At 38.9% G+C, this 287,703-nt stretch overlaps 5 protein-coding genes across 5 annotated transcripts; 2 read left to right on the plus strand and 3 right to left on the minus strand.

Annotated features, from left to right (window-relative positions):
• Positions 1-5,894: 5,894 nt before the first annotated feature.
• GJA10 (gap junction protein alpha 10) lies at positions 5,895-12,939 on the minus strand. The gene is made up of 3 exons (XM_070953966.1): positions 12,882-12,939; positions 10,300-11,844; positions 5,895-6,591 (listed from the first exon to the last, which is right to left on the minus strand). The coding sequence occupies exons 2-3, from the start codon at positions 11,830-11,832 to the stop codon at positions 6,553-6,555; spliced, it is 1,572 nt and encodes a 523-aa protein (XP_070810067.1). The 5' UTR covers positions 11,833-11,844; positions 12,882-12,939; the 3' UTR covers positions 5,895-6,552.
• Positions 12,940-17,531: 4,592 nt separating this feature from the next.
• On the minus strand, positions 17,532-37,776 carry CASP8AP2 (caspase 8 associated protein 2). The gene is made up of 10 exons (XM_070932850.1): positions 37,650-37,776; positions 34,809-34,887; positions 33,083-33,160; positions 30,288-30,385; positions 29,743-29,817; positions 29,209-29,324; positions 25,764-27,916; positions 21,263-24,485; positions 19,127-19,226; positions 17,532-18,249 (listed from the first exon to the last, which is right to left on the minus strand). The coding sequence occupies exons 2-10, from the start codon at positions 34,858-34,860 to the stop codon at positions 18,193-18,195; spliced, it is 5,952 nt and encodes a 1,983-aa protein (XP_070788951.1). The 5' UTR covers positions 34,861-34,887; positions 37,650-37,776; the 3' UTR covers positions 17,532-18,192.
• A 10,407-nt stretch (positions 37,777-48,183) lies between these two features.
• MDN1 (midasin AAA ATPase 1) lies at positions 48,184-167,401 on the plus strand. The gene is made up of 102 exons (XM_070932851.1): positions 48,184-48,353; positions 52,013-52,239; positions 54,365-54,589; positions 56,062-56,169; positions 56,279-56,471; positions 57,304-57,519; positions 58,088-58,219; positions 60,050-60,153; positions 61,392-61,506; positions 61,723-61,910; positions 62,314-62,395; positions 63,042-63,137; positions 63,542-63,654; positions 64,474-64,622; positions 64,711-64,771; positions 65,865-66,076; positions 66,862-66,965; positions 67,422-67,566; positions 68,679-68,775; positions 71,065-71,178; positions 71,461-71,608; positions 71,756-71,863; positions 72,710-72,861; positions 73,140-73,318; positions 75,638-75,846; positions 77,175-77,321; positions 78,207-78,348; positions 78,735-78,869; positions 79,324-79,453; positions 79,890-80,028; positions 80,121-80,251; positions 80,611-80,746; positions 81,012-81,141; positions 81,421-81,654; positions 83,461-83,658; positions 84,353-84,561; positions 86,248-86,370; positions 87,339-87,536; positions 87,779-87,886; positions 88,280-88,468; positions 90,894-90,983; positions 91,088-91,348; positions 92,582-92,852; positions 93,200-93,359; positions 94,365-94,481; positions 95,041-95,249; positions 96,009-96,154; positions 99,046-99,248; positions 102,019-102,239; positions 105,529-105,642; positions 106,033-106,165; positions 106,636-106,745; positions 107,577-107,710; positions 109,859-110,019; positions 110,484-110,604; positions 112,106-112,316; positions 112,471-112,693; positions 114,619-114,745; positions 116,085-116,252; positions 118,358-118,572; positions 119,137-119,524; positions 120,135-120,244; positions 120,921-121,611; positions 122,276-122,437; positions 122,640-122,913; positions 124,338-124,573; positions 124,898-124,993; positions 126,282-126,376; positions 127,142-127,266; positions 128,059-128,196; positions 128,639-128,748; positions 129,119-129,192; positions 129,740-129,935; positions 132,952-133,108; positions 133,969-134,115; positions 135,366-135,492; positions 136,228-136,333; positions 137,084-137,199; positions 138,678-139,139; positions 139,475-139,704; positions 141,944-142,081; positions 142,278-142,450; positions 142,673-142,834; positions 144,407-144,541; positions 145,484-145,625; positions 146,624-146,799; positions 148,054-148,194; positions 150,334-150,472; positions 151,879-152,165; positions 152,387-152,551; positions 155,832-155,933; positions 156,848-157,049; positions 157,910-158,083; positions 158,309-158,463; positions 160,094-160,174; positions 160,722-160,840; positions 162,526-162,700; positions 163,895-163,968; positions 164,069-164,183; positions 165,333-165,396; positions 166,004-166,146; positions 166,559-167,401. The coding sequence occupies exons 1-102, from the start codon at positions 48,255-48,257 to the stop codon at positions 166,745-166,747; spliced, it is 16,611 nt and encodes a 5,536-aa protein (XP_070788952.1). The 5' UTR covers positions 48,184-48,254; the 3' UTR covers positions 166,748-167,401.
• A 4,255-nt stretch (positions 167,402-171,656) lies between these two features.
• On the plus strand, positions 171,657-176,240 carry LYRM2 (LYR motif containing 2). The gene is made up of 3 exons (XM_070953977.1): positions 171,657-171,749; positions 173,829-173,969; positions 174,586-176,240. The coding sequence occupies exons 1-3, from the start codon at positions 171,705-171,707 to the stop codon at positions 174,664-174,666; spliced, it is 267 nt and encodes an 88-aa protein (XP_070810078.1). The 5' UTR covers positions 171,657-171,704; the 3' UTR covers positions 174,667-176,240.
• A 2,372-nt stretch (positions 176,241-178,612) lies between these two features.
• ANKRD6 (ankyrin repeat domain 6) lies at positions 178,613-223,971 on the minus strand. Its single transcript, XM_070953991.1, has 15 exons — positions 223,709-223,971; positions 205,226-205,324; positions 196,402-196,500; positions 195,448-195,546; positions 193,741-193,839; positions 192,460-192,558; positions 191,213-191,311; positions 190,088-190,165; positions 188,969-189,073; positions 188,558-188,689; positions 186,501-186,677; positions 184,436-184,588; positions 182,697-182,807; positions 180,772-181,090; positions 178,613-179,475 (listed from the first exon to the last, which is right to left on the minus strand). Exons 1-15 carry the CDS (start codon positions 223,826-223,828, stop codon positions 178,916-178,918), a joined length of 2,349 nt encoding a protein of 782 aa, XP_070810092.1. The 5' UTR covers positions 223,829-223,971; the 3' UTR covers positions 178,613-178,915.
• Positions 223,972-287,703: the final 63,732 nt, after the last annotated feature.

Consider the following 287,703-nt stretch of genomic DNA (forward strand, 5'->3'; position numbering starts at 1 on the left):
AGAGTACTATGTGTGTTTTATTCATTGAGGTTTCTCATTCCAGTACTTGACAGTCAAAACATCCTTAGCCTATTCAAGTTACTGACATCTGCTGAGACTTAATAGTATTAAATTTGCTTGAAGGACTACCTGAAACAGGCAATGTTTTTCCTTGTCTGACATTCTTAAGATAGATATTCTCCAGTTAGTTACTTGTGTAAGTGCCCACGTGACTAGATTTTCATGTTAAGCCAGAAACTATGGTGTGATGAGCAAGTAGTCTTTAAAAAAAACAACACCATTTCTGATGTAGCATAATATGAAAACATTGCCTATGATCTGTGATAGCTGTTCTGACACATAGGAGCATCTGCAGGGGAGAAATTGGTTAAAAAAACATCAATCATAGTTGCCATTTTGTTTTATTTATAACTCACACACCAGGGATGAAATCTAAAATTTGTTATTACCGGTTCTGTGGGCGTGGCTTGGTGGTGGTGGTGGGGTAATATGACTGTGGGCGTGACCAACTTTTTTTTTTTTCTTTTAAAAGCATTTTTTCGGCCGAAGAGGTTGTAGAAAAAATGCTTTTAAAAGTTAAAAAAAAGCAGCCTCTGATGATCACATGGCTCAGCTGGACACGGGGAGGGGGGTGCAGGGATTTTTGCTACTGAACCACCCACTGCTATCGCTACCGGATCAGGCAATCCAGTCTAAACCGGGAGCATTTCACCCCTGTCACACACCCTAGTATAGAACCTACAGGCAAATATAGAATCCAAGTAACATTTTTTTCTCCCAGTGATATTCCCATTTATTCTTTTAAACATTTTCTGATATCACAAGAGATTGCAGGTAAAACTACAAAATAAATGAATTATTTTTCATCCTAATGTAATACCACAAACCTAGTATCTAGTGAGAGATGCAAAAAAACAAATCCAAGTTCAAATGGACGCTGAATCAGTATATTAACAACTTCCAACTGCACAGTCTGGCTTTAAGAAGTACAGTTAGGTATCATCAGCAGACTGATTCTGAATTGACCAATGACCTCACTGAGTGATTTCCTGTACCCCCAGGTATTGATGGCAATTGGGACTTTGAATTTCTATCACTATGCAAAGTGGTCATAAAACACAATGTCATATGATGACAGCATCACTTAGCTAAAGCAATCTTGCAATCCTGGTTGCCGTCGTAACCATAGGACCATGTGGGTCATTAAGCAGGAAAGGGCAGATGTCCTGGGCAAATAGACTGATGTGGGTGGGTCAGTGCTGTAAATGAGGACTACAGGGGGGAGGTGAGAGTGCCACAGACAGGTGCTCCAAAGTGAAGGTGGGTACATGAGTGACTTGGGAAGAGGTGCCATAGGTCAGCATTACAGAGCATGGGTGGATACACAGATGGCATAGGGGTTGGGGGTGCCATGGACAGTTGGTATGGGGCATGGGTTAGTAAAAAAGCAGGAGTGGGAATGACTTCTGACTTCTTGCTAGCTTTCCTATTCTCTCGTGGTAGGGAAGAGAATGTCAAAAATCACAATTACATGTCCGTGGTTTGCTGCAATGCTGTAATCATGACCCAGGCACCATGTGATTGGATTGCAATCATGTGACCACTAGGATGCTGTGGTGGCTGGAAATCAAAGGAACCAAGATAGGTGCCCCTCAATCAGCACCATCATAACTCTGAATAGTCACTGAATAACTGAGGACTACCTGTAGAAGGTAAGCAGGAGGAGCCAAATAGGGACTCCGAGGCACTCCACAGGCGAGGGACCATAAGCACAACTTCAGGTCTAAAGCACCCCAGGAGGTGCCAGTAATATCTGTCTTCACCAAAGGTCCTCTGCTGAGTCCTTATCTATTCTGGACCCAGCAAATTACCTCATTGGTAGGGCAGATAGCCCCAAATATAGCTTTCTCCCTTCACACTTTGCTACTGTTTCCCCAAAGATGCTGCTTGTAGTAGCTATCTATCAAAAATAGGCTAGCCTTACTCATTTTGAACAGGATCTGTGCAGAGGTGGGTTTCAACAGGTTCTGACCAGTTCTGGAGAACCGGTAATGAAAATTTTGAGTAGTTCGGAGAACCGGTAGTAAAAATTCTGAATGGTTCCCCCGCCATCTATTCTCTGCCTCCCAAGTCCCAGCTGATTGGGAGGAAATGGGGATTTTGCAGTAACCTTTCCCTGGATTGGGGAGGGAATTGAGATTTTACAGTATCCTTCCTCTGCCACACCCACCAGCCACACCACGCCCACCAAGCCACACCCACAGAACTGGTAGTAAAAAAATTTGAAACCCACCACTGGCTCTGTGCCACAGATGATGGCTGTACTTAGTCAATCAGAGAAGTTAATTGGGTTTGGCCCTGATTAGGGGCTTGGATGAGAGAACTCTTGGGAAAATAAGAATTGAATAACTAGATTGAGAAGTCAGAAAGAAGGCAGTGGCAAAAGACTTCAATTAATGCCAAGAAAATTCCATGCTCAGGAGTTGAGTTCATTTCCAAGAAAACTTTATTTTTTAAGATGTTACAGAATTGTATTATTTTCTAATATTAATTTAGCAAACAGAACAAAGACTCTGTGATTCTATGTGCACTTCATTTGGAAGTTAATTCCCACTGACCTATTTTCAAGCAAATATTGATAGGACCAAAGCTGCATATTGATTTCTAAATTGTTTGAACAAAATGGACTTCTGGTGCTTTTTATTTAACTCTTGATCTCTCCATAGTGGATGATCACACAGTACATTTTGCTGTGATTTTTGAATTGCAGTTGCTTGATTTAAAAAAAAAAAGATTCAACAAACTTGATTTTATGAATCAAGTTCCTATTTTTTGAAGAATAATGTATTCATCTCAATACTATAATGGATGAGAATTCTATGGCCTGTTTTTCAGTATCTGCTGGCATACAGAATAATTGCCTGGTAACTATGTGTAAGAATAATCAGGCATTCAGTTTTTCCCATTAAGTACATTACTTAAAGAATGAAAAAGAAATAAGAAGGATATGTGTCCTACTTTACTTGTCAGTTCTCAGGTAACACTTCTTTACATGTTCTAATTAAAAGCTGAAGGTTGCACCTTGGCTCTAGTTTACAGGAAACCAGCTTAATCCCAGGTAACAAGGCATAAAATTGCAATCCTGTAAACTTAATTACGAGGAATTATTTTTTTTAGTATTAAAAATACTGTTACAAAATGCAGACCTGGAAATCGGAGAGATAGCTGCCTTTCGCATAATTAATAGGTGTACAAACAACAGAAGAGTCATGGTGAGTGCAGTGGTTATAATGCAGTACTGCAAGCTACTTCTGCTGACTGTGGGCTGCCTGCAATTTGGCAGATCAAATCTCACCAGGCTCAAGGTTGACTCAGCCTTCCATCCTTCCAAGGGGGTAAAATGAGGACCCAGATTGTTGGGGGCAATATCCTGATATTTGAAAACCACTTAGAGAGTGCTGTAAAGCAGTATGGAGCAGTATAAAAGTCTTAAGTGCTATTGGTATTGCTACCTAAATAATTTGGATACCTGACCGTGAATTCCATTTGTGAGTATGACTGCCAGCATGAAGACCTGCACTTTGGAATTAGTTGCACTGTTGTCATGGCTGGCCTCAGAAATACATACCGTATTTTTCGGACTATAAGACGCACCGGAGTATAAGACATACCAAGATTTCAGAGAGGAGAACAAGGAAAAAAAAGTTTTTGCCCTCCCCGTCCTCCAGGAGCACTCTGCAGGCCTCCCAAACCCTCTCTGTGTCTCGTTTTTGCGAAAAACTGGCCTGTTTTTGGCCTCCCAACCCCCCCCCACGCATCGCATTTTTGCCCTCCCCAGCCCCTAGAAGCATTCTGCAGGCCTCCCAAACCCTCTGCGCATCCCATTTTTGTGAAAAACAGGCCTGTTTTTGGCAAAACGGGATGCACAGGCCGGGGGTTCGGGAGGCAAAAAAATGGCTGTATTTGGTGTACAAGACACACCAACATTTTCACCCTCTTTTGGGGGGGGGAAGTGTGTCTTATACTCTGAAAAGTACGGTATTTAAAAGAGGGAGAATACTTTCAAGTTTTAGTCTTTTTCAAGGAAGCTCCTCCACACAAGGCATAGAAGGGTAACTGCTCAATTCTGGGCTTCTCCATTTCCAACCCTATGGGAAATTTTGAGTATGGTCTATTCATGACTATATTTGAATACTGGTGAAAGCCCATGATATTTGTGAGGGTCTTGGATTTAGAAGTGCCCAACAGCAGGTTCCATCTTCTGGCCAATGGCCTACCTGGTGACTTTGCAGGCATCAGACTTCATATAAAGTCTGAAGCTAAGGGCTGAAAATGAGTGTAAGAGATACCGAAGGAATAATACAGGTAGTTCTTCACTTACAACTGGTTGCTTAATGACCATTTGAGATTACAAGGAGCATGGAATTGGTGCTTTATGGCCAGTAAAGCACTTCTGGTCATTGTAAAAAGTTGCGTTCCCCATTCCCCCATGGTCCCATGACTACATTTCGGTACTTGGTAATCTGCTCATTTTGCAGTGTGCTGTAGTTTCTTCCATTTGGAAGAATGGATTCGTGCCTACAACTATGGTGTTCACTAAATGACTGTGGTGATTCACCCAACGACTGTTGCAAGTCTGGTCAACTTACAACCATAATGACTTACACCCAGTCCCAATTGCGGTTGTACGTTGAGGACCACCTGTACGGAAGAACTAGGGGAAAAGATGAGATACCTGAGATCAGTGGTGGGATTTAGCCAGTTCGCATCACTTCGGGAGAACCAGTTGTTAACTTTCTGAGCAGTTTGGCAAACTAGTTGTTGAAAGAAATCATTAGGGCAGAGAACCGGTTGTTAAATTACTTGAATCCCACCACTGCGTGAGATACTAGAGAGAAGAGCGTGATGGAGCAAATTCAGAAAAAGGAGAAGAGATGCATAGAAAAGAAAGATAAAGGAAAAAGCTAGCTTATACAGGTAGCCCTCGATTTACAACAGTTCATTCAGTGACCATTCAAAGTTACACCACCACTGAAAAAAGTAACTTACGACCGTTTTTCACAGTTATAACCTTTGCAGCGTCCCCATGATCATGTGATCAAAATTCAGATGCTTGGTAAGTGGTTCATACTTATGACTATTGCAGCGTCCCAGGGTCACGTGATCCCCTTTTGGTGTCCTTCTGATAAGCAAAGTCAATGGGAAAGCCAGATTCACTAAACAACTGGGTTACTAACTTATCAACTGCAGTGATTCACTTAACAAATGTGGCAAGAGACGTCATAAAATGGGGACAAAGTCACAACAGAAATTCTGGACTCAGTTGTGCTCGTAAGTCGAGGACTACCTGTAATGAATATTTTCTTTCTTGCAATAGAGGCCCTTTTCTTAAGTTATGCTCCTCAGGTAATTTGAGCTTGCCTTACTAAGAGCAGCCTTCCTGTTTTCCTTTCTAGCTGGCAATGTTCAGACTTTTCAATAAGAAAGGATATATGTAAAGTAACAGATCTTCGCATTTTTTTTTCCTCTTCTTTTATTCTGCTTGTCTGGAATGCAGCTTTATTACTTATAAGGAAGCCTTCTCCCCAGGCAACTGATTTCTTCCCTTGTGCTACATTATTGATAGTTTATTTTTTAATGCAAGTCTACCTCCCACCCTCCCTGCCTTGTTTTCCCATACATTATTGGGGACAGGAATTGCTCTGGGTTGAAAAACCCAGAACAATCCCTATGTGCATTGAAACCCAATTATTTTGAAAGCAGCAGCAAAAAAGGCTGTGAAGCCTTTATGCTGGAAGCTGCCAAAGTAGGGGGGAAATGTAAATTGTTTCTTTGGAAATCTTGTAATTGGAATAAACAAAACCCCCCTCCTCTGAAGGAGGAGTATTCCCTCCTTAAAAAATTAAAACTGTTCAACCCATATCTATTTATATATTTGGAAGCCGCCAAGAAACAAAGTAATACTAACAAGCCCTTCGAAAAATATAAGATTAGCACGTTGAAGGGTCTGGGAAGAGAAACACAGCTGCACATATCCAGGTTGGATTTAAGCATCTTTGTTAACGTGCATCTTAGTGGTGGAAAGTTCTAGTGAGGCGCTTTCATTTTTTATTCATCAGGTCCAGCGAGGGGAAGAAAGGAAGCAGTCTCCTCTTCCTTCGCTCATCTTTATTGAAGTTTTGTGTTGTAGCAGAGCCTTGAAGTTGCGTGTTGAGCTGGATAAGAAGGTGGCAGTGCTACAAATCAAGCTATCCCTCCCTTCCACGGTCTTCACTGAGGAAAAGAAAACTCTTTTATGTCCACTGAAGCTTCTCTTACTTATGCAAGAGAGAAGGCAGTGCAACTTGAAAGAGACGGTTATGGTTCACTCTCAGCTACCAACACGGACTGCCCAGGAAAGAGAAGTTGTAGAATTCTTAAGGATCTGCCTTCAGTTGCTTTTCTCATCAGATCGGGGGAGAAAAAGGGAAATAATTCAGCTTTGTATTGGCAACGATGTGCTAATGGCAAGGGAGATTCTTGCGATTCTGTAACATCGCAGTTAAACTAGTGTTACTTTTTCATGATGGAAGAGAGCTCTAAGAGCACATTCTGAAAGAGAAAACAGGGAGAGGCTGAGTCAGCTTCTAGGACAAACACAAAACATCAGTGTAATCAGGGGTTAAAGCTAAATAGCTTTGAAGGTTATTTTAATCCAGCGGGGTCAAACTCGTAGCGTCACGCCATCGTCACGTGACATAGCACGATTTTTTTCCCCCTTTGCTAAACCAGGGGCGGGCATGGCCAGCGCATGACGCCTCCAGCCCACAGGCCACAAGTTTGACGCCCCTGTTTTAGTCAGTTACTCATTTGAAAAAAACTAGATTTTCTTTGTTCTTCTTCAGAAGGTGAACCAACCTTCTTGATCAAATCAAGATTACTCTAGCTCAGTTTCCCATTCCTCATAGTGACCGGACACAGGTATTGGCACTCTCCTGCTCTTTGTTTCCCAACAATCAGGACTCGTTCCCATTTTGGTCCTGGGTATGAGAGTTCCCTGGTGGACACCACTGAGTCACAATCGATCCTTGATGTTGATGGATCCCTTGCCTTTGGAAGCTAGCTAAGCTAAAGACCGTTTGCTACCTTGTCGGTACTATGTACTGTTAGTTATACAGTTATTAAAATAACACAATCTTCCATCAATATTGAATTGTTAATCAGCTGAATTTATTTGGATGAACCTGGGTTCTAGCATTATGAGGAAAGGACCAAAGACGACTGATATAATGATAATTAAAAATAAAAGCAAGGGAATTTCTGAGTGGTTTTGCCCTGCTCCAGTCTCCAAGCAGTGTTGCAATGTTGCTAGTCAATACTTTGCTCACTGGATGAGCAAACAAGTCCAGCAAATTGAGCTGATAAACTACAGGACCTGAAAGCAAATTGGCATTCTTGTTATCCTGCTTAGCTAGCACAAAAGCAAACTGAACCTTCTGCTTGTTAGTATTTTTTATTTATTTATTAATCAAATTTAGCCACCCATCTCATGAAATGTGACTCTCAGTGGTGGACATACCAATCAAGGTATTATAAGTAGTCCTCAACTTATGACTGGTTGGCTAGCAACCAGAGTTTTACATCAGACTTCCCCGGGGAGTATTTAATGGCCTGATTTCCAGGTTCAATGATTGCCCCCTCACAGTCACATGACTGGATTTCGAGCATTTGCAATTGGCTATTTTCACATCCTACTGTCACATGACTGGATTTTATAACATTTTTTTCTAACCGGCATTTCCTTCCAGTTTTCTGAAAAATCAGACCAAATTGAACAATTTTTCGCTTAATGACTATATAACATTCTCTTAATAATTATTGCAAAAAGGGTCATAAAATCGGGTCAGTCAGGTGATGGACCTGCTTTACAACCACAATGACTTATGGCCATAATGGGCAGGCTCCATTATGGTTATAAATAGAGGATTACCTTGTATATGGGGGCCATCTTAAATAGCTTCCGGCATAATTAAAAAGTGCATAGTTTTACAATATTAGCTAGCTTTAGCATGCTTCTGCGGACTGGTGATTTAATAAGCCACAATTCATCGATAGCTAGATGCTAATATTGATTTCAATGGGAGCATTAGGTAAATGTATATGGCCCTCCCACTAAAATCAGTAAGTATTAAAGGGGAGGTCCTTAACTAGGACTGAATCATGTTTTCTGCTCCCACAACCCAAAATTGGCTTGCTAATGTCATTTGATGCATTTTAATGTTATTATTCTGGGAAAGACTAAACAGTTGATATGCCCCCTCACAATCCATTCCCAATACACAGCACTCATCGTCTAGAAAGGCTTAGTTTCCTTATTTGACTTTTAAGGCCTACTTCAGCTATGTAGCCAAACCAGAGTGCATTGTTGTAAGAATGAACTCAGACAAGTCTTTGCTTGCATCCACTCTCTTCCTCTACGGGGGAACAAGCTTTAGGCACTGAGGATTAGATGCACCATCACAATATGGTTGCCTCAGGCATGCAGTAAATCACAAATACAGGTAGTCCTCGACTTGCAACAGTTCATTTAATGACCATTCGAAGTTACAACAGCATTGAAAAAAATGACTTATGATCATTTTTCACACTTATGATTGTTGCAGCATCCTCATGATCAAAATTCAGACACTTGGCAACTGATTCATATTTATGATGGTTGCAGTGTCCTGAGGTCATGTGATCACCTTTTGCGACCTTCTGACAGTGGTGGGTTTCAAATTTTTTTACTACCGGTTTGTGGGTGTGGCTTGGTGGGTGTGGCTTGGTGAGCGTGGCAGGGGAAGGATACTGCAAAATCCCCATTCCCTCCCGATCAGCTGGGACTCGGGAAGCAGAGAATAGATGGGGGTGGGCCCAGTCAGAATTTTTACTACTGGTTCTCCAAACTACTCAAAATTTCCACTACTGGTTCTCCAGAACTGGTCAGAACCTGCTGACACCCACCTCTGCCTTCCAACAAGCAAAGTCAATAGGGAAGCCAGATTCACTTAACAATTATGTTACTAACTTTAACAATTACAGTGATTCAGTTAACAATTGTGACAAGAAAGGATGTAAAATGGGGCAAAATTCACTTAATTGTCTTGTTTAGCAACAGAAATTTTGGACTCAATTGTGGTCATAAGTTGAGGACTACCTGAATATAACAGACAAGCAAAGTATAACTATGAAGTATAGTTTGCTCAAGAACCTGAATATAATTCAAAATTGGGCTCTGAGTCTCAAAATCCAAATTAATCCATAATCTTGGACCTACAGTTTTAAGTTCCAACAAAAGTTGTCTGGGCAGAATGGGGAAACAAAATATACATTCTTAAATAAAATGTTCTGTTATCTATTTTTCTTTCTCTTTATTACACATTCACGCTTTCTCTTCAAACATACAGAGAATTCATATCAAATATAACACATGCACATAAAAAAGAACAGATATGAAACTAAGTAAATATCAGATTAGAAGAAAATAAAGGTATAAATTTAAATTAAGAAGAGTTTAAGAAGTACCCATGCTGAAATCTCTTCAGCAATGCAAAATAGAAACTTATTTTTCCTACCTGCATATAGTTTAGAAAGTTTTGTGCAATGAATTGTTTAGAAGCCTTATCAAGACATGTGTGCATTTATGGTGTGATACACAAACTTGGCGCTTTTTTGATACACTTTATGCCTGTTTCAACTTGTAATAAAATTAGAACTATTAGAACAAATACTTTTTTTAAAAAAATATTTAAATTAAATTATTACATACCTTTTAAGGCACAATTTGGACATTACAGAAATCCTGCATTTTGGAACTTTGTCCAACAAATTAACTGTCATAACATTTTAAAAAATTAATTATTCTTGCCTTATTTCTCTCCGCCACCCATTTTTTAAAAAATAACACTCAGCTGATTTTATTCAGTATTATATAAGGAATGCCCTTCTACTGAAACAATTACATTTTTCAAACATTTCCCTTGATTTGAAAGAACCGTGTTACCTTACCACCTTTCATGTTTGAATGTTTTCACAGACAAACCCCTAAGCCCAAGGCCTAGGCTAAAAGGATACTAAAGAGCAATAACTCACACTGTAGCACAGAGGTCTTCAAACTTGGCAGCTTTAAGACTTGTGGACTTCAACTCCCAGAATTCTCCAGCCAGCTGGCTGGAGAATTCTGGGAGTTGAGGTCCACAAGTCTTAAAGCTGCCAAGTTTGAAGACCTCTGCTATAGCAGAATATAACAGTATAGCAGAAAGGTTGCTTGGGTTTACTTGCCATTGACATTCTGCGTCCCCTTGTGGTGGAAAATGAGGGTGTGATAGGAGGGCTGCTGTCATCTTGCCACTTAGCTTCCAAGACCGAACCATTCTGTGAGTCTGAGGTCACTGAGTTGATATCCAACTGGCTCTTTGACAGCATTCTGGGCAAAAGGCTGGAGTTATGGTTCTGATAAAGCATGGCGTTTGGAGAGCTGCCATTATCATCTCCTAAATCCTTGCTGCTAAGTTCCCAGCTCTGCTTCCGAAACGTTGCTTGGGGGCTCTCCCTGGGGTTGGATACTATGGAAATTTTAGAAGCGTGTGGAAGATTCTTGGACTCATCTGAAGCATTGGATTCATTCTTTCTGTAGAGGTCGACAGCCTGCCCTGCTTCCATTGGAATGTTGTCAGTGCTGCAGGGCGCAATCAGATGCTCATCATTATGGCATTGACTCATTAAGTTTGTATAATGCCTGGGGAACAGCCTGCGTTGATGTTCTCCATTCCCATTGGGGTATCCGAGATGCCCATAAGAAGGATGCGGTCGATCTGGATACTGATTGGGCCATCTTCTGCAGTTTCTGCGCCATTGTTGCTCCCCATTCCCCGGGTGCTGGCTTTGTTCAGTAAGTATATATCCTTCTTCAAGATTCAAGGAGACGGGTAGCCTCCCTTGCTCCTCTGACCTAAATTTGTAACTATCCTGGTGGGATGAATCACTCATGTTGCAAATCTGCTGTATCATTGAATTTTTCTTGGGGAAATTAAAGATAGCCTCCTCCTCTGCAGTCATCAGCTTCTTCTTGGACTTCCTGCAAAGGGTGTTTCTAATCTTCTTAATCCCCAAATAAACGATCTCCAAGAGATTCAGAAAGAGTGAAACGGCGGCAATGCTATGCATGAAAACCATGAAGATTGTTTTTTCTGTTGGCCTGGACACAAAGCAATCCACAGTGTTAGGGCAGGGTGGAAGAGTGCACTTATACAGTGGATTCATTTGAAACCCATACAAAAGATACTGGCCCACCATGAAGGCCACTTCTAAGACTGATCGGGTCAAGATATGAAGGATATAGGTCCATAGCAAAGCCCCTTGCAAGGGAGGCTTGCTTGCTTTCTTTTGTTCTTCCAGCTTCTTCAGCTGCCTCTCTATTCTCCGGTGATCTTCTATAATAGGCTCTATCTCTTTGAGCTGCTCTTTAAGGTAGGCTTTCTTCCGCTGCCTCTCTTTCTCAAGGGCTTGCAGTCTATAAATGGCATGGCCCATATAAACAAGGGAAGGAGACGAGACAAAGATGACCTGGAGCACCCAGTAGCGGATCAGAGAGATGGGGAAAGCTTTATCATAGCAGATGTTGTTACAACCCGGCTGCTCGGTGTTGCAAATAAACTCCTCTTGCTCATCATCCCAGACTTCTTCAGCAGCCACACCGAGAACCAACATGCGAAAGATGAAAAGGATGGTGAGCCAGATTTTGCCCACTATGGTGGAATGGAGATGAACTTCCTCTAAGATACTGCCCAGCAAATTCCAGTCCCCCATAGTCATGAGATCATCCCTCTAAAATGAAACAGCAGTGCGTCATTAAGAAAGCCATTTATATATTTGTGTAAGTACCAATTTAAATTGCCTGTAGTTCTATTTAATTTACTTGACGTGGATTAAAATAAGAGTGAGCAAACGATAGGCCCCATTGTTATAAAAAGGAAGCGACATCTAAAGCAGTGTAGAGGACTTAAAGAATGGCCTTAAAGATCCAGAGGAAGAACTGCTATCAAGGAGATGGTCAGATAAGTGGGGCTTGAGCCTGGGCCATGAAAATAAGTCAAGAAAACATCTAAGGCAAGTTTTTTCTTAGTTCAATGAAGCTTCTGGGTGTTGGTTCAGCAGCTTCTGGATGATCACACCGAAAACATGATTGCCATGATGGTGTGGCCAATGACTAAAAATCTGCATTTCAGAACACATCCTACTCTATAACTTCATGGAATTCTATGAAAACCAGTGGCTCTGGTTAAAAAAACCCCAAAACCCTGCAAAAATATTTATAATGGAAAAATTGGACAAGATCTTGTTTCTAACTTTGTAAAAAAAAAGCAAGTACCCTGTCAAATTAATAGATGTAATGTAAAAAAAAATGTAACATATTTAATCACAATTACCGAGGAACACTTCCAAACATCCATTACATAAATAAATAAATAAATAAAAATCTAGAAATCTATTGAGTCCTATTAAAACCATAACTGAACTCCTTTCCATTTTTTTTCTCGAAAGCTCACAAAGAGAGCATAAAGAAATTAATAATTTAATTTAAATTTGTACATAGCCCTATAATTTTCTGAAAACTATTGCCTCTCCGTTGCAATGTGTTCTATTAGCTGTCACAATGGTTAGATTCTGATGCATTTGTCTGATTTCATTTAAGTTACTATCAAATCATCTTGCGGCATTTAATTCCACAAGCTGACAACATGGTGCATGAAAAGGATCCCCTTGTGATGGAAACAGATTTCCCTGCAAAAAGACATTTATTTTTATAGGTATACATGTATAACCTCACAGATGCAGACAAAGACATACACACATTTTCTTACCTTTTCCTTGATTTCTGTCCAAGGCTGCAATTACCAGTATAACCAATGAAGTAAGAATGATCTCAAATCTGAATTGATTTCTTCTGGTCACATGGACATTAGTACAGTTTTCTTGGCAACACTACAGAAGTGGTTTGCCACTGCCTTCTTCCAGAATATTTTCCAACTTCCCAGTTTGCCTAGATGGAAAATTCAGGAAGGGTAAGAGAGAGATTTTTTTCCTTTTTGGAAAAAAAAATGCCACCAGGAGTAATGCTTTAAAATTATTAAAATTTACCATAATCTCTGTGTAATGATTGTTTAACTATATTGTTTCCTTCGCTGCTTTAGAACCTGTTTTATTCAAAGTGCCTTTATAGATTAGAATAAACAGACTGGAAATATTATTATACTATGAGCAATTTATATCAGAATGCAGGACTCATGCTAACGACTGGACTTGTAATTAAGAATGTTTTCCTCTTTGTACATTTAAAATAACTTCAGATATTATTCTACTGCTTACCATGCTCATATCTCTTGGAATACATCAAACTCGTCCCTTGAAATTACCACATGCTTTCCAGCGCTGTTAATTGCTTCGTCTTCCTCTGAACAACTTAAATCTATTTTTACGCCTGACATGACGATTGCAAATCATAATTCGTTGGCTGCTGGAATCAGTAAGTCCAAAGAATTCAAACAATTTGATGAGCTGACTGATAGGACAGAGCCACTGGTTGAAATGATCATGCAATGGAGACCGACCAAGTCATCTCCTCAGCCTTTCTGTCCACCTCATTGCTTTGCAATGCTACTGCTTATTTCATTAGGATGCAAACACTTGCTGAAATGCTAAGTAAAACAATTCATTTTGTAAAGTGAAATGAACAGCTCTGGATGTTTTCTTTACAATCTGTTCATTTTCGTGGTAATCAATGCTCAGAGATCAATCGGTCATGCCCGATTTCATAGTCTATTACACATCACCATAGATGGGTCAGACTAAAATTCTTGGGTAGAAAAATGAAACAGCAGGTCAAAGTAGAACAAGTTTTGAAAGGAGAAATCCAATTTCCCATATTTTTCATTGGCTTTGGTTACTCAAGGCCCTTACCTACTTCAAGAGATTAACGCAACAACATTCACAAAAAGGAATAAACAAGTTATATTCCCTTTTCTGGCTGCTTGGAAAGATAGCAATTAAAAGAAAAGAACAAGAGCTTCAAAGCCAATGGTGTTAATTGTTTAGCTGCTGAGTAAGAAGCAGAGATAGGAAGCGTATTAAAATCTTCAGTTTAGGGAATTGTTTGTGTTAACTATAGCCTGGTATTTTTCAGTGGTGCTTTGTGATGGTTATAGAAACCCATTTAACCCTTCATTTGCTTTAAGCCAGTTTGCAACAATGAGAGTATTTTGAAGACCTGCTATAAAATAGGGATTAAGAAATCACACAGAAAAGGGATAATCAAGCTATAATTATGTAAAAGCTTGCTTCTGAGAAGGTCCCTGATGACTTCCATGGAATTATTACATATAAGTAGGCTGAAGACTAAAACTAATATTCATAAAATCACTTTGCCTGTGGGGAGTAATTATTTATTTTCTAATTTTGTGGCCGTCCAACTCCTTAATCATACCGGGAACGTTACAAACGTTAAATTATAAACGGAGTTCATAGCCAGCTAGAAAGTCAATAAAACCAATTATAAAACCAAACTTTACTAACACGAACCATGCAATTACCCGATCCCAAAGAAATTAAAGTCTCCTTTTTTATTGAAAATTAAACTAAAATCACTGATGTGAGAGGAAAAAAAGAATTGGCTAAACAAGCAATAATTATGTTCATATGCATGACATGTTAAACATATGACTGTTTAATAGGTAATACACCACAGCCTAATACATCAACCCTTCCTATAGTTGACAGCAGTTGTTTTCTGCAGCCCACCTTCATCTTTCTTTGTTAGGCATTGATATGATAGAGTAAATAATTGGTCTATAAGGATTTTTAGAACACCCTGCACAGATAAGAGTTGGATGGATAGATACTAATAATGTATTGTGAAGTAGAATTTGGGGATCAAACTTAAAACTACATCTTTCAGTGGAATGAAAGTGCTAAGCTATACAAAAAATTGACACGAAGAATACTCATTTAAAGGAGAAAATGATACTAGGGCAAGCAAATAACATACAACTTCAAAGGTACTCATGTCCTCTTTACATGCCCTTGTCCAAAGGGAATTAAGAGTCCTTGCTCAGCAATAAAACACAGACACAAGGAATGCTGATTCAGGAAGTAGCAGCTGAGAAGCAAGGACACTCAGGATAATCTTAACAAAACATATTCTAAGATCCCATTCTTAGCGCAAGTAAGCCATTGCATTCACCCCATTATCCTGACTTAACAAGTTCTAAACTCAAATTGTTTGCTACACTAATTAAATGTGTATCATAATTTGTCTCAGTCTACAAAGAAGGAGTTTATTCCCTCCCCTCTTTTGGCTTGTCTTTACCTCTAGAACCAATCAATAAACTATTTTTACTTCAATGAAATTGTGCTGATCTCTGGTTTATATGAACTCAAAAGTTTTCCTACGATTGTCAACACCATGGTTTTCCACTTACAACATACAGCTGTGAAAACTGGAATTTTGGAAAAATTGGAATGATGAGGCTGGATGCAATTATTAAGACTATTTTGGACCACAAGAACGAATAGTTCAATATCGGATAATAATTCAATATCAATAAATCTGATTGCTATTTGTACTGCACTGCACTGGAAGTGCTAATAACTAACGTTTAAAATTTAGTTAATATTTCATCACCAATATCAATATTAATAAAATCCATTAATAATAGTATACGTAAATATTAAATATAAAGGCAAAAGTCATTAGAGAAGATCCTTGTAATGCTTGTAAAAATCAAAGGCAATTGAAAAAGAGGCTTAAAGAAGACAAAGTAGTTAGATGCTGATTATACAAATATGATCTTTTGACAACTAAAAAGGAATAATTACTGATTAAGACAATTCTCGCAAAATGATATATATTTTGTTACAAACAGTTGTGGCAGAGCCAAATGCAGGATATAGGTTTTCCAGAGATTTCTGCTTTGCCTGAAGAAATCTCTTATACTTGTGGATTCAAGATGAGAAGGCAATCTTGAAGGATTAAAACAGGATGTTTAGATGTACTAACCTCCGAAACTTAACTTCACTGGAATATATTTGAGGTATTGAGCTTTGCTCTTTAGTATCAAGATTGTTTACCATCAGGAAAATAAATTATTATCTACTGGCTAACCATAACAAATTCAAAAAGATTACGAAGTAGGGTATAAAATACTCCTAACCAACATTTAATTAACATTAAACACATTCATTTTACAAGGGTTGAGATTCATATTACAGAATGCAGTATTTAATGTATGCAAAATAAAATTTCTTCTCTGTAATCAAAAATTTACAGGTAAAGAATTGTATTTAAACACAATATTTTACACAATATAGAATTCTGTACAATACATTATTTACAGGCGAGTACCATATAAAACTTACAATTTATACACATGCACATCTTTACACCTCTCTCTCTCTGTCTCTTTGAAGCCAGTATGGCATGTAATCAGTTTTAATCAATGAATTTTAATATTGGCAAATTTTTGAAAAAATCAGGTGTTTTGTGGGTGCTGCCTCTTACATATTTCCATGCTGAAATAAAAATATTTGTCCTTCAAAATAAGGTTTTATCAGGACAGGAACATGGTTCAATTTAACTGGATTATCATTAATTTAAATCTTAATTAAGTTGTTAATTAAAGTATGGGATTCAATTGCAAATTGCACACTCCATTAAAAATACTATTTTTGCAGATAGTTATAATTTAAAAGAGAAATAATATTTTGTTAACTTGTGGCAAATCTGCTTTAAAAGTGAAAGTTTGATATGAAAAACAATGTTGTATTAGTCTGTAAACTAATATATCATTTTAAGCAGAGGAAACTCGTGTTAATACTGGTGTTTTATTTGTAAAATAGTTCTTCACAAATTCCATACCAATAAACCATATATGAGGATTTGGAAAATATACCGCAAACTTCAAAATTCATATTCACACTTAATGAAAGAGAAAAAAAGGAAAGTATATGCTCAACATTCTAAGTTTTCTCATGATTATTGGAGTCTTGTTTTGTGTTAACACATGCTTCTTTTATTTCTGATCAACAAACAAACTATAGTCAAATTGTTCAACTCAGAACAATTCAAGGTGTTGGTGACCACCTTTAAAGCGCTCCATGGCTTAGGGCCGGGGTACTTACGAGACCGCCTTCTGCCACCAATAGCCTCCCACCGGCCAGTACGCTCACACAGAGTGGGCCTCCTCAGGGTGCCGTCCGCCAGGCAATGTCGGCTGGCGACCCCCAGGGGGAGAGCCTTCTCTGTGGTGGCGCCTACCCTCTGGAACACCCTCCCCCCAGAATTACGCATAATAACAGACCTCCGGATTTTTCGTCGGGCCCTAAAAACCTATTTATTCCAACAAGCTGGGCTGGCTTGACCAAATTTTTTAATTTTTAAATTGATTTTAAATTGGAAATGGTTTTAATTCGGCCAAAACATTTAATTATTTTAAATAGTTTTTTAGATTCACCATGTTTGTATATATGTCTTGTTTTTACCTTGGCTGTGCACCGCCCTGAGTCCTATTTTGGAGAAGGGCGGTATAAAAATTTAATTAAATAAATAAATAAATAAACAATGATTCATATGTTAAGAACTGGTTTTGTGTTAACCCAAAGTTTTAATGAAAATAAGGGTTTTGAGTACAACACAGAGGAAGAAGCAGCAATAAAATACCTTGTTCTATGCCAGGGCTGTCAAACTCCCAGCCCACGGGCTGGATGCATCACACGCTGGCCACACCCACGCCCAGTTCAGTGAAGGGGAAAAAAGTCCCAATATGCTGCCGTGAGTTTGACACCCCTGTTCTATGCTGTATTTTGCAAATTATCTTCGGCACCTGCAGTGGATAGAAGTCTTAGAAAATTCACAGCAGCCCAGGAAGTTTCTTTTTCTTCTATATTCCAAAATGTGCACTAGAGTTTTACAATTTGTTTGCTATATTTAACAAGTACCACTTACTAACGTAATTAAAAAAAAAACAGGGTTTTCCCATAAGATCTATGAAAATGAAACATTTAAATTACAGGTAAAAAAGATATGGAACAAATTGCTATTTGGACTTGGAAAGCAAGCACTCTTTTCTCACATGCACACAGGGCAAAGATGTGCATAGATTCCTTCATTTGTAGTAGCTATTAACTGCCAGTTGATATCTTGAATAGCTTCACTAACTGCTTCAATCTTTCTTCAACCTGTGGAGAGAAAACATAAAATCTAAACTTTAAAACTATTTATAGAGTAGGTATTCTTCCCAGAGAATTCATGACTATCTCAAGCCATCCCCCACACCCTGGCTTTATATGGATATGGAACCAGGTAGGTGAATCAGTTATAAGAATTCTGATTATTAAGGCAATTAGAAAAAAATGCTGCCAGACTCAGAAATGTCTACTAGCCTTATCAAAGATTTCTAGGTTTGTATATCCTTACTGGTTCTAGCTTTAGCAGGATTTTATTTTGTTATAAAAGAAAATTGTGATCAAAAACTCCCAAGTTTCTGTAATTCATTCATTCTCCTTGACTGAAGAGTGAGATCTGTTGAAATTAGACCCACAGCATCCAGAGCCACCAGCCATTCATCCTATTAACTAAGCCATTATTACATAACATAGTCCCACTAAAAGAGGTAAAGCACAACCCAAAATACTGTATATTTCCATTTGTCTTGAAGACTAGAATAAATACTTCTATTTTCTTTCTTTCCTTCCTTTCTCTCTCTCTTTCCTTTCTTTCTCTCTTTTTGCAAATAGAAAAAGCTGTTTTTTCAAGGATCTCTTCCCTAATTTCCAGAATAAGTTATCTTAACAGATCTATCTCTGGCAGAGCATTAACTTTTGTTTAAACTGAAGTTGGTAATCCTATTGCTGAAGTAGAGAGGTTGGGCAGTACGCAGAATTTTTGCCTGTGTTTATAACCACTTTTCTGGCTAATCTTTGGAGTGGGGTAGAGTTTGTCTTTATTTTTGAAAAGTTTTTCTTTTAGGTGAATATGGCATACTCTATTCATTCAGGGAAATACACAAATGGAGAGTGAAACCAACTAAACACAGATTCTTATCCAAACATGTACCTGAGCTGGAGTTTTCTTTAACTGCTCAGCAACAGAAGTGAAAGTTTTTCCTGAAGGTCCTTTTTTCTGACATTCCAATAGGATTGCCCTGTCATCATTTCTATAACAAACATAGACAGTGAATTTTTAGTCACTGAATACCTACTTATTTGACAATAAACCAATTACTATTATTTTGTCCATGTTAAGGATTTAAAATAAAAACAACAGGTGGGATTCATAGCCAAAGGATTAAAAAAAAAAAACACCCTGATTTTAAAAAGAAAATCTGGTCATTTCACCAGATAATGTATTCTCAGACCACTCAGAACAGTGCATGATGAATGATGTTATGAACTGAATTGAACTGAATTAAATTGAATTAAATTAATAAAGTGGAATTACTGCTTATGAACTCAGGTTCCTTAATTTAAAAGAAAAGGATATTTGATGGAAAATCAAATTCAGAAATAAGTTTAGTGAAGAGTTAAGACAATGGCCTCTGAGCAGAAACTGGCTGGCAGATTTGAATCTCAGGAATATCTGAGTTAATCATCTACACAATAGAAAAGCTGTAACCAAGAAGAGGAAAAACATTTTCAATCACAATATTTACAAAATACATCTTTACAGATTATCTGTCTTATGCGGCCAGGAGTAACTGTATATGATTTGGATGGCTATATAAATATGCTTTATAAATAAATAAATAATACCTAAGCAATCAATTTTTGCTTCATTATTTCACTAATGTCCCTGTGCCCATTCTGTTTCACTTTCCCTCTTCAGGTATTTTCCATTTACTATCCAACTACATAGGTAAAATATTTCAATTCTTAAAGATAACTTCTTTGCAATCAGGAGAACTGTCAGAGGTTTCTACCACCCGTTTATAGAACAGTAATTTGTAGGATCTGTTTAAGAAAGCAATCACAGATACATGTAATCCTTGATTTACGACCAGTTGCTTAGCAATTGTTCAAAGTTATGATGGACCTCAAAAATGTGACTTATGGTCTGGTTTTGAAGTTCTGACATCTGCTATCCCTCCATACCAACACCCCGCAGACACCTGATCACATTTTCGGCACTTGTGCAACCAGCCCATGTTGATGGGTGCTTGTGACTGCTATTTATGATGTTTTTGCTGGAAACTGGCATTTACTTCCAATTTCCAGCAAAAAACACTCCAGAGTGAACCATGGGTTCACTTCACAACCATGGTGTTTGCTTCACAATGCCATGACTGCAAAAAAGGTAATAAAAGTGGATCTGGCCACGTGGTGACCCACTTCATGCCCATTACAACTTATGACTGAAACTGTGGGCTCAGTTATGGTCGTAAATCAAGGACTATCTCTAACAGCCCACCTTCTGGGAAAGTCATGCATGATTAAGACAGTTTATTTTCTCATGCATCTAAATTAATTTTGCTGAATCCTTTCTTGGAATGCCTTTGTCTTTTAAGATATAGAACCAATGGCTGGGATCAAAAGAATCACAAAGTCCTCTGCTCAAAGATCCATGCTTTGGTTTACCTGTTTTTAACTTTTGTTGGACAAAAGGCTTTTTCATTTATTCATTTGGATGGTTTTAAAAAAAACAACAACCCTGCAGCATTCATTTTCATTGTGGCTTGATTCAAGAGTGTATTTTGAAGCAGGAACCATAAATGTTGCAAATCCTTTGATAATGACTTGTTTTACCATGCTCAGTTGCTGACATTTCCAGACAAAAACTAGCTATTATAGATACACACAATGCAATATACAAACTACAGAATCCTATTATTCAGATGAGGGAACAATTTTGTACCATATGCTCAGAGTGGCTTCTAAATTCTGCTCTCTCAGCTTATGCTACAATTTTTATAGCAAGTCATGGAAGACTGCACACTTACTCTACCTCTGCCAGAACAAAGATTAAAGAAGTTGAGCTTGCAGCTAGCATTAGTGAGGCACTTATTACTACGAAATGCCATAATGTTTAATGAGATATAAAACAAGGCTACATTCTTATGCGGCATTCCAAAATCCTTTAATTAGGAGTAAGCTGCTCTAATGCCCATGATGTGGTATGTTAGGAAAAAAAAACATAATCTCAGTCTATTGAACTTTTAATGTATTCAAAACTCTAGTCCATTTTCAGTATTCTTACCTTGTCCAAGAAACAACAACTTCTCCTTTCTTCTTAATGATATTTTTGGCACATAGATTTGATGGTGACATAGATAATGTTGAGGATAATAGATCTTTGTCTCTAGTCTCTGGCTTTGTATTAGAGAAGCTTGAGGCTACAGAAGTTCTCTCTTTAGCGTTTTTGCCATTTTTGCCTGTTTTTTTTAAATCCAATTCATTATTTTCCTTTCTTTGCTTTTTTGCACTAGATGCTTCTTCTGTTTCCTTTTTCCTTTTTTTGCTTTCTTTGCTAAATTTAATTGGACATTTTTGACTATCAATATTAAAGGTAGTATTTTTTTCAAAATTGCCATCTCTTGTAGACATGTCTGGCCAATTTACATTTTCAACTTCAGTCTTTAATATATCAGCTACTTCACTGTGACTATCTGCTTTTTGTTTCTCTTGATCTTTACATAAACTTCTCACTCTATAATTTAAAGCAGACTGTTCTATGGGATCTGTTGGATTCAGTTTATTTTCGATAGAAATCACATCAATCAAGCCAATATGTGTATCAAAATGATTCCGAGATGATAGCTGTTCCACAGGGGAATTTACTATTGATCTAACTGGGAAATCTTTTATTTTGGCAGAAGGTACATCTTTTTCTTGGAACACTTTCATGGGGATTGTCTGTGGAAGCTTAAAAACCTCAGGTGCAGCTGCATTTTGATTTATTTTATTTGAGGATTCTTCCAAAGGCACTTTAGATATCCTTAGTTCTTCAGGAAGGTCTTGCAAGTCAGAAGGCTTTTCTGAGGCATCATTAAGCGATGCTTGATTTGAAACAACTAAATGAGGGTTTTGACTTTGGCTTGTATTACAAAATGGCCTCTGAACTTCAAGACTGACGTCACAAGATTGTTCTTGTCTGTTTTTATGAAGCAGGGACTGTATGGTATTAGTAACATCACCAGGGATATCAGGGTGGAGGTCTTGTTGAAGTTCAAAAAGATCAGGAACTGAAGCAATAGCAAGACAGACAGATGTCTCTTTCAAAGGCTCCAATGAGTGAGAAATCTGCTTTTTCATAATACGCTTATCCATTTTTTCCCCAGAGTCAGTAGCATTCATAATTTCTTTAGATATTTCTATCTCTCCTGAAGGGATACTTCGGGAAGTTAAAGTAGCAAGATTTTCTTCATATATAATTTCATCTTTCCCTTTTTCAGTAACAGAGATTAATGGTTCATCAGGTAGGGCTGTCTGATCAGTGGGTGACATAGATGGTGTAGCACGCCTTATTTTAACAATAAAGTGGTCGTTTGATTTCTCCATTATTACTGCTTGCATTGGAAGGCTTGGACAATATTGAAATCCAGGAGCAGCAGGGATATTTGCCCACGATGAACAGCTTGATTTACTGCTTGAATTATCAGATTCCAAAGCCAAGTGGATGTCTTGTTCAGAAGCATCTTCCTCTTCTAGATGAGCATCTTCACTGAAGTGTGCATTTAGAACATCTTCAGGAACTGATCCCAATACATCAGGTTTCAAGAAACTAAGATGAGCATCTGACTTCAAAGGAGAGGGAATAGTCAACGATACTGCTAGGTCTTCCAAAAGAATAGAAGAAACCAGAGATTTTTGTTTTTCCAGAACACATACCTCACCTTTCTTCAAGGTAGGACTAGTAGGAATTTCAAACATACAGTTTTCATCTAGAATATTTGGATCAATGGGCATTTGCAATCTAGCTAAAAAGGTTGAATCTCTTTCAGGTGAAACTATGGGCCATTTAATACCGTCAAGTACTCTCGATTCTACCTGGATATCCCTTGACGTTGTTTCTTCAGTCTCATATTCAGGATTATTTCTACTGTTCTGACCTTCTGGCATTTGCTTTTCTGGTGTTCTGAATTCCCACTGATTCTCATCAATGAAGTCAATGTTCTTCTCTGAAAGGCCAGAGCCCTGTAATAAACTTTTAAACATTTCACCCATTTGAGCATCATTAACTAAATTGAATGTTAGCCCAGACATTTGTTGTTCTGTAAGAGGTCCACAGCTGATATCAGATTTGTGAGGATCTCCAATCATATCCAATCCTTCCTTTTCATATTTTCCAGTTTTCAAAGCAGTATCCTCTGTGGAATTCTGCTTAAAATGTGCAACTTCAGGGAGAGACGGTCTTGTGCTATCTGTATGGGAATGTTTATATTTTGTAACTGTATTTTTGTGGCGAGCTATTTTATTTATTTCCTGGCGATCTGTCTTAAACTGTTGGCTACCTACTACTGGTTTTGGAAGGACATGTTCTTCAGACCTTTTCACTTTAGCATTTAAGCTTGGTTTCTTTGATTTCTGTCTATCAATTTTATTCTTGTCAAGGCATTTTGAGCTTCTTTTCTTTCTTTTACGCTTACCATCATCATTCTCAGTTCCCAAACTTATTAAATTGCACAACTTTAGAAGGATTTCTTTTATTTTATCAAATAGATAATCAAGTTGTTCATCCACAAGTTTCCACAATTTTTTCTTCATATCTAATTGTTGTTTCTCGAATAGATACTCTATTGCAGTATTTTTTTTAATCTGACTGAGTTCAGATTCAATAACTTCACAGAGATTTACCTTTATGGCCTCATTTGATTTGCACATTTTAGAGAAGTCAATATATTTTATTAAAGATGTAAAATTCAGAACTGATGAATCTATTATTTTATGAAACTGCTGTATTGGAAACTGTATCTTAAATTTCATATAGTTTTTTCGTACTTGTTTTCTTACAGCTTTCAGCATCTGCATAAACTCATGTAAAGTAGAAGGTTCAGCAGTAATTTGAACTATTTTTTCAAGACAATCAATGCTCACAATTTTATTTTTCTTTATTTCCTTTGAGAATATTATTGTTCCATCTTTAGGCTTTTCTTTACTTTTTTTCCCAGAAGCCAATTTTCCAGAACCCTCATTGGAAGATACAGATTTGACTTTGTAGTTGTATGTATTCTTAGATGTATTAGATCTCTCAGGAGACATTTTTCTTTTCAACTTTTTACTATTTTCAGAATTTTTTTCTATTTTCGGTTCATCATCAGCATCACTTACAATTTCTCCTTCTTCTAATTCATCTGGAGATAAGTTTAGTTGAGACTCTTCTAAGATTTTGTGATCGCTGCAAAGTGGCTTTTGATTTTCTTTGTTGAGTTCACTTGAATGGTTGCTCCCCAAATAATCCACTGCACTATCTGGAGCAAAATCTACAAACAACAAAACAATTAGTAAGTGAAAAGTAACACTCTAAAAAGAAAGTGTCAAAGCAAACTGTTTTATAGTATCATTCAATTACTGTTTATTTCACAACTAAATATTTCCACTTATAATTGCTAATAATTTTGTGTTTTAAATTTTAAAGAGGCAGCTTTCACAATACATGTGCTATGATTAATATAATAGATTATCAAAAATATTCATATACTGTACAAATTCCTACCCAGCAATAAAGCCAAATGTATAACTGTCCTAGACACATTTTCGCTTCACTGCATCTATTTTACAGAATTGTTAGGATGACAAACTTCAAGGGTGATTACAGATGCATTCTGAGTTTTTTGGAAGAGCTGGGTGAAAATAAATTAAACTTTGGAATTGAAAAATATTGCTTTCAGGAAGTTACTTCACACCAAATATTAGAAATGCAACATAGGCTACAGGGATTTTAAGGATCACTGTCCTAGGAACCAACTCCAGACAAGTTTGAAGTTGCACTCCACATTTTAGCCTTCTGAGATAAAAAAAACTGAAACTAGCATCTCCCCACAAAACCTCAATGGAAAATGTTGCATAAACTGAGTAATTTATTATCAAGGTGATTGAACAGACATTAAAGGTAATGTGACTTTCCCCCACTTCAGCTAAACTGCTTTTTTATAAGAAGCATCAATAAACAAACTTTTGTAATTAGCTTTTGAAGAGTTAAAAATAAAGCCATGTTTCTAATGTCAGTGTACAATATATATATATTTTAGTATGAGAATGATTGATAATTATTCTAATTTCCTGACCAAGCTTTTGAAAAGTTGGAAACCGGATTATTTATCCTTGTGATGACTTTCTCTTACGTGCCTCACAGCTTAATACAAACATGTTAGTTATTTCACACTTGGATCACCAAAATAGATTTTGAACAAATCCTAATAAATTAGTATTGCAAATCAGAGTAAAACTATAATCTATTGGAGACTTGACCAAATTATATTATGCAGATCTGGGATAAACTGTGATTTGACTGGATGAGGAATTATTATATTAAGCAGTGGGGAAGAAAGGAAGTACAATACTCAAACTCATGGCTCATGTCCAAACTTCCAACCAGCAGGAAGTAAAGAGAAGGAACAATGAGTTTGCTACCACTGTATCTTGTAATCTACTATGAACTTTTTTGGTTTTGGCATAAAGGTATTTCCTCCAAAGGCAGACAATCCAGCCAGAAAAGGACAACATTTTTGTAAAGTACAACAAAAATATAATAAATATACCTGTATTATAATTTGTCACTTTGTAAGAGGTTTCCATTCTGAAGATTTTACCTAATGGTCGTATCGGACTGTTAAGAGGGCTGATTGCTTTTGGGATGTACCTCATGTGATTTAGATCAATGCTCAGTATTGAGTTATCATCATCAACTGAAACTGGATTTGAGTCTCTCGTCTGAGACGCAGCATTTAATCCTTTATTGCATAATGATTCCATTTGGCTTCCATGCTTGGGAGAGCTTGGATTCAAATCTTCAGCTTTGGGGTCTGTTACTGAACTATTTACACACAGTATTTTATCATCTTCTGTACTAGTCTTGGGAAGAGGAAGACTTTCATTTTCAGAGTACTCCAAGATCTTTTTATCTGCACAATTACTGGATTCTTCTTTTGCCATGGAGGAGTCTGAATCAGTCCCATTAACTTCATCTATTACTCTAAATGTATCAGAATCTATAGAACTCCCAGTCTCCAGGTCATGGAAAGAATTTAACAGCGTCTCTGGATCCATGGGATTTGCTGGGCTAGGTGGCACACGCACTTCCTCAGAATCTTGCATCTCAGTCTCAGTCAGCGGAAGGAGTTTCTCATTACCAACAATTTCATGCAGTAGTGTCACATTTTGTGGAAATGCTTTACATGGCTTACTATCCAAAATTTCTGCTGGAGTCTCATTCTGCTGATTTGCTTTGATCTCAGAAACAGATGTCGTTTTTTCTGATTTAGTTTGAAGGGGACCATTATGGATAGGTCCCAATGGCATTTTCACTTTGCTAGTGGTATTAATTGGTTCATTTGGGACTAACATTATTTCCTGACTTGGAACTTCCATCTCACCTTCATTAGTAGTCTCTGCTACTATTTTGGATTTGTCTGTTTGTTTCTTAGCGGGAGAGAGAGTTAAGTTCAGCTTCTGCATGAAGCTCAATTTTAAGTCTTTGCTTTTTGATTGCTCTTCATCCCTTTCCACTTTAATGGGCACAGGCTCGTCCACAGCCTCAACTATCATGGCAATTTCTTTTGGTGGAAAAGGTTTCTTTTTCTCTCTTTTTGCGCTGTCTTTTAGTTTAATGTTTTCCTTTACTGCCTTTGGGGGGGTTTCTTTTGAATTACGTCTTTCAGTTTGAGAATGTCTGCTTTCTCTAGATTTGTCTCTTCCACTTTTCCTTTTTGCTTCTGTTCGATATTTGTCCAATTTGGAATGGGTGCGTTCAGGTTCACATTTTCTGCTATCTTCGTTTGAGTTACTAAGTTTTCGCTCTCTATTAGAACTGTGTGGCAGTGATGATTTCCCTCCTTGGAGCCCAGGATCATCTGTTCCTTTAGTTTTCCTACAATCATGATGTTTTATCTTGTCTTCTAGGTAACTTTTACTTAATTCTTTAGGATTTCTGACAAGTGTATTATTTTCAGGGGTATTAGTAGCTTTACCAGCTCTTTGTTGTTCTACATATTTATCAGGTTGTCTGTTTTTTTGTCTATTACTGCTTTTCTCTTTGTTTTCTTTTTTAAAGTCCTTCTGGTTTATGATTTGTAATTTTTCAAGCCTATCTTCATTAATGTGTTCAGTTTTAAGCATTAATTTATCCTTAGGAACTGATTGTTTTTCCTTAGTAGAAGAGATATTATCAATTTTGTTTCCTGCACACCAACTGCTTTTGATCTTTAAATCCTTTCTATCTTTCCACTCTCCATTTCTGACTAGTTTTTCTGGGTTAACTTGTGACTTTCCAGGAGAATCCAATATACAATCTACAACACTTCCAACGTTACTCTGTGTTTTTGTTTTGTGTCTGCAATCATTATCCTTACTATAATGTTCGTTATTTTTTATCTCCCTTTTCTCCTTTTCTTTATCACAGGAGCTATCAAGTTTTGACAGCTTTGTTGGAACGCCGTCTTTGTGAAGCTGCTCAGGATGAGATTGAGATATGTAATAAGTATCTTTTTTTTCCAAATGAACTTTCTTATTTCCTGTATCCCAAGATGGATTGTTATGAGATACATCTCTGGGCATGTCCTGTTTATTTTTAGGATCTGTTTTTGGATTATTTTCTGGGAAGAAATCACTGGATTTATTTTTTTGTTTTGATCCTTCAACATTCCTTGTATATATTTTACTGTAGATATTGTGATGAACTGGAGCTTCTGTTAACCTGTCAATAAAAACTCTATTTTAGTATGCTACATTATACAATAACTATCCAAAATTTGAGTACAATAGAAGATTAGACTGACAAAAAGCAATGTACTCTCAAGCACAATCAATAAAAATATGAAATGTTTATAAATAGAATTCTTTTAAAATGAATATTTTCATTTTGATATTACTGAGATCATTATATCAATGATATTGATATACTTTTGATATAGAATAATTTAATTTTGATTTCATTTTGGAACCATTAAGAAGACCAGGTTATTACCAGTTATTACCCAAATCTGAATCGCCAAGAATGCTGAACCACGTAGTATGTAAACATGTAGGCCAATACATGTATCTCATTAACTCTTCCTTCCATGCAACTGGAGACACAAACCAAGGGACTGCATTATGTTCACAATTGGGATTTTGATTAAATACCTAGGGACATGTGTAGTAAACATAAAGCTAGGAAAGTAATCAATTATTTGATGAATTAAGGAGCCATGGTGGTGCAATGGTTAGAATGCAGTATTGCAGGCTAAGTCTGCTGACTGCCAGGAGTTCGATCCTCATCGGCTTCCATCCTTCCAAGGTTGGTAAAATGAGGACCCAGATTGTTGGGGGCAATATGCTGACATTGTAAACCTTTTAAAAAGAGCCGTAAAGCACTGTGAAGCAGTATATAAGTCTAAGTGCTATTGCTAATTGTTGCAAATAAACACTCCCAAAAAATTCTTGATATTTTAAATAATGATGAATGAAACCCAAACCTAATTATATATTTAAAGCAGAAATGAAGAAATAAAAACCTGATGCTAGTTATGATTAGGTTATCTTAGTAAGTAGCAGCAATTAACCTTGTTTGACTTTGGAAATTAAGAACAGAGCCTGCTTAATACTTGGATGAAGGATCTTCAAGGAGTATGAGAATTACAAGCTAAGATGGGAAGCAATAGAAAAAAAAAGAAATGCCAAGAAGTAACAGAAAACTGCTGCACTGCTGACAAGACTGTAACAGTATGCCACTAGAAGTCACGTTATACTTTTACAATTAATTTATTTCAATGGGTTTTCTCTGCATAAAATTAAGTTTGATTTTTATCCTGGAAAATTATCTCATCAAATATAAATACATAAATGCTAATAGCATACATTTGTCTTTAAGATAATGAACTTCCATCTGGAATTGGAAATATTTGCATAGAAAGAAAACTTCTATTTTAAGTTAAGGTTTCCTTTCTTTCTTTACTTTTTTCATCATTAAAATCTTTCAAAAACAATGTGTAGGTTAACTTTCAGTACCTTCGCTGCAGATTACTGATTTCTTCATCCTTGCGGTTAATTTCCACTCTAGCTGTTTTGATAAGTGCTGAAATATTTTTTTTAAGGGACAGATTTTCACTTTGTAGAAGAGAGTTCTAAGTCAGAAAGAACACATAGACATTTAACATATTATAAACAAGGAATTGAATATATGAACAAAAACATAATAAAGTTTAAAAAATAAAAAATTTATTACATTTTCGGTTGTAATAAGCTAAAAAAATATGTTATATTCAAAACGTATTTAATGTAATGCTTTGCAGTTAAGTTCATAAAGGATTGCATATTTAGCCATTAATTTTACTGATACTTTCCTGAAAATAAATATCACTGACCAGAGTATGTTAACATGTATAGGATTAGGTTAGTTTTCAAGGGTAACTGCTTTATAATAACTATTACATTACTACTATTTTCAAAAATACAACCACTTTTATGCAGTAATCTCTTTCCATTTGCACTTTCTGCTACCTGTATGTATATATTGGATCCTAATATTTATTGTTGTATCACCTGTTCTTGGATTTCCTGAAGCTTCTTCGTCAACTCTTGAAGTTGTTGCTTACATTTCTCATGTTCAGCCTGCAACTGTCAAGACAAAGATTTCCTCATTTATATTAAAACACATACTTTGGATACAGCAAATAGTTTTACTAAATCAAATATTTTCTGAGTTATAAGGAAGTATTTTCATCCCCTACTAAACACATACATATTAAGTATATATCACATTCATTTTAACTGCAACATGGACAAATGGAACTATCTGTAAAGCAAAAGAAATCAAACTCCAGTTACAATGGTTAATTATATTTCAGTTTTTGATAACATTAAATTACATTAATGAATTACAAATCAAGCTCCTTCTCCTTAGAATCCAAACTGCAACTTCCCTTTAATTGCATAAAGTAATTTTTAAAATCAGAAAATTTTGAAATTTGATACTTTCAATTACTGTATACCTATTAGTATAAGTACAAATATAACTAAATGTTAGCTATTACAGTTATCTAACTGCAATTTATTTCCTTGATGTGTTATCAATGTAAAGTACATACTTCATTGAAAGTGGCTTCCTTGGCTGTTTCTTCTTCAATCAGGATTTCATCAAATAAGTTTAAACTACTTTTGATCGGCACTTTTGAAGCACAATTGCCTAAAGCAAGACAGATGAAAAGTAGATTTTTTTTAAAAAAAGAATCCTTTGTTTGCTTTGAAAGAATACTACCAGACTTTATTAAGATGGTAGCAATGTTTAACCAGTGCACTCTGGAAATCATTTGAGAAGCTTCACATCTTCAACCATATGGCTCTACACACTTGTTCAGTCCCAACCCTACATTGCAACCTCAACAAAAAGAACTCCTATATCATCCACAACACCCCAAATGTTGTAGTTGTTCCATGAAACCCTCAGGAATTTAAAGCACAGTGATACATCTTCATCGCTGACACTGCGTAGTATCATAATACTTAACAGAGAGTTATTACCTCTATTCAGTTTAATAAATTATTCTCTTCGTATTTTCTAAGTATAGTTTAGTTTTCATATAATTCTTCCTGTTTTATAGTTTTGTATGCAGAGCAAAGACCATATAAAGAGACTCATTCAATTAATTAAACTGGTGTTGAATGTTTCCTCAGTTTCAAATGGGATTCATTGTGTGGAGACAAAAGAAGCACTGCAAGCAAGCAAGCACACAAAATACCCACATCTCCAAAATCTACTTTGCACATGAAACTAGATGGCATAGTTTCGGAATCCTAGCTTTAACCAAATAACATTGTTTATATTTTATTTACTCTTTGTTACATATGAAAGCCAAATCTTATAAATATTAATATATGCAATATGTACACACCTTTGGATGGCAAACCACTTCTAATGCACTGAATTATGGTCAGATTTAAGTTCAAATCTCTATTGAAATACTTATTTACTTAATAAAATTTGTATTCTGCTTAGGTGCAATATTCTTAAATGTCTTACTATCAGTACAGTAAAAAAATTATAGGTATATCAAATAATAAGAAAAATGATGATTTTTACAAAAAGTTTTTAAAACTTTTTAACAAGAACGTAACAAAACAGTTTGAATACAACATAGGATATTTGTTCTCCAAGTGCTTTGTGGAAGGTGTGTGTTTTAAATGCCATTCTGAGTATTAATAAGAAAATAGCAATCATTACTTCAGGCAGGAGAATAATAACAGAAATGTCTACGCCCCCAATTTACCCATTTCCTAAAGAGTAGGAGTTTTCAACATATCCTGTCAGCTGATTCCTTCTGTATGTAGACAATCTCAAAGGCAACCAGGAGTCAAACTTTATAAGGCTTTATAAGTGATAAGCACTTTGATTACACCTGGAAAGAGACCAGTAGCCAATTTAGCTCTATAGCAAAGGTATTACAATGACTGCATTAACAGGCATTTCATACCTTTTTGAACATTAATTTTTGAATGGTCTTCAGGGAAAGCTCCATACAGAGCAAACTGCAGTCCAACCCAAGGTGGTCCAATGACATTGCCACATTAGCTAAATTGGCCTAAACTCATCTATTAATGGGTTATACCAATAATTTAACAAAAGAAGAGGCTCCAGGAGAACCCCAACTTCTTTGAAGAAACAATCCCATCTGGGATTAGATGAAATTGTTCTGGGAATGGAAAGTTTCTGAATCAATAGTCACTGGTTTTAAATCTTAGCCTTTTCCTCCCCATTTGGACCAGGTCACGTTCCCACTGTATCTCCTATTCAGCCCTAGGTGGCAATATGCAACAGGTTATTAACAGCATTTTGAAACTTCAACATATATTTTAAACCCACTAGGGTTTAAAACTTGTTAGATGAAAGCTAAAACTATTTTTATTGAGATGTGCTGTATTTCTTGCTTCTTTTTATAGTTGAATAAATTGCCAGTGACTGATCTCCGCTTAGGCAGCATCTAACTCTAAGTGAATATGTACGATTTTATCTAAAGAATACGTATCAAATTATCACAATGATCTATTAAGAGTTTTTCCACTTTAAGATTCCACCAAAGATTCTGATCACTTTAAATAGTACAACTGCATGACATTTCATGGATGCAGTATGAGAAATTCAACAATGTTCTACTGATCTTACTGTCATGGTACATAGCCTAATCTGTGCTCATATACATATTTTATAATATTTGCACTTTGTTTTTCACTACCATCTTGCCTCTTTGTTTCATGTTCTGGAGCTTATCACTAAAGCAAAGAGACCCTCAGGAGTAATAACAGGATGAGGTAATCCTATGTACTGCTTTTACTGCATCTGTATATCAGAGGCCTGAAAAACTGCTGGATAAATCACTCGGAAATTCCCCAAGCTCCTTCTGGAAATCAAACAGATTCATAAAACATGTACGGTAGACTATTTAAGTCTCTCCCTAATACAGAAGTTGGTGGTGCCATGAATCTCACAGTTATCCAAAAGTAATATGTTAGTACAAGGACCTGCAAGTAATGTTTCCCTCACCAGATCACATTTGACATACACTTAAATACCAGATTCACTATGTTGCCCATCCACCTCCATTCCATGAGCAGGACCTATGATTTGGCAGAAATTCAAAGTTGTCTTGACAGGAATGAATTCTGAGCTAAGACATACCCAAGAAAGGTTGAAATTCCCTAGCAATAACAGCCTGGAGAAGTCAACTATTAAATTAGAGCTGATATCAAGCTTATGAAACCTTGTTTCACCAGGTTTTCACCATTTTTACTAAGCTTGTCTGGGGTGTGGGGCGAGAAAATATCTGTATCATCCAATTCAAGTGAATAAAATAAAAAAAGAAAATTCATAGCAAGGCAAATAACATACTAGAAACAACTGGAGTGCTGTCTAAGTCATCATAAATATCCACAGAACTCTCGTCGCCATCTCCTTCTTCATGAGAAACTGCAAATAGAAAGAACATCCCTCAAAAGATGTTAGCTGTTCATGTATTACAATAACTGTAATATACAAGAGATAAAGGTTGTTTTACAAATAATAAATCTACAATACAATAAAGAAAACATTTTATCCAACCTATCATTAGTTTGGAGAGGTGTTTTTGTAAGTATAATTTTACTGATGTTTTGATTGTTACTGTGAATCACTATGATTTATTTGATCAGAAGAGGGTCATAAATATGATTAATAATTAAATTCCTGATCAGTTCAATTCACTTATTGGCACCAATTTAAAAGGGAATATAAGAGACATAAGAAAAAGAAGCTTTCTAGACTTTAAGCTACATTTTTCCTGATTATTAATCCCAGTGAAAGATGTATCTGTATATTTTATCTTGTAGAGTAAAAATAACTGTCAAACAGGGGAATTTCTGGGGTTTGGAGCATGCAGTCAGAAGGAGTCTGAGATTTGACAGGTCCATTAATCAAAACATTGTACAGGTGCTTTCCAAATTCAAAGTTAATAAACAAAGGACAAGAAATCTATTATCTTACAAGGTAGAGGAAAATAAAAAGGGTTTAAACCCAGGGCTAATATAAATAGGTCCTGATACCTAGAATTTACAGTAGTTGTTCTTTATTATTTTTTATCTGCAATAGTAGCAACTTATTTACTCAAGCCATGCGTTTAACTCTTTATTGCTGGCTCCTGAGTACAAGTATGAATTCTGAAAAGCACCATTTGACTAGCATCTCTGTTCAAATAGCATCTTTAGCAGCTTGATTTTATAAAATAAAATGTACTTTAATATAGTTCTCAACTTATAATGGTTGCTTATCAAACTATTCGAAGTTATGATGGACTTCTCAAAAGCTGCTTACGAATCAGTTCAAGGTTCCAAATCCACCCCATCATATGAGAGCATTTTTGGTCTTGGCAACTGGCTCATATTTACAATCATTTGCAGTGGCCTAGTCATGTCGCAATTTATTTATTTTTATTTTTTATTTTTTTGGGGGGAAGTCCAATAGCAAACAATGGGTTGGCTTAATGATTGTTGCATTTGCTTAGCAACCAATGCAAAAAATGCCATAAAATAGGGTCTGATCAAGTAATGATCTGCTTCACCACTGTTATAACCATTATTGTAGGGTTCAATTCCAGTGGTAACTAAAGGATTATCTACAAGTGGTCAAATATTATGTCATAAATGATGTGATATTAAGTATGTAATATAACACCACATTTCAGAAATTTTAATGCCTGGCTTCTATCCATTTAACTGACAGTTATAATAGCTAATTTCTATCAGCTAGGAGAATTGCCGGAACAATATCAATCATTATTTATATCATTATAATCAAGAGGAAGTCATATGCTCATCAGCACAATTTTGCTTTTGAATAAAAATGTTTTTAAAATAACATATTGTAGAACTTATCATCAAACTCCTTTTTCTTGGCCTCCTTCAAAGGTGCATGAAGGGAAGTTATGATTGGAAGGAACAGACATACACAATCTATCTACCTAAATATACCTTTTTGAAACATGTTATATGACTTTTTCCACCACTATCTATTTCCTAGATAATACCATAGTTAGAGCATTTTTCTAATGTTCCCAAAAAGTAAATTAATCAGATTTACTTACTGCCATGTAGATTAGAAAGTGTCATTCCATCCTCATCCTCCTCTGTTCCCATTATAATCGCTTCCTAAGTATACCCCATCTATGTATGATAGAAAAAAAATTAGGCCATCAGTCTAAACAAGATAAACATTTGATATCAGACATAGACAATCTGGCCCAGCATGAAAGAGAATATCTGTACACATACACATAATTCCATCCCACTCTTTAAATAACAGCTATGCGAGAGGAGGACTTTCATCTCCTTTCCATGAATCTTGATTTTTCAGAAAATAATGCCACTTGGCAACATCAAGCTGCTTAATATTTTTTCCCATATTTAGAAAGGAAGAACAATTTGCTAGCAATTCAACCATTAGAGAATTATAGAATAAAAACTTGCTTTGGCCATCATATCTAAGCCTGGAAACCAAAAAATGAACTTGAACCAAAAAAGAGCCTTGGACTAAAGCACTATTAAGTAACACCAGCTGCCTGCAATTACTGCAAGTTCAAATCTCACCAGGCTCAAGGTTGACTCAGCCTTCCATCCTTTCAAGGTAGGTAAAATGAGGACCCGGTTTGTGGGGGCAACAAGCTAACTTTGTATAAAAAAAGAACACCGCTTGGGGTGGGGAGCGAAAGCCTACTAAGCAGGTATATACAAAAGCATGAAGGCTATTGCTTAACGCATTGTAAGCCGCCCTGAGTCTCCGGAAAAGGGCGGCATATAAATCGAACCAATAAATAAATAAATAACTATCCCCAACAGATGGCTATTTAAGCTGAAAGAGAGCAAACTACTTCCTGGGCAATTGGTTCCACGATTGGAACCATATCTACTTTTCCCATCATGAAGTTTTCCTTAACTGAACTGGAATCTGACTTATCATTTGGAACCATTATTCTATGGTTAATAGAGAATATGTCATGTCATAGCATTTTCTGTGTGACTCAAATTTGATGTGCGCTATAATTTTCTGTAGATATCCTTTCTCAAAACCAAACAGCCCGATTATTTCAATCTCTCCTCAGATTTAGTTTCCCTCAGTTATATTTGTTTCCCTCAGTTATATTTGTTTCCCTCAGTTATATTTGTTTTCTATCCCTGCATCTGTTCTAGTTATCTGAATTTTTTCTTTATATGACACCCAGAATGGAGCACAGGACTCAAGAAACAGAGGGAATCAATCACTTCCTGTGATTCAGAAACTGTTTTTCTACTGATGTTGCCTTAAACTTCCACTTTTCCTTTTTTGACAGCAATGTCGCACTATTGGCTTATATTCATCATATGATTAGGGGCTACACGTAACCTGGAAACTGTCCATCCTTTCATATGAAAGGCAACTACAGAAGCTCACTAGTTTGACTTTGGGCTAGTGACTGTCTCTTAGCTGAACCTACTTCTCACATGATTGCTATAGGGAAAAAAAGGAAGAACATAGTATTATGTATGTTATGCTGAACTCCTGAACAAAAGATGGGACATAAATCTAATAACTACATAAATGTTTTTTAAATAAAATCAGATGCTTTTATCAAAGTTTTTCAATTGTAGTGTTGGACTAGGAGCATTAAGACCCAGGTTCTAATCCACCATTAGTCCCAGGAACTCATTGGGTAACTTTGGTCTCTTTCAACCCATCCTATGTTGGTGTTAAAAAATAGAAGCAAGCACTGTGTAGCTTTGAGCTCCTGAATGAAAAATGTACAGTAATAGAAATCTAATAATGCAAATAACATTAGCTAGATAAGTAAATAGACTCTGATACATCAATGTAAGGGGGGGAAACAATCAAATAAGACCATCAAAATGCTGTTATTTTCTGCTTGAAAGGACAAATCATAACAAAGGTGTTCTCACCACCAAAATCCTTTCTAATATCCACCCACGCTTAATTTGCCAGAGATGCCAAAAAAAGCTGTAGTTTGACAGCTGTAAAGTGTCTCCCCCGCCCCCATTAAATGGCACTGCACTCTGTACATGTTCTTTGTGAACCTAGAACTAGGTTTGCCTATTGAGAGTCTCAGTCATCCAGGTCATGTTTATTATCCCAAAAGTGTTTTTTTTCCCCCTTTCAAAAGACAACTGTTTTTCCTTGAAGATGTTTCGGCTTCTCATCCAAGACGCTTCTTCTGTTCTGAACTGAGCGGAACCGAAGAAGCTTTTCTTGGATGAGAAGCGAAACGTCTTCAAGGAAAAACAAAACTCCAGTTGCCTTTTTTGGGGGGGGGAGAAAAAAAAGCACCTTTGGGACTAGGATTAGACTTGAAAAAATAATAATAAATAAACCGCACCAGAAACAGAATGAAGCGGAACGGAGCCTTTAAAGAGGCTGGTTGTTTCTGGAAGCGAAGCAGAGGCAGCTATATTGTCAAATGGTTCCCCCCCGAGCTAATATGAAAAGCAAAAGAAGGGGAAACGGGGAGAAGAGAAGATGGATGGGCCCGACCCGATCTGCCCTAGTGCCGGTTTCCTCACGGACCGTGAAGGTTTGTTTACGCCGCGCAAAGAAGGTTCCCCTGTTCAAGTCTGAGGAAGGCTAAACCCCATTTTGTCACTTCAGAAATCCCCCTCCTTCCTCGGCCAGGCCCAAGGTTGAGCGGACGGGCCAAGCGGGGCGAAGCGTTGGTGTGGGACTGGCACGTCCGCCTTGCGCAAGCTGGGTGCCCTCCGGATGCCGGCAGTAGCCTGGCTGGAATGACGGGTGTTCCGAGGCCAGAACACATCTGGCAGGCAAGCAGGTTGGGGGAAGGCGAAAGCGGATGCTCCCGAGCAGAGATAGGAAGGTTCAGAAGAAGCCCCGCTACGGCTCCCCCAACGACCCCGCCATCAAGCCTCTATCCCCTCTCACGAACCGGAGTGAAGCGGCGAGTCCTGCCGTTCCTTTCCGAGGCTCAACGGGCGTGGCGGAGACGACCTCCCGCCACCACTACCCTCAAACCCGCCGGGACTTCATCCTCTCGCCTTTCTCTCAAGATTACTCCCCCATTCCCCACTTGCAACAGGCCAAACCGGCGGGGAAAGTAGGCGGGGCCATGAAAGCGTAACCAATCACTTAAGACGCTTGAGCACGTACTCTGGCGTGACGTCACGAGGCCCCACCCCCGCCAGGAAAAGATTTGGCGCCAAAAAATGCGTCAGGATCGTCTTAAGCCCGCCTTGTATATGTTTGGGCTGGACAGTATTGTTGAAACGAGCCGTGTAAATTGTACGGGGGCTTTTTTCCTACGGGATTGTTTTTAAAAAGCTTGCACTGTTCGCTTATTTTATTTTTTGCTAATAGGAAGAGATTAGCTTTTGTGAGGGCAATCTAAAAGTCAAAGTCGGGAGAAATCGCAGCGTTTTGTAATGAACAGGTTTATTTATTTATTTATTTATTAGTTCGATTTATATGCCGCCCTTCTCCGGAGACTCAGGGCGACGTACAATGCGTTAAGCAATAGCCTTCATACTTTTGTATATACCTGCTTAGTAGGGCTTTTTGGGCCCCCCCAAAGCAGTGTTCTTTTTTATACAAAGTCAGCTTTTTGCCCCCACAATCCGGGTCCTCATTTTACCTACCTCGAAAGGATGGAAGGCTGAGTCAACCTTGAGCCTGGTGAGATTTGAACTTGCAGTAATTGCAGGCAGCTGGTGCTATTTAACAGCACTTTAGTCTGCTGCACCACCAAGGCTCAGATAATATTGTCCTCATGATCTTGGCTGATTTTAAAAAGCTAGAGAGAATCTGGCCTGGTTAGTGCTTGGATTGGAGTCCATCAAGAAATGTCAGGGTTATCGGTTAGACTAAAAATGAAGGATTTTTTTGTATCTCAGATGAAGACAACAATCACATATATGTGAGCACCAAAGCCACTGAATTATAACAAAACTTCAAAAGCACCAGTTACTAATATATATTGTAGGAAGGAAAATTCATCCGGTTCAGTTCCAAGCTGGAAATAACATGGAGGCCAGGAGCGGTTACCTTTACTGCAATGGGGTCGCTTACGTGCACGCTCTTCTGCGCAAGCGTCATTTTGGTGATGTCAGGGTCGGTGGGCGGAGCCTCCCGCTAGTTTTACTACCGGTTCTATAGAACCGGTGCGAACTGGGGGCAACCCGCCACTGATGGAGGCTGATTGGAAAGAAAGATTCGGTTTATTGGTTAACAAAACCAATAGGAGGGTGAGTGGGTGCTGACTTTCTACATATCACAGTATTACTGAGTATTGCTTGTATTGTATAGAACGATATAACCACTTCGGAAATCAATCCATTGTATACTCTGGACTGTTATAACAGAATTACAGTTGGAAGGGACTTTGGAGGTCTTCGTGTCCAACCCACTGCTCAAGCAAGAAACCCAACAACATTTCAAACAAATGATTATAGTAGATTGAATTGTTCATTTGTAGGATACCAATAAAATATTAGATGTAATAATTTTTGTATGAATCATAACTAGTATTTACATATCTGACATCCTGAGGTTTTTTTACTTTTTCAATCAAAAATGAAATAGAATCTTCATTGTGCAGTCAGGGAGTTTGTGTGATTTTTAGAAATGAAGCAAATAATAATAAAAAGTTGATTCTGTATCAGCATAAAACTATTCAAGTGGACATACTATTCCAATTAGTGTATGTAAGAGTAAATCATTTTAATCAAATTACTTGATTTACTCTGAATATACTGTAACTCTCCTGACAAAACAGTCAGAATTGGTTAAAAGTTATTTGTTCTTTGTATTTATGTTTATACTACTAACTTATGATGATTTTGAAGGTTATTATAACAAGAATACTTTAGTAAAAATAGTTATCTAGGACTGCAACTACTCAGCCTAATTTTAATGAGTGTTTGTAAGCTACAATTCCAAAGGAATGGATATGTGCTGCCAATCTTTAATAGATAACTCAGGATTATTAAGGCATCCCAAAATATTTTAAACATTGGTTACTGAATGTAATGTTTAAAATGTACTGTACTATCTACAGTATATAATCGGGGGTGGGTTTCAGTTACCTTTGCTATTGGTTCGCTCATGTGCATGTGCGCAGGTCATATTTAATGACGTCCGGGCGGGTGGGCGGAGCTTCCCGCTGCTGCTACCAGTTCGTCCGAGCCAGAATAGTAAATAAAGTAACAGGCAAATACAATGTAGGACATTCATATACAACAATGGGCATTCAAAAGCTACTGGATGTGGCTATCTCATGTTGATTGTGAGTTCAATTTATGCCACATTGAAACGCCAAAATGCAGTTTGCTATTTTATGGATCATTATGCTCTAACAGTATACGAAACTGTTTAATCTTTGTGAAATCTTAAGCCTTTATCTAAAACTACTACTATAGGCAACTTTTTGGCAACTTTTCAACTCCTCTTAAGTAAGGAAATGCTGACAAGAAAACAAGTTTCCGACTTGTAGAAGGCAAATGTATCAAAGTGCATTTCTAGAAGTCTTCAGTTAATTAAATGGCACTTGCTCCTAAATAAAAGATTACAGGATTTAGAAATCTGTTGGAATTATGTGCAGGTGAATTCAAAAGCATTCATTTCAACTTTTCGGAGAAAATATTGTAGATCTGAAGTGAACTGAACATCGTAATTCAGTATTTCCACAGAATTTCCCATTGATTTCAACGGAATTACTTTCATATGACACTCCTTTATGTTCCTTTGGAAAACCTATCAAGGCCACTTTTTGAGAAATAGTTATGAAGAAGCAAATAATGAAGATACACCTTCGAGAGGTTCGGGGCGCAGAACTCAGGGTGGAAGACAAATCCCAACAACCCTGTTGTGGAATGGAAGGACTAAAAAACATTCCCAGGCCAGTCAGAGACAGTTTATTGCGCAAGGTTCAGAGCCAGATTTGTACCTGAAGCTTTGAACAAAGAAAGAACTCTGATACAATGGTTTTTATACATTTCTAAGACAAAGGATTCAGTGAGATCATACATTTTCCATATATGGTTAATCATGAGATCATACATCCGATTTTCCTTCTATGGTTACATTTACTTGTTAATAAGTTCATCTAATTACTTAAAGCATTAATCTTAGTTTATAAGATTATCTTAGCCACACAACTTTTCTTAAGTGCTCAGAGTCGCTAATGGGAGAGTTACTACTGTCCTTGGGTAAATTCATTGGATTAAGTAACTCTTTGTAACATATAGGTCTTTGTGTCATTCACAGTCAGGTCACTCAGATGTTTTTCCATATAGCAGTCCTTTCCTTGACATCTAGGTATCAGAAGATATATTACCACTTAAAAGGGTTTAACTGTTTGTTAATGTAATTTCCAACAAGCACTTTCTCTCTTATAATAATGTGAATAGATAGAGTCTCTCAGAGTTCATGTATCCAAGCACATCTTCCCCTTATAATAATGTGAATAGAGAGGGTCCCCCAGAGCCCATATATCTGACTCTGTATGATTCCTATTTTATTCACATTATTTCTTTTATCTACATTATACTTTATTTGCTCTTTACTTCATTCCCCCCTGTGGAAGTTTTTCCATGCATAAACTTCCATTACTTCTTACACAACACTCTATGTCCCTTAATACACAAAGCCAACATATAATATCCCACAACATATGACTAATCTAGGCAAGAGATAGGTATTTCTTGATCTTCACCCTAGTAATCCTTGGAGGTACTTCCTCCATTCTTTTCCCAGACCCTATTTCGACATATGTGTCTGTTTCAGAAACTTTTTTCTTCAAGAAAGCGCTCTGTCAAAACTAATTCCTTCGCAGTCTGTATCTCTTTCACTGCTCTGATAGATAGCTGTTTCAGCACCGGGATTGCACAAGGAATAAAAGCTAGGCCTGCACAAGGAATAAAAGCTAGGCCTGCCACAGCCATATCAACAAGAATAACATTTGCTTAATCCAGCCGGATCCAGGCAACCAAGAAAACCACCTGTCAGTTGTTTGTAACCTCTGACTTATCTTGGATGCCCTATCCTGCAAATCCTTGGCAACTTCTCTGACCACACCTGATTTATTCACATAGAAACAACCATCTTCTCATACCTCCTCTCTCTGTGGCCACAAGGTCTAAGGCACGTCGATTTTGTAAGACCACTGCCGCCAATGACTCTATCTGGTCTTGGACTTCCACCAGGGTTCCAGCAATTTGGTTCAGGCTTTCTTCTGATAATTGCTGAAACAGTATTACTGAGTGTGTTAAACCACCTACACCTGTTCCACTGCAGTTCCTATCCCCATGATTACTAATAGTGGGACTAGGATTGGTACCCGTTTCTGAACATGAGAGGAACAGGGATGGCATGTTCTCCCCTGACAACATCTATTTCAGGAAAAAGGAGTACTAGTGTGCATGTTCTGGTCCAATTTGTTGGCAAACATAAATACGCATCCCTTTCACATAAGAAGATTTACGGAAAAGGCATGTGATCGGTTGTTCCTTGCATTAGTCCAGACCCCCAAAAACCCCCACCACAAACATTCCTGTCAGCGGCTGTAATGGGACTTTTAGTGAAGGGTCCTTTTGCTTATCTCCGAGGATTGGACCTTCAAAAAGATACCGGGAGGTAGTATCCCAGGGGGAAAGAAGACACATAAACCTGTGTTGGACCTAATGGAGAACCAGATAGTGAAGTGAGGGGCTGGAACAGACTAGTGCACCTTTCCTTGGATACCTTCCAGGACCTCTTCCATCCTCCCCATTTTGTGATGATGGCAGCTGGTGGTGATGAGAAAGTGAGTGGTGTGCAGAAGGAAAAAAGATCTTTGGTTAGTTTTACATCCCTAAGGTTCATTCTAGGACCAAGGTACACTTCTGATGGACATTGTTCTTTTGTCAGGGATCCTATAGGCCTACCAGGTTTCTGATGTCTCTACACACAGGGAAGGTGACCCTATGATTTAACCAGGTTTCAACCCAATTCCAGTATCCCTGATATGCAATCTCCTCTTTTCAATTATTGTGGGGGCCCTTCTAGTCCCCCCTGTACCAGGATTGTTAAACTCTTAACCTTAGGTCTAGGAGTTGGTTTAGGAATAAGGTACCCACTCCACCTTCTGATGCCACGTTGTTGGCGGGAGTGGACTTGACCCAAAGTGTCCCCATTCAGTGTCTTGATGCTGCTAGGTCCCCTGGGATTCTTGACATCTTCAAATCCTTCTACAGAGACAAGGGGAATTTCTTGAACATCCACACAACCGGGGGAACTTCTGTTCAAGCTAGCATCACTCACTAGACCCTTGGCTAATAGTACCCACAATCCCCAAATAAATCATTGTGACTTTATTCCCACACCCATAAGGCCTTAAGAGTGCAAGACCCGTAGTTTACAAGTTCACCATGTTAGGAAGAGGGTTAGGGATATGTGTAACTTGGGGGTAGGGCAATATCAATTGTATTAAAACAATACCAACAGAAGGGCTAAAGTAGCTGTTGCCCAGAGTCCCCACAGCCCATCTTCCTCAACCATGAGTGTTTTTAATAAGTGCTTACTGGATACTATCACTGTTAATGGGTTTTACATTACAAACTATAGTCATGGAATGTTGTCTTCCTCCGTTCCAAGCTTCGGCCGTGCGTAGAGAACCAGCTTCCGGGGTGGTTCAGCAAAGCTTGACGATCACCACCGCGCGTGGAGAGCCCGTTACCGGTAGGGCTCAGCTAGATGTCTTCTTGAACCTCAACACCAAGGGCCGGTCAGTTGTTGTCACCTGGTATGTGGCTGGATCACTTTGGTCTGCGGGCTTCAGTCTCGTCCAGTGAATCCAGGACCGTCCTCCTAAGATCTTAAAAGCACAATTACAAAACCAATACATCTGGGAGAGAGTGCAAAGGGATCTGAGCAGTTGTAGTCCTCTTCAGTTGGGAAACAGCATAGGCAACCACTCAATCCTTCCACTCCTTTGGGGCTGGCATGGGCCCTTTCACTTCCTTCCAGGAACATCCAATCATCATGGTGGAATTTATGGACTGGAAACTTCAAAGGTGGTGTTTGGGCTAATAGTCCTTGTTTCCTAAAAACTTTAAAATATCTGGACAGTTTATACATATATTGTTTCAATACTTTGTCTCTGGTTTCCAGAAAATTAATGCATATGCTTCCTGTAGTGAAAACTACTCCAAACAACAGTTCATATGATGATAATCTTTCTAGGTTGGGTATAATAAAACTGTTGCTGTAGCATTTCTGCAGAGAAAAGCTTCAACCCACCCTGTGAGGTGGTCCACTATGACCAATAAATATTCTACTCTCCCCACTTTTGGCAATTCTGTAAAATCCACATGAATACATTGAAATGGTCTTAAAGCTGGTGGTCTCCCACCCATCTGTTGTTTCCTGACAGCTTCAAACATTTGTTTATAATTGATGTTACTAAAGGATACATCCCAATACAACCATAGCTTTTTAAAAGTTCATCTGCATAGCTTGAATTCCCCAATGACTCCACCCATATTTTGCCAAATGAATGCACTATCCCAAATGCATACAGTATCCAGCATACATCAGCATCCCCATACAGTCTCCAGTATCCCCTTTTTTTTTTTTTTTTAATTAATGTGCCGCCCTTCTCCGGGAGACTCAGGATTATAATGCATTAAGCAATAGCCTTCATAAAGTCAGCTTATTGCCCCCACAAACTGGGTCCTCAATTCACCTACCTTAGAAAGGATGGAAGGCTGAGTCAACCTTGAGCCTGGTGAGATTCGAATTGACAGTAAGTGCAGACAGCTGGTGTTAAATTACAATGCATTTGTCTATTGAGCTATCCAGGCTCCCTGTCCATAGAGCTTAATTTAATGAATACCATTCAAAGGTTTGAGCAGACCAATTTCGAGGCAAACCCCTTGTTTCCAGGATTTTTCCGTACTCCCCCTTCCACCCTAGAGGAACCATTTATACAAATTGCTTCTCCTTTCTCCAGGGGGTGTTCCTCCAAATCAGGTCTTATTTTTGTTTGTAAATCAATCACTTCAGCACCATAATGTTCTAATCCAAACTGATCCATTGATCTGGTGTTGGCTAAGAACTGTGCTTGATTCAAATTGTGATTTGTGGTTACAATCAAGTCTGTCTGCTGCATTAAAATTGTTTCATTTGTGTGTGTGTGTGTGTGTGTTTTCAAAGAGATTGAATGGCTTTTCCAAGTTTGGTAAACTTAATACCGGAGCCTTGGTCAAAGCTTGTTTCAAATTTTCAAGGCTCCCTCTTTCATGTCCCTCCCATTTGAAACTCCAAGGTCCAGATACAATTAATTTTGCATAGAACTATCTTAATTTTTGCTTGTTTATAGATAGAGGCTGAGACGCTACTCCTGTCGGAAGGAAAAAGGAGCCTTTCCCTTTAAGAATTGTTGAAAGGCAGAGCTTTCCCTTCCTGAATTCAAAACTCCCGGTTGGGAGATTACTTCGAAATGATTGGAGGTCAGCTGCTTGAGAGTAGAATCAGTTTATTGTTTCTGGGGAGGCAGGCAAGAAACAAACACAAGCACGGCATTCGGAGGCTAGCTTATCGTAACTGTAAGAGTAACCCTTTTTCCCTTTTTTCCCAAAAAAAACATCTTTTGATTTGGTGTGTGAATTCTTTATTTTGTGTGTGTGTGGTTTTATGGTGGTTAAATCCTGTCTTTGTTTGTGATCAGGTTCTTCTGTCCTGGATCTGGCAAATAAGTAATAGTTGTATAGTTCACTCTCTGTTTTTCCTAACCCTTTGTAGTTGTTTGTTCCCTATAATTATTCAGCTTGCCATCTCTGTGTTTTAGTGAATATCTTTCTTTTATAAACAAATTAGCTCCTTCTTCGAAAGGAACAACAATTTATGCTGCTAACAATCAAACAAACAAATCTGAAATATATCAAACTTTAGTTTCAATCCTCTGCCTTTAGTAAAATGCAAGTCAGATTAAAAAAATCTTTCAAAATCATTTCTTTTATATAGGTTTAATTAAGCGTTTTAAACCTCAAAAATTTCCAGAAAAAAAATAAAATCAAAATTGTATTCAGAGCAGAAAAGCTTTCGTATGCAAATTAAAGAGATCAGCAGCAAAAACCACATTAGCCGATCTTTCCCCCTCCTTTTTCTGCTCTTTCAGCAGAGAGAGAGATGTCCGCTGAAAAAAAATCCAACAGCCCACCCTTTTCCTGCTTCTCACTTCCAAAGGAGAAGAGGGGGGGGAGAGGAAAAAATGTTTTACAGCAGGCAACCAAGCCTACTTCATTCAGCATTCACCTGCTTCATTCAGCATTCTTCCAACAAAGCAACACATTCTGCATTTCTCTCTAACCTCCACAATTCACAGACATTTCCCACAAATTATATGAAGGGGAATTAAAGTGCATTTTCACCAACTTTTACCCTCAACACACTTCACATTCACACTGCAATCAAACTGCGTACACCAATCTCACATGCAAAAAACTCACTTCATGCAAACCAATCATTACAATTATTCAAACACAAGTTTACTTAATTTGCTGGCCAGCCAAACAATCAATTCAACTCCATTCAATTTTACACACTATCATTATATATATATTTTTAACAGAAATCACACCAAATTGATCAAGTCTTCCCATTTAGACAGGCTTTCCTCTTTACGGCCTGCTAAACTCCGGGTGGGAAGAAGAGTAAACAAAGTCTTCTTTATTCTTAGTTAAGAATGGCAATTTATCAGAAACTTTATAACACTGCAATTAGTTCTTTTCTCTTACCACACATAAAATCACACATTTTTTTTAAAAAAACTTTTATTGCATAAGGTTTTATTTTCTCCCCTTTCTTTAGTTTTTCATCAAACAGACCCTAGCAAACTCTGCCTGATACTTGAGTAATTAAGGGGGGGGTTTCTTTTAGGCTTCTACGGATCAATATTTATTACCACCCTTCTAACAACACTACCCCTGGCTCACGACGCTGGACGTTCCGACAGTCGTCTATGAGAACCGCAGAGGTTTAACCACCCGCACAATCCCACACAATACTTAATTAAATACTTTAAATACTTAATTCCAGAGACTTCAGAATGCCATCTGGTCTCCCAGGAGAGTGATCAGGTCCCCTCTGCCACCCATTTAACGGGTGGGTACTCTAAACAGAGAGACTTTAACTCTCTGATTTATACTTACCTGTTTTCTTTTTCCTTTTTTTTCTTTCTTTCTTTTTTTTTTTCTTTTCTTTTCTTTAAGGTCTCTGTGTCTGGCTAGCCTTTAAGGATCCTTGACTAGCCTGTTTCGCCAGCAGGTTACGGCACCTCCTCACCGAAAAGTTCCGTGGACTTCAAAGGAGTCCTAATGGCCGGCCAGTGGATTTTCCTTGGGGAGGCGTCGGTTCCGCTGGGGCAGGCTGTCTGGCAGAACAAAAGTTCTTTGTTCCTTAGTCCCATCTGCCAGGGTGCCATAAATGTTGTGGAATGGAAGGACTAAAAAACATTCCCAGGCCAGTCAGAGACAGTTTATTGCGCAAGGTTCAGAGCCAGATTTGTACCTGAAGCTTTGAACAAAGAAAGAACTCTGATACAATGGTTTTTATACATTTCTAAGACAAAGGATTCAGTGAGATCATACATTTTCCATATATGGTTAATCATGAGATCATACATCCGATTTTCCTTCTATGGTTACATTTACTTGTTAATAAGTTCATCTAATTACTTAAAGCATTAATCTTAGTTTATAAGATTATCTTAGCCACACAACTTTTCTTAAGTGCTCAGAGTCGCTAATGGGAGAGTTACTACTGTCCTTGGGTAAGTTCATTGGATTAAGTAACTCTTTGTAACATATAGGTCTTTGTGTCATTCACAGTCAGGTCACTCAGATGTTTTTCCATATAGCAGTCCTTTCCTTGACATCTAGGTATCAGAAGATATATTACCACTTAAAAGGGTTTAACTGTTTGTTAATGTAATTTCCAACAAGCACTTTCTCTCTTATAATAATGTGAATAGATAGAGTCTCTCAGAGTTCATGTATCCAAGCACATCTTCCCCTTATAATAATGTGAATAGAGAGGGTCCCCCAGAGCCCATATATCTGACTCTGTATGATTCCTATTTTATTCACATTATTTCTTTTATCTACATTATACTTTATTTGCTCTTTACTTCAACCCAAGTACCCAGATATGATCATTGCACTGTCGTAATAGTAATTAACTTTGTGTGTTTGTAGAAAGAGGTGGCAAAGCCTAAGCGGACCGCGCAAGAAAGGGTTTTTGTTTTTGGAGTTGGCCAAGGGGAGGAGCGGCCAGAAGGCAACATTGAGAAGGCTTTCAGTGGGGGCTTGTGTCGCTGGAAGATGACGTAGGAATTCCGGGGGAAAACGAAACTCACTCTCTTCCCACGTGTCGCGCTTTTAACAGCGGGTGGCGAGAGTGGTGGCTGCCCAGGTCGGCGTGCAACACCCCCTCCCCCTTTCCCTTCCCCGGGAAAAGGGGTCCTCCAGGCGAAGGGATTCCTTCCCGCGGGCGCCAAAAGATGGAGCATCTGCAATTCAGTCTAGCGGGTCCGTTGCAACTAATAGCGCAAAGGAACGAGAGGAGCAGCGGCGAGCTCAGCCGGTTCCTCGCCAAACAGGTGGGAGAGAGCCACAATGGCAGCGGCGCCCTCTCCGCCCTCGGCCACTGGGTGGGTGGGCGGCGGCGGGCGGGCGGGCGGAAAAGAAGGGTGGACTTGCACAGGTAATCTTGATCGTCCGTCTTCTCCGCCCCGGCCTTGGGGAAAAGGATCGGCCTGGCTTGGAAGCTAAGGAGGAGAAAAGGGCGAGCTGGGGTCTCTCTCTCTCTCTCACCTTCTTTGTCTGAAGAGGAGGTGGGGGAGGGAGAAGCGAGGGTGCAGGAGAATCCCTTTCCACTAGTCTCGCAACGGCCACACACAAACACTGGCCAGCCTCCTCCGTTTGTCGCCTCCCGAGAGAAATGCGGTGCATTTGGGGAAACTTTTCTGACCTCCGGCAATAGATTAAAACGTCGCTGGTGTCTTAGATGATCAAAAGCAAAAAGCCACACACTTCGATGATGTTACCTAGTCTGATTGAACGTTCTTAGATTGAAGATTAAACTGAAACAAGCTGGAGAGCAAACCAGGGCCAAAAATCTAAAACCCGAGTTTACAAATATTTTCTATTGTTCCATACACTTTCGCCCACTTTCGCTTGTGTCTTCCTCAACCCTGAGAACTTTGGCTCTTGATGCTTGGAAGATTTCTCAGTCTACTGGGTCAGACAGAACTAGGCTGGTATTCTTCTCATTGTCCATAACTACCATTGATTTGAGACAGGAGAAGAATGTGAACTTTTCCTGTGTGAATTTTTAGCAGAGTCGTAAAAATAACTTTTCCTTACAGGGTAGGAAGAGAGCATCTTCCAAAATACTGCTCTTTTATTACATGCCTTTCATTTTCATATAGTTTCCAGGAGAGATTAGGCTAGCTGGCGTGGCTATTGTGGTACATCTAAAATGAGGGCATTTTTATTGTATAGTCAAAGGCAGAGGTGGGCAACTATGACCCCTTTATGACCTGTGGATCTCAACTTCCAAAATTTCTGAGCCAGTGTGCCAGGCTTAGGAATTCTGGGAGTTGGAGTGCAGAGATCATGAAGGGGCCATAATTGCCCCACCCCTAATCTATAGTGTGCTAGCTCTACAGTATATATTCAGCAGTAGAGTTTAATACAAATCAGTGTGAAGAATAATTGATTCAACTAACACCAATAATAACCCTAGGCTACGTGTTGTGCCTATGGTAGTAATCAGGATAAGCAAGTAACCTCATTGGGTTGATATGAAAGTATGTCAAACACTGGACTGTTGCTGGCAGGATGGAAATGAAACCAGTATTTTTCTCCCTTAAACTTGCTGATATTTTGGGAGCTTCTCAAAGGAAATTTTACATCTCTGGTCTCTTTGAGACTTGGGTGTGGGAGATGGGAGAAGACATTTATATGCAAGGATGGATTTCCCTCCCTCTACACATTCCTCAGAAGGAAAGAACTAACATTTTTTATAAACTCTAGGATACGGGCGTCAAACTCAATCACATCATGTGATGTATTGTGACTTTTTTTGTCTTTGCGGAGCTGGGATGGACGTGGCCTGCATGTGACCTATCTGGCCTGCGGGCCGTCAGTTTGACAAGCCTGCTCTAGGGGATTCTCTCAGAAACTACAAGATTATTTGTCAGGGTTTTAAGAAAAAATATTCAGTTCTATAGCATCCAGCCATGGTACATTTTTGAACAGTAGTGATATCCTGTTATTGTTAAAAAACCTCCAATGTTGGGGATTTGATTTTGCTTGTCCTCATTCACACATTGTGCTGATCCATAGTTTTGTTACATAAATCATGATTAATATTATAATACCATACTAGTATCTCATCTGGTTTGTTTGGTTTTGAGTTAGTTTTAGTAAAAACATGGGATGGAAGACAGTTAATGATTAAATACATGAATTCAGGCAGTAATTATTTATTATTAAAATAAATTATTTTATTTCCTAATAAAATAAATTATTTTATTTCCTAATAAAATAAATTATTTTATTTCCTAATCAAATCTAATCTTAATTGTAGTCTTTTGCCAACTTGGGATATAAACCGAGAAATAAAAAACAGTATTTTTTTCCGCTGCTCAAGTGTGTCTAGATTTTCAGAGATTGCCTGAACCCTACAGTTTTTGGGGCAAGGTTTTTAGGAAATGGTTTGCCATTCTTTCTTCCTAGGGGTGAGAAAAAAAAACACTGGCACAAGGTTGCCCACCGAGTTTGGCACTAGAACTAGAGTTAATGGTATCATAGTTTCTAGCCTGATTCCTTAACCACTACACTTTTGTCTCAAGAACACTCTCAAGAAACAGTAATGCTAAAATCTGAATTAAGAGCTATGACGAAAATTAAGTCTTAAGACCATACACCGAATAATGTATTAATCTACTTCCAAAATAAATTTCAGATTAGATTTAGATTGCCTTGGGTGCAATCCCAAAACAACTAGAGTACAACTTGAACTGGCATTGACAAAATCACCACCAGTCAATTGCAAAAGACAGTTTTACTTGGAACAGCTTACATCCTAAGATAATATCTTCAAACAGCATCTGCCTATCCCAAGTCAGGGTAGACTTGATAGGTGGATAAAAATACCAAATCCAGTCTAAACATCTGATTGACTGTGCAATGAACCATTTGTAGCTGACTCCCAGTGATTCTGGGTGGCTCACAACAATCAAATTATAATAAAGCAATAGAAGTTAGCAAACACAACAGTCCAGATGGAATGAAGAGAAGGGTCTTAATCTCCCTTACCAAACACCTGGGCAAAGAGCCAGATATCTACCTCTTTTCTGAACAGCAGTAGAGAGGGAGCCACTTGGAGCTCATTGGGAATCTTTTTTGAGAGGCAAGTGCTGCTACAGGGAAGATATGCTTCCAGTATCCCAACATATGACATTATTTAATTGAGGAGTGTCAACTGAATGGAGAACTATGGGAGACAGACAGTCCCTCAATTAACCAGGCCATATGATACCTCCGGCTTTATAAGTAACAACCACCTTAATTTGCACCGCCCCCTAGGGTCTTCCTAGATGAGCACTGCCCCCTAGAGTCGGGAACAACTAGCACATGTGTGAGGGGAACCTTTATCTTCTTAACAAGGATTTCAGAAATAATGTATGAAATAAATAAATAAGTAAGTAAATAGTGTGTGTGTTTTAAGTTGATTGTAGAACTAACATCAGAGCTGTTAATTTCATAGCATTTTTCTTGCATTTGCCTGATCCTTTTTTTGAAATCATCCATATTGGTGACCATTACTACAGTACAATATATGATAGGAATAGTGAATTTGAAATATACTTAACTTAGAAATGTCAGTTATAAGGTAACACTTTATATGAGCTGTCCATGTACAATATTTATCTTCTATATTTACTTTAATCAATTATTAATCTGTGGGAAGAATTCTCTTACCTATTAACTGCTAATTTTGCTCAGTTGTTTTTGATAAAGGACTCTTTCAAAAACATTTGAGAATCTTGGCAGATAGAAATACCAATATGCAATATCTCTATAAGGGTCTCTGTATTTTTTCTGACGCTTTTTGTCTTAGTTTATATATGCATGTTTGTAGCTCATTTAGGCAGCTGGTACCATATTTATCCTCTCTAGTGATGATGATTCAACGTAATTAGGGGTAGGGGAGAATCCTGGTTTTAATTTGACATCTCTTCCTTTTCAGATCTGGAGTCATCAGGACCGTCAGTGCATTCTCACTGCCCTATCACAGTTATTACTAGATAAAGAATGCACACTTCTGATTGGCCGTCAGCTTCGTCCAATCTTATTGGATTTATTGGAGAGAAATGCAGAAACAATTAAATCTTGTGGCCAGATCAACCATGATCTTCATGAGAGACTTTGTGTTGCAATGAGCAAACTTATTGGTGATCATCCAGATGTGATGCCGTAAGTGATGGTATAAGTCTACATGTTTTTAAATATGCACAATAGCAGATAGTTGGATGGAGACTAACAATGGGTTCACATGATTATCCAGGTTAAAAATTTTATGTGTGTGTTGGCTTCTGATTTGGCTTAGGAATTGTTGTAATTAGTAATTAGATTCCCTTGAACTTGTTTGAGTATCTGCTAAGCATTCTACATTTTTTTCAGTTTTATCAAGCATATATAGATAGTTATTATATTGTGTTAAAAACCAAGCTGATTTTTTAGGTTATATTTTTTATTTTTATTTGAACATATTTATATACTGCTCCAGTTTTAACAGTCTCGGGTCAAAGGACAACAAACCCAAGACAATAGAAAGAAAAAATAAATAATAATTTGCCACAGTCAAGTGTCTAGGACACGGGTGTCAAACTCGCGACGTCACGTTGCCATCACGTGACGTATTGTGACTTTTTTCCCTTCACGGAGTTGGGGTGGGCATGGCCTGCACATGATGCATCCGGCCTGTGGGCCGCCACTTTGACATCCCTGGTCTAGAAGGACTCCCAAGTTACAATTACTTTATTTGCATGAAATGTGACCATATTCAGAATAATTACTATGGCCATTATGAGTTGGATTTTGAAGATATTTATTGACATATTTATATACAGGATTGGTGCTTATCGTATTTCATCTGAGTTGTGTTTGCTTTAGCTGGATCCTCACAACTTCCAGAGACTAGTTCAGGATTTTGTTTTGCTACTACACTGGAAAAATCTATATTAGTGTTTAAAACCTTTTGCTGGTCTATCTTTAGGTGGTCTTCATCTTAAAAGATTGTGATAGATACCATAATTACTTGTCAGTTAAACTTGACAGTGTGTGTATTTTCAATTCAAATCTTTTGATTTGAATTGAAAAACTTCTTATTGAAAATAATCTTCCTTACCCGATATTACCTGATATTACCCGGATGTTGTGACCCAGGCCCACGTAGTTAATATTAAATACAAAACAGTTCCAAAAAACAAACAGATTTTATTAAAACAGCTGAGAATTAACTCATTCTCAGCGTATTCCAAATTAAATGAAAGCAAAGTTCTCAAAACACCATTCTTCAGTTTATCTCTGACCTTGGGATAACAAGGCAAACTGCCAAAGGCTTTTCTTGGCAACAGTTCAGGAACAGAAGACACTGACAAGAAAGAAATACATCCAACCACGAAGCAAATCTCTCAATGGTTGTTTTCTGGCAAAGAGGCCAAGAGCTGTTGCTGGTCTTTTAAGCCTTATGGGAGGGGCCAATCATCTCAAGCGAATCTCAATCTCAATCTCAATCTCAATCTGAAGTGTTACAGATTGTAACAGTTAACTGTTGTGAGCTGCCCTGAGTCCGGCTGGAGATAGGACGGCATATAATAATGATTAATAATAATAATAATAATAATAATAATAATAATAATAATAATAATATTAATGTTCAACTCTATTCTGTCCTTGTAAAAATTGGAAATCAATGGTGTTCTCTCTAGATAGTACTCAGATCTTGTTTTGATTCCATATATACATTTCAATATCATTTTTCTTCTAGAATATGTAAGTTGACTTTTTTTTTTTTAATTTGATTTATATGCCGCCCTTCTCAGGAGACTCAGGGCGGCTTATAATGCGTTAAGCAATAGCCTTCATACCTTTGTATATTTATACAAAGTCAGCTTATTGCCCCCACAAACTGGGTCCTCATTTAACCTACCTTAGAAAGATGGAAGACTGAGTCAACCTTGAGCCTGGTAAGATTCGAACCTGCAGTAATTGCAGGCAGCTGTGTTAATAACGGTGCTTTAAACCATTGTACTACCAAGGCTCTTTCTGAACTTTAATTTCTTTAATTTCTGAATTAATCACTTTAATTTCTGAACAAGCAAGATTTTAGCAATTAATGGTACTTGTTTCTTCTGTTTAAGATAAACTCTGCTGAAGCGGCCATTATCAATGTTTACTTAAAATTATTTTCCAAGTTTATCAGATATTAGGATGATATATGTGTTCTAGCAAAAGCTTTATTGAGTACTGAATAAGTTGAAATTTGTGCACTGTTTTTGCCATGGTTGTATATTCTTGGTACTATTGTTTTGTGCAGATTTGCTTTGAAATACTTTAAGGACACTTCACCTGTGTTTCACCGACTTTTCCTGGAAAGTTTGGACACAAATGTGGTCCGATATGGACGGCGCAGAATGAAGTTGAGGGATCTCATGGAGGCAGCCTACAAATTTCTCCAAAAAGATCAGTCTGTATTCAGAGAGTTATGGGACTGGAGTGTTTGTGTCCCTTTACTAAGGAGTCATGATACTTTGGTTCGATGGTAACTTTAATTTTCTTATGTTTATGTGGCTCATTTAATGAATAGGGAAGGCCTTACAGTCATTTTTACCTTTATTACATAATTCATGAGTTAGATTTTAAAGCAGACAAGATTACCTGATCATATAAGACAGTGATGGCTAACCTTTTCCGGACCGAGTGTCCAAAGCGTGTGCGTGTGCATGCACCTGAACCCCCAAAATGCACTGCGTGCGTGCCCCCCCATGCATGCACCCTGCCCCCTCACATGCGTGCGCCCCATGCACATGCACCTGGGGCTGGTGGGAGGCGCGGAGCTCTGTGGCGGAGCTGAACTGGGGCAACGGCTTGCATGCCCACAGAGAGGGCACTATGTGCCACCTTTGGCATGCGTGCCATAGGTTCGCCGTCACAGATATAAGAGCTTCTAAAATCGACAGGTAGAGGAACATTCAGTAAAACTATTCAGGGTAACTTTATGTAGCCTAAATATAAGCAAAATGGACTGTCAGACAATATTTTTGTTAGACCCCCATGAAAATGCTCTGATAGAAATCTTATCAGACTTATAAAATCTCCAAGGTAGATGAGTTTTTGCTTAAAAGAATTTTTAGTAGTGGGTAATGTTTTCCCTTTACTTCTATTAGAAAGTGGATCTAATGTTAAACATTTATCTTTTGATTACCCTGAATTTAATAAGTGATATTTCTAGAAAACCAGATCAATGTCAAAGTAATGATGAATAATGGCCAGGCAAACTAATTTGATGTTTTTATAGTATTTGTTTCTTTTCCTATAAAGTTCATCCTTCCTTAAGATATTAGATTTTAAACTGATGAAGCAATCAGGTTTCTTAGAAACCTCATTACCATAATACTGTAGATTTCCACAGTTGAAGTCCAGAATCCTTCATTAGTCTCACTCTAAAATATAAAGCTTGCTTCCTTGGTTTGTTCTTCTCATTACATTAGTTTTACCGTGTTTCCCCGAAAATAAGACCCTGTCTTACATTTTTTTGAACCCTGAAATAAGCGCTTGGCCTTATTGCCACGTGCTCAAAAGCCCAATTGGGCTTATTATCAGGGGATGTCTTATTTTGGGGGAAACAGGGTATGTCATCAATATTCTTTTTCCATTTTTCTCTTCTGGTAAATGTTAGCATTTAAAAATGATGGTAATAAGACTAGTATGGCCCATTTTTATGGACAACTTATAACTGATTTCATGAAACTAGTGATATAGATTAGAGAAACTATTAAACTAAATGGTTGTATGGAGTAGGACGGGTGTCAAACTTGCGTCGTCACGGCATTGTCACATGTATCACAAATTTTCCCCGCTTTGTTAAACTGGGCGTGGGCGTGGCCAGCGCATGACATATCCGGGCTGCAGGTTTGACAGCCCTGGAATAGGATAACCATTTTTCATCTCTCTAAAAGAAAATACATTTAGAAATCACATTAAAATGTTACCTGAACAATTGTTCCTACATAGGTATACTGCCAGCTGTCTTGCTTTGGTTACATGCATGAATGATGAGCATCGATTATCTTTCCTGAAGAAAACTTTTAATCCAGAAGAGTTAATACATTTTAGGCTTAAGTAAGTTTTCACTCTTCTCTTTTTCTATTTGCTCTCTTGGTGTATATTTTCTAAAATATTCATTTAGTAGATCAGTCTGCTGTAGTAAACATAATTGCAATTTTGATAGGCTGGTGGAAGAGTCTCGTGTGCAGAACATTGAGCAGGCCTTAGTTCTGGCCAATCCAGACCAAAACTTCTGGAACAAAGGGGAGAAGCTACGGTACACTCAGGGAGAGCTGGTTGCTGCTGACCTTTGTGCAAAGGTGGTGGCAGTGTGTGGAGTTGTCTTACCTAGACAACAATTTGAGCCTATAGAAAATGTAAGTAAAACTGTTATGTATTATGACTTGCATGAGAGTATTTAAAGACTTGTGTTTTTTTTAGTTATTTACAATCTACAGGTAATCGTCCACTCAGGATCACAGTTGGGCCTGGCATCTCGGTCATTGTGCAAAGTCATCATTAAGCAAGTTGCCAAATGGCCACTTTGCTCAATGACTGTAATCCCAGCTCTTCCAATTGAAATTATTATGTGGACTGCCAGGGAGAGGGCCTGGGCAGGGAGAAGGTTAGCATTCTGAGACAGCGTTTTCCCCTCCCAGAGACTTTCTGAGCAGGGTGAAATTTACTTACCTTCCCTACCGGTGCGCATGCCGTTGTCTGCACATGCGCAAAGCCTTCTGTGTATGAGCAGAGGCTTAAAATGTTGCAAAAAAAGTGGCGTCATGAAGTCCGCGTGGGTGGGCGGAGCCTCCCACAGTCGCCGCTACTGGTTCACCTGAGCAGATAGAACCAGCTGGATTTTACCTCTGTTTCTGAGCCTTTCAGAGGGGAGGGGAAAACGTTAGGGAGGAGAAATCTGGCTACTCCTTCTCCTGAAGGTTCCTTTATAGAGAATGATACTTGAGAAAAGCAAATAGCAGATTCAGGAGAAGCTTCATATGACAAAACAGAAGTGTTCTTTTCCATGTACAGGCAACTTGATTTGGAATTCTCTGCGTCAACAGGTTCCAATTTTATGTTTCGTTTGGTTCATTCCTAAGATACTTAAGAAATTATTGCTAATTTCTTAATTATTACAGGTTCTGTGTTACTTTGTTTTGTTCCTCTTAAATCTAATATTAGCTGAAAACATTGTCTTCTCTATTATAGCAGGAAAACATCTCGAACCATTTTGTGTTGGTGAATTCTGTCTGTGCGCATCTCCAGAATCTGGCCATGGCTGTGTCTTCACAAAAGGCAGTGCTCCTTGAAGGGCCAGTAGGATGTGGCAAAACATCTCTGGTAGAGTTCTTGGCAGCGCTTACAGGAAGAACAAAGCCGCCTCATATTCTGAAAGTCCAGCTTGGAGATCAAACAGACAGTAAGGTAAACGGAAACCTATTTTAGGAAAGTATCACCTTAATATTTAGATGTTTAAAAAGAGTTTTAAAAGCCAACTGGATCATATGCTTTCTTGGCTGATTTTTTTTGTCGTAGAAGCCATCTTGATCTGTAGTGAGTAAATGTACTGCTGAACTTCTGGATGGCTGTGCATTCATTTGAGAGAAATGAAGTATCAAAATATAAATAAATTTCACATCTTGGAAAGCATGGTCATCCTGGAGAACAAGAGAGGACAAATGACATGTTTCTGACATCATCATGCATATGCATTTTGGATACTTACGTCAGGAACTGGCACAATCCATAATAGGGCTTTTAATTATTGAAGTCTTTCGGTGCATTTCATTTTGGTGATCCTTTGGTTTGCTGTGATTGCTGCTTTTTTTTTTTTAAATACTTTTTAACAGATTGTTTACATGTGATGTCTTTACTATCTTCACAAGAAAAAAGATCAGAAATTTGTTGTAATTCAGAAGCTGGCACAGTTTTAAAAGAAAATGAATGATGCAAACTTTTTTTTCTGTTTTTTTTTTAATATATATATATATAGACTTTGCTGGGCATGTATCGTTGCACAGATATACCAGGACAGTTTGTGTGGCAACCAGGGACCTTGACTCAAGCAGTTAGCAGAGGGCACTGGATCCTTTTAGAAGATATTGATTATGCTGCCCTTGATGTGGTATGTTTTTGTGCTTTGTAGAAGCGCTTTGTGAATGCTTGGAATGAGAATCATGCTTACTTTCTCTTAAGGTTTTATTTCATGGAAACTAGCGATTCATTTCCCCAGATAGTACTCTAGATTATTTATTTTTAATTAGCTCTTTCAGACAGAAGGCCCCCTGTGCTTTTTACTTTGGAAGATGGGTTGCAGATCTTGCTTGCAACTGAGTGCTGAATGTGTCATAGAACTATGGTGGTCAAGTTAGGGTGGAATATCTTCCCCTTCATCCCCATTCCCCATCACTCCTAAGTATGTAAATAGAATGTCTCACGCTTGCTCTTTTATCCAGTGCCATGGAAGTTACTATATCTATAATAAGTTAAAGCGTTTGTTACTGCCTATCTGGGAAGTGTCCTTCTAAAAAATGTGTTAACTTAGGGAATTAGTTGCATATGTTTCAGGATGGGGAAAACATGGACACCACGTGCTGTTATTATCCTACCTGATGACTCACATGGCACAACGGACAGTCCAGTGTGTTTGCAGCAAACTAGGATCAATATAGCTGCTTGAACTAGTGAGCAGATGGGTGGAATCAGGCTTCCTCAAGGCTGGGATGTACTGAGGTTGGATTCTGGGGGATCTGATTTTTTAGGAACTTCTTTGGGAAAAGAGAAGAAAACCCTGTAACATGAATTATGTCAGGGTTCCAAGTAACAATCCCAACAAAAGAAGACTGAGGCTCGTTATCCTCAAAGTTCCATTTTATTAGAGATGTCATATTGGCACATCTGGGAAAACCCGAATCTGAAAGCTTCCAGGTTTTCCCCACCCAAAGGAAAGCACCCCTGCCCAGCACCCACATATCCATCATATGTCCCAAGCAATGCACCGTCTCAACTGGACATGCCTCCCAGTCACACCCTTCCAGGTGCAGGGCAGGATGCACGGTCACTCACGCCCTTGTTACCTCTCAGCTGGACTACTGTAATGCTCTCTACATGGGGCTCCCCTTGAAGAGCACTCGGAGGCTCCAACTGGTCCAGAATGCAGCCGCGCTGGTGATTAGGGGTGCATCCCGTTGCGTCATGTAACACCTCTCCTGTGCGAGCTGCACTGGCTCCCAGTGGTCTTCCGGGTGCGATTCAAGGTGTTGGTTACCACATTTAAAGCGCTCCATGGTTCAGGACCTGGGTACTTACGAGACCGCCTTCTGCCACCGATAGCCTCCCACCGACCAGTTCGCTCCCACAGAGAGGGACTCCTCAGGGTGCCATCGGCCAAACTATGTCAGCTGGCGACACCCAGGGGGAGAGCCTTCTCTGTGGGAGTTCCTGCCCTTTGGAACGAACTGCCCCCGGAAATACGCACAATCTCTGACCTCCGAGTTTTTCGCTGTGCCCTCAAGTCCCTGCTCTTCCGACAGGCAGGGCTATCTTTGTAAAGGAGTTTTAAATTCGGAGTTTTAAATTTTTGGGTTTTTAACGAATTTTGGGCATAAATGTAATAATTTTAATAATTTTTAAATTTAATTGGGATTTGTATTGTGTTTTTTACTTGGCTGTGTACCGCCCCGAGTCCTTCGGAAGAGGGGCGGTATAGAAATAAATTATCTATCTATCTATATATGTCCTTGACTCCCAGAGAAAGGAATGTTATTATGGCTATATATCTCCCCAGCTCCATAAAATCCCCGCCTCCCAGTTTCCCACAGCACTAAATGTGGCAGGTCTGAAGGCCCGATGCAAAAGATGGCTTCCAGGCCTGAGAAATGAACCTGATCATTTAGGTATTGCCCAGTATGATTTTGTTCTGTTTTTAGGGGTTTTTTTCTCTTCTCTTCCTTAGATCTCTGTATTGATTCCTCTTTTGGAAAATGGAGAGTTATTGATTCCTGGACGAAATGACTGTATAAAAGTAGCCCCTGGATTCCATCTTTTTGCTACCAGAAGGTAGGAAGTATAGCCTGCCAGGGAGGGTTTGATAATGTCTTTAAAATGGTTTTATAGATCAGTGGGGGAGGTGGTTCGGAGAGGCATACTTATAATTCTGTGTATATCTAAGTATACCTTAAAACATAATCCTTGAATCTAAGATGCTGTTTATAAAAATATTATAAAAGTATATATAAAAACTCAGGAGTAGTAGCTGAATTAGTACAGTAGTGGTTCGTAGTGTTGTAAGAATCCAACCATATTCTTACCAGATCATCATATCCTTTTATTAATATCTGATTAATATTAATCTCAGATGACATTATTTAGAGAATCAATATATTGAGCAAATGAATACCTAGAAATTAGTAATGGGGCATTCTAACATTTTGTCATTTGAGATTTTAATTTCTTTAGTTTTGGTGTTGCAGTTAAGAAATCTTATTATTAAATTTATTATTAAATTTATTTGTTGCCCATCTTGCAATTTGAGATGACTGAGCAGAAAGACTTTTGGAGGTCTTACGGCGAATAGATTGCATCCAAGATAATGCAATTATATTATACAATTATACTTGGACAAATAGGAGTTACCTTCCCCTGATCTGTTCAACTAAAGGTATGAATATAGTACTAATGACAGATGGTTACAACACCATATAATATTTTTGTCAGGGACGCCTTTGTCGCTTCAGATGTTGCTAAATTGTAACTCCCAGCAGCCTGTTGAACATGACCAATGGAAAAGTAGTCCATGACTTATACTTACCATATTTTTCGGAGTATAAGATGTAGCTTAGTTTTGGGGGAGGAAAATAGGGGGCGGGGAATCTGCCTACCAGGTATTCATCTGCGTCCTTAGTCTGGTCAGCTTCAGCACATTAGTTTGCTGGTTTTTTAATCCCTTGCTTGGGGATAAAAAACAGCTTCTAAGCCACAGCTGAGAGGAAGCAGCAATGAGAAAAGCAGGCAAAGCCTCCTTAGGGCTGAAAAAAAAGCTTCTAAAGAACAGCTGGGAGTCAAAGCAAAGCATGGAGATTGCTTCACTCACTAGCGCCTCGTTAGGGCTGGAAAAAAGCTTCTAAAAAGCTACATTCAGAGTATAACACGCACCCAAATTTTCAGCCTCTTTTGGGGGGGGGGTGCGTCTTATACTCCCACAAATATGGTAAGTAACGTCAGGCTGTAAATTCTCCACATCTGGAATGTGATGCTGTAAAGAATCTAAGCACTAATTTGTGGTTTTATTAATGTAGAGTTTTCAGTTACGGCGGTGGTTGGTATAGGCAGCAAAACAGCCATGCTGCTCTTTTGGACAAGTACTGGACAAAAATTATGCTTAACAACTTGCCTAAGGCTGAACTGAAAGAGGTAAGTGAGGAGAGGGAATGAGCCCCACGAACTGACAGAAAAATTATTTCAGGATTTCATTTCAAATTTGCAATTTAATTGCAGGAAAAAAAAGTATTCCATTATGTTAATTCCTACTAAAACTTGTAGAATATGATTATAAATGTATGCCATGTTCAGGATGAAACCATAATGTAACTGTCACGGTATTAAAAACATCTTATATTCTTCCTTTAGATTCTTCAGAGAAGTTATCCTAAACTTGCCACTGTAACAGATTGTCTGTTGGATATCTACATTGAACTTACTGGTGATAAACATTTATCTGAAAACCAAGTTGTGGACAATGAGAACATAATGGAAGATGCATCATGCTTGACTGTAAATAAAAAGCCATGTTTGGAGGGCAGAGAGTTATCGCTAAGGTATTAAAATGTGTAATTAAGCTGATGAAATGGAGGAGGTAAATTATCCTCAGACAACAGTTAACTAGAGTAGTGTTGTTCAACCTCGGGACCGTTACTTCAACTCCCAGAATTCCCCAGCCGGTATGGCTAGCTGGGGAATTCTGGGAGTTGAAATCCACATGTCTTAAAGTTCCCAAGGTTAAGAAACACCGATCTAGAGTTTTAGAGATCATATGCGTGCATGCTTTAATTAAAGTTCCCTCTGAGAAGGCATTAATTGAATGAAAATGTGGTGAGTGGGTGCTTTTTGAAAACCAGCACCAAGTAGATGCTAATGGAGTGAGAAAGAAGCTATAGTTGTTGGCAGATAAGGAGACCATTACTTTGAAACTACATTCACAGCATCTTTTCTTTTTTTCAGGGATTTACTCAATTGGTGCAACAGAATCGCATTCAACTTTAACAGTTCTGCTTCCTCTACTGCACTGAACATTTTTCGTGAGGTCTGAACTAAACTTCTTGTCTTAGGATGGTTTTTTTTTTTTAAAAAAAAATCTACTTTCTATAACATATAAATTCAAGTTATTTTTTAGTTAATGGATGGAGGATTAAGACCTTTAGTATCTAATAGATTTTAGTTCAATTAGATCTGTCACTAACAGCATGTAGGTGATACCATACAGCAGAGGTGAAATACAGCAGGTTCTGACAGGTTCTAGAGAACCGGTAGCGGAAATTTTGAGTAGTTCAGAGAACTGCCAATACCACCTGTGGCTGGCCCCAGAGTGGGGTGGGAATGGAGATTTTGCAATATCCTTCCCCCAGGAGTGGGGAGGGAATGGGGATTTTGCAGTAGCTTTCCCCTGCCACGCCCACAGAACTGGTAGTAAAAAAATTTGGATTTCACCACTGCCATACAGTATAGTACAGATTGGATGTTGGGTTTAAATGGCCTCTTTCAAGTGTATGACTGAGATGTTCCAGTTTTTATAAAAGAAGAATGGAAATAAATGAATAAGACCATTTCTTTCCATCACAAGAATGTACGAGTGATTCATTGCTAGAAAGTTAACTGCTCTTTGACTACAATTGGTTTATTTGGAGATGATAGATTCTTAACTATAGATTCTTAACTTTTTCCATTGACAGGCATTAGACTGTTTCACAGCTATGCTCTCAAAACAATCCAATCGACTAAAAATGGCCGAAATCATTGGAAGCAAACTGAACATTTCCAAGCATAAGGTACGTTTACAAATTGCCTTTTTCTGTATAAGTGCTTCTCTCAATGGGAAATGACTCAAAATTGGCCGCAGCTAGTTGTGAACTTTGAAGGAAGTGTCTTCAAACGGGCTCTTCCATGCTAAATCATAATATATACAAAGACAACTCGATTCATACATCACTTTTAAGCTCAAATCAATTGAACTCAGGATGGCTCAACCCATTATGTGAATCCACCTTGCAGCTAATTGGAAAAGCGGTTGATAACCTGAAGCTTTGGGAAAATTGAAAAATGCATTAGTTAGCTGCTTCCCGAGCAGCAAAGTCACTTTGGTGTGCTGAAACAAGCTCACTACTCACGAGAGTACTGTACATGAATTGGTGTGCAATAAATAAAGGTAGATCTGAACGTTCCTTTTCCATAGGTGGAATACTACTGTCAACTTCATAAACCAGAAATTGTAATAGGAGAACAAGAAGTCTCTGTGGGAAGAACTCAGCTCATTACGAAGCAGTTACACACCCTACTTACGCAACGGTATTGATAGTTTTGGAGACATTCTTCTAAACTCTGAGTCAGCTTGCACGTTGCATTAATTGTGTAGCTTTTAGCTTCCCTGTTTTTAAAACTCCTGCATGGGTCTGAAGTCAAGTTTCACTCCTAGTGATCTGACAGACACATCCATGTTGCTTTCTTGGCACGCCATAACAAAGTGATTTGCTGTCATATTTGCTGGGATTTTTTTTTTTTTTTTTGAAACTTTCCAATTTAGCTTACGTGAGAAGGATCTCTCATCCAGGTACTAACCACGCCAGCTTTTGCGTATCTTCTGAACCCAGATAAGGGAAGCCATGTACTTTCAAAGCAGAGCTTTTGATCTTTTCCATTAGAGCTACTTTCCTCTTGAACCCCCTCCTCATAGGCAAGAACAGGCTTTTCTCTTTATTCAATTTCTCTTGAAGTTTCCAGGGAAGAGTTCAAAAGAAGCCAATAATCCTACAGGCGTAATCCTATCCCTTTTGCTGACAGCATTACATCACAAGGGAGGGGGGGAGCATGACTCTGGGACCTGTCCCAGAAGTTACTCATCCTTCCTTTCTAATAAAGAAATACAAGAAAGAGAAATTAGTGATAACTTTATAACATAGTAACGTATAACATAGCGATCCTCTTTTTTTTTCTTCCTGTGTATTTGTAGTATAGGGCAGAGTGCTTATAATTGCAAAATACCATGGCAGCTTTTGTGTTTTTTTATTATCGGGTGTTTGTTTCTATGATGTGAGAGAGAAGTACGTTTAGGGAATTGATAAACTTGATGGTGCAAAGGTGTAATATTCTGCCTTTTCATCTCGGCAGGAAAAAGCAAAGCTTTGCACCCACACGCCCATCTTCAGTGTTGATTGAGCAGCTTGCAGTGTGTGTGGACAAAGGAGAGTCTGTATTACTTGTGGGTGAAACGGGAACAGGAAAAACTTCTGCTGTTCAATACTTGGCCCAAATTACAGGTAAAGTACAGTACTGAAACCGTAGCCAAGATACTGTAGAAGTGGTTACTCAGGAACCAATTAATATTCTGTACCTTTTTGTTCTAAGGGCACCGTTTGAAAGTTATCAACATGAACCAGCAAAGTGATACTGCAGATCTTCTAGGGGGGTGAGTGGATAAGTCAATTAAAAAAAATACCCTTAATAATCTCCTTTCTAGACAAACAGTATTGGCAATATAGAAATACACGTTTTATTTTTTGGAATACAATATATTTTGAAAGCTTCAAATCAATAGGAAATTAGGCCCTCCCAACAAGAGCTGGAAGAAAGAAATCATGTTTGGTGGGTAGATGTAGCTTTGCATTTAAAGCACTTAAAACTTCCAGCATAATATTGTTTGCTGTTTAATTGACAGTTTAGAAAAGAGAGGGAAAGGGATGTTCCACCCAAAGGGCTGATGTGGGAGGCAAAAGTACCGGAAAAATGCAAGCACGTTTCTTATAGAGGGAAAACTTGGACGAAACTTACTTGTTCCACATTGTAGCTCACCTTTGCTTATCTTATTTTTTATTGATTGACCGATCAAATTTAGGCACTATCACGAATAGAATAGAATAGAATAGAATAGAATAGAATAGAATAGAATAGAATAGAATAGAATAGAATAGAATAGAATAGAATAGAATAGAATTCTTTATTGGCCAAGTGTGATTGGACACACAAGGAATTTGTCTTGGTGCATACACTCTTGGAGTACATAAAAGAAAAGAATCATAAGGTACAACACTTAATGATAGTCATAGGGAAACAGTCAATATAAATCTTAAGGATACCAGCAACAAGGTTACAGTCATAAGTGGGAGAAGATGGGTGATAGGAATGATAAGATTAATAGTAATGCAGACTAATTTGACAGTGTTGAGGGAATTATTTGTTTAGCAGAGTGATGGTGTTTGGGGAAAAACTGTTCTTGTGTCTAGTTGTTCTGGTGTGCAGTGGTCTATAGCGTCATTTTGAGGGTAGGAGTTGAAATGGTTTATGTCCAGGATGTGAGGAGTCTGTAAGTATTTTCACAACCCATTTTTTGACTCGTGCAGTATACAGGTCCTCAATGGAAGGCAGATTGGTAGTAATTGTTTTTTCTGCAGTTCTAATTATCCTGTGAAGTCTGTGTCTGTCTTGTTGGGTTGAGGAACCAAACCAGACAGTGACTTATGCCATCAATTTCATGAGGCTGTTTTGTTTTGAATTCTTTACAGATATAAGCCAGTGGATAACAAGCTGATATGGCTGCCCTTGAGAGAGTCTTTTGAGGAGCTTTTTGCACAGACGTTTTCAAGAAAGCAAAACCAGACTTTTTTAGGACATATCCAAACATGTTATCGACAGAAGAATTGGCATAACCTTCTCAAACTGATGCAGCATGTTTACAAATCTGCTATTAATAAGGAAGCTAAAGAAAATGCATCCGGTAAGACATCTGTGAGTTATGGGGTATTCCAGACATGTCTTTGAACATATTTCCTTTTTAGACTCAGTGGGAAAAATTAGCCCTACCTATATTGCTGGAACAATTTGATAAATTTTTTTTTTAATCTTGGTGGGGAAAAAGTTTTAAAAGGTGGAAGGCACAACAGAGAGAAGGAATGAAGCAAGAGGTCCCTTTCTCTCTCCTTCATCAAAATCCTAGGTGAAAAGCCAGGTCTTCATAACTCTTTCAAACATCAGAGGATGTTGCTGGATATCGGGGTGCGGGTTGTGGGGAGCTCTTTCAAGAAGGTGTGTGCTGTTACAGAGAAGGATCCTGAAGTGTGCTAACCCTGCAGAATCAAATCAGCTGGGTAGATACAAAGCAATATGTTATGACCATCCTTTTTTTCTTAAGGAAGATCAGAAAAGTAAGTTGGAAAGATACACAAATTATTGCAGGATTTTGCTTTTTTACCAGTGTCTTAGGTAAGTGCTGCAATAAAATAATGTAACAAGACTCACATCTTATTAACATATTTGATGCAGTTATCTAATATCCTGCTAGTGGATTTTACAACATAAGACAAATTTATAAATAGCTTTATGCCAATAAAATGTTTTAACTATTGTTTGATGTGTTCCATATTTCCATTCAGTGCCTTATTTGTAAAACTTCCTTCTATAAGGTTAAATTCAGATATGTCTTGAACTATACTAAATTACAGTGGTGGTTTATAAGTATTTGTATTGTACTCTTGGTTTTAATGAAGAAATCTGTCATTGTAGGCTTGCCCCTGAAGGAAAAATGGGAAGAATTTGGTATCCGGTTGGATCATGCTCAGCAGCAGATGAAGATGACAGAAAATGCACTGGTCTTTGCATTTGTAGAGGTAATATTTTTATTAATGTTACCATGTTTTAAAAATAATGGCTGCAGGATATTTTATTCTGGATATGGATGCACCTTTTGAAATCTTACTCACATGAAAGAGAGCGAGAGATACAGAGAGAGAGGGAAAGAAACAGAGATACAGAGGGGGGAAAGATAAAGAGGGGGAGAGACATAGATACAGAGAAGGGGAGAGCGGGGGAGAGAGATACAGGGGGGAGAGAGATACAGAAAGAGCGGGAGGGGGGAGAGAGACATAGAGAGATGGAGGGAGAGATAGAGGGAGAGAGAGAGAGAGAGAGAGACAGTGATACAGGGAGGGGGAGAGAGGCAGAGATAAAGAGAGGGAGAGACAGAGAGATACAGAGAGGGGGAGAGAGATTTCTCTTTGCTTTCCTTCCTTCATTTTGCCTGCTTAAGTGAGCTATGCTAACTTGTTTTTCTGTTTTGTTTTCAGGGCACCCTAGCACAAGCAGTGAAGAAAGGAGAATGGATTCTACTGGATGAGATTAATTTAGCTACAGCGGAGACGTTAGAATGTTTAAGTGGCTTACTTGAAGGGTTGACTGGTTCATTAGTTTTACTAGACAGAGGAGACACAGGTATTTTTTGCTTGTTTGTTTGTTTTATAGCATTACATTTTGATGTTTGGTAACAGCTTTGTTTATAATTGTTTTAAGGGCCAGGGGTAATAATATTTTAACCTCGAATATGGATGAGATTGTGTCGGGATTTTTGTGTTGCAGTTTACAATTTGAGATACCAAGTCTGTAGGTTTGGATAAAAACTTTGTGAGGAAACCACTTGTGGAATCCCATTGGTGATGACTATCTCTAAAGGGGAGGAAAACTACCTGTAGTTAATATGACAACCGTACATTGTTCCATCCAGTACAGAAGTCAATATTTTAATGCTGGTAGGGATAAGGACAACAAGTTGGATTATTTAGTCCTTGATTATGTACTTCCTTTTCATATCTACTTGGCTACTGTGGCTTGAGAATGCTGGACTAGATACCCATTTCCCCATGATTTATCCAAATAAACTCTGTAGTGTTCTCATTTTCAGCAGAAAGTTGAAAGAAGGCATTAAAATGTAATGCCATCAACCTGCCAATAGTTGTCCTAGGGGAGATATTCTTAATTTTTTCAGACAGGTTTATAGAACACTTAACTGGAAGAGTGGTTCCTTTTTTCTCTCATAATTATAGTTTGAATTGATACTGAATTCTGAATTTTAGGATAAATTTATTTTTCTCTCAGAAGTTGTCTAAGAATATAACTTGGCTCCAATCTTCACTGTCCACTTTCAGCCTCACTTGTGGAAACTTGTTTCTTGGAAAATTCTATTTTTCTGTATGTTTCAGATTCAGCTTGGAGTTGACATTACTACTTTTTCATTTATAAATTGGAAATGAAACTGACTAAATAGTTAACTTGAAATGTGAATGTTTGGCCACAGTTCTTTGGAAATGTAGTTCATGAGATCAGGAGGCTGGTATTGTTTTTATAGACTGTTGATAGATATTACAGAAACATCAACTTGAGTAATGTATGGATAAAGCAACAAAACTACTCGCTTTTACCTACCAACTTAAAATTACCAACTTTTAAGTACAAAACACCTGCCCAAGGCTTGCTTGTTAATATGTTTTGCTTTGTTTTCCTGAGGAAAATTGGAACTGAAATTGGATGTCTCTGTTTTTTCTTTTTAGAGCCATTGGTACGTGATCCCAATTTTCATTTATTTGCCTGTATGAATCCAGCTACTGATGTTGGAAAAAGAAATCTACCTCCAGGAATACGAAACAGGTAAAAACAGAATAACCAGTTGTACAAAATTAAATGATTATTCCGAAGCTGATGTTAGTAGGAACTGTTACTGTTTTCTTTTTATACATTGTTCTGAAATCCACCTTGGTTCATGAAGCAAAATACAAACATTTTTGAATATCTGAAATATATCTCTATTGTATCATACTACAACTGGACCATCCTGTTAGCTAACATACAGGCAAAAAGCCTTACCAGTGTATCTCTGGAATGCATAGATGATGCTACTGTACAAACTTTGGGAATTGTAGTTCGGTTTGTTTTGAGTCATCACATTCAGAGCAAGGCTAGAATTGTATAGTGCTCCCTTGGGAAATATAAAGGAAAAAACACTATTGGGTATCTTCTGATAAGTCAGCATTACTAGTAAGCTGCATAGCAGATGAATGGTTATATATGAGTGAATTTTATGCTTATTTGATCCATCATAGGCCATACTTTCTGATTTAGCATGACAAGTAGGAGAACACTGAGAATTATGTCATTAATGGTGGCCTGCCAAGTGCTTGTTAAGCATTACATTCTATACTTACACTTTGATTTCCCCACTGAGTACTTAGCAGGCTGCACTTGACAGTAGAATTAAATTTAAGGTTATGGAACCGTCTGCAGAATTAAAAATTATTTAGCAGCAAAAGAGCTGCATGTTGCTTAGCGAGCTTCACTAATGAAATTCGAGTGCATTGTGTTCTATATGTAACCTCAGTTGGACTGGATTACTTGTGGGGCTGCATGGGTCCTCAGCTTTTTTTCTGTGGTCCCTGTAAGTCTCCCCCCCCCCAAAAGTACAACACCCATTTTCAATAGCAAAAAATGTGTGATTTCCTGTCATTGTTCAATGAAAAAGAGAAGTAATATTTTAAAGCCTCGTAAACTCAACACAAATCTTGCAGTAAAAATTTTCAATAAAAAATTCTGCCAAAATTGAAAAAAAAACAAATCCGAATCCTTCCCTCCCAAATGATACCATTCCACTTCTGTATTTTAAAACGACTTTTAGCTGTAAAAACATTAAATTTAAATTTTATTGCAGCAGAAAGTCAAACGCTTTGACTTTTTGCAGCAGTCAAAACTGCCCATACGACTTCCTGAACAATATAATTGAGGTGAATTGTTTTTATCCAACTTTTGACATTTGATTGAAGATAGTTTGGGATCTTTTTCTCCATTAAAAACAAATACACATATAAGTGAATGCTGTCATTTTATAAAAACGTATTGTGATATTCAGGGCTTTTCAAATGTTGGCTTGACTTCCTTGATAGCTGTAATCTGGGAATGCCAATAATTCTTCCTCTCTTGCCATGCCCTGTCTTGCACATCTCCACACACTGGTGCAGTCTCTCCAGTCTTCATTGCATCACCCTGGCACACACTCTTTGACCCTAGCCATGCCTGCCTCAAACCTACACTCATTCTCCCCAAATCCTTGTCACGTTTCCCTTGCACCATTGGAATCTCCTCACACCCTTCTTCACCCAGCAGCAGCCACTTTCCTACATGGCGGCCTGCTTGTAACCTGCCTGGGGCTTGTAATTTTCTGCCAGTTTCTGCACTGATTTGGTTTTGGAAGCTAGCAGGAACTCGCCTCACCTAACAGCTGTGGGATTCAACTAACAATGGCAATCCAGGACTTCAGGGATTGCCATCACTAAGCAGTAGAAATTTCGGTCTCAATTGCCATTGTAATTTAAATACTATTAGTATGTATATATGGAGCTGTGTTACAGTGGTTTTGGTTATTTCTGTATTTTGCAAAGAATTGTTTCTGATGAAAAGGATTGTTACTGATGAAAGTCATGTTGTACACTGCCATTGAATCTGAAATAATATACAAGCAAATTATGCGATCCAGGAATGGGCCTTACCTGAATGCTCATGCTGTGTTTAGGAGCCCTGGTGGTGCAGTGGTTAGAATGCAGTATTGCAAGCTAACTCTGCCCATAGTCTGGAGTTCGATCCTGACGGGTCCAAGGTTGACTCAGCCTTCCATCCTTCTGAGGTTGGTAAAATGAGGATGTAGTTTGTTGGGGGCAATATCCTGACATTTGAAAACCACTTAGAGAGTGCTGTAAAGCAGTATGGAGCAGTATACAAGTCTTAAATGCTGTTGCTATTGCTGTCTTCTTCTGTGATAAGTTAGAACTTGTATTACCATGCAACACTTTTATACTGTTATTGGGAGATTGGTGTTTAGTCTTCAGTTTTAGATTAGTATGACTTGGCATGACGGTACCTTGAACTTTTAAATGTATTGTCACCTTACAGGTTTACTGAAATCTACATAGAAGAATTACAGAATGAAGAAGATTTATATATTCTTATAATGGATTATCTGAAAGGGCTAAATGTGAGCAAAAACACAGTTCATGGGATCATCACGTAAGTCAAATGCTGTATATCTGTTTACTTTTTGTACCTATTTCAGCAATTATAACAATTCAGAAACCTTGTATTGTAATTTTTGGCTCTGTTTTTGTTCAGGACTCTTGTATTAAGGTTTTGGGATGGTGGTTAAGGGTTATATTATTTTATCCTGGATGCTTTTTTGTCCTTTATGTTGTTTCTGTGAGTCTAAAACATTTGGCAACTTCAAATTTAATGAAGATGTTGATGTCAAGCCCAGAGAAACCAAGTTATTTATTCCTTTCTTTTCATTTGTAGCTTCTATCTGACAGTGAGAAAAGAGTGTGAATCAAAACTGGTGGATGGGACAGGCCGTAAGCCTCATTATAGCCTTCGCACCTTGTGTAGAGCTTTGAAGTTCGCATCATCCAATCCATGCATCAATATCCAGCGTTCGCTTTATGAGGTGATTATTCTTGCTTTCTTTGATCCTGAAAGTTGGGAACTGTAATGGGAAAATATTCAATATTTTTTCACTTTAACACTTACAATTGTATGAGCATCCCTCTCCAACATCGACTAATAATGCATTTTAATTTTTTGCTTCTTATAGGGCTTTTGCTTGGGTTTTCTTACTCAGCTTGACCGAAACTCTTACCCAGTTGTTCAGCACCTCATATGTCAGCATATTTTGTTTGGAAACACAAAAAGTCTAAAGCAGGCAAGTATTCCTCCAATAATTAGAATTAATATTTTGCTGTTGAAATGAAGAATACCTTCATTTCATAGTAAATGCACTGAGCTCTGAAAGCCCATTTTGAGTTTTCAGAATAAAGCAGCATTGTTTCAGTGTTTTGTCGCAGCTGAAGATAAAATGAGGCATTTTGTTTATATTTTTCAAGTGTTCTATTACAGAAAGTGAAACAAGCTCAGTATACTCTTACTTTTCAACCTTCAGCCACAAATGTAGGCAAGATTCAGTCCATACTTGGTATTATGCTCCATCCAAACTATGGAAAATTGTCCAAAGAGATTATTTTTAAATGTATGTATTCATAGCAAATAAAAATTAGGATGTGGATAACATTTGCTCCTCTAGCTAGAGTGTAGATAGCATTCATAAGAGACTAGTACCCCAAAAACTTTTATACTGCTGGGATGAACCATGATGCTGTAAGAGTTTTTGAATATCTCTTTTAATTCCAAAGGGAGCCATTTTGTTCTGAGATAAGAATGCAATGGGTTTTATGCTTTGTTCATAGCCTTAACAGTGGAGCTTTAATCTTTAAACAGTGGAGCTTAAATCATACTGATTACATCTTATTTTATTTTATTTACTTGGATTTTCTTGTAATCTTTCCTTTCCGTTACATAGGCCCATGAAGAATAGATGTGAATTGAGTTTATTATTGATATATCTAGGTGGCTAGAATAAAAGTTACATAGTTCTCATAAGGGGGAAATGCAACACTATGATGTTTTAAGAGCCTCTGTCGATAGCTTATATTTTAGTTATATATAACTAAATATATAGTTATATAGTTATATTTTTATGACACCATTTTAGTCCTTGCCAGAGCCTAAAGGAGGCCAAATGATAAAAGTAGAAGGATACTGGATTTCAGCTGGCGATAACGAACCTATTATTGATGAGACTTACATTCTCACACCTTCAGTCAAACTTAACCTCAAAGATATTGTCCGAGTTGTATCAGCTGGGTACGTTGGATTTAATTCTTCCTTTTTCTGTTCTGTGGAAATAGTTTTCATTTAATTTGATACATAAAAGTAGCACTGCCTTTTCTTTAATGCAACATGTTTCTCGATATCAGCTTAGATCTTGCTGGTTGCAATAACATTAAATCATTGTTTGAAAGCTACTTTAAGCAACATACGTAGTAAGACTGAAAACAATTAAACAGGGAGAAATTTTTCTATAAAGTTCTTGACCACTGTAAAATCTTATCTCTAACTTTATGCTCTGCTAATTCTTCAAGGACATACCCTGTTCTGATTCAGGGAGATACTTCTGTTGGTAAAACCAGCTTAATCCGATGGTTGGCTGCTGCAAGTGGAAACCACTGTGTTCGGATTAATAATCATGAGCATACTGACATTCAGGAGTATATAGGCTGTTATACATCAGATACATCTGGAAAGCTGATTTTTAAGGAAGGTAGGACTATGGCTGCTATGCAAATTTCTTGGCCATTCTTTTCTTTTTCAGCAAGGGTTATATTGAATGTTATCTCAAATATTGCAAAACTCTTATTATTTGTACTATTATTATTTATATCCCTCTACAGAAATATAAATAATATTATGGAATATGGAATATTATGGATATTATGGAAGTTGTTTTTGCTTTAGCATTACTTTTAGAGCATGGATGGTAGCTCACGTTTAGTGAGAACTGTTCCGTCCTGTTCTATGAGAAGTGGCCTGTTCCTGAAAACAAATGCATTCTGCTGGCAGATAGGCTTGCAAATTGGCTGTTAGACTGGAAGGAAAATGGGAACATGAAGGATTTTGCAGATACGCATTTCAGATATTCAGTTCAAAAGTGATTCAGTAAAATTAGCCCTTTGAAATGAATCTTCAAGTGTGTGATCAATATATCAGACTGAGTGCTTACAAATCGGCATGTGCAACTATTTCTTTCAAAATAAACTTGACACATCAATCTAGTTTAGTAATTGGGATAACCTTTGTTTATAGTTGTTAATTCATTAAATCAAATCAGTGATTTACGCTGATTATTTGGGTGTTGCACATCCAACTAATAGTAAGTTGCTTCCAGTGAGCTTCTGCAGATCTGAGCTGTGTCACTGCAACAGCTTCTTGCTCATTTCTCCTTGGTTGTACTCTTGCAGCAATTAAAGGTAGCCAGTAGCAGTGTGATGTTTTTCAGCAGGCAGCAGAAGTTAGAATCCAGAGAGAGGCAATAATATGATGGGTGAGTTCAAAAGGGTATAAGTCCATTTCTACTTAAAAATAAGCCACTATAAATTCAGGGGATGCTACTTTTAGGCCTATGCGGTTACAGCTTTTTCCTTTCTTTCTTGTCATTATTAGAAAATCAATTGAGTTCAGTTAAAATTACTCTCACGAGTCTGTGGAGTGGTTTAGGTAACACTAAAGGATTGTTGAAGTGGATTGTTCTGTTTATACAGAGTAACTGATATTTGGATTTGTATGCAAAGTAACTGCAAGAGGAAATGAACTTACTCTCTGTGATCCTAGAAGGCAGGGCCAGAATTAGGAGATTAAAATTTATAAGGAAATAGTTTTAGACTATACGCTCCCATAGAGAGGGGCTCCTCCGGGTGCCGTCGAGCAAACAATGTCGACTGGCGGCCCCTAGGGGAAGAGCCTTCTTTGTGGGGGCACCTACGATCTGGAACGAGCTCCCCCCGGAGATACGGAGGATCCCGGATCTGCGCACCTTCCGTCGCGCGCTTAAAGACTTTTTTATTTCATCAAGCTGGCCTGGCCTAAATCTTCTCCCCTTTTTAAATGTAAATTTTAATTTGTTTTAAATTATGGGGTATTTTAACTTCAGCCAAATTATTTAATTCGTTTTTAATTTATTTTAAATGTTTGTATTTATGTGTTTTATTTTGTGGCTGTTCACTGCCCTGAGTCCTTCGGGAGAAGGGCGGTATAGAAATTTAATAAAATAAAATAAATATACATCAAGAAGAATTTCTTAATTACAAGCTGTTTCCAGTAGAGCAAACTCTAGGGCCAGAGTTTGGCTAGAATAGGGCCAGAATCAGGAGATTAAATTTATAAGGAAATAGTTTTAGACTATACATCAGGAAGAATTTCTTAATTACAAGCTGTTCCCAGTAGAGCGAACTCTACATGAAGTGATGAGTTCTCTTGCACTGGAGAGCTTGAAACAGGGTGAATAGTCAATCTGTCATAAGATTGATGGACTGATTTATATCAGGTTTATATGCTGCTGTAGGCATTTCTGACTCTGAGTGGATAACAGGTCTCCGATTAGTGATAAGATTTAAAAAAAAACTACAAAGGACAACAATGTACTGTATTAATTATTCAATCTACCTTAACACTTGTACCCATTCAGTCTTCAGGAAGGAGAAAAACAATCTTCAAACTCTAAAGGCTACTGAAAGAACCATCTTGTATTATGGAGGCAAAGTGTTCCAGTGGATACTCTAGCACAGTGTTTCTCAATCTAAGCAATTTTTAAGATGGATGGACTTCAGATTCCAGAATTTTTCAGCCAGCATGCTGAATGGGGAATTCTGGTAGCTGAAGCTCACCTATCATAAAGTGTTGAGGTTAAGAAACACTGCTGTAGTGGATACTGCACTGGATAGGGTGTTGAAGTTGATGTCTTCTAAAGTCCTTTCCCCCTCTGATTCTTTGATATTCTCCCCCCACCCCACAAGATTTTTCACTGCTTCTCACTGCAGAATGTAAATAAAATACACACACATACTGTTTGGTAATTACTTTAAAGGTGTCCTCATTGATGCCATGCGAAAGGGATACTGGATTATCTTAGATGAACTGAACTTGGCACCTACCGATGTTTTAGAGGCACTGAACAGATTGTTAGATGACAACAGAGAGCTGTTCATTACGGAGACTCAAGAAACCATCAAAGCTCATCCACGATTCATGCTGTTTGCAACTCAGAATCCTCCGGGACTCTACGGAGGCAGGAAGGTTTGTTGGCTGTCCTAAGATCATAATTTCTTCATGTTTCTGTCCTTACTATGATATATTGCATATAAATAGCAAGCATTTGACAATAGCTGTCCCTTTTGTGATCAAATTAGCATTTTATACCCTGAAAATGTATTTGTGTGTATGTATACACACACATAAATACATTTACATACACACACACACACACACACATGCATGCATACTTACATATATGTATGTATGCATGTACGTATGTAATATATACATATTAAAATACCTTCCAAATGAGGCCTGGGTATTTTTGTGACCACAGGTTGCTGAGGAATGAGAGTGATAATACAGTATATTGAAATATGTTAACAAAGGAACAGACCATATAAAAAGCACTGCTGCCAATCCTATTTCTATTTTACTGCTTGTAAAACCAGACTTTTTTTTTTTTAATTTGATTTATATGCCGCCCTTCTCCGAAGACTCAGGGCGGCTTACAATGTGCTCAGCAATAGCCTTCATCCTTTTGTATATTTATACAAAGTCAGCTTATTGCTTAATGTTGAGGATAGCTGAAAAGTATCTGAGAAAAGATTTTTACTGGTATTTGTATAACCATTTTAACATATACTGGCCAATGAGAATTATTCCAATATCTGGTTGAAGAATGCCAATGTAAAAGTTACATGAATTGAGTTCCTTATCATGACACATTTTCATTTGGAAGCTACTGTGAAGTTAGAACACATGGCTGAGATTTCTTAAGATGCAAGATTCTAAGAAATACAGTATACCTATTGTTTTTTTAATCTGACGTATGTGGTTTTAATTCCAATTATATATTGGGGTATTCCATGATTGCTTAGAGAAGCCTGTAATCATAAGTATGCAAATACATTTCTCTAATTAAACACTGAAATCACTACCAGTATGATACAGACAGAATACAGACAGAAAAACTGAAAGTGATTTTCTCCATTGAGCGTGATGGACAAGAGCATGATCCTGATCTGAGAGAAGTGCCAGATCTATTATGTATTTGTAACATAGGTCTGTATTTCTGGATAGCTCCTTTCCACGTTTATTAACAGTTTGCTGAATATATACACATTCTTTAATCTCTGCATATGCATTGTTCTTTTGCTATAACATAAAAGAAGCACGTATATAAGGTGTGCATTGTCTTAACTTCCATAGAATGGATATTTAACTATGAATTTGAATTTTTTTAAAAAATAGTAATAATTGCTGATCTTCTTTGAACAATTGTTGATAGACATAAGGAACAAAGTTTTTATTTTTATTTTACTGATAGGAGTTCCAGGGGCACTGTTTCAATTAAAATCTTTTTATAGGTTTTATCTAGAGCCTTCAGAAATAGATTTGTGGAGCTGCATTTTGATGAGTTACCCAGTACTGAATTGGAAAACATTTTGCACAAAAGATGCCAGCTTCCCCCTTCTTACTGTAGCAAATTGATCAAAGTCATGCTGGAACTACAGGTATTGCTAATTATTGGGCTGTTTTCTTAAAAGGAAGCAAACAGAGTAGCCTGAATTGAATTTCAAGTATATCTTTTCCAAGGAGAATCTGGTTGTCTGATGGACAGTTATGTAAATGAGAAATAAATTAACATAGGGAAGAGAAGAGAATGTACTCTTCTCCCCGCCCATCCCATTTCACATTTGTTTGGTATGCTTCAGCTTGTGCTAGACCAGGTTTGTGGGGGATTTATTTTCTTGTCATTTTCCCTGTTCAGTGACACCCTCAAATTATATTTGATTTTGGGCTCAATCACTGAATGAAACCAAAGAAAACAGCTGCTTGCGCTATTATCAAGATCACATGATCTCTGCCTTTCCTGAGTAGTAGGAGATACAGTAACTCTCCCATATAAGCCTCTAGGACAGAGGCCCCCCAACCTTTTGGGCACCAGGGACCAGTTCCATGAGAGATTTTTTCCGTGGACCGGAGGGGGTGTGGTTTTGCTTGTTGCCTGCATCCCGCGGGTGGGGGTTTGCTTGTTTGTGCGGCCCAGTTTCTGACATGCCCTGGACTGGTGCTGATCCACGGACCGGGAGTTGGGGACCCTTGCTCTAGGATATCGTATTAAAAAGAACCTTTAGCAGAGGGTCCAAAATCCCATTTGAGCACCTGTTTCTCACAGATCTCATACAGGCCATCTGCATCTTGCTTGGGAGTTCCTTGTTGCTCATAATGAGAATTCCAGTGAATAGCTGCTAAGACATACTGGGCAAAAGAGGCCTTTAAATTGAGCCAGTAGGCCAATCTGGGGAATGTGGTGGGAAGGATAAGGTACCCCAAAGCGATTGTGGGCACATAATACAATATTGGATAGTGAATTCTTGCTTTGTTGATTTCTTTAGTCTTATCGCAGAGGTTCATCAGTGTTTGCAGGCAAGCATGGCTTCATTACTCTCCGTGACCTGTTTCGCTGGGCAGAAAGGTACCGATTAGCAGAACAGACAGTGAAAGACTATGACTGGCTTCAGCATTTAGCTAATGATGGTAAGACTTCCCTCCTCTTTTCAGTTTAATCTATCTATCTATCTATCTATCTATCTATCTATCTATCTATCTATCATTGTGTGTGTATGTAATCTGGTAAACAAAATATCAAAGGCCACTGTATTTATTTATTACATTTTTATCCCACCTTTGTTATTTTATAAAAAATCAGGCAGCAAACATACATAATTCTCCTTCCTCCTTCCAATTTTCTCCACAATAACAACTCTGAGGTGGGTTGGGTTGAGAAAGTGTGACTGGCCCAAAGTCACCCAACTGATTTTCATGGCCAAGGCAGGACTAGGCCAGCACCTTAACCACTACTCCAAACGGCCTCTCTCTTTTTTTAAAAAAAGTAATCATTATCCTTGTCTCTTTATTCTTAGGATTTATGCTTTTGGCAGGAAGAGTCAGAAAGCAAGAAGAAGTGGATATTATTCAAACAGTCATTGAAAAATATTTTAAAAGAAAACTGGATCCCCAGTATCTTTTCTCAGAAGAAAGTGTGAAAAAACAGCTAGGTCAGTTTGCAGAATTGATTCTTGATTATTCAATCATTTATACACCAAGACCAAACCAATAATATTACATATTGGAACATATTAGAATATTAGAACATATAGTAGTATGGAAGCCAAAAACAATCAAAGCTATGAGAAAAGCACCAAGCAATTTCTATAGGCTAATGTTACAGATAGCAATTTTGCCCTTCCTTTTGGTGCATTTAATAATTGGTCACTGAAAAGAAAAGCAGTGATCTTGTCACAAGGGAAATTCAATTTTATAATAACTGGGGCTATGGATTTTAATTACCATTGTGATTACAGTGGACATTTTAATATAACTTTCCTAAATGGGAATTAGTATTTTGCTTTCAGATTCAGGATTTATTAAAATAATTTAATGCTTGGTTGATGTTCCTTCATTTCTAGTTTCTTGCTCTGTTTATTTCTATTTAAATCTCCTTTGCATCAGCTGCTGGGCTACCTAGAATGGATGAGGAATTCAGCCACATTGTATGGACTCAAGGAATGAGGAGACTTGCGGTCTTGGCAGGCCGAGCTTTGGAGTTTGGTGAACCCGTACTACTGGTTGGAGATACAGGGTAAACTATTCTCTTCTTCGTTAATCTCAGTTTTGAACTGAGCCACAGAGCATAAGACTGCATATGGGAAACTGAAGGCTCCCTAGTTGTCAGTGGCTCTTGATTTATTTTATTTCTATTTTTATTGGCTTTTAAAGCCCTTCAACCACAAATGTAAAAAAAAATAAAAATGACAGTATGGCTTTTTTGTGTTTTGAAGATGGAAGAACATGAAATAGCTTGTAAAATAAGATTTAAGATAGTAGTAAAAAAATAAAATTCTTCTAAGAACCTGCAACTCAAAACCTGATGTGCCTTCTCCCATTGCATTCTTGCCCTGCTTTTCCCTATGAAGTGGCATTATTCACTTTGACGTTCAATCTCCACTAGCCATCATATCAATCACTAAGATGACAACAAGCTTCATGCAATTGACTTTACCAACTTTACTATGCAGGTGTGGCAAAACAACGATTTGTCAGATCTTTGCAGCTATAGCAAATCAGAAGTTGTATTCTGTGAACTGCCACTTGCACATGGAGACATCAGACTTCCTGGGAGGACTGCGGCCAGTTAGACAGCATTCAAAGGACAAGGTCAGTTGGCTATAAGATGCTGAGTACAACTAAGAACGTAAAGAGCTCCAGTGTTTGTTCTAAATCTCCTTTCTCCTTTTTTTTCCTAATAGGATGAAATTAACAGTTCTAGGCTCTTTGAATGGCATGACGGAGCCCTTGTTTTAGCAATGAGAGAGGACGGCTTTTTTCTCATGGATGAGATTTCATTAGCAGACGATTCTGTTCTAGAAAGACTTAACAGGTATGCATCTGAAAACAGGACATTTCAATTTTGATTTTCTTGATGTGTTTATCACTAATGCAGATTAAATACTGTAATGTCATATCCCAGCTTCTTCTGCTTGTTAGGATTATCAAATCTTGCTTATTTACTAGACTTGTGCTTCTGTTTTGTTTTGTTTTGTTTTGTTTTGTTTTGCTTTGCTTTGCTTCGCTTCGCTTCGCTTCGTTTCATTAGCAAGGGGATAGGATTTATAGTAACTTGGAAAAATATTGAGTGTATACCATATTTAGCTGGTTAATTTTAAGGTGCCACAAATTTCTCCACTGTGTCTAGTGCAGTACAGTAATTCAGCCATCCCTCTGGGGTTTTTCTTCTAGCGTCCTGGAAACTGAAAAAACACTGGTGATAGCAGAGAAGGCTAGTGAGGACAGCGAAATTGAGCTGCTGACTGCAGGAAAGAAATTTCGCATTTTAGCTACAATGAATCCTGGGGGCGACTTTGGGAAGAAAGAGGTAATGAGGACCAGTTTAGTTCTGTGTTACGATTGCCATCATGCCAATTACACCTGTGATGTTACAATTTGAAGAATTGCGTATGGTTTATTGCATGTACAATACCGATATGGTTATCAGAACCAACAACTAAGTATGTTGATACCTTCTCTTTTTTTAAAAAAAATAATCCATAACGTCTTTTAAGAGTCTTTCTGACAATAAGCTAATGAACTCTAACTGTGATATGCTGACAGTAACTTCAGCTACATTTTCTTGCCTACAGCTATCACCTGCCCTGCGTAATCGCTTTACCGAAATATGGTGTCCGCAAAGTAATAACCGTGAGGATTTAATACAGATCGTTAAACACAATCTTTACCCAGGACTCTGTCTATCCTCAAAAAATGAAGAAGGTAAATCTCACTGAAAAAATGCTTAATCCCCAATCTTAAAGGAGCTAGTTTTCAACAAGTGACTTAGTCCCTTGCATTTTTGCTAAGAAATATATTGACTGTATTTTATAGGTATTTAAACTTTTATCTTTTGTCTTTCCATATTAACTTCCCTAGAAAAGTTTTCTGGTTATTGGTTTGTGTTTTTTTTTAAGTATAATCACAAATACCCTTTTCCCTGTGTATGTGTGTATTTATTTCATTCTTGTATTTTCTTCTTTCCCTTCCTGGTTGTCGTAAAAATGGATATAGCGAAACTCATGATGGATTTCATAGCTTGGCTGAGTAATCAAGAGTTTGGGCATAATTGTATTCTCAGCATCCGGAATATTTTGTCCTGGGTCAACTTCATGAATGTTATGGCACAAGACAAACTGCTTGGTGGTGAAGAGGAACACCAGTTCTTTTGCATTTCTCCAGTGCTGACCTTTGTCCATGCTGCATGCCTCGTATATATTGATGGTATTGGCTCAGGTAAACCTTCAGGCTTTTCCTTCATGGCAGAACGATTTAGCAGCCGAGACAGCCTGCCTTAGTTGAACACTTTCTGAACTTGAAACTAGTGAATTGGGACTACTGTACAGGTAGTCCTCGGCTTACAATAGTTCGTTTAGTGACCAAAGTTACAAAGGCACTGAAAAAAGTGACTTATGACCATTTTCCACTCTTACGACCGTTGCAGCAAGCCCATGGTCACGTGATTTACATTTGAATGCTTGGCATGCTTGACAGCTGACTCACATTTATGACGGTTGCAGTGTCCCCGAGTCATGTGATCCCCTTTTGCGACCTTCTGACAAGCAAAGTCAATGGGGAAGCCAGATTCACTTAACAACCGTGTTACTCAGTGGTTCTCAACCTGTGGGTCGGGACCCCTTTAGGGGTCGAACAACCCTTTCACAGGGGTCGCCTAAGACCATCCGAAAACACATATTTTCAATGGTCAATGGAATAATTTTATGGTTGGGGGTCACCACAACATAAGGAACTGTATTAAAGGGTCGTGGCATTAGGAAGGTTGAGACCCACTGGTGTTACTAATTTAACAACTGCAGCGATTCACTTAAGAAATGTGGCAAGAAAAGTCGTAAAATGTGATGAAACTCACTTAACAAATTTCTCACTTAGCAGCATAAATGCTGGGCTCCGTTGTGGTCGTAAGTCGAGGACTACCTGTATATGTACTAATAGGGCAGACAAGACTGAATGAATTATTATGCATGGGATATGTTTGTGGATGTGTGAATACTGGATAGAGTCAGAATCGTTATATAGTTTTACCTGAGTGTGGTGGCTTAATGTGTTTAGGTGCAGAATGCAAGGGAAGGAGTTGGGTGGATCTGTAGTACATAGTCATGAGTAGATCAATGAGGTGGTTGGAAGGTTGGGAGCTGGGGAAAAATCCTTCTGAGTAGACATCATCTGGATAATATAAACTTAAATACTATAAGTTATTAATAGAGTAGAGGTGAGCATTGTTAGTATTGCCTACCCACTTTGTGGAACAAACTTCCATTGGCACTTACCGTATTTTTCGGAGTATAAGACACACCGGAGTATAAGACACACCTACGTTTTTTGATGAGGAAAAGAAGAAAAAGAAATCTCCCTCTGCCTCTGAGCAATTTTGCCTTGTTACAGCAAACAGCCTGCTTTACTTTCATTTTCATTTTCACCATAGCTTGATTAGCACAAGGAAAAAAAAGATCTGCTCCAGCAATTTACCTCTTTGCAGCAAGCAGCAGAGCCCTGCGCAAATCAGCTGAAGGCAATTCAGCTGAGAGTTGGGAGGCTGATCCAATCAACTTGTGCTAATTAGTCTGTGCTGAAGCTGAAAGGAACTGATTTTTCTTGCTGTTTGCTTGCAATGAGGTAAACTGCTGGGAGGCAGAGGCCAAAGGGTGGGGGCCAGTGGGTGGGCAGGGCTACATTTGGTATATAAGACGCACCTAAATTTTCACCCCCTTTTAGGGGAGAAAAATGGGTCTTATACTCCGAAAAATACGGTAGGTGAGCTTCTATATTGAAATGCTTTTGCCTGACCAAGGACATATTTGTCCACATGTTTCCTTGTTCTTAAGATCCTATGAATGATACATCATCATAATTTTAAATTGCTGAGTGTTTTGGTTTTTACAAGTTTGCTGTTAATCTATTTTAGTTGTAGGTATAGGATTGGTTTTAAAAAGCATTCATATTTTTCAGTAACGGTCAGTTTAAAATGTTGTATAAATTCTCGCTATTTCCATTATTTTGATTATTATTATTTTTTTAATGTAGGCACAATGTCCTGTTCTTCTGGTTCAACCGCTCTGGCTCGTGAAAAATGTCTGGATTATTTGTATAGAAAAATTTCCCAAATTGTGCGACTCAGTGATGATCAGACGATTGAACTGAGAATGTATGATCTGGAAAGAGAAAGGGAAATGGTTTGGATGGAGAGTTATGTTGGGATCCATCCATTTTATATACCAAGAGGCAAGAATCTGTTTTTACAAATTTACTGACTTGACAGCAGACTGTACAACATGACAAGCTCTTGTTTAGACATAGAGAAAAATATTGTGGAAAGGTCCTCTCGGTGGTTTAGGTTGTTGTTGTGGGAAAAATAGGGTGAGGAAGGAATATAATGTACGTTCACCATCCTAAATTACCTATAAAGTAATAAAGGCAGGATAAGAAATGAATGAAGGAATGAATAGCTCAGTTCTCAGGGGGCCAATGTTGGAATTTCCTGAGACTTCAAGATCTATTTCCTCTATTTAAGATTCCCTCACCTTATATGTGACTAGTAGTTATTAACTACATAAGCAAAACTGAAATGCCTGAAAATCAAAGAACACCTTTTATTACAGGTAGGAGAATCATTAATTCACCCATAACGCCATGCATATTGAAAACCAGCACACCAAAGAGAAAGGCTAAAAGCATTGTTCTTGATATTTTACCTTCTAATTTGCAGAGGGGGTATATTTTTACATAGGGAATTGTGCAAATGTTCTTCTCAATGGATACAGCTAAAAGGTCAAATGGAATAAAAATCAGGGATGGAAGGAAATAAAACAGAATAATCTAGAGAAGGGCATGATTGATTATTTGAAATATTGAACAGGAGTTTTCCATATGCTGTTTCGACATTGTTATAGTCTGTAATCTTTGTTTTTTACCGCAGGCCCACTTTACCAGAAGAACAATCTGTTGGACTATGCTCTAAACGCAGGGACCACTTCAATGAATGCACAACGGTTGTTGCGAGCCTTGCAGCTAAGCAAACCTATTCTCTTGGAAGGCTCTCCAGGGGTTGGGAAGACGAGCTTAGTGGCTGCCCTGGCCAAGGCTTCAGGAAATTGCCTCACGCGAATCAATCTCTCTGAACAAACAGTAGGTAGATGGCTGTGGTGCAGCTTGGCATTTCTGACCATGCAAAAAAATCTTTTACAAATGTCAAGAGTTCAATACTCCTCTTAAGTCTTGAAATACCAGTCACTGAAGAAGGATGCTTAGAAACATGTTAAGTAAATGAATGATATTCCTGCTTTAGAGACAGGTTTTATGTAGCATTTTTGATATTTCGACACCTGGGGAAAAAATATCTAATCTTCACAATTTTCCCAGAGTTTCCTGTCTCTTTTTCACATGGACAATAGACTCTCTGCTCTGCTCAGCTTTTCAGAAATATTGGAAATATTCTATATTATAATCATACAATTATTAATCTCACTGAGGCCAGGGTGCTTTGTTTTGTTTTTTTTCATATCTTAGCCTAAATATCCTGCCATGCCACCACAACAACAACAAAATTACATTTACTGTAAAGAGTGAGGCAGGAGCTTCAATGGGAAACCAAATATCTCAAGTATTGTATGCTGCAGATATCCTTACTTACATACCATTATGGCTTTGTATCAGTGCTTCTTATATTCTTTACCAGAAGGTTGTAGGCCAGTGATGGCGAACCTTTTCGGCATTGAGTGCCATAAAGGGAGCGCACACACGTCTGGTCTGCAACCTGGAACAGGAGCTGCCCCGGGTGCATGCGCACACCTGAAAATGAACTTCCGGTTTCATCCAGCTACTCTTCTGGATTTGTGGCATGCATTAGCACCTGACGATCAGCTGGCCAGCGCGCATGCTCACCCAGGAAAACGGAAGACCAGCTCTTCCAGTTTCTGGCACTGCTGCATGCAAAAAGGCCAGCTGATCATTGCGTGTACATGCGCACTAGAAATGCAGAAGAGGAACGGGCGGCACCACGCGTGCCAGGCAATATGGCTCCATGTGCCACTTCGGGCCATAGGTTCGCCATCACGGCTGTAGGCACTGCAGATGTTCAGCAAAGTTGTCCAACTTTTTTTTTTTTCATCTCAAAACTGTCCCTAGCATTTGAGTGGCATGCTAAGGATCACATTCCCAAAGTAGAGGATTGAATCCGGACATAACTTAAAATTTTCATTTGATCTCGTGACTAGGGTGCTGTCCTAGAAACCAGAAGACTGGATTTCTAGTTCTGCTTCAGGCATGAAAGCCAGCTGGGTGACTTAGGGCCGATCACTGTCTCTCTTAGCCCAACCTACCTCACAGTGTTCTGAAGAAAATAAAAGGAAGGAGTATTAAATATATTCTCCAAGTAGAGTTACTTAAAAAGTAACAAAGTTGGGATAAAAATCAAATTGTTGAGTTTTTAAAAAAATAATTGGACTTGGCACAATTACTCTCTAACTTTTAATTACCACAGTCTTAAAAATTAGAAGTTGGTAACAACATTTTGAAGTTTCTGGACATTGCAGCCAAGGTACATGGAATCTCCCGAAGTGTTGGCTGGAATGTCCAGAAACTTCAAAATGTTGTGACAACACATGCAAAGTTAGCTAGACTGGAATACTGGTGCATTTGTGTATGATATTCATTGATTTGGGGGGGGGGGGGGACTAGATTTTTTTTTGTTCCAATAGAGTATTACTGATTATTTTTTGTTTGTCTCAAAATGTTGCATGCTTGGATGGATTGTTTTTTAATTGTCACCAGTTCATATTTGTAAAGCTTGCCATCTCTCTTCTTGTTTATCAGGATATAACAGATTTGTTTGGCACAGACCTGCCTGTTGAAGGAGGCAAAGGTGGGGAATTTGCCTGGCGTGATGGACCATTGCTTGCAGCACTGAAAGCAGGACACTGGATTGTATTAGATGAAGTGAGTACAGCTTACGTTTATATAATATATGTTGGAGAGCCTTAACAATATATGGGGAAAGTCTGTCTGTCTGTCTGTCTGTCTATCTATCTATCTATCTATCTATCTATCTATCTATCTATCTATCTATCTAGTCTTTCCCCATATATTTTTAAGGCTCTCCAACACTGGAGGGTGGGACTGCTACATGGAAGGTACCTGAAGTATTATTCCCCCCCCCCCAAAAGATGTAATAGGACAAGCAGAAACCATTGGGAATGGATGGTCCTGCAAGTTACCTCATTCCAAGCCATGTAAGGCTTTAAAAGTGATAACCAGCATTTTTCATTGCACCTGGAAACCTACAGGGATCCAGTTAGCTATGCAGCAGCTATGTTCCTGCTGCATCTACACCATATCATTGTCACTGAATTAGAGAGATCCAAGCAAAAGTTTTGGATGAAGTCAATATTTTTTTTTAATTTGATTTATATGCCGCCCTTCTCCGGAGACTCAGGGTGGTTTACAATGTGCTAAGCAATAGCCTTCATACTTTTGTATATTTATATAAAGTCAGCTTATTGCCCCCACAATCCGGGTCCTCATTTTACCTACCTTAGAAAGGCTGAGCCAACCTGAGTCCTCATTTTACCTACCTGGAAGGCTGAGTCAACCTTGAGCCTGGTGAGATTCGAACTTACAGTAATTGCAGACAGCTGGTGTTAATCACAGTGCTTTTAGTCTGCTGAGCCACCAGGCCCTTTTTATTTTATTTTGTTTTATTTTAATCCCGCCTTTATTACTTCATAAGTAAGTCAAGGTGGCAAACATATTTAACACTCTTTCCACTTCCTGTTTTCCCCACAACAACAACCCTGTGAGGTGGGTTGCACTGAGAGAGTAACTGGCCCAAAGTAAATTCATATTGTATGATTTTTTTTTTTTTAAAAAGGGAATGTAACCTTTTTATGTTGATATGTCTTAAATAGCTGAACTTGGCTTCTCAGTCAGTGTTAGAAGGCCTGAATGCCTGTTTTGACCACCGGGCAGAGATTTATGTACCTGAATTGGGGATGAGTTTTCATGTTCAACATAAGATGACAAAGATCTTTGGATGCCAGAATCCTTACAAGCAAGGAGGTGGCAGAAAAGGATTACCTAAGTCATTTCTCAACAGATTCACACAGGCAAGTTCATAATTTCTTCCATTGTCCCTTTTGTTCTAACATTTCTTTTAAAGTAAATATTAATTACACCATCTAGATACACTTGAATACTAAATTTTTGATAATTTTGTGGTAAGGTGTTTTTATTTAAATACATTGCTGGAAGTCTTTGTTAAATTCAGCATTGCCAAAGGAATTATATCTTTAGAATACATGTGTCTTCTGTATATAATAATACTTCCCCCCCCTTAAAAATGACACAGGTTTATATAGACCCACTTTCTGCATCCGATATGGAATACATTGGGAATACCCTTTTTCCAGCCATTGACAAGGAAATAATTGAGAAGATGGTTGAATTCAACAACAAGGTAAATATAATGCCTCAAACTGTGATACGATAAATAGCAATAACCCTTAGACTTATATACTGCTCCACAGTGCTTTTACACACCTCTCTAAGCAGTTTACAGAGTCAGCATATGGCCCCCAACAATCTGGATCCTCATTTACTAATCTCAGAGGGATGGAAATCTGAGTCAACCTTGAGCTGGTCAGGATTGAACTGGCTGTGGGAAGAGTTAGCCTGCAATACCGCATTCTAACCACTGCGCCACCATGGCTGAATGGGGAAGAATGAATAATAAACTGAGATTCTTTATGTGTTAAATATAATGCTGGGGTACGGCCTTCTAATATACAGTAGTTTTAAGTTCTGAATCATATTGGTATTTGTAATCCTTTGAATTGGTACTTTTATTTAGATTGATCAAGAAATTACAATCGAGAAGAAGTGGGGACATAAAGGTGCACCTTGGGAATTTAACTTGCGTGACCTTTTCCGATGGTGTCAGCTAATGCTTATAGACCAGTCACCTGGGACTTATGACCCTGGCAAACACATGTTTTTGATCTATGGAGAAAGAATGAGAACAAAAACAGACAGAGAAACGGTAAAAAGCGGAAAGAATTTTATTTGCTTATTTTAGGATTTTGCTTTAATAGCTTTTATATCTGAATATGTCATACTGTGTTCAATTGTATACTTTAAAATGATTTCTGTTACGACATCCATTTTTCCCAAAGCTTGAGTTTAAGTATATGATTTGGTGCATTGGGTACATAATAGAAAGAATCCCATACAGCATCTATTTCTCAAGCTGGTGCTCACGGGATATATTGGAGCAATTCAAGAATGGTTGACATTGACTTGAGCCTGAGATCTGAATCTTGCTAAGGAAGCCCTTGCTGTTTGGCATTTTTTATGGTTCTGTCTTATGAGGGATGCTGTTCAATACCTACCGTATATGAAATTTCTTGGGGAAAGTCATTCAGAGCTTTAGAGCTAGATGCCATCAATACATTGGTGACAATTAATTTTAGAGCCCTTTGCCATTCAAGTTCACAGAAGTGGATCATTGTTTCCTTTCATTATTACCTAAATTTACTCTGGGGAGAATGAGCTCAAATTAAATCTAGATAAGATAGAAGTAGTATTGGTAAAAAGGAAACTAGACTTGGAGATTGAGGTTCAGCCTCTTGCAGATTATACCAATTAACAGTCTCTGTAATGAGTATAAAGAATGGCCTTGAAGAACAGGGAAGTTCCATTGCCAAGGCAACAGTCAGATAAACAAGGTTTGAGCCTAGACAAAAATGATGCAGGCAGCTGCCCACCCCTAATTCATGTGAGGATAAAAGAAGGAGCAAGGGAAGCATATTCAGACTTGCAAGGTTCTGCTACTATAGCTGTTCTAATAAAAGTAGTGTTTGGTCTACAAAGTGCCTGTTTCTTAGTCTGGTCTATCTTGCTGGATTGACATACTCCCCATACAAGAATAAGACAGTAGTCTAGAATGTCCCCTGATTCTTAGTTGTAACTGTGGTAATGAGTGCATTTGTACAATTAAAGCTGCTGTGCTAGCCCTTGTTCTCTCAATGTCTACAAAAGGTATCGTATTTTCCGGCGTATAAGACGACCCCCGGCTTTTCCTGTTAAAATATAGGGTTTGGACTATACTTGCTGTATAAGACTACCCCTCTTCCAACGCACACCAAATAAAAATTAAAAAACATCAACTGGCTCACCCACAATGTAAAAGCAGCTGTGCTAGACCCAAAATGGCCCCTGCAACAAGCAGGAACCTCACACAGCCACAAAAAGCCCAAAAACCCAACTTTCGCACTTTACACACACAAAATTCCACATACAGCTTTGTGAGATTTTGTGTGTTTGTGTAGTTAGAGTGAAACACTACAGAAACACACTAAATCTCAGAAAGCTGCACAAATATTATTTTATTTTATTTTTATTTTTATATGAAAGCTAAATTTAAAACTTCCTAAACTTTAAATGGCTAGGTCTAAAAAAGAACAACTAAAAAAAAACCCAATTAACTATTTTTTTAAAGCTCCCAAAGGGGAAAAAAACTTACCCAATAGAACAGGGATCTCCAACCTTGGCAACTTTAAGACTTGTAGACTTCAACTCCCAGAATTCCTGAGCCAGCTTTGTTTTGCTGGCTGAGGAATTCTGGGAGTTGAAGTCCACAACTCCCTGCCTGCTTGATTGCAGGCAGGGAGTTGCTTGCTGATGGAATGGATTCAGGCAAGCGAAGCAAGGCAAGCGTTGCGACTAGCAGCTAAGGTAAGCAAGCTGGAGGGGGAAAACTTTTTTCCTTTTACATGGCTCTGGCGATCCAAGCTGAGTTGCCTGATTAGCAGGCAACTCAGCTGGGATCGCCAGAGCTTGGATCGCAAGAGCCATTTAAGGCTCGTCAGCCTGGTTACAGGAGAATGACACCCAGCGTATAAGACGAACCCCGACTTTTGAGAAGATTTTCATGTGTTAAAAAGTCGTCTTATACGCCGGAAAATACGGTAGACATGTTTCTATGTATACTTGCAAGGATGTGTTCACTTGCATCATGGAGTTTCCAGAACTTCATCTGATGATAGGGTGATTGAGGTCTTGACTGTCTTCTTCCCAAGCTTTGCCAATTTGTCAGAGTTATGATTTGAGTGAATAATTTACAGATTATGCAACTCCTTAGATCCTTAAAAATCAGCCTTTAAAATTATTCACAATTCTGTGCCAGTTACACTTCATACACTAGTCTCAGATGAGCATAGTCAAATTTTACTCTCTGTGCTGTAGAATGTCTGGCAATAAACAACCTCAAGTGTTAAAAGTAACACAGATTACCTTGAATCGGGTGGTTTTAAAAGTCTGCACCAAGGTTACATACGGTCCTTTGGGGAAAGAAAAGTTTTGGATAAAAACATCCTGTAATAGTTCATAGGAAGATTGTAGGGGGGAAAATGAACATTGATTATTCAATATGAATGATTTGGTTGCTTCTTTTTTTATCTATTTAGGTAGTGTCTCTGTTCAAGGACATTTTTGGGCAGAATTATAACCCCTATATAGGAAGTAGGCAATTCTACATCACACCTTATGATATTCAGGTAAAAGGAAATAAAGACTATTACTATTGTAGAATTATTTTGTTTACCCTTCTATTTCTCCCTGTTTTCATATGAAAGTAATGCTATTTTTGTTTTTCCCAAAGGTTGGCTACTCAGTCCTCTCCCGCGCTAATTATGTCCCGCCTCCAGGTAGAAATCTGTCACTTCTCCACCATTCACTACAGCCCCTGGAAGCCATCATGAAATGTGTACATATGAGCTGGATGGTAATCTTGGTGGGCCCAGCTGCTTCTGGCAAGACCAGCCTGCTTCAGTTACTGGCATATCTAACAGGACATCAGTTAAAGATTATGCCAATGAACAGTTCCATGGATACTACAGAGCTATTAGGTGGATTTGAGCAAGTAGGTGTTTACTCTTTTTTTTTTTTTTTGCAGTTCTTATTCATTTTTAAACAAAAATAAGATTAATACAAATAGAGCTTCCCTACTATGTGTGGATAGAGAAGGAACAGGTAATTTTTTTAAAACTGGGAGTGGGGGTAGACAGCCTGCTAGGTGGTGCAGAGGCATGGCTAGTATGCACTGTGCCAAAATTTGGGGGAGGGAGCAGATAATAGCAATAGCACTTAGACTTATATACCAGTTCACAGTGCTTTAAAGCCCTCTATAAGCGGTTTACAGTATAAGCATATTGCCCCCAACAATCTGGGTCCTCATATTACCGATTTGAGAAGGATGGGAAGCTGAGTCAACCTTGAGCCTGGTGAGACTCAAACTGGCAAACTGCTGGCAGCCAGCGGAAGTAGCCTGCAGTACTGCATTCTAAGCACTGTACCACCATGGCTTAATGGTCTTCTGCAAGTTTTAAAAGCCATCGTGGCCCCAAAAACAAGATAGTGTTTTGCTTACTTTTGCAGTAGGAGGGTAGAACTGTCATCTTTATGCTGACTCTGCCTGGAGGAATGAGTAGCTTAAATCAAGTGTCCTTCTTTCTTCATTGACTGGGCAACAGAGATGGGGAGCAATTCTTGAAGTTTCATGTTACCAGCCCAATAGAATCTTATATTCATTTCCTAAGTCTCTTTTTGACAGAGAAATCTGGGTTCATGTCTTTGGTAGCTTGGGTGGCTGTGTAGTTTCCTCAAAAATTAATAGACTCCCACATTCTAACAATCAGCTTACATTAGACGAGAATATTTGTAGCTCAGGGTTGAACAGTGGGGTCCTTGGTGCTCTCTGAATTTGATTGTTTTCTTGCAAAGTTTCATTATCCAACTAGGTAACATTGTCAATGCTACACATCAGTGCGCTGGTGATATTACCTAGTTGGGTAATGAAACATCTGCAAGAAAACAACCAAGCATAAAGAGCTCCAAGGACCCCACAATCACCTTGCATTACTCTGTAAGGAAGATGGGAAAGTTGGCTACCAAAGAAACCCTGAACAGAAGCTGTCCCACCTTAAGTTTTTCTTTAACCTTGTCCATGCTAACAAGGCCAACTACTTCCTTAACTACATATTGTCAGGTTAGTTCTGTTTGAAGACAGAGCATTCATTCAGAATAAGTAGTTGAACTCCAGTTATAATATGGCAATGGGGTGCAACTGTGACTGATGTATTAATATCTTTTGTAGGTTGACATCATTCGGCCATGGAAATTCTTACTGGAAAAGGTAGAGAATGTTGTCAGCACCCTTCTAAGAGACAGTCTCCTCCTCAATACCATGTGCCCGGAGGATGCTGAAGTTGTCTTGCGTGCCTGGAGCAATTTCATTCTTAATTTCAAACCCAAATCTCTTGGCGAAGGGAATCAAAATATAACCATTGAACTGGTGAATAAATTGGAAGGAGTGCTTGTGCTAGTCCAGAGACTCAATACCAAGATCAGCTCATTTTCAAAGACAGGTATGCAGGAAAGTCAAAGCCTTTTTAAATATATAATATTAATATATAATTTATAATTGTGTGTGTGTGTACTCGTGCCCATTTTGTTTACTTGTTTTGAGCATTTATTTGAGGAGCCAAATTTGCTGCTTTATTGCAACTATTGCAGTTATGAAGAACAATATACTTTCTTAAAGTCATTATTCTATGTTACAAATTCAAATGAAAATAAGAATGATGGTTAACCAAAATGCAGGTGTGTTTTTTCCATGATCAACCGTTTTTAGGGCTAATGTTTGTAAATGTTGAAGGCCAGCTTCTTGGTGCACAGAAATATTGAAACCTTTTTTTGGCTACTCTCATTCTAGGATTTTCAACACTTGTAGAAGAGTTTCGTCACTTCAAGTTGCAAGTAGTTCAATTTATGAATAGCCATAACCATGGGACTTTTGAATGGGTTGATGGGATGTTAGTTCAGGCTTTAGAGGCTGGAGACTGGCTTCTAATGGACAATGTGAATTTCTGCAGGTAAAATTACTATAGGAATTACAGGGTTTGTTTTTACCTACCATTGTAAAAAAAGCAGAGAATGTCAACTACACATCTGATGTATCATAAAGACTTGCTAATATTGTTAGATAACATCAATCCAGTTCTTAACAAGATTTTTATTTCAGGGGGGAAAAACCCCACAATAAAATGGGGCTGGGTCTTTTTTGTCATAATGCTGAACTGTGAATTAATTAATTGTCTCTGACACAGGCTAGTTAAATTAAAGACCTAGAAGAATTTGAACTGAGTCCCTGTGTAGATAAAGAGAAAAATAATAAGTTTGCTGCTGTTTTCCTGATCTCAACCTCTCCATTTCTAGTGCAATTTAGATAATGATTCATATGGGGCTTAATCTGTTTTGCCTCAAAAGATCCTTGATACCAGATTATTCAGCACATTTGATCTCACATCTGTCTTGCATTTTATAGAAAAAAATCTGAAACTACTTTGTATTTGCTCACACCCCTGTTATTCCTGTATAATGCAAGCTGGCACATATGTATAAATTATTGAACTAAGATGCTCATTCCCAGCATCACAGATGTCTTGCTAGGTAGATGGGATCTTATTCCTCCAAGGCACATGTGATTATTTTATAATCACATTATAAAATGTGGGTGTAGGTGGGTTCTACTTCCCTTTACTACCAGTTCGCAACGGGGCCATGCGCTCGCTTTGCTCGCATACGCATGTACTTTTCTGCACATGCGCAGAAGTGTTCTGATGACATTGGGGTTGGTGGGTGGAGCCTCCCGCCGGTTTTACTACCGGTTCTATAGAACCGGTGCGAAACGGGGACAACCCAACACTGGCACATAGAGTAATAAAATTCACCAGGGAATAAGCTGATAAATGATTAAAAATGGTAACTGATTTCTGTTTCTTAAAAACAAAAGATCTGTATTGTTTCCTCGTGAATTTGTTTTGAACTCATTTCATAACTTAACTGAGGTTGCTGTGGTTTCCCTTTTTAACTTGCAGCCCTTCTGTGTTGGACCGCTTGAATGCTCTGCTTGAACCCGGAGGAGTCCTGACCTTGAGTGAAAGAGGAGTGACAGATGGAGTAACTCCCAGTGTTGTTCCACACCCGAATTTCAGGTACTGTACCTAATCTCTTAGCATTTGTAGAAATGTCTTTTGAATTAATAATTCCCATCTTTTATAAATATCCCTTTGAAAATAGATATAGAGTTGGGTTTCATTCATCTTCTAGGTGCACAGAGGATCATTTTTATTAGAGATCTTTTACAATTCACAAGCACAGAAAAGAGAACAGAAAAGTCAATTTGGTCTAGTAGTTAAGCCACCAGGCCAGAAGAAGGAAGCTGTGGGTTCTGCTATTAAAATTGGAGCAGAAAACCACTGTCAAATCAGAAAATCTTAAATAATGACCCAAATGGAAAAAAAATAATTGCCTGTTTTTACATTAAACAACGATGGGGTTATAGCCTAAGCTGTAGTATCAAACTCACCAAATATATACAAGCATTTTGGATTGGTGGGAGGAGCGATTTAGAAAACTACTGTGGAGGCTGCTTTTACTAAGCATCATGGGCATGTGTCTTACGAAGTTCTTGAGTTGTCTCTTTTCCTACTGCGTCTCTCACTCCGTTTTAGCAGTAAAATATGATGCTGGATGTTCTGCTCTTGTTAATAGACTTTTTCTTTCAATGGATCCCGCACACGGGGAAATATCCCGAGCCATGCGGAATCGTGGCGTTGAAGTCTATATTCCAGGAGACACTCATGAAAGTCCACTGGATCCTCATGATGTGAAGCTGCTGTTGCATGGCCTGGGGCTGTTGGGAAATGGCATATGTGATACGCTCATAGCTGTGCACACAGAAGCCAAGGAAACTCTAGCAGGTGAGATGCGCATATCGTAACTTGACAGAGGATGGATAAATTTATTTTCTTTAGATATGTTTGAGCACGGGCATCAAATTTGCAGCGTCACGTTGCCATCATGTGATGTTTCACGACATTTTTCCTATTCGCGGAGCTGGGGTGGGCGTGGCCTGCGCATGACGCATCTGGTCCATGGGCCACAAGTTTGACACCCCTGGTTTTGAGGATTCTTAGACCAGTATGAAGCGCATTGTATAAGCTTTTAATCAGTGCAGAGTTCTCACTTGCGTGCAAATAACCAGGCTCAAAGGTTTGCTTATAATGCTGGAAAAGATGGAAGGAAAGAGAAGAAAAGGACAACTAACAGGGGCAGTGGGTACAATACTGGAAGAATGAACTAGTTTGGGGAACAGATCCTCCTGGAGAAAATCTAGCTATGTGGTGGTCATTAAAGGAATCAAAACCATCTTATTAGCACATAATCAAGTTACTTATTTTGCTGTTCAGAAATGAAACATGTATTTGTTTATATTGCTTTTAACAAAAAAGAGAAAGACAGAGAACAAAACACGAAGATAATTATATTAGAAATACTTTTGCAAAGAAAAGGGGGGGAGACCACATAAAAAGTGCTTTAAAAGAAAAAGTTTTAAAAAATACAACAAAGAAAAAAGGAAAAACAATGTAATTTACCATTTTGACAGTAAATAGTTACAATTCTCTATATATTTAATGCAAATACTCCTCAAATGCAGATGGTGACGTTTTGCTTTTCAGGTTCCACATATAGTCTTTCAACTCTGATCCACACGGCCACACTGATTGTGCAGCGGTTGCACCGAGGACTTGGTTTAGCAAAGAGTTTCTATAAAGCATGTTGGGAGGTTTATGCATCTGCACAGCAGTCCCCAAAGGATAAAAAGGTAATCTGCTTTCAGATACAATCTGGTTTGTAGAAGAAAATCAAAGAATTTACTCGTTTACAGTGGATTCCATGTTTTCACAAACATTAACTCTCATACACTGAGCACCTGACAAAAATGGATCCAAAAACAAAGCACAGATATTAGCCAAGAAAGCAGAACCTGTTTTTTATTCAAAATTTATTCCAAAGTAGGTAGCATCCAAAATTTCTTAGAATAATTTGAATCCATCTTAAAATGTACTAGACTTTTAAGACTGGCAGAATAAGAATCGGGTCAGCTGAGTATTTTAAAATGTATTTCATGAATTTATTCCTATTTCTTCTTAGCATCTAAAAAATTGATCTACTCTGTCTAGCTCTTTTAAAATATTAAATCTATAATGCATTATTGGGATCTCAAACTGAATAATAATAGGGGTACTTCTTGAGTTACAACCACTATTGAGACTGGAATCTCCGTCGTTGAAGCGAAGCAGTCATTAAATAAGAAGTCACATGACTGGTTTATTCAACTACTGCGATCTCAGCACTTCTGGTTATAGTTGTTAAGTGACCTTAAGATTGTTAGGTGGACAAAGTCCTAGGTAACGAGCATAGGGCGCTTCAGGGGAGGTGGAGGAGATCCAAGGAGACTCGATGGAGGCTGTGTCTCTCCACTCAGGAGCTGTAAATCCTCCCTGCCAAAGTCCAAGCAGGATTTCCAGCCCAAGTGGAGAAACACACTTACGTGGCTTACATCTTCTCCATGCCATCCCCCCACCAAACACCTGCCCTTCTTACCTTACTGTGCTGTCTTTGCTCAGGAGCTGAAAATCCTGCTTGGATTTCAGTTCATCTCTGGGGGCTGGCTGAAAGAGTTCCCTGTGAAGGGATTTTAGCTTCATGCAAGCAGATATGAAGGATTTGAGCTCCATGTCTGCTTGCATAGATCTGAAAATCTTTGACAGGAAATTCTTTCATTTAACACACCCCGCCCCATCCCCAAAATGAATCTTTTTGGCAAGCAGCAGCTTGTAACCTTCCCTGCCAGCTTACCCATTGACTTTCTGGGGAAGCCAGCAGAGAGCAAACAGCAAGTCTACAAATACTGATCATGTATTGGCAATCAGCAATAAAATAAAAATAAATAAATAAATAATTTTATTTCTATACCGCCCTTCTCCCGAAGGACTCAGGGCGGTGTACAGCCTATTTAAAACACAAAAACACAACAACAATTTAAAATTTAAAATCATTAAATAATTAGGCTCCAATTAAAATCCCAGAAATTTAAAATATCCCAATTTAAAACGTTATGTTAATAGCCCTGCCTGGCGGAACAACAGGGTCTTCAGAGCGCAGCGAAACACCCGGAGGTCGGAAATCTTTCGTATTTCGGGGGGCAGTTCATTCCACAGGGCTGGGGTTCCCACAGAGAAGGCCCTCCCCCTGGGTGTCGCCAGCCGACATAACTTGGCTGATGGCACCCGGAGGAGACCCTCTCTGTGGGAGCGGACTGGTCGGTGGGAGGCTATTGGTGGCAGAAGTCGGTCTCGAAGGTACCCGGGTCCTATGCCATGGAGCGCTTTAAAGGTGGTAACCAACACCTTGAATCGCACCCGGAAGACCACTGGGAGCCAGTGCAGCTCGCGCAGGAAGGGTGTCACGTGGGCGCAACGAGTTGCACCCATAACCACCCGCGCGGCCGCATTCTGGACCAGTTGGAGCCTCCGAGTGCTCTTCAAGGGGAGCCCCATGTAGAGAGCATTACAATAGTCCAACCGGGAGGTGACAAGGGCGTGAGTGACCGTGCGCAAGGCGTCCCAATCCAGAAAGGGCTGCAACTGGCGAATCAGGCGAACCTGATAAAAGGCCCCCCTGGCCACGGCCGTCATGTGCTCTTCTAAAGACAGCCGTGCGTCCAGGAGGACACCCAGATTGCGAGCCCTCTCTGTGGGGGGCAAGGATTCACCCCCAAAAGTCAGCGATGGCACCTGCTGACTATATCGGGGCGCCGGAAGCCACAGCCACTCGGTCTTGGAGGGGTTGAGTCTGAGCCTGTTCCTCCCCATCCAGGCCCGCACGGCCTCCAGGCAGCGGGACATCACATCAAGGGCATCATTGGGGTGGTCTGGGGTGGAGATGTACAGCTGAGTATCGTCAGCGTACAGATGACACTTCACCCCAAAACCACGGATGATCTCACCCAGCGGCTTCACATAAATGTTGAACAGGAGAGGCGAGAGGACCGACCCTTGCGGCACTCCCCATGCGAGATGCCTCGAGGTCGACCTCTGTCCCCCTGCCAACACAAACTGCGAGCGGTCGGAGAGGAAGGAGGAGAACCACCGCAGAACGGTGCCCCCTATTCCTAACCCCCTCAACCGCTGCAGCATGATACCATGGTCGATGGTATCAAAAGCCGCTGAGAGGTCTAATAGGACTAGGACAGAGGAGCAACCCCTGTCCCAAGCCCTCCAGAGATCATCCACCAACGCGACCAATGCCGTTTCAGTGCTGTACCCCTGCCTGAAGCCCGACTGGTACGGGTCTAGATAGATAAGCGTGACCAGCTTGCCAAGCAATCAAAATGCGATAATATAACTGCAAAGGGGAAGTGGGGTGAGATTTTGCAAGCTATATTGTCTTCTTGCAGATGTTTCACTACCAAACTAGGTAACATCATCAGTGATAGCAGGAAGTGAGGTTTGCTAGGGCCTCTGCAAGAAACAACCAAGTTTAGAGAGCACCAAGGACCCTGCAGAGGAATTGTGTTTGTGCCGAAGTAATGTTACGTAACTCTTAATTTTCAGAGAGTGCAACGAAAGCACTTTTGTTTTTCATATTTTATAATAGAGGAAATGTTGCATAACCTCTTTTGCACCCTCTTTTTGTGTGTCCTTACGTTAGCTTGTGCTTGATTTGATAATGAAGCATGTTTCAGCATTGGAGTCAGATGAAACAAAGGACACTTCTCTCCTTGCTTTGGGATTATGGCCAGATTCGACCTGCAGTGCTGTGTTTGCAGCTGAAGATTCTCTCCTTTCTACAGTTCATAGTGATGGGCAAGTCCTAGCCTATTGCCTGAACAGACTGAACCTAAAAAGCAACAGGTGGGCAAGAAATGTTTCATTTGGCAATTAAAGGTTAACATTCCCAGGTGAAATAATTCTGGTTGAGGATCATTTGCTGGCTCAGGAGAAAGAACCCATCCCTAATAACTCTACAGCAGGGGTGTCCAACCCTGGCAACTTTAAGATTTGAGGACTTCAACTCCCAGAATTTCCAACCAACTAGGTTGCTAAGGTTGGACACTCCTGCTCTATAGAAACCAGCTGGAATTTTTCTTCAAAAAGAAGTTCACCAGAACTTCTAAACCCTGTACACAATTCAATCAAAACTATATATTTAAAAATCCTAAAGAATACCACTGAACAAGTAGCAAATGGAAAGAAAGAAAAGAAAAATAGAAGGAAAAGCAAGGTGAAACAAAGATAAGAAATAGCACAAAAGTGAGCTTTTTTTTTTAATCATAGGGAATTATATGGAATAACTGAGCTGAGGTGGCGCAGTGGTTAGAGTGTAGTACTGCAGCTACTTCAGCTGACTGCTAGTTCAGCAGATCAGCGGATCAAATCTCACCGGCTCAAGGTTGACTCAGCCTTCCATCCTTCCGAGGTGGGTAAAATGAGGACCCAGATTGTTGGGGGCAATATGCTATTTAGTATACTGTCTTTGGTGTAAGCTGCCCAGAGTCCTTGGACAGTGGGCGGCATAGAAATACAGTGGGGCTGCTGATGGTAGCCTTTGTTACATTGGTCCCAGCTCTCTGCAGGTCATTCACTAGGTCCCCCTGTGTGGTTCTGGGATTTTTGCTCATCGTTCTTGCGATCATTTTGACCCCACGGGGTGAGATCTTGCATGGAGCCCCAGATCGAGGGAGATTATCAGTGGTCTTGTATGTCTTCCATTTTCTAATTATTGCTCCCACAGTTGATTTCTTCACACCAAGCTGCTTGCCTATTGCAGATTCAGTCTTCCCAGCCTGGTGCAGGTCTACAATTTTGTTTCTGGTGTCCTTCGACAGCTCTTTGGTCTTCACCATAGTGGAGTTTGGAGTGTGACTGTTTGAGGTTGTGGACAGTGTCTTTTATACTGATTACAAGTTCAAACAGGTGCCATTAATACAGGTAATGAGTGGAGGACAGAGGAGCCTCTTAAAGAAGAAGTTACAGGTCTGTGAGAGCCAGAAATCTTGCTTGTTTGTAGATGACCAAATACTTAGTTTCCACCATAATTTGCAAATAAATTCTTTCCAAATCAGACAATGTGATTGGCTGGATTTGTTTTCTCATTTTGTCTCTCATAATTGAGGTCTACCTATGATGACAATTACAGGCCTCTCTCATCTTTTTAAGTGCGAGAACTTGCACAATTGGTGGCTGACTAAATACTTTTTTGCCCCACTATATGAATAATAAAAATAACTAAATAAAATTATGAGTTACATCTTAATAGAAAATACCACGGCTCAGTTTTTAAAACAACATTAAATCTGTATCAAATGCAATCATATAGTTTTATTTTTCCTCTCTGTCGAAATAAAGCAAATTCAAAGGCTGAGGGTTGACAATTTAATACACAGGCATCTTCCAAGTGTATGTAATCTCATAGTTAAAAGTATATTCAAGGCTCCTCATAAATATGTCACATTTCAAGTTTGGGAGATATACTTCAACAAAGCTGTCAACAACAAAACTTAAGGCTGTCAGGACTGCATTGTGCCTCGCATTTGTAGATTTCCCTGACATTGTAGCCATACATTAAGTAAGTAAGTAAGTAAGTAAGTAAGTAAGTGACTATAGGTTTGAAACATAATTAGTTCTCCAAAAGAATGTGTGGTGAGGATACAGGGAAGGCTGATATCATTGGTCCTTTTCTGCCTGAAATGATAGCCTTCCTTCGTACCAGCCCTGAAGTGTATTTAAAATGGCACTTTAATTCTGTTAAATGTGACAATGAAATACATGTTTCAGGTCCTGCTTTGGGGGAATCACCATATAATTATGGAAGCCATGCCATGCACTTCAGATAAGAGTTTAGATGTGAATCAGAATGGGAGGTGGTGTGTCTGTATGAATGTCCGGAAAAAAAGGGGGGGGGGGACTTTTATATGTTCAGTTTCAAATGCAGAATCATCTTCAAAGTGATGTTTTAGCTCAGTTGAAAGCCTCTGTGTGGTTAATTATAGGTATGACAGAGCCTTCTCCCTGGATAGTTGCATGCAGAGATGCCTGGGAAGGATGTTATCAAGGGAAAGGGGAAATTGACATCCTTCAGACTCTCCTCACATATGATGGTTGTCATCTAATAAGACATGAAGATGTGCTTTTAAAGTAGGATCATAATAAAATACAGATAATATTAAGGCTTGGGGCTACTTTTAGCCCTGTATACACATTATTTCTCATCAGGGTTTTTCTCTTTCTTAATTGTAACTAAGCATTTTGCTTGAATGCAAAATGTAATTAAGGATTAGGTCTCAGATCTTGATGCAATGGGGTTGAAAGCCCTATTTGCTTCTAACCATTTAATATCAACTAATATCTGATGTGGCTATATGTAGTAATTTCTGCCTGTTGGACATTATGCCTTCATTACTGACCAAAATGATTTCTCCTCCTGGGCATTCTCCCAACTGGCTCTGAAGGTTTGGGTAGCATCTTCTCCATCAAATTGGGAGAAATTGCAATGGGAAAGTGTGCCATTGGAGAAATCCACTGTTAACGAGAAATGTCTCTCCCAGTCCTTTGGCATTTATATAGAGACGATGATGAGTCCTTTGTATTGTATTGTTTTTTTAAAAAATAACTTCTGTTTCAGGACACTTCCTCTTAATATACGTGACTTTATGAAAATTCTGTGGTCTGCAAATTCAGATTGTCTCAAATTTGCTGCAGTAGAGATGAATGAGTCCTGGGCGGATGACTTAGAAGTTCTTTCTGCAGCTGTTAAGTTATTCATAGAGAAAGCCACTAATCAGGACTGGACACTCAGAGTTGGATGGCTTAATCAGATAAAAAAGAATTTAGCTGAAGTACCTGGTAAGTATCAGCTCTTACCTTCTGCTGAAGAAAAGCTGATTGCCGTGTTTGCAGTGCTGAAAGACTGCCTGTATTGATGGAGGGAGGGAGGGAGGGAGGGATATTATCCTGATAATTTGATACCTAGAATGAACAGGTAAAATAGTTATCAAATGGAATGAATTAGTATATTCTGACAAATACAGTCTGGCAAAATAAATGTGATTTAGCATTATGTACAAGCCAGACAATTGAGTTTTTCTCCTTTCTAATTTTTCATTTTAAAAAAATCCACTCTTTGGAAGAGTTTCCTTTTCAGGCATCCTTCTTTAAAATTTTCTCAAAGAAAATGTCCTTACTTTTCCTGCCTTACTTGTATTTTTAGAGAACTTTTCTAAAAGAAAAGTTGGTGTTTTATCTCTTTCCTTCTCATAATGAGAGCCTCTCTTTAACAAAAGCACAAAAAAGGAGACACAGCAGGTCAGATGTAGGAGAAGAAAATTGTGAGCTGTCAGGGAAGCTCCTGCTATGAGTCTCCCCAGCACACCAGTGCAGAGAGCGTGCTGGCAGCTGCAGTCACTTTGATTCTCTCAGTTGAGAGGGATAGCAAGGCTGCTGCTGTTTTCTCCCCAGTGCAGGTGAACAGTTTCATACAAAAAGACAGTACCTGAGTTTTCCCTAAGCTCTCTACTTAGTGAGTGAAAATTGAAAACTTACATAATACAGATTTTCAGATAGCAGCAAAAAAAAAAAAAAAATGCAGCCTTTTCATTAAAAAGCTTGTGAAGAAAGCTGTCTTCTTTTTCTGAATCATTCATTCTCGGGCAAAGGTTTTGCTCCAGGAACTGCCTCATTTACATTCAATGTCTTTTTCAAACATAGTACACATTCAGTGACCACCACTAGGATTGGCAGCTGTTAAATGAGATAGTCACTAAACCACAACAATGTTTATATCTTAATTCAGCTGTTCTTTGCTTTATAGACCTGTGAAAGTCATAAAAGCAATGGTGCAAAGTTTTTTTTTTCATCATCATCATAGTTATGAACAGTCCTTAAATGAGGACTACGTGTACAGAATTCAGTTGATTCCAATATTACTGATCAGCCACTGCATAAAGCATCAACTGCTTCCATTAAAAAATAGATACCTATCTCCTTGTCTCGTTCCTCCCTTTCCCCTTTCAAATGTAATGGAAGTTTATAAAGTCAGAATAAATGTAAACATAAGAGAAGGTGTTTCTGCATCTTTCTCCATCTTCCCCAATTATTAAATATTTGTTGTCATTTCCTGAACAGCAAAGTCCATCATCTTCCCCACTTTAAAGTCAAAATCTGCTTTAGCCCTGAACTACCCTAGAGTCCAGTTCCACCTCACCTCAAAGTTTCTAGACCCAACCGCCCGATGATGTCAGCACATTAGCTGCCACAAAACAAGCTAACATTGTTATAATAAAAATAAGTTCCTTAGGCCATAAGAAATTCTTATCTTTTCTATGGTAGTGAAATACCATAACTAAAAGAAGTATTTCTTCTTGTTCTTCAATTTCTCCTTCTTCAATTTCTTCTTCCTCCATTGTGGATTCCAGAGATTGCTTTCTGTACAAATTCCTTCTGGTCTGATTTGTAGAGGTACCCAAAACTGCATGTTTTTCGGTTGTCCTCAGTTTTATGGGTTCACACCTTTAGGCTCATCAGAGATTTTCATTCCGCATTGTATCTCAAAAAGATACAAGGCTAAGGAGCCTTGGTAGTGCAGCGGACTAAAGTGCTGTTACGTAACATTTAGCTTCCAGCTGCCTGCAATTACTGCGAGTTCAAATCTCACCAGGCTCAAGGTTGACTCAGCCTTCCATCCTTCCGAGGTAGGTAAAATGAGGACCCGGATTGTGGGGGCAATAAGCTGACTTTGTATAAAAAAGAACACTGCTTAGGTGGGGCCGAAAGCCCTACTAAGCAGCAGGGTGGATTTGATTTAAATCGAGTTGATTTAAATCACAATTTAAATCATGATTTAAATCACTAGTAAAAAGGCTTGATTTAAATCAACTCGATTTAAATCATAATTTTTAAAGAGCAACTGTCATCTCTCTACTCCTTTGACCCACTGTTGACTCACCGATAGTCCCAGTGTTGCAGAATATACAGCCTCATGCTACATAACTAAGCTCCATTTCATGCTGAATAAACTAAATTATTTATGTATCTTAAATAGAAAACTATCTTACGATAGATTTTTACCCCAAAAGTTTTTTATTAAAATAAATTCGATAAAAATCAAAAAAATCCGATTTAAATCAAAAAAATCTGATTTTTTTGATTTTTTTAAAAAAATCATTGACTTTTATCCACCCTGCTAAGCAGGTATATACAAAAGTATGAAGGCTATTGCTTAACGCATTGTAAGCCGCCCTAAGTCTCCGGAGAAGGGCGGCATATAAATCGAACAAATAAATAAATAAATAAATAAATAAATAAATAAATAAATAAATAAATAAATAAGTTTTAACCAGTGTCTGAGTTACTGATGCTTTCTTTTTTTTTATATTAAAAAAAATACATTTTGCATTTTAACAGTTTTCTTGGTGTCAATCATGTACAGAACTGGAGTTTCTGGAAAGGGTATAATAGGAAAACATGCTGCATGATTCTTTCCTGAGTAAATAGAAGAATTTAACATAGTAGTGAAACAGCATTATGATTCCATTTTGTGGAAGAAGGGTTGACCCTCTCCTCTTGGCAGGAAGCAAGTTTGGGTGGCCTTCTGAAGCTCTCCTGTTAGAAGGAATCTCCCCTACCCCCCCCTTCCATCCCTTGCACATACAGGTAGTCCTCAACTTATAACCATAATTGAGCCCAAAATTTCTGTTGTTAAGTGAGACATTTGTTAAGTGAGTTTTGCCCCATTTTACGACCTTTCTCACCACAGTTGTTAAGTGAATCACTATAGTTCTTAAATTAGTAACCTGGTTGTTACGTGAATCTGGTTTCCACATTGACTTCGCTGGTCAGAAGGTGGCAAAAAGGGATCACGTAACCCTGGGACGCTGCTGTTGTCATGTATAAGAGCCAGTTGCCAAGCACCTGAATTTTGATCACATGTCCAAAGTTGAAACTGTGAAAAAAAGGCGTAAGTCACTTTTTTCAGTGCCGTTGTAACTTTGAACAGTCGCTAAATGAACTGTTGTAAGTCGAGGACCATCTGTATACACATAAATGGACAGAAGCACATATTGTACTCAAACCTGAGACTGAAGTTGGTGAGCATCTTGATCTCAGCCTAAGCTTACAGTTCTACTACTCTCTGCAGATTCTGTGTACGCTCAGTTGGAAGCGGGTGCTGCATCTCTGAACAATTTCTACTTCAGCCCCCTCTCAAGTGGAATTAGCAATGTAATAAAGATGCTGCAGCCAAATATGACAGGTAAGACGATTTCCTTTCCCCTGCTCAGTATTTTGTATGTATTCTCCTCTTGAAGCTTTCAGATAATGAACACTAAGAAACGGGAATGGAATTTTTAAAGCTTTATAATCACTTTCTGAATATTCTGGTAAAAAGGAAGTGAAGAATAAATTGAGCTAAATAAACAAAAATATTTTTGGAAAAACTTTTTTCTTTTGACCCTGGGCATAGGAAGTAATTGAATGTCAGGTAAAATACATTTGTTTTCTGTTTTGTTTTTAAATTTTTTAACTTCTCTATATAATTGCAGACATATATTTCATTCAATAAGGTGTGTCTACCTCACGATATCAATTAGCAAGATCATAAATAAGCATACCAGTCTTCTCATTGGCCATTTATTCTTTTTAGATGAACATGTGATTCCTATGGATCCAAGATGGAACATGCAATGCTTGGATACGATTAGCAATTCTGTCGATTTTGATACAGAAATAGAACACTCAGACCAGCTGCTTATCCTTCTAAAATCACTTTCAAATCGGTGAGTTTAATTCTATGAGTACTTTTTTTTATCAGAAGAGTTAAAAGCTTGCCATTACCAGGCAAGCGTGTGTGTGAGAGAGAAAGAAACATATCTAAAAAAACCCTATAATCAGTTTTCCATATTCTCATACTTTTAATAATACAGGGTTCTATTGCTTTTATCTGAATCCCTCACGTCATTTATGAGGGAATGCATATTCCTGTTTTAAAATAAATTCTCCAAAATTCATAAATCGCTTTTCATTACTGTTGATTATCACATAAAGAATAATATCCTCCCATTTCTACTCTCCTGTTGCCTTCTAAAAATTATAAATTGATTTTATAATTTTTGGCGTTATATTAGTGCAAAATTTGGCGTTATATTAGTGTAACATTGATATCATAATGAAATTTATTTTGTGGGCTGTGTGTTTCCTACTCCAGGAATTTCAGTGACATTTGTTCTGTATTGTATTGTAATTACAGGGCAATCCTGTTTCTGAACCGGGAGAGAAAGAGTTATGTTGAAAGAAGTTTGATTAATATCAAAAAAACCAGAACTAGCGCTTTGAGGGTATCTGTAGAGTTCTATAAAGGTATACATTATGCTTCTGCTTTTAATAAGTGAAAATTCAGCAACTTAACATTTCGTTTAATCATAATGGATGAAATGAATAAAGACACTATAGTTGCAAGTAGATTTAACTGTATAAAATTCCATATCTAAAGGTGTTTTTTTTTAAGGATTTGATACAATGTGGCATAGTTTTTGACTCTTGTCAAGGAAAAAAAACATGCAAGTTGCTACTTTTCAGATGTTTGAAGCACAATTTTCTTAATACCTAATCTTGGCAGAGACTTGTATGAGTTGTCCAAAATTCACAAGGCATCAAGTTGGCATATTCTCATTTTAGTCCATAGGGAGTTCATGCAGACTCTTTCAAACTGAGGACTGGTGGACTTAATGGATAGGCCCAGAAAAAAAAATGCTTAATTTAAACTGAAATGATTAAATGCAGTTAATAGGATTTCTCTTTGTCTATCCATTAATTTCCCTCTCTTACCAGATTTAAAATTACAGTTGGTGTAATCTCTAGAGAATGCACCCAAGGTGTCTAGAGACTTTTGAAGTTCTCTAGGGAATGCACCCAAGCTGTGGTGGGGAGGAGTGATGGTTGCATATGCTGCCTCTGATTGTACAACTCAAGCTTTGTGTGCCTTACATTTAGTAATTGTCTGAGGAAAAGAATAGCACATTTATAAACCATAATAACTTTCTACAAAGAATTAAAAAAAACAGGTTGCAGACATCTTCAGTGTTTCATTAACTGCCTACTCATGGATTGAATAATGTACTGTTAATGCAACCTGTACTAGATATTGGTACATATTTTCTTTTGTTTAATTTTATCTTTTGAACTTAAAAGATCCTGGCAACCACAGCTCACTTCCACATGCTATTGTGGCCCACCTTGCTGCCTTTTTTGAACTTTGGGATGCTTTCGTACTGCACTGGGTGAAATCTACACAAGTTGCTGTATCTGATGAGAAATTATATGAAGTAAGTAGGCAATACAGATATTTTCTAACCCTTGAGCTATAAGCACTATCTTGATTTTCATTCTGGTCCCCATATTATCTCCCCCCCCCTTTCCCCAAAGTATTTTTTTTAAATACTTGCTTAAATCAGGGGTCCCCAACCACCCCCGGTCCATGGCATGTCAGAAACCAGGCCGCTCAAACAAGCAAAGCCCCATCCATGGGTGAATCTCTGCCCCCCACAGAGAGGGCTCGCAATCTAGGTGTCCTTCTGGATGCACGGCTGTCTTTAGAAGAGCATATGACGGCCGTGGCCAGGGGGGCCTTTTATCAGGTTCGCCTGATTCACCAGTTACAGCCCTTTCTGGATCGGGACGCCCTACGCACGGTCACTCATGCCCTTGTTACTTCCCGGTTGGACTATTGTAATGCTCTCTACATGGGGCTCCCCTTGAAGAGCACTCGGAGGCTCCAACTGGTCCAGAATGCTGCCGCGCGGGTGGTTATGGGCACAACTCGTTGTGCCCATGTGACACCCCTCCTGCGCGAGCTGCACTGGCTCCCAGTGGTCTTCCGGGTGCGATTCAAGGTGTTAGTTACCACCTTTAAAGCACTCCATGGCATAGGACCCGGATACCTCCGAGACCGTCTCCTGCCACCAATAGCCTCCCACCGACCAGTCTGTTCCCACAGGGAGGGTCTCCTCAGGGTGCCGTCAACCAAGTTATGTCGACTGTCGGCGCCCAGGGGGAGGGCCTTCTCTGTGGGAGCCCCATCCCTGTGGAACGAACTGCCCCCGGAAATTCGTAAGATCTCCGACCTCCGGGCGTTTCGCTGCGCACTGAAGACCCTATTATTCCGCCAGGCCGGACTAACAACACAATAGCTTTTAAATTGGGATATTTAAATTTATTGGGGTTTTAAATCTGAGCCACTTTATTTAATTATTTTAAATTTTATATTGTTGTTTTGTTTGTGTTTTTAAACAGGCTGTACACCGCCCTGAGTCCTTCGGGAGAAGGGCGGTATAGAAATAAAATTATTATTATTATTATTATTATCCATGGGATGCAGGCCGCACACAAAACCACATCCCCTCTGGTCCATGTGGAGAGGAAAAACCTCTCCACAGAACCGGTTCCTAGTGTCCAAAAGGTTGGGGGCCACTGGCTTAAACAAATTTTTGCTAGAAAGCATCAACATTAATGAGTGTTGTAGAATAAACCTTTGAGAAGGATGGTCTAGGGAGAGGAGCTAATGAGACTAGCATATAAATGTTTAGGAGTGTCAAAGAGTAGTGAGGGGAAAATGTAGTATTATAGATTTTTTGAATGATTAATCCCATAAATGTATACAGTCTGGAATGAAACAAAGGACTGGTAATTGGTTGCTAAACCTGAGAAATAATTAGGCTAATACACTAAAGAGGACCTAAGCAAAAAGAAATGCAATCACTTCAATACTTCAGCATCTGAGTTGTATCTAATTAGGATTCTACTTCCAATAATTCTGTTATCAAACATGTTTGAGGAAGAGCTAGAGTGTGTCATGGCAGGTTTTTGCTATGATAAACTCAACTCAATCCAAGCAAGTTGTACTTTGAAAGATATGCTTCATGTGAACTAATGTCCACATGAAGCATATATTTCAAAGTACAACTTGCTTGTACTTTGCATGTTTGCTCCCTCCTCACTTACCTGCCTGTGGACTTGCAATTTTTCTGCTGGCTTCCCCACTGCCTTTGGTTGTGGCAAGCCAGCAGGAAGATGCCTCACCTAACAATCGTGGGGTACCCTTAACCAGAACTGCGGGGAGTGCCATCATTAAGAGATTTATTCGTACTTTACAATCAGATCTCTTATTGACAAAAATTCTGGTCCAGATTTACTTTTAAAGTTGAGAACTACCTCATATCTTTGTCATAAGCTTGGAAGGTAAGAATTTCATCTAGGGTCTCAGGACCATAGAGATTGCCTTTGTCTCTCCTTCATAACTGGAAATGTTCTTCCTGAGAGTAGCATAGAATGCAAGGGGAGTAGACATGGAAGGCTGCTTTCTCCTCTTGTCATCCTCAAAACAAGACATTGATATTTCCTGATAAGAAAATGGTAATTCTTCATCTGAGCCCTTACTGTGTTTAAAGAATGTATTCTCCCTGGCTTGCTTCTAGATTCTACATAGCTTATTGTGGCGTGACAGGTTTTGGACAACATCTGAAACGGTGGCTTTGGATTCTCCTGGCTTGATGCTCTTGTCTCTCCACTGGCACTGGGTTGTGAAACATTTAATCAGCAGAATACCTCAGCTTCTGAGCGGATATGAACAGCAAAAGTACGTCTGCTTTGTAATTTTTCACAGTACTATTTAGCTTTTTCAAGAATCTTCCTTTCCACTAGCTGTGTTCAGATGAAGCCCTATATCCCTGGTTAATTGAATGTGGGTTTATGTTATTATCCATTTGTTGGATTTCATTTGCTGAATTCACATAACAAGTTAAGACATAAAGTAACTGAATGAATTGGATTTGCACAACATGCTAGGAAAAAGTATGGATGTCTTGTTTATGGCTTAGGTGCTTTTAAATGCAAATTTGCCTGTCCAAGAGCTTTCTGTCATAAACTCATTATAGGCCATTATAGGCATAAATATATTAGCCTTTCCCAACTTGTTAGACATTTGTTTTTAGGATTGTCAACCAAGTTCGTGAAGGTTGATACAGAACAGCCATGCGTGATTTAACGATCAGTCTTCCCCTCTGAGATGTTTGTATAAATATTTGTTTGTTGCATTTTAAGGTTGTCCAAGGAAATTCAGTCTGTATCACAGCAAATGCAGACTTCTCTTGCTAATCCAGAGGGTATTTCTACCAGCATTAAAAAGTTACAGAAGGCTTTGGGAAAACCTCTTCCCTTCAAGGTATGTATTTGTACGCATTTTTAACTAACCATAGATATTTTTAAAAGCAACCTTTAAAAACTATGTTACGTTGATATAGAAACTTAAATAAAATTTTCCAGCCCATATTGCAGGCGTTTCATTACTCAATTGCCTAGGACTAGAACTGATAATATTACCTAGTTTGAGTAATGAAATGTCTGCAAGAAAACAGCCAAGCTCAGACAGCACCAAGGACCCTCAATTAAATCAATCTGAGCTGAAAGATTTGAGAGGGCACCAGACAGGGAAACAGCAATGCTCAGATGTCTGGGATTGGAAAAAGAACGTCTCCTTTGGCATGCTGCGTGCATGCGTGCGCACACACACACAAACACACCATTCCAAGCTTGGAGACTTTCATCCACATCTCTGAGCTGCCAAGCCGCCAATCATGCCTGGGCTTGGGAAGAAGGACCTCTCCTTCCTCTGTGGATAAAAGTCCCCAAACTTGGAATGCAGTGTGTGTGTGTGCATGTGCATGTGCATGCACATGCTTGGCTGCCAGCAGTTTGGGGAGGCAAGGAGCTTGTGGGACACTGAATTTTCCCACGTCGAGTTAGCCAGTGTGAGTTGTTCCGTGCCAACCCAGCCGCACCTACCCAGCCATGCTTACCCAGCCGTGCCCACCTGGTCGTACCAAGTCAGCTGTGCCAAGTGAGCAGTGTCAAGTCGACCATGCCCACCCAGTTGTGGCAAGCCAGCTGTGATCACATAGCCATGCCTACCCAGCCACACCCATCTGGCTGCTGTCAGTTGTCATAGACCCACAGGTTGGTGGGAGTTAAGTATACCTTCTAGAAGATCATGGATTCCCCATCCCCATTGCAGACCCCATTTTCCTCTTCAGTTCCAGTGACACAAGCATAAAGTTCCCTCTATACTTTGTTGAAATCATATAAATGCTTCATTTTTTTATTATGAGGTGTTGACTGGTGGGAGCTTCTATCATTTATAATCCATGTATACAGAATCCCTCTCCTCTTTCTTCCTTCTTAATGCACAAGTTCAGCCTAAATAACATGGGACGCTGTGGCTTAGTGGCTAAGACGTTGAGCTTGTTGATCGAAAGGTCGGCAGTTCAGCGGTTCAAATCACTAGTGCCGCCTAACAGGGTGAGCTCCCGTTACTTGTCCCAGCTTCTGCCAACCTAGCAGTTCGAAAGCACGTAAAAAATGAAAATAGAAAAATAGGGACCACCTTTGGTGGGAAGGTAACAGTGTTCTGTGCGCCTTTGGTGTTTAGTCATGCCGGCCCCATGACCATGGAGATGTCTTCGGACAGTGCTGGCTCTTCGGCTTTGAAACGGAGATGAGCACCGCCCCTAGAGTCGGGAACAACTAGCACATATGTGCAAGGGGAACCTTTACCTTTACTTAACATGGGATGTTTTTTTTTAATTGAAAAATGGGGGGGGGAATCAAATTGCTGGGCTAGAGTTGCCACTCTCACATTATTTTTAATTATTGCTCAACTTGTACAGGAAAAAGTAATCTTGGAAACTGCTGTCCAGCTCAGGAAACTCTCCAGAGCCCTTCATATCCCAGACCTGAAGCCTGCCTTTGGAGACGATCAGTGGCAGAAAGAGATCTGTATAGTGAGAACAGTCACTACAGAGTGGAAAATAAAATCAGCCTTACTTCAAGCTCAAGGCCTAGTCTTCCGCGCCAGTTGTTTGAAAGAGTTTTGTTCAGGTAAATTAGTCCTGAAATCGAAATCTCTTGCAAGAAAAGTGTTGTAACAATGTAACTAATTTTTATACAAACATTTCTTTTCTATTTAATTTTTTTTTTAAGAGAAATTCTTGGTTGCACCGTTTTTAATTATTCTTTTCTTCTTTCCTTACAGATGAATTTCAGACATTGGTGAATCTCCAGCAGTCAAAGCTAAAAGAAGGAGGAGCCTTAATTAGCCTACACGAAGAGAAGCCTGCTGAAAGCCAGCAACTGGACCCTGCTTTGTTAACTCAGCTGTGTAACAGGGTACAATTGTGGCCTGCAATGGAGTATCTGGCTGTGTTGTGGCAGTACAAGTTGACCTGTGATTGCATTGCTGAGGTTTATTTAAAAAGGTGAGGGTCAGTTTTATTGTCTGGAATGTAAATGTTGCCTTTACCTCTTCTGTGATACTGTGAGAGTAGTCAGGGATTGGTTTTTGCTTTTTCCATTTTTTTAAAAAATTCACAGTGCAAAATTTTTATGGTACAATGAAAGGGAAAACACTTCTGCCTGAATTTGATCTCAGCAGTTTATCTCATGTGTTCACAGTTTATCTCTACCCAAGCTACATAGGTATCATAGAAAGCCATGAGAAGTATGTAGCAGAAAATCTCACAGGCATTCTGTTCTTTCTCGGATTCAGAGACCAACTAGTTGTGGATTCAATTAAAGTCTGTCCTTCAGTAAAAAAAAAAAATAGTTGTTTACAGGTAATCCTTGCTTAACAGCAGGAATTGGAACAAGAATTTCTGTTGCTAAGTGATGCAGCCGTGAAGTCTGATGTCATGTGACTGCATTGTTGAGCAATAGCAATTCTAGTAGTCCCCACTGCCATTGTTAAAGCAAGGTTATTACGCAAGGACATCATGTCACCATGACTTGCAACTTCTTGTCAACTTCAAATCAGCAGAGTCAATGGGGAAGCCAGCAGGAAGTTGCAAATCCCTGTCACAACATGTCTTTCTTAGGCAGCTCACAAATATGGTGGCAAGTGAGTGAGTGCTACAGAATGCAGGTGTGTATGCTGCAGCTGAGCTTGAGAATGGCTGTGTGGTGGGATTATGCTGCGCTGTGGGGTGACGCCATTTGTATGAGGGGGGGTGCTATGGACAGGCGGGATGGATGAGTGTGTTGTAATGCAAGCATTGGCAAATGTGGTGGTGGGTGCTGCAGACCTAATGTGTGTGGATGGATAGTGCAGTTCAGAGTGAGCATAAGCATGTGGGTGGGTACTATGGTGTGAGGGTGGGTGTTGCTGTACAAGTGCCAGTGGATGTTGCAGTGTGGTGGTCAGGGGGGCAAAGATACGACCTGTCAGGAGTAGCCAGTGGGCAATCCCCTATTTGCCCAGAGTCTAAATTCACCCTGCCACCTGGGACCTCTTTGGGGGGAAAAAGCAGCAGGGAGACTTATCATTGCAACTTGCAACCTCCCACTGGCTTCTCCATTGACTTTGCTTGTGGGAAGGTGGCAAGGAACATTAGAAATGGCAATCATATAACCAGGGGACATTGTCTTAAGTAATAGCTTAATAGTATTAGTAATAGTGCCTGGTGGCGGAGCAGACTAAAGCACTATTATTAACATCAGCTGCCTGCAATTACTGCAAGTTCAAATCTCACCAGGCTCAAGGTTGACTCAGCCTTCCATCCTTTCAAAGGTAGGTAAAATGAGGACCCAGATTGTGGGGTCAATAAGCTGACTTTGTATAAATATGCAAAAGTATGAAGGCTATTGCTTAACACATTGTAAGCCGCCCTGAGTCTCCGGAGAAGGGCAGCATATAAATCAAACCAAAAAAAATAAATAAAAAAATAGCTGGTTGCCAAATAACTAAATTATGATCATGTGATTCTAGGGACAGCCACAACTTGGAGGACAGGTTGTAAATTCCCCTCGTTCAGTACCGTTGTTGCTTAACGGGTGGTTGTAACCCAAGGAGTACCTGTACTAGAATAATATGACCCTACCTAACAAGCTTTGATAGGCCACTGTTGCTACAAAAAAGCTTGGCTTAGAAATAGGTAGAGTTTTTAAAGCTTAAATTCTGTTAGCAGAAATGTAAGGAACTGTATGGTATAAATTGATTTCATGGCCAAATTTCCTGAAATTTACACAGTTTGAACTATTTTGAACATGCAAATTGTCTTGTATGTATACTTACATATTTTGGTAATTTTATCTTAGATTTTATCTTTTTTATTATTGCTGTACTTTAGTATGAATGTGTATGGAAAAACAGCTAAGATTCAGGAGCTGCTTTTCTCATTATTTTCAGGAATAGCAACAGTGATCAGTTAAGCACCTTTTCAGAAATAAGGCCCTTTATTGCTTTTTGCCTTAAGTTGACACCAGCTACCTCTCAACAACTTCAAGGACTTTATTACCTACTAGACTGTTATAAGGTAAAAAAAAACAACAACCCACTTTAAAGCTGAATAAATTCCTTCTCCCTTTTTAATGATTGATTGTATAATATTCAAACACAAAACTAATTTATTTCATCTTCTTTAACTGTAGAGAAATTGCTTTTCTTTTATAGGAGCTAAAGGGAAACTTGAAATGCATTAATCAGACTGATTGTAGAGTAAAAAAACAAACTGAATATTCACTACTTTTTGGGCAGCCACCTCACATTTATGGCCGTCTGCTTACTGCAATTTACGACGTTTTTGCTAGAAACCATCATTTACCTCTGGTTTCCAGCACAAAATGCCCTATAACGAATAATGGGATTGCTTAATGACTATGATGTTTGCTTAACAATTGCCATGTTCGCTAAAAAGGTTGTAAAATCAGGCATGGCCATAGGCCAGTGATGGCTAACCTTTTCCAGACCGAGTGCCCAAAGTGCGCACTCCAACCCCCAAAATGCAATGCGTGTGCAGCCCCTGTGCATGCGCCCCACCCTCTGTGCATGCGAGTACGGCTCCACACATGCGCCCTACCCCTGCGCATGCGCCCATGGCCCCTGCCCGTGGCCCGCCCCCCACACATGCACTTGCCCCCCTGCAGTGCCCCCCCCACGCATTCATGGCAGAGACCTGACAATCAACTGGCTGGCAGGAGGTGTGTGCGCATGCGTGGCAGAGCTGAACTGGGGCAGCAGCTCGCGTGCTCACAGAGGGTGCTGCGTGCCACCTGTGGCATGCGTGCCATAGGTTCGCCATCACAGCCATAGGCCATGGTTTATTACTATCCTGATTTATGACTGAAATTGTGGTCATACGTCGAGGACTACTTGTATATAACAGCCAATCTGATTCTTTTTTCCTAACTGTATTTGTCCTTTAAGTGAGATAGATTTATTTTCCTATTTGTAAAGGACCATAGTTTCAGACTTTAAGCTTGAATCATTGTGAGCGCAACAATTGCCTTAAATATCACCACCGCCATACCAGGTTCTGTCAAGGCCTGAGATGGAGGCAACAAATTACTTTCTGGATGTTTGTGATATTCTAGGCCAGTGTTTCTCAACCTTGGCTGCTGGACGATGTGTGGTCTTCAACTCCCAGAATTCCCCAGCCAACAGAAACACTGTTCTAGGCTATTAGATCTGCCTAATACAGCCAGTGTTGAAATATAAGAGTACATACAAGGTGGTCCACAGGTTACCCCCCCCCGCGCTCCAAAAAAATAACGTTTTCAGACACTTTCCACAATTGATTAGAATATTAATTTTTAAAACCCCCATATGATTTTAGAAGTCCTTAATACCTTTGCCTTTTTTATCTTTCATTTTAGGTCTCTGCTGATGAAATTTCACTTCTGTGGTCAGAACTTGCAGTTGCTGCTTTTCAGGCTTTCTGGAGCACCACAGTAACTACAAGTCCTGAGCGTTGGTTGTCCTGGCAGCCATTCTGTATGGAAGAGAAGATGATATCCAGCTCATTAATGAATTCCTCTATCCAGGTTTGTGTGGGAAACTAAAATGTTCTCAAAAGGGTGATTAAATTACAGCACTTTATTCTTTCAAAAGGGATACGTGCAATAATTTGCTGATTGTAATAGTAGCTTAGACAAGCTTTGTTATCAATAAGAGTTTAGTTAAAGAATTGTTTAGCTTGCTTAGTCTCTTTTTAATATTTGCAAAATACTGTACATATTTTTACATTGGGTTACCCATGCCTTTTTTTTGTAGATGACTCCATCTTCCCTCCCATCCATCCCACCCAATATTCTATTTCACAATTTTCCCTACATGTCACTCTATACCGAGATGCGATGGCTCAATAGTTAAAGAAACTTGAGTTTGTCAACTGGAGAGCTGACAGCCGGGGTTTGAGACCCAAGCTCCGTGCAGCGGGGTGAGCTCCTGTTCCTTGCCCAAGCTCCTGCCCACCTAGCAGTTCGAAAGCATGCAAATGCAAGTAGATAAATAGATAGCACTTCGGTGGGAAGGTAACAGCATTCATTCCATGCGCCTTTGCATATAGCCATGCTGGCCACCTGACCACGGAAATTTTCTTCGGACAAAGAAGAAAATCTTCTGGCTCTGTCAGCCTAGAAACGGAGATGAGCATCACCCCCTAGAACCGTGATGGCGAACCTATGGCACGTGTGCCAAGGTGGCACCCGGAGCCATATTAGTGGGCACGCCAGCTCAGCTCTGGGGCGCATGCGTGCGCTGGACAGCTGATTTTCGGGCCTTCTGGGCCCACCAGAAGTAGAGAAACAGGCTGTTTCCTGCCTCTGGAGGGCCTGGAGGGGTAAGGAAGGCCCGTTTTTCTTTCTTACCTGGCTCCAGATCCTTTCTATAGATCTGGGAAGGGCGAAAACAGCCTTTCCCACTGCCTCGGAGGCCCTACGGAGGCTGAAAGGGTCCATTTCCCGACTCCCAGTGGGACAGGAAGTGACTTTTTTTTCTGTCCCCAGCCTCCAGAGACTCCTAGAGAGGCTCCTACAGACTCCTAGAGAGGTTCTGGAGGCTGGGGACAGCAAAAAACATCACTTCCTGTCCCACCGAGGGTTGGGAAATGGGCCCTTTCAGCCTCCGTAGGGCCTCCAAGGGAGTGGGAAAGGCTGTTTTCGACCTTCCCAGATGCATAGAAAGGATCTGGAATCAGGTAAGAAAGAAAAATGGGCCTACCAGGCCATCATGTGCCAGGAGCGGGGATGGGTGGGGTTGCGTGCTCATGCGCGTGGGCACGTGCATGTGCAACCCTCCCCCCACCCCCCCTCTCCTGGCACGCGATGGCAAAAAGGTTAGCCATCTCTGCCCTAGAAGCAGACGTGGCTGACAGGGAAACATTTACCTTTTTTCATTCTGTCCCTATTGAGTATGCTCACTACACTGATTTTTGTGGTTCCTCTGCTTTAAATGGTTTTCTACAGATAGACACTTTACTAAAATTGTATTGTGTATAATTGCTACATTTATGCTGGAAGATTCAAATTAGAAATGTGCTTGCTACTAGTTTACAGGAATTAAAAGAGTTCTCATTTTCTTGCATTGGATCCTGCAGTATTTCTTAGACTTGAATTCACTTAATGTATATTTTTTTAATATTTACAGCTGGGTCATTTTTAAAACCTGTTATGTCCAGGACTCTTATTTGTCTATTTTGTTCTCCTAATCAATTAATGCACCATTTAACTCTTGATAATTGGGTGCAAAAGACATTTCTAACAATAATCCTTACTACAACTTGCTGTTCCTTTTTCTTATATCCAGTGATTTTTCAGTGTAGTTGGCCCGTGAAAACCACTGATGAGAGAAATTGGGAATGCAATGAAATAACGCCCTCTCCTCTTTCCAATTTATGTACCATATTGTTGATCAGGACATCAGGAAGAGCCTCCCTCCATTGTAACAGTTTCCTTCACCACAGTTTTGTTACTATCTTCCATAGGAAATAGTTACTGTATGAGACAAAGAGGATTTGCGACATTTGGGATATTGGCCATGCATGTTAGCTCTCCTTGATTACAATTAGTTTTAAGGTTGTGGACTTAACCTCTTAATTTTATATAATTATCAGTGTTTTAAATGTGCATTTTGATTTTTATTAATTTAGGGTGTGGGTATTTTGAATCGAGCAGTTTTCTCCAAGTGCCTCTCTGAAATTCTAACTAGCAGCAACAAGTGGAGCCAATGGGATACAACAGGTCTTCCTATTCTGTCAGCCTCCAGGGTGACCTTGGGAGAGTGCCTGGAAAAAGCAGAGCAGCTTCAGGAAATCAGTAAAGTTTTGTGGACCAATGCAGCTTTTTCTTCTGTGGCTGAATTTAGGTACTTAAAAAAGACTGTTCCTTCATGTTTGTTCCTTAAATCCTTCATCCCTTAGAGCAGGGGTGTCAAACTGGATTTCTTCGAGGGCCGGATCAGCATTGTAGTTCTTCGCAGGCTGGGGGGACAGGGACACCTCCTGTAGCACCCTGCTGGCCAAAATGGGGCGCAGGGGGAGGGCATGCGGACCTCCCCTATGGCCTGTTTTCAGCCTCCTGCAGCACTTTACCGACTGAAAACGGGCCATAGGGGGGCCTTGTGTGCGCCCCCCCCCCCGGCCCGTTTTGGCCGGTAGAAGCACCACAGGCTGGTCCTTTGATATTTCCAGGCAGGCCCTGCAGGCCAGATTTAAGCTCCCCGTGGGCCTTGAGTTTGACACCCCTGCCTTAGAGCAATCATTAATTTAAAAAAAGAAGCGTCTCTAAATATGTCTTGGGGGGGGTTAACATTTTGATGGCGCCCCTTGCCTCTGTTGTTAGCAGGAGACCAGTTGATTCTTCTCTTGGATTTGTCTCTTGGATCTCTCCTGTTGTTCACTGATTCATAACTCTATTTTCCTTATCTCAGGCTTACAGATTCAAGGTTTCAGTATGTAATGTTACACAAGCAACTTCTGGCCCTTCAAGATTTGATTCCAGTAGAGATGCAAGAGGAATATCTCAGAAACTGTAATAAGGTGTTTTCAAAGGATTTGGTGGCCCTTCAGTATATTTGCAAAGTACTCAGGGATGTTGGTGCTCAGGAGATGATGCCCGAACAGATCCTTTGTCTCTGGCTAACTTGTGTTCAGCAGTTCTGCGGACAGGATGTAGGGCTCCATAACTTGCCTGAAGCAGCTCAACGAGGCAGCCTCTGGGTAAATCTAGGTCTTCTGCAAATCTACCTTTGGCTTCCACAGACAATATTTGATCCTGCAGTGAAAAGAAAATATAAACTCAAATATGCAATAGAAGAGGTGAGTGCTTGGAGCTAATATTTCCTTGCCTTGCAGCGAGTTTGGATGTATTAAATGGCAGCGATATTTCAAAATTTTAAGAGGCTAATCTGTAGCAATAGATAAATAAATGGATGTTAAGGCAACAGGAAGAATTTGCCATCATATGGAGGAGAAAAAAATCAACATAGCATTTAATATGCAAATTGCATTAATCTTATCAGAAATAAGGATAAATACCTTACTGATTTAAAAAAAACTTGAGTAATTACAAGGGCAGAATTATCCATATAGGATGAATAAAGTTGTGCATAAATATACGAAACTTGAAATATTGCCCTTATTATAGAATGTGGGAACAGATGAAGGTTCTGTACAATTTGATGCAAACTAGCAGAATTTGAAACCAATAGCTCTACTTCTTCATCATCAGATACTATATTTAGAAGCATAATGTTTTTAGATATAATTTTGATTATCTGATATGTCTAATTGTCTTGTTAAAGATCAGACACTTGCAAATGCCTATCTCACCTGTACATTCTTGATACATCGTAATGGTTTTTGTTTTAATTGAAGCAACAGTAAAAGTAGTATTTGAATCAAGCCAATTTTTCTCTCCTGCTTTCAGTTGCATCATCTGGAATGTGAATGGAAAACTCACAGACTGTCCACTCAGTTACGTACAGGGAAAGATCTTGAAGACGAGCCCATCAACAGTCATGATCACCCTCATATTAGGTACAGTGGAGATTTAGTACAACTGATGCAACTCTGGAACTTTGTATGTTCACCTTATTTCCATCTTCAAAAGAATGATTGTAAATGGCTGAAGTAGTCCATTTGGCCTTTGGTTCGAGTCAGTATTCTTTTTATATTGCTGGGACCTTTAAATTGTCATTTGGTTGGTGAATAAAAGAGAAAAATATTTTTGTGAGAAAAGGCAACTTAATATGATTCTATTCTACCGTGTTTCCCCGAAAATAAGACCCTGCCTTATATTTTTTTGAACCGCGAAATAAGCGCTTGGGATTATTTTCGGGGAGGTCCTATTATTTTGGGGCATGTGGAACAAGACGGGGATCCTCTTGCCATCTTACCTGATTTCCAGCTCTGTCTCCCTAACCCTAACCAGAGGAAATGGCGGGGGCCGGCTGCACATGAGTTTAAATATTTTTGGGGAGGTCTTATTTTTGGGGGAGGGCTTATCTGATATATTGATTTTTTTTAAAAGAACATTAATTTTTTTCCTAGAAAAACTGTAGAAATTGCCTGTGTTCTTCGTATTAAAAAAGAACAGTCAATAATATCAATCAGAGATTAAGCACTTGGACAAATACTTAATTTTATCCAAGTAGCTTTAATAGTATTATTTGGAAATAGGGTTTAAATCTTTATGCATCTCCTTCTTCCGCAGGTTGTTATGCCAAAGAATCCAAAAGCTGAAAGATCAGATTGCCAGACTTGAACAGAAGCAAGCCTTTCGACCCCAGATTCCTTTGTTTGAGTCCTTATATCAAGAAGTCCATCAATACATTGGCAGCATTGCCCAGATTTCAAAAGTCCAGGATCTCATGACTCGCCTTCTGCAGCTTTTCCGGGCAGAAAAGTCTCAGGGGGTACAGAATGTGCTAAATGAAGAAGCAGCTTGGCAGCAGTCACACCATCAGTTCAGGAGACATTTGGCAGAGAACTATGCCGCCTTCCCTGATGTGGTCATTCCTCTGCAAGCTGCCATTTTGCAGATGCAGCACGGCCTGAGGCTGGTAGCTTCTGAAGTCCATAAGGCCACCTTTGACAGTTTCGTCAGTCCAGCCAAACTGGGAAGCCTTGTTGTCTCTCTGCTTTCATTCCCTTCCATTAGTAGCACTTTCCCCACATACCTCTCCCATGCAGATACACTGTGTTCTGTGAGAACTCTGGACATCCTTCATGGCTTGAAGAGGTTATCTCTAAAATACATTGCTGAAGAGTCTGAGAAAGCACAAAAAATGTGCCTTACCCAGGAGCAGCTGCTGGTGAATGCTTTACTATATCTCCAGTGCCATGTGTTGTCCAAGGGAGGAGTGGACCATAAATCTCTGCTACTTTTCAGGCATTTGTTTCAGGTATAATGTCTGTCTGTCTGACTGTACAATCTATCTATGTAGCCATTCATCCATCTAAATGATGTATATGGCCAGCCATCTCAAAGTAATGACTCTGGGCAGCACAGCACATATTAAGTATTGTTTGGTTTTAGAACCCTAGGAAATAATCTTAATTTTCCCAGGGATTTATTCCAAAATGTAAATTATAGTGGAGAGTGAGGGCATTTGGTAAACAAAAGACAACAATTATAAGCTGTTTTTTAAAAAAATATATGTGTACTAAAATGTATTTTACAAATTAGGGTGGATTAAAATTTACAAGATTTAAAAATTGGAATGAAGGTTTGCATGCATTCTCTCTCTCTCTCTCACACACACACACACACACACACACACACACATCACATAGAGAAACATTATTTGAAAAGGCAGTATCTATGCAGAGAAAGAGCAGCACACACATGGGCAATTGCCGGCCTTTAGAGGCATATATTGCTAGAGCTTCCCTTTTTTACCATTCCATCTATGAAGGGAAGGAATACCCACAGAAATAGGAAGTGGGGTGTTGTTGTTTTCTTGCAATGTATTTGTCCCAAATGACTGTATGAAAAGGTCTTGTATCACTATGTGCCTTAACTCAAGACATACCTATACTTTGTATTTGTTCGTTCTTACTTCATAGGTAATTATAAATGAATGGGATGAGCAAGAACGCCGGGCTCAAGAGGAAGAGGAACAAAAGAACAGTCTTTATCGATATAAGACCAAGAGCCATGGAAGTGGCCTGAGTGAGGAGGAGGAGGAAGAGAGAGAATTCAGGAGGAAATTCCCCCTTCATGAAAAGGTAGGCAGGCAGCTAATGAAAAGTCTGTCTGAGAGTTATTCCATTGTGGTGCTTCTGTTTTGCATGGGAAATAAAACAACGTCCCATTTTGTAAATCTACCTAATTGTATGGAAGTATACAATACGCACAGTCAATTTCTGATCTTAAGACATGATATGATAAATTTGTATTAAACATATGTTTTAATAAAACTTTTAACAGGACTTTGAAGATATTACTGCTCAGGAAACTCTTGAGGGGAAAATGGAAACAGAAGTTGTTTTAGAAGAAGCAGCTGTCCCTGAAAAAACTCTTCTTTCTCATCACTCAATGAAAACAGTAATGATAGTTCATCAGCAATTTTGTCTTTCCTTTGCCCAGTCCTTGTGGTATCAACAAAACATACCACCCAATCAAAGTAAACTTCAGTTGAGCCTGTTTCTTTCCTGCTACCAGACTGGTATTTCCCTGATCGCCCAATTTTATCCCTTGATTGGTAAGGCTTCTCTGATTTTTTTTTTTTTTTCAGGTACAAGATTCCAATAGCTTTTCTTTCAGAGGACACTTTGGTTTGTCCACTGTTAAGAACCCCAATTTGCATATTTTTGGGGGGTGGGGAGGAAGAATTATAGAAGATTCCAGGACATAAATTATTTGTGTAGAGCATGCTGATCACTGATACAACTGAGTGTAGTGTGAAGCAGAGGTGGTATTCAGCAGGTTCTGACCAGTTCTGGAGAACCAGTAGTGGAAATTTTGAGTAGTTCGGAGAACCGGTAAATACCACCTCTGACTGGCCCCGCCCCCATCTATTCTCTGCCTCCTAAGTCCCAGCTGATCGGGAGGAAATGGGGATTTTGCAGTAACCTTCCCCTGGAGTGGGGAGGGAATGGAGATTTTACATTATCCTTCCCCTGCCACATCCACCAAGCCATGCCACACCCACCAAGCCACACACACAGAACTGGTGGTAAAAAAATTTGAATCCCACCACTGGTGTGAAGTGCTGGCCAGGAACTGAAAGTTTCAGATTTAACCACCAACCTGATCTTAGAATGCACTGAGTAATGTCGGAGAACCATTACCACAATTTTTTTCACAGGATTATTATTGAGATAAAATGAGAGGAAACTTACTATGTAAGTTATCTGGTGCTCTCAAAGTAATGGAGGGGGCTACATGCCATAAATAAACAGTACATTATTTCTAACAATAATTTATATTGTTGTATTGAATACAATAATTTGTACTGCATTATTTTTAACTATATTTCAGTAAAACTATTCTGCCAATGTGGTTGTGGCAAGAAGATGGGGTGTATAGAAATAGTCCTTGATGTACAACTATTTATTTAGCGAACATTCGAAGTTATGATGAAGAAACTTAAGGCCTGTTACTGAAGTTACAACTGTTGCAGTGCTTCCACAATCATGTGATTGTGATCTGGGTGCGTGGCAGCCTGTTCACACTTACAAACAGTTGTCAAGTCCCTGCAGTCATGTGATCATTTGCAATCTTCCCTGCTGATTTCCCCAGAAAATCAACGGAGAAGCTGGTACAAAGGTCCATGCTGAAATCCAAGCAGGATTTTTGACTCCAGAATGCAAGGGGTTTTGAAGTTTCTCTATTCTGGGGCTTAAAATCCTGCTTGGATTTTGGCACAGACCTTTTTAAGTCCACTACATTCAATGACCAAGATTCCAGTTCCAATTGTAGTCATAAGTTGAGGAGTACCTGTAATTTTGTTTTTTGCTTAATATGGAAAAAAGTTGCATCTTCTTAAAAGTGTGCATGCTCTGGGGGTGCAGACCCCCTTTGGAATGAGCTCTCATAGTTTGTACAAGGCATCCAGCACTTGTATTTTCTCCCTCATTGCTCATTACTGGAATTTTCTTTCACTCTTGGTCTCTGCAATCTTAGGTTCAGAAATAAATGATAATCTTCACGGCAGCCAACTTCTAGCTAGCACAATATTGCAGAATACACTTTTTGAAAAAGGAAACTCAGAGCTTGCCTTGAAAAGCGAAGGGGCCTATGACTTTTATCACCATCCTAATATTCAGCAAATACAACAGTGTCAAGTTCTGCTCAAAAACTTTCATAAAGAAGTGAAGGCACTATTACAAGATTGGCCAGAACACCCTGCACTTGTCCAGGTAAGCACATTTAGATTTTTTTTTTTTAAAAAAAAGTAGGAATTATATGATCATTAGTACTTGCTGAATGCTGACAGTACATTTATATTTTGCTTTGATGTATCCTATATTAAAACTTTTGGGTAACAATGCAATGGATTATGAACTAGCTAAATTAAATATTACGTCCAGCCATACATAGTAGTCACAAAACAGCTTTATGCTTTTATTAAATCCCTGACAAATGTTTTATCTTTTCTAAAGGTATAAGTAAGTTATTTTATAATATTATTTTCAAACTTTGGAAAGTGTGGGCCAGAAACATCTTTCTTTTTCAATTTGCAGCTCTTGGTGGTGATGGACAGAATTTGTAGATTTCCTCTCTCCAGCCCTCTTTCAAAGATTCTAAATGGCTTGGAAATTCTGCTAGCCAAGTCTCAGGTCAGATCTTCTATGTATAAGTGAATATGTAACAAAACTAGTAAGAAGTAAGAAGCTGTTGTAATAGTACAGGTAGCCTTTTCTTAGCAACTGCCACAGATATTGACTATGTACAAATACAACAGTAATAAAACAAAAGCCTTCATCATGAAACTGATTAAGGCCTTGTCAGTTTCAGGCAGGACATGCAGCTGGCCCCCGAATTCTAATCTAATTAGGATCACAAAGCTCAGCTTCTTAATTGCAGTTAGTACTTTTAGGTAAGCACTAAAAGCAGCTCGGGAAGAGCTTTTTTTAAAGCAATATCCCTGCCCTGCAAAAAGCGGGGGGGGGGGGGATAGGTCAGGCACAGGTCACTGTTCGAGAAAACTTTACTGAATGAGACAGCAGAAATCAGTGATTATGCTCTTTCTCGTTTAATTAGTAAACATTTTGCAGTCACTAAAGGAGGACTACCTTTAGTAGAACAAATTTCTAACAAAGTGAATGATGGTAATATTGAAAAGGAGCTCTGTGCCACATTGTGAAATTGACTCGCAGGTACAGAGTTAAGTATTAGGGTAGAGTTGTCTCTTCTATTACCTTACCATGAAGAGTTGCTAAAATAATTCCACTCACTTTGCCTTTGGCAGAGCTACACTAAATAACAATCCAAAAAGAGCAACCTCCTGGGAGGAGCAGTCCTAAAAAATGTAAAGAAGCCCATCCTCACCCCTCACCTTGAAATTCATGAGTAAAGATTGGCAGGATTGCAAGGCTACCTATAGACTGACTTGAAGGCAGATAGCCAAGCACCTCTCTCACTTCTAATTCAGACAGCATTTTATTAACAATATAGAGTAATTAAAACTCACTGGGTCATATATAAAAAGGATGGATCAAACAAGTGTGATCATATTTAAAATTCAGGTAATCCTTATTTAGCAACTACAGTTGATGCTGACAACTTGGGCATTAAGCAAAGCAATTGCTAAGTAAAACCACCATTCTATTTATAATCTTATTTCAGTTTTCTTTGCTTTACAGACCTGCGAAGGTCATGAATGCAGGCATTGATCACAAAGTTATTTTTTCAATACTGTGATAATTGTGAATGGTCACTAAATGAAGCAAATTGCTAAATAAGGACCACCAGCATAAAGTGTTCCCCTCTCCCATGCATTCCAGATACTGTTACAATTCCAGACAACTAGAAACCAATTGCTTGAGAAAGGCTAGTACAGTGAGCAAAGGATGGCTTTTTAACATCATCTGCAATTTACTTGAAAGGTATCACTTTGTTTTGTAGGATTGGGAAGAGAATGCTAGCCGGGCTGTGTCTCTGAGGAAACATCTTGATCTCATCACTCAGATGATCATTCAGTGGCGGAAGCTAGAATTGAAGTATGTACTGTTACATACAGCTGCAGATGGAGCAGTGGGGTCTTTGCAACATGGGGCGGGGCTGGGCTGAAACAATTGGTGCTTTCACTGCAGGGCTGGAGTGAGCTCGGATGAATGTGGCTTCATATCTTGTTGCTGAGGACAGTGGAGTGCAGAGTGGCAGGGCCTGCGTAGTGTGTGCATAGTACAATATGTGCACATCCTGAAGTCATAAAAGATCATGTGACTACAGGGACACGCCATAACTTTAAGAACTGAGCGTAAATACTATTTGTTTAGTGCTATTGTAATTTGGAACAGTCACTAAATAAGTGATTAAGTAAAGCAAAATAAGCAATATAGTAAAAGAACAATAACCATAATAAAGTAATGAAGAGGCCTAGATTTGTTTACAACAGACAATAGGGCTCTGCCAAACTGTGATTAACCTGAAGGCTGGATTTTTTTTTTTTTTTTTTTGAAAAAAAATGTCTTCATTTAATGTTGGATAAACAAATGACTGTTATTGAGGATAAACTGTAGGAGAAGGGATGGCAGAACCTGGTAGCAGAGTAAAAACAGGGATTAGCTTAGAATACCAATATGGCTATAAGAGAACTAAGTCCAACCCCCCCCCCCTTAAGTGCCTTTGACCCTTATCCAATTAAGCATTGTTCCTGTGCATAGTCTTTTAGCATAAATAAATTTATTTGAACCTTCATATGTGGACCTGGTCTTTCATATAAAGCATTAAACTTTACTTTTTTTCTCCTCTCATGTTTTCAGTGGTTGGTCTGCCAGTTTGGACAATGTAATGAAACAGTACACAGAAAAATCAATGAAGCACTGGCTTTCACTCTATCAAATGGTTGAAAAATACCAACAAGAACAGGCAGAGAAGAAAATTGAAGGTTAGAAAATATTCATGTAGTAAAATAAGCTGCTAATAGAAGCCTCTCCTGTAAAGTTAACTTTACCCAGTAAAGAAGATGCATATCTATGAATGAGATAAATTAATATAACACAAGAATTGCATAGTTTGTGTTTGTATATTTGTAACTACAACGGTGGATGGAATATATCTCTGTGGTCGCACCGACCATCTGGAATGGGTTGCCCACCGGGCTCCAGACGGCCCCCGACCTCCGCACCTTCCGCACCGACCTAAAGACATGGCTCTTTCAGCAACTTCCCTGATCTGCCTTGGATTTTTACTAGGGGATTTGGGAATTTTAATTGGCTTTTAATATTATTTAATTTTTATCTATTGTCGGGTTGTTTTATTGTTGTGAGCCCCCCGAGTCCTACAGGAGAAGGGCGGCATATAAATCTGACAAAATAAATAAATATCTCATTCAAATCAAGTTGAGGTAAATAATGTGATTTAATTGTACCATTGTTCCTCCCCCCCCCCCCAACCAATTCTAGCCTCCTTTAAATTGAATAAGAATTTGTATTAACTCTTATCTACTCTTGACATTACGGGGAGAGGGATTATAGGACAAACAATCATAGTTTTGAAGTTGAACGTAATTTATATGTAAGTTATATTTGCACTAAAGAAATATAGGAGGCAGGAGTGTTTGTTTTGTTGGTATGTCTTTATTGGAAATCATCAACATTAAACAGCTTCCATAATGTATTTTTCTCATTTTTCTGCTGCTCATTTATCTCTTACAATTCCAACTTCTTGAAACTGATAGAAGTTAATTTAGCATCTATGGTCGATACACTGAAACTTTTCATAGAAGGATCCACATTGGGGGAATTTCATACAAGACTTCAAATGCTCTTAGAATTCCACTGCCATACCTTGTTGATGACACAGAAGGAAAAAAATAGTAAGTGCTGTTTTTTGTTTCCTGGGTCAGGATTCATTTGTTTGCTAACAAATTGACAAATATTAGTGGCAGTATTACCTGAAGGATATAACAAAATCATTCATTGCATTTCTTTTCTGTTCACTTACTCTACCTTTTATTCAATGCTGCTAATATTTTATATGCCTAGGGTAAACATAATTAAGATTAGTTGTTGCAGTGCAAGATGACTTTTTATAGGTAACTTTTAAAATAGTTCCATGGTAGTCCTTCAAATTTGGGCACTATCTTTTAAAAAACTTGTTAAGTAAATGAGATTTTTTTTTTTTTGTAGTTGGATGCCAAACTGATTTGTGAAAACAGGGTTCTTTCTAGTTTGGAACTAAATCTAAATAATACTGTGGTATTCATATGCCTTTATTATAGAAGCAGGAAACTAAATGATTTTTTTTTCTCTTTTTAGATATGCTGGGCAATGTATTATGGAATCTATATAATTATTATAAGCAATTTTCAGAATCTGTCCATGCCAAGCTGATTGAACAGCGACATCCCATAGAAAAAGAACTGAAGGTGAGGATGAGATACTTAAGTATGATGACAGTTGTCTAATTCCTGAATATCAAATATCAATAAAAGGATCATATTTTTCTTTAAACTGAAAACATGAAATCACATTACAGATAGTTTTCACATAGTGACTGTCCATGATGGAAAAGTAACTTTGCGACCAATCCTCACATTTATGACTTTTGCAGTTGTGTGAAGCAAAGGAAAGCGGAAGCATGATAATCAACACAGTTGTGGTTTCACTTAGTGACTGCTTTGCTTAATGATTGAGCTGCTGAGCCCAGTTGTGGTTGCTAAGTGAGAACTACTTGCAGTACTTTGCAGTGTGCATATTAAGACATAATAATAAATGAAGTTTTGTTTTCCACTGTAGGAGTTTGTGAAAATCTCAAGATGGAATGATGTCAGCTTTTGGGCTGTAAAACAATCTGTAGAAAAGACACACAGGTAAATGAAGTTTTGGTAAAATGTCCATTTCAGACATTCATTTGAGATCTCCTTTTTCTTCTTTCAACCTATTTCTTTGTTCTTTAAAACCAACTCTGCAAAGTATTAAGAAAAGACAGAGAGAAGAATAAAATTCAGCAACACTCTCATAGAGCTTGATGCCTAATGTTACAATGCATAACAAATCAACAAAATTACAGTAGGATATAACCAGTCTGCCTATCTCATTGTTGCAGGGTGTAACAGAAACTCCCATTTTAAACTGAATTAAATTTGATTCCTTAATGTGTGCAATATTGGCTGCATTCACACAATTCTGTCAGAATCTTTATTTTTTGTTAAACAAGCCACCATTCATAACAGTAAGCCATGTTTAGTTGGATTCACATATTGTGCTAAGCTGAGAACAAACAAACTATATTCTTTCTTAGTGTTATGTGCAAACTCTAACATTACATATAAAGTTTGAACAATGCCTTTCACTTTGAAAGATAAATGTATACCTGCTGTTCTCCTAGTTCTCAACTTTGGTTTTCATGGGCTCTAGGACCCTGTTTAAATTTATGAAGAAATTTGAAGCTGCTCTTGGTGAACCTTGTCAATCAGCCTTGGTGGAAATGCCTAAAGAAGAACAACTCATTTCCCTGCAGGATCAGAAAACACCAGAGAATGTTGAAACTAACATTCAGAAGCTAAACAATATACTGAGGAAACACCTAACTGTAAAATTAGATGCTACTCAGGTACCTGTGGCTATTTATTATGGTGAAATAATTGAGTATTAAACATTTTTATATAGTGCACTGGATTCTTTTCAGAGAGTACTATTTCCAGTTAATTATGTATGTGGCAGATATAAGATTTTTCCTAGAGCATTTACAGCACATAGTTCACTATGTCATTCCAAATTTCAGAACTGAAGCTGTATATTGACCTTCCCATGTTCAAAAAAAGTTAAAAGTGTTAGGGGAAAATCTCCTTTTCTGATTATTTAAAATGGTGGAGATCTCTTTGGAAAATGTTTGTTTCATTAGTAAGCAGTCAAAGTTTAAGAGCTGCGGTGGCGCAGTGGTTAGAGTGCAGTACTGCAGGTTACTTCTGCTGATCACCGGCTGCCAGCAGTTTGGCAGATTGAATCCCACCAGGCTCAAGGTTGACTCAGCCTTCCATCTTTCTGAGGTGGATAAAATGAGGACCCAAATTGTTGGGGGCAAAAGGCTGACTCTGTAAACCACTTAGAGAGGGCTGTGAAGCGGTATATAAGTTTAAGTGCTATTGCTATTGCTAAGGCTACTGGCTAAGGCCAGTCTATTCCTTTTTTAAAAAAATCAAATTTTATTGATTTCCCCCCCCCCCACATTCACCCGCATATTTTATGAACAGAGTATTGACCATATCATAACTTATACAATTTATCATATTCAAATACATTTTGCACAATTACAATTTTTGCCAAAATTTCCTTTTTCCATTTTTTGATCATGTCTTAAAATTTCTATGCTTATTTGTATAAACAACATCTTTATTCACCCTCAAATTCTAATTTTTCTGTTTTAACTCATATTTATTCTCTTTAATTTTTAATAACTCATTCTTTATCCTAGTGCATTTATGCATGTTCGAGATTGCCTTTCTTCCATTTCATCTTTTTTATTGTACAGCAATCTTTCTTCTCAATCTCTTCCATCTCTCTCCCTTCTTTCCTTTCTACTTTCTTATTCCCTCTTCTCCTACTCCTTCTCTACTTCCCCTTCCTTTCTCCCTCTCCTCCTCCCTTTCTAACCCTCTCTCCTACTCTTATTTCCCCTCCCTTCCTTCCTCCCCTCTTTCCTTTCTTCCCATTCCTCTCTCCTTCTTCCCTTCCCTTCCCTCCCTCTACTCCTCTTTCGTCTCTCTCTATTGCTGTATTCATTTTCAGTTTTCTATTTTCCACTATGGTGTCCAGGCAGCCCCGACTTTTCTTTCATTTATTTTCTCAAAATTCCCCTTATCTTTTAATTATTAACAATGTATTTCAACTTATTCCATTTTTATCTTAAATCCTTTGTTAGTATAACCTTCCAACCCTTAACAATATCTTTCTTCTATTTTATTTCTTACATGCATTATTTTATTCTTACCTGCATCATTTATTAACATTTCCATTTTATTCAATTTTACATTTGAATTTTCCCCCTTGATTTCAATTAATTCTTTTGTTACTATTATTTCTCTCGAATTTGTACATCTTCCAACAACAAAATATATTAGTCCATTCTGTCTTTCACATTGCATCTACTGATCTATTTTAATACATTAAATAATGTATTTCTTCTTTTTTACTAACTCACATTTCAATTTATCTTTACTTATATCCCTTTTACAGTAATCTGTATCTTCCTTCTAAATTGCTTTTTACATATAATTTCTACAGATAACATTCTTCTCTTCAATTAGCATATTCCTCTTTTAAATTCCTTTTTACTATCCCCTAACTATTCTTTTAATTTCTCCACAATTCCATTTCTTGACACTTTCCATCCTTTCTCCCATTCCCTTGCCTCCTCCTTCTCCTTTTTCTTCCCCATTTCTTTCTCTTCTCTCCCTTTTTAAAATGTATTCCCCCTTATCCATTTTTATTCTATCACTGTTAATCCCAGTATAATCATCTTTTTTATTCTATCACTGCTAATCCTAGTGTAATCATCTGTATATTTATTTTCATTTATTTCCTTCCCAATTCTCCATATTATCAATTTAAAAGGCAAGGATTTTTAATTTTATTATTATTCCTTTGCATATAATTCAAATTCAAAGTCCATGTAATGTCTCTTTTTTCTTTCTTTTTTTTCTGTCCAGATAGTGTCCAATTCAAATGTTCATTTGAGCCATTCCAATTGCAGTCTTTGTTCTCTCCACTCCTCTTGCAATCTCCTTCTAGTTATATAAACAAAACACTCCTACAGTACTTTCAGTACTTTCTCACGATGATATAAATAAGCTTAGTACGATACTTCCTTTCCACCAGCAGATATCTCTCTCCAATTCACAAATCCTCCAGCCACAAGGTATCCATTTGTAAATCCACAAAAATGATTATTTCCTCTTCTCCAAATTAAATCCTTTTGTTGTTTAAAGAATACTTCTCTATCTCCTTTTTTCTTGTCTTGTTTTAATTTCATCCAAATCCAGTTTTAAGTTCCGGTGGAAGGTTCCTTTTAAGGCTTTGGTTTTAGTTTTAAAGTTCCTTTTTATTTTTTCCTTCACTTACATTCCTGAGTGCCAATTAGCCGCTAATTAGTCATTGGGACTTCTTTCAAGCTTTTAAAAGTTTTTCTTCTTACCTGTGAGTTGGCCAATTACTCACCTGGTAACAATACTCAGTTCAATCTCCACTCCTGCTCACATTTTAATCCGGTTGCCCCAGTTTATAGCAGACATAATAGCTGCCTCTCCTACCACCGGGTCAAAGAGCTGTCTCCAACCTTCCGAGGGGCTTGCCTGCTCCTCTTTGGTCTTTCGAGATGCCTCTCTCTCTCCCCCGTCCCTCCAAGACGGTTCCGGTCCGAAGACAACCCCCCCCCCCCCCCGACAGCGATTTGTCTGGCTGAGTTTTCGCGAAGCCCATCGAAGCTTCGCTATTTCCCAGCCAGTATCGCCGTGATGCTTCCGGTTTCCCTCTCAGTCTATTCCTTTTTAAAGGAGTAGATTTCAGGAACTGGCAACTGGTAACACAAAAGTTTCAGTTGTGCTGACTTTCCTACTGTGAACATTTCCCAGGCTCTTCATTTAGAAGACTTCCAGGGGTGGGCATTTCATCCAGAATCACTTCAGGGACGCTTACCTAAACTCACCAAACGAATGAAGAAGATATGTGCAACTCTAGTGAAGGATAGTTCTATCTTGAACTTGGTGGAGAATCTTGACAATTTCACTGGTAAGCATCCCAAATGTTGTTTATATTATGATTTAATTAGCCATTTTGTTTTGAGGAAATTATTTTTGCATTGTTGACTGTTCTAGTTTTTACAGTAAATTTGTTATAACTTATTAACTTTTTTAAAAAGATTTTTTAGATCTACATTTAGTAGGCACAAAATGGAATCCTTAATCATTTAGCTGATGTCAAGGGACCACTTGGTCTAATTACAGGTTGTTCTGGAATTATAAGAAATTAAACTGTGTGAACTTGCAAAATAAACTTCTGAGACAGAAATAGCTTTCGAAATGGATTGAATGTTGGATTTAAACTATTGTCAAAGAAAGTATGTAATTAACTGGGCAACATAGTAGTACATCATAGGGCAACAATGTTTGACTCAAGGTACCTCAAATGGTCTAACTTACAGAGTGTGTCCAAAAACTGGGACCCATGACTCCAGTTGGGTTGAAATCGGGCAAATCTGTGATTGCTTCAGTGCTGCCATGCTAGCATAATGCTGCTTGGAGGTTCAGGAAATTGGTTTCACCCTAGCCCTCTGGAGGCCAGGTGGACTGGTCTCAGCATTGGCTGCAGAAAGATAGTTAGCTACAATCAAGCTGTCATGAAGTTGGAAATCACTCCTATTCCTCTTGCTTTTTTGTCTTTGGTCATTATGTTTCTTTCTTTAGGTAAAGAAATACCTCTAAAACAACACAACAGGTCACAGGTGTGGTTTTAATATCAGTCAATATTAAAAATAAAATATTTGTATACTGCTTTTTCTCCTAAAGAAAACATGTCTAGCATACAAGAAAAAGAAAATATAATTTGAGAGACTGTGATACTCCTATTGATTCTTCTCCTCCTCCTTGCAGGTGACGTAATTTCTTCTGCCCACAAATTGCAGAACATGTCTGTGAATTCAACTTCAGAAAAGGAAAAACAGAAATCCGAAGCCAAACACTTACTTATGCAAAAACAAAGGGCTCTAGCAGAGCTCTTTAAACACCTTGCAACTACAGGTCAGTTAAATAAAAATTCTTCTAACATATTATGTAAATCAAAACATGCCCTTGTTTTTTAGGGCTCAGTCACAGAATGAATTTCATGTATTGGCAAGCAGTTAGTTTTGGTTCACGGAAAAATCAGTAAGTAACATAGTATGAAATAATTGCACATGGATACAAATAGTAGTGATTATGGTTTATGCAAGTCCTACAGTTCTATGGATCTCCTCTGAATATACCCTGGTACTTCATATTGATTGTTTTCCCATCAGTCATGAAACCTGCATATAATGATGAATTACCTTAATTTTCATTAAAGAAAAATAAAAAAACAGGGACAAACAAACCCACTTAATCTGTTAATCTCTAGTTAAATTTGCTTGAGTAGAGAAACTCCAGCACTTACCTTACTAGACTTTTAGTCCAACATTGCTCACCAAAGAAATCCATCACCTGCAATTTCATTCTCTTACTCAGAGATGCTAGTGATTGTGCCTGTGTCTTTTCAATGAGAAAAGCATGTTCTAAATTCCTTGTTTCAGAGAATTTGGATCGTCTTCACATAGTTCTCCTTATTTGAATATAGTTATTTTTAAACAATAGACTGGTTTAAATCAGATTTAAGTGAATTAGAATGAGAAGAGATAATGGCGAAGGAAGGCATATGAGCCTATATTTTAATATCCAACCATAATTTGGGCACATACATAAACTCTGAGACTTCATTCATAAATCATGCCAGATCAATATTTTAAATTACAGTTGGTTGAACAAGCCATACTGTTACAGCTTAACAATGATAAACCACAATTGATGTTTTTTGTCACATTAATTTACAAATAAAGAAAATTCAGTGAATGTGAAGGAAAATCTATCCAGTATATAGGTCCAATGACAATCTTTCCTATTATTTGATTGGAATTCTGATTCCAAACGAGCACTAGATTTGGATTCTTACCTGCATGAGTAGATTTGCAAAAATATTTAATATTAAAGATCTGAGAAAGATAAAAATATTAGTTTGATGTAGTGGTTAAGAGGCTAACCTAGAAATCAAGAGACTGTGAGTTCTAGTCATGCCTTAGGCATGAAAGCCAATTAGGTGATCTTCGACCAGTCATTCTCCCTTAGCACAATCCATCTCACAGGGTTGTTCTTGTGGGGAAAATAGGAAGAGGAAGGAGTATTGGTATATTCATTGCTTTGAATTATTTATAAAAATAATAAAGGCGGAATAAAAACCTAATAAATAAATATCTTTCTAGGATTATCATATCGCAAAGGCCTGACTTGGTCTCGTTCCAAAAGTTCGCAAAATATGCTTTTCCTTCATCCATTGGATTTAAACAGAGCATTGGCTTTAGTTAACGGCACACATAAATTGGATGCAACGTATGTATTGCTTTAGTTCTGTACTATAATAGAATTTTGATGTCAGAAAAGATGGCAAAAATATATTCTTGGATTTTTGAAATCTAGTCTGTGGAGATAATTGATTTAGTTATTTTAAAATCAGATTAAGCATGATGAATATCCCATTGTTTTCTCTTTATGGGATTATTTTTACTTTAGTCAACAACAATCTGAAAAATGTGGATCTTTGGCCTTCATTTCTACTTCTGATCAGAGATCCTCTCCCTGCTCTTTGCAGTCGAAACAAACACTTTGTGGAAATTACTGGATTTACTGGATGTAATACACAGCAGGGAAAGCCAATAAAGATCAGTTATCCAACTTAAGTATACAATCAAATGCTGATCAAGAATTTTCAAGATGTAGATTTTGTGTTATTATATACTATCATATGAAGACTTTGAAGTGTTCTGCCTTTTTTTTTGTTAGAGCAGGGATTTGTTATAATCTCACAGACTGCTCAAAAGATAAATGAGTTTGAGTGGCCCCTTTTATGAATAAATATTTCTCTGATTGGAAGATGTATTTGGCAGCAATTAGGCCCATAGAGCTGATCTTCGATCAAAACTCTCTGGGTTGGTTTATCAGTTTGCCTTCTCAAGCCTTACAGGCTTAAAAAGTTGTGACTGTGTAAGTTTTCTACAACCCCATGAGGGCTTCAACCAAAGTTTGGATACCTCTGTCTCAAGGGATTCAAACTGTTTTGCTTTTCAGGTTACTCTCTCAAATCTCTTTGTCCTGGGATGGATGCCAGAAATACTTCTATCAGTCTCTTGCACATCACTGTAGGCTTCAGACAGCATTATTAGCACCTTCAAAGGTAAATCCCCAGAACCAATGTAATACCCTTGTTTTGGTGTTAGGCTTGGGCCATGGAGATAGGAGGGTTTTTTCTTGAAACCTTTCTTGTCCATAAAGCTCACCGAGTGACTTAGGGTCAGTCACTTTCTCTCAGTTCAACCTACCTTACAGACTTAGTTGCTTTGGATAAAATAAGAGACATTTTCCATGTGCATCACCTTGAACTCACCAAGGAAAGTAGGGAGGTAAAAAGTAATAAATAAAGGAAGCAAAACCAGATGGACACCTTCTTAGAGTGTGTGTCCTTTAGTTGTAGACTAGACTTCCCCTGTATGGCGAAATCTAGGTGTTTTGGACTATGACTGCCATCATTCCCAGCCCTTGACTCCTATCGACTGAGGACATTGAATGTTACAATTTAACATATTGGAGGGCACCAGAGGCAAAAATATTGTGAAATTATGTGGCAATTAAATGAAGAAATGAAGTTGGATAACTATACTATTTCATTACTTATCTTTAGCGCTTGGCTGCATTTAATAAACCCTACATATAATTAAGAATGCTTAATTAGTCACTCTAATTTAGGTATGGAATAAATTTGCAATGTAATTTTATGCATCTCTCAAAGTACCTGAAGGGGAATTAAAAACAACGTGCAAAATCATATCTAACTAATTGACGGTATAGCCTCAAGCATTTTACAGCTATCATTAGAGGAACTTGTTTTGATAAACAGAAGGATGAGAGCGGCTACCTTTTTCTACAGGAGATTGGAGTAAGTACTGTTGAGCGATGCAAAGGATTCACTGCGCACCTCATGAAGATGCTTGTTAAACAGAGGAAGTCTCTCACTGCTTTGACAGAACAGTGGGTTTTCCTGAGGTATTGTCTTTCTATTTTTTTATTTATTTATTTATTTATATGCCACCCTTCTCTGGAGACTCAGGGCGGCTTACAATGTGTTCAGCAATAGCCTTCATCCTTTTGTATATTTTATACAAAGTCAGCTTATTGCCCCCACAACTGGGTCCTCAATTTACCTACCTTAGAAAGGATGGAAGGCTGAGTCAGCCTTGAGCCTTGGCGAGATTCGAACCTGCAGTAATTGCAGGCAGCTGGTCTTAATAACCAGCTTAATAACAGGGTGCCTTAGACCACTGTACTACCAAGGCTCTTGGTAGTATATATAAAATTATATATATTCCAAATTTATTCATTCGGATTAAGAAGAGCTTCTAGAACTATATACAGGTAGTCCTCACTTGCCAACTGCAATTGAGACCAGCTATTATGTTGCTAAACTACATACATGGTCATAAAGTGCAACATCACATGATCGTGCCAGCTTACAGTGTCAGTTCCAGCTACAGACTTGCAATCATTAAGCACAATGTCACATGACCACAATTTACGACTTCTTGCCAACTTCTTCACTGATATGCTTGTCAGAAGCTGGCTGTTGAGGTTACAAATGTTAAATCATGTGACATGGGAGAGCTGTAACTATTGTAAATGGTACCAGTTGTCAAGAGCCTGAATGATCGCATGGTTTTTTTAAAAAAAATCAGGTTTGTTGCGGTCATTGAGGAGGATGTTGAAAGCTCATCCTGGGCTTTGCTTGCCATTTTGCTGTAGCTCAGCCCAAACAAAGTGGGAGCAAAGTTTGACAGCATTCCCACTCTGCCTGAGGAAACCTCATTGGGTGATAGAAGTACCCCAGAGTTTGAGAGCCCTATGACACAAAAACTAAAATGTAATTGCTTAATTGGTTATACATGTCCCATTTCTGAGCCCAATTAAATCATTAATTTTATTCATGGGGCACCCAAATACTTCTTTCAGTTTTTGAAAGATTTGATTTTCTCATACTTAGGAGTTACTTAAAATAATTGCTGAATTGGTCTAATTTCAGGTAAAAAAAAATTTATAGCAGGATTTTCTTTTTCCCACTGTAACCCTGGCTAAAGAAAATTGAACAGAAATGAGGTTGTCATTCTTTGGGGACCGTATTGCTCACCTGAGGTTGCCATTATTATCCCTATCATTATTCAGGCGTTCCTCAGTCTGTATTGAAAATACAATTCCCTGCTTTCTCTGGTTGAAGATACCAATTGAGAAAAGCTTGAATAGACAAATCCACAGGCTTCCTGGGTGTGTTGGAAAACAAATTCAGAAGAAAAATAGCTCTCTTACAGGATGGTGAGAAATCAAGTAGATAATTGAAGAGGAAAAAACAAAACATTTAGGGAACGCTCTATGTCCAAATCTAAAAAAGACTAAAATACTGCTACTCGAATTGTAATAATTGCATTTTAATTACCAATAAATCTGTTTGTTACTTATATGAATCTCTTGAACAGGAATCAGATAAGCTGTATACAAGAGATTGATGCCAGGCTGTCTCCTGGAAGTGAATACGAAGTGGTTTTCCCTCCCCAAGAAGGTGTTCAGCAGTGGACTGACAGATTGCAGTATCTTTCCATGCAGTGTGTAGTGCTTCTAGAACAGCTGTCTTGGTTTATAGAATGCTGTCCAGAAGACCAAACTTTGAACACCCCTAGGACAGAAATAAAATCTGAAGGGGTGGAATTGAACTCTTCCACTATTCTAAAGTCACTTCCAGAACTGGATCCATCAGAGCTACAGTATCTCACTCCAATGAGTCCAGAACAGCTGCCTGCTGCATGCAGGATGCGGAAGCAGGATACGATATATCAGCAGCTGGCTTCCAAGGTGAAAGAGATGCTAGTAGAGGTGAAGGCAGTAAAATCAGACGTGGACAGAATAAAACAGGTGTCTTCTGAGACTCTCTTCCATTCTTGGTAAGTGAGATGCATCCTGTCATATTGGGACAAAAAAGAGGGTTGCATTTGTTTGCATGCTGCATGTAACTGCCTCAGTAGGATTATACCTTTTCTAGAGGTTTTGCCCATAGGAAAGCTAAACCGCTCTGATAGCCTAGGTCAGGGGTGTCAAACTCAAGGCCCACGGGCAGGATCCAACCCGTGGGATGCTTAGATCTGGCCTGTTTTGCTACTGTAAATGTGTGTGTGTGTGTGTATGTCAAGTCACTCATAAGTGCAACAGAAACCACTCCATGTTTATTCATAGCAGTTTTTATTCAGTTTCCAATGTCCCTTTTAACGTTTTTTCTCAGGAAAAGCTTTGAAGTGTGCTCTTCAGGAGTGGATTGTTTGCTGAAGGTTTCAACCCAACTGCAGGATATTGAGCTGCTGTTTACAACACCCGATTCTCAAGTCAATCAGATTGGATCACAGATGACATTAATCAGGAGTCTCATATATATCCAAGGAGAAATTAATAGCAGTGTAGATGATTTTGCTATCTGGAAGACACAGCTCTTCAGTTCAATTTCACACTGTGAAGGTAAAAATGATTCTCTCTCCTTCTTCTGCTCAATAATGCAAGGGCTTTATTGATTTAATATCGTTCTCTGTTTGCCAATAGGATTAACTACATCATTACTTTTTATGTTCCTAAGCATTTCTTTATGCTTGATATCCAGCGATCACAATATTAGATTGTTCTTCTTTCTAGAAATGGGCTTTTTGTAAGTGAAAGTATAGTCTTTAAGGGGCTGAGATCTAGGACGTTTACTGTTCCCTTAAGCCATTTTTATTGTATTTCAGCAGTACAGGTAGTCCTCGGCTTACAACAGTTTCTTTTAGTGACTGTTCAAAGTTACAACGGCACGGAACAAGTGACTTATGACCGTTCTTCACAGTTATGACCTTTGCAGTATCCCCATGATCATGTGATTAAAATTTAGATGCTTGGCAACTGGTTCATATTTGTGACTGCTCCAGTGTCCTGGGGTCATGTGATCTCCTTTTGCAATCTTCTGTCAAGCAAAGTCAATAGGGAAGCCAGACTCACTTAACAACCGACTTACTACCTTGTCAACTGCAGTGATTCACTTAACAACTGTGACAAGAAAGGTCATAAAATGGGGCAAAACTCACTTAACAACAGAAATTTTGGGCTCAATTGTGATCATAAATCGAGGACTACCGGTATTTGGAAGCAGATTGTCTGAGTAGTGGACCTTCTGGAAAGCAAAAGTAAAGAAGGGATCAACTTAAAAAGTAAAGACAACCTTACTTGAGTTACTGCTATATTGATTTTCTCTCAGCTCTTCTAAGCTTGCCTTTGAGGTCACAAATGTATCACTGGGGCTTATGGGGTTTTCCCATCCTGGGAGAGGTTATACTAGAATTGTTTGAGTAAGATTTAGGGCTTAGGGAAGGTGCCTCATAGTTCGACTCCCTCAGGCTACTTTTAACTTACTGTGAGGCTGGGGGGGGGGGGGTGCTATCTAGTTCCTAAGTGATTAAACTTTCAGCTACAGGTGGTGCCCAATTTACAACAATTCATTTAGTGATCGTTCAAAGTTACAGCAGGACTGAAAAAAAGGGACTTAATGACCGTTTTTTTACAGTTGTGACCTTTGAAACATCCCCAAGATCATGTGATCAAAATTCAGATGCTTGGCAACTGGTTCATATTTATGACTTTTGTTGTGTCACAGAGTCATGTGATCCACTTTTGCGACTTTTTGACAAACAAAAGTCAATGGGGAAGCCAGATTCACTTAGGAACCAAGTTACTAACTTATCAACTGCAATGATTCCCTTGACAGCCGAGGCAGAAAAGGTCGTAAAATGGGGCAAAGCTCACTTAACAAATGTCTCACGTATCAATAGAAATTTTGGGCTCAAGTAAGTTGAGGACTACCTGTATGTGCAGAAGTTTTATTTGAAATAATGAAATTATTGACTTCACTACCAGTCATTTTTGTATTACATCCCTGAAAGCAGGGGTGCTATTCAGCATGTTCTGACAAGTTCTGGAAAACCGGTAGCGGAAATTTTGAGTAGTTCGGAGAACTCTGAACCTCTGGCTGGCCTCAGAGTGGGGTGGGAATGGAGATTTTGCAATATCCTTTCCCTGCCACGCCAACCAAGCCACATCCACAGAACCAGTAATAAAAAAATTTGAATTCCACCACTGTCTGAAAGGGAATCTCTGATTTAATTCTGAAGAACAACAACTTTCTCTATAATGTACAATAGTATCGATCCCGATTTTAATGGAGGGAGAATTTTGATACTTCAGATACTCAAATAGGGAGAAAATTAGGGCAGTATTTTATTTAAGTAAGTAGATAGTTTACTTACTGTTTTTTTTTTTTTTTTTAATTTTATTTATATGCCGCCCTTCTCCGGAGACTCAGGGCGGCTTACAATGCGTTAAGCAATAGCCTTCATACTTTTTTACTTTTGTATATTTATACAAAGTCAGCTTATTGCCCCCACAAACTGGGTCCTCATTTAACCTACCTTAGAAAGGATGGAAGGCTGAGTCAACCTTGAGCCTGGTAAGATTCGAACCTGCAGTAATTGTAGGCAGCTGTGTTAATAACAGGGTGCTTTAAACCACTGTACTACCAAGGCTCCTGTAAGCATTTAAGTAAGTAGTTAGCTAGACACTATGGAAGCAAGCATCGTGCACACATTTATCTATCCATCCATCCATCCATCCATCCATCTCTTCATTGTAAAACTAAAAACCTTCCCCATTTAACTTTTCAATTATATTTCTATAGATGACGAAACATCCGATGATGGATTTGTAGAACACTTCTCGGATGAAATAGAACTTGCAATCCACGTTATCTTGAGTTCTGTTCAGTGTTTGGTTGAAAGAAGAAAAGACAACGAGCAGATATTCCCAAAGGAAGATGGTAAGACTAAAATAATTCTTTCACTTGTTTTGTTTTGAAAGCAACTGTTATGTCAAATGCATTTTTCTTGTATATGTATATGACACTTCTGTAGCACAATAATTTTAAAAAATGAGAACCGACGATTTATAGGACATATTCATGTGCTCAGTTGGAATGCATTTTTGATACTTGCTTTTTATATTTCTTATTCCAGGGGAAGAATCTTCAGTTGATGAGCTCCAGACAGGGCATTTAACTAAACTCTTAGATGAAGAAATTTGTTCTGATGTGAATTCTTTGCATATACAAAAAATAATTTCAGTCATTTCTGAACTCTTGGTGGAATTGAAAACTCATGGCGAGGATTACACTGAATACAAATGCAAGGTGATATTTTTCGGCTGAAATAAATCTTGGGGAAAGATGTTAAACATAATGTTAAAATTGTTTCTTCATCTTGCCTCAAATAGTAGCATATAAGAATAAAAAATATTTTTCTGAAATTGCTTATAAATACTACAGACAGTGAAACTAATCCTGGGGAAAGAATATGTAGTCGCTTAATATTTTCCATAATTAATTGACATTATTTTTCTTTTATTTCTTCAGTTTTTTAATCAGGCCTGCCACTTGCTGGTACGTCTATTGCCAATTCTTTGCAAATATTCCAATATTGTCCTTTTCTACCTCACGGTTTCCTTGGCCACACATAGGAGCACTGCAAAATTGCTTTTTGTCTTGACAAACATATTTACGGAAATTGCACAAAAGGTAAGAAATGAAAAACGAATGTCATTGTGAGAATTTACATTTAATAGATCTTTCATTTTTTTTAAAAAAAATATTTTTGCTTTGTGCTATTTTTTTCTGAAATTAAAACATGGCCTTTGAAATGGAGTAGTGTTTATTGTTGCATATTGTATTGGTTTTCCAGTACAAGCTTAGCAGACTTTTCAGAATGTTAACTAGTAAGCTGTTTGACTAGAATTAAATGGCCCAAACACTGGGTAAAATTGAACCAGTTTCTGTCAGATGTGTGCAGATAAAACGAAGATCCTCATCTTCCTGTCCATTTTTTCCATATCATGCTAGATTGTGTGTACCACAGTTATGTCCCATCTCCATCACGTTTTTTCTAGGCTAAAAGTGTATAAGGTCTTCTTGCCTTTTCTCACAGGGAAGTGTTTGAACTCATGATCATTTTGGTTGCAGTCTTTTACAATTTTTTTCCAGCTTTCCTATATCCTAAGTATGGAAACTGGAACTGTACATGCTATTCCAGATGTGGAAGTACCATAGGTTTGTATAGGGACATTGTTATTTTCAGGTGATTTCTAATCACTCTTAACACAGAGGTTCCCTTTTCTATGAGCAGCTTAGTCAACATTTTCATTCTGTTGTGCACTGTGACCTCAAACTTTCTTTCCTGATCAGTTGCAGACAGTTCAGACCCCAACACTATAGATGTGAAATGGAAGGACAAAAACCAGTTGTTTGAACGTGCATTACTTTACACTTGCTTAGCATTGCTCTTTGATTGACAATTCACTCAATTTAAAAGTATTGTTCCAGAGCTCTTCATAATCAGTTTTAGCTTTTACTATTCTGAATACTTTAGTATTATCCACTATTCGGCTACCTGACTATTTCTAAATTAAGACTTATGAATGAACACAGAATAAGAGAATCAATCCTTTTTTTGCAGTGTTTCTCAACCTTGGTCTGAACTTCAACTCCCACGATTCCCCAACCAACCCAGAGTTTAAATCCAGATGGCCATGGTTGAGAAACACTGCTTAAAAGGAATGATTCACTTATTCTGATTCATTCATAAGTCTTTGATGGGGAACTTCATCAGGCTTTTGGAGCAGCAAAATGTACGGTATTCATAAATTCATTTTAATTTATGTACCCTGTTGGCACTCAGAAAATTCAAAAAAGTTGAGGCAGGATTTAACCATTGCAGAATCCATTCTAATTTTCTTCGAGCAAATCTTGTTCTCCTGAATACCTAGTTATTTCTTAAATTTTGATTGTCATTCCCAGCAATTTGCCTGGAAGAAATATTAAGTTGACTGCCTACTTTTTTTTAAAAAATGATATCATTTTGACTTTCTTTTGGTATTCTGATTCTGATGTGAATAAAAAAGACTATTTTTCTAGGAGGAAAGCAATTTTACATATAGTTCTTTAGGAACTTTTGGGTGAATAATCCAGTTATATGACAATTAATTTACATGTTAATAAGTAACTGATCTTAGTGGATTTCATTTTAATGTTCATTTTAGTGTTCATTTTAATGACTGCTATCATTGGTTCAGCTGAGTGATTTTTTTTTATTAGGGTTTCTGTTTACCAAAAGAAATAATTGAGGATGGGGGAGAAGGAGGAACAGAATTCCATGATTATGAAGATGGTGGCATTGGAGAAGGCGAAGGCAAAAAGGATGTTAGTGATAAGATAGAAAATGAAGACCAGGTAAGGTTTGAAGTGTCTATTTATAGTCTATACAAAGCAAATGAATCCTAGGGTTTTAGTATTTATGGGAAACATGAAAAAGTGCTTATACGTTTTGGTGGTGAACAAACAGCATTGCATAAGGATGTGCACAAAATGGAAAACATGTCAAAGTTCAGAAACAAAATCTGGAACCTTTGAGTTGGTCCCAAATTTTTGATATTAAAAACCCAAAACAACAACAGAGCAAATTTCTGAGGTAATTAAGCCAAGGCCAGTAGCATCAGAGGTGTGGCAGCACAGCATAGCTCAACTAGCCCACACTCCCCCAATCTTCACACTTCCCTCAGTCCTTCCTTTTCCTCAATCACTTCTTCCCAGTGCCATCCCTTTCCTCAGCCCTGCTGTTATCCATGTCTTAGCCTAGGCATTTATTCTTTATAGCAATGGCCTTGTCAGGATCAGTCAGGCTTCCAGCATAGCATATGCCAACAGCTGACATGCTTCTCCTTAGTCACTGCAACTAACATTTTAGACTTTTTCCATACCAGACACCATCAAACCACTTCTGCCAGGAATGGTTGGTCTAGTTTGGAATAAAGCGACTGAAATGTGTATTTTGGTTAAAGGCATAAAGGTCATACGCAAAGTGCAGTTCTATTAGTGCAGGCAAGGTTAATGCATGGAATGTTAAGGAACGGTTAATGCATGGAGTAATGCAGGAATCCCTGCATTATTTTTGTACATTCATTTAATGGGTTTCAAAGTCACTTCACCCCCGTCATTCTTTTTAATAGTCTACTTCGGTTTTAAAGAAATATACCATAAAAATAAATTATGGTATTCTTGAGGGGAGAGAAAATGCTAAAATTATCTTGCTGAAAGTTGAGGAGGGGACAAGGAGAATTCATGCTACTTTAAAGAAGACACCCCGTTAAAATAAAGCTTGATTAAATATTCCAGGTAGAAGATACTTACCAAAAAGGTCAGGAAAAGGAAAAGGAAGATCCAGATTCGAAACCAGATATTGAAGGAGAGGATAATGCAATTGAAATGTCTGAAAATTTTGAAGGGAAAACATACGATGGGGAGCAAGAAAAAGAAGGTATGTGTTTTGCACTATATTTTTCATCTTTCTGACCTGATATAAAGTAACTCCAGAATTCAGCGCACAACTGGGAAGTGATACTGAGGTTTAATAATAATTTAATAAGTTTTTCTTTGAATTTAATAGAACATACTGAAAGGCAGGCATCCCATTCCTGTGTAATATTATTAGGAAAATCTTTTGGTAACACTGAAACATTTTGGGTTTTTTTTCTTACTGAAGTTGGAACTTGATAAAACCAAATGTACCTATACAGAATTAACTTAAAATGTGACCCCCCAGTAGTTTCTTGTGACAAAATTAAGCAAATCCAAGCTCTAAACAGAGCTTTCCTTCCCTTCTTGTCGATCTCTTCGTATACTTGGGATAAAGATTTTCAGACCAAGAGGACCAGGAATTCAACAGGATTTTGAAGTCCATAGGTCGTGGTTTTTACACTAAAATGGCAATGTTGTTGGTCTTTTTCAAGTATTTAAGAAAGAAGATATTGTGTGTTTAGTAGCTGTTCTAATTAAAAAGCAAAAGTTTGCATTGGAAGATCTGTTTAGTGCAATGTTTATAATTCCTATTTGGCAATATAGTACAATAATGAATGAGTGAACTTTAGCATAGGTAGTATGACACAGCCAGAAATAAAAAATAAGGTTTTTAATGTTCTATCAATACTTTAAAGGACTATATATTTAAGATTTTTTTTAATCTTAAATCTCTATTTCATGTAGACTAGCTAAAAAGCGTAAATATTCCCATTGCTGTAGAAATTCTTTTTGCCCATGGGATGAGAACTTTCACATATCCCAGTGTAAAAGTACTTTATATACAAGAAATTGCCTATATATCAAGTTAAACCATTAGTTCATTTAATCAGCTGGAAACTGTATGTTCTCCTATTGAGTTCTAGTCTGTCTCCAGACCCATAATGCTTTATCTTTACAATTATGGGAGTTTCTTCTTTGAAGATTAACATTGAGCTTTATTTATGTTACCTTGTATAGAAGAGGATGATAATTCTGATGAAGATGAAGACTTGGATAAGCAGATGGGAAATCTTGGAGATGGAGATGCTGACAAATTGGACGAGAGGCTTTGGGGAGATGATGAGGAGGAAGAAGAGGAAGAGGAGGATGAGAATGAAGATGGGAAAACAGAAACTGGACCAGGGATGGATGAGGTAAAATTTTAAATGAATATAATGTTTGAAGGAGTTAAGAGTTGCACCATTGATTAATTATGTAAAATGCATGACAGTACATAGAAAAGGGGGCATGATGGATCAGCAGTTAAAGATGCTAAACTTCTCAGCTGGAGAACTGACAGCCCATGTTCGAGACCCAAGTGCTATGCAACGGGGTGAGCTCTCATTATTTGATCCAGCTCCTGCATTCCTAGCAGTTCGAAAGCATGCAAATGCGAATAGATAAATAAGTACCATTTCAGTGGGAAGGTAACAGTGTTCCAGGTGCCTCGGCGTATAGTCATGCTGGTCACATGAACACAGAAATATCTTCAGACAACGCTGGCTCCCTCAACTAAGAAATGGAGATGAGCACCGCCCCCTAGAGTTGGACATGACTAGATGGGGGAAACCTTTACTTTTACATAAAATTCAATTCATTTCAAGTTATTTTTTCATTCAGGCCACATAAAAGGAAGTGCTTTTTCATACAATGAATTAAACTTTGCAAACTAATAGCAATGGGTGCCAAACCTTCATTCAAATGGAGATTAGACAATGAAAGAGATGGCAGCTTTCATTATCAGAATATTTGATGTTAATACCTGATCACTCCCAAGAACTTCTGTTAGAAGACGCTGTTTCATTTACCCTAATGGTGAATGCCTTCAGCACATGATTGACTTCTCTCAGTATGTGGGACTCCTCATCCAAAGAGCTATTCTTCACCATAATTACTTTGCACAAAATGTAATACTCTAAGCAAAATAAAGAGTAAACGCCAATCAGTCTATTTCTTATATTGGAACTTTTGAAGGGCTTTTTATTTTCCCAGAAAATATTTTGAGGCTTTTTTCAATTTGGAATTTTAAAAAGATTTTTTAAAAATCTTACTCGGTTTATTATTTTAATATAGCTTTTACCTTATTTTGTAATGGAGTATGCATTGATATTTTAAGAAAACATTTTGAGTTTTCTTTTTAAAATGGTCTGAGTGCGATGTAATAAATCTACTTTTACTTTTAGCTTAAAAGTTCAGATTGTTCTATGATAGCATATTTTATTAGTTTAGCTCTGTTTGCTGTTGAGAAAGCACAACAAATGCATTCTATTAAAATAGAGAATTGTTTTTAATTTAATAGCTATATTCATAAAGAAGTAACCATGTTTCTCAAAACAAGTTGAATAATGTTAGCCTGAGAATTATGTGTACATTGGTGGTAACATGGATATTTTTCTTGAATTATTTAGGGAGATTCTGAATTGGTGGCAAAAGATGACAATATAGGAGTTGACAATCAAAATGAGAAAAAATCACCGAACAATGAAGAAAAAGAGAAGCAAGCAGATGACAGTGAAACCAAAGAGAAAATCCATGAACAAATAGATGAGGTAATAGCCTAACAACTCTGGATTGATCTGCTTATTGCTGTGTGTGTGTGTGTGTGTGTGTGTGTGTGTGTGTGTTTGTGTGTGTGTGTGTACATGCATATTACTGTAGAAATAATTGAAGTTATACGAACTTGCATTTTATAAGCATAGTTAGGAACAGGGCAGAGATTCACAGAAGCCTCTTGTTTGTTCAGTAAATAAATGGTAAATTAATTTGTCTCCAAAAAATGCAATTCATGCACAGAATTTGTAGAAGATGAGTTTTACAACCAGTGTCCATCAAAACTAACCAGTAAATGTCTTACCTTTTGCATGATTATTTACTTATTTTGTGCATTGGGTGGGAAATTAAAAGAGGAAATGGCAGCAGAGGATAGTAGTCAAGAAGCTGAAAGGGTACACATATATACCCGTATGTGAGAGATTCAATAAAATACACTTAACTGGGAGTGTGCATTGCTAATTTAATAGTGCTTTGGACCTTTTGTGCATCACTCCTCTGTCGTTAAAGCAGCCACCTCTTTTTTCAGGTTTCTGCAAAGAATGTGAATACTTTATTGAATTGATTCATTTCTAAATCTCTAAATGTACTCTTTTCTCTCTTTTTTTTTCTGGCTTTCCATTTCATATTTCCCCTTTTCGTTGCTTTCATTTTTAACTATGTATACAACAAAATAAAACACATGTTAAGCTGGCTAAACAAATTCAATTTTTGCAAACAATTCTTAAAGTTACTGCACATTTAAAGTTGGCACAAAAATCTGAAAAAAAGACATTGCTGCTTTAATTAGAAGCAGAGTGGGGCTATGCTCATAAACATCTAGAATACTTTTCCAAATTATTTTCAAAGCATGTCACCTTAGTCTTGATATGTATTTAGAGGATTCCCATCTTTCTTGTTTTTTTAATTGTAAATATTTGAAGTGTGTCACTTGATGAAAGGGCTGGTGTCCATTTTAGAATTGTCCCTCCATTATTAATGTTTGTGTAATATTCTTAAACCCAGATGCAATCTAATAACTTCTTAGTTAAAAAAAAATAGTCAAAATCAATATTCTTAACTAAGTGGGGAAAGCAGCTAAGGCAAGATATCTCATTGATGACTAGACAGTGTTTATTATTACCATTATTGTTATTCTCTTTTACCAAAATATATTACAAATATAGTAATCAGGTTCTATCAGGTTCACCTGATTCGCCAGTTGCAGCCCTTTCTGGACCGGGATGCCTTGCGCACAGTCACTCACGCCCTTGTCACCTCCCGGCTGGACTACTGTAATGCTCTCTACATGGGGCTCCCCTTGAAGAGCACTCAGAGGCTCCAACTGGTCCAGAATGTGGCTGCGCAGGTGGTTATGGGCGCAACTCGTTGTGCCCACGTAACACCCCTCCTGCGCGAGCTGCACTGGCTCCCAGTGGTCTTCCGGGTGCGATTCAAGGTGTTGGTTACCACCTTTAAAGCGCTCCATGGCATAGGACCCGGGTACTTTCGAGACCGACTTCTGTCACCAATAGCCTCCCACCGGCCAGTCCACTCCCACAGACAGGGTCTCCTCAGGGTGCCATCGCCAAGTTATGTCGGCTGGCGACAACCAGGGGGAGGGCCTTCTCTGTGGGAGTCCCTGCCCTGTGGAATGAACTGCTCCCGGAAATGCGTAAGATCTCCGACCTCCGTGTATTTCGCTGTGCCCTCAAGACCCTACTGTTCTGCCAGGATATTATTTTTAATTGATTGATGTCTGTCTTTGTGTTTTTAATAGGCTATACTCCGCCCTGAGTCCTTCAGGAGAAGGGCGGTATAGAAATAAAATTATTTATTTATTTAATTATTTATTTAATCATAAAGGATTAAATATAGTAATCGTAAAGTTCCATCCAATAACAAGGATTCATTCACAGTTCACAATCAAACCAATAAGCAGATATTAAGTAAGGCAACATCAATATGTATTTAGAATTGTACCCTGTGATATGAAAGGATATCTTTTCCAGTGAGTGATAAACTTCCTTAAAGCATTCGGAGATTGTTCTGCTTGAGCAGGTTCAATAGAATTTCAAGCCTCAGGAACTTTGCCTCCCTAAAGAATTACATTTCTGCTTTCCACCTCCGTTCTTCTTATAGTGTGTTCTGCTTTACAGGGCGAATATGATGAGAACGAAGTGGATCCTTACCATGGAAGGCAAGAAAAACAACCTGAATCTGAAGCCCTGGAGCTTGATCATGAGCTGAACCTAGGAAATGAAGAGATGGATGAGGAAGACAAAGAAGAAGAAGAAGGTAGAAGTAAAAATGGCTAAATGTTGCTTAGTATCAGACACATTGTTATCTCAGGGGCGGGGTGGTGGTGGTGGTTAAGGTGGACCACTTGACAAGACAAAACTTGTGTCCTGATACAAAAGCTGCAAATTATAAACTTGGTGTTAGATTTCAAAGCTTTCTGGCCATTTTGTAATTTAAATGATTGAAAATTAGGATTTCGTTGCTATCAGCAAGTTATGTTTGCATCTACAACAATTTTCATCAGCTTGATGAAGTAAACCTTTTAACTAAGGTTAATACCATTATCTTAGTAATTTGAAGAGTTGATTCAAAAGACGTTATTTATAGTTTAAAGTGATAGAACAATGAACATTTGGGAAATGAGTGGAGTAGGTAAACTAAAAATGTGCTGTTTTTCAAATTTGAAGCCGAAAAGGTCCTTCAGCGGGTTTATGGGCATTCGTGCTATATCTGCCAATGGCTTCTGAAAGAAACAAAGTTTTTCCACAGCTCCATATGGTAACTGGGTGATCACAGGAAAAATGTGCATTTGGGTTAAAGAAGTGTCCACATTGTGTCCAATTTTTGGCCCAATTGATGCTCCCTGAACACATGGGAGCTATCCATTCAATACCCACTGTGCAGCTATTGTGCGATTCCAGAAAAAGAAATGACTTATTTATGGAAGAAATTGAAAGGAGAGAGGAACTGAAATTGATGGTTTCATGGATACACCCAATCCCAGTCCAGAGCTTTGTATCCAGAGCACATCCTTGGTTTGCACTTTATTCAGTTCCCTGGGCCTTGATCCCTTGTGTCTGGGAATTGTGTCTGGTGTCCTTTGTCTTTTCAGGTATTCAGTTCCACAAATAATTTATTTTTATTTATTTATTTTATTTAAATTTGTATACCGCCCTTCTCCTAGTGGACTCAGGGCGGTGCACAGCCAAGTAAAAAACATCCAGTACAAAATTTAAAAATTTAAAAGAATTATACCCTTTGGCCAAACATTAAGAACCTTACGACTAAAACCCATTAAACAATTAAAAAATCTAATATCTCAAAACGGACGGGGGGGGGGGTGTTTCACGCCAGCCCTGCTTGATGGAAGAAAAAAGTTTTTAGGGCACAGCGAAAAGCCCGGAGATCTGTTATCCTCCGTATCTCCGGGGGCAAATCGTTCCAGAGGGCAGGTGCTGCCACAGAGAAGGCCCTCCCCCTGGGGGTCGCCAGCCGACACTGCCTAGCTGACGGCACCCTGAGGAGTCCCTCTCTGTGGGAGCATACTGGCCGGTGGGAGGCTATTGGCGGCAGAAGGCGGTCCCGCAAATAATAGTGCATGTATGGAATTTAGCAGGCTTGGGGCATTCTATCCAATTGTATGTGTGTGTGTTTTTAAAAAACTATATCTCTTTTTCTATTAGGAGAAAATCCTTTTGAGATTGAAGACAAGGCGATAGATGTAGATGAAAAGGAAGCAGATGATAAGAATACTGGAGATATGGATGAAGATAGACAGGATTCTGAGCAAGTCGAAAAAGATCATTCTGACGATACAAGTGAACAAAATAAAAATGAAGAAGATAAAAATGAAGAAGAAGAGAATTCTGATGCAAATACAGGCGAAGAAGAGGATTCTACAGTAGAAGAGCAAAAAGCTGAAGAGAAAGAACAGAACATTTCCCCTACTGATCAAGGCCTTTGTCCTCAGGTCTCACATATTGTTATTAATAGAAGGTTTTTTTGAGGGGGGGGAGGGCGGAGAGAGTGTTCCAGTGTAAAATTCCTGTAAATGAATTTTTCTCTAATTTGTCATGAAGCAAACAAAGCTTGTTTATAGTCTAAAATGTATTCTGTTATGTATGGTATATCAGCTACTAATATTTTGCCCAGCTAATGCTAATACTGACTCATTTTTTTTAATTGCTTTAGAAAATTGATGAAGGTGGTAATGATGCTGAAAACGAGGAACAGTTACCTGAAGCTTTGGAAAGAATGGAACATGAGGCATATGGAGAGGCAGGAGAAGAGAATCTGCAGAGCGATACAGCTGTTGAGTTGGTTGGAACTGCATCTGAGAAGGATCAGGCAAAAGAGGTGAAATGGAGCAATTTTATAAGTAAAAGTACTGGTACTGGAGGAATTACAGCTTCAAATGTACCTCAGCCATGGGAGCTGACTGATGCCTTTGGATCACTGTCTCTCACCTCAGCACATCTCACTGTAACCTTAACCCTAATTATAACCTTAACCCTAATTGCAGCAGAGGGAGAATTTTGTAACTTCTGTAGCAGCCAATTCATGTCTCTCATTTATTTCTATGCTATTAACTTATTGAGTAATTGCTTTAAGAACTAGTGGCTGGCTCATATCCAGAATATTTTTTTTTGTTCACTTTGACTTAAGAGTTTGGTAGATCTATAGAACGCAAAATAACAGATTTAGAGAGGACCTTAGAGGTCTTCTAGTCCAACCCTCTGCTGAAGCAGGAGATCCTTTGCAATTTCAGACAAATGGTTGTCCAATCTCTTCTTTTAAGCACTCCAGTGATGGAGCAGCTACAACTTCTGGAGGCAAGTTGTACCACTGATTAATTAATTAATTAATTAATTAATTAATTAATTAATTAATTGAATCCGACCGAACACTGGTAAGATCTCATATTAAGAATTACCTAGTGGCGATAAGAGTAGAGAAGAGTAACTATTTTTCTACTCTTATTGCGTCATCAGATAATCGCCCAGCCGCCCTGTTTAGGGTGACCCGCTCTCTGCTCCATCAAGAGACGCGGGAAGACCCCTTGGAGGGTAGAGCTGAGGATTTTGTACAATATCTGTATGACAAAATTGCTCAGATTCGTGAACAGCTAGACTCTGACTGGATTGATCCAGAGGAGATGACAGGGGCAGGTCCTGAGAATATTATTTGGGAAGAGTTTGATCCTGTGACTCCCGAAAGCGTGGACAGGATACTGAACAGACTAAATGCGACCACATGTTTATTGGACCCGTGTCCATCCTGGTTGGTACTGGCCTCCCAGGAGGTGACGCGAGGCTGGCTCCAGGAGATTATAAATGCTTCTTTGAGTGAGGGTGTCTTTCCCACCGTCTTGAAAGAGGCGGTGGTGAGGCCCCTCCTCAAGAAGCCCTCCCTGGATCCAGCTGTATTAGCAAATTATCGTCCTGTCTCCAACCTTCGCTTTGTTGCAAAGGTTGTTGAGAGTGTGGTTGCACGACAACTGCCTCAGTACCTGGATGAATCGAATTATCTAGATCCGTTCCAGTCGGGATTCAGGCCCGGGTACAGCACAGAGACAGCATTGGTCGCATTGGTTGATGATCTCTGGAGGGCTCGGGACAGGGGTTGCTCCTCTGTCCTGGTCCTACTAGACCTCTCAGCAGCTTTTGATACCATCGATCATGATATCATGCTGCACCGGTTGGAAGGGTTGGGGGTGGGGGGCACTGTTCTACAGTGGTTCTCCTCCTTTCTCTCTGACCGGTCGCAGTCTGTGTTGACAGGGGGGCAGAGGTCAACCCCGAGGCCCCTTATATGTGGGGTGTCACAAGGATCGGTCCTCTCGCCCCTTCTATTCAACATTTATGTGAAGCCGCTGGGTGAGATCATCCGTGGTTTTGGGGTGAAGTACTATCAGTACGCTGATGACACCCAGCTGTACATCTCCACCCCAGACCACCCCAATGATGCCCTCGAGGTGATGTCCCGGTGCCTGGAGGCCGTACGGATCTGGATGGGGAGGAACAAACTCAGACTCAACCCATCCAAGACCGAGTGGCTGTGGTTTCCGTCGTCCCGATATAGTCAGTTGGCGCCATCTCTGACTATTGGGGGCGAGTCGTTGGCCCCCACAGATAGGGTTCGCAACTTGGGCATCCTCCTGGACTCACGGCTGTCTTTTGAAGAGCATATGACGGCCGTAGCCAGGAGGACTTTTTATCAGGTTCGCCTGATTCGCCAGTTGCATCCCTTTCTGGATCAGGACTCGTTACGCACGGTCACTCACGCCCTTGTCACCTCACGCCTGGATTATTGTAATGCTCTCTACATGGGGCTCCCCTTGAGAAGCACCCGAAGGCTCCAACTGGTACAGAATGCGGCCGTGCGGGTGGTAATGGGAGCAATGTGGCGCTCTCATGTAACCCCCCTCCTGCGCGAGCTGCACTGGCTCCCAGTGGTCTTCCGAGTGCACTTCAAGGTTTTGGTTACTATCTTTAGAGCGCTCCATGGCTCAGGACCAGGGTACTTACGAGACCGCCTCCTGCCACCAATAGCCTCTCACCGACCAGTTCGCTCCCATAGAGAGGGACTCCTCAGGGTGCCGTCGGCCAAACAATGTCGACTGATGGCCCCCAGGGGGAGAGCCTTTTATGTGGGGGCACCTACCATCTGGAACGGGCTTCCCCCGGAGTTACGAAACATCCAAGACTTGCGCATATTCCGCCATGCCCTGAAAACATTTCTATTCCAACAAGCTGGTCTGGCCTAACTCTCCCTTTTTAATTGGCTTTTAAACTGGCTTTTAAATTGGGTTTTAAACCTCTTTAGATAAATTTGGATGTTTTTAATCTTTGAGCCTAAATTACTTAATCTGTTTCTTAATAGTTTTTAACTTCTATATGTATTTGTATTTATTATGGCTGTTCACCGCCCTGAGCCCTTCGGGAGTAGGGCGGTATACAAATATGAAAAATAAATAAATAAATAAATAAAAATTGTTCTCACTGTCAGAAAATTTCTCCTTAGTTTTAGACTGAATGTCTCTTGTTAAGCTTCAATCCATTACTTCTTGCCTTGCCCTCAGGTATTTTGAAGAATATTGGATCTGTTCATATTCTTCAGTAGGTCTCAAAACACTGAAAATAAGGTATATGACGATACCAGCATCCATTTTCCAGTAAAGAGGAAAGCATATTTCCATTTTAAGGGAAAAAAAAACATAAGAGTGACAGAATGTATTACAACTGTTCTTTGTATAGGCAGTGCTTTTTAAACTTTATTCCCTTTGGTTACATCCTCAAATTGCTAAATTCATTAATTTTTCCAGTAAGGCTGAGAGGGCCACGTGCCATAAATCTACATGCCAAGTCTGCCAAATTATGCTTGTGTTTGCCAAAGATTATGGATTATATGTATTTTTAATACTTCACACTTCACTAGGGATCTCTTCCCTGTTTTATGAGCCAGGCTTCACTTATTATATTTCATGAATTTATGGTGCAGCACTAGAATTGACAGATGGGCTTGTTTGCAGAACATACTTCTCTATTCCAAAGATAATGTAGTTGTCGGCTTTAAACTTAATATGCCTGTGATGTGTTTTTGCAAACAAGATCTTACTTTGTATGTCTTATTTCAGGAACACGGGAATGGAACTTCGGATGCAAATCAGCCAGAAGGACATGAATCTGAATTAATGGCACATCTGGCTTCACAGAAACAAAGCAGAAAAAATACCCAGGTGTCTTATTCTTTTAAAAATGTGTAAATTACTCTTTTACAATTGGAGGCTCCTATATTAATGATCTTTGAAGACTGTTTAATGGAAAGCCAAGGAAAAACTAAACATATGGGACTGCTAATTATTCCTTGGCTCTCATGCTGCTTGGATGTTTTAAGATAGTTTTGAGCTGAAAAAAGTATCAGAATCTGCTGATACATATTTGAATCTAGAAGTAATACAGAATCAGACACAAACTTTGTACAGTGTTTATTAGAAACAGAAGCAGAAGCACTATTGAATGAACATGTGTTAAAATGACATAGGCCGTCAGTCCTCACAGATCAGTCTCTTACTGGCTTCATTCTGGCTCTATCTTTTCCTAGACTTCTAAATAGTGTTTGGTCTTGGATCATAAATTTAAAAAAATTGATTTGAATTCTATACTGTATGAATCTTCATATACAGAAAGCTCTCAGCCTAAAAATACCTTGGGCAAGAAGGAAAGAAAAAGCTTCTACTTGAACTAGAGATCCCGTGATAGAGTAAACCAGAATTTATGGGGCATCTGGCTTTGGTCTAGTTGCCCATTTGCAGGGATTTGCAGGTACCCCATCTGAAGCATGGCAAACAAGATTAAGCTGCAGGCCAGATTTTCCTACTGTGCAAATGGCCTCCTAGTACAAGCAAAGCTCAAAAAATAAACAAATAAACAGAATTGATATTTTAAGGCATCAGTGGATAATGTGAAGCCACAGAGGCTTGCGCAGCCCTCCTACCTTTTCAAGCAGCTCCCAAAGCCATCTTCATGCACCTCTACAATCCTTTTTTATTTTTTAAAAGGAATAGGACTTTTATATTCTCTTTTCTTGAATAGAATTTGGATTTGCTTCATCTCCTTGAAAATTAACTGGCTGTGTTTTCCTGTGTTTCAGAGTTATAAGAGAAAGCCAGGACAAGCTGACAATGAACGCACACCAGGAGATCAGAGTCAACCTGTTCACAAGCGACTGAGAACTATTGAGTCTAGCCAGGAAGCAGAGGAAAGGCCAGTTCAGCCAGGACAACATCAGGTGGAAGCTGACACCTTTGAGCATATTAAACAAGGCAGTGAATCCTATGATGCTCAGACCTATGGTATGGCAGCATTCACAAGATACCTCAGGGAGTAATAATGATAAGCTCTTTATGGCATCATAGTTTGAAAAACATATATATTTCTTCACTAACAGATATGTGATGACTGGGTGTTGTATTCTTTTTACATTCATTTACACTTTAGGTTTATTTTGAGAAATGTATTTTTCATTCTGCCTTAGCTAATACTAATGCTGTACAGTTTAGTCTACAATGCTCTATATCCTAAGACTGCATGAAACCTTCCTAAAGCCTTGAGTGTGACCCTCAAAATTATCAAGTGTTGTTATCAGAAAGAGAAAGGTATTAAATTTGTTAGTAGAGAATAATAGAGAATAATTTTTAATTCTCGTTTTAGATGAATAAATCATTTTAGAAAATGATATAAATGCTTTTGTAAATAAAACAGCAATGACGACTAACTTAATCTTGTTTAGCTTGAAATGTAAATTAAATGAAAACCTTTGGGGGGGGAATGTGTTCTCCACAACCTTTTGAAGTACATCCCCTCCTGTTGCCTCTTACAAGTCAAGTGCAGTCCTCAGCCAAGAAAAAGTTTGCATCCCAGTATCACATCTGTGCAAATTTAAATCTCGTTGGATTGAAGAGACTTAATATTGATTTAATAATGTATAGAGCTGTGTTGTGTTTTATGCTAAACTGTTAGCCGTATTTTATTTTTGCTACATTGGGCTGGTTCAAGGAGAAAAGTCAATTTGCTTGACAAATGAAATACTTGTTTCTAGACTGTGAATAGATCAGCTCCGATTTTTATGATGGCTCATGATGCTGGAGAACCTCTTGTAATTTTTTTAAATATGATCTGAAAACAGTATTTTATTGGTTTATGTTCCCACCAGACGTAGCAAGTGAAGAACAGCAAAAACCAATTTTGCCTGTTAATGAAGACAACGAAGAAACAGTTTCTGAAGATCTGGCTATGGAAACAGAGGATCATACTGCTGAGGAACTCAAAACTTCAGAGGTAGAAAAACTGAATCCAGAAGCAAAAATGTCTGGGGCTTCCAAATCTGGTAAGTCATCAACCTCTTGTCTTAAGAATTCATTTTTTAAGAAATATCTTCCTGCATGTTTGTGGAAATAGCACAAGAATACTGTTAATTAAATAAGTTAATACCAGTGAATAATAATTTGTTGATCTAAGACATTGCTATGGCTATGTATTAAGTGAGCCAAAGAGTACAGAAATGGATATTGGATTATGCAGTAATTAGCAAGTGTGTATAATTCAATCCTAGGACCTGAGCTGATAGAGGCAGACAGCCAAGTTCCTAATTCTGAAGATGCTGAAGAAAGGGAAGCAAACTCTTTACTGCCAGAAGGAAAGCCGGACCGAAATAAGCACTCTACTATTCATACCGCTCATCAGTTTTTGAAGGATCCCAATGTACAGGTAGAAGACAGCTCGCATTTTTAAAGCAAAATGATGGCTAACTGGTTTAAGTAGATATATTTTAATGTGATCATAATGTTGCGGTAGTTGCAGGCTGTTGCAGATTACAATCTCAGGTGATGTAGAATGGCATCCTCAACCAGTGCACGGCTGGTACTGGTCCGCATCCTTTTGGGAGCCAGACCTCTCAAGCGGCGAGCAAGCACACTAAGCTCCTTTTTTTTTTTTTTAAGTTTAGTTTAGTGAGCAAGCACACTAAACTGCATTTACACAATCAATGGGAAGTACGCAAACCCATCCCCTCTCTTCCCCCCCCCTCCCCCGCTGCCGGTCCACAGAGCTGGAAGGGTTGGGGACCACTGATGTAGAATCACTAGATAGGGTTCAAATTTGAGAAGGACTTTCAACTGCTGATGATTGGATGGGGAGATAAAATTATGACAATAGGAAAAGATATTAATGCTACCACTACCATTTTACTTCGTAGACTCAGTATATATATAGTCAGTCAGATATTTACATTAAAATGGCATAAAGTTGCTTTGCTTTCATTACTATTACACACCTGTAAAAATTATAATTACAAATTGGCTCCTTGAAAGTTTACAAATATAGTTAAAGTTAACATGAAGAGAGAAGTTCATGTTTACAAATATAGTTAAAGTGCATGAAGAGAGACATAGAGCTGCAAAATTTCCGCATTCTGATCAAGACTCATTTTCACTTTCGTCAGCTTCTTCCAGCCTGTAGCTCAGGGGTGTCAAACTCCCGGCATCACATCGTTATGTGATGTATTGTGACTTTTTTCCCCCTTTGCTAAACCGGGGGTGGGCATGGCCAGCACGTGACGCATCCGGTCCATGGGCTGCGAGTTTGACATCCCAGCTGTAGCTGCCTCAAATACTGGTGCAGTCCTCTGAATTATATCATCTGATTCAAGTGGATACTCGGGAGAGAAGGCTAAATATAATCAGTGGTGACAGTACTTTTTCCAAATCTGCAAATGATTTTCTCAATTGACTTCTTGTACGTGTTAAAAAGCATGGGGACCTGTTAGAGGTTTAAGCCATTTTTCTGCAGAAGGGAACTGAACTGGCAGATGACTGTGAAATTTATTTATTCTACTGTGCTTCTATTTATTCTAGAAGGATAGATGGTAACAAAAAAAATCAGAGCAAGTCAGTAAAACAGGGTTGCAGAGTTGCTGAAATGTTTCCTACAAGTGTAGTTTTGATAAAAGGACAATAGATAATCTGGGGCAAAACCCATGTCATTCTGGAATGTTGCGTTATTGTTTTGTATGATGGTGTTCTAGGGATGATCTAGCACTTTTTCAGAAGATAAGCTGGCTGTTCTAGCTTGGACTCTGGTTTCCAAGAGAACCTGTTTTCCAGTTCAGAGGATTAATTTTCAGAATACTACTGGAGTAGCTTCAGAATTGGACAAATGGCATGGTCTGGAAAAGAATCACATTCTGTATTTCTTTAGAGCATCCCATTCTAAAGGTTTTGCACAACTTTTATAGTCTATGATAAAATGTATGTTACCCTTTGAAGGAGTATTTCTACCTCATACTAAAACTAATCTGTTCATATTGCTGGATTCTTATTCCAATTTGTTATATTTTAAGCACATTTTTAAAAACCCTGAAGAACTAAGGCAAGAACTAGAGAAGCAGCTTGAAGCTTGGAAGATTAGAAATCCTTTAGAGGTTAGTAACATATTTAATTAAGGATATTATTTTGTTTTCTTTTGTATGGGAAAGGTAATTAAACCTGTTTTGAAGTTATGTTAAATACTATTGCTTAATCAAATTTGTTTGATGGCCCGGATAACCTCCTGCAGTATGTAACTGGCGTTTTTATAATCATAAAATTGTACAACAAATTACTTAAGTTTACATTAAATAAGTATAAAATGTTACCTTTGAAAGCCTGTGGGAGAATGACTAAATTACTGACATCAAGGTATTAAGAAATTATGTACTTCTAACTAGGCGTCTTATTAAAGATATTTCTGGATTTTTAAAATAAATATTGGAAGCCTGAAGTATGGCCCCATCTAGTATTTTTAATACATAAACATTGGGAACAAATACTAATTTTCATAGACATCCTGAATGTGTATTCTGCATTACTGCTAAAGCACTGTACAGATGACAACAACAAAAACAGTTATTTTCTAAACAATCTGGATTCCACCACCACTTTTTAACTCATGGGTTTTATGGGGTTTGTCTTGTACCTTGAATGCTGTAGGGGGATGCAGCAGCCGAAGAGATGTGGCAGAGATACCTTCTGCTCACTGAACCTCTTTCACAGCAGCTCTGTGAGCAGCTCCAACTCCTCCTGGAACCAACTCAGGCAGCCAAGCTGAAGTAAGTAGAGCAAAAAGCAGGAACCATCTAAACAGTTTGATCAGCAGAACAGAGTTTCATGGTAGAATTCATAGCACAATGAAATCAACGGCATTTAATCTTTGTTTAGTCCTTGTTTAGCAATTGCCTCAGCTATTTACATATATATGAACAAGACTGTTTGCAAATAGATCAAGAAGCACAAATAATTTTTAAAATCATTTTTCAACAAGTGTGGACATTTATGACAATAAAAGTCATTGTGAAACTGATTAAGGCTAAGTCAGTTTCAACCACCAGTGCTAGCCATGGGAGAGTTCTAATTTAAATCTTAACTAGTTAGGGTCCCAGAGGTGAGCTTGAGGTTAACCCTTTTTAAGGAAGAACTGCACTGCAGAAAAAAAACATCTCAGAAACATGGTTTGTTTAAATAATCTCTTCATCCTGCAGGAAGAAAAAAAGGAGAGGGGAACAGTCAGGCAAAGGACACTGTACTAGAGAACTTTATCTGAATGAGATGGCAGCAACTAATGATCTTTGCAGCATCTCTCTCACATGGTTCATTTAGCAACCATGTCACTTAACAATCATTTCTCCAAAACCAGTTGCAATCACTAAACAAGGACAACCAGTATTCATTAAATGGGTACATTAAAATATTAATTGAATTAACATTCTGAGTTCAACAGCCATGTATCTTGATTAAATGCTATCATCACTTTTCCAAGTGTATTAATTCTTAATTATTTACTGCATTTATTTATTGTCATGTTCCCTATTTTAGGATGATACAAGAGTCTTTGATTCCTTCAACAGGTTAACTATTGTACCCTGTTTCCCCCAAAATAAGACATTCCCTGATAATAAGCCCAATTGGGCTTTTGAGTGCATATCAATAAGGCCAAGCGCTTATTTCAGGGTTAAAAAAAATATAAGACAGGGTCTTATTTTCGGGGAAACACGGTAGTATAAGCATTTGCTGAATGCAATTAAGTCTATATGTGTTTGGAGTTTGTGCACATGCAACAAGATTACAGTTTGACAATATAATCTGCATATTCCTAAATCATCTTTTATTTTTATTGAAAAAGTTTTAATCCTTATATCAATAAAAATATGTTTTCAAGTCTGTGAATTGTGCTTCAGAGAGATGACTGATTATATACTTTTGGAGCATAAGAGCAGAGAGACAATATCCTTCACATATTCTATGATGATAAAACCAGAATAACATGCATAACAAACATTGTCCCATTGGTTCAGCTGGCAGATTTTATTCAGATTGCAGAATTCATTGAGATTGCCAGAAATAACACATGGTTCTGTTTATTTGGAAAGGAACAATAACAACAGTTTTTGCAATTTGTATCTAATATTTTGGATTTCCCCCCTAGGTTTTTATTTTTAGAAAAGCTGTGAAAAATATTTAAAATTATTTCCAACCCTTTGTCTCAGCCAACACCACCTTTTCCAATTGTCAATTACATATATACAATAACCACATATGTTTTAATCTAGCAATTTCTTCTAGCAATCTTAAACCAATATTTCTGATAATTAAATCTCTGCTGAGTTGTGCAAAACTAATATTCTGCTTAGTTGTTTTCATAAATGTCATGTTTACAATAAATGTTATATGTCATAGTGTTATGATATTTTATAACACTGTGTTATAGTGTAATGCTTTGAATGTTCCCAATTACCAGAGGTGATTATAGAACAGGAAAAAGGTTGAACATGCGCAAAGTAATTCCATACATTGCAAGCCAGTTCCGAAAAGATAAAATATGGTTACGAAGGACCAAACCCAGCAAACGGCAATACCAGATTTGTTTGGCCCTTGATGACTCTGCCAGCATGGTAGACAATCACTCTAAACAGGTAAAAAAAAATTATAAATAAAGAACATTCTGATCTTCAAGGCCTGCATTCATTCATATTTCTTTTGTTTCATCCTATCCTATGTACAGTTATGACCATTTCTTCGGCAACCATTCAGAGTTATGGGGGTTCATAGCATATGATAGTTAACACCCAAAATGTCTGAGTATAACTGGTCCCCAAAGTTACAACTATTGCAGCACCCCATGGTCACGTGATGAAAAATTGGGCATTTGGGGCAACCCATTTGTTCTTTAGAGGGGGACTTCTCCCAAATGCTCATCTCTTCTCTCCCCCACCCCTACCCCCCATCTCTGCCCTTTTGGCTGCCCTGTGCTCACTGGTCCTCCTGCTCCTGCCACCTTGCCCTTACCGGCCATGCCTGATTTCGACAAGGCCATGCGCAAATTGGGACAAAGGGCAGGCATGGCCAGCAAAAGCCTCACGAAGGGCCAGGTAAGGTGTGCTCATCTGCAACAGCAGGAATAAGCTAGCAAAGGACAGCCGGGGATACCAAGGCTGGAACCCCAGCAGGACCAGCAGTAATGGCAATGCCAGCAGAGTGCAAGGCAGCCACAAGGACAATTGAAGAGGGATTGGCTTGGCTTTGAGATTGGGATTGGAAGGGACCAAGCCAGCAGTGGCTTGGATCAGGGTGGGACCTTGATTCATGACCTGTAGGATTTGGTTAACAACAGTAACCAGGACTGCCATGTTTGCTGCTATTATTAAGCAAGGCAATCACTTGATGCCGTGCTTTATGACTGCATCGCTTAGCAATGGAAATTTTGGTCCCAATTGTAACTTGAAGACTATCTGTGGTTCATTCTGTCGTTCTTTTGCTTTTGCCACTTGGGGTTTCCCAAATGCCAGTTCTCATACAGAGTTTAAATATCTCACTGCACTTCAGTGGATGTACAGGCATCTTTACTTCTGCCCCAATGCTGTTTAATACTTGAGATACTTGATGTAAGGAAAATATCATCACTGCAGTTTTCTAATTTCTTGCAGAGTTTGTATGAAAGTATGTGGCATCACAAGCTTTAAGAAAAGGTCTTATTGGTGGCAAACATTTTTAGAATTTTGCAGTTTAAATGTTAATTCTGTGCCAAATTGTTCATATTAGAACCTACTGATAATACTATTAACCCTACTCATCAATGAACTCCAATTGTATCAACTTGTTTTTTATAGCTTGCATATGAATCCTTGGCAGTGATTGGGAATGCTTTGACACTTTTAGAAGTGGGACAAATTGCAGTATGTAGGTAAGAATACCTTAAACCTTTGTTGACTTTCAGTAGTGAAAATTAATATAATTTTTGTAGGGGGACACAATTTTAAAAAATATGTTTCACTTTATTTTAGTTTTGGAGAGACAGTTCAGCTGCTACATCCATTCCATGAACAATTCAGCGACCGATCAGGAGCAAGAATACTGCAGCTCTGCAAATTTGAACAAAAGAAGACTAAGATAGCTCAGGTATCGCCACTTCTTAAGGTCATGTTGTCCATTGCTTTACATCTGATTGCATTGTAGAGACAAATCTGAGATCCTCTGGTATACCTACCATCAAGCTGCATGGCAGGATCCTTCCCCAAGTTTTTAGAATTGCCTTTGGGTTGGTGGTGGAAGTAACCTTTAGATGAGATGAGAAGCACGTAAATCAAATGAAATAAATATTTCCCCACTGTTAGTGTCTCGGGATTCACTCTACCTGTTTGGGTGCTGATTGTGATAAGGCTCAGGTCCCCATGACAACCATGGACTCATCTCAATACTGGGCCCAAATCATAATGATGGTAACCCCTTGGATCTTGTTATTTTCTCTGAGCAACTAGTTGGTGTTCTGGAGAGGGAGAGGATTTCCATCATCATGGTTAGACCACCCCTGATCTGGTACTATCAAGAGCCATCTGTGAGCTCTGTAGGGTGGTGGTACTCATTGTTCTGCCCCACTTGGTTTCCAATGGGAGCGTGGGGAGTTTTCCAGCTCTCTGGCAGGCAGTTTTGCCCTGACTGGTTAAGTGCTTGGCATTAGAAAGTGTGCTGGGTGCTGAATATTGCCCCTGAGTAGATTTTTTTTGCTAGTGGCTGATTCCACTTGGTGCCTTGCTTTTCCATGACCCTCTCTAGAAGTGAAGCACCAGAAACAATGTCTGGAACATAATTGCAGCAAGACAAGAAGTGAATACAACCAAGGACACATACATGCGTCTGTTCAGGTCTTCATTATGGCAATAAAGGAGACAGTGTTTACTTATTGGATTCTTGTCCAGTGGCCTTAATTGGGGTGATCAATTCCCTATTGGATGTGGAAAGGGTGACAGGAATTCTCAGCAATGAAATGGTTCCTTTGCCATATTGGTGTAGTGACTGCAGTAACTCTTAACAAAATGGAACCTAGGGTATTTACTAATTTCTGCTGAGGAAAATAATTTTTTACTTTGTTCTATCAGAAAACCATCTCAAAATGAAATAATGCTTACTGCTCTGCTTCAAATAGAATTTGGAAAAGTATAGTGTATAATTCAAATTAGGACTTTCCTATTCTTTCTCACAGAATCAGCCTGACAGTTTCAGGGTGGAGGTTGTTGTTTCACAATATTTGTTTCTTGTGTTCTTCTACAGTTTTTAGAATCATCAATAAATATGTTTGCTGCAGCACAACACTTGTCATCGAACATCAATCCAGGTGTGTCTCTGACTGCTTTTTTATAATCACTGATGCCACACAGTAGCATACCTTAAGTGAAAGCTGGAATCAGGCAACTTCTAAACTAAATAAATAAATAAAATCTGCATTGACTATAAGTAGCATTGTTATCTGTAGTTGCTGATTGGTTGATAAAGGTGTACCTAGCATTTAAGGTAACAACATCTCAAAGCAGAATGGTCTTCGTTGCACTTAACACCGGAACAGTGTTGAAATGGGCAACTCAGTTGTTTGAATGTTTGAACTTTAAAACTATAAAATATTGTGTTGAATAGCACTTCTTAATAAATATTCTAAAGATGAAATATTTGAATTCTTAGTTCCCCAGTTCATTACTACTAGACAGATTGGGATCTATTTCTTCAATTATGTATCAGATATTCACCAATATTATGTTTTACTTTAAGAAAATTATATTTAGATAACATTTAGTTTATTTAATATAGACAATACATTTTTAGAACTTTTTTGTTTTTTTTTTCAATATTAGGCAGTACAGAGCTTTTATAAATTCTTGGAATATTTCTTGTTTTCTGTATATTTGATTCAAAGTTTTATTAACAACTGAAAATATGTCTCATACTAGAAACTGCTCAGTTACTCCTAATAGTATCGGATGGAAGAGGTCTTTTCCTTGAGGGCAAAGAACGTGTCAAAGCAGCTGTTCAATCTGTACAGAATGCAAATATCTTTGTTATTTTTGTAATATTGGACAACCCTAATTCACGGGTAAGTTATCAATGCATCTGTGCTATTTTAACTATGAACAAAGCATGTTATACATAATTATAAATTAATAATATTGATATTTACTAAGTTCCCCTTCAAATGGTAGCAGTAAAAAGCTTTTTATTGCTATTATTATTGTTGTTATATATTATTACCATTTATTACTGCTGTACTTGTAAATGATTGCTAACTGAGGTTGTTGTTAATCAAGGAATGGCTGTAAGTTAAAAGATTGGGGGGGACATAATTATCAGGAAAAGAAAAATCTCATTTTTTCTGCTGTCTTCCTGACCATTTTCATTTGGTTTAACACAAGCATGTGTACACGCACGTGAATATTACTTGATTATAAGAAAAGTCTAAATCTGTAATCCAGAATTTACTTCTGTTAATTTGCTGTTTTCGTTCACAGGATTCAGTCTTGGATATTAAAGTACCTGTATTCACACGGCCTGGAGAATTGCCAGAAATAAGGTCATACATGGAAGAATTTCCCTTTCCTTTCTACATAATTCTCAGAGATGTGAATGCCCTGCCAGAGACTCTCAGTGATGCCCTTAGGCAGTGGTTTGAATTGGTGACTGCTTCAGACAGTTTGTAGAGTGCGTCAAGACTTCATCAAAGCATATAAGCTGATGTTCAAGGGGGCCAGAAATCCAAGACCTCAAACTTGCATTTTCCCTTCTCAGTGCAGGAGACTATGCGATCCATGATGAACTTAATCATTGTCCCTAGTTTCCTTGCCAGTATTGGGAAACAGTGAACAAACCATATATTTTTTTCATTTTTGTTGTTGTTGTTGTTGTTGTTTTACTTTGAGTAACTTATTCTAGGGTTTATTTGATATCCTCATCATTAGGAATTAGGCAGGCTTGTTGAGTAGTAAGGAGCAAGTTTTGCTTCCAAAAGAGGAAGTTGAACTCGAACTGTTGAACTATAATAAAAAATAGTTGCTTTTAAGTCACCTGCATGAGTGGACCCTGTGTTGAGGAGATGGGGGAGATTAAATTTTACACAGCCAAAAAATAATAATCTCCTTGAATACTTGAAATTACTCAATATTTCTGAACGGTTGCTGCAAGGATATTTTTGTTATATTAAAGACTGAATTATCATTTTACACTGTGACTTTTGCCTTCTGTCCAAGGCAATTACTAGGACACACTTGCAAGGGACTTTTTCTTCCCAACCCTTTTTCATTGCAAAAACTATGCATTGTTTGTGATTATTAATAAAGCCATCCTTTTGTTTGTAATTATGGTGTCCATTGTTTGAAGGAATTAATCAGGCCTGAAATAATCTAAATAAGGATTATTCAAATTTGAGAACTAAAGTAAATTCTGACACTGTCTTGAACTTGTCCATTCTTGTATGTAAACCAAAAATCGATGTAATGATTACTGCACTATTTCATGGGGTCCAGATGTGGCTGGTACTGCTGATGCAGGGAAAGTTAGCAATGAAACAGGAAGCAATTGTAAATGGAAGTTGGAGGAAGTATTTCTTGTACAGAAGCAATAATCATAAATTACAAAGGGGATATATACAGTACTTGGAAAGTAGCCTCTGTCTGGTATCTACTGTACATATACCTCCCCAAGCCAGTATTGAACGGAAAGCCATGCGACACTGCATGCATTAGAACTTAACATTGCAAAGTATTTACAGTTTATTTAGTGCAGAATATAAAGTACTTTGTGAGAGTCAGTTTGGTATAGTGGTTAAGACATCAGATTAGAAATTGGGAGATCATGAATAGTAGTCCTGCCTTTGGCACAAAGCCAACTGGGAAACTTGGGCTAGTCACTTTCTCTCAGCCCTAGGAAGGAGGCAATGGCTAATCACTTCTGAAAAACTTTGCCAAGAAAACTGCAGGGATTTGTCAAGGTAATCTCTAGAAATCAGACCCAGTTCAACAGAAGGAAGAGAACCCTTTTATAAGATTGTTGAAACCGTAGGTTTTAATATTCCTAAACCAAACCTTTCTTAAATTACTTAATATGAAGTTACTTAAAACAACTTTCCTATAAATAGCTTTATGTAAGGTTAGACGTTAATTGGGACATACAATTAATCAAATCATGAAGATTGGAGTTGATGTTTACCATTATTACTCTTTTCCATTTTCTAAACTCACACAGATGTTGGGTAAAAGAACTGCATTGTTCCACTGGTTGTTCCTCTTGATATTTTTCTGCTAGAAATTATATTCTGTAAACCTTGGGAATTTCTTGATATAGATGAGTCTATTTTGGTCATATAAAGATCCAGATTTGGAGAATATACAGGATGTGATTTATGTCAGGGTATTGTTATCTTTACCAACAGCGTAAAATGGCTGTCCAAAATAAAGCAGAACTACCTCAAAAGCTTTAGGCATATAGGAAGAATACTGTAGTTTGCTGTAATTTGATAAAATAAAACCTGACAGCTCAAGATAGCTTCTTGCACTGTTTATTTCCTGGTCTCTCAAATATTCAAATAGAACAGAGAAAAGTAATACTGATGGTTTGTAGGCTTTTGTGATAGTGGTCAATGAGGGAAGCCTTTTTATTTTCTCATGTGGTAAAGCTACCCATTCTTAGCAAAAAGCCTTGAGATCCGGTATAGTCTTTCATTGTCTAGCATGAACTGCATGATTTACATCTCTCAAGCACGTCAGTAATGTTGAGGTCAGGAGACTGATGGCCCTGCTAGAATCATTTTTTTCAGACACTGAAGGATCAACTTGGCCTTATTTTCAGATCGTTGTCATGTTGGTAAGTCCAAAGTAAGCCCTTTGTGCACCTTCTAGAGCTGCACATAATTCAAAAAAGAAAAAAAAAGCACAAAGTTCAGAAAGGTATGGTTAGAATGTAGTATTGCAGGCTAACTCTGCCTATAGCCTGGAGTTTGATCCTGACCGGCTCAAGATTGACTCAGTCTTCCACCTTTCTGAGGTTGGTAAAATGAGGACCCAGATTGTTGGCAGCAATACGTTGATATTTGTAAACTGCCCTTAGTGCTGTAAAGCATTGGAACAATATATAAGTCTTAGTTCTATTGCCATTCCAGATTATGAATGCAAATTTTCTTCCAACATTTTGTAGCATTTGGGGCAAAAAAAATTTGCAAAAAGGGGGGGGGGAGTTTTGAGGTGGGGGGCAAATCTACTATGCAGTTTTGTTAGCAAGTACTGTATCTTATTGTGTATTCTGAAACAGCCACCCCACTTGATTTCAGAAAATCATGTATTTCTGTGTAAATTTTTTGGGTTTTTCTTCGTCCCTACAAATTTTCCCAGCAGTTGTACATGCCATCCTTGTTGACCATGACTTGGTATTAACAGAACCCCAAATTTTCCACTTTTTGATCAGAGTTTGAACAGTGTTGATAGGCATTTTCAAATCTTTCACCATCTTTTTATATCCTTTATTAGATTTATAAACTTGAACTACGATATTTTTTGCTTGCAGAGCCTTTGTAAATTCTTTTGCTTTCCCCATGCTTCAGTAACCAGCAAAGTCAATGTACCATTTCTCAAGAGCTAAGAAACTTTATTTATACACAGACATAAATACAACCAAAGAAGACACAGGTGTCTTTAGCTTTATTGCCATCTCGACAAGTATATGACAAATTTAGACTGTATTATAAGCCCAAATATGGGGTATTGAAACTTTTGAACCAAATCATTTTATTTCCTTTATTGCTACGGTTTACTTAATGATTGTCTTATTTTGCGATACCTAGTAGTTTAATTTATAAATTAAAAAAGTGGTTTTTTTATCACTCTTGTACTTTACTTACAAAATGGTCCACTTCTTATAAATTCCACAAGGAGTATGTAAATTTATGAGCATAACCATATATGGTTGTAATAAAGATTTTCTTTTAAATTAAATATAAAATAATATTTTAGTGAAATCATGTATAATCTGTATATATAACTCATAAATTCAAGTAACATCAGGTCTTCAATTCCCAGAGTAATTGAGGCCCTACATTTATCTTTCCAGCATTGAAGCCTAGATTTAGCAATACGAAAAGCCCATGGAATTAATTTCCTTATTTTAGCCATCAATGTCCATGTAATGGATACCACATTTGAAGAAATAAGGATTTATCTCAAAGTCAAATTAATGTAACTATTTGATAGGACAATACAAAAAATATTTAAAATTATTATTGCATCTCTACACAGTTCTTGTCATTTTATTTGTTTGTTTGTTCATGCATCACATTTAAAAACTGTCCAGGTCCCTCACAGAGCTAGTCTGGATGTTTTACAAAGTTCATGATTGTTTCCAAACACGGGGGATATATGTATGTTCAAAATAAAGTGACTGAACTTGAATTATATTAACAATTCTGGAAATGTCAGTTTAAAATGTGACAATACAAAATCAAATCCATAACTTGTATGACCTGCCAACTCTTGAATCTCAGCCGCAAGGCAACTGCAGCCAGCCCACCACATTCTCTTGTGTTGTCTAGCATACACAACACATTTTATTGTAATAAACTACCTTAAAGCTAAACTAATTAAAGCACACACAGATGATTAGAGGACTGAAGGCTAAAGCATACAAAGAACAGCTGCAGGAATTGGATATGTCTAGTTTAATGAAAAGATTAAACTATAATCTTTACAGATGATAGCAGTACTCCAATATCTCAGGGGCTGCCACAAACAAGAGGGGGGTCAGCCTATTCTCCAAAGCACTTGAAGGCAGGACAAGAAGCAATGGATGGAAACTAATCAAGGAGAGAAGCAACTTAGAACTAAGGAGAAATTTCCTGACAGAACAATTAAATCAGTTGCCTGTAGAAGTTTACATCGTCCAACACTGGAGGTCCCTCCCAACCCTTGTTATACTGCCATTAAAAGCAACTTTTTCCTGGATTACCAAGATAGGACATTCAGGTTAATTATTCAAAAGATTACATAGCAAATAATACCAGTTTCAATAACTTCTCATAAAAGGATTCTTCATTTAAAAAACAACAACACACCTTTGGGGTTTAAGTTTTCTCGAGCATTTTTTTGCGTAGATTATATAAAAGAACGACCACGTCGCTCTGGAAGAAGAATCTGCTTTGCAACTATCGATTGCCAATGGGCTGATTGTAACCAGACAATCTAATTGGAATATTGATCAAGACTGGAGTAATATCGTCAAACTGCGCTTCTGGTTATATTCTTATTTATATTCTTATTTAGTTAGGATTGTCAACTGTTATTCTATAAATATTTGGGGGGGGGGGGAGGTTGTCTTTACACTTCCCTTTGGTTCTTAACTGAACCGTTCAACCTACTTGAGGAGTAAAGCGCGGCACGCATCTCCCGACGTGCTCCAGCGATACGTTTCCTTAAACACGTGTCTTTCTTTTCACCTTCCACCCGGGGAGCTGCTAGTCAGGCTTGCTAAAATGACGGAAGGGTGGGGGGAGTTACTTTGAAATTCCCCAGTCTGCGGGCTCCCGCTTTCTTCCCCGTCCAGCCGGCTGCCTCTGGCGCCGAAGAGTCCCCGCCCCAGACCATAAAAGGGGCCGAAGGGAGGGAGCGAGCGTGAGCCATGGCGGCCACCCGGCTACCCCCGACGGCCTTAAGCCTGAAACAGGTAGGGAAGAGATCGCGGCCGGGGAGGGGGAGGGGAGCAGTTCGGCCTTCTCTCGGTCTTTGCGGCCGCCTCGCTCCCGAACAGCGGTTGGCCGCTTCGTAGACGGCGCAGGGAGGAGGCCGGGCGAGCCTGTCAGTACAAAGAGCTCCGCTGCAATCGGAGAGTCTTGAAAAGGAGGCTCCGGGCCTGGAAACCGCCAGTCGGAAGGAAGCCTGGCAGCGCTGTGGCAGCCCCCTGGCAAGTGCCCTGATTCTGCCCGAAGACTTTAATTCGGGCCATTATTAGGCATCCCAGGAATTGCAGGCAAGTCGTCTGCTCGCTCCTCAGTCTCGTTTAGCCCCGGGCCTTCTTCGGCTTCGGCTTTTTCCTTTCCAAAAGGTCTTTCTTCTACTTACAGAATCTGAGGGGGCTGCTTCGTTTGGAATGTACCTACAGGCAGTCCTCCACTTACGACCACCACTGAGGCCAGAATTTAGGATGCTTAAGTTGAGAAATTTGTTAAATGGGGCTTTTGTCCCACTTTATGGCCTTTTCTTGCCACTTTCGTTAAGTGGATCACCGCAGTTGTGAAGTTAGTAACGGGGTTGTTAAGCGAATCCGGCTTTCCCCCATTGACTTTGCTTGTCAGAAGGTCACGAAAGGAGGATCGCGTGACCCCGGGACACTGCAATCGTCATAAATAGGAACCCAGTTGTCAAGTAAACCGAATGTAAATCACGTGACAATGGGGATGATGCAACGGTCGTAAATGTGAACAATGGTCATCGGTCGCTTTTTTTTTCAGCACTGTTGTAACTTCAAACGGTCACTAAATGAACTGTTGTAAGTTGAGGACTACCTGTATGTTGTAACCTACAAAAGAGGGGGTTTTTTTTCTAACAAAAGAGCCTATTGCTGCTTCAGTAACTGAATTCCAGTACGCGTCTGCATACTGCATGTAGAGAAAGCTTCCAAGGAGAATTTTTGGAAGAAGAATTCTGGAAAAGCAAGATTAAAACATATTTTTGGAAGATAAAATATAGTCGGGTATGGTCAACTGCATGTGGATAAGTTGCATACCTTGGAGTATGTACACAAACACACAAGCACACACCCCCAGGACTAAGTTCTAGCAATATAAAATAGATATCTTGTCAGTATTTCATATTTCTGTAGGATTTATATGAACATGAATTTGGGACTTACATGGTGTTTTAGGAACAGGTGCAATTTTGGATGCAACAATTGGCAATTAATGGATCTCTCAAAAATTTTCTCTCTGATTTAGGAAAGAACCATATAGAAATTGATGAAGATCATCTTCTTTAATCCAGAGGTTGTGAGCTAAGCTTTTTGGAGGGTAGGGAACAAAGGGCTTTAACTTCATGATTCTATCTACATGGTATGGAAACAATTCACATTGTCATAATGATGTGTCGCTGTGGGGGTCTGCTCAGCTCCTATTGGCCACTTTAGGCTGGTACAAGCATGCACCCTCCTCTGTGACCACTGGGCATGACTCTCTATGGCTATTTTGGCCTGCACACTGAATTGAGCCTGGCCTGAATTGAGCCTGCACACTAGACCCACAGAATACAGTCAAAAAAGTGAAAATGGTAGTAATGATTGTATATTCAAAGCTCCCTCTGATGAAACTCGTGAATACCAACAGTTTCTAGTTAAATAAATATTCCATGAAGTGGCCTCTCATGGGCCAGACAACCTTGGCCCATTCAGATGGGCAGGTCAGGCAGATGCACAGATTTTACAAATAAATTGATGTAACATTAAGATAGGAGATAGGATAGAAGTAAAATATGTGGAGTATTCGTGTTTAACTAAATGAATTTAATTTTAAGAGGGCAGGTAATTAATTGTATGTAAATTTGATAGTTGAGAGAAACAGGCGGGTTCATGATAATAGTATCCTTTCAAACCCATTATTCTCAAGGCCACTTTTATGCTGCTTCTGAATTTGTACAGTTTATTGTAAGTGAATTGTTGGGTTCCAGGTTTTTTGCAGAAAGAGCAAATGGCAAGACCTTTGACTTATGACAAAAAGTGAGAGGTCCATTCTTTGTTTCCTTTGATGTTCTGCAGTTCCTGAGAAGACAGCAGGTTCTTCAGTTATACAGAAAAATCCTCAGAACCATTCGTCAGATCCCCAATGAAGCAGATCGTTGCTACATGAGAGACTGGGCGAGGGAAGATTTCAAAAGGAATAAAGAGACTACAGATGAGGCAAGAGAATTCTCAAAATCTGATGGACTTGAAGATTACGGCTGGTAGCTGGGCCTGTATCTCTGCCTGCTGCCCTCTGGGAGGCTCCCATAGAGCTTTGCTTAGAGCATTTGACAGGGATTGGAAAATGCATTATGGGTGCTATGCAATTGCTTGCCTGTCAGTCAAATGTATTTTGGAATATTAATTCCCCTTTAAAAAAGAAATTCCAAAGCTAGTTATGGTAAAGAAAAAGTGATTTCATATTTACATTCTTTTTCTGGCTTTCCAAGAGCCAGTAGCTGGAGCCTGATGAAATGGCATATACTTTGAATTTAAGAATTCTGAATCCAGGAATTAATTTCAAATAAGAGAAGTGAACAAAGTAAATCCTGTTTAGGATTCTGTCTATGGAAAGGAGAATAATTTAAACCCATTGCCTTGCTGAATAATGCTTCTTAATTTGAGTAGTTATTCTGGTGAAGAAGAAAAGCCATATTTTCATGATAGTTTGTTTTTATACTCTTTCTTTTTATGCTTTATGCTGTCACTTCTTGATATGGCTGTTCATATAAATTTGATAAATAAACTTGTTTAATTTACTTTGCCTACCAAGTATAACATTTTTGTTTTATAGGATACAATTAAGATGATGATCACTCATGGCAACCTACAGCTTCAGGAGCTTGAGAGAACACTAAAATTGGCAAAATCCTAGGCTTAATTCTGCTTACAAGTTAAAACAATTTTTCCTTGTAGCTAACTGCAAAGACATTAAGTGGGAGGAGCCATGCTGATAATCCAAAAATGCCTTGTGTATACTTCTCAGAAGTTTGATGGAAGACCTGCTGAATACTCTTTTGTGAGGTATAAATTCCATATGTCTAAAGATTAAGATGCAATAAGAATAAAAAGACAAGCAATAACAGCAACATCTGGACAATCCATGTGAAAAATGCAAAAGTAGAGAAAGGGAATTTGATATCTTAGATTTATGAATTACACTTGTAAATACAAGAATACCATCACTCATTGGAACAATTTACTTTTACATGTATTATGTTTACCTAGAGAGTTCCACAAAGTAAAGAACTGAATGTTTATCAGTGCTGCACAAAGCTTTGAAGGGATGATTTAATGAGATATAAATATGCCTTTGAACTGAATCGTTGAATTTCATCTCCAAGGTAATAAAGGTACTTCAGAGTGGCTTCAAACAATTTGAAGAGAGTTCTATGGACTTCTGGTACTTTCTGGCTTCGGTGTTGTATTCTTTTTCTTCTAAAAACAAACTAAGTTGAAGGAGAATGGAATGTTTTCTTTTGACATGAGTTGACCAATGTTTATTATATATAAGTTTATTTGCAACCATAGGTTTTAGCAAAATAGTTAGCCAGTACATTTTATCTCTTTCTAGAACTATGCCTATGGAAGTAGTTCATGTACTTGGGTGAACAAGTATAGAGTGGATCCAATGTTGCTGTTATATATCTCTGGCTCTTTAGAATTTGTTTAGGCAAGTTTATTTGTAAAGAGAAAAATAAAGAGATCCAGTTTTGTTACTCTTTTTTAAAATCTTTGCTCTATATTCTCCAAATCCTTAAAAATACCTATATGTGTACTGTAGCTGCAAATGTTTAGTCTGAATCAGTATGCTTGCTATTAAGCAGTATATATGATTTTTTTTACAGTATGGCAAGATTCTGTTAGGGAATTACTGATTAGCTGAGCTGTAAAACTTTCATTAGTGTTACAGTTTAGAAGCAGTAGGGCAGTGTTGTAGAATTACAAAGCAACAATCAGGGTTACAGTACAATATGCAATTTAGCCTCACAAGTATAGTGCAGGCCATAATCCAGTCCAGTGGTAAAGGAATCATAAAAAGACAGGAGGGTATTGACAGTGATATTAGCAAAATTATTGCAACAAGGCTAACTAAGCCTTTTGAGTTGCCTTAAATGTATCACTTGTGAATATTCTTTATTCTGGTGCAGCTGAGGTTCTGCAGCCTTTATTACATTTCAATGCCACAAAGCATCATCTCCATTCATTACTCTTCCCTGAGAGGTGACTACAGTACAATTTTGACAGATTAGACATAGGTCTCTGCGTCCTTGAGGGCTGGGAGACTTTTGTTTTTACTTCCAGATTCAAGTCTTGGCATTGGAATCAGGACTGGTTATTTTCTATTATGATCATATGCCTTCTAATTCCTGAATCAAAATGTATTGAAATAACTTAAAGGAATGAAATTATTTTGTGTCACAATTTAATATTAGTAACGTTCTTCCTAATCCAGAATATTTTATAAATAAGAAGAATTAAAATACTTTAATTCTTTAACAGCCTTTTTGTTCCAGGATTATTATAAACAGTTCTACTGGCATAAAATTCTGAAGTTCATATTTCACTTGACAATTATTTCTTTCAGGAAGCATAAAAGGTCATAAAGGAGCCAGTTTGGTGTAGTGGGGAAGGTGCTGGCCTAGAAATCAGGAGACCATGAGTTCCCATCCCACCTTAGGCAGGAAAATTGACTGGGTGACTTTGGGTCAATCAGTCTGTCCAGTGGTGGGATTCAAATTTTTTTACTACCGGTTATATGGGCGTGGCTTGGTGGGTGTGGCTTGGTGGGTGTGGCAGGGGAAGGGTACTGTAAAATCTCTATTCCCACCCCACTCCAAGGGAAGGTTACTGCAAAATCCTCATTTCCTCCCGATCAGCTGGGACTCGGGAGGCAGAGAATAGATGAGGACAGGGCCAATCAGAGGTGGTATATACTGGTTCTCCAAACTACTCAAAATTTCTGCTACCGATTCTCCAGAACCTGCTGAATACCACCTCTGAGTCTGTCTCAGCCCAACCCACCACAAAGGATTATTATAGGGAAAATAGGAGGAGGAAGTAGTAGTATGCATGTTCACTACCTTGAGTTATAAAATAATAAAGGTGGGATAAAAATCAAACAAACAAAAGGTGGCTGGTAGTGGGTGTGTGTAGTACACTTGAATCTTCCAGAATCTTGAGCTCCTATGGAAAGAATCTAGCTCGTAGCACTCTGTCTGTTACCCATGCTGATCAATGTAAGGTATATATTCATAATACAACTTAAATAAGAGCTAATAGATATTAACACAGAATTGTAGATTAATGTAAGCAACACAAGAAACATAGGAGCAAGTGACAGTAAAGTATGATGGTTGCATCTCTACAATCAACTGGCATATACAGTCTGTAGGACAGTTGTAGCATCCTGGGGTCAGGTGATCATCATTTGCAATTTAACCGTGCCAGCTTCCAACATAAAAAGTCAGCGGGGGAAGCTGGATTCACTTAACAATTGCACGATTCACTTAACAACCATGGCAAAAAAGATTGTAAAATTGGACACAATTCAATTAACAGCAACTCACTTAGCAACAGAAATTGTCCCAGTTGTGGTCATAAATCGAGGATTACCTGTATTCAACTATATTACCATTTCTTGGCTGCACATCAGTCAGCTTTTTACTATGGGAAGATGAGTGTAAATCTTATTTTCAATCCCTTGCTACACCTTCCAGATGACTACAGCAAGTCTCCCTAGTCCACAATGCAACTGAACAGTCTGGTCATCATGATCTCCAGAGACTGGAACAAATGCCCATATATAAAGTTGTTAGGGCTGGGAATACTTGCGATTCACAAACTCCTATACAGTATAAAAGAAAATAGTAGTCTTTCTGATGTTGGCCACTGTTTGCAATTTTCAAAATTCAACTCAATTATTATGGTTAAGATATTGGGTAAGAAGTAAGGAGACCTAGGTTCTAGTCCACCATCAGCCATGGAAGCTTAGTGGAAGGTTTTAAACCAATTGCTCTCAATACAACCTTCACAGGGTTATTACTTGTACCACTCTTGCGCTGTTTCAGGGGTGAAATGCTCCCGGTTCGGACTGGATCGCCTGATCTGGTAGCGATGGAGGCGGGTGGTTCGGAGAACCAGTAACAAAAATCCCTGCCCCTCCCCATGCCCAGCTGAGCCGCGTGACAATCAGAGGCTTTTTTTTTACTTTTAAAAGCATTTTTTCTACAACCTCTTCGGCCAAAAAATGCTTTTAAAAGTAAAAAAAAGCCTCTGATGATCGTGCGGTTTAGCTGGGATTATCAAAGGCTTTTCAAAGCATTTTTTCTACAACCTCTTCAGAGGTTGTAGAAAAAATGCTTTCAAAGGCTCTGATGTTCCAAGCTGAGTTGCCTGATCAGCAGAGGCATTTTTTCTTTTAAATGCCTCTGACGATCAGGCAACTCAGCTTGTATCGTCAGAGCCTTTTGAAAGCATTTTTTTACAACCTCTTCGTCGAAAAAATGGTTTTAAAATTAAAAAAACAAAATTGGCCACACCACCCAGTCACATTACCCTCCCCCCCCACTAAGCCACGTCCACAGAACCGGTAGTAACAAATTTTAGATTTCACCACTGCACTGTTTCCATTGTACACATATGCAGTGTTCAGATAACCAGTGCCCAAAAACATACCCAGTGTTTAAATAACAAGCTCACACTAAATAAAAATACCATACTCAATACTATAAAATGTTTGAACTTAAAAAATATTTAATATAATAAAACAGTTTATTATAAAATAATAAAACTTTAAAGAATTCACAAAACAGCACAGGGACTGAAAAACAAGAATAGACATTCAATCACTCACTCCCAGCAGTGTATCTGAGGGGCACTGATAGGTAACAAACACATTCTAGCCAGAATTAGTATGACAACTAGCACTATTTAGAGCTAAAACAACATTTTGTCCATCAACAAAGTGTTGGCTTAGGAAAACTGGTTTCCTCGAATAATTTCATGGATACTTTATCATCTTTAAAGGCATATGTTCAATATGAATGAAATAGTTCATAAGTGTCCCCTGCCCTAAAATTGTTTCAGTGGAGTTTGTGTCCTTTTTTTGAGCCATGCAAGGACTAGTTTTCCTTCTGCACTTTAGTCCTTAGCTTCTGCAGTTCCTCTTCTAAACTTTTAATGTATTCTTTAAGGACCTCTTTATCTTCCTGAGCTTTCTGGTCAGCTTGGCAACGAGCTTCTTCTATCTTTCTCTCATACCACTTCTCCATCTGACTTGATACAGCCTCAAAGAAGTACTGGGTAATTTCCAATGCTTGAGTTGTGCCTGCCAGCTGAGGACTGCCCTCCTTTCCTTCAGTGGCAGAAGGTGGAGGCTGCCCAGATGGAGCTTCCCCTGATTGGTGGGTCCTGTGCTTCAACTGACCGCTTTTACTTGGTTTCTTGGTTTGAGTCCCTTTGTCTATCAAGCAGCTGCTCTGTGATTCTGCCTTGGTACATTCAGGAGAGGACTGCAAAACAGTTTGTACTTTTACATGCCTCAGTCTGGAAACGGAGTGTTCCGTTGCTGGTGGTTCTTGCTGCAATCTGTTGAAACATGCTTTATCCTTTGGCCTAACCACTTGGGGAGATGCTGCAGAAGGAGGAAGGACAGCACCACCCACTAACTGTTGCTCGGTTCCTGTAAACGGAAAGGTAACAAATCATTACAAGTGCTTGGAGTTGGGGAAGCTTCAGAAAAGCCCAGGCCAAGCAGGAGAATGGGAATCATAGCCCCCATGCAGGCTGGCAATGGATAAGGTCAACCTTCCTTAATGCAGTTTTGGACCAAGGTTATTCTAATTCCCTATGTCTTGTTAAAGGTAATTGGAATAATGATTGAAATCTCTTCCTAGAAGAATGAAATATTTTAAGAAATATTAAAAAACCAGAATATTATTATTTCCCTAAAGGAGAAACATGGTCTTGGAAAGCAGCCCCTACCTTTCTTAATAGCTCCAGCAGGACTGGGCCAGCCTATCTACAAGACGAAAGACCTTCAGCTCCAGGGTGATGGGATTAAGACATGGCCCTTCAGGACATAATAGGACCATTTAGCAGAAGACAAAAAGCTCACTGCATTGCACAATCTCCTAAGGACATTGCATCACTCAGCAAACTTCAACCAAACCTAGGAGCTCAGACAAACATGACTCCATAGGAATCTGACAACAGCCAATAGAATACATGTTCTTACACAGGAACAAGAATTTCAAATTCAAAGCCCAAGAGAAGATATAAAACCCTCCCACTCTCAACTCCATGTGTTTCATTAAATGTAACTGCACCAGAGAACCATGTGCTTGGTGGTTCTGCTTCATCATTAAACCATCTTTCTAATCAGCCTCCATGTTTCCAGCGTCTTCCTCTCAGCTTGGAACTGAATCACATGGATATTTCTTCCAACATAACAAATGAGATTTTAGGAGACTGGTGACATGTTTAATTGCTTGCTTGAATATTTATGCATGCAATTTATAGACTGCTTGATGCCCAATGACACTGAGCAGCTTATAATTTTTTAAGAAATGGGCACTTGCAACGTTAGAATTGCAGAATAATGGCCATGGCTTGAAATTATTGTGGATTCCTGCTCTTAACAGTAGCACAGTTTTTCTTGTAGGGTGATGAAGAAGGCTTTAATCTGTTTTAATTTGTCTTTTAACTTTTGTATTCTCTGTTTTTTATTGTTGTGAGCCGTCCTTCGGGAGAAGAGTGGCATATAAATCCAATAAACAAACAAACAAACAAACAAATAAATAAATAAATAAATAAATAAATAAATAAATAATCGTACAGGGTGAAGAGAAGCAAGCTGCCTAATATCAAAAAAAAATAAAAATAGAGACTGAAATTTAGATTGACACCACAGGTTTCAGTGCAGCAACTTAGCATAGATATCCATCTGAAAATTGCTGAAATAAGAAAACAAAAATACCTGATGTGCTATCTTGCTGAACCGCAAAATACTGTTTTCCAAAGTTCTCCTCTATGACTGGCATTCTACTCCGTTCTGTATCTTCTGAGAGGCTCACAATGCCAGAATGATGATGGGACCCATTTGATTGTGGTGGGGTTTGGCTGGTTCTACAGTCATTGGTAGTGTGAAGATTTTCTGTATCCAAAGTCTCTGAGAGAGACTCAGATGTGGACAGAGTGGATTTTGGTCTCGAAGATCTAGAGTCTCCAGAGAGCTTCATTTCTAGATTCTGAATTTTTAGCAGGCACCAAGCTTTCAATTCACCCACCAAAGACAGCTGTAAGAAGAATCCACACATCTATCAGAGCGCATCAAATGATATCTCTCAATTCTCAGGCACTCTTATATTTTGTACTAATGTACTTTTGAATCAAAAATATTTGATGAAATATTCAACAAAATCAAAACTTTGGCATTTCAACCTGTAATAATTAGTTACATCGACTACAAAAGAGTCCATAGAATTCTGCAATTAGTTATGTGGTAAGGAGAAGTCTTCAAAATTTTGGGTTGGGGAAGGATAGCAGGCCCCTCGACCCCTTGCCAAAATGGGGTCTGCTCCCAGGATGGAGCCATGCAGCCTTTAAGGGAGTTAAAGGGGCAGATAAACTTGCTCTCCTTTCCCAGGTGCTCTCCAGAGCTTTCAGGAGAGCTACAGAAGATGAGGGAATGGGACAACTTGCCACAGCCAACTCATTGCAGCCAATCTGTGGCGCGACCAACTCACCATGGGCAACTTGGCGCAGAACAACTCGCCATGGCCAACTCACTGTGAGACAACTCATTGTGGGACAATTTAACAATTCTATTTAATTATTTAAAACAAATAAAAATTATTTTAATTTTTGCCATTCATGTATCATTCTGTCCCTCCTTTTGCATCCTTTCTTTAATGATTCTATTCCACCATTTCTTTGATGTTAGTGTAACTCTTGTCCTGCAGCAAGTTAGCTGTCGTGAGGTGGCCATAGCAAGTTGGCCGTGGCGAATTGTCATAGGGAAGAGGATGTGGGATCCAGTGGGTGGGAAGGCAGGCAAAAGACTTGCAGGGATCCCAAGGAGCAAGAAGCCTTGGGATGGGGGAGTTTTGAGAGGCCTAAGGCAGGTGGTCCTGGGCCTGCACTAAGCTTCCTAGGACTTCTCCCAGCCCAAAGCATTCCATGCTCTGCTTAACAACTGCATTGGGGAGAGCAGGGATACGGTCATTAAGCAAGGTGATCTTGTGGGAAACTCACATAATGACTAACACGACTTGTGATCATAATGGGCAGATTTCATTATTGTTTTAAGTCAAGGACTACCTTTAGAAGACAAGTGTACTCCATCCCTAAGAATCAAGAATATAATGTATTTTATTAAAATGTCTGATGATAAATATAATTTTTCAACAGCAAGAAGAAAAGACATACCGACAAAAATTATCAAAAATTATGTTGAAATACTTTGATTTCAGCAATCTAATTTAACTCTGAATGCTCAGAATAAAAACTTTCCACTATAACCAGAGTTGTTTTATTCCTTTCATTAAATGTAATTCCTTTCATTATTTCACATATGCACTATTAATAAATCACTCGTCATTTTACGTAATTGATCTCGCAAGTAACTTGTAAAATAGATCCTGCTTCTGCAGCACAAATCTATTGCTGCGACTTGAAGGCTCTCAAAATTGCTTCAAAACCCTTGAAGGTTTTCCCAGGAAATAATCTTCTGTATATTACATATGCCTAGAAGACTTCTAAACAGCCATACCAAGCCTCTAAGTGCCTGTATCTAAGTGTGCTTCATGTCACAAAAGGCAGCTTCTATTATTATTAAAGCTTCTCATCCTTAAAGCTGCACAACCTTATTGTGTGTTCATTTCAACAAATGCAGCAACCTACCTGACGTTTCTCCCCTTCATTTCTTTCCAACTCCGTGTGCTGAAGACGATGAAGACACTCCACTCTTTCTGCGGACAGCCTCTCTGCCATCAATTTGTCTAAAACACGGAGCTGTGATGGAACCAAGAGGTTCATTCAGAAATGGTATCACTTTAATCATATACAGTACTAGATCTTGTACTTCAAGCCATTAGATCAATAAATCTGAAAAGGGCACTTTCAATGAAGTAGTGTGACTTCATTATTTATTTCAGTAAAAATTGTTTTGAATTTATTTTAGCTACAGATGTGCCCACAGAGTAGTTGTTTTCTTTAAAGAAGAATAATATTTTGGTTTTCTTTCAACAATTGAGGATTTCTACTATCTGTCTACTTGTCTTACACAGGGACATATATTCTTATATATAACTGGGTTTCCACATCATGCTAAGCCAGAATATAATTTCTTTTTTAGCCCAAATGTGTGTATCCAGCTAGCTTGGTTTATTCAGTTAAGCTTTGTTTAAAACATAGCTTATCACAGGTATGAACTGGACCAATTTCTTTACAAGTCTTATACAGGTAGTCCTCATTTAACAACCACAAACTCTGCCACTAAGATTTCACTCACTAAGCAAAAAATTGTGATCACAACTATGTATTCCTTTCTTCCTCCCTCCCTCCCCCAGCCTTTGGAACACTCACCCTAGGATAGCTGGCTCAAAACTGGTAAGACTAAATCTGACCAGTTTCACACCTTTGCTTTTGCCTGGCCCTTCGGATTACAATGGCCTCCCAGAAGTAGTAAAAACTAGTTTCTCCAGAAGGACCTTGGGGATATTATGTATGTGTACTTGTGTACTTACATTCATTACAAAGGAAGGGATTTCAAGAGAGAAAGCAAACGCACAATGGAGAATATATATATTGAAAGCAATGCACTGGGGTGGCAGCTGAGAGTGCACTTTATGAAGAGCCTGATATATTCCTCATTGTGTGCCTGCTTATTCTCTTGTAATCTCCTCCTCTACAATCTCTTTAAAAGGGAAGGAATAAAACCCCCAACAGATCAGCATAGGACAATGCGTACTGACTGTAACGGCGATTATGTGATTAAGGGATACTGCAAAGGATGTAAGTGTGGGTATTAGTTGTGAAGTTCTGTACTGTTGTAACTTCCAATGGTTGTTAAATGATACACTTGATAAGCAATGGCTACCTGTATTGGTTTGGTTTTCACGGCCAGTATCAGTTGGGTAGTATTGGGCTTCAGGGTTTCGTGGCTATGGCCTAACATCAGGAAACCTGTTGCCTAGACTATGATTACCAACCTCTGAAGCCCAGCAGTGATCTTTCTAAATGCGCTGCGTAATAATGAGAGCTTTAAGACAGGGGTGTCAAACTGGTGGCCCATGGGCCGGATGCATCACCCGCAGGCCACACCCACCCCAGCTCCGCAAAGGGGAAAACATAGTGAAATGTCATGTGACGGCAACATGACGCAGCAAGTTTGACACCCGTGCTTTAAGATGTAACATAGGAAGACAAAACATTGGCTGGTCTACAGATTGTGCTTCCTAGGCGAAGACAGCAGAAAATAATATCCACATTGTAGCAACCATATCAGATAAAGAAGCTTTGCTGTCATGGAATGTGTTTCACAGGGTGCTAATGGCAGTCAACCAGTGAATTCTGCTGCATTCGTTTTCCTCATAAACCCCACATTTTGAAACACATTGCATTCTTTGATTCTTCCTTACCTGATGTTGTGTTTTATTTTCCATCTGTCCTAATTTGCTGTTCATCTTATCTTGCACTGCTACTAACTCAGCTTTTATTTCTTCCATAGCAGCTACCAGCTGGTTCTCTACTTTATGTATTAGTGGCTCACAACGACATCCATTTATAGGTGCCTACCGGAAATGACATGCACACATGCATAAGCATCTTTCTCTGAACAAACATATTTTGTTAATATAGCAAAGACAATCACAGAAGATACACCAGATTGGGGCCTCCTGGAAGCCGATTAATGGGGAAAAGGAAACATGCCTGATAACTTTAAAAATAAATTTGGACTACAATTCCCAGCCAACATGATTTCCAAATTAATATCTTACATTTATGGCATTAATAACACAGGAAATAAAAAACAACATGGTACAGTGGTACGATAAAGTTTGTGAACCCTTTGGAACTGAGCCATTTCTTCATGTTTCTTCTGTTTTGGAGTGTTGCATGCTTTATTCTTGGGTTTATTTCTGTTGGATAACCACTCCTAGAAGGAATTACATTTGTTTTGCATATTCCCCGTTAGTATGTTATCTGCAATGGTTTTGTAACTTTGTGAATATCAACAGCTCTTTTTCTGAGGTCCATGATACGAGACATAGAATCAGTTGATCAGTGGAACAACTTGCCTCCAGAAGTTGTGAATGCTCCAACACTGGAAGTTTTTAAAAAGAGATTGGACAACCATTTGTCTAAAATGGTGTAGGGTTTCCTGCCTGAGTAGGGAGTTGAGCTAGAAGACCTCCAAGATCCCTTCCAATTCTGTTATTCTGTAATCAACATGCATTAACTTTTGTAGGGGAGGGATCCTCAAACTCATATTTGATGGTCATCTCATTGATTGGAACACCTGACTGAATTATTCCCTTAAGTATATGTGTTGTTGTGGGGCTTCATATAACTTTTTATAGCAAAGACACTGAAACATGACACTGAAATACTTTTATGGCATCATCTATATGAGTTGCTTTATTTATTAAAAGGACTCACATGAACCTCAAATCACACCGAAGGCCACAGTACTGCAAGATTATGAATAGTTCTACGGAGTTTGCATCTTTCTCTCACCTCTCGTATTGTTTTGAAGATGCAAAAGTACAGCTAACCATTTCAATAATCAATTAAATAATTGAAACAAAAGTGTAAAAATCAATTAAATAATTGATACAAAAGTGTAAAAATGAATTTGTTTTAGAAATACATGCTATATATGACACAATATCTATGTACTTCATTGTGATCTAGCCAGCTTCTGACAGGTTCTGGAGAACTGGTAGTGGAAATTCTGAGTAATTTGGAGAACCGGCAAATGCTACCTCTGGTTGGTCCCAGAGTGGTGTGGGAATGGAGATTTTGCAATATCCTTCCCCCAGGAGTGTAGAGGGAATGGGGATTTTGCAGTATCCTTCCCCTGGAGTGGGGTGGGAATGGAGACTTTGCAGTATCCTTCCCCTACCACGCCCACCAAGCCACACCACGCTCACCAAGCCACGCCCACAGAAGCGATAGTAAAAAGGGCTAGATCACCACTGGATCTAGCCCTGATGTTTCTCAATGCTGGCATCTTTCAGGCCTGGGAGGTGAAATCCATGCAATTGTAAGTACTGACTTTTGTGATGCCTTGTTTAAAGAGGGCCAACAAAACTGTTCTTTTACCCTCACGAAACAAGAACTTAAAAAAAAAAAAGACCGATTAAGGAATATTATTAAGGAATTCTTACTGGGATTACAAGTTTATGTTGCTTACTTACTTAATTGTTCAAAAGTTCTGCCTCCAATCAAAATTAAAAAGTAGATTCCAAAATAAGTATCCTCAGTTTCTAATTCTTAAGGAAGCATTGTGCTTGCTATCAAGAAATAATTCAGAAAGCTAAATAATTTAGTCATGAAGGTACATTCATATTCCCCTGATCAATATCAATATCCCCTGATATTCCCATGATAAAGCACAAATATGACTCCTATAAATTATAGAACTTCCTTGAAAATCCTTTACTCCTTCACTATCCCAATACTTTGCTTCTAGATTTATACCTGCATGATTTTTCCATTCTTTCCACGATACAGAGTATATAATTGATAGGCCCTGAATTCATGAGGTGGTGGTGGAGATGCACAGCGATGCTTGCTTCTGCGTTTTGTCGGGTTTTGCTGTGGACCAGGAGGTATCTGCTGATCTGCTGGGGGCAAAGGATCAGAAAGCGCCAATACCTAATTTTCAAGGAAAGGAAGAAACAGCATTTTTATCAGCAAACAAAACAATTGGGCTCTTTTTTTAAACCTTTTTTTTACTTTTGTTAGCTAAATTTTGAAACATTCCCTGCTCATCATGATCTCAGTTGACTCCCAGAAGGAGTCCAACAAAACAGAAAATATGTTTTGGTCTGAATCTAGAGTTCAGCAGAAACTAAACCCAGAATGTTTTGGTAGTTCTTAGTTCCAGATGAAGTTATTTTTAAGACAATATATCCTACCACCGATTCCTGAGCTTCTTAGAGAAAGTGGTTCCTTTCTCTCAATTTCCATCACCAATGTCTCAACATGAAATCTCCCATCGACCCTTCATCTACATCAGTATCTTCCCTTCCTTCTTCCTCTCCAGTTTCTCTGTCACTACCACTAATGTTCTTGGCTTTTTCTCCATTCTTCCGGTCACAAACACACCTGCCAAACTATTTCTGCCTAGAACCGTAATGGCGAACCTATGGCATGCGTGCCACAGGTGGCACGTGGAATCATATCTGTGGGCAAGTGAGCGTTGCCCTAGCCCAGCTCCAGCGCGGGCCGGCCAGCTGATTTTTGGGCCTTCTGGGCCCACTGGAAGTCGGGAAATGAGTCGTTTCCAGCCTCTGGAGGGCTTCCGGGATGGGGGAGCCGTTTTTGCCCTCCCCAGGCTCCAAGAAAGCCTCTGGAGCCTGGGGACGGCAAAAAACGGGCCTACTGGGCCCACCAGTAAGCTTTTTGCCATCACGTACCAAAAGCAGGGGTCACGTGGTGTGGTAGTGGTAGCATGTGCATGTGGGGTGGTGGCATTGAATTATGGGTATGGGCATGCGCGTGTGCATGTGCACGACCTCCCCCGCGCTCCCCTCGCTTTTGGCACACGACAGCGAAAAGGTTAGCCATCACTGGCCTAGAACAACCATATTTCATTCTCAGCATGAAACAAAACTGCTCTGCTTTGTTCTCTGTATGGAACAAAAGTTCTAAATGATATGTGCCTTAATTTGGAGCTGGATTATCCCAAACACCAACTGTATTTGCACAACCCTAATTCACAGCCTGCATCCAAATTTATGTATCCTGTATTTTCCATGAAGTTAAAAGTAACACATAGAATATTATTTATTATTGTTCCTAATATTGTCCATAACAGGTGCAAAGATGTCCATCATATCGATTTACTGTAATGAAGAGGCAAGGCTGATGTCTATCAAGTCCTTTCCTTTCCTTCCTTCCTCCCTCCCTCCTCTCAGCTGCTGAAAAGATCTCCATAACATTGAGCTGTTTTAATTACGGTAGATTAATGAATTAAATTTGAACTAATTACCACCAAAGCTTTATTTCTATTTGAAATATATTTTCATTAAGTGGAAAACTTAGCTTGAAATAATTGTTAGCTGACAAACGTGTGCCTATACAGCCTACCAATACTCTTCACATCTTATAAACCCTTTTACACTGATTTGGAGTTCCAGGTATACTTGTAAAGGTAGAAACAGACATTCTGCGAATTCCGGAACTAAAATAATTAAAATTTTATTCTACTAAGCCAAATTGACTAATGATATATAAAGGCAGAGATCTCTGTAATGGTAGTTTAATACTCTGATGGCTTACAAAAGCAGATGGCTTACAAAAGTTTAGTAGAATAAAATTTTAATTATATTAGTTCCGGAGTTCGTATATATATATATATATATATATATATATATTAAAAAAAAAACTATAGCTGAATATAGTAGGATTGGAGGCTTTTGGCAAAGACTAACAAAAGCATAGGAAAGACGCATACTGTTGATAGAAGGCGAAAAACACACTGCCTACATCAAAGGACCACTGTCTCTCTGTTGAAGTCCATCCCCTAATACCTTTTCTCCTGTTTTCTTCTTTTTACTCTTCTCTCTTTGCTCTGACAAAGGCAATTGGCTTTCATTTTTCAAGTCACCTCTCCCTTGCGCAGGATCGCTGCTGGGGGTGTCTTCAGCAGCAGACGCACTATCCTGTTCCAAATACAAGCACATCTAGGCATGAAAAAAAATGGATTTCTATTTTTCCTTTCAGGATTTATAGCCCGATCCTGGTATCGCATAAATTCCAAGCAGAGGATAATCACCGAGAGGCAGCACTCAAGCTTATAAATCATAAGTACTAATAGTTGGGTCCAAGTGCTTAAGACACAACAGACACACCCATGGCAAATTCATATAGTTTCAACAAATGGAGTCTTTCAGTTCTCATACTGCTTTCCTTGCCTCCTAAATACACAGAAATGGCTGTACCTTGCTTTGCACCACTTCATCGCGTGGCACGGACTGAGCACGTCTTTCCTCTTTAAGCCTCTCCCTTTTCTTCCTCAGGCTCCTTCCACGATTAAAGCGTGAAATCTAGATTCAGCATAGTTTTCATTAGAATTAGATCCAAAGTTACCGTATTTTTCAGAGTATAAGACGCACCGGAGTATAAGATGCTGCTTAGTTTTTTGGAAGGAAAATGGGGGGGGGGAATCTGCCTACAAGTATTCACCTGGCTAGCGTCCTTAGTCTAGTCAGCTTCAGCACATTAGTTTGCTGGGTTTTATCCCCTACTTGGGGATAACAAAAACACAACTGATCCTTGGAGAGAGAAGCAATGAGAAAAGCAGGCAAACCACCGAGATCGCTTCACTCACTAGCGCCTTGTTAGGGCTGAAAAAAAACTTCACAGCTGAGAGTCGGAGGGAGCAGGCAAAGCAGGGAAGATCGCTTCACTGAAAAAGCTTCTAAAGCACAGCTGAGAATCGGAGGTAGATCACTTCAGCTTCAAAAAAGCTACATTCAGAGTATAAGACACACCCAAATACTCCAAAAAATATGGTAGTTAAACTTTAAAAAGGCTCACTAAAGCTAAACTGACTTAAGACGGGTGCAGCCAAGTTAAATCCTATTGAATTTTAATACTTCACCCAATCAATTAAACATCTATCTGTGATCAAGTTTGAATCCAACCCATTATTGCTTAATTACAGGCAGTCTTCAAGACTTTTCATCACGGCTGTAACTCATGGCGGTTGTCGATCAGGTCACCCACATAACTGACCCGATTTTACTACCTTTTTTTTTTTGCACTGATCGTTAAGTTAATCACCACGTCGTTAAGCAAGTGCGGTGGTTGTTAAGCAAACCAATTAACTTACTATGGGTGCAGTTTTGCTGAAAATCAGAAGTCAATACTGAAATACGTCTGAAAGCCAGAAGTAAATATTGGGTTTTGGCATTTTAAAACATGGTCACATGGCAGTGGAACCCTGCAAACAGCTGTAAACGCAGCTTGGCTGCCAAGTGCTACCATGTGAATCCAGATCGTAAGTACTCCCATTAATTTAAATTAAGTTTCCAATTCAGCTCTGGTGCATGATATACCTGAGGGGCTTTAGTAAGTAGAAGAGCAACCTCAGGATTGTTGTGTTCCCGTGCAACTTCTAGTGGGGTCTGGCCAGCCTGTAATAGAAGAAATTGGTTTATTTTATTTTATTTATTTATTTATTTTTCATATTTGTATACCGCCCTACTCCCGAAGGACTCAGGGCGGTGAACAGCCATAATAAATACAAATACATATAGAAGTTAAAAACTATTAAGAAACAGATTAAGTAATTTAGGCTCAAAGATTAAAAACATCCAAATTTATCTAAAGAGGTTTACAACCCAATTTAAAAGCCAGTTTAAAAGCCAATTAAAAAGGGAGAGTTCTGTTTATGCTGCTCCAAAACCATTAAGCAACTCAAAAGACAGGACATTTTTAAACAGGTGAAAAGTAAACACTCTTTTTGACCTGAGCTTCTTAAAGTGAAAGTGGTAGATTGACACCATTTTTTTAAAATTTCCCAGTTTAGTCTACTCTTGGGGTTTTCTATTACCTGACTCTGCTTAGCTTATCAAGATTAGCCAAAATCAACCAGGAGCTGCCAGCTACGATGATTACATTTATAACACATCTCCTAATTTATGAGCCTGCAGTACAGGTAGTCCTCGATTTACGACCACAATTGAGCCCAAAATTTCTGTTGCTAAGCGAGACATTTGTTAAGTGAGTTTTGCCCCATTTTACAACTTTTTCTTGCCACCGTTGTTAAGTGAATCACTGCCGTTGTTAAATTAGTAACACGGTTGTTATGTGAATCTGGCTTCCCCATTGGCTTTGCTTGTCAGAAGGTGATCACATGACCCCGGGACACTGCATCTGTCATAAGTATGAGTCAGTTCCCAAGCATCCAAATGTTGATCACATGACAATGGGGATGCTGTAATGGTTGTAAGTGTGAAAAACAGTCACAAGTCATTTTTTTTCCAGTGATGTTATAACTTCGAACGGTCATTAAACAGTGATGTTGTAATTTCGAACGGTCATTAAAGTCAATGTTGTAAGTCAAGGACTACCCATATGACCTTATTAGGCGCCCGTGACCTTCATGTTGCCCATAGCAACATTTCAATTGGTATTTAACAGAAAATAGAGCAGTAACCCAAAAAAACTTCCACACTTACATTGTTGACTACTGTCCCATCAGCTCCAGCTTCCAAAAGCAATTTTGCCACTTTCTTATGATTCAATGCGGCAGCTACATGAAGTGCTGTATCTCCAACCTAAAAGTTACAAAATCAGAATGGCCTATTCATCATGACCTTCATTTTCACATTCAGTCCTGGTCGGTCAGTCTGTTTGTCCCTCCCTCCCTCTCATTCATCTCTCTCATTCTCTCTCTCTCCCCCCCCCCTCACCTCTCAAAAGCAGATTGTACCTAATTACTTGGTACTTTGTAAGCAAAACTGCATGACTGGAACAATCCAAATTATTGGGTTATTTTCTAATTATTTGAAATCCTTACAGTAAAATCCTGATATAACAGATCAGCTAGGAAGGAGGAGTACCAGTGGTGGGTTGTCCCCAGTTCGCACCGGTTCTATAGAACCAATAGTAAAACTGGCGGGAGGCTCCGCCCACTGACCCCGATGTCATCAGAATGCTTCTGTGCATGCGCGCACGGCCCCGTTGCGAACCGGTAGTAAAGGTAAGTAGAACCCACCCCTGAGGAGTACCTGTTAAAGTTATTACATTCAAATTTATGTAAGGGATGGATAATATTCATAAAATATACTCGTATATTTTATAGGAGCTCGTATAAAACAAATTCCTTTAAGGTTAATATGTAAATTTTCATACAATGCAAATTACAAAACATATGTAAATTGGGGGATCCACCAAACCATAGACCTTCCTGTTATTTGGGTATGAAATCTAGAATAGAATAGAATAGAATTTTTTATTGGCCAAGTGTGATTGGACACACAGGGAATTTGTCTTGGTGCATATGCTCTCAGTGTACATAAAAGAAAAGATACGTTCATCAAGAATCATAAGGTACAACACTAAATGATGTTGTCAGGTTTTTTTCTACTGCATTCAAAGTCTGCAGAACGATAATCCATATAGCTGAATTACTACTGCACCACAGTTTTTTAATTTTATTTTACATGACCAAAAAGTTCATTTTAAAGTATAAATGTCATGACGAACTTCCAATGTAGCCAACAGAAGATGCCCAATTTCTTCAAGCCCATTCTAAACACTGAAAGAATATCTTGGACGTAACAATAGGATTCTAATAAATACTCACTTCAATTGCTTCTATTAGATCCAGAGTACCACAACCTCTATCCAAGCCCTGAGTACCAGAATGCATATGAAAACCTGATAGTAAATGAAACATGGACATTAAAGTGCATGCACTGACCTGATTCTTTTCATGGACGGAACAGAAAGCAGTGAGGAGCAACCTAATGATGGGTAAGTGATTGTAACGAGCTGCAACATGCAGACAAGTGTCTCCTGCCTAAAAATAAAGGGGAGGAGCTAAGCAAATCCAGTAAAAAAAAGAGCTTCCGCTAATGAGATGTCCCATCTTAAAGCAACGTACACATTCCCTGGGAGGCTCTAAAGCAGGGATGTGAAACTCAATTTCATTGAGGGCAGCATCAGGGCTGTGGTTGACCTCGGAGGACCGGGGGGCCATGACTGACTGGGTGGGTTTGGCCAATCAGTTGGGCATGGCCAACCGGTTGGGATTGATCAGCTTGACACCACTCCCCCAACTGTTGGCATGTTTCCTCTTCGCATTGGGTAGACCGGGCCAAAGCTACACTAGCCTGATCTTTCCTCTTCGCACTGGGTAGACTGGGCCGAAGCTACACTGGCCTGATTTTTCCTCTTCACCTTGGGTAGATTAGGCTGAAGCTACACTGGCCTGATCTTTCCTCTTCACGTTGGGTAGACTAGGCTGAAGCTACGCTGGCCTGATCCTTCCTCTTCGCACTGGGTAGACTGGGCTGAAGCTACACTGGCCTGATCTTTCCTCTTCACATTGGGTAGACCAGAAAGGCCCCATGGGCCTTGAGTTTGACACCCCTGCTCTAAACCAACATGCAGAAAATATTGATCACTACATTATTCTTCTAATGACAAGGACGGGAATTGAGAATTCTTATCCTCAGATGTCAATAGCCCATTTACTTGGTAGCTGCACTGTTATGATAGCATACTTTGCTTATATTTTTGTAATCACAAACAAGCCACCTGACACCTTTAGTTGCAAGTGCTCCGTTTATGAGGGAATCCCTGGTGTTCTCTGAGCTTGGTTCTTTTCTTATACATATTCTCCTTTACTGCTGCTTTTATGCTCAGTGTACCAAGCAGAACTTTAAAACTTCGCCCAATCCATAACTGAAAAATGTGTTATTTGACTCCATTCAATTGATGATTCATTTGTGATGCTCATTCCAAGAACATAAGCTTATGTTCTTTTGGCATGGGTCCACTAAAATCCCAAATGCATATTTAAATGACTCATGTCTAATACCAACATACTTGCAGTTATTATACAGATAATGAAACAATGGAATGGCTCACAACACAGAGACTCAATACGGATTCTGAAATATCTGTATCCGAACATTCAATACATTTGGTTTAATAACATTTATTTAAAAAAAAAACCAGTATATTTTGTAATACTCACATTGTTTTTGATATCAGTCCGAGAGCCTCCAAGCAATAGAACTCGCACACTTTCAGAATGATTGTTTTGGCAGGCCAAATGCAGTGGAGTGTTACCTGCCTTAAAAAAGAAGGAGGGGAACACACTAAACATCATTAGAAAAACAAGTATGGGATTTTTTTTAAAAAGCGGTATTTCTATTTGGGGAGGAAAGAATGAATATGAATGCTATTTAGTTAGAATTTGCTTTAGGGAAAAAATATTTCTTTTCCTAGTAAATGGCTCAACAATAACTGAGAAATAAGGTAAGGATGTGGTTGTTATTTAATGTATAACTACATACGTGTATATATTTGTGTGTTGTGTATGGGTAGATCAGAGGTGGTTTTCAGCAGGTTCTAACCAGTTCTGGAGAACTGGACCTCCCAAGTCCCAGCTGATCAGGAGGAAATGGGGATTTTGGATCCCCATGGATTGGGGAGGGAATGGAGATTTTACAGTATCCTTTCCCAGAGTGGGGTGGGAATGGAGATTTTACAATATCCTTTCCCTGCACTGCCCACCAAGCCACAGCCACAGATCCGGTAATAAAAAATGTTGAAACCCACCACTGGGGTAGATATATACTTTCTTCTGAAAGCAGGCAACAGAATTTCATTTTTAATGTGGGCCAGTGTGCTCACAGTAAAAAACGACAATAAAGGTTTCTTTCTCTCCCTCCCTCTCTCTCTCTTTCTCTCTTTCTTATAAGTAAGGAATACCTGGAATATTAAGCGGTCGTTGGAAGACATGAATATGAACAGGTGTATATGCAAACAACACTGTGTTGTTGCTGTGAAGATTAGATAAACTGTATGATGCAATGAATGGTGATAAAAATGCTGATCTTCATTTACCTTATTAGGATCGAATTTGATGAATTAAAAATAATGGAATAAATTTCATACTACATATCATCACTGTCTGCTAGCAAGCATACATAGATACTTTTCTCTCTATTTATGACATAGGAACATTTTCAAGATTGTATCAACAAAAGCCCATTTCCACTTATATTAATAATAATATGAGGCATCAATGCATTACAAGAATAACAAGAAACCTCTATTTTCCTGAGCTCCAAAAAACCATCTGCTTCAAAAGGGGGAATAGTTGTGTAAGGTTGAGGAAAGGTGAAAGAATAACACTGTCAGAACTGTTAAATTATATACAACTGAGCAAGATGAATATAATCAAAGCTATGGGATTCCCCAAGTATCGACATTCAATGGAAACTCTGCTTTTAATTGAACAACAGAAACACAATCACAAACAGGGATAATAATGCTCCATCAAGAAGGAAATTAATCAAGTCAATTTTCCTTTGCTTTTTTACTTTTGTGCTTAACCCTCCTATTTCTGATAAATTTATTTTTGTTTCTTCATTATTTCCTTGTTACCCCAATTCACATCCCTATTATAATGGTTCTTTTCTACCTTGAATGCAATGCTAAAAGTCTTTTCAGCCAAAATGAAATGTAACTGTGTCGGCGATCAAGATAATTCATTTCTAATGTGTTCGTGAGGAACAACTGAGGCACAGCCAATTAAAGCAAAAGAAATGTACTACCACTACTCAGGAAACGCCACTGCCAAAAGCAACTGACAAGGAAAAATTGATGTCTTATTTATTGTGTGTCTTTTGTCAAACTACAAGAATTGAAAAGCTCCTTTTGGTGTGTAGCTCACCTTGTTCCTGGCAAGGACATTAGCTCCTGCTTTAACAAGCAGCTTAGCTGATTGGCTGAATCCATGCCACGAAGCTTCATGAAGAGCTGTGTTCCCATCCTGGGGAGCAAAACAGAAAAACAGCCATTTTATAGAAAGAATTAAGATTATTTACTTTACATGCATTGGCCATCACCACCAAAGAAATGCCTCTTATCAAACCTTGTTATAACGAAGGGAACATTCTAAGCACTCCGCCTTGGAGATTGGGCAATTGAACCACATTATTCCCTATTTTTATTATCTGTTCCCAAAAATATGAAATCACAGCTGCCAGTTCTTTGGTTGTTGTTGGCCTTCATGCACATCGAGTTCTTCCCAAGAACCTAGGATGTCATAATGTGTCAGCCTGATATATGTGTGAATCCAAGCAGTGTGGCCTTTTGCAAGTGACAGATGGAAATGTTGTCAATGCACAGATTTTCTAAGTGCCGTCCAAGATTTTTGGATATGGCACTCAGTATGTCAATATGCCAATAACCATGAGATCACTATGGCAGATTTATGCTATAATCTTTCAATTTCACTTTTTAGGTCCATCATCATCATTTTTACTATTTCTTCTACTACTACTATTTTTCTCTTCTTAGTAGAAGCTTAGCACATCTATTTTTCTTGTTGCTTCTTGATGTCAATCAAGAATTCTCAGTCATCCAGGTTATGGTTGTCCCATAGGTGCATTTTTCTTTTTTCAAGAGGCAACTGGACTTTATGGTTTTTCTTTGAAGACGTTTCACTTTTCACCCAAGAAGCTTCTTCAGCTTTGCCTGGATGCTAGGGAATTGTTGCTTGCTTTTTAAAGAAAGCTATACAACTGGATAACCAAATTTGGCAATACGCTACTAACATTTGATGGCACAGTCTTGGATGGAACACCAAAAGCCACAAACCAAGGACCTTGGCCAAAATTGTTACCTTGTCTTGCCTGTCCACTGCACACCCTTCATGGATAAGAGCTGAGATAACATCTGTGTTCCCTACAACAGTCGCCCGATGCAAAGCTGTTTGATCACTCTGCAAAGAGAAGCAGTGATGTTTCTATTTAATGACGTTATGTTACACACAGTGATATAGACTTTTTCATGGGGAGAACATACTAAGTGACTGTGAAATACATTCAGCCCACAGATAGATAGCAAAGATATACTCTAGCTGTAACAGTCACAGGCTTGATTCACACATTCTGCTAAGTTATCATGTGGTTTACTTGTTTTTGGTCACAGCAGGTGGCAGCACATGATCAAATTTGGTTGATGGAGAGGCGTTTAGAATGAGCAACTTTCAGAAAATTTTAGAGCAGTACATGAGACTGGGAAATTCTTTTTAAAAAATTCTGGAAAAAAACCCCAACAAACCTAGAGCTAGTTTGGTCTAGTGGTTAAGGATAGAAATCAGAAGATGGCAAGTTCTAGTCCCACCTTAGGCATGAAAGTCAGCTGCGTGAGTTGGGCCAGTCACACTCTCTTAGCCCAACCACCTTCTCACAGGTGGAGCAAATAGGAGAAACGAGTACTAAGTATGTTCACCACCTTGAGTTATTTATAAAAATGAAAAAAAGGGAAGGGAAAAACCACTTCCATATCTTTAAAAATTAAATTACATGAACAGGTCAGTAAGGTCACCAGGAAAGGGCCCAACTCAAAGGTCTATTTAGTTTGGTGTAAAAACTGAAGTCAAAACATAATAGTTTACAAATCATAATGCAGCAACCCCTCAACCTTTCCCATAGAAGATGGTGACAGAGTGACAACTCTCTAATGAGCTCCTGATTTTCCATTCCTTTTACTTCTTTTTTTTTTTTTACTTTTAATCAAGTAATTTTAGTATTTTTTTTTTCTTAGTTTTATTCAATTTTTCACCTTCTTTTTACTTTTATTTTATTTTTTAGCAAGTGGAATTAATATTTAAATTTTTTTTAAAAAAAATTAGTAATTAGAAATAAGATATTTTGATATCCTGGCATATTGCAATGCTAATCAAAGGTACAAAATTATAAAGCAGGAACAAAAGAAGAACCTGAAAAAAAGATGAAAGGGAAGTGCAAGCCAGAGATTCAGCAAAGACAAAATCCCAAACAATATAAGACTGTGATGGCCTCTGGGCAACCAAAGATAAAAAGACTTATTCCATCTTAAATACATTGTATGTACGTCTCCTCTCCTTCTTCCTCTCTTCTTTTAACTTTTAATTCTTATTCCTCATTAGACTGGGAAGTGAATGACTGCCCTTTTTCTGAAGTTGAAGTTCCAATAGGTTTTATTTTTATTTATTTATCAAATTTTTAAGACCCGTTTACTTCATAGGTATCTGACAGAAGGGAGGTTGCTCTTTATACTAAGAGTAATTTAAATGGAGACCTGGATTTGGTTGCTAAGAATTGCCCTTTAGCAGCACAAACAGATATTGTTACACGTAATCAGCCAGTAAAAATATGAAATCAGCCAGTGAAAATATGGGAAAAAAAAAAAAGATGAACTAAAGACTTTAATGGAAAACTGTATTTCCAAACTAGCTATGAAACTAATTTACAGCTCATAAGTTTTGAAACCTACCTTTAACCCAGGGGTATCAAACTCAAGGCCCATAGGGTACTTAGATCTGGCTCTTGGGCCGCCTTGGAAACAGCAAAGGACCAGCCCCCGGTGCCTCTGCCAGTGAAAATGGAGCTTGGGAGAGTCATGTGCTGCCCTCTCAAGCTCGATTTTTGACTGCAACGACCTCCTGCAACCCTCTGCTAGCAAAAAACGGAGCTCAGAAGGGCCACACATGGCCCTCCCGAGCTCCGTTTTCACTAGCAGAGCACTCGGGCCACCACAGGAGCCCCCGACATGAGTGACATTGAGCTGGCCACGCCCACCCTGGCTATGCCCACCCATCCCCCTGAGGTCAAACACAACCCTGATGTGGCCTTCAGTGAAATCAAGTTTGACACTCCCGCTCTGAGATTTCTTTCCAGTTAAAGAAGCCACTGAGAGAAAACTAATTTTCCAGAGACACAGGATCCTGCTTCAAGTTGCTGAAACTCCCCTGAAGGAGAGCAGGTGGCACAACAGGCAGGCAATATTACTTCTTTGTTGTAAAGTGTGCTCTAATGCGCTTAGAGAAATCTCCTGCCTTCTCGGCAGACACGGATCCAAAAGGATAATGCTACCTTTTAGGCAGTTTATTTTCTGCTTTTCAAACTTAAGAACTTTTTAAGCAGGTTTTATATTCTGCCAATACTTTCTTTATAACAGCTGTATCCAGCCCTTGCTAAATTCTGGGAGGAGAGCCAAGCCGGTGAAGAAAGATGGCACAAGACTATATAGAGCTCCTAATCACAACCATCCGCTATGTGTAAAACAGAGGACTCCTTTAACATCAAGTCAGAACAGGACAAACCCAGGGAAAGAAATACCCTGGATTTAATTAAAGATACAGGCTTCAAGTAATTTTTTTGGGAAATCAGAAAGTCTTAGCTCAGCTATTTGCCACTGTCTCTCCAGAGGAAACACAACTGAACTTAAGCAACCTTCAAATAGTTAAATTTATGGTGCAGTCAGCCACAATCGCAACTGGGTCTCCTAACAGCTTACTCCCTTCAAGTTGCTCCACTATGGAAATGCTGCTAAGGCCAGCCTCTGAGAATACAAAATCCCCAATAAATAAAAAAGGTGCTCCAGTCCAAAGCAAAACTATACAAAAGGAAAACAAAAAACAAAAAACACCCAGCGGTCAATGTCGCATAATCTTCACATAACTGTTGGAGAATAAGTCTGTAGTTGATGATCTACGTATTACAAGTGGGCCCTGAGAAACAGCCTGAACAATCTACCGAAATGTTCCTATAAGCCCGTGATGGTGAACCTATGGCACATGTGCCACAGGTGGCACGCGGAGCCGTATCTGTGGGTATGCGAGCATTGCCCTAGCTCAGCTCCAGCATGCATGTGCGCACCAGCCACCTGATTTTCGGCCCTTCCAGGCCCACCAGAAGTCAGGAAATGGGCTATTTCCAGCCTCCGGAGGTCCTCCGGGGGGGTGGGGAAGGCAGTTTTCGCCCTCCCAAGGCTCCTAGAAATCCTCTGGAGCCTGGGTAGGGCGAAAAAACGGGCCTACCGGGCCCACCATGCCATCGCGTGTCAAAAGCAGGGAGAGCACGGGGACATCACACACACATGTGCAGGGGGGCAGGGTACATTGAATTATGGGTGTGGACAGGCTCGTGCGCAAACCCCCGCACTCCCCCCACTTTTGGCACGCGACGGCAAAAAGGTTAGCCATCACTGCTATAAGCTATGCAGCATGGAGAACCCATTCCCCAAGGGGGATGCTCCATCTACACCTTGCCATTCATCACTGCAAAACAAATTTATCTATAAGAAGATAAATCTGAATTGGAACTGCTTTCTACTAAGTGCCTTCAAACAGATCTTATTTCGCCTTGAGTTTAATGTCGCCAGCAGTAGGTGATAGGCCCACTACAGAGCTTACAGAGCTTACAGAGCTACAGAGCTCTCAAATACAGAGCTTTGAGTACCAGATTGGAGTTTGGTGAATACTCACTTCTATAAGAAAGAAGAAGAACAATCAAAACTAAGAGAGAGAAAAGCTGAAGTTTATAATAACTGTGCATATATGGGGATTATTGACAATATCGCTCCAGCCTCAGAAACAAACTGTCCCTCTGAATCTTCATCTTCTATGCAACTATCCCAATCAGAGATGGTCTCAGAGAGACCTATACAAATTGTAACTTGAGGTGTAGCTAGTTGGAAAGAATCTGTTGACAGTGATTTGATAAAGATACTGTCTGAATTTGAGATACAAATAGTCCTTGGCTTATGACCATTTGTTCAGCAACCACTAAAAGTTACAATGGCGCTAAACAAATGGTCATAAGTGCAGGGCTATTTGTATCTCACTCCTGTGGTCCTGTGATCAGGATCTGGCCTGATTAATTGGCAACTGGCACACACAATCAATTGGTTGCAGTGCCCTGTGATCATCTGATCACCATTTGTGACCTTCCTTGCTGGCTTCCCCAGAAAGTCAATGGGGAAACTGGCAGGGAAGGTCACAAGTAGTAGTGAAACAGTTCCTACTAATATATATGGGGATAAAATTATATCTATATCTATATCTATATTTATGCTTGTATGATTTTGACACAAACAATCTTAAGGAAACCATATTCATTTTTTTAAAAAATGACAGATAACCTAAGAGAAGTTCAATTATTTTTTATTACTGGGCCTTGTATAGCCTCTTGCTATCAAATAGCTTAGACTGATTATTAATTCATAATAGAAGTTGACTTGCTCACCCACCCAATAGATTTTTGTTGTAACAGTAACTTTAATCAGATCAGGGCATGAACAAAACCCAGCCTAATGCTCACATTAGAGAAAGACAATGTCTGCTCTGGAAAAAAATTCCCTCCAATTAAAAAAGAATCTCAAGTCACACAGCAGGAAATTGCTTTAATAAGTGACACTGATAGTTTCTGCCCACATCAAAGCAGAAAAGCCTACAAAATAGTTAGTCAGGCCAGCCTTCTGTGGCTGTAGCAATGATGCTTTCACACATGGGAGATGAGCTGGTGACTGCAATACAAAATATCTAGGACAGGCGAACTCAAAGAGTAGGATATAAAGAGGCATAATACAGTTTTTAAAAGATTATGAAAAAAAGAGTAATACAGGCAGTTCTTGCCTAATGACTACTTCAAGGGACTATTCAAAATGATAATGGTGATGAATGAGAGGTATTTATGACTGGTCCTTGTACTTATGATGGTCACAGCATCCTGTGGTCATGTGATCGCTATTTGCAACCTTCTTTGCCCGCTTCCTGCAAGTCACGTGACTTGGGAATCTGGCAGGTCACGAATGGCGACTTCGTGACATTGCACTTAATAACAGCGCAGGATTCGCTTAGCAACAGGAACTGGAAGTGCTGGAACTTCTGTCACTAAGTGACATGGTCACATGACATCTCTGTGTCAAAAGAGAACTCTTCTCTGGCAACTCAGAATGAACCAAATTCCATCGAGTGCAATAGCAATTGGAAGCTAGATGTTGCACTTAATATGTAATTTCTACTGTAAATCTGTGTTGATGTAGAAATAATGATATAAAGATATAGTATAATCCAGCTATCAGAATAAAAGAATAGTCCTCTCTATAAAGGGTAACACTGATTTGGTGCCTGAAATTAATACTCTCATGTTTACAAGAACAGGAAATAGCAACCCAGGTTTTGTTTTATTTTTTAGTGCACAGCATAGATAGCCAGGGAAGTCTACAATGCTTTTTACCACAAAGCAGTTCAGTCTAAAATTTCCAGTTCATTTTGTTCACACATGCACGCTATTCATAGTGCACCACTGCGGGCAAACTAGCTTTACCCCAGCTGGTTACCAGCGCTCGAGGGATGTTGGGTCATCCAGGCTTTCTTTCACTGACCTCGCCTCACATTGGAGCAGGTCCGGCGCTGGCTCCCACTTCCACCTGGAACACTACTAGCTTTTCCCACCAGTGGTACTTATTTATCTACTTGCATTTTTAATATGCTTTCAAACTGCTAGGTGGGCAAGAGCTAAAGGCAAATGATGGGAGCTTACTCCGCCACGCGATGCTATGGGCTTGAACTGCGGGAGTGCTGGCCATCTCTGGTTGACAAATCCAGTGTTTTTAAGCCACTGCCCACTGTGTTCCCTATAGTAATCCAGTTAATAAAAATACATATTTGAATTATCTTAACCATCCTTTTTTTAATTTATTCAATGATCAGCAAAAAAAAGAAAAAGAAAATAAAAGAACACAAAAGCAATCAATAAATGAGAATACAAAAAGCCCGTTGCCAAAACCTCCCTGCACAGTTTGGAAGGTCGGTAAATGCATGCACAATTCAAACATTTTAAACATTCATAGCCAGTAGTCCTAATCAAGCTATCTTCCAATACCTCAACCATTTCACAAAAATGAGCAACTCCTCATAGATAATATGTATTCTTCAACCATTCCGGATACTGATCCTGAGATCATATTCATCCAAGGAGACAGAAGCGATGAAATTTGTATTTTGATGACTCCATCTTATGTACATGATTATATATATTTGTGTGCAACACTATGATATAAAAATGAAAGGGCAGAGTTTATTTGAGTAAGTCCTCATTTCGGCATCATCATGGTTCGGAATAATGCCTGAGATGACAGTCCTTAAAGCCACTACAACGTGGTTTATTAAAGCAAGGATTAAAAATGCTCCCAGAACCCATGGTTGCCTGTGAATGACTCATGTGCCCAACCCTCAGATTCCTTGTTTAGGGATGAGTCCATATAAATGGAAACAACATCCTTTGGCATTTGGGATACGGTACATTCCTCTAGACAGGGAAACCCTAGAACACACAGTGGGAGTCTACACAAAAGGTAAATTACTTTGAGGAGAAACGTCTAAATAAGTGAGACATGCAACCATGCATTTTTGAAGTAGATCTGACATGCCAGATCGCCAGTCCGAATGCTACATGCAAGCTGAAAAGAGTGCTAACCTCTTTCTCTCTTTGCAATCTTCTAGGATCTTTTCTAGCCTTTTTCCTCTGTTTTTTCTTATTTTTTTCTTCCTCGACTTCTGTGACCAGGACCACTGCTCCCTTGACTATTTCTGGGGCGTGTGCTGTGTGAACACTCATTGACCAATCAGAGATGGCATCTGGATTCCAATAGGGGCTTGCGGGATTAGCAGGGAGAAGGAAAGAATTACTTCGTGGGGTTTCATAGCCTAGAGAACTGGTTTCCACAGGCTGAAATTCATAATAATCCCATTCAAGGTCACTGGAGGTCATTCTTCAATTAATGATTAGGTCTTTAACAATATGTAAACGATCAACATCTGTAGAACATGAAGTCAGCATTTAAAATATTCTACCACATTTAACAAGTTTCTTTACATCATCTGGCAGAAGACATTGTAATTATGAGGATACTGGTCATGATGATTTTGTTAACTTGTTGAGATCGGTAGCTTGAGATCGGTATATATACATCAGATAATTAATAAATGATTTAGAGTTGGATATTCACAAATAAAATAATTACTTCTACGGCTTAGTGAAAAAATAGTCAAAATAAAAGACAGCCTCTTGAAAGTTGGAAATGTTAGTTATCTTGGTTGCTGCAAGACTACATTATTAATCATACTTATGGGCAAATATGGGATTAATATTGAAGAGCCATGACAGTCCTCACTCAATTTGTATGTCTTTGGCACATTAAGTCCCACTCAGTTTGACTATCCCACAGGACTGCTGTAAGGATAAATTTGTATTCAGCTATTGTACATCACCTGAAGAAATTCTAGGGTAGAAAATACAATTAATGAAAGAAGAGTCCAAATATATTTCACAAGATAATATATATATACAACTAATCCACAAGGTCTTGATCTAAAAGAACAGGGGGAATTGTGCAAAACTATACTTTATCAAAAGCAGCAGACAAAGAATTGGGGTGCTACAGAAAAAGAGAACATCATTATTTACTCTAATAAATAGTACGGTAATCATTTTCAAGTTAAGATCACTTGAGAATCTTCATCAATCAATTAATTTTTGATCTAAGCTCAACAACATTGCTGGGAGAAATGCTGCCCAGATTTAATAATAATAATAATAATCAAGATTCTGTAAATACCAGTGGTGAAATCCAAATTTTTAATACTGATTCTGTGGGCGTGGCTTGGTGGGCGTGACATGGCATGGCTTGGTGGGTATGGCTTGGTGGGCATGGCAGGGGAAGGATACTGCAAAATCTCAATTCCCACCCCACTCCAGGGGAAGGATATTGTAAAATCTCTATTCCCACCCCACTCTGGGGCCAGCCAGAGGTGGCATTTGCCGGTTCTCCAAACTACTCAAAATTTCCACTACCGGTTCTCTGAACTGCTCAAAATTTCCACTACCGGTTCTCTGAACTGCTCAAAATTTCCACTACCGGTTCTCCAGAACCTGTCAGAACCTGCTGGATTTCACCCCTGTTAAATACTGTAGACAGTAACAAAACCACCATTTTTGTATATATGCACTCATTATTTTTGTAAAGATTGAAAATGGCCAAGTTTAATCGACAAAGGGTGCAACTAATCAATCATGAACCCTCTTGCCCAAAGTTTCTTAATTTCATGAACTAATGATATGCACTAATGCATTTCTATAAATACAAGCCTTCTTGGACTATGTTTCACCCTTTTAATGCAACTGCCAGAGATGTAGACATTGACCGCTTGAAGACAGCCAAACAGAACTGCAGTGAAAACATTAATTGGCATTTTGGCCTCTTCAAAGTAGAAACTCCTACCAAATGTTTTTTCAGGGAAAAATAAATCAGTCCCTTCCAATGTCCTTGATGGAAGGGCAAATGTATATATATATATTTTTAAAAAATTCTAACATGCTTCCAACAGATTATAACTACTAGTCCTTAATTTACCTATATTCATTTCTTCCTGCAACCACTTTTTTAAAATATCTGGGAAACATTCATTTAGGCTTTTGAAAAGAATGCCTAAAGTAATTGATCTGCATTGTCATCATATTTGCTATGCCCTTTGCAAGTTGACCCAAACAGGCTTGGAATCAATTTTTTAAAAAAGTATTTTCCAAGCAAACAGTTTCCACAGTGGGTGACATGTAGCCGATTTTTAAGATTACAAACGTGAAAAGCTCCCTGCCAGAATGGTGGTGACTACTCACATCATCCTGAAGATCCACGTCACAGCTTGCTTTGAGCAGAATCTGGACCACATGGAGATGGCCTTTGTAAGCTGCAAGATGGAGAGGTGTCCTCCCATGCTGGAAAGCAGAAGATACCAAGAGCTGAACAAGTTTTAAGACCAAAGGTTGGTACACATCACTGTAATAGCTATAGTGTACAACGTAATAAATTGGAAGGAAATCAATTAAAGTAAGGTGACCAGATTTTAACATTGGTAAAGAGGGACATTGTGGACGTGGCTTATTTTGTGGGCGTGGCTAGCTGGTCATGTGACTGGGTGGGCGTGGCTAGCTGGTCATGTGACCGGGTGGCCATGGCTATGTCTATAGGGTAAGGTGAACAGATTTTAACATTGGTAAGAAGGACACCATTGTGGGCATGGCTTATTGTGTGGGCGTGGCTTGGAGGCCATGTGACTGGGTGGGCGTGGCTACCTGGTCATGTGACCGGGTGGCCATGGCTATGTGTATAGGGACTACTCAGAGAGCTGAAAAGTCATTTCTGACAGGTCCTCACACTTTTGACTGGTCCTCACACTTATGACCATCCTCACATTTATGCCCGTGCAGCATTCTTAACAACCATGTCACTCATTTCACAACTGCTTCTCTTCAACAAGGTGACAAGATAGGGCAAAAATGTAAAATGTGAGGACAGTCGTAAGTTCGAGGACTGGTCAAAAGTGTGAGGACCAGTCAAAAATAACTTTTTCAGCCCTCTGAGTAGTCCATATGCACAAAAGGACTAACCAGAGGGCTGAAAAAAGTCATTTCTGACAGGTCCTCGCACTTTTGACTGGTCCTCACACTTATGACCATCCTCACATTTATGCCCATGCAGCATTCTTAACAACCATGTCACTCATTTCACAACTGCTTCTCTTCACCATGATGACAAGATAGGGCAAAAATGTAAAATGTGAGGACAGTCATAAGTTCGAGGACTGGTCAAAAGTGTGAGGACCAGTCAAAAATAACTTTTTCAGCCCTCTGAGTAGTCCATATGCATTAAAGGATTACAGCAATAGAGAGGGATGAAGGAATGGAAATTAGAGTAGGAGTGAGGGTAAGAGAGGGAGGAAGAGAGGAGGAGAAGGAGAAAGAAAGAGGAAGTAGGGAGGAGAAAAAGAGGGTGGGGGGAAGAGAAAGTAAGAAGGAAAGAAAAGAGAGAGGTGGTAGGTTTGAGGAGAAAGATTGCTGTACAATAAAAAAGATGAAAGGGAAGAAAGCCAACCCCAAGCAAATATAAAGATATTAAGATAAAGAATGAATTGTTAAACTTTAAAGAATAAAAGAGAACAAATATGAATAAATAGCAATAATTAGAAACACACATACAAACATACAATGTATTTTCTTTGAACAGAATATTTGGCTGGTTCACAAATTTAAACAGCGTTTAGTCATTTCAATTAAATTTACAATTTCTATATTTCCTTTTTGCCATATTTATTCCTCATCTATTTTTTTAAAAAAACAATATTACCCTTCATCCTCATCTCTAATCTTAATCAAATTCAATTTTTCCCTTCTATTCTATATTATACCCCTTCCCATTGTCATCTATTTTTATATCCATCCTCACATTGTTTAATTATGTAATTATGTAATACAGTTGTTTAATACAAATTCAACATTTTAATATAAATCAATTAGTTATAAAACTATCTTTTTGTATATTAATCAATATGAACATGAATATTCCAATTATTTCCATGCAATCCAATTTCTTACAAATCAATTAATTATATTTACCAATAATAATAAACCAAATAATTTCTCCCATATATTCCTCCGAACCACAACTTAACCATTTCTGCTTTCAACACAATATACAATTAATAGTATCTCAATTATTACAATTCCCTAGTTAAATACAGCTTTTTTTCCTTTGTGTTTTAAAATCTTGAACTCTCCTCCTAAATTTCCCATTGTTTACAGTTTTTCACCTACCTTTTTTGGGGAGGAAAAATAAAAATAAAAATAAATCTCTCTCTGCCTCATTTTGTCACGCTGCACCAAAGACCCTGGTTTCGGTTTCGTTTCTGAAGCTTAGCTAGGGGGAAAAAAAACTGCTTTACACTGATTGCCTGTAGGGCGGCCCTTTGAAGCCCCGGGCAAGAGTTTAAACAGTTTTTTTTTCTTCTAGCCATCAGCTGGGGCTCAAGAAAAATCGGGACTTTTTTGAAACGCCGCGGGACGCGGGACAAATTGCTCAAAAGCAGGACTGTCCCGCCAAAAGCGGGACGTCTGGTCACCTTAAATTAAAGGCAATGATCTTACATTTCCAAGCCCACTGAAATGGCTTGAATCTCTATTTCAGTATTTTAACCACATAGATGTAATTAAGTCATTTTACACTTAGCACTTAGTAGTCCTCTTTAGGAGCCTCTCAGAATAAAACTATACATCTCGTTGGAGAATAAGCATTGCTATAGTGTAGCTTTTAAAAAGATAAATTTAATGCGATGTGCAAATATTCATATATGCACAATGTGGTTTGATCTGACTACGATATTTTAAAAAGAAACAAAAAAAGAAAGATTTTGCGTAAAACAGTGTTCAGACCCCAACCAAGATATGGTGGGAGCAGGAACATCCACCTTACCCCGATCTCCAAAGGGAACTCAAATTTAGAAACCTGCTTTTATTTATTTTAAAATATTCAAAACAGTTCTCATTCTTTTTTGGGTGCCTTGTTTATTTTTGTGCGTCTTTGGTGCATGGGTATGGATTTGTGTGTGCATCTGCATACATGCATCGCCTTCAAGTTTTAACCACATGGACAACTCCATGCTGTTTACTTGGCAACATTTTAGAAGTAGTTTGACAATGCTTTTCTCCTAGAGGAGAGACAGATTGATTGGCCCAAAGTCACCAGCTGTCTTCAAGGGCAGAACTAGAACTTGGGTTTTATCTCTCCTAATCCAGCACCTTAATATTGAACAATATTGAGTCCTCACCCTTGCCCTCACACACACACACACACACACACTTACTTTCTGCAGACCATTGGTGGTCCATTGAGGTGATCTACCACAGCCTCCTCATATTTCTCAACAATCTGCTGGCCAAAGCCTAATTCATGAAAATGGGCCATTTAACTGAAACATGAAAGTATTAATATAAATAGTAAAGTTAACACTCAACGGGAGAAATCTGACAATTTGTGAAGTGACTTTGAGCGCAGTTATCAACGGTGAGTCAGCCATTCGCACAAACCAACCTGAAGTAGTGCTTGAGAACAATCTTGATCATGTTCCAGTTCTGACTCTTCAATAAATGCCTGACATAATTGCAAGTCAAAGTGGTAGGAAAACTCCCAAGTGCTTGCTAGAATCCATTTGGATTCATAAGCACCCAACTAGACCTTAATCAGGAAGGAGGAGGACCAGGGTGGACAACACATTTCATCTGGACCAGGAAGTGATCTGACCATGCCAAAGAGCTCAAAGCAAAGTCCTTCATTTTCAGATCACACAAGTAAAAATGAGGTTTTATGTATGTCTACCTATGTGATCAGGCAAACCTGGTCTTTCCTGCCACTGACCTGAGGGCATAGAGGCTAAAATCCCCATCAATAACTGTGGAACTCCAAAACAACACAATCATAATGTCCAGAAGGTCAGGAATGAGTCTACCAGGCAGCAGGACAGATGGTCCATCAGCAGAAACCCAAACATCTTCTTACGGTTTAACTTTATACTCCAGATCATATCACAGTTGCAGAACATTGCCACAACCATAATTCCTTTCCTTGGGGTCATGACAAAATCAAGGAATGCAGATATCTGAAATCACTTTTACTAATAAAATCCAGGATCTACCCATTCATCCCTTCAAACCCTTATATGGTGGCACCTTTATTTTTAGGAGTATCATTAGTTTACCTTGTTGGGTTGATCTCAGTCCTATATAAAATGTAGCTATGACTCATCAAGGCCAAAATGCAATTTTTCTACCAACGGTAGCTTTGATGATACATTAAATGCACCACTGCTTCCCTTGATTCAATTATGGCTTTTCCAAAAATTGTCATTAAAGCAACAGGTGGGCCAAATAGAAGCCATACATTTTTCTCCTGGATGACCAAGACTTCACATGAGTTGTTGTTAATCAAGAAGGAAGACATTTTAGATGGCTCCAGGCAACAGTAATCATTCCTTCATTGAGGATTAATATTGTTTTAAAGCATTTAAATTATAAATAGGTTTCAAATGGATTTAAGCAAACGGTTTCTGGTTGTCTGCAATTCTAAACTGCAATTAAGAAGCCACAGTGATTCTTTATCTTTGTTCTTAACAGATCACAGTAAACCAGTCAAAAAGATTGGGATGGGTTTTCTTGGAGTGAACCTGTCCACGTAGCACCCAACCTTTCATTTTGTTAGTGAGAATGGGGATTTTGCAGTATCCTTCCCCTGCAGTGGGGTGGAAATGGAGATTTTGCAGTATCCTTCCCCTGCCACGCCCACCAAGCCACACTCACCAAGCCACACCACACCCACCAAGCCATGCCCACAGAACCAGTAGTAAAAAAATTTGAATTTCACCACTGGAAAAAGGGGAAATACAGGAAAACCAAAGAAAGGCAACCCGTTACGTACCTATAATTCTAAATAAAATCAGTACTGTCAGCCTGGCTAAACTAGTTACTTACAATACTGCCTTCTTGAATAAGATCTTAGATGTCAGTACATATTCCAGACTCAAAACAGTATGGTAAGAGGGAGATTACCATCTGGGCCTTCTGTTTAGGTATTTTTAGGGAAGGCGCTTTCCTCCTTTTTTGGAAGATAATTGAAAGGTTAAAGAAACATAATTGAAGGCTTGGAAAATGGTATGTTACTTTATCCAGTCAAGCAAAATGCTTCGTTGCCAATGTCCTTGGTCCAGTCAGCAAATTATAAATTATTTTGTAACTGAACTCACCTTCCTATAAATCTTGGTGGAAAGAGAAATGATACAGGCATAAATAACCCTTTTAGCAATTTTATGAGAAAACTTCATCGTTTTACCTTAGCATGAGGTGATATTATTAGGTACAGTACTTTGTGGGGAAACATTATTGGCTATCAAAAATTGGCTGTTTGTCACACATTATGTGTGACAAACAGCCAATTTTTGAACTGAACTGGTTGCTGTTCATTATCTGTTCATCAACCATGAGCTGCTCATCCTAGCTGAATTAATCATTGATTCATACATTACCTCCTCATTCCTGGGGGAAGGATATTGCAAAATCTCCATTCCCATCCCACTCCAGGGAAGGATACTGCAAAATCCCCATTCCCTCCCCATTCTTGGGGGAAAGATATTGCAAAATCTCCATTCCCATCCCACTCTGGGCCCAGCCAGAGGTGGTATTTGCCGGTTCTCCGCAATACTCAAAATTTCCGCTACCAGTTCTCCAGAACCTGTCAGAACATGTTGGATTTCACCCCTGCCTTTTTCCAATTATAAACTTTTTTCTTCCAAATATCTAAAGATTTCTCTGCACCAATTATCCTTTCAAAAGGATAATTCTCATTATAATCATCCTTGTGGGTAGACATGCATTATGCATTGTTACAGAACTGTCTCTGTAGTTCAGCATTGGCAGAAGGTTTATTTGGTTCTATATTTCTAGGCTTTGAATGGGAAAAATCTAAAGCACCTTCTGCTCTCTTTTCCTACTGCTGGGATGAATGGAGAAGTCCTTGAACAGCTAATAAGTCCCCAATTAGACCGGGGTGTCAAACTCAATTTCATTGAGGGCCCCATCAGGGTTGTGTTTGACCTGGGGGGGCGGGGGGGGCAATTTGATGTCACTTGTGTCGGGGGCGCATGTGGTGGTCTGAGCACTCTGCCAGTGAAAACAGGCTCCTGAGCTCTGCTTTCGGCTACAACAGCTTCTTGCAACCCTCTGCCAGCAAAGATAGAGTTCGGGAGGGCTGCCCGCGGCCCTCTCAAACTCTGTTTTTGCTGGCAGAGCCACCACAGGCCAGTCCTTTGCTGTTTTCAGGGCAGCCCTGCAGACCAGATCTAAGCACCTTGCAAGCCGGATTTGGCCCCTGGGCCCTGAGTTTGACACCCTTGGTCTAAACTAAGCCAAGGGACTGCTCTACCATTCTCTAATCTTGCGGAAACAGATTTTGCCAGTAAGGCTTTACATCACCTCCTCTCCCAACTTGTTGTCTTATTCCTGCTTATTGAGACATGATCTCTCACTGGAAGCCAACATATTATCTACGGTACTCTGCTGTAGATATACTAGAAAGTGGATAGTTCTGCCCTGATGTTTACCTCTGTCGTTTCACTGTAATCCATTATACCACCTCCCCTTCTGTAGGCAGTATGTCTCAAAAAGCCATTTGGACATTGTGCAATCTGCACTTTGGAGCCAGGTAACATTGGAGATCTTGAACTAAATTCTAAATCTTAAATTACGGATATATAAATAATTGGAATGGAATAAAAAATGAAAGGAAGTTCTTAACCTACTGTCAGGTTCCAAGTAATGTACCCATCACAAATCAAACTCCGAGACATTTCGTTTCCAAATTTATTTAGATACAGCATTTTGGCACGAACTGATGGAAAGCCAGTACTGAAAGTTCCCGCACTTTCTACCCCAGTATAAGTAAGAATTTCTCAATTTTCCAAAACAATCTGTCACATTGTCCAACCGAGATGAGAGCTGGTTGCTTGGTGACTTCTCTCCTCCTCTGGCCAGCCAGCCGTTGGAATCTACCTGACTCATTGGCTAGCTATGTTGTTTTGGCTGAAGACTCCATCCTCCTCAGTTCTCCCCCCTTCAGCTCCAAACTGTGTCAAACTGAATTCATGTTAGAGTAACCAAGGATATAAACAATCCCATACCCCGATCAAATTCAGGCTTGACACCTACTTCAACAGCTACCAATGTAGATATTTAGCATGCAGATTAATATGATCATTTATCTCTAATACACGTAATCCTCAATTTACGACATTTCATTTAGTGACTGTTCAAAGTTACAACGGCACTGAAAAAGTGACTTATGACCGGTTTTCACACTTATGACTGCTACACTATCCCTATGGTCACATGAGCAAAATTGGCAACTGATTCATATTTATGATGGCCACAGTGTCCCGGGATGACCTTTTGTGACCTTCTGACAAGCAAAGTCAATGAGGAAGCCAGACTTAACAACGGTGTCACTAACTGAACAACTGCAGCGATTTACTTAACAAAATGTGACAAGAAAGGTCGTAAAATGGGGTAAAACTCATTTAACAAATGTTTCACTTAGCAACAGAAATTTTGGGCTCAATTGTGGTCATAGATCAAGGACTGTATGTACACAATTGATCTCTGGACTTTATTTTCATAATTTGTTTAGCTGTTTTTCTTTTCGGTAATTATTTGTTTATTTATTTAGTGTATATCTTGCTTTTATTACTGCTATAAATACCTCAAAGCGGTGAACATCCTTCTTCCTCCTATTTTCCCCACAACATCAATCATGTGAGGAAGGTTGGGATGAGAAAAAGGGACTGGCCAAAATTCATTCAGCTGATTTTCATGCCTAAGGTGGGACTAGAACTTGCAGTCTTCTAATTAATTTGGTCTAGTGCCTTAACCACTAGACCAAATTGGCTCTCATTATTCCCAAATAGAAGCCTCCGGTTAGGTTGTACAAAATGTATTTCCTCAGGAGTAACAACCCTTGCTTTTTTGGAACATACCATAGCATATTAGCATGGTTAGTTAACAGGGTTTTACTTCTAAGTCATGGCTTACAGTCAAAGAAATCCAAACCACAGAATTCCATTTTAATGAAACCGAAATGCATAATGAACCGAAATTCATAATGAATTTCAACTGACAATTGTGCAATACTATTTTATCTGAGAGGGAAAACTTTCTGGCATGTTCTGACTACTGAAAAATGTTAGTACTTATAAAAAAAATACTATGTATAATTAAAAAGCAAATATGAATACACAAATGAAGTGTCAGAAAATTTGTGTCTTGAATTTCATATCAGGCTATGTGGTAAAATAAAACAATAGAAACTTCTATTGTTTCAGCATTTTGCTGTTAAGCACACATAAACATTATCCTTTCACTGTAGACAGAAGCTGAGGCTGAGACATAAAAACTTTCCTAAGGATAGATAATCAGGCGATTTGGAGAGCCATTTTTGAGAGTTGCTCAAAAAAACCCACACGGACACAGCGACAATTCCTCCCGCTCTGCCTCCTTGTGTTAACAGGAAAGGCCAATTATGGTTGCAACCCAGTACAGGTAGTCCTCGATTTAGGACCACAATTGAGCCCAAAATTTATGTTGTTAAGTAAGACATTTGTTAAGAGAGTTTTGCCCTATTTTACAACCTTTCTTGCCATGGTGGCTAAGTGAATCACTGCAGTTGTTCAGTTATGTGAATCTGGTTTCCCCGTTGTCTTTGCTTGTCAGCAGGTCACAAAAGTTGATCACATGACTCTGGGACACTGCAACCAGTGGTGGGTTTCAAATTTTTTTACTACCAGTTCTGTGGGCGTGGCTTGGTGGGCGTGGCATGGCATGGCTTGGTGGGCGTGGCAGGGGAAGAATACTGTAATATCTCCATTCCAACCCCACTCCAGGGGAAGGTTACTGTAAAATACCCATTTCCTCCCAATCAGCTGGGACTTGGGAGGCAGAGAATAGATGGAGGCAGGGCCAGTCAGATGTGGTAAGTCATAAGTCATTTTTTTCAGTGCCATTATAACTTCGAATGGTCTCTAAATGACTGTTGTGAGTTGAGGACAACCTATATTTCCATATATATGTTCCCACTGTGTTCCCCTCAACCACATTTAAACTTTCAGAGAAGCACTTGAGGGTAACTAGAGCAGAGGTCAGGGGTGAAATGCTCCTGGTTCAGACCGGATCAGGCGATCCGTTAGCGATGGCGGCGGATAGTTCAGAGAACCGGTAGCAAAAATCTCTCCCCCCCCCACCCATGACCACCCAATCGCCCGGTCCTCACTTGCCCACTTGGCAGCTTGCTGTTTCTTTCGGGCTTGCTCGCTTTTCCTGCCTTGCTTCGGCTGCTGCAATTCATTGCATCCGCTAGCAACTCAATCTGCCTGCCTGCAATCAATGCAATCGGTGAGCAGCTCAATCTGCCTGCCTGCCTGCCTTGTGCCTTAAATTTGGTAAGTAACTGGGAGCTTTAAAAAAAATAGGTAATTGGGGCTTTTTTTAGGAGTCTTTTTTTTTTTAGACATAGCAATTTAAAGTTAAGGAAGTTTTAAATTTAGCTGCTTTTATCTAAAAATATAAATAAAATAAAATATTTGTGCAGCTTTCTGAGATTTGGTGTGTTTCTGTAGTGTTTCACTCTAACTACACAAACACACAAAATCTCACAAAGCTGTATGTGGCATTTTGTGTGGAAAAAGTGTGAAAGTTGGTTTTTGAGCTTTTTGTGGCTGTGTGAGGTTCCTGCTTGTTGCAAGGACCATTTTGGGTGAAGTGCAGCTCCTTTTACATTGTGTGTGAGTCAGTTGTGTTGTGTTGTGTTGTGTTGTGTTGTGTTGTGTTGTGTGTGTGTAAAGTGTGAAAGTTGGTTTTTGGTACCTCTTATTGTTTTGTGTACTTTGTTTATTATTTTTATTATTTATTATTATTGGCCACACCCACCAATTAAGCCACACCCACAGAACCGATAGGGGAAATTTTTAGATTTCACCCCTGGCAGAGATGAACTTCTGTTTTTCCACGTTTAATCCAGCTCCAATTCCCAATATCAATTTTATTTATGCTTGTTCAATTTATCTGCTACATTTTTTCCAGAAGCTCAGAATATTATAGATAGCACTTTTTGCTCCATTTTTCCCCTAGCAATAATCCTGTGAAATAGGTTGGGCTGATAGTAATGATCTGAAGGAGAATTAGAACATTTGAAGTAGGGGTGTCAAACTCACGATCCACGGGCCGGATGCGTCACTTGCTGGCCACCCCCACCCCTGGTTTAGTGAAGGGGAAAAAAGTCCCGATATGTCATGTGATGACGACGTGACGACGTGAGTTTGACACCCCTGATCTGAAGTCTGCTAAACCTTCCTTAGGAACCCCAAGCTGCTGATCTTCCTCTTGGAAGTCACTTGCCTTTTTGACACCTTACCCTAATGACAAGCTACAAAGTGTTATAGAAATCGGCTATGGAGATTCTCAGTAATCCAGGTCATGGTTGTCTCAAAGGTAATTTCTGAAGAACTAAAGAAGCTTCTTGGATGAGAAGTGAAACATCTTCAAGGAACAACAAAGAAAGCCCAGTTGCCTTTTGAAAAAGCACCTCTGGGACTTTACAGCTCTCTGCTGTAAATTATTTTTTCTGCTCTACCCACATCACACAAGAAATGAGCATATTTTTTTCTGCGATTGGAGACTTTAGTTATCTGGAAAGGAAGTCAAACCTGGAAGAAGTAATAGAGATGGTCTAGAACAGGGGGCAGGTTGCAGGAGGCTGTCGTAGCCGAAACAGAGCTCAAGAGGGCTGTGAGCAGCCCTCCTGAGCTCCGTTTTCACTGGCAGAGGGTTGCAGGAGCCGTCGCAGCTGAAAATGGAGCTTGGGAGCTTGTTTTCACTGCCAGAGAACGTGGGCAACGACACGCACCCCCGACAAGAGTGATGTCGAGCTGGCCACCCACATCCTGGCCTCACCACCCCGACCCCCCGAGGTGCGGCCCTCAATGAAATCAAGTTTGACACCCGTGACCTAGAGCCCCCTATTTCAAATCAAGGAGATGAAGACATCAAGAAAGAGGAATAAACACCGTGGTTTTACCTCTTGACAGGGTTTAGGAAAAGAGTAATATGCTCCCCATTTTGCTTAAAGATAAGCGAATATCAGTTGCACAAACTTTCAAAAGTGCAACCTATAACCATGGCAGATTTAAAATAGGTAAAAGGGAAATGGAAAGAAAATTCTCTGCTTGAGAGCATTGGATGCTATGGAAGCTCTATAAGTAGGAAAGGGGAGAGAAGTTTCACTGAAGCTAGAAGCTAATGAAAAATAGTTGGAGTAAAGCAAGAATTACTTGCAATAGAAAAAGGAACTGCCTCATAAATTGATTCTTATTTAGGGACCACAATTGGGATTAGCAACTCTGCAAAGCAATCGCTAAGTGAAACCATGTCTGAGCTTAACATTTTACTTCAATTCTCCTTTGCCTTACAAGCCTGTGAAGATTGTAAATGTAAGGTTTGATCGTAAACTTACTTTTTCATGTGTTATAACTGAGCATAGTTGCCATACATGGGAGTCGCTAAATTGTTTGCAAACCATTGTTTGCAAAATCATAGCTGGTTCTGCTGCTTGCACTGAAAATACAGATATGTCTTTAAAATTTGTTTTAGATAGAAGATATTGTTTCTGGATCAGGATCTCGATGAGGAAACCAACATTTGTCCCAATGCAAGAATCTACATTAATGACAATCAACTAACACAGCTGAATCACCAGACATAATTTCAAACCTTCCAGAAAACTGGATGAACTGAAAAGGAAGCTATTTAAGTTGGCAAACTGCAATACACTGCAAAGTGGTAAAATGCCATTGTTGCATGACCTATTCAAAATTTTTAGTTAGCAATGGCATTTGTAAATATCCGCAATTTTCTTGGGACTCTTACACATCTTCACACCATCAATAGTTTCTCAGAAGTACATGAAAATGAACTATGTAATACTAATACTGACAGGTTTGGCATGTTTTTCAGAACTATATGATGCACATACCACTAGAGATTAACTGAAAGAGACTCTTGTCAATAGAAATGTTTAGGCTAGTCCTACTTCTAACAACTATAGGGTTCAGAACAAGCTTAAGTATATGCCCGAACCTGCAGAACACTTATTATGAAGTGTTTACCAGATTGTGCATACTTGAATTATCATTGAATCTAAACTTTCACCCTAGATTTCTTCAACCTGGCTTGATTTAATGACCTCCAGTCAAGAAAAGAGAAGGCAGAAATCTATTGTCAATGCTGGCAAGCTGAGACCATGATGTTATTAATGTCTGAAAGTCTACATGGTTAGTGGTTGCTTCACCAAATAAGAATTCCCAAATACTATGTTAAAATATATAACTCAGTTTTTTTTAAAAAAAATAAAGATTAGACTCTATGAACAAAAAGAAGAAGCAGACAATGTCATTTTTATTAATTTCTCCCTCTTTGCAAAATTTTCTGTCCTTTTGAAAATCTGCTTCAGAAGCTTAGGGAATTTCCAGAGTGCTGTTGGAGATGGTGCCAGGGTGCTCCAGGGGATGATAAAGCTGGCATCTCCATCATCAAGAGTATTGTGGGACTTCCAGGGAAGAAATAGTGAAAGCTTTGTGAAAAGCAGAACTGACAACTGTGGCAGAATGAAGAGATGGAGAGTCATTCCTCTCCAAATAAAAAGAATGAGATCACCCACAAGTGCTCTGGACAGCTGCTCTTCATGAGGAGATTGCAAGATTTATTATACACAAGGCTAATGCAAAGGCTGGAATAGCAGCAATTGCCCAAGACTAAAGGCTTCAAGCCCCTACTTCAGGCCCAGCCTCGGCATTGCTACAGAGTGTTGCTATGTGGGGTGGCCTACATAGGTGACATTTCTCAATGGCAGAGGAAGCACCAGGGCTAAAGTCAAGGCCTAAGGTGGTGGCAGCTGATTGAATAGAATAGTTAGAATTCGTTATTGGCCAAGTGTGATTGGACACCCAAGGAATTTGTCTTTAGTGCATATGCTCTCAGTGTGCATAAAAAGACAAGATACATTTGTCAAGAATCATAAGGTACAACACTTAATGATAGTCATAGGGTACAAATAAGCAATCAGGAAACAATCAATATCAATATAAATTGTAAGGATACAAGCAACAAAGTTACAGTCATGCAGTCATAAGTGGGAGGAGATGGGTGATAGGAACAATGAGAAGACTAATAGTAATAGTAATGCAGCCTTAGTGAATAGTTTGACAGTGTTGAGGGAATTATTTGTTTAACAGAGTGATGGCGTTCGGGAAAAAACTGTTCTTGTATCTAGTTGCCTTGGTGTGCAGTGCTCTATAGTGTTGTTTTGAGGGTAGGAGTTGAAACAATTTATGTCCAGGATGCCAGGGGTCTGTAAATATTTTCACAGCTCTCTTTTTGACTCGTGCAGTATACAGGTCCTCAAAGGAAGGCAGGTTGGTAGTAATTGTTTTTTCTTCTCCAACTTTGGTACCTTCCTGCTGCATGACTTCAATTTTGGAAAATCTGAGAGTCCCAAACTGCCAATTTGTAGGACTTTCAGGTGAAAATATGTGATACCATTAGATGGGGGAAGACTTATGCCTTTCCAAATTCTTCTTAAGGATCAGCTTTCAATGGTTTTAAACTCTTAGCTATGTTTAGTCTTTCCTAGAGTTTGGGAAAACAAGCTATTCAGTTTATGCAAAGTTTGGACATTATAAACAACTGAAATTTGTTATGAAGAGATGTGAACATTTCCCATTGCTCCTTGAATACAAACTTCGGTGGGGTGTCCAAGGCTTCTTCACATAATACAAAATTCTAGTACTGTATACAAAAGTGTGGTATTATAATCAAGTGAAACTCTCAGGTGTGAGGAGACGATGTCAGATAGCTGATGCCGATAGCAGCGGTTTTCCAGCAATTCCAAAACTCCTCAGACATTGCACACTAAGAGAATGTAACATGACCTTTCTTAGTTTTCTCCTTGCCTCAGTTGTGGCAAAGGATACCATTCTGTCACCAGCCCTGACAGATTTCTTCCAGCAGAGGTCGGAGGTTATAAAGTCTTTTTGTTTTGTTTTCTTTTCCTACCAGCTTGGCAGCAGGACATCTGGCATTGCGCTCCTCTTCTACAGACACATATTATAAATTCACTTCCCAGACTCTGGGAAGACTCTGTTTAAAGTCAATGTCTTACAAAGAAGATTTAATCTTGGGGGGTGGGGGGAGGTTGGTTTAGTCATCTGCACCAGAGGTGGGTTTCAGCAGGTTCTGACTGGTTCTGGAGAACCGGTAGTGGAAATTTTGAGTAGTTCGGAGAACTGGTAAATACCATCTCTGACTGACCTGGCCCCCATCTATTCTCTGCCTTCCGAGTCCCAGCTGATCGGGAGGAAATGGGGATTTTGCAGTAACCTTCCCCTGGAGTGGGGTTGGAATGGAGATTTTACAGTATCCTTCTCCTGGAGTGGGGTTGGAATGGAGATTTTACAGTATCCTTCCCCTGCCACACCCACCAAGCCATGCCATGCCATGCCACGTCCACCAGACCACACCCACAGAACCGGTAGTAAAAAAATTTGAAACCCACCACTGATCTGCATTGACGGACAGAGACTTTCATGGTAGGGCAGGTGTGCTTTTGAGGGCCGGGGGCTCAAACGCTTTCTTTAGAAGGAAGCTTAGATTAGGTGGGACCCTTAGGTTAGAAAAAAAGTTGATAATAAAAGGAAAATAATTGAATTATATAAAGTCATGCATAGCATGGAGACTGCAGATAGGGAATTTTTCTCCCTCTCAAAACATCAGGACTGGTCATTAGGTCATTCAGTGAAGCTGATGGGCAGGAGGTTTGAATTGACCAAAAGGAATAACAGGCAATCCTCAACTTAAGGCCAGGATTGGGACCAGCATTTCTGCTACTAAGCAAGGAGGTTGTTGAGTGAGGCACACCCGATTTTATGGTCGTTAAGCAAATGTTGCCATTGTTAAGTGAATCACATGGTTGTTAAGCAAATCCGGCTTCCCCCATTGACTTTGCTTGTTGGAAGTCAGCCAGGAAGGTTGTAACTAATGATCACATGACCTCAGGACACTGCAACCACCATAAATACCGTATATGCCTGTTGTCAAGCATCTGAATTTTGATTACATGACTGTGGGGATGTTATAACAGTTGTAAATGTGAGGACCAGTTGCAAGCCACTTTTTTTAGTGCCTTTTTAACTCTGAACGGCCACTAAATGAATGGATGTAAGTCGAGGGTTACTGTATTTCTTCACCCAGCATATAACTAACTTGGGGAATTCATTACTGCAAAGATACGGGGATGGCTAAAGACTTGTTGATGCTGTGGTGGTTATGGTGTTGTGTTAGGACTGGGGAGATCCAGGTTCAAGACTGCTCTCAGCCGTGGAAGTTCATTGAACGACTTGGGGCCAGAGTTGCAAGAGAACATCAGGCAGGAAAAGATGTCTCCATCTCCTACTTAGGAGCACTCTAGAAGCAACTGAGTTGGCCACTGTAAGAAACAATATGCTGGATTAAAATGGACCTTGACCTGATCCAGCAGGCCAATTCTTATGTTCTTTCCTAGGCCAGTTTTAAAAGGAACTGGTTAGAAGAGCAGATGTTTGCCATTTAAAGGATTAAAAAGTCTAATGAAATTCTATTAGAAATATATCTGATATATCTTGGGTTAAATACACTTTATTCCAATACTTAATAAAAAGTACCAAATAAAATGTTACGTTGTTTTTAGTTATATTAATCGCATGGAATATCTCCCTTGCTTTTGGAATCATCCTATTAATAAAAGGCCATTTGGCTGCTTTCATGGAAAGTAAACAAAAAAAACTCCATGCAAATTGAATTCACTCCCACAGAAACAAAACATTTTCAGATTCAGCAAAAAAAAAAAAAAAAAAAAAAACCCCAAACTTGTTACAGAACAACTGCCATTCAGTTCACCAACAAAATAAAATAAAATAATTTCCCAGTTTCCTTTTTATACAGTATTTCAATAGGGAAGATTTTCAGCTCCTGAGCATAGACAGTGTGGTAAGGAAATGGAGCATGGGGTACCTTAGGGCAGTGGCCCCCAACCTTTTGGGCACCAGGGACTGGTTCCATGGAGAGAGGTTTTTCCACGGACTGGAGGGGGCATGGTTCTTGTGCTGTCTGCATCTCACGGATGGGACTTCGCTTGTTTGTGCAGCCCGGTTGCTAGCATGCCATGGCCCGGTGCCAATCCACAGACCGGAGGTTGGGGACCCCTGCCTTAGGGGACTGGAGTGGCCTTGAGAAGCCCGGCACCAGCCACACACCAGTGTGTCTCAATTCAAGGACTGAAAATCCTACTTGGATTTCAGCATGGAGGATTTTAATCTCACTTAACAACTGCTTTGCTCAACAACCGAGGTTCCAGTCCAATTGTGGTTGTAAATCAAGATATTGAGCTGAACAGCACATGAAGCATAACGTCTAAAAGATTATCCTGTTTTAAAACAGGTCTACAACAATTACCTATTTTATCATTCATGGCATCCCCTGCCAAATATTGATGGAATCAACTGTTCTGTCCTTTATTTTCCAGCTTTGCAACTATGGTGACTGGGTAAGTTGGCACCTTGATTCTTGTATGGGTATAAATTATGCACTGCACATCTTAAAATTACTGTAATTGTTTGTTATTGAAGTATAAAGCTAACTGCAGCGAAACCAACAAATGCAAAAGTGTCTGTGGCCAGCCTCCAGCCATTATTCCAAACAATTCCAGGAAACTGAAGGTTTCAAAAGTTAATTTTAAAATTCCAACCAAACCAAATACCAAAAAAAAAAAGGTTTAGTGAGTTATTTCAAAGAACTCTGATATATTCTGTCTGAAAACCGATTCTTGATCCATCATACAGTTCATTTTATTTTCCTAAACTGAGACAGGCTCCCCCCAACTTTCACTTACAATGTCATTTCAATACGGTACTTTACTTCAAGGTAAACATAGACGTACTGCTAAACATGTTCACTTAACAATGAGCTGCAGTCAATCATTGCTTACTGGTGGTAAATTTATTTATATAATGCTGAGGAATACAAACACATTTTTGTTTGCTTTGCCTTCTGGCTTTTCTTTTTTAGATATACACCTACTACTTTAATGTCTACAAATCTGAGCTGTGATGCACCAGCCCAGGGGTGAAATCTACTTACCTTCCTTACCGGTTTGGAAATGCACATGCCACGTACGCGCACACCTTCTGCGCACGTGCACACCTTCTGCACATGCATACACCTTCTGCGCACGCACAAAACCTTCTGCGAATGCGCAGAAGGTAAAAAAAATACTTCCTGGTTAAAACCAGAAAATAATGACACCCAGACGGCGATCGCTACCGGATCGCCGAACCACAGGGAAAAATCGCTACTGGATTGGGTGATCTGGTCCGATCCGGGAGCATTTCACCCCTGCACCAGCCCCAAGAAATTATCAAAAGAAACAGAATACACATACATAAATGAAGGAAGGAAGGAAGGAAGGAAGGAAGGAAGGAAGGAAGGAAGGAAGGAAGGAAGGAAAAAAAGATGAAGAAACACAAGAAAAGAGAGAGGGAAATAATTTCTTCTCCTTTTATGGGAGCTGCACTGGCAGATAGTGGAAGCCATTTATTCTTAAATTTATAGATAAGTGAGCCATTCTGAAAGTACCATCAGTTCCTTCTCTCTCTTTTTTTAGGGCATTAAGACTGTCAATGTTGTCAGAATGTGGTCCCCAGATCTTAATAACTCAGTGTTGTTTTGCTCAGAGGAAGAAACTATGTGCAACTCTGCATTCCTCTTCTATCTGATCATTCTGGTACCTGGAGTGGAAGCACAGAAACCCGGCAATTAAGTCAGATCACAGCTACCTGTCCCAGTTTACAGGATGAGATCCTGGCAGAATAGAGTCAGCGAGGAATTGCTCCTCAGTTCTGTCTCTTTGAACAACCTCAGAGGAATAAATCTTTCTCCCTCGAGATAGTAACAATTGGGGGGATTGTGTTTTTTTTTTATTGAGCATTCCCCCATTTTTAAGCTTCATGGTTGCAAAAAATCTTATATAAAGCTAAATGTTGATGGTGTTTGGGTTCACTCAATGGACTAGTTCAAGATTCTGTAAGTCTAATTCACGGCTTTAAAATCTTCACTTGGAGGAATTAGTAGAATGGGCACAACGTACAATACACTAGAAGCACTCAACATGTTCTCAGCCATTTAAAAATACAGAATACATGACGTAGCACTTGCTTGTTCCCCCCATTTCCTTCTAAAGTGTATTTACCTCCATTCCCCCATCTCAGGAAGCCCAAAGGACCGTGGTTCAATTTTGCCCCCCCCCACTTCACAGCAATTAATCTTGCCAGCACAAATGCAAAATCCGCTTTGAAAACTCTGCATATTTTTAGCCGAAGCTTTTTGCTTCTTCCCCTTTCAGAGGGGGTAAAAAAAAAAAAAAACCCGGCAGAAGTGAAGGATAATTATTTGACACCTAAATGCAACTGCAGAATGAAAAGAAGAAAAAAAAAAACCCATAAACACATTCATCCATACTGGTCTCTGGAACAATTACACTTTCAAAAGCCAGAAGACATTTATCACAGGGGGAAAAAAAAATACTTTGGGAAGCGAGGTTAGCTCTCAGTGAATTTGTAAGGAGTTTTTTTTCCCCCCCTCTCTTGTTACCTTGGTAACAGCTACCTTGGCACCTCTGTTGATAAGCTGCACCACATTATCCACTTGCCCTTTGTACGCAGCTATGAGAAGGCGTTCTGAAAGGACGGCGACCACATCCTGCTGGCTCATGAATTAGGGAAGAATGGCTTTGGGAACAAGCTTCTTCGATCCAAAAAAACAAAAGATTCACATCAGTCCAACTGCCGGACAGAGAGGGACCCCAGCATGGGAGAAGGTTGGTCTGTTGCTAAGCCATCTTCTGCCTCTGTGGATTGGAGCAGCTGGAAAGGAGAAACAAAATACACAGTCAGGCACATCTTGTAAACAAAAGAGAGCAGTAGCAATTCCTTCCACCCCCCCCCACCCCCCACCCCAAAAAAATTCTGAAAAGGAGAAAGGAGTGGCAAAGTAACTTGCGAAGATTACAAAGCTAGGAACCGAACACAGCCAAATGTATGGGGAGGAGAGATATTTTTGATCCACCCATCAGCAAGTCACACATTTAGTAAGAATTACAGTCATTGGAGTACACTCAGAGTAGTACATTCTAATCTCTGGGTGTATAAAGCACAGACCTGGCACTTTTTGGTAACCAAGCTCTATTTTGTAGACCCTTCAGGATGTCCATTTGCAAGCCTGAACACCTCTTCACAGCCTTTCTTGTTACAAGAGAGCAGCGCCGAATCTCCTCCTGAGACGCTCGCTTTCACAAAATACTACCTCCAGTGTGGATGTGTATCCACCAGTCACCCGTGTCCAAATTTCCTTTGGCTATAATTTTGTGAGTTTTAAGCATATCATAAATCCAACACAGACCGTGCTCTTGAACAACTCAGCCTACTGTGTGTCTCCTAACTGTCAGACTTCATCCTTCAAGGAGCAGAGCCTTGTTTTCTTGCAGATGTTTCAATACCTAATCCTAACTAGGTAACATCATCAGTACTAGTCCTGATGATGTTACCTAGCTTGCGGTAATGAAACATCTAAAAGAAAACAAGCAAGCTGAGAGCACCAAGGACCCCTCATTTCAACCCTGAACTACAAATATTCTCCTTTGCCTTCTCCCACCTATTTGTATATGTGAAAAGCACATTCTTAACTCAGATCAAAAATTGTCCTTTCCGATTAACAAAAATGCCAACTTCTTTGGTGGAACATTTCATGTCCAGATTGCTTACACACCAAATTAAAATGAGAGAACAGTCTGTACCACTTCAGAGTAAATAGATCACATGTTTATATTCCTCTTCTTAAACCAAAAGAGGGAAGAAAGTGCATTTTGCTAGCAATAACTAGCCAAAAAAAAAAAAACGAAAAGGTAAGGAAGAACATTTTCTCCTGATATCACACAGCTCTTAAAACTTTCTGGGATTACTTTACTTTTATAGTGGGAACATTAAAATAATAGTCACAAAATAGGCTTTGTCACAGGTGAATAAGTTTCTTACAAGCTTGCCATATTTTGTGTGTTTGCCATCTTGAATTATTTACAAAAATAATAAAGGCAGAATATAAGTAAAATAAATAAATAAAAATAAGTGAAGTCCATAATCTTGACCCAAATCAAGCATTCTTCCAGGAAATGTCCAGGAAATTCATCAAGAAATAAAGAGAAAATTTAAATTTGTTTATCCTGCAAAATTGTAAGGATACTATTTTGTCTGACTTTCCCTTTCTTAAGCTGACTATCGTGTTTTCCCCAAAATAAGACCCTGTCTTATATTTTTTTGAATCCCCGAAATAAGTGCTTGGCCTTATTTTTGGGGATGTCTTATTAATTTGGAGCACATGGAGCAAGATGGGGCTCCTCTTGCCGTCTTACCTGATTTCAGCTCTGTCTCCCTAACCAGAGGGAATGGCAGGGACCGGCTGCGCATGCACTTAAATATTTTCAGGGAGGGGTTATTGTAGCGCTTGTGTTCTAAAGCCCGATTGGGCTTATTATCAGGGATGTCTTATTTTAGGGGAAAAGGTAGTTTTCTTGAAGTAAAAATGCTGGGTTGTTTTTTTTTTTTTTCATTTTATTGTTGGCAGCTTATGTCTGTTTGTGTCTGCAAATTTTCTGCTAGTGATATTTGGGGGTTTGAACTAGGAAAAGTCCCATACTACTTATTAACACATTGAAAAACTACGTTCACGCATCCAGAAGCCAGCCTCGCCATTCTAAATCTTGCTGTTACCATAGTGTGTCTTTACCACACATACAGAACAGCTTCTTGTTGCATTGCTGCTTATACAACCTGCGACATATCAAGGGCCATGATTGGTAACTTTCTCAAATGAATTTCCTGTCTTGATCAACTTGATCCAGTACATCAAAGCTTCTGGTTTCTATTTCCCATTACAGCTTTAACTGGTGAACTTAAAACAAAAACTTTGTGATTATTGGTCAACAAAAGGGCAGCAATGAAAGGATTTTTTTTTTTTTTGTATCTCTTGGCTGCCATCTACTTGCTGTCTGAAACTGTGTGCCAAGGAAAACCAAAATGCAGCCAGCAGATAAATTTACAGGAGTTGGCAAAAAGGGACTGGTATGAGAGCTATTCAATACCAATAGGTACATGAAAAAAAAAAAGAAATGAGGACTTAAGACTTGCTAAACACAGAAACCCACCATGCAGCATATGCACAAGATCAAGCCTTTTCAATTATATACTATATGCCAGAAATGGAATAATTAATTTCAGGGTTTCACAATCATTTTCAAAAGGGAAACAAAATGAAAAAGTGGCTGCAGAAGTCAGGATTCAAAATGCCTTCACATCAGTGATGAAATCTGAACCGGTTTACTACCGGTTCGCTGGCTACGCATGCGGCTGAAGAGGTTGTAGAAAAAAATGCTTTTAAAAATAAAAAAAAAGCCTCTGATGATCACACGGCTCAGCTGGGCATGGGGGGGGCAGGGATTTTTGCTACCTGTTCTCCAAACCACCCACTGCCATCGCTACTGGATCGGGCGATCCGGTCCGAACCAGGAGCATTTCACCCCTACTTCACATATTTACATTCCATTCACATGCCATTATTTCTCCTTGCCTGTTTACTCAATCTCTTACAAATGTACACATATTTACTTATTCATTTTTTCATTTAAAAGGCTCACTATATATAACCTAACTCTGGGCAGCATTTATGATCGAAACATAAAAGGAATAATAAAAACCAGCATCCCCAAAACTCAACACCTGGTATCCTAAAAAGGCACTCCCCAATAAGTAAACTTCAGAATCCCTGGATTCCACCTCACCCCGGGGGAAAAAACCAGCTTTTTAACCCTTTCTGGGATAGAAGAGTGGCGGCCTGCCAGATCTCAGGAGGGGAGGATGTTCCACAAGGCAGGGCCCGCCACTGAGAAGACGTGCTTCTAGGTGCTCCTAGTTGATATTTAGGAGAAGGGACCTGGAGTGTGTCCACCCTATCCAACCAAATGGAGTGAACCGATACTCCAGGGGTGAAATCTACTTACCTTACCCGTTTACTCGCGCACATGCCATGCGTCACGTGCATGTGCAGAAGGTAAAAAACACTACTTCCTGGTTAAAACCAGGAAGTAATGACACCCAGATGGGTGGGCAGAGCTTTGCTCCGCCATTGCTACCAGATCGCCCAACCACGATCGCTACCAGACTGGGCGATCCGGTCCGATCCTGGAGCATTTCACCCCTGCGATACCCCTTGGAAGAGGTAGTCCCACAAAGAAGCTGGTTCCATCTCATACAGGACTTTGAATTGCACCTGGAAAAGAGCTGGAAACCAGCAGAGCTCATGCAGCAATACATATATGTTTGGGTGTAATATGGGAAACCATGGGGTGCCAGAACTGAGTGCACCACTACATTCTGGATGGTCTTCAAGGATATCCTCATGTAGAACTCACCGAGGTAATGCAGCCAGGAAGTAATCAAGGGATAAGCAACTGCGAGAAAGGCCACTGGTCCAGGAATAGGCACAATTGGTATACAAGATGGATCTATGCAAAAATCCCCTAGCCATATCTGCCACCTGCTCCCCAAATGGGCATCATGAATCCAGAAAGATCCCCAAATTGTATACCAGATCTGCTGGGATGTTCTATCCTCTTGAGAGTCAAAGATGACACCTCTCTGAATCAGGGAAGGGGATGAGAAACAGGACATCTCAATAAACCACATTTCATATGGATATTAGCTGAGACTTCTTCAGTACTAAAATTCTTATTAATTAAATTTATCCATCCGGTTCGAGAGGGATGGAAACAGAAAACCACTCTCTCTTTCCTTACTTTCTCTTCCAGTTTATATACAGATACTCCTCAACTTAAAATTATTTGTTTAGTGACTATTCACAGTTACAAGGCACTGAATCAAGTGATTTATGACTGGCCTTCACACTTATGACCATTGCGGCATTCTCATGGTCATGTGATCAAAATTGGGGCATTTGGCAACCAGCATGTATTTAGGATGGTTGCAGCCTCCTCACTTCATGTCACCACCATTTGCAACCTTCCCAGTCAGCTTCCGACAATCAAAGTCGATGAAGGAAAGCCAGATCTGCTTAACAACACTGGAATTCATTTAATAACTGCAGTGATTTGCTTAACAACCGTGGCAAAAAAAAAAAAAAGCTTGCAAAATCACTTAACAACCGCCTTGCTTAGCAACAGAAATGTTGGTCCCAACTGGGATCGTAAGTCAAGGACTACCTGTAACATGAGAAGAGGCCTGTTGTCAGCCCTCAGCCCTTAGTGTAGATGACACTAAGTTGGCAGGAATAGCCAACACCCCAGAAGACAAGCTCAGGATCCAAAAAGATCTTGACAGAATTGAACAATGGATCCTATCCAACAAAATGAACTTTAATATGGAGCAAAGCAAAGTTTTACACTGGGCAGGAAAACCCAAAGGTACAAACACAGATTAGACGAAATGTGGCTCAAAATCAGTAACTGTTTTTGAGGGACCTTGGAGTCCTAGTGGATGATCACTTAAACCATGAGTCAACAGTTGTAGCAGCAGCCAAAAAAAAGTTAATACAATCCTTGGTTGTATAAATAGAGGCATAGAATCAAAATCACGTGAAGTATTAGTACCGCTTTATAAAAGCCTTAGTAAGGCCACATCTGGAATACTGTATCCAGTTTTGGTCACCACATTACAAAAAAGATGTTGAGACTTTGGAAAAAGTGCAAAGAAGAGCAACTAAGATGATTAAAGGCCTAGAGACTAAAAAATATGAAGAATGGTTGCAGGATTTGGGTATGGTCAGCCTAGAGAAAAGAAGAATTAGGGGGGGATATCGTAGCAGTATTCCAGTATTTGAGAGGCTGCCAAAAAGAGGAAGGACTGAATTTATTTTCAAAAGCACCAGAGGGCAGGACAAGAAACAATGGATGGAAACTAATCAAGGAGGGAAGCAACCTGGAATTAAGGGGAAACTTCCTAACAGTGATGACAATAAACCAGTGGAACAGCTTGCCTTCAGAAGTTGTGAGTGCTTCATCACTGGAGGTTTTTAAGAAGAGACTGGACAGTCACTTGTCTGAAATGGTATAGATAACCCAGATGAGGAACTGACATCACAGGAAGAACATATTTTGTTGAGCTATGACATGATAACAGGATCTTGCAAGTCTGATTGTATTTTATCTCCCCTCCCTCTTAAATCCCAGTGAATCACAGAAGTGCCTGCCTGGGTCTCTTCCGAATATTATCTTCTTTCCCAAGACTTAAGGAGTGTTTTAGCCCTCTTTTCTTGCATAATAGTTCTTGCCTGATTTCCCTGACTCTCTGCACCTGAAGGACCTCCAGGTGCTTTATCTCACACAGGTCACCAATTACCCCGCTATTCCAGTTTAAAGGAAAGGAAGGAAAAAAATTTGTCGCCCAACAAGCTTAGCAGAGAAGACAGCATTTTAAGACAACAATCACCCTTCCTTCCAAAGAGTTGCTTATGGGAACATTGTTGTAGCATTTAGCCAACCTTGCCTGATCTCAAAATAGCAAGCAGGGTTGGATCTGGTAAATACTTGAATGAGCTCCACCTGTAAATCCCAAGATTGTGGGCTAGATTGGGAAGCTGGCAAACCATCTCAAAAAATCTGCGGGGTCCTCGGTGCTTTCTGAGCTTTGTTTGTCTTCTTTCAGCATCTCAGAAAAAGCCAGTGATAAACCACTCTCACACTGTTGCCAAGGGAACTATGCAGATGTGTCCATCAACCACGAAGGAGTATATATTCCATTCCAAAGAGGTTTTATGTGTAACTGACAAAACAGATGAGAATTTCAGACTCCTAGCAATGAGGCAAAGCTGAAATCCACTTCTAAATAACGAATTTCAAGAACGGTCCTGGATGACTCATTCGCTGCTGCTCACAGCTGAAGAGTAAAAAAAACGATATCTCAAAACAAACAACGTTAGCCTGCTTCAGAGATAAATCAGCAACTGACAGTTTTTGGTACTTTTGAATAATGGCTGTATACCATGGATCACATTTTATGTAACTGTATTCTTTGGGCTTTTGGGCAGAAAAGCTTTTCATTTTCTCCTGTCTTCTGTGCATAAACCAGCTGGAGATGAAATAAGGAAATGTTTGGATTTCAACTCCTTTTACCAGTTAAATAGGGGACCCCACCCCACGATCCGTGGACCAGCACCAGGCCACGGCATGCCAGAAACCGGGCCGCGCAAACAAGCAAAGCCCCATCCGCAGGATGCAGGCAGCACATGAAACAGTGCCTCCACCGGTCCCCAGAAAAACTTCTCTCCATGGAATCGGTCCCTGGTGCCCAAAAGGTTGGGGGCTACTCAGTGGTGGAATTCAATTTTTTTTACTACCGGTTCTGTGGGCATGGCTTGGTGGGCGTGGTGTGGCTTGGTGGGCATGGCAGGGGAAGGATAATGCAAAATCTCCATTCCCACCCCACTTCAGGGGAAGGATATTGCAAAATCTGCATTCCCAACTCACTCCTGGGGAAAGGATATTGCAAAATTTGCATTCCACTCCACTCTGGGGCCAGCCAGAGGTGGTATTTGCCAGTTCTCCAAACTACTCAAAATTTCCGCTACCGGTTCTCCAGAACCTGTCAGAACCTGCTGAATAGCACCCCTGGGGCTACTGATTTACTGGTAGGTCATAGTGATGGTCAGGTGTCTGGACTGGACAGGTATTAATTTGGACACCAACTGATGGATTTCCGTTTCTTTTCCCTTTTCACCCTGGCCTAGGAAGTAAACCTCAATTGGCTTGCTGGTCTTTTAAGAACTGGTTAAAAAAGATAAGTTCTTCCTGCTGTCATTGGGACTAAAAGGGGAAACTCTTCTCTTGTCAAGCAGAGCTGTTACCGGCTTCTCCAATTAAAAGCAAAACTATGGCAAGCATTCCATTGCTCCTTTGTTGAACCTGTTTTTAAAAAGCAAACAGACCAGAGTCCAATATGAGGCGGCTCTCGAAGGCAGAGACTGGGAAGTGGAGTCTCAAAGGAGCCCCCATCAACCAACTTGATCAGAAGGATCTGGACAGAACAGACTGAAGGGCAGCAAGCAAACTAGATTGCCTTGCTTGTGCCAGCAGAGGGGGGAAAAAATACTATGTTTGATGCAGAGCGAGAAAGCTCAGGTGGAGGCTGCCTTCCCATAGGATAGGGATGAGTTGAGGGCACCAACATCATCTGTTCTTGCCCTTCCAAAACAGGTGCTGGCCTGTTCTTTCACACTAGGGCAAGCAGGAAGTATACAATCAGTCTTTTCTGTACTCATTAGGCTACAACCACTCAGGAGTTGGTAAAAGCACGATGGAAGTTCATGGCAAATGTTCAGATAGCTCTTATTTAGCACCTTCACCTGGGACCAGCAATCATTAAGCAAAGCAGTCCCTAAGTGAGACCGTGAATGTGCTTATGATCTTATTTCAGCTTTCCTTTGCTTTACGGACCTGTGAAGATCATAAATGTGACGATTAGTCGCAAAGTTACTTTTTCATCGCCATCATAACTGCAGATGGTCACTGTACAAGACAGTCACTAAAAAAGGACTGCCTGTAATGAAATACAACATCTATGATGATCAACAGAGTTAAATGAGTTAGAACTATATGAATGAATGAATGAATGAATGAATGAATGAATGAATGAATGAATGAATGAATGAAACAAACATTTTCTCCAAAGGTCTGTGATAGCATCTCCCAATAAAAGTATATTCACATATAAACCTAAAATACAATGCACCTAACCATGATTTAGTGACTAAGCCTCAGCTGCCTGACTTTACACAACATACACTAAGTTTGCAAATATAAGCTACGTTTTGCAAACCACAATGGTTGGGCGCATACCACACACTGTGCCACAATTCTCAAGCATCCTCATTTATCTGGCTCAACCTGGCTGAAATTTCCCAGTCATTCAATGCTGGTTAAGAATTATTACTGCACACTAGACCAACAATGCACTATAGACAGCAACTTTCCCTCTGACAATAATAAATCTTCAAGAATATGATCTTAATTCATCTGCTTTTATCATATGCAAGCATCAATCTTTCTGGAATAAAATAATCAGTGCTGGCAAGAAAATTAATATATTTTAGAATTACCAGTATTTGTTGCTTAATTTTTCAATGTCAAGGATTTCATTTTTATTTTATTTTTTTTACAAAAGAACATTATGTTTCTCCAGTTAGATGGGCTATGCAGCTTCATCTAGCCAATGTAGTAATTAAATGGTGTACCTTTGAAAGCAGATACACTGGTGTGCCCAAATTATTTACTCCATCTCCAAAACAGATTTTAAATTAATCACACTTCCCAAATCAATTCCTGAAACATTTCTGGAAAAAAAAAGTTTGTTATTATAAAGAAAACAAAGTGACATTTACAACTAAGCAGGTATATACAAAAGTATGAAGGCTATTGCTTAACGCATTGTAAGCCGCCCTGAGTCTCCGGAGAAGGGCGGCATATAAATAGAACCAATAAATAAATAATAAATAAATAAATAAATAAATAAATAAATAAATAAACCAAGTGTGTCGAATGGGGTCCATTGCAGCTCTGGACAGCTAGCAAATGCTGCCCCATAAGTTCGTAAACTTTTAACATTATTATGTGATTTTTAGCAATAGTTACTATATTATATATTTTACATGCAGCCCAAATTTTACAAAACATTTCATGAGAAGCAACATTGATTATTCCCTTGACAGTGGTATGACTTTCAGATGAGATGAGTTTGTAAGATTTTGTGTAACGTTAGTTACACATACCCAGTGCCGTGTAACGGGGTAAGTTCGCGTTACTTGTCCCAGCTTCTGCCAACCTAGCAGTTCTAAAGCATGTAAAAAATGCAAGTAGAAAAATAGGGACCACCTTTGGTGGGAAGTTAATAGCGTTCCGTGCCCCTTTGGCATTTAGTCATGCCGGCCACATGACCACGGAGACATCTTCGGACAGCGCTGTCTCTTCGGCTTTGAAACGCAGATGAGCGCCGCCCCCTAGATTCGGGAGTGACTAGCACATATGTGCGAGGGGAACCTTTACCTTTATCTAATAAAGAAGATGGTTGGTTTGCATTTGCAGAGGGTCCTGGGGGAAATGGGTTATCTGGATTCTTTTCGCTCAGGTTTCAGACTGGGATATTGTATAGGGATATGTACAGTACAGGGATATGGCATTGATGGCATTGATAGATAACCTTTAGTGGGACTAGAATGGGACAATGCATCCATCCTGCCTTCCTTGATCTTTCAGTGGCTTTCAATGCAGTCAATCATGGTATCCTTCTGGACCATCTTTCTCAAGGTCAATACTGTTTGTCAAATGTTTAAAAAAGTGACCGCATTGTGATGTCCCATTTCTGCACAATTAAACTAGACTTGGCAGTTGGAAAAGCATTCCAGCAGAAGGTGATGGCAATCCACTTCCAAAAACAGTTGCCAAGGTACTTGTAGGGATGTGTTTATGAACTCACCAAGTTAGAACAATGAATTTTACTTGAATAAAGACATCTGACGGCCTACATTTTGGGTGAGCTTTGACACATTTCTCAAAACGTGCTACTGTTCATTTTGGAAATGTGGGATGGAGACTACTTCTTTCATGAAACAAATCTGCTAGTTAACAAGCTCTCTCCACAGCTCTTTATATTTGGAAATATCTTTCCATTTTTCTCTTTTTGTATGGGTCTGTGCTTCGTTGGGGTGCCTTTTGCCTTAGACATGAGGAAAATAATGGAGCAAGTGAGGGTACCAGTCAGCCATTGCCCTTGGATTTCTCCCCAGGCTGCTTAGCATAAGAAAGAGAGAAACAAGGGGGGGGAAAGATCAACACAACATCAGAAGATCCTTGTGTTTGTTAGCTCAGAAAGTTCACATTTCTGCCTTTACTACAGAGACCTGTAATTCCTGCTTTTACAGATAATAACATGAACCAGCAGATGCCTACTAAGCTTTCCGGAGCTGATATCCAATATAAAGCCATCTTCAGTTCAACAAAAGGCTTGGGCATTTTGTTGCATAATTTCCATTGCAAAGAAGTGGGATTAATATTAAATGTACTTGTCTGTTTTAGCAACAGTTATGTAAGTGAAATTGACCAACAATTGTTGCTGAAAGTAAATACAGTAGAGATTTTTTTGATTTTGGGACCTCTTATGAAAGGGAGGGTATGAGATATTTTAACATGCAGAATATTAAAATTAGACCTGTATCATGCTATCAACCTAAGAAATAACATTTTTAACTGCAAGCCAACAAACTACAACTAAGTGGAATTAATTTTGATTCAATCAATCAAACATCCAATTAAAATGGTTACTTCGCATCTAGAAGATAGAAGAAATCAAGTAGTCTAGTCACATTCTTTCTGTTCTATAATGAAGATTACACACTTCAAAAATAAACATTCAATAAACTAATTGCTTCATATGTGAAACAGAAATATTCTCCACTGTATTTAGATAAACTTACTGTCAAGTAATTGTAGGAAAATTGCCAGCTAAAAGGATTATATAAATGATAATGTCAGGAACCCTGGTTTTGTAACACTCATATTACAATAATATTATTTTTTTATTTATTGTTAATTTATTGGTTCGATTTATATGCCGCCTTTTTCCGGAGACTCAGGGCATCTTACAATGCGTTAGCAATAGCCTTCATACTTTTGTATATACCTGCTTAGTAGGGCTTTCAGGGCCCCCCACCAAGCGGTGTTCTTTTTTATACAAAGTCAGCTTATTGCCCCCACAAACCGGGTCCTCATTTTACCTACCTCGAAAGGATGGAAGGCTGAGTCAACCTTGAGCCTGGTGAGATTTGAACTTGCAATAATTGCAGGCAGCTGGTGTTACTTAACAGTGCTTTAATCTGCTGCATCACCAAGGCTCTAATTCTGTAATATTATTACACAATCTATGAGTTGAATCCTTAAATTCTACACAAAAACTCAGAAACGATCCAATTCATATAATGTTAATGTGATTGTATGACAATATTATCCATGTTTTGCTTACAGGGAGAGCCAAGCTAGAAATAAATGCCTTCCATTTTTACATGAAATTCTAATGTATACGAGACTTGCATACAGATATTCCTTGACTTACAACAGTTTGCTTAGTGACAATGGCACTGAAAAATGTGAGTTATGACCATTTTCATACTTACAACCATTGCAGCATTTCCATGATCGCATGATACAAATTCGGATGTTTGGCAAATAAGTCATATTTTTGTTGATCGCAGTGTCCCAGGATCCTATGATCCAGTGGTGGATTGCTCCCGGTTCGGTCTGGTTCTATAGAACCGGTAGTAAAACCGATGGGAGGCTCCGCCCATCCGCCCTGACATCATCATGGGTGATCTGCGCATGTGCAGAAGGGACGTTGGTCTTACCGTGATACGTTCCTTCTCGTAGTGTAAAATGGGAGGTGCCAGTCTGGGTATTCCCTTGCTCTAGCTCTATGTCCTGAGCTGAAAATTCTGAAGATCCGCCTCCCTGGTGACGTCTCTTCAGTTTTTGCCAGCGAAGCCAAAGCGAATGGTACGCAGTCCAGGTAAATGACATTCAGTCTGAAAGATAAAAAACAACAAGCTCCACCAGGGGAGCCGGCCCAGGCAGCCACAGATAGGGTGGGGCTGGCACCTCCCATTTTACACTACGAGAAGGAACGTATCACGGTAAGACCAACGTCCCTTCTCCATAGTGTAGAAATGGGAGGTGCCAGTCTGGGATATACCAAAGACTGACCAGCCCTAAGGGAGGGAGCTGTCCTGGGCCGACGACCCCGGATCTTCAAGAACCCGCTGCAGTACTCGTCTCCCAAAGGCCGCTTCCGCCGAAGCGAAGGAGTCAAGTCTATAGTGACGGATGAAGGGAGTGGGAGAAGTCCACGTGGCCGCCCTACAAATGTCTTCCACTGATGCCTGCGTAGACCAAGCCGCCGTCGTGGCAGCGCTGCGGGTAGAGTGGGCAGTAATCCCCTGAGGTACAGGTAGAGCCTGGAGCTCATAAGCAGAAGAAATGCACGTCCTAAGCCAGCGTCCCACCGTGGAAGAGGTCACCCTGTGGCCAAGAGTCGACGGCTGAAACGAGACAAAGAGTGCCTCCGTCTTTCGGAAAGAAGAGGTTCTAAAAATGTAAATGCGGAGGGCCCTCCTCACATCCAGGGTGTGCCAGGTCTGCTCCAAGGCGTGCCTAGGCCGAGGGCAGAAGTCAGGCAGGACCAACTCCTGAGCTCGGTGGAACAAGGAGTTGACCTTAGGAAGAAAGGCAGGGTCCAGCCGCAGAACCACCCTGTTGGGATGAAAAATGCACAGGTCTTTCCGCACCGATAAAGCCGCCAACTCAGAGATCCGTCGGGCCGACGTGACGGCCACAAGGAAAGCTACCTTACACGATAGGAGACGGAGACTAGTCTCCCGTAAAGGTTCGAAAGGTGCCTTTGTTAAGGCCTGGAGAACCTTAGCGAGGTCCCAAGTGGGGTAACGGTGAAGAGGAGGCGGCTTTAAATTAGCCGCCCCCCGCAGAAAAATCTTCACCCTCGGATGGTTGGCGAGGGAGCCCCACTTCCTAAAAGTCAAGACAGTGCCTAACGCAGCCACCTGTCGTCGTAGTGTGTTAGTGGAAAGTCCCATGTCCAACCCGTCCTGAAGGAACTCCAGCACCTCCACCACCGATGCCGAAGTCGGGCTCAACTGTCTGGAGGCACACCACCCAGCAAACCTGTTCCACGTTGCCTCATAAATTCTTGTGGTGGAGGGTCGCCTGGCCGCCTGCATAGTCCTGATGACCCTGGTCGGAAAGTTCTCCCGCCTCAAGAGGCCCCGCTCAACCTCCAAGCGGCTAACTGCAGTCTCTGTGGGTCCGGATGCAGAACCGGGCCCTGGCTGAGCGTGACTCTGTCCGGGGGGATCCGCCAGGGATGGGCGACCGACAGGTCGACCAGGTCGGCGAACCAAGGCCGTCTGGGCCAATGAGGGGCCACTAACACCAGTTCCGCCCCCTCCAGCAGCAACTTCCGAATGACGGCTGGGATAAGGGGTAGGGGAGGGAAAGCGTAAAGGAGGCCCTTGGGCCACGGGGTCCGCAGAGCGTCCACCCCCGCCGCTCCCGGGGCAGGAAAACGGGAGAAGAAAAGAGGAAGTTGAGTGTTCGCTGGGGAGGCGAAGAGGTCCACTACCGGGCGACTGAACCGGTCGACTACCTCCGCAAACAAGTTGGGATGGAGCCTCCACTCCGAGGGGTCCATCATGGCTCGGCTCAGCCAGTCGGCTTCTATGTTGTCCGTCCCTGCGATGTAGTCCGCTGTCAGAGACAAAAGGTGAGTCTCTGCCCAAAGACAAAGGGTCTCCGCCTCTCGCATCAGAGGCCCGGAACGAGTCCCCCCTTGTCTGTTGATATGGGCTTTCGTCGTCGTATTGTCTGTGAGAAGGAGCACATGCTGCCCCCTCACCTGCGGAAGAAAGGTCTGAAGAGACAGACGGGCCGCTCGGAGCTCCAACCAATTGATCTGATGGGATAGTTCTTGGTGGGACCAGCGGCCCTGGGCCACCTGAGACCCGCAATGGCCCCCCCAGCCCATCAGGCTGGCATCCGATGTTACTATTACCCTGTGGGGATCCCTGAAGAAGCACCCCTTCTGGATGGCCCCTGACGTCCACCAGGTCAGGGATCGTAGGACCTGCGGGGGAACCTGAACTCTGGCCTTGGACGAGCTCGTTCCTGCCTTCTGAAAGGGGAGCAAGAACCACTGTAGTGGTCTCGCATGGAACCTGGCCCAGGGAACTATGTTCATACAGGATATCATCTTTCCCAACAATTGGGATAGCTGGGCTATCTGAGCTGTCCGGGACTCCCGAAGAGACTGGATCAGCGCCCTGATACTGTCCTGTCTGTCCGGGGACAGGAAGACCTGCCCCGCTAGTGTGTCTATCAGGGCCCCCAGATGAACTAACCTTGTAGAAGGTATGAGATGACACTTCGCCAGATTCACCGAAAACCCGTGGTCCCTCAATACCTGAATTGTCGTGGTCAAGTCCTGTTCCACTCGCCGCTGGGAAGACCCTTGAATGAGCAGATCGTCGAGGTAACATTGAATTCTGATAGGAAGAGACCTGAGATATGCCGCCAAAACAGAGAGAATCTTGGTAAACGTCCGGGGGGCGGAAGCCAGCCCGAACGGCAGGGCAAGATATTGGTAGTGACGGCCTGAATAGCAAAACCTCAGGTATAGACGATGCTCCGGTCGAATTGGTATGTGGAGGTAGGCTTCGGTCAAATCTATGGAGGCTAGGAAGTCTCCCTCCCTGATTCCGGCTAAAATGGAATGCAGGGAGTGCATTTTGAACCTCTTGTAGACGATAAACTTGTTGAGGTCTTTCAAATTTAGAATTGCCCTCCACCCTCCCGAGGCCTTTGGGATGACAAAGAGGATGGAATAGAACCCGCGCCCCCACTGTCCCAGTGGAACCGGCTGAATGGCCCAGATATCCAGTAAATGCTGGATAGCCGATTCCATGAGTACCCGCCTGAATGGGTCTCCAGAAACGGGGCAGTGGAGGAAACGCCTCGGAGGGGGTGAAAGGAATTCGAGGGAGAGCCCTGCTCTTACTGTCTCCCTCACCCAATTGTCTGTAGTTAGGTCGTCCCAGCGGTCTGCAAACAGGCCGAGCCTGCCCCCAAGAGGGTCCAGCGACGGATAGTCACTTAGATCTCCTGGCCCCTCTGCCACCGGAGCCCCTGAAGGGCTTGTTGGATGACTGTTGTCGACCCCGGGAAAAGGCTGACCTATCTGCCTGATAACTAGATCTGGAGAAATGAAACGGCCGTTGCTGACGGGGGAAGCTTGGCCCGGCTCCCCCCTGGCGGAAGGAGGGCCGCCTATAGTAAGGGGATGAACGGAAGTCCGTTCGTCTACTCTGGGATGGGAGGACCTTCCTCTTATCCCTGGTCTCGATGAGTAGGGGATCTAAGGCCTGCCCAAAAAGAAACCCCCCTTCAAAGGGAGCGGAAGCCAACTTCCACTTGTTCTTCCCGTCCATTCGCCAATGACGTAGCCAGAGCATACGCCTAGCAGTGACTGATGAAGCCATGGCCCTGGCAGAGAACCTGGCAGCAGCCAAGGTAGCATCCGCCGTGTATTCGGCTGCAGCCAAAATCTTAGAAAGGTCTTGGTGGGCCCGAACATCATCTGGTGCCAGATGGTCTTGAAGCTGGCGGAGCCATCTGACCGACACTCTGGTGAGAAAAGATGCCGCCGAAGAAGCTCGTACAGCCCAGGCATCCGCCTGGTGCGCGCGACGAAGTGCCGTCTCCTCTCGCCTATCTTCAGCCTTTAGAGCATCCTCTGCATCAGGTGGTAAAACAGAAGAAGACGTGAGAGCCGCCACCGGAGCATCCACCTTAGGAACTTCCAACAAGGCAAGCATGTCCGCATCCACCGTAAACAACTGATTGTCCAGCCCTGATGCCCTGGATGGGATAGAGGGGGCCGCCCACTGTCTACGGATCATGTCCAGAAACATTCCCGGAATAGGAATAGTATCTGCCTCCACTGCCTGCTCTGTAAAAAGATAATCATCCTGTTCTCCCGTACCCGAGGTACCAGAGAGTGCTGGGTCAGGGCCCAATCGAGCCGTGGCCCTGGCCTTTGTCAGAAGTGGTTTCAAAAGAGCGGGGTTAAATAAGCCCTTGAAGGCGGGCCTAGGTGGCTGCATCTGATCCCCATCCGAAATCTCTCCTTCCTCCAGACAGTCTTCTGCAGAGTCAACTAACTCAGAAGGAGAAGGGGAAACTTGGCAATGATAATCCTCAGAAGGGGCAACGAAGCCCTGGGGCTCCACCTCAGGTCTAAGGGCATACATTTGGGCAAACATCTGTGACTGAAGTTGCATCCCCTCTGCTATGCCCTGCCTAATTGCCTGCTCCACCCAGGACTTCATGGAATTCTGCACATCTGTCTCCCCCCCTTCATCCTGACGAAGGCCAGCCGCAGTGGGGGTATAGGTGGCCTCAGGACGTTTGTTGGTCCCAGAAGGCCCTGGACGCTGATGGAGCTCGACCTGCATCTCTGGAGACCATGCCCTGGACGGCCCAGCCAAAGTGGGAGAATGGACAGTCTGAGGGACAGAATCCTCCCCAGTCTGAACTGATGTCTGAAGTACAGGCGCAGAGGCTTGAGAGGTGTCAGCAGCCATATTAATGGCAGCAGCCCTTGCAAATTCTCTGTCCAAGGCACGTTGTCTAACTTGAGCTGTCCTTTCCTCAGCCTTGGAACGCCCGGGGCGAGATCTAGCCTTGGCCCTAATTTTATTTGCTGCAGCAATGCTGGCAGTTCGAGGCCTAGAAGCCCTGCCCTTGCCAGGTGGAGGAGACCAGGAGCCCTCAGCAGAGAAGGATGATTGCCTGTCAGCATCCTCCATGATATAAAGTCAGTTGGCAACACAGAGAAAACCAAAATCCAAAGACTCTGCAAATAAATAACAAAAGAAAAGAAAGAAAAACTAGGAAATCCAGGGAAAATTAACTATTTTTCTCTGGCTCAAAGCTCAGGAGCTAAAACTTGCAACCATGAGCTGTGCTGAGCTGAAAAAAACTGAAGAGACGTCACCAGGGAGGCGGATCTTCAGAATTTTCAGCTCAGGACATAGAGCTAGAGCAAGGGAATACCCAGACTGGCACCTCCCATTTCTACACTATGGAGAAGCGCAAGCGCGCGCGAGCAAAGCAAGTACATGGGCTCCCATTGCGAACCAATAGTAAAGGTAAGTAGAACCCACCCCTAATGTGATCCCTTTTTGCAACCTTCTAACAAGCAAAGTCAATGGGGAATCCAGATTCACTTAACAACCACTTGACTAACTTAACAAATGCAATGATTCACTTCACAACTTCTGGCAAGAAAAGTTGTAAAATGGGGGAAAAAAATCACAAAAAATGTTTCACTTAGGAACATAAATTTTGGGCTCAATTGTGATCATAACTCGAGGACTACCTGTAATTACATATTTAGACATAGCTGCAATTGCAAATTAGAATTACTTACGTTTATGATAAAGAAAGAAAAAGTGAAGTCCAAAGTTATTTTATTTTCAAAAAAAGGCATGCTAATCCATGATACTTGGCAAGAAGGACTTCATCGTTAAATTATTTTTGAAGATTTTAAAGTGTGTTCAAGTAAGCTTTTTCCATCAAAGCATAAGAAGACTGAGTAGTTCTTTAATCCTAGTATCTGGTTTTTTCTCACATGCACACTGAAGGTTCAAGTTCTTATTATATATTAGAAATGCTTATTTCTAATAAAATAAGCATTTATTAGAAAGAAAAGAGGTTTCAAAAAAGGAGCAAAGTAGATAAGAAGTTCAGGTTTCAAGGACTGTCTGATATAAAAATAGATCGCAGTACTGCAATAATCCACGGTCTGAAAAGCTAAGGTCTTTTTTAAATGGAAAGAAAATATATGGAGACTTAGGATCGGCAGTCTGTTTGACTATGATAATCACTGAGTGATTTAGGTTAATTCTCAGTCTAGCTTATTTCACAGAGTTGCTATTTTGGGGAGAATATTAAGGGAGAGTTTTTTTGTGTATACAACATTGATCTCGTAGACGGAAGTCAATATAAATTGAATGAATGAATATATTTCTTTTAATAGTGCTGCTCAGGCATGAAACCCAGCTACCATTAATGGTAATAAACTGTATAAAAACTAACATAATTAAATACAAATAAGCACAAGATATCAATTGTTTATCTTGTTTTTGAGATGCAGAAAAGGGAGGCAAAGAGAAATTCAAAGAAAACAAGTGAGTGAATATTTGAAAAAAAAAAGCCATTTGTCAGGATGTCCCAAAGCAATGGTGGGTTCCTCCCGGTTCGGCCCGGTTCAGCCGAGCCAGTAGCAGTGACAATATGACGTCACCGAAACCGATTCTCTTTGTTCAGGACCTGGGCCCTTCCACCCGTGCGTTATTCCTACCTTTTATTTCTTCTTTTTTAGCCCAGCTGATAGGTGCGGCAGAGTGGATTGCTGCACCTCAGCTGGGCAGATTCGTAACGTGCTTGCGTGGAGCGCAAGTTTGGTGTGCATGCGAGTGAAGTGAGCAATCAGCAATCAGAAGAGGCGATCGCACGCGAAGCACATGCACGAAGAGAACCAGTAGTAAAGCCAGTTAGAACCCACCACTGTCCCAAAGGTGCTTTTTCAAGAGGCAAAGGTGCTTTTTCAGCTTCTTCTGAAGAAGCGTCTTGGATGAGAAGTGAACCGTCTTCAAAGAAGAACCAGAAAGTCCAGTTGCCTCTTGAAAAAAGCACCTTTGGGACAACCACGGCCTGGATGACTGAGAATCTCCATAGACATTTGTCAGAATATTGGATAAAACATTTGTCATAGTGAAATGAGGCCTTGCCTCAAATGCAACTTCAGCTTTAAAGGTAGACTGGGAAGAACAAATTGATATACAAATCTTATTATATATGTAAATAAGCAGCCTTGAGAATTCTAGAGCTTTAGCAAGATTAAAAAATCATTGAGTCTTAGATTCTTAAAAAATCCTACATTCCTCATCATTGCACTCTCTTTGGCCTATGGATTTTCAAGACTCCTTAAGGGGCACTTTTTCCAAAGACTGAGCTCCAGCCTTCAGACAATACATTGATTGGAATGTGCCAAGAATCAATTGCAAGTCATAATTTGATTTCAGTGGTATGAGTAACAATCCACTATGGTATAATGATTCATCACGTAAATGGATAAGCATGAAAATGTGTCATGACACTTGACACAAGCATTAAGCCACATTGTTTTCATGAGTGTGCTATCATCAGTTTTCTTTTGCCACACCCTAGACTCCTATGTTGAGTTTAGCCATTGCCTTTCACCGTCATCTTCCTCAATGTATTGACAAGATATGTTATTTGGGACACTGAGAAATTTAAATGGTGACCTATTCATTTTTGTTCAATTGAAATGAATTTTCACAGGATTTCACCCACAATCAGTGATCAAGCTTGACCAAACTTCACAGATCTAACCTACTTTTTCAGGTCTTCTTAAAACTGGCATTTTAAGAATAAGAATGACACTGGAAAATTGAGGATAATTTATTTAAAGAAGAATGAACTTTTCTCTTATAGCATCACAACCTTTATCTACTCATTGATTTTATGAATCATCATCTCATTCTTTAATGTCAGAACATTTCTAGGGTATGTTATCCAAAGTACATTGAAAACAACCATAAAATCAGTATGCAAATCAAGCTATTACAAACAGAAAAGTCCATCTTGCACAAATAATTATGTGGATTTCATATCAAGGCTGGAATTATAGTTATCTAAGAGGAATTGTGGTTTAGAATTACAGAGTCTGGAATTTTCCAAAAAGTTTATTCTTCATTCTCCACTATTAATTATGTGTTGTTTTTTTTTAAATTTTTTTTGAAAATTTCTGCCTTTAATACCCACCAAACATGCATAGACAAAAGACAGTCCTGTCTCTAAGAGTTGGAGGCCGTTCCAGGCGTCATGGGGGCAACACTGCCTGCCCCCCCATCTCAGACGGAGGAAAACCGGGGCAGTTCATTGCCTAGAATGACCTTGCGCTCCACACCGTCCTTGGTGATGGCAGCCAGGCGGATCACACCCCCACTCGAGCCATTATTAATTATGATCAAAAACAATATTTTGTCTACAAACCTTATCCTCACTAAAGAGAGATCCATTTCATTCAGAACTATCATTGCTGCTGATTGTGTTCAACCTGCAAGACTTTTGCCATAATCAAACTGCAATTAAAATAACTTCTGTACTTTTGAATACTCTGTTGTACTATTATGCTGACAAGATATATTGTATTACAGCTTTTAGATTCTTCAGCCCAAACTTCAAGAGAACATCAAGGTGAGGAATTATGATACAGACCCTCACTAAGTAGTCAGTTAGTCTGTAAATCTAAATTGTACAGTAAAACTCTTTCAAACTTGGGGAAGAAATCAAGAGAGGAAACAGGTCCATGACAGTGCCAATGGTATGTGGACACACATTTGCTCCTTTAACTTGTGTCTAGGTTCTTCCTACAGCAGCATCTCCCACCTGCATCTGCACAGAACAAATAGTCACTGAGATATCACTTCTTTAACTCTGTCCTCTTATTGCCTTCCTGAGGAACCATCATTATAATATATTTTTAAGCTCACACGAGTGATGCTTGCTCAATAGAAGATGTTATGCTTCAGCCAAAACATATTTGCTTCTCAGGTTTACACAAGCAGCCACTGAAGTAGCTGTAAATGCTAGATAAATATGGAGTTCATGCTTCAGTGGGTTCTTGAACTTTGTATCCAATATATATTTAGTAGGAACGTTTCTATCACATAAATAAAATGAAAGAAGAATTATGGCAATATCTGCAAGCAAACAGCCAAGTCAGAGAGCATCAAGAATTCTACAACACAACGCTAAACTAGAGATCTTTCCTTCTATTGGTAAATCATAATAATTAGGAAAAAAACGATATTCTGGTCCTATAACAGCAAGTGAATTTGCAGAACTTTAATATAGTTCTGCTATGTTATACTTTAATACAGTTAAAAGTAAAGTAAAGTAAAGTCAAACAATTACTTTTCCTTCTGTCCTTTGGAAGGTCAAACATATTTTATGAAATAATATTTAGCATCTTAAGCAGTTAGAAGATGACGAACAGGGATTATTTCCAAAATACAGATAGATACTAAACACATAGCAAAACATAATAATTTTACATTTGATCATTCTATAATTCTGTTCGGTCATTCACCTGAATGCATGACAAGATCAAAATTGGAAAAAATGGAAATATGTTCTCAATTCTGCCCATCCATATGTTCAGACAAGTAGCATGATAGGGAATTACACTCACATTCACTTGAATAAAAGTATAGTTGTCAGTGTAATCTAGAATCTGAACAACTTTAAAAATCAAAGGCTCCATATCCAAATGAAGGTGATTCTGGAATGCTACTCTTGTATCATGTTCAATATCCTAAAAATAAACAACGCAAGTAGAGATTAGTTATGCTACTATATCTGTAATCCCCCCAAAAAATGAAATCAGAATAAAAATCTCTTGGAAAAAGCAGCACCACTGAAATTTTGTCTTAATCCATTTGCTTACAATTTGTTAAAAATTTAAGGCATTTCTGTACAAGCAAGCGAAACATCTCATTAAAAAAAATAATTAACTTTACATGCAGTTCAAATGGGAAAGACTTCTATCCAAAGCTTCCATTCCATTTATACAATTCTCTAATAGGAAGAGCTACACCAAGCCACAATTTGCAGTATTTAATCTCCTGGTATTAGCACTGTCAATGAAATTCAAGAATCACTTCAAATAATGTTAAACGGAAAACCACAGGAGTGAATGAAAAAGGTTCACGTGTACACACATTATAGACCCATATACATACAAATGTTATATATATATAACAAAACTTAAAGATCTAACAGTTTATAAAATTACCAAGAATCTTTATCTTAGAGCTCCTGAAGCCTCAAAGGGGCGTTTTGCTTTGACAGATGCTTCCTGTAAAGATGCCTCTAAAAAGTGAAGCAGCACCTGATACCTTCTGGATATCTGGCATGCTTTGCAGGAAAACATGCTTCTGGTTCTTATCATTGCAAAGCTACATTTGAAAGAATCTGCATATGATTATCACCATTTTTTTTAAAAAAAAATACAAGGAAATACTTCTAAGGAGAGTGGCAGAATATTAGCCAAGCAAGAATCCTACCTAAAACATTCACAATCTCCTTTGAGTCAAGCATGAACTAAAATTTCTTTAGGTTTGCATGGACCATCTATATCACTTATTAGTAACAAGATTGAAATGGTTTTGCCAATAACCTTTTCCAGTATTTTTGTTTTAAATTCTCAATAGAGCCTACCCTCCTGGTGACCTACTCTAGATCACCAGGAGTGTAGAATGCATACATACATAGATAGAGATACACATACACACACACACAAACACACACACACACACACACACACACACACACAGAATTTAGAAACTGCCTACCTCACAGAGCTATTCTGGGTGGCATACAACTAAAATACTACTACAAGTAAAAGTAAAGGATGAGTAGAAGTATTCCAACTCTGCTTAAGCAAGTTCACTTTGTGCTGCTATGCTGCTGCCTAACTGGGCATAGATAGAGTAGACTTCAGGAAAGTGAGAGGAACATCATAAACAAGCAAACCAGTTAACCAGCCCTAGAAAATGAATGCAGAAGTACAGTACCTTAAACTGTTATCTAGCAGGGTAGTGGCAGGGAAAGGTGAGGGATGGGGAGTGAGCCAGGTGGATAGATGGGAGAAAGCACAGCATGAAAATAAGTGGGCAGGAGAAACGTGACACATGGCAGAAAGGAAATGATGAAGCAATAGCCCAGGAGATGGAAGCTCCTGTACTAGGTGGGCTAGGCCAACGGAGGCCTTTTCTGTCCACCTTATATGAACCCTTAGCAGCTGCTTCTTCTGCCAGTAATGCCACAGACCAGGGTTTTTTTAAACTACGTTCCATGGATCCCTAGGGAAAAAAGTATACTCCAACACATCCAGAGTCATTTTCCAGCACAGTGGAAATAGTGGGACTTGTCAATTGACCTTCAGAAGTCCTACTGTCATGGGGGAATTTGTATTCCTAGCAGTTCATCACTTTACTTCTGCCTCTGGGAAACTAACAGATTCTCCTGCCTGAATATGAAATCTACTGGGATAGGACATACTGCCACGGCAAAACCTATGATGTCCCACAAAGGCCTTGGTGCAGCTTAAAACTTCCTGAAACCGAATTGTACCACTTGGTCACCAAACTAAGGAACCTCCACAATTTGGGAGCAATGACTGAGGAGACTCCAGGAACCTACTGGATACTTTGGTTAGATCAAATGGCTTCTTTAATTTGATTTACATTGATTTACATTCATCCAAATTATTTATTCAAATTTTATCAGTGAAATGTCTTCAGGCTGGCAAAGCAATAACAACAACAACCCCATTTCGCTTGTCCACAAATGTGCATATTAAAGGGGAAAAAAATAATGGTTTGGAATTTAGTCTGGATTTTATTTTTTCACTTTGGAGGCACAACATTCTGCCTGGGAAATCAGCTCTTCTCCTATTCCTCATGAGAACTAAAGAGAACTAAAGAAAATGCCTGAAAGTTTAAGACCAATGTTATTTAAAAAATTATAATTCTTCCACTACTCTAGAACAATTAAAACAAACTGTATCAGTGCTTTATATGTAATACATATTTTTATAGCATTTAGTTGTTTGTTCCCATGCATCAGATGCATTATTTAACCATTCCTTAATATAGTTGAAAACAGTTAACTTCTATATGACAGTTCTCAAGTTTTCTTTGTCAAGCCCCATTTCTGTCTAATCAGAGTAGTATACCTTGTAAAAAATAAATAGTAGAAACAGTTATATACCAGAGAAAGTGATGATTAAAAAAACCCAAAAAGAACAGATAAGCAGATCTTAAGAAATAAAATATGCAGCCGTCTCACTTAATTGCTAAATATGAAGGCTATTATTTTACAAAGCACAGTAGAAAATGTATCTATTTATAGTAAACTCCCACAAAAGCAAGCTAGCTTACAACTGTTTGCCAATTACCACACAAAGTTTTCTGCTCATAAATAGTCTTTTGTTTTAAGAAGGAAAAACCTTCAATTACTATTTTAGGCGATTAAGGGTTCTTTATGAGGCTCACCATAAATGGTAAAATATCCCAGATACTTAAATGCAAACATTATCCTGGTAGCTACTTCTGGCCAACACCAGAATCTATCATATTATATACACAAAGATACACAGGAAACAAACATTTACAGCAGCTTACTCACATGTGTTTGCCTTGCTCTCAACAGAAGCAAATCTATGGGTTTGGCGGTGTTAAAATGAAGAAACAAAAGGATGGCCAGAAGAGGACAGCTGAAATGAATAACACTGGGCCTGCCTGACATAACATGGCAAACCAATTTCCATGTCAATAGAGGAATCCCCTGGGCGTGTTAGAATCTAAGGCTGAAGGTCTAGAAGCAGACTGCATACAAATACACAGAGAGAGAGGGAGGGAGGGAGAAGCTTCCTCTTGTGAGGCTATTTGCATTTTTATATAATTTTTACTGAAAGTTTTAACAGCAATAAGAAATAATACATAGTAAAATAAAACAGAAAAATGAAAAAGAGAGAAATAACAGAAGACAGCTAAAGGTGCAAGAGGGAAAAAGGGTAGATGAAAGTAGAAAAAAGTAACGAAAAATAGAAAGAAGTAGCTTCCGATATTCTTCACAACAGATGTAAGTACAATGATATTTTAACCTCTCTCATTAAAGTAACATTAAAACACTCTTCTTTCTATAAGAAGAGTGCACTGGCTACCGGTGGCACTCCGGATACGTTTCAAGGTGCTGGTGCTCACCTATAAAGCCCTTCATGGCTTAGGCCCGGGGTACTTGCAGGACCATCTCCAGCCGTTCTCCCATCGTCCTGTGCGCTCTCACAGAGTCGGCCTCCTCAGGGTGCCGTCGGCCAAACAATGTCGGCTGACGACCCCCAGGGGGAGGGCGTTCTCTGTGGGAGCCCCGACCCTCTGGAATGGATTGCCCACTGAGCTCAGGACAGCCCCCGACCTTCTTTCCTTCCGTCGCGAGCTGAAGACGTGGCTCTTCCGCCAATTAAACTGATCCGTTTGGGGGTACACTGGTATAATTTTAAATCGTTTTTAATTGGGTTACTGATTTTAATTTGGTATTGTATTGTGATTTGTATTGAAGTTGTCATTTTGTAAGCCGCCTTGAGTCCCTAGGGAGAAAGGCGGCATATAAATCGCAATAAAATAAAAATAAAAAAAATAAATAAAAATATAATTGTTCTTTCTATAATTTGTTGTCACCATAACCATAAATCGCAATTTCATTTTTTTCCCCATTTTTACTCCAAAAGTCCATAAGGGGAAGGTTACTTGCAATTGATTTCTTAGGATTTACCTTGTTCTCGGATTTAAAAAGTACAACACTTTTTTAAAAGTGCCGCATTATAGTAGTATATATTTTAATACGTACTGAAGCACAGTTCCAATATTTTTTGTACATTGTCAAACACATCCAACCATAGAACTCATAGCTTCTCTCTCTAAATAAGCACCACAGTTAACAGCTCTTGCAAAGAAACTTTCTGGTGACAGCCAAGGTACGGAAGGAGAGAAAATATGGGCACAGAACCATGGCTTCAAGAAACAATTAATCAGTGGAACAACTTGCCTCCAGAAGTTGTGAATGCTCCAACACTGGAAGTTTTTAAGAAGATGTTGGATAATCATTTGTCTGAAGTGGTGTAGGGTTTCCTGCCTGAGCAGGGGGTTGGACTAGAAGACCTCCAAGGTCCCTTCCAACTCTGTTATTCTATTCTAAAATACAATGGAGGCCAGTAGATAGTATAAGCAAGTTATGGAATCCATCTGCTAAAAAAAATAGCAGGATGATTACTGTATTTCCATAAGCTAAAAAATGATATATTATGTCTGGTGTCTATAAAAAAATACTCCTACTTCTACTACCAGTTACTCCTTCCCATCCTATTCTCTCTACGGAGAAGAAATCATATAGAAAACTGATTATTATTCTGCTGGGATCTGACAATAGAAGCTAACATTTTCATGAATTCAGAAGACAGAGTCACCCATGTATTTCCCATCCAGTGTTCTTGCATGCAGGGAAATAAATTTAATATTCTGATCTTATTCTTGCACCTCCATTGTACTACACAATTTAGTTTTCCTATTTAAGAATCTTCTGTAAACTGCATAATAACAAAACATTATTATGTATTTCATTACCTATAAGTCATATGATTATCCAACCTGTGACAAACTAAAATTAATTAATGGATGGATTTAAATGGGCACAGTTTATCATTACTGAAATAACTGCTTTATTCTCAGAGCATATGATTCATGAGCCAGCCACTCTTTTTTGTACAACTTCAATTTAAAAATGCATGTTTTCCTGCTGATTGCTTTTACAATGATTCTTTCACCGCATCACTGCCAGGTATAATAAATTTCAAAAATGTAGTTCTATCAGTAAGTATGTATTACTTATATAAGAAGAGAAAAACAAGTTGGAGATTAATATTGTAAGAAGGACTAAGGCAGCATTATAAAATTGATTAACTTGAACAGCTGGTAAAATGAGGTTGACTACAGACAACCAAAATAAGGAAGCAATGGTAGGAATTCCCTCTCCCCAATCAATTCCTCCTCCAAGAAATGAACAGGCAGGAAAAGATGTTTTTCATTAGAAACACTAAGTCAAACATTGTTGTGTCAACAAAAATGTATTCCCTTTTTACAACCTCCTATTTCTGCTGCTGTTGTAAGATGTGTGATTTGTTCATAAACTGAAAGCATGGCAGAGTTGGCCTGTACTTGGAATATGTGCACAAACCATTCCATCCATAGAAGGGCTATTTGTATCTCTATGTAACAATAAAAACTTGTATAGATAATGGGCTTTAAAAATAACCTTGAGGAACAACAGAAAGAACTGCAACCAAGATGATGATCAGACTAAAGAAAGTTGAATGTAATTTGAGATCTCAGACTTGACCCTCCCTAGTTCTCTTGAAGATAAAGGGAGGGAGGAGATGCATTCAGACTTGCAATATTCGTTCACCTTATAATAAAAGTAGTAAATGGAGTGCAGTGGCTCACAAGGTTAGAATGCTGGGCTGACAATCGGCAGGCTCATGTTTGAGACCCATTGCTGCCATGGGATTGGGTGAGCTCCCGTCACACACTCCAGCTCCTGCCGACCCAGCAATTCGAAAGAGGGTGACCATAAGTAGCTTAATGGGTACTACTCCAGTGGGCAACTTCACGGGGACATCAAAGAAGTCCCCAACTGGGTGTCCTCTGGGCAACAGTGATATCACCAGCAAATCCTTTCACCAAGGAAGTATTTCAGGGGAAAAAAGTAGTAGTAGTTTTAGCATTCATAATATTGGTTTCCTAATTTGGTCCACTTTGATGGTTTAATATCATCATACAAAAAAGTTTTAGGGATTTCTTAGAATAGAGGCAATTCAGATTAGCTCTACATACTTATTAGGTTCTCCTGGGTTCAGGGGACCTATACCGATTTGAACTGGGGGAGTGAAATGTTAATTAGGATTAAATTTTGTGCAGGCTACAAATACTGCAAAGCAACACCAGCCCACACCCCCTTGCCAATCATTGCACTAGGGAAGCCTTGCAGAGAGGTATAGCAGAATATCTGCAAAAACATAGATTAATACCTTGACACAAATGAAGGCAAATATATGCGTCCCAGAATAATGATGCAGGAGCCAACCAACCCAGAATTGATCCTGCAATACCTCGATACTAATCTTTCAAAGTTTAGAGAACTCAACTAACATGCATGTACAGAAAAGTCTTTCCAGAAACAGGACCAATTTCACATTGCCCATATTTATTTGGTAAAGCACACCTCAAAATTGTACCCTGTTTCCCCTAAAATAAGACATCCCCTGATAATAAGCCCAATTGGGCTTTTGAGCACATGCACTAAAATAAGCCCCCCCTGAAAATAAGCCCTCCTCAAAAATATTTAAACGCATGCGCAGCCGATCCCTGCCATTTCCTCTGGTTTCCTCCACGTGCCCCAAAATAATAAGACCTCCCCGAAAATAAGGCCAAGCGCCTTATTTCGGGGTTCAAAAAATATAAGACAGGGTCTTATTTTTGGGGAAACGTGGTATCATTAATAGAATTCCAAAACTATCTAGCTTTCTAATATAAATATTTATAGAGTAGGCTCCTTAAATATTATTTTATAGGTTATGTTGAACATATCTATACAATAAAAATTAAAAATTTCTAAGAAAGCTCTTAGAGAATGTCTGTCATCCATCTTCTACAAATATCAGTAAATATTGGATACGAGAGTAAGCTTTGCACCTATAATCAATATGTGAATGCAAAACTATATATCTTTAAACCCAATAGAAACACTTGTTATAAGAAAAAAAATCATGGAGTACTACACTAATATATTATTGGCAACAATAAAGGCGTTACACACATTTTAATTTGAATGGGTTTACTGGTGCAAGATAGTAAATGAACTATTTAAGGAGAAAAAAATTATTATAACTTTCTTAGATCGAAGGCGTCACACATAGTAATTTAAAGCTGTTATGCTGTCTGATCAGTCAAACAGAGCATCTAACTACATTTTATTCTGTATGCAGTTGACCATATGGCTGCACCATTTATCAAAAACAATCTGTAACTTCTTTTTTTACACAGTAAAGATACTTAAGAAGAGAATATACTTGTTGTGCTACAGGTTTTTTTTTATTTCTTGTGCTTTTCATTTAACTACAGCCAGAGAGGAAGGATGCAGCTTCCAAATATTTAAATTAGTTCACTAAATCACCGGGCCACAAGGATATATGTCACCTAACTACTCTTCATTTTCCTTTAAAATAATATTTATGGGTAAATAAAACCTAAATTTCAAAGGAATAGATGCTTATGGAATAAGGAATATTCTACTTGTAGAATGAGTAGCCCCTTCTAGATATTTTGCTCTTCACATTCTACCATCCCTTGCCATTGGGTATAATAACATTGGAGCTGAAATGCATGTGGAAGACATCACATGCCCACTGTATTTCTAATAGTTATGAGATTAATTCAGGTAGTCCTTGATTTACAACAGTTTGTTTAGTGACTGTTCAAACTTACAACGGCTCTGAAAAAAGTGAGTTATGACTGTTTTTCAGTTATGACCTTTGCAGCATCCCCACAATCATGTGATCAAAATTTAGATGCTTGGCAACTGGTTCATATTTTATGACGATTGCTGTGTCCCAAGATCATGTGATTACCTCTTGCGACCTCTGACCAGCAAAGTCAATGGGGGAAACCAGATTCACTTACTGAGGCAAGAAAGGTCGTACTCACTTAGCAAATGTCTCACTTAACAACATATATTGTGGGCTCAATTGTGGTTGTAAATTGAGGATTACCTGTTTACAGGTTTGCCTTGTATACATTGCCCACTTATACCAATTACTAATAATTTTGAAACTATTATAATTCAAATACTGAACGCTTAATTAGACTGTGCATTCTTCCAATCCAATGAATGATGTGCAACAGTTATCCTTAGCTTGCTGAACCTCATCACTTGGGACATCTTTGAGGTGAATAGGAATCCCTATGTAGACCATCTCTTTATCATGGAAATACAAGTAGTATTCAACTTACGACAATTGAGCCCAACATTTCTATTGCTAAGCAAGACATTTGTTAAGTGAATTTGGAACCATTTTACGATGTTTCTTGCTATAGTTGTTAAGTGAATCATCACAGTTCTTAAGTTAGTAACACAATTGTTAAAGTGAATCTGACTTCCCCATTGACTCTGCATGTCAGAAGGTTGCAAAATGTGATCACATGACCCTGGGACACTGCAACGGTCGTAAATAAATATGAGTCAGTCTGAGTTTTGTTCATGTCATCATGGAGATGTTGCAATGATTGTAAGTGGGAAAAAAAGTCATAAGTCACTTTTTTTACTGCTGTTGTAACTTTGAACACTAAATGAACTGTTGTAAATTGAGGATGGAGTAAACTTTTTTCCCCCCTAGTGACATGATGGTTCATGAGGACAAATAAAATAAATAAATAATAAATAAATAAACTTTACTGTCATTGTATGTGTATAAAAGACGAGATGGCCAATATGAGAAGGCATAGATCACGAAATAAAAGTAAAGGATCAGTGGATCCTGGACTGTGTATATATGCCTATATCTGACAGAGATAACTGAATAGATAATTCTTAGAAAACTTGAAATGTGGCTTAGAAAAAGAATTAAAGAAGAGCCAGCAAGTACCTACCTCCTTTTGGCAAGCTGTTTCTTAGTTTTGGTATGGGATTTTATTTTAACAACTTATAGAAACAGATGGCAAAAACTCTGATTGAAATATGCAAAAAAGGTAAGAATGCAAGAGGCAGTGATATGAATAGCTTCAAGCTTCCATTTTTTCATGAATAGCATTAGGAGAAATGTGAGACTCAGATAACAGTGCTAGTTAATACAGAATAACAGAGCTTGAAGGAACTTTGGAGCTCTTCTAGTTCAACCCCCAAGGTATATTTATAATTCACATATTATATTTGGAGCTCATGTACACAATCTTCTTTCTGAAAGGCTTCCTTTCAGCACAACTAATAAGATCCTTGTCTACCAAATCACCCACTTTATCTTTTACTAAAGTTAGCATTTCACAAAATAAATTTTAAAATGTGCCAAGTATTTCATAGTATTCAATAACAGAAATCTCATAATGTATTTTAGATCTGGATTTAAATTGCAATTGGCTTAATAGAGATATAGTCCATGGTTTGGTCTTTATATTTTAAGTAGACTTTAAACATTGGTATGTAGTAACGAAGACAATTGTTCTTTATACTTTATACTTTAAGAGCCTGGTGGCGCAGTGGACTAAACTACTTAAAGTAGTATTTAGCTGCCAGCTGCCTGCAATTACTGCAAGTTCAATTCTCACCAGGCTCAAGGTTGACTCAGCCTTCCATCCTACCGAGGTAGGTAAAATGAGGACCCGGTTTGTGGGGGCAATAAGCTGACTTTGTATAAAATAGAACACCGCTTGGGGGGGCCAAAAAGCCCTACTAAGCAGATATATACAAAAGTATAAAGGCTATTGCTTAAAAGCATTGTAAGCCGCCCTGAGTCTCCGGAGAAGGGTGGCATATAAATCAAACTAATAAATAAATAAATAAATGTTCCTTTTCTATATTTTGGGGCTCACTATTGCTATGATTGGATTCTATTCCATGTACAGCTCTTTTTTAAAATCTATCCTATGTAAATATGTTAATGAGAAAACAAAAATACCATCGTTCAAAAATATTGCAACAATGCTTTCTTTTTAACAGATGTTTCACCATTCCACAAAACTTCTACGGTAATTTTATATTTCTTAAATAATTCAGATTGCAACTGTACCACCATTTATTTACCAGAAAGTAAGCTTTACAGAATGAAATAAAATTTACCAGACAGTAAGCTTTACAGAATGAAATAAAATGTATTTCAGAGTAGGCATATGCAGGATTGCCTTGTTAATTTTGCAATCTAAAAGCACACTCTTTCTCTAAACTAGTGCCTTTCATCTGTGATGGATTATAATTCCCGTCTATCTGGGAGCTAGGTATAATTGGAAGGAACTATCCAACACACTCCAGATGTTATTTGGGAAAATATTATTCAAGATTGAATTTGGGTCGGTCATCAAGAGAAGAGATTTACTCTTCCGAGCTTTTTGATTCATGCTACAGACTATCTTCAAGGAACTTCTCCCTACTAGAATATGTGGTTTGGGCTATTCTGTGAATCGTATTTATGTAATGCCTTCCTATTGGCTGATTGGTGTGTTGATGGCTGGCGATTAGCTGTTGCTTCCTTGTGCTGCCAAGCCCTTGGCACCTAGAGTCACAGTGGCGCAGTGGTTAAAATACAGTAAGTACTGCAAGCTACTTCTGCTGACTGTCAGCTGCCTGCAATTTGGCAGTTCGAATCTCACCAGGCTCAAGGTCATCCTTCCATCCTTCCGAGGTTGGTAAAATGAAGATCCAGATTGTTGGAGGCAATATGCTGACTCTGTAAACCACTTAGAGATGGCTGTAAAGCACTGTGAAATGGTATATAAGTCTAAGTGCTATTGCTAAGTATTTGATAAACTGGTGGTAAATCAGCATTCGTTCACTAACAAGCCATTTCCTAGGCTTTCATCCTTTCCCTGGCTATCTTTATATCTGCATGGCCAACAATCTTAGTAGCTGCGTAATTAAATGTGTGTCCTTGTTCATTGCAACATAAGGCTAGTAATGAGTTTGGGTCTCCTCGTCTGACCATTTACTTGTATTCTTGCACCTTAGTGGTTAGCTTCCTCTCCATTTGTCCTACATAGTCACAGTGACAATCCATGCAGGTGATCTGGTATATTACATTGGAAATATTTCCCACCTCCAAGCGATCTTTACAATGCATAATTTGTCCTCGTATGGTAGCCTCTGGGCAGTGTGCAATGCCCACCTGCAGATCTTGGAAGCTGCGTTCTACTGCTTCCGAAATGTTTTTGATGTATGCCAGGGTGTGCCATAAAGCTGATCTTTTATCTTCTTTTTTCTTTGTTCAGATATAGTCACATGAAGTCTATTATTATTAAAAACAAATGAGACTTGCCTTGTCAATGAATGGGAACATTCACTCATCATACCCCTTTCAAATTTTAATTAAAATTAAAAATTTAAGTCTTCTCCATCTTGACAAAATACTGCAGGGGTGGCAACACAATTTTGTTGGTAGTTGGAACTTGTCTCTATAGAAGAGAGAAAGGTGAGGTAATTAGATCTAAGCAATACCATGACATACTGTACATATAATTGTCTAAGACTTCAAAGGAGATTTCCAGGGGGCAACTTCTCCTGAATCAAAAAATCATGGCGGAGGTGTTCTATGTTTCTTTCTTAACTGCAGCACATCATGGAAAAGCTATAAATCAAAACCCTGAAATGACTGAATATTATTTCCTATGATGCCTCATCTCCGTACGATGCCTCACCTTCCACATAACCAGCTACTTGTGCAGAAATCAAATATTTCTATCCACCCATTTGTGATCATATTATAAAGTTGATACTGTGTTGTTTGGACAAGACAATATTATAATTAAAACAAACAAAAACCCAACACTCCAAGAATGTAACATTACTCAAGGCACTTTAAGAATATACAGTCATAAGCGATTGGGTCAATCTAAGGAATAAAAGAATTCTAACCCTGGAAGGACATGACCTACAAAGAGGGTGGCACGCCTTCATGTGGGACAAAAAGAACAAGACCAAAATATACTTTCATAGACATGAGATTAGAGAAGCATTAATACAAATATGGGAAGAAATTAGAAGGAAACAGTATATGAAAATCCCGAACTGGTTATCAACCATGGAAGCTATGATATATCCCAATACAATAGAGATTAGCAAAATTATTAGATATAAAGAGCTCCTATACAATCAAGGAAAACTCAAAAGTAAATAGACCCTAGGTGAGCAGGGAATACATATCGACTGGTGGCCATACTTGCAGATACACAGTCCAGGTACAAAAAAGACATAGAAGAATTTGGTATCAAGGTGGTAGCAAATCAGTTAGCCAAACTATTGGTGGGTCCAGAAAAAAAATATTATCCAGACTATACAACTATTTATTAGAATATGACAGAGCGGAAGAGGTGGTAAAAGAATCAATGATAGCGTGGGCCAATATTATTGGACATAATATAAATCTGGATGAATGGGAAATGATTTGGAATACAAACTACAAATTAACAAAAGCGGTAACATACAAAGAAAACCAATATAAAATGTTATACCGATGGCACTTAGCACCTGCAAGACTGGCAAAAATCTATCCGAATGTAAGTCCTAAATGTTGGAAGTGTGGACATCACCAAGGTACCTTCTTCCATATGTGGTTGTCACGCCCCGAAGCGAAGAGGTATTGGAATAAAATACAAAATTGGCTACAAGAATTAATTAATAATAAAATCGAATTGATTCCAGAAACTTTTCTCCTGGGAGTACTAAAGACTAAATATGATTAAAAAAACAGGATATTTAATCATACACATACTCACAGCAGCGAGAATAACATATGCACAACATTGGAAAGGAAACAATATACCACCAAAGGAATCTATTATTCAAAAAATATTCAATTGTGCCGAAATGAATAAACTAACATTAGAATTAAATGAAAAAGAGGATTCAGAATACTATATGGTGTGGGATAATTGGTACAGGTGGATTGATAACTGAATTAAAAATGGATAAAGACTAGTATAAAGTTTAAGATACATATATATATATTTAGGAGTTATAGAATATATAGGAATAATTAATCTAACCTATGGGAAAAGTAACTGTCTGATCAATTATGTACTGGAATTTTGGAAAAGGAAAAACCCACAATAAAATTTTTTTGGAGAAGAATATACAGTCAACTCCCCCCTCCCCCCCGGCCGAAAATTAAAATAAACAAGTAAACTATGTCATGTTAAATTTAAATTCTATGGATGTTATCAATATAAGCTCCCCCCCCAATGCAAATTAAAAATTATCTATCTATACAATCAATTAAATAAACTACGCATAGAAAGTCTGTACAAATATTGATATTGGCTGACTTTCAAGTATTAGAAATTTTTCAAACCCATTCATTAAGAATGACTAAAAATGATTGCATTCAATATCAGTATTCCTTTCATGAGATTAAAAGAATAAAATAATTATAAATTAAAGCCAACCTCAGTATGTTATGCTGAAGATAAACCGTTGGTATATAAAGAGAGCAATGACAAAATGGTTGAATTATGCCTGAAGTCTGATTTTATTTTTAGATAAAAGTGGGCAGGGATGCCATGAAAATGTTTCAAGTTTCTCCAACTGAAATCAATGAACCTAAAAATATTTCGCTTTGGCTAAAAGGTGCCTGATACATGTTATCTTATTACAATAGATGTATTTATTCAACTTATCTTATGGAGAAGTGATAACTTAATTGGTTTGTTCAGCTTCAGGGGCCACAAATTCCTTTACAGCAAGGAATTTAGATTTGCAAACTGCTTTAATTGACACATTAAAAACTCCTTTCAACCCTCTTGCAGTCCAAAGACAAAATGATTTCAAAACAAAGAAATCATCATAAAAAAGGTTGATGGCTGAATGACTGAAATAAATTAAGCCAATATGCTTTCATTCCTCCATCTCTTTCAGCTGATTTTCTATATCAACCATTTGTTGCAGGCAACATTTCATAAAGAACAAGCATGATTTCTATAAAGACTTCTAAGAAACCAAAATCCTTCATATGTTTACCATTAGAATCTCAAGAATCATTTCCTGTGACATAATTAACCATGAACCATAGCACTTAGACTTATATACCGCTTCACAGTGCTTTTACAGCCCTCTCTAAGCGGTTTACAGAGTCAGCCTATTGCCCCCAACAATCTGGGTCCTCATTTTACCCACCTCGGAAGGATGGAAGGCTGAGTCAACCTTGAGCCTGGTGGGACTTGAACTGCCAAACTGCAGGCAGCCAGCAATCAGCAGAAGTAGCCTGCAGTACTGCACTCTAACCACTGTGCCACCGTAGCTCATAAAAATCCCCACTTTCGACCCCACTTGGTAAATGTATTTTAAACTTTTCTTTATTCTTTTTCTTCGCTTGGATGCAGTGAGAATAACATCCTGAGGATGTATTTTCAAGAGGAAACACAAGTCAGGTTTCATCGTCCATTTCCTGCAGTTACAATTTACCAGAATCGTGTTTCTGAGCATCCTTTGAAGATATTCTCCTCTCATTTTCCAGAGTACATTAAGTAATCTCTCCTTTCTCCTCTTATAAACTGTTCTTCTCTTATAAACTGTTAAAATTGGAGAATTTTTCTTCCAATGCAAAAAGCTTCTCAGTAACATATAAAATTTGCCTGCATCTGTTAAAACACCAAAAGTTATGACCAATTAAAGGATTTGAAGGAATTTTGCATAAACCCCCAACCAGGGGTGAAATGTAAAATGTGTTACTACCGGTTCTGTGGGCGTGGCTTGGGGGGGTAATGTGATTGGGTGGGTGTGGCCAACTTTTTTTTTTTTAACTTTTCAAAGCATTTTTTCTATATGCTTTGAAAAGCCTCTGGTGATCAGGCAACTCAGCTGGGATCAGCAGAGACTTTTCAAAGCATTTTTTTTACCACCTCTTCAGCCAAGAGGTTGCAGAAAAAAATGCTTTGAAAAGCCTCTGAGGATCCCAGCTGAGCCGTGCGATCACAGAGGCTTTTTTTTTAATTTTTAAAAGCATTTTTTCGTCGGAGGAGGTTGTAGAAAAAAATGCTTTTAAAAGTAAAAAAAAAAAGCCTCTAATGATTGTGTGACTCAGCTGAGCATGGTGGGGGGCGCAGGGATTTTTGCTACCAGTTCTCTGAACCACCACCCGCCATCGCTACCGGATCAGGCGATCTGGTCCGAACCGGGAGCATTTCACCCCTGCCCCCAACCCAGTTTAACCCCGTATGTTTAGACTCCCCATACAAGCAATGTTCAAGTGAGGGGTCCTTGGTGCTCTCTGAGCTTGCAGACGTTTCATTATCCAAATTAGGTAACATCAACACTGTTCAACTGTCTCACATTTAGCTGCTTCAAATATATTTTAGGGACTTTTAAATTTTAATTTTAAAAAAATCAAAACTGTATGAGTGTTTATTTTTAAAGGATACCACTTCAGTTAAAACGATAAAAATCAAATACATATTTTAAATCCAAAGAGATTTTAAAAAATCAAATTCAATTGCCACAACTGAAGCCAAAAACATCACCGCACAAGAGAAAAAGAAACCTAGTAAAGAGATAAAAAACCCTTATGCAAGTAGACACCCAACAAAAGACAGATTTGCAACTCAATAAAAGTTAAAATTAAAAAAAAACAGAATATATTGTGAGGTTCTTCTTTTTGGAGAGATTTGGACACAGCCAATTATACAGGCTGGGTTTATACCACTTGTAAAACAAAACAAAAACTTATACAATTATGCAAACTCAGCCCTAAAGTGTAAAATTACCTTTGCCTTTCCTTCTTTCTCCTGCCATGGTCATTAGGATCACAAGCTTTTTATGGTGTAGATTTCCTGCCTTTCTACCTTTAATTTTCTTTTTTAAAGGAATTTCTTCTGGATGGCCTAATCTAAGTCTAAAGTCATTTTTAAAAAACCTGGATACTCTATGTTTCCCATGCAAGAAACTTCCAGTTTCCAACTCCTTGAAGCAACATATGTTCCATGATCTTTTCAAACAAACAAAGAGACAATGCTGATGTGCTCATTTTCTTCTTTAACCATAGTGCCATCAGGGTTACAATGGTTGTAGACATCAACTGTGAACTTCGAGCCTTTATTAAGGATTACCTTGTGGAGATCAGATCAACATAAGTTAACTATATTTCTTTTCTTTTTGCATCTGCAGATAGCCAGCTCTGTTTGTGATCTGGTCCCTCTTGAGGAGGTAGAGCCAGAGGAACACCTGCAAGTCCACTGAGAGGAATATCTGATGCATATATCACATGAAGTGCAAGCTGGACTTCAGGTGTGCATATCCTGTGCATTTGACAAAGATACAGTCTAGCTTAGTTATTACTCAGGAAGAGTTTGAACCTGTTAGTTCTGAGAAACGTCTTTGGCACTGGGAGCCTACTGGGTATTACAGCCATGTCCCTCTTGTTTGGCTGCGGCATTAGGAGATATCATGTTTCCATGAAAATAAGACCCTGTCTTATATTTTTTTTGAAAAATAGTGCTTGGCCTTATTGCCATGCACTCAAAAGACCGATTGGTCTTATTATCAGGGGATGTCTTATTTTTGGGGAAACAGGGTAACATGTAATTAGGTCCATGCGGTGGTGACTTCATCCCTGAGAGAAGAGTTTCGTTCCATCTGCACTTAAAGAAGCAGAGGTTTGCCCACTCCTTGAGAAGCATCCCTGGTGGTATTGAATAATTTTTGTCCTGTCTCCCGAAAGCTATTAAAGTTTGCTTCCAAGAAAATACAAGCATCCAAGAAGCTTGGAAGCATCCAAGAAAATACAAAGCAAATTATTAAATGCTATTAAAATATAATGTAACACTGTAAGATTTTCATTTGAAATGCACGTACTTACTTACTTTAAAATATATCCGCTCAACTCCATGAGGCAATCTTTGGAAGAAATATCAATATCCATCATTTAATTATAAATATACACCTCAAACCATAAGCCTAGGTTTGCATATTATCCTAAGAGAAAACCAAATAGACCATTGAATCCAAATAGCAATTGATGTATAAACCCATCACTGTTTCTTAGAATTTTTTCTTAAAAACTTCCAGTGTTGGAGCATTTACAACTTCTGGAGACAAGTTGTTCCACTAATTAATTGTTCTAACTGTCAGGAAATTTCTCCTTAGTTGCTTCTCTCCTTGATTAGTTTCCACCCATTGCTTCTTGTCCTGCCCTCAGGTGCTTTGGGGAATAGCTTGACTCCCTCTTCTTTGTGGCAGCCCCCGAGATATTGGAATAGTGCTATCATTTCACCCATAGTCCTTCTTTTCATCAAACTAGACATACCCAATTCCAGCAACTGTTCTTTATATGTTTTATATGTTTCCAGTCGCCTAATCATCTTTGTTGCTCTTCTCTGCACTCTTTTTAGAGTCTCAACATCTTTTTTTACATTATGGCAACCAAAACTGGATGCAGTATTCCAAGTGTGGCCTTACCAAGGCATTATAAAGTGGTATTAACACTTCATGTGATCTTGATTCTATCCCTCTGTTTATGCAGCCTAGAACTGTGTTGGCTTTTTTGGCAGCTGCAACACACTACTGGCTCATATTTAAATGATTGTCCAGTAGGACTTCAAGATCCCTCTCACAGTTATTATTATTGAGCAAGGTACCACATATATTGTACCTGTGTGTTTTGTTTTTCTTGCCTAAATGTAGAACCTTACTTTTTTTACCATTGAATTTCATTTTGTTAGCTAGCTCCCAATGTTCAAGTCTGTCAAGATCCTTCTGTATCTTAAGCCTATCTTCTGGAGTGTTGGGTATTCCTGCTAGTTTGATGTCATCTGCAAATTTGATGAGTTCTCCATCTATCGCCTCATCCAAATCATTGATGATGTTGAAGAGTACTGGGCCTAAAACAGAACCTTGGGTTACCCCACTGCATACTTCCCTCCATGTAGATGCAGTTCCATTGAGGACTACACGTTGAGTATGGTTGGTCAGCCAGTTACGAATCCATCTGGTGGTGATGCTGTCTAACCCACATTTTTCTATGTTATCAAGTAGTAAGTTATGGTCTACTTCCGTAGTGGGTTTCACTTACCTTCACTACCAGTTCGGAACTGTGAGCACACATGCGCTTTCTTCGCTTGCTTGCGGCACTTCTGCGCATGTGCAGAACCTTCTGCGCATGCACAGAGCGTCCGTGATGACATCCAGGTGGGTGGGTGGAGCCTCCTGCCACCGCCGCTACCAGTTCGCCCGAACGGGGGCGAACTGGTAGAAACCTACCACTGGTCTACTTTATTAAATGCCTTACTGAAGTTCAAGTAAATTATATTGACAGCATTCCTCTGGTCCATTAATTTTTAATAAAACCCAGTTTATGGTTTGTAGTTGGTTTACCAAAAAAGAAGGAAAAGAAAATATCTGCCCTTTATTTTTTATAATACAGTACACTATTTTTCACTGGCGAAAACCTAACTTCTGTTTTGAATCCTAAAGCTAAAATATACATATAGTCTCATCCTGCCTTTTGCTATAACATGATCATCTTTTCCAGCACTACATTATGGTGGACAAACTAATACCTTGTTAGTCTTGGTCAGAATGATCTTTTTTCATCTTGACAGAGAAAAAAAACAATCAAGCAAAGTACCTTTTGAAAAATATGTATAGTGTTGCTTTATAAAACTCCTAATATGTAAAATGTGTAAATAATGCTTAGGATACATTTTGAGGTGGCAAAATTCCAGTGTTCACCAAGTAAGAAATTATTAGGACACATAGTATAAATGAAACAAAGTGATTTTTTAGATATCCTTCTAAAAAAATGAAAAATGAATTAAGCAAATATTTTATGATGATTATTAATTCAAGACAAGTAAAATTCAAAGAATTAAATGATAATTAAATCATAGCAGCTATGAATACTTTTGACAGCAAGATGAACATAACATTATTTTAATCTAATAAATTCCTTTGGTTAAAAAAAGACTTGGAATAATGGTTAGCTGCATATGAATGTATCATGATTTATTTTTATGTTTACTTTTATCTAAAACAACCAGAACATTTTGCGCTTTAAAACAGTATGTAGTCTTTTGTAAATAATTGCATGGTTTAATAACTATGTTAGTTTACACAAAAATTGCAAGTAAGCTTTGTACAAACATGTGTATTATATGGAAGATGTAGGGTGTTCTTTTTTTGTTATCTTTTTTTTTTTATTGAAAAAGTTTTAAAAACAAACATATTTTCCCCACAACCCCCCCCAACCCCCCCAACCCCCGCTCCCCCTCCCCGACTTCCCAGAGCAGAACACAAGGTATTTCTATTGATCTTTAACAATAATCTAAATTGCATAACCAATCAATAAACTAACACCCCTATAAAAAAATTTCTTAACCCCCCATATATAAAATCCTATTTCTTAAACATAATACATCTAATATCACTTATATAACACTTATACAAATAAGAAAAATCATTCATAAGCTATTTGATATTTTTTGGTCTGGTACTTATTTTGTATATAATCAATCCATCTTCTCCAGTCCTGTATGTACCTTTCTTGTGTGTGATCCTTCAAATATGCCGAAATTTTAGCCATTTCAGCTAAATTAGTTACTTTCAATATCCAATCTTCAATAGTAGGCAAAAAGTCCTTCTTCCAATGTTGTGCTACCAGCAATCTTGCTGCTGTTATCAAGTTCAAAATCAATTTAGTCTCTGCAACTGTACAATCCATAGTTATACCCAGTAAGAACAAGTGTGGAGTAAATTTCAATCTCTTTTTAAGAATATTCTGCATCACCCACCAAATCTTTATCCAAAATGCTTTGATTTTTCTACAAGTCCACCATATATGATAATAAGTTGCATCATCACAGTCACATCTCCAACATTTAGCTTGCACATTAGAATACATACATGATAATTTTTTAGGATCTAAGTGCCATCTATAAAACATTTTATAAAAATTTTCTCTTAAATTTTGTGCTTGTGTAAATTTCACATTTCTAATCCAAATCTTTTCCCAAGTTTCCATCATTACTGGCTCTTGAAAATTTTGTGCCCATTTAATCATACAGTCTTTAACCAATTCAGTCTCAGAATCTATTTCCAGTAAAGCATTATACAACCTTTTAATATGCATTTGTTTTTGATCTCTAATTTGTTTAACCAAATTCTCCTCGTTTTGCACAAAGCCAGTTTTTTGATCTTCCTTCCATCTAGCTTGAAGTTGACCATACTGAAACCATGTATAAATTATACCTTCTTCTCTCAGTGTATCTAAAGATTTCAAATACATTACCCCCCTTTCCATAATAAGAAGCTCTTTATAAGTAATCACCTCCTGTTTTTGTTCTATACTTATATTTTCTATTGCATGTCTAGGATTTGCCCATAAAGGTATCTTATAATTTAACTTATATTGATATTTTTTCCAAACCCTTAACAAAGCATTTCTTAATATATGAACCTTAAATACTTTATCCACTTTTTTATCATATAACAAATAGGCATGCCATCCATATAACAAATCGTAACCTTCTAAATTCAAAATTCTCCCCTCAGTTAAATTAAACCAATCACTGATTTGTGATAAAACCGCTGCTTCATAATATAATCTTAAATTAGGCATTTTAAGACCCCCTCTTTCCCGTGTATCTTGTATAATTTTCATTTTTATTCTGGGTTTTTTCCCAGCCCAAATAAAAGTATTAACACCTTTCTGCCATTCTCTCAGATTTTCATCTTTCTTAAGCACAGGTATCATTTGGAACAGAAATAAAAATCTTGGTAAAACATTCATTTTAATTGCTGCAATTCTTCCCAATAAAGACAACTGTAATTTTTTCCAATTTTCCATATCCTTCTGTACCTTCTGCCAAAGTATCTCATAGTTGTTTTTGTATAATTTTGTATTTGAAGCTGCTATGTATACCCCTAGATATTTAACCTTTTTAACTATTTCAAAATCTGTTAATCTTGCTAGTTTGTCTCTTTCAAATGTAGTCATATTTTTAACTATCATCTTTGTCTTATGTGAATTAACTTTAAATCCTGATACTTTCCCATATTGATCAATTATATCCAATATGTATGGAGCCGACTCTATAGGTTGAGATAAAGTAATAACCAAATCATCTGCAAAGGCTCTTAATCTATAATCTTGTTGTCTAATTACAATACCCTTCAATTTTTCTGAATCACGTATCTTATTCAATAGTACCTCCAAAGTCAAAATAAATAATAGTGGGGACAGAGGACACCCCTGTCTTGTTCCTTTCTCAATTTTAAAAGCCTCTGTTAAACCTCCATTAACTATGATTTGTGCTGTTTGCTGCTGGTATATCGCTCTAATTGATTGTGTAAAATATTCCCCAAAGTGCATTTTCTCTATTATTTTAAACAAAAATTGCCAGTTCAAACGATCAAATGCCTTCTCTGCATCCAAAAATATAAACGCTGCAGGGACTTGATTATTTTTTCCAAATATTCCAGTAAGTTTACAATTTGTCTAACATTGTATCTCATTTGTCTACCTTTTATAAACCCTGATTGATCATTGTGAATTATTTGTTGCATAACTGGCATTAGTCTATTAGCTAATATTTTAGCAAAAATCTTATAATCAGTATTCAGAAGTGAAATTGGCCTGAAATTCTCCGGTTTAATAGAATTTTGATCCTCCTTTGGAATTAGTGAAACAAAGGCGGTTTTCCAAGAAGGTGGTACTCCTCCTCCTACTTGTATTTTATTAAATAAAATTTTTAGTGGTTCTAACATTTCGGATTGTAAATGTTTATAATAAACAGCTGTTAGTCCATCTGTTCCCGGAGCCTTACCTATTTTTAATTGTTTAATTGCCCCAACAATTTCCTCAGAAGTTATTGGCTGATTCAATCTCTCTCTCTGTTCCAACGTTAATTCGGGAATCTCCATCTTTAAATATCTGTCAATATCAACATCTTGAATTGCATCTTTAGCATATAATTTTGTATAAAACTCCAAAAAAGCCTTTTTTATTAAATTCTGTTGATAAATCTCTTTACCTCTAAATTCTATCTTGTCTATAATACGTGATTTCTGTTTTTTCCTCATCGTGTAAGCCAACCATCTCCCAGGTTTATTATCATTACAAAATGTGTTATGTCTGGCATATTGTATGCTGGTTGCCCCGCCATTAACATATTAAATTGCTCTCTTAAAATATTAATCATGTCTTTTGCCTTTTTATCTCCCGGGTTAGTTATAAGCAATTGTTCTTTCTTTTTAATTTCCTCCTCTATCTCTTTCCGTCTATTTTGTTGTTTTAATCTATATTTATTATTCAAAAAGATTAATGTTCCTCTCATATAAGCCTTACACGCATCCCATACCATCTCCATCGAAGTTCCTTTGTTCATATTATTAATAAAAAATTCTTTCATTTGTTTTTTAAGCTCACACAAATTATCTTCATATCTGAATAAATTCTCATTTAACCTCCAAGACCTCCTTTCCCCTCTTTCCTGCTCTAGTTCCACCCAAACCGGGCTATGATCAGTTAAAGTTCTTGGACATATCTTCGTACTCTTCACCCTAGAAAAAAGATCGTTTGTAGTTAATATAAAATCAATCCTCGAAAAAGATTGGTGCCTATCTGAGAAAAAAGTAAAATCGCTCTCCAATACGTTCCTTTCTCTCCAAATGTCTCTAAGCTCCATATCCTCCAAAATATCAAAAAAAGATTTAGGCAACTTGGCACGCATGGAGATCTTGGAAAGACTTTTTTTATCTTTCTGGGTATCTAATACCCCATTCCAATCACCCATTAAAAATAAAGATCTATAGTCCCATTGTAATATTTTGGTATGTAAAAGTTTGTAAAATTTATCTTGTTGTTGATTAGGTGCGTATACTCCAATTACAAGCAGCTTCCCACTCTGGGTTGTTAATTCAATTGCAATATATCTACCTTGAGTGTCAGCCTCAATTAAATTGGCCACTAAGCCTCTTTTAACGTATATTACTAGGCCATTTTTCTTTTCTGGTGCTGATGCCACAAAATGTGTACCTAATTTCGAATTTATCAAGTACTTTTGATCTGAAGATTTGATATGCGTTTCTTGCAAACAAATAACATCGTTCTGAAATTGCTTCAAATAATGAAATATTTTCTTTCTTTTTTGTGGAGAATTTAAACCGTTAACATTCCAAGATAGAAATTTATTTGCCATCTCTGGGCGTTCCAAGCTTTGAGAGCATCAGCTGAACCTCCTCCGCCATTTTAGACTTCGTCCTAGCTCCTCCCACTGCTTGTGTTTTTTGGGCTTGTTGAGTTGGATCTTGAGGCTGTTGTGCCAAATGTTGTTTATAGGTAGCTCTTGTCAGTCGTTGATCTTTTGGCAGCTGAATCATCGTTAATGACTCAAGGGTTGGTGGTGGACCCCCACTCAATAATGGATCTTCTTCCAGAATAGCTCCTCCAGCTAGTGCTTGAGCATAGGTTTGTGGTTGCCCTCCATCTTTCTCTTGTTGAGTAATTTCCAATTGCTTTCTAGCACCCCCTGGTGAGGGTGGCCTTCCAACCTTTAAAACATTGGCATAAAAATCTTTTGCCTTTCCAACTGTGTTTAAACGATGTCTTTGCCCAGCGTATGTCACTATTATCCCAAATGGGACATCCCATCTGTACTGGAGTTGCTGGTTTCTTAGTTCATTCACCAAAAAGCCAAACTGCTTTCTGTCTCTTAACATTTTAGGAGGGAGCTCTTTCAGGACCACCAGCTCTTGTCCTTCCACTTTAATCTTATTTCTATAAGACGCTTGCAAAATGTCATTTCTAACTCTCCTTGTTGTAAAATAGATCACCACATCTCTTGGTAGCTGCTTTTGTTTTGCCAGCCAGGAATTGACCCTGTAAATTTTGTCCATTTAAATTGCCACATCTTCTGGCCTTTCTGGAATCAGCTCTGCTAAAGCATTGGAGCAAACATCTTTTAAATTTTCACCACTCTTTTCTTTCAAACCTCTCAGCCTCAGGGCAAATTCCATTGACCTGTATTGTAACATAACCATCTCGTCATCCACTTTCTCTGTCTGTATCATAACCTCTCCTAGTTTAGTTGCAAGCTCCAAGTTGGCATCATCAATTTCCCGCACTCTCTCCTCAATCTTTAACATGTGAGTAGCCAATCCTGAAACTGCATAAACAATGTCATCTCTTATTTCATCATGTTTTTCCTCCACCACACTTGTAAGTTTCTTTAACTCCTCTGAAAATTCTTTCATCATTTCTGTCTGATTATTCAGGGCACCCATTATAAATTCTTTAAGGTCTTGTGACTGTGTATCAGCCGGAAGTTGTTGTTTTTGAGTCACTACAGGGGAACCTCCTCCCCCTTTAGAAGTTGGTGGCTTTAGTTGTTTAGCAGCCATTTTATTTTAAAAAAAGTTTTCCTTTTACAGCCAAAAAATCTTGTAAACAGTCTTAGAAAGTATATTTCAAAGTTTTTCCAAAATAAACAATCCTCTCTTCAAACTATGCTCAATACCCAGCAGTTTTCTCTTCAGGCAGAGGGCTATTAACAAGCAGTTTCCTTTTAACTTTCACTTTCCCTTCCGCCCATAACAAAGGCTTCCTCCCAGCCTCCAGCTCCAGAGAGCTCCGTTTGCAACAATGTATTCACAGAGTTAAGTTCTGTTTCTCTTAAAAAGCTTGCACTCTTGCTTCCGCTCTGTCTGCCTTGTTGAAAATCATTAAAACTCACTGTTTGCCGGCAGAATTGGACGCAGACGTCTTGCTCTGAAGACAGAGGCACCAGCGATCCGGAGCGATGGGAGGGGTGAACTGGGGAGCTCTCACCCTCCGAGTCCCTGGAATTAATCCAGTGACTTTCGGGGAGCTCTACCCACCCCCTCCGACTCTCCTCTCCTTCTTTGCCCGAAGGAGAGTTTTTTCAAACCGCCGGACAGCTGTTTAGCGCTGTCAGGGCGGTTTTAACAGATCGGGTGGCTAGCGGTCTATGGAGACCGTCCTCGACGTCTGCGGAGCCACCGGAAGTTCCCTTTTTTTGTTATCTTTGATGTACTTTCTGAAGCCAAAAGTTCAAACATACTTTGTGAAACAGAAAAGAATCTGCTCTATTTCTGAGTTCATCACATGGAAAATTCTGGCCTACTCATGAAATGGACTGAAACATTCACCTCTGAACAAAACATTGACCTTACATCATGTTTAGCATGTAATAGATCAAAGTGTTATCTACTGACAGTTGTATTAAGCTTTTAGCAACAAACAGTGGAGAAAACTGCAGGAAATATTATCATCCATCTTGTAGCAAAGTAGATACCATATTTTTCGGAGTATAAAATGCACTTTTTCCTCCCAGAAAAGAGAGTAAAAATCTGTGTGCGACTTATACTCCGAATGTAGCCCCGCCCAGCTTCTCAAACTGAAGTTTCAGAGGCTGAAAAAAGCATCAGAAAAGAAGCTTCAGAAAAGAAGCCTCCAAACAGAGCTTCAGAAAAGAAGCCCCCAAACAGAGCTTCAGAAAAGAAGCCTCCAAACAGAGCTTCAGAAAAGAAGCCCCCAAACAGAGCTTCAGAAAAAAAGCCTCCAAACAGAGCTTCAGAAAAGAAGCCCCCAAAAAGAGCTTCAGAAAAGAAGCCTCCGAGCCAACAGGTTGATGCCAGTAATTCAAAAGGTGATTCATGAGGACCAAGCGGGATTTATTGAGGGCAGATATATGAAGGACAACGTAAGGCAAGTAATAGACTTATTGGAATATCTTGATAAGAATAAACAGATCCCTGCAGTGCTGGCTTTTCTGGATGCAGAGAAGGCCTTTGATAGAGTGGATTGGAATTTTCTACTAAAGACTTTAAAAAAGATGGGCTTTGGGGACCAATTTATACAGGCGATTTCAGCAATTTATCAAGAGCAAAAAGCACAGATTATTATTAATGGAAGTCTGACGACTGAGTTTAAAATTGAAAAAGGAACAAGACAGGGATGTCCGTTGTCCCCACTTTTATTTATTTTAACATTGGAAGTCTTGCTAAATACAATACGGGACTCTAAAATTTTGAAAGGTATAATGATAAGGCAAGAGGATTATAGAATAAAGGCATTTGCAGATGATCTGGTGGTTACCCTATCACAACCAATGGAATCAATAATCTTGATGAACGACATTATACAAGACTATGGTAGAGTTTCAGGTTTCAGACTGAATTCAAAAAAGACTAAAATGATAGTTAAAAATATGACACAAGATCGTAAACATGAGCTTCAAAGGAGGGCAGGTTTTGAAATTGTACCTAAGGTAAAATATCTTGGAGTTCAGGTTGCAGAATCAAACATGAAATTGTTCCAAAATAATTATGAGGTGTTGTGGCGAGAGGTTCAGAAAGACATGGAGATTTGGAAAAAGCTGCAACTGTCTTTGGAAGAATAGCAGCAGTTAAGATGAACATTTTGCCAAGATTTCTGTTTTTGTTTCAAATGATTCCGGTGCTTAAAAGTGATAAACAACTGAAAGTTTGGCAGTCTGGTGTGAATAAGTTTGTCTGGAATGAGAAGAAGCCGAGAGTGAAATTGAAAATTATGCAAGATGTTCCAGAAAGAGGAGGCCTTAAACTCCCAAACCTACAGTTATATTATGATGCAGCAACTTTAACTTTAATAAGTGATTGGTTTGGAAGTAAAAAGACTGGAATACTGAATGCAGAAAGTTTTGATCTTGAATTTGGATGGCATGCTTATTTATTCTATGACGACAAAGTAGATAAAGTATTTAAAAGTCATATACTTAGAGAATCTTTGATGAGAGTTTGGAAGAAGCACCGACTCAAATGGGATTACAAAATACCGTTATGGCTGGATCTTGGTCATACTATGTGGAATACAAATATAATGTCACTCGGGGGGGTTTTATATAAAGAGGTTCTTTTTACAGATGCGGGCAGATGGCAGCTGAAGACATTACAGACACTGTTGGATGAAGGAATTAATTTAACTTGGTTACAATATAATCAACTACAATTGAGATGGAAAGAGGACCAAAAAACTGGTATTATGTTGCATGAGGAAGAATTGGTCAGACATATAAGAGAGAAAGGTCCAATGCATATTAAAAGGCTTTATAATGTTTTGCTAGAAAGGGATTCAGAAACTGAATTAGTTAAAGATTGTATGATTAAGTGGGCACAAAATTTTGAAGAACCAGTGATGTTGGAAACATGGGAAAAAATTTGGGTTCAGAATGTTAAATTTACACAGTCGCAGAACCTGAGGGAAAACTTTTATAAAATGTTTTATAGATGGCATTTAGATCCTAAAAAGTTGTCATGTATGTACCCTAATGTTCAGCCAAAATGTTGGAGATGCGAATGTTTGGATGCTACGTATTATCATGTTTGGTGGACCTGTAGGAAAGTTAAGGCTTTTTGGATAAAAATATGGTGGGTTATGCAGAATGTTTTGAAGAAAAAAATTCAATTCTCTCCACAATTGTTTTTATTGGGTATAGTTAAGGGTTTTACACGGGGTGAAATAAAATTAATATTGTATATGATAACTGCAGCAAGATTGTTGATAGGTAAATATTGGAAGAATGAAGCTTTGCCTACTATCGAGGAATGGACTTTGAAGATGGCTAGTTTTGCAGAGATGGCGAAGATTTCAGCATACTTAAAGGATTGTTCACAAGAGACTTATGAATGGGAATGGAAAAGGTGGATAGAATATGTTCAGAACAAATACCAAACTAGAAAGTATCAAATAGCTTTTATTTGAAAATAATGTATTAGAAATATCTTAATGTAAAGAGAAAAGAGGAAAAATTATATAGGAGGAGGGATGGGTTCAGGTTTATATATCAGTGTTATTAGTTATGAGTACATAATAGGGAAGTCTGGGGGGGGAGGATTAGGGAGGGTTAGGGAGGACGGGAAGTTTGGGAGGGAGGTGGGGGGGTGAAAAAAAAAAAAAGGGGTGAAAAAAAAAAAAAGAAAAGAAGCCTCCAAACAGAGCTTCAGAAAAGAAGCCTCCAAACAGAGCTTCAGAAAAGAAGCCCCCAAACAGAGCTTCAGAAAAAAAGCCTCCAAACAGAGCTTCAGAAAAGAAGCCCACAAACAGCTTCAGAGGCTTTTTTTTCTGAAGCTCTGTTTCGGAGGCTTTCAGAGGCAGAAAAGAAAGTTTTTTTCTGAAACAGGGTTTCAGAAGTTTCAGAGGCAGCAAAAAAAGCAAGGCACAGAGCTCACAACCAAAGAACCAGTTGCTAAAATTCTGGGAACAGCTGATTGGGGGTATTCCACCTGCCAATCAGCTTTTTTCTTATTTTCCTCCCCAAAAACTAAGGTCACTAAGGTGAAAAATACGGCATTTAAAATACAAACAACTTGGAGCAAAGCATGCCAATCATGTCAAAGTAAGCACCACTGAAACATTCAGGAATTGCTGGGCAAATCAACATAGAGAGGAATCAGATTTCTAAGGTACCAAATGTCAGAAGTGACAGAGGCATAAAAACAGAATGGCCATTAATAAACAGTAAAAAAAAAAAAAAGGCTGATCTTTATATGATAAATTATGTCGCTTGAAAAATAAAAAGCCATGATGGGAAATGGCAACCCCAAGTTTTAATTAACAAACCCCCCTAATTTTATATTTTAAAAAAGAATAAGCAGAAAAGATCAACACGGTATATTGCAACATTATAACTACTATAAATGCACGCTAGTGAGTACAAAATCTATAAACCACACATAGAATAATCTGTTTTTCAGGCTTCAGGTATGGAGAAAGCTATTCATAGAGATTGAGATGTAATTGATTTTCAGTCTATTTTTTTTTTTATCAACAGGTTGTTTTGATAAAGGTTTATCTATATCCTGCCTCCAAAATATTCTTGCCTCCTATTTTGTGTCCACAATAATACCATGAGCTAGCTGGGCTGAAAGACAACAAGAGTCTTAAAACCACTCAGCAAGTTTTCATGTCCGAGTGTGAATTTGAACCCGGATCTCCTATCCCACTATGCCAACCATTGCAACTAGCCCCCACTGTATGTCAGCTATTGGCTGATCAACATCAACTGATGGTCCTCATTTCTTAACCCCTTGTTCAGCCACTGTTTGGAGTTATGGTGGGGCAGAAAAAGGAGACTTTCAATGAGGCCGGTGCAGCACCCTTGCAGTCATGTGATTGCAATTTAGGTGCTTGGCAACCGGCATGCATTTACAAGTTGCAGTGACCTGTAATCACATCATGGTTAATTGCAACCTTTACAGGTGGCTTCTGGCAAGCAAAGTGAATGAGAAAGCCAGCAGGAAGTCACAAGTCACAGTCACAGGATGTTGCACTTAACATCTACACAATTCGCTTAACAACTGCAGCTGATGTCATATAGTGGTGCAATCATGTGACATTTCACTTAATGACTGCACTGCTTGGCAACGGAGGAGCGAGTCACAACTGTCGTCAGTAAATGAGGACTCTCTGTATTGAAAATACAATCCTGATATATAACCATACTCCTCCCCCCATCTCTCAATACAGTTCCTTATAAATGTAGAGTAGGTGTCTTTAACTGTGGTGGTTCAGGGATTAAATTAATTGTTCTTTTGCAGAGGACCTCCCTGCATAATTACAGTAGGTATAATTATACTAATAATTTAATAACAATTAGCCATAATTGTCATAAGCTTTTCACTCCAACAAAACAATTCTTTCATATGTACATACATACATACATACATACATACATACATATATATATATTTTAAAAAAAGACAACAATTAGTGGTGTTTATCTGTCAAAACAAGGATTTCCACTCTCGGGAACTGAATTATATTATTATGGTTTGTTGCATAGTCAGCCACATGTTTAGACTGGATTTGGCATTTTTATCCACCTATCACGTTTTCCCCAAGAACTTGGCATAGGAAGATGCCAAGAAGATGTTGTTTGATGGTGTTAAAAGTAACATTGCAGCATGCAAGCTGTTCCAAGTGAAGTACCTTTTGCAGCTGACAGATTATGGCGGCGTTCAAATGATGGTCGAGATGTTTTGGGACTGCACCCAAAGTGCCTATTATTATAGGTGTGCTATCTTTGCTTTCTTCTTCTTATTATTATTGGTGTAATAAACAACTGCATTAATGAATATATTGATGCTAATAATAGCAACAGCCACATATATCCATGTTGCTTGTATCTTTACAACTTAAATTGTTTTTATTGTTTCCTAGCGTGATTTGATTGCTTATTAATATCCTATGACTATCACTAAGTGTTGTATCTTATGATTCTTGACGAATATATTTTATTTTTTCTTTATGTACACTGAGAGTGTATGCACCAAAGACAAATTCCTTGTGTGTCCAATCACACTTGGCCAATAAATTATTCTATTCTATTCTATTCTATTCTATTCTATTCTATTCTATTCTATTCTATTCTATTCTATTCTATTCTATTCTATTCTATTCTCACATAGTGAAAGGTAGTATATAGCCTGATATCAGAATGGTTTTGTGTACTAACATAACCAAAACAAAAGAAATTCTGGCCAGCTTCATATACTTCACTAAGCTCTATTTTTCTTAACCATATTTTGCCAAATAACTGACAACTGAGTGGATTCATCTAACATGATACAGGTAGCCTTTGACTTACAACGGGTCGCCTAATGACGCTTCGAAGTTAGGACAGACCTCCCTATAATTATTTATTTATACCCAAGTTTTATCAAAGTTTTATCACACACACCCTCCATGGCCACGTAACTGCATTTTGGGTGCTCGGCAACCAGCCCTCATTTATGGCCATTTGCAGCACCCTGCCTGGGGTCACAACCACGACTTATGACAGTTTTGCTGGAAACCGGTATTTCTTCCAGGTTCAATCACAAGTTGTGAACAATGGATTTGTTTAATGACTCTGGCAAAAAAGGATAATAGAAATGGGTCTGGTTATGTACTGATCTGTCTAGTGCAGTGTTTCTCAACCTTGGAAGCTTGAAGATGGGTAGACTTCAACTCCCAGAATCCCCCAGCCAGCAGCGCTGGCTGGAGGATTCTGGGAGTTGAAGTCGACCCATCTTCAAGCTTCCAAGGTTGAGAAACACTGGCCTAGTGCAAGGAACCAAGAACAATGCAAGGATTTACTCGGAATAATTGATTGTTCATCACCAATAGACATGAAGCTTGCCTGACTAAAGAATAACCTGCATCACTACAGGTAGTTCTCAACTTACAACCACAATTGAGCCACAAAATTTCTGCTAAGTGAGACATTTGTTAAGTAAATTTTGCCCCATTTTATGACCTTTCTTGTCTCGGTTGTTAAGTGACTCATTGCAGTTGATAAGCTAGTAACTCAGTTGTTAAGTGAATCTGGCTTTCCCATTGACTTTGCTTGTCAGAAGGGCCACAAAAGGTGATTACATGACCTTGGGACACAGCAATGGTCATAAATATGAACCAGTTGTCAAGCATCTGAATCTTGATCACATGATTATGGGGACGCTGCAAAGGTTGTAACTGTGAAAAACAGTCATAAGTCACTTTTTTCAGTGCTGTTGTAACTTTGAATGGTCACTAAAGAAACTGTTGTAAGTCAAGTACTACCTGTATATGATCTACCTTGTATGAAGGTAGATCATATACAGGTATGTAGGAAGAGAAACCCCCTTCCTTAGATACCAACAATTCCAGGGTGATTTGCCTCTTAGCTCCTTGGGAAAGACTGCCTTCCTTCTGAGATTCTGCACCACATTCCACCACATGATTTGCTTTACGACCGTCAAGCATAATTTCCAGGCTCAATTATGGTTGTAAGTAATGGATTACCTGTACTAAGCCACAAACTTTGATTTACAAATAGCAGTTGCTAAATTCATACGACATGAATTCATTATTTCAATAGCTTTACTAACCCTATTGCTTGGCTCCTTCAAACCCATTCACTGCAACTACGCCGAAGTCATCTTCCTGAAACTACTGCCTTGTGATATCTACATTTAGTATCAGGGTGGATTTGATTTAAATCGAGTTGATTTAAATCACAATTTAAATCATTATTTAAATCACTAGTAAAAAGGCTTGATTTAAATCAACTCGATTTAAATCATAATTTTTAAAGAGCAACTGTCATCTCTGCTACTCCTTTGACCCACTGTTGACTCACCGATAGTCCCAGTGTTGCAGAATATACAGCCTCATGCTACATAACTAAGCTCCATTTCATGCTGAATAAACTAAATTATTTATGTATCTTAAATAGAAAACTATCTTACGATAGATTTTTACCCCAAAAGTTTTTTATTAAAATAAATTTGATAAAAATCAAAAAAATCTGATTTAAATCAAAAAAATCCAATTTAAATCAAAAGATCTGATTTTGATTTTTTAAAAAAAATCATTGATTTTTATCCACCCTGCTTAGTATACTGGATAATAGTTATCACTGATTAAGCACAACCTATTGCTCGATTATCTTCTTGTATAAATTGTGATACATGAAGATTCAGGAGTTAGTTCTTCCAGAATTTAGTAAAATAAGCATGAGACTCGAGTGTCCTTTATGGATCAACAGCAAAGACAACATTCAAAATGATCATTCAGGATGTGAGCAGGTTGCTTTACATTTTTGAAAAGCCTGAATGTTGATGTTTTTAACCCATTAAAAGGGGCAAAACACTGGTAAACATGACAAAACTACCAGGCATTATGATTCCTATAGAAAACGAAGAGGTAATTCATTGCTTCCATGATTATTATAATGCTTCAAATTTGTAATACCTACATTGGAGTTATGTTCACTATAATAAATATTTATCCTGTGTGGCTTTTCCAGTTTCTATAAAGCTTTTATCAGATAATAGGAAAAAGGACAACAGTGAGCCAACTGCAAACAAAATAATTACTGTTATCTCACATGTTACTTCTGGCAATGCTAACTATTATGCTTTCTTATCATTTCCAATTTGAGAACTTTGTTGTTTACCCAGCTAAAGAAACAAATCAGTTTGGAGTTTTAAAACATGTTGAATTCACAAGAGGTTATATTTTGCAACTGGAATACTCAAAAGCACTCATCCATGCCAGTGTTAGCTACAAAAAAGATAGCATTCAGCTAAAACCTATTTAAAAAACCCACAAAACCATTTTGCACTGAATGGTTATTCTTGTGATAAAACTGATGCAGACCATGCCACCTTACAGTAATTCATCTCCGAGGTAACAATACAGCACTTCATCTTCCCAAGCATCTTTCCTTACATTATTTCAGGAAATAAACTGGAAAACAGAAAAGACAGGATAGGTGACACCATTTTATCTGACAACCTACTGTCATTTCAAAAAGTTTTATGTCACTTTCTTGCTTATAATAAAATACACAGGGTGATTTACTGCCATATCATAAAAATACACCAAAGAAGTAAAAACAAGTGAAGTAGTAAATACAGGTAGTCGTTGATTTACAACAGTTCATTCAACGATAGCTCAAAGTTACAAAGGCACTGAAAGTGTATCAAAAATATATATCAAGTGTATCAAAAATCTTGTGTACACACTGATAAATTTGTTATAGAATAAACACAATCCATTGAGATACACATGAGGAGAGTCAGTCTGTGTAGTGGTTAAGGCACCAGGCTAGAAAACAGGATACCATGAAGCCAGATGGGTGATTTTGGGCCAGTCACTCTCTCTCAGCCCTAGGAAGGAGGCAATGGCAAGCCATTTCCAAAACCCTACCAAGAAAATTGTTAATGACTTGTTCAGGCTGTCACTAGGAGTCAACACTGATATGAAGGCACCAATATTATACAATATGTGAAGTAATGTTTTGATCTATGGGAAGGTAAAAGGATGCAGGGGAGGGACAGGCCTAAATAGTGAGATCAGAAATAAATGTAGAAGATAAAGATTGTCTCTCTGAAACCAAGATCAGATAAATAGTTAAAATAAGGAAACCTCTGCACAGAATACAATTTTAACTCCTCTCCAAGGACGTTGTACAGAGACAAGTACAGGAATCTGGAGAGAGGGAAATGACAACAAGTTTGTAAAGATGGAAGTGACATGTTTTATTGACTTGCATTAGATGTCATGACATCATACAAATGGCATACTTATGTAATGTCATAATGCATGCATTGTCACTCTGATATCTTTATGTCTTGCTACGGCTACTTATATCTGTTGGAGAAAAAAAACCCTCTTCACTGTATATCAAAAATCAGAGTGACAAAACCAAAATCCTAGAACAAATGTATATTCTTTGTTTGTGAACCCAGGACCAGATTTGTCCCTTTTGAATTACCAGTACATCCTGGAAATTACACTTCAAAATGCAGAAAAGACCAGATTAAAGTAATGGTCAAAACCAGGACAAAATCCTAAATTTGATTTGATTTTAATTTAAACCAAATGAATTAAATCCCTCTTGAGGCCAGTCTGAACATTTAATCATTTTTCCTTCATCCATTAACATTATATTTGGCCATTTTTAAGGGGACTTTATGACAACCATATCAAGGCATGTGCAGATCTGAACCTCCAAGTTATGCTCTCCAGTTATAAGAGAAGGCAATCATAATCAAGTATTGGATCAGGTCAGGTGATGGGTGGCAAGAAGCAAATTAAATCTAGTATAATATGCACTCTGTTGGATTCACAATATGATTCCTATGTGGAATCCAAATATTAATCTGAAATAATGTACTTAATTAAATGCCACAGTTCCAAATAAATTCCAGGAATGATCCTGCCCAGATAACATTACTCAGTGATTAAAACTGGAGAATATCAAGGCAGCTGACTTTGGTCAGATTATAGTAGTTAATCTGTAGTGGGCTTCAGAGCATTTAGATTATCTTTCTTGCTCAAGTCCTCCTTACCAAAACAACATTGAATTACAGGTAGTCCTCAACTTACAACTACAATTCAGCCCAAAATTTATGTCACTAAGCAAGACATTTGTTAAGTGAGTTCTGCCCCCTTTTACGACCTTTCTTGGCATTGTTAAGTGAATCCCTGCTGTTGTTAAGTAAGTAATGTGATTGTTAAGTGAATGTGACTTCCCCATTGACTTTGGTTGTCGGAAGTCACAAAAGATGATACGATGACCTCAGGATATTGCAATTGTCATAAATATGAGTCAGTTGCCAAGTGGCTGAATTTTGATCATGGGGATGTTGCAATGGCTATAAGGGTGAAAAATGGCCATAAACCACTTTTTTCAGTGGTGTTGTAAGTTTGAATCGTCACCAAACAAACTGTTGTCCTTTGAGAACTACCTGTTTGTGTTCCTTATGTCTTTACTCCAAATTCTGATTCAAAGAGAAATAATCATACCCATTTCTATACTTGGCTCTAGAAAACACCTTCACATCAGATCCAATTCTTTGTCCAATTTATGTCAATATGTCACGTGCCAACAGTTCTACCAGGTCCAAAGTAGAGATTATTTCTCCTGACCTGATAAATTAGCCTTCAAATTGGAGATGCACAGACTCGGCCATCTGTCTTTTGGTATCTAGCCTTGCAAATACAGAGCTATTCCAAAAAAGAGACATAAAGCAGGAATCTGTGCTCCAGGCACATGGATTCTCTAATTCGTCTCTCTTTCAAGAACTGTGTTTATGACAACAAGGTCTCATTGTGCTTAAAACATGCCCACGACTACACACACATTAATAGAATGGATTAGAACTAAAGAACTTGTAAAGAAAGAATACAAACTTTCTAATTTCAAAACTCAGCAAATGCACTGGATTTTTTTTTCTCTACACACGTAAGGGCATATAAACTCAATTAGCAGCTTCACAGAAGATTTCCACACAATGAAAAATCCATCTATGGCTCAATCTCCTAAACTATTTACCCATAATATTTAATCTTCCACTGAAGTATCTGCTCTTCAGGCAACTTTCCCTGATCTCTCTCTTCCGAGGTGTGATGAACCAAAACCTGCATCTGTAATCCAACCTCATGTGGATGACAGAGAGTTGGGGAAGAACAGGTTTAGGAATGGTGTAACATGAGACCGCTTAATGGCAGATGATAGGAAGTGATAAAGTTCTTAAAATTAATTTCCCAAATATAAAATGCTTTAGCAGCAGCACTGCCTAACACAGATCAGATTGTAAGTAGACGATGCTTCTAATTAATGGAGACAGTAAACCAGCAGGGACTCGCTGGTCACTCAACATTTTTTCTTTCTTATGCCCCAGTCAAATGGATAGGAAGGGCCTATCATGGTTTTGCAACAACTCACATTCTTCTAGGTGGCAAATTCATTGGATAGTGGCTGCTTCCTCATAAGCCTTACACTGCACAATCAGTCCTCTGCCATTTCATCTGGAGGCCAAGATACTGATCCTCCGCCTGTGTGGGGGTTTTTTTTCCCTCTTACTGTCAGTGCTCCATCCAGGAGAAAGGGACGGGATGCTACACAATCAAAATAACCTGTAGATCAGTGGCATCCTCCCATCTGGAAGCATCTTGTAGCCCAAATGAAGCACTGTCAGGGGCGTGTAAAAAACAGACCACACATACAGGTAGTTCTCGACTTACAACAGTTCATTTAGTGATCATTCAATTACAACGGCATTGAAAAAAAGTAACTTATGGCCCTTTTTCAGTTTTACCACCTTTCCAGCATCCCCATGATCATGTGATCAAAATTCAGATGCTTGGCAACTGGTTTACATTTGTAACCGTTACTGTGCCTTTTGCAACCTTCTGACAAGGCAAGTCAATGGGGGAAACCAGTTTCACTTAACAAGTGGGTTACTCATTTATCAATTGCAGTGATTCACTTAACCACAGAGGCAAGAGAAGTCGTAAAAAAAACACTTAACAAATGTCTCACTTAACAGAAATGGTGAGTTCAATGGTGGTCATAAACTGAGGACTACCGGTAAATGTCAAATGAGGGTCGGGTCAGCCTTGTTTAGAAGCCCCTCTCTCTCTCTCTCTCTCTCTCTCTCTCTCTCTCTCTCTCTCTCTCTCTCTCTCTCTCTCTCTCTCTCTCTCTCTCTCTCTCTCTCTCTCTCACACACACACACACACACACACAGGCATTAAGCTCCTGTTGCAAGTTGCCCAGCAGAAAGCCCTCTGCTTCTACTCAAAAATCTGGTTTGCTCCATTGCTTCCTGTCTATATAGATTTGTTTCTGGGGCAGATTAAATCCCTGGAAGATCCTGAGGTTAGAAGGAAGGGAAGGAGGAAAGGGACACCTTTAAAACAGTCTCACAATCGTATCAATCCGGCCGACAAGGGATTATTTCTATTTAGCAGCTGTAGTTTTCAAAGAGTCCCCCCCCCCACACACCCCGCCCCGCACAACTCACCCTTCCGTAGATAGCGCAAGAGGCAGAGCGCTCCGCTTCTCAGTAAATAAAAAGTCCTACCTTTTCATTTTCCTCCAGGAGAATCTGCTACGCATATCCCACTTCGGCAGATCGCAAAAACAGCTCTGGGTAGGCGATCGGTTTGTGTAAAAGGACAGCGGCTAAAGAAGAGCTACAATACTTCACTAGTCCCAATGGAGCGCCCGCTTTGCTTTCCTTTTCGCTCCACCCCCGGAGAAGGATTTGTAAAGTTACTGCGAAATCTCGCTCCTATTCTCTCCTCAGGTAACTTGGCTTCCAAAACATTTGAGAACACGGGTGTGCTCCGTTCGAAAGCCGCTCCCGCAGTGCCATCTAGTGGCCATGCGTGGAAAATACGACTCAGAAAACAATAAACAAGACCCGTATCTGGAAACGACGGGAGGAGGGTGTGTGTGGAGGAACAATTTGGTAATGAAACTTGTTGAGCAACCTTACACTGCTTTCCTTGTTGAAGGGACTGAGCTGCTCAAACGCAAGTGAAACGCAATGATGGAATTCTTGGATGAAAAATACAATTTTATTCTGAGGACAAAAACTCAAAAGATATATAGCCAGATAAGAACTGTTTGCTTTATTTATTTGTATCCCGCCTTTATTATTTTTACAAATAATTAGGGTTGCCAGGTCTGCTTCCAAAAAATAGCAGACAAGCGGGGATGGGGATGGGGGGGTTAAGTAGTAAAAAAAAAAAAAAAAATTACAATTAAATTATATATTTTCTTACAAACATTTTAACACGTATTAAAATAATCACTTCAAAACTTTACTTAAAATTCAAAACATCAAATATATTATAATAATACGTAAAATATTAAATTACATTTTAATTTCATCATAAAGCTTTTGAATAAAAAAAATGTCCACTATTTTGTGAAAAAAAAATAGTGAACATAATGTGAAAAAAGCGGACTGTCCGCTCAAATAGTGGACACCTGGCAACATTACATATTATTGTCTTTCCCATTTGAATGCGTTTTATGTGTAATTTGTGGAGCTGCAACGCTAAATCTATGCAGTTGGCTTTTATTTATTTAGTTTCATTTGAATAACTTATAAGGAGGGGAGAGTTGATGCAGCAGATGAAGTGGAGGACTAGAAAATACTTATTTGCTCTCAGGACTGGAAGAAACAGGAAATAAAGGCAGTAGAATGTTACCAACTCCACAACTACCCCAGTATTAAGATCACAATAGGTTATATGCGAACTTCTGAATAGTTGATCTAGCTTTCTCCTCTGTTCCACTCCTGTCCATTTGCCTAAATTATTGGAAATTGATTACCAGTGTATACAGGAAAGTGCTTGCATCCCTACATACATAACTCATTTACAAAAAAAAAAAGATGGAATTTCAAAATGTAAACATACTTAAAAATCACTTTTTGAGCCCCCTTATAGTCTTATTATCATGTTCTGTAATATAAAGCAGTAATATTCACAATGAGACTTTGAATAAGAAGATTCTTGAAATCAACAAGGGCAATATGTTGTGCCACAAAAGTGGATTTATTGAGCAATGGATCCGACATAATATTTCCTGGAAGCCTAGCAACTTCTTTAAGCACCTCTTATAGGTACTAATGTTCTGGCACACAGCAATGAATGAGTAAAGTTAGATGGAAATAAAGTGTGTAGTACTTCAAAAGGATTCCAATCCTCCCCCAAATAAATAAAGACAGGTGTGGAATTATGCAAAATATCTTTATGTGTACTTTTTAAAGTAAATAGGGTTTTCTAGAAAATCACCAGGGAAGGGACAGAGTAATGGGAGATAATGGATATTATTCTAGTCTGAAAGCCATACATGGCTAAAAGTTAAAGGAGAAAATATCTATGGAACATCCATATTTTGGGAGAGCCCCATTTTTGCTCTATTCTAAATTGCTTTTTTGTCAAGAGGAAAAACAGATGAGGGTGAAACTGAATGATTAAAAGAAAATAATGTCCGAATGCCCATAAAATTATACAATGAACACTGCATAATAAAATTTGCCTGAAAGCAACCTCACAGAGTGAATCAAAGATCATGGTTATATCTGAAACAGGTTTGATGCTTTTTAAATATATATATATATATATACTATATATAAAAATAATATCTTTACATTGGTAAATATTCTGAGATAAATACAATGAGTTTCCCACATTACCACAGATTCCAGAAGGGTGACACAAGCAACAAAAGGCTCTGTACCTCTGTTTACGTGAATCATAAGAATATCTGTAACTCGGGGTGGAACTGAGGAGTCCTTTGGTCTCTCTGGACTTGGTTGTTTGCTTGCAGACATTTCAACTAGGTAGCATCAGTATGTTATTAATAAGGACATATCTATAAGCAAATAACCAAGCTCCAGAGTGCTAAGCACTCCACAGAGAGGAACAATGCATTTATCCACTCTGCACAGTATAACAGATAAAAAATTAATGAACCTGGAAAAGAGATTAAGTTTCCACTTTTAATGAGGCAAATTAAGGACAATTGTCCAGTCAGTCACCAGATTTATTAGTCAAAACAATAGAGTCAAAGAAATTTCATCATATTTAAGCAGCCTAACTAAGCAGGATTGAAGGTGAAAACACCAAAGTCCTATTATTGCACAAATACAAATGGGAAGGGAGAGTTAATACAGCTGAGAGATGAATCAGAGGACTTACAAATACTTCCTCCCACAGACAGGCTCTGGATTCAGTCCCATGACTGGAAGAAAGAGGAAAGAAGAAACAGCAAAATATTCCCCAGGCCAAATGTAACTGAAATTATCTAAGTCTATTGTTTCAAAAAAAAGTTCCTATTTTTAATAAAGAGTCTGAATTAATATATCCACATTTATTTATTTATTTTATTTATTTATTTATTTAGCTTTGCAGAACTTGGTTTATAATTGTCCATTAAAATACAAGCAGTAAATTAAAATGATTAAAGTGACGTATTTAACAAGGCAAGGCAAAAAGGAAAACAGAAATCAAAACTAATCCTTATTTGTCCAAAGGTAGTCCACAGTACATATGAAAGAGATTACATTTATTTATGCATTTTATATATAGCTGTTTGTTTGTTTTTTTAAAAAAACCCAGTAAAATCCAAACTAACATAAAGGGGAAAGTGAGAAGGGACTAAAAGGGAAAAAATTTAAAGTGACAAAAAAATACATGGAACAAATATATACAAATAGTAACCTCCAACTTTTTCAGAGGTTTTATTTACTTAAGGGATTCTAGCTCTACTCTTACTGAAAGTAGAACCATAATCAAGGAAGAGCATACATCCTGAATATATGCCCTTTTGACTTGATTTGGTACCTATAGCTGTTTTTTGGCCTTTTCCTGTGGTATGATGTACATCACAGGGAAAAGGCCGAAAAACAGCTATAGGTACCAAACCAAATCAAAAGGGCAAGTGGCAATATTTTTCTGCATTTTTGATGCAAATTGCTTTCTTGGTTATGTCATAAGTAAGCAGAATAGAAGAGAGTTTTTGACGTTCAAAGCATTCTCGTGATGAAGTGTATCTTCAAACCTTGTCACCTCATTTTCTGTCCTCTATTTTGGTGTAAAAAGGATTAAAATGAGTATCCATGTAGGATTCAAGATAACCTAATTTTCATTTTCAATTCAGTTTTGGTATACCTGTACTGGCATGCTGAATTGCAATAATTCTGTTTCTTCTTCACATACTTTTCTTAGACCTACCCAAGGACCTCAATTGGAAAGTGAAATGAATATCCATGCTTGCAGTATACAAGATTATTTTCTAGTTTGTATATCACTCTCTACATTCCACACTATTAGTTTTAAAATATAGAGCTAAAATGGCAAGTGTAGTTCAGAAGACATAATAAGGCCATGGACCATCATAGGTCACAAGGCATGCATTTCAGCTATGTCTGAGCTATGAGAATGGTTTCCTTACTCAGTCACATGCATGCTTATCGACAATATAATGTTGCATTGGTGATTCTAGTTGAATTTATACATATATATATACATATATACACATATATATATAAAGTGTTTTCCTATCGAGACACCTGGTCTACCCCAGCATGTGGGAAGGAGCATACTGCCTCCCTTTCGCCTTTCAGCTCCAATCCAGAAGCCCTCAAGCAGTCGCATTCACGACCAAAATTTTGGTATAAATTTTATACCAAATTTATATTTATATTTCGCTGATAAAGAAATATAAATTTCTCCCCTGGCTCAAGTTGATGAAGAGAGGAGAACTTGTGGCTCAGAGGTTAATACAACTGTCTAATATGCAGGCAGCCCAAATTCGAATCCAAGTAAGGGTAAGGGTAAGCTGATGAGAGCTAAATAGCTTGAAATAGTCTCCCTTTATTTCTTTATCAGCGAAATATAAATTTGATATATATGTACACACACACACACACACACACACACACACACACACACACACAGAGTATATATCAGTGGTGAAATGTAAACTTTGTTACTACCAGTTCTGTGGGCATGGCTTGGTTGGGAGGGGTAATGTGACGGTGGGTGTGGACAATTTTTTTTTTTTTTTACTTTTAGAAGCATTTTTTATACCACCTCTTCTGCCAGAGGTTGTAGGAAAAAAAAATGCTTTTAAAAGCCTCTGACGATCCCAGCTGAGCCGCGCGATGTCAGAGGCTTTTTTTTTTACTTTTAAAAGCATTTTTTCGGCCGAAGAGGTTGTAGAAAAAATGCTTTTAAAAGTAAAAAAAAAAGCCTCTGATGATCGTGCAACTCAGCTGCACAAGAGGGGGATGCAGGGATTTTTGCTACCGGTTCTCCAAACCACCTGCTGCCATCGCTACCGGATCGGGTGATCCGGTCCGAACCCAGAGAATTTCACCCCTGGTATATATGGGGTGTGTGTGTGTGTGTGTATGTATGTATATATATATATATATATATATATACACACACACATACACACACACATACCCTGTTTCCCCCAAAATAAGACATTCCCTGATAATAAGCCCCCCAAAAATATAAGACAGGCTCTTATTGGGGAAACACGGTGTGGGTGGGTGGGTTATAATAAACGTATAGTAAAACATGCTGAAAATCAAAATGATACTGCAGAAATATTTTTGGAATGTAAAACAAGATTTCTAATTAACTTTGATCAATTGTTTTTCCTTTTGCCCTAAATGCCGG

Source organism: Pituophis catenifer, unplaced genomic scaffold (assembly GCF_029215685.1).
Source record: "Pituophis catenifer annectens isolate HBS135680 unplaced genomic scaffold, rPitCat1.0.hap2 SCAF_1, whole genome shotgun sequence".
Classification (NCBI taxonomy): domain Eukaryota; kingdom Metazoa; phylum Chordata; class Lepidosauria; order Squamata; family Colubridae; genus Pituophis; species Pituophis catenifer.

Bases quoted from the DNA above. Each gene is read 5' to 3' on its own strand.
- MDN1 (XM_070932851.1), top strand. From the start codon at position 48,255: ATGGAGCATCTGCAATTCAGTCTAGCGGGTCCGTTGCAACTAATAGCG. The intron at 67,567-68,678 runs GTATTTTTTGCT...TTTTCTTTTTAG, and splicing joins ACTAGACAGAGGAGACACAG to AGCCATTGGTACGTGATCCC. The intron at 139,705-141,943 runs GTAAAAATGATT...ATATTTCTATAG, and splicing joins TTCAATTTCACACTGTGAAG to ATGACGAAACATCCGATGAT.
- LYRM2 (XM_070953977.1), top strand. From the start codon at position 171,705: ATGGCGGCCACCCGGCTACCCCCGACGGCCTTAAGCCTGAAACAG. The intron at 171,750-173,828 runs GTAGGGAAGAGA...GATGTTCTGCAG, and splicing joins CGGCCTTAAGCCTGAAACAG to TTCCTGAGAAGACAGCAGGT. The intron at 173,970-174,585 runs GCAAGAGAATTC...TTTGTTTTATAG, and splicing joins ATAAAGAGACTACAGATGAG to GATACAATTAAGATGATGAT.
- CASP8AP2 (XM_070932850.1), bottom strand. From the start codon at position 34,860: ATGGGAACAGAGGAGGATGAGGATGGAATGACACTTTCTAATCTACAT. The intron at 24,486-25,763 runs GTATATTTATTA...TGTTGTTTGTAG, and splicing joins AGTGACAAATTATAATACAG to ATTTTGCTCCAGATAGTGCA. The intron at 18,250-19,126 runs GTACATGTTTGG...TTCTCTCCACAG, and splicing joins TAAAGAAAACTCCAGCTCAG to GTTGAAGAAAGATTGAAGCA.
- GJA10 (XM_070953966.1), bottom strand. From the start codon at position 11,832: ATGACTATGGGGGACTGGAATTTGCTGGGCAGTATCTTAGAGGAAGTT. The intron at 6,592-10,299 runs GCAAGTAAACCC...TTTCTCTTTCAG, and splicing joins GGGGACGCAGAATGTCAATG to AATGTGCTCTTAGAGCTCTC.
- ANKRD6 (XM_070953991.1), bottom strand. From the start codon at position 223,828: ATGAGCCAGCAGGATGTGGTCGCCGTCCTTTCAGAACGCCTTCTCATA. The intron at 205,325-223,708 runs GTAACAAGAGAG...TCTGCTTTCCAG, and splicing joins CCAAGGTAGCTGTTACCAAG to CATGGGAGGACACCTCTCCA. The intron at 184,589-186,500 runs GTATAAATCTAG...CATTTCCGGTAG, and splicing joins AGAATGGAAAAATCATGCAG to GCACCTATAAATGGATGTCG.